Here is a 288,358-nt window from a genome sequence, read left to right on the forward strand (position 1 = left end):
TTGTGACAGTTCCAATGTAGTACTGCTGGGTGGATAAGTCTATCTGATTCTAGGTTCATTAATAGGAAATGCGGTGCCTGTAGATCTAAGCCACTTTCTCAATATCACTTTTTTAAGGAGTAAAGTTGATATATTGTTCTTATTCTTTTTTCATATTTCTTAATTGGTTTAGAGCTCAGATGTGGAGCAGTGATGTATTAGGGGTGGGGGAGCCCTTAGAAGCCCAAGCATTTTGGAGCAAGACCATAGGAATAATTGGGAGCCAGCAAGACACAGAAAGGGGAGAGAACTGTGGGCCAATTGTAAGACCCACCTGTGAGGGCAGAGCAGAACATGTGCTCCATAAGGGCAACTCACCACCAAGAGTTTTGAAGGGAGCGGGCCTGGGCTCTGCAATTAGTTTCTCCTTCCAGTGTCACTAATCAGGTAAGTCGTTCCTGTGATAAAGAAATGAGTGTATGGAGAGGCTAGAAGTGTTTTGGTCATGGATGCCCCTTCATATAGAAGAAGTTAACAGGAATGGAGGATTAGAATTCCCCAGGACAAACCAATGTATGGTCCAACTGACTAAATTTCTGGCTACTAAATAACTATAATATTCTAGGCCTGCTTTCTTTAAATAATTCCCAAATTGCCTAAATGGCATTTATTTTGTGTGTTCCTCGATCATTCAGTCACATGATTACAGTCAGTCTCTTAGTTTTCTGCCACAGATGGCTAACTGCTTAGCATGGCCTGTGATTTTACACGTTCACCCTCCGAGGGCTAGTTCACCTTCAAGAACCCTGTTATACTGATACTTCCTTCCTGTCTCATTTTAACACAAAATTCCTGACGACAGGCACATGCCTTGTTACAACAACGTGGGCAGAATTTCGCCAACCGCCCGGGCCCCAGTCTAGTGCCTCTATTTCTCCGGTGGCAGCCTGAAGAGCAAAGGTACTCTGCTTTCGGCGAAATCCAGGGTGTGAATGGGTGGCTGTGAAGAGGCATTTCCGGTATGGAGAAACAAGCCTGCGCCTCGCGGTTGCCATAGAAACCTGACGTCAATATGGCGACCGTGACGATTTTTTAATGCAGACGGACGCTGCTTGATGAGAGAAACAGGTCCCGCCTTCAGGGTTTTGGGACTCAGCTGAGAGTGTGGGTCCGTGAGGTGGGGGCTGGTCCGCCCTGGGGTGTGGGGAGATAAAGGGATCCACATCCAAGTCACCTCTCCCGCTTTGGGGCTCGGTGCCTCCGCTGTCTCGTAGGTAAAGCCACTTGGGTCCCTCCTGGACCCAGTGGGTGCGGTGTCCTGCTCCAGGGGTGTCCTGGAGCCACTTTACTTCTAAAGGCAGGGGCGCGGGAGGTGAGACAGGTAACGACTCTCTCTGAGCCTCAGCTTTCCCCCTGTAAAATGGGGATAAGAATGCTTTCCCCACAGGATCGCTGTGAACGTTTAGCGATAACACATGAATAAGCCGATGGTCCTGTGGTTATTGCAGGATCATGAATGTCTGTATGAATTCAGGCCACTTCTTATTCCTTTTCCACTTTGTTCTTAGGGGACATATGAGGAAAGGAGAAGAAAAAGGCCCTGGTGGGAAGCTCATTGTACCTTCTGGTGGTTAGGATCACTACCCAGTTGTTTCACTGTTATTGTCACTAACCCAGTGCTTAGCACGGTGCAGGGCACACAGTTACACCAGTAAAGCATGGTAATTGCTGGATCTGTCTCTCCCTGTGCAGCTCCTCATGCCGATGGCCTTGCTCATATCAGGTGTCTGAAGGGGGCAGGTTCTGAGGATCTGTGTCCTGATGGCTTCTGAAGCTTCTACTCCAGATTCAAAGGCAGCAGTCTTCAGGAGAACCCAACAGTTCACATCTTTATTTGGTTATGCCGCCTGGTTCAAGTGAGTTCACAGATCTGATAAAAGCATGCTGTGGAATAGCTCCTGTGAGGTTCACAAACTAGCCTAAAAGTAGAGAAGCTACTTTGATCTTATCACGGAAGAAGAGTTTTAGCAGGTGGAACTCCATTCATTCTATCAGCAGCTGCATGCTTTGTAATAGCCCTTATTTTGTCTGAAAGCAATTGTTTGTCCAGTCTGAGGGAGGAACTTGATCTTTAACATGCATTTGGAATAAATATACCTAAATTGTTCTCACTGGGTAAATATTATTCAGTGATTCCCATGTTTCTCTCAGGTGGTTGTTGAAATATGCATTTGGATAGAAACTCTTCCTAGCGATTTGAGATTGTAATATACTTTCTTCCCTGGAAGCCACGTTTTTATCCATTCTATAATGAAAAGTTTTAAGAAGGCAGAAAATTTCCAAATGTAAGTTTAAAATATTTTTTAAGAATTTATATTTTTAAATAATTACTTTAAAGTGTCTTATTAATCTGCTAAAATAACCAAATACTCTTAAATATAGTTACGTTTACTTTCCCAGTACATAACAGTTTCAGCTCTTTATTACCTGGCCTCCCTCCCCCTCCCTCTGCAGTGTACCGAGGTAACCACTGAACTTCTCTCACTATAGATTAATTTTCATATCCTGGAATTTTATTCAGATGGAATCATAAAGGTTTTTTTAGTTCATTGGTTTTGGTTTGGCTTCTTTCATTCAGCCTATTTATTTTAGATTTATCCCTTTTGTTGCATGTATCAATAGTTCATTCTTTTTTATTGATGACTAGTATCCCAGTATACAGTTATACTGCAATTTGTTTGAAATTTGTTGTTGTTTTTTAATTATACCTCCAGTGAATATTTGTATATTAGTTTTTGCATGGACATATGCTTTCTTTCTCTCAGGTAAATACTTAAGAGTGCAGTGTCTGGATCATATGGTAGATGTAAGATTAACATTGTTAAGAAACTGCCAAACTGGTTGCACCATTTTTCATTCCCTCCAGGAGTGTGTGAGAGTTCCATCCTCCACAACCTTGCCAATGCTTGGGATGATTAGTCTTTTTAATTTTAGCCACTCTCATGTGGATGTAGTGGTATCAGATTGTAGTTTTAATTTGCAATTCCCTAATGATGTTGTTGAGCATATTTTCATGTGCTTATTTGCTAATTCTATATCTTCTTCGGTGAAATTTCTATTCAAAAATTTCCCTCATTTATTTATTATAGTGTCTTTGTTTTCCTAAATGACTTTTGATAGATTTTCTATATTCTGGATATAGGTCCTTTGTCAGATATGTAATTTGCACATATTTTCTCCCACTCAGTGCCTTGACTTTTCTTTCTCACACCAGTATCTTAGGAAGGGCAGTTTTTAACTTAGAAGTCCAGTGTATGTATTAGTTCACTTATGGATTATAGTTTCGGTGTCTCATTTATGAAATCTTCACCTAACCCAGGGTCACAAGGATTTTTCTCCTATATTTCGTCTAGAAGGTTGATAGCTTTAGAGTATATTTGGGTCTATGATCCATTTTGAGTGGACTTTTCTGTATAATGTGATATGTGGGTCAGTTTATATTTGTGTATATGATATCCACTTGTCCCAGCACCGTTTGTTGATAAGACTATCATTTCTCCACTGAATTGCCTTTGCCTCTTTTTCAAAAATCAGTTTTCCATGTATGTTTGCATCTATTTCTGGACTCTTTAGTATTTTTCTTCAATCTACTTATCTACCTTGATTCCAATACCACACTGCCTTGATTGCTGTAGGTTTATAGTAAGTCTTCAAATCTGGGAGTGTTCATCCTTCAACCTTATTCTTCTTTTTCAAAGTTTTTTTTCATAGTCCATGGCCTCTGCATTTCCACATGAACTTCAGAATTGGCCCATAAATTTCTTTTAAAAATATTTTCTAAGATTTTTATTGGGATTGCACTGAATATATAAATCAATTTGAGGAGAAGTGCCATCTTAACAATACTGAATCTTCTGACCCTTAAAGACAGTTGTCTCTCCATTTATTTAAGTCTTCTTTAATTTTTCTGAGCAATGGTTTGTAGTGTTCAGTACAGGCCTTGCACATTTATGGACAGATTATCCATAAGTATTTCAGACATTTTGATGCTATTGTAAAGAGCATTATTTTGTAAATACAGTTTCCAATTACTGTATTTTCACTGAACTGTCAGCAGCCAAATGCTTAACAATAGCCATTGCAGGAACTTTTTGGTTGAAAGCACAGGCTACCCTAGGGTGGAAAAGCTACTTAATGCATAACATGCTTTTGACTGTGTTTCTATATCAGCTTTTAGACGTTATTGGCAATGTGCTGAAACTAGGCAGGAAAATGTCATGGAGATAATTCTACATGACATCTTCAGAAAAATTAGCCACTGAAAGAAAATAGTTACAGTAGCTTTTAACTTCATGTGTGTGGTTAGAATTGAACCAATTTAATTGTGGGGTTCTTTTCTGTCCCACAGCAAGTCCTCCTCAATGAATTCCTGGGTTCTCGGGTGGTGAAACAGACAGAAGGAGAGAGCATGTATGTATATGAACATGTATGTTTGTATGTATATTGGGGAAGCTGCCAGGAATCTTTATTATAAGGAATACTTGAGATTAATCCTGTGGTCATGTCAGTCCTTTCAACTTCCTAGCACATAATTGGAACCAAATCACAGTTGTTGTTCGTTTTTTTTCCAGCTTCACTTGGCCAGCATGGTTACCATGGTGACTCAGTGACTACTGTGGGATTTGGCACAGATTGAACATCATTTTATAATTCTAACCTGAATTATTTATTACTATGATAGTTGTCAAGTGTTGTTTTTCTGATTTGCTCATTCCTTTCAGTTTGTTCATTGAAATTTGACTGGAGGTAGAGCTTTCTCTTCTCTCTATTTTAAAATTTATATCAGTATCACTCATAGATTCCTATTTTGCTCAGAGGGCTACCATCTGATGCTATATTTATTTTGATGCTCAAAATGTCCCAGAATCGGCCAATAGAGGCCGCTTTAAGTTGGCTTCTATGTCTATTTGACACCTCCTTAGAATTCTTTGAACATGTACTTTGTTCTCTAAATCTGAGTATCTCCTAATGTGTAGAAAGAAAATTATGATCCCCACCTCAGAACATCCCTTTGAGGGACTGAAGAGAAAAAGTCTGATAATTACAGCCTTCAGTGTGTGGCACCTATTAGGCCCTCAGCAATGTTAGTTCCCCATTCCAACTTTGCTTACTTCATTCTGTCAATGTGATGCCTCTGGCATTACCATAGTAGCATGACCTCCAGGGAGAGTACTTGGACATGTAACACAAGCAGGGATAAGTGCACATGTCCATGACATGTGAGCCTCAGTGTCACTGCTGTGTGTGCAGAGGGGGCTGTGTGATGGAGCTGGGGAAGAGGAAAAGCATCACTGCACAGCTTCCAGTGAACTGAGAGGGGGCAGGCAGAACATCCTCACCTCTTCCCCTGTGTTTCATGTGCCTTCCCGTCATCTCACTTTCATCTCTATTCCATGTGCTGTGTTATCTCCTTACTCTTCCTTACAGTGGAACATCAGAGAAGGGTGTGGACTTCGAGTCCCAGGAGCAGGATCCAATAGAGAACTAAGTGTGATGTTGAGTCTACTAGACAGGTTCCTGGAACAAGAGTGTAAGGTAAGTCACCACCCTTCCCTCCATTGTCTTCTATACATCAGGATAACAGTACTCAATGTTTCTGACCACCCAGGAGTATTGTGGGCTTTAGGTATGAGCCCATGTGGGAAAGCAATCTGTGCTCATAGGTGGGAGGGAAGGACCAGTGCACTTTCAAGTAATAACATGAACAGATACACCCCAGATATCATAGAACTCTTCATGGTAGGCATTAAATTAATGCTACACAAATGTTAGCTGTTTGGGTCAGGATTTCTCCAAGTGGGATCCTCAAAGCACTTCATTAAACTCACTTGGGGTCTTGTTAAAAATCCCAGACCCCAGGTCTGCTGACTCAAAACCAGGGAGGTAGAATACGAGGTGTCTACATTTTGAGTAACATCTCCAGTGTTTCTGGTATTCATCCCATTTTAAACAGCTCTGCTGCAGATTTGCAACAAACACTTCTTAAAATTTTGAATCCTTTAATGTCTAATTTCCTTGTCAACTTCTCCTGTACCTCAGTCTTAAATACTTGTCTCTGCTCCTATATGTCAAATAGGTAACAGTTCCTTCATGTAAGTAATATTTATTCAGAGATTTATATGTGAAGCACTGAACTAGGCACCAGAGACACAGCACAGAGAATAAGACAGGCAAGGTCCCTAGTGACATGCTCTGATTCACGTGCTCACAAGGTGACTCTGGCTGCTGTGTGGGGAATGGACTGGACAGGGACAGGATAGTTATGGGGATAACCATTAGGAGAATTTTCAGGGTCCAGGGGAGAGATGAGGGTGGATCGGCCCTGAGCTGCAGCAGTGTGCAGAGGATGGGTGGCCTGGACAGGGCCTGTTGGAGGTAGGGCAGGAGGGACCGGCAGTGGGTGTGCACGGGAGGTATGTGGGGATAAGGCAGGATCCTGCATGGGGCCTCAGCTTTATGTTTGGCCACGTGCAGAAATGGTGGTGTATTTCCTGAAATCAGTTGTTCCAAGTACTTTGAGATGTTCTCATAATTAGTTAGGTATCCAACAGTGGTTAACAGTGAAAGTTAATGATATACAAAGTCTAACATTTGATGAATAGGATTCAGTTGTAAGACTATTAAGCTTTATTAAACATGTATAACCTATAAAACTATAAAAATATCATATTGTCAGTATTTGTTTAAAGCAGCTAGCATTTAGTGAGCTATTATTGTGTGCCTAGCACTGTTCTAATGGTTATATATTAACTCAGTTCTCAAAGCAGCAGCCCATGACGTAGGGATGGTTGTTTTCCTCCTTTTACAGAATCGGTAACTGAAGCGCAGAGTGGTTCTTTCAATCTCCCAAGATCACAGAGAGCCAGGTATCACAATATATCTGCAGTAGAATTTTTAAATTATTGATATTCAGGACCATTTATCCTTGTAAAGACCAAAACACAAAGCCATATCTGTTTAGAAATGTTTCGTCTTCTACAGTAAGTACTGCACAATCCCAATTTTATACATAAGGCAGTTTCATACATTGAGTGACTATTAAGGTGAAGTAAGAGTATTCCAACTCACACAGTTTATAAGTGGCAGAAGGACGGTTTGGACCTGGTCTTTCTCCATAGCCCACACTCCTAACCAATACGCTTAGGAAGAAGAAAGAGACATTTGTTGAACTATGTCAGCCCATAATGGGTGATGTTAGGTTAGGGCCATCCATATCTCTTTGGGTGGAAACTGTGCTTCGTTAGGCATTTTGCCATGTACCAGATGGTAATTATTTAATAAAAAGGTAATGATTATAGAAAAAAACTGTCAAAGATGAATAAAGCCAGACCCTAGTTAAAGTGGTAAGGACATATTTTAATCAGTAATATACTATTATGACAGGGAAAAGAGTCCAGCGTGAACTGACCCCAACTTCAATTTGTACAGAGGTGACTAAGCTTTTCAAAGTGAGCATGAGGGAAAAGGGAGGGGGTGAGTAGGGGCCAGTACAGCCAGGGAAGTAAAAATTACAAGAAAACAGGAAAGGGGTGTTCATCCATGTGAAACCCATTTGGGTTTCTAACTGGCACTTGAATTCAAGTTAGATTTCTACCCTCCCACAGAGTCTGGGAGAAAAGGTCCTCTCCTCCTGTGTTAGCTGGAACAAATAGTAAATTGTCCTGGAAGACTTGAGTGTTCTCAGACAATCACTTTAAGGGAATTTAGGGTCATCTTAGGGATGCAGCCTTGAGCTGTTAGAAACTACATTAGTGTTTTGTTCAAGACTATTGGCCAGGTTGAGGCCTGGTTCAAAAGAGAGGTAAGAGGAGTGTAACTAGTGTTTGGTCAAGGAGAGAATCTTTTTCAAGGGCAATAATTATTTATTTATTTATTTTTATTGAAGTATAGTTGATTTACAATGTTGTGTTTGTTTTGGTGTAAGCAAAGTGATTCAGTTTTATGCATATATATATATATATGTATATATTTGTTTCCATATTCTTTTCCATTATGGTGTATTATAAGATACTGAATATAGTTCCCTGTGCTATATAGTAGGACCTTGCTGTTTATCTATTTTATATACAGTAGTTTTTATCTGTTAATCCCAAACTCCTAATTTATCTCTCTCCCCCAACATCCCCTTTGGTAACCATAAGTTTGTTTTCTATGTCTGTGAGTCTATTTCTGTTTTGTAAATAAGTTCATTTATATTATATTTTAGATTCCACATATAAGTGATATCATACAGTATTTGTCTTTTTCTTTCTGACTTACTTTACTTAATATGATAATCTCTAGTTGCATCCATGTTGCTGCAAATGGCATTTTTCATTCTTTATTATGGCTGAGTAGTATTCCATTGTATATATGTACCACATCTTCTTTATCCATTCATGGGTCAATGGGCATTTAGGTTGCTTCAATGTCCTGGCTATTGAAAATAGTGCTGCAATGGACATAGGGGTGCATGTATCTTTTCGAATTATGGTTTTCTCTGGATATATGCCCAGGAGTGGGATTGCTGGATCATATGGTAGCTTTATTTTTAGTTTTTTAAGGAAGCTCCATACTGTTTTTCATAGTGGCTGCACCAATTTACATTCCCACCAAGGAGGGTTCCTTTTTCTCCACACCTTCTGCAGCATTTATTATTATTATTATTATTATTATTATTATTAATTTTTTTTGCAGTACGTGGGCCTCTCACTGTTGTGGCCTCTCCTGTTGTGGAGTACAGGCTCTGGAAGTGCACACTTAGCGGATATGGCTCACGGGCCTAGCTGCTCCGCGGCGTGTGGGATCTTCCACGACTGGGGCACGAACCCATGTCCCCTGCATCAGCAGGTGGACTCTCAACCACTGCGCCACCAGGGAAGCCCAGCATTTATTATTTGTAGACTTTTTAATGATGGCCATTCTTACCAGAGTGAGGTGATATTTCACTGTAGTTTCGATTTACATTTCCCTAATAATTAGCAATGTTGATCATCTTTTCATGTGCTTTTTGGCCATCTGTATGTCTTCGTTGGAGAAATGTCTATTTACATCTTCTGTCAAGGGCAATAATTATAAAAACAAATGGAAAAAGGGAATAATAATTATAGTTCCTATGCATTAGGCAACTTGGATGTTAAAATAATTACTTGGATGTCCATTATGAATTATTTTCCCTTTTATGAAATTAAGGTGCTTTTCAGATGGGAATCAGATTGCTCTGTGCTCTAGGCTTCACTGGTTGGGAGGCAGGGATGGTCTGATAGGTGAGGCCAGAGGAAAAATTCCCGGAAATATGCAGCATGTACTCTTGAGTATGGTTCCTTTTAATCAACATGATGTATGTATGAGTGATTTACGTTACTGTCATCTAGAGTTGTAGATCATTCATTCTCATTAGTGTATAGTGTAGTATTACATTGTGTGGATATTTCATAATATATGTATCTGAACTTTTTGATGATGGCCATTCTGATTGGTGTCAGGTGATACCTCATTGTAGTTTTGATTTGCATTCCTCTAATGATTAGTGATGTTGAGCACCCTTTCATGTATTTGTTGGCAAGCTGTATATCTTCTTTGGAGAAATGTCTATTTAGGTCTTCTGCCCATTTTTTGAATTGGGTTGATTGATTTTTTTATATTGCGCTACATGAGCTGCTTGTATATTTTGGAGATTAATCATTTGTCAGTTGCTTCATTTGCAAATATTTTCTCCTATTCTGAGGGTTGTCTTTTTGTCTTGTTTATGGTTTCCTTTGCTGTGCAAAAGCTTTTACATTTCATTAGGTCCCACTTGTTTATTTTTGTTTTTATTTCCATTTCTCTAAGAGGTGGGTCTAAAAGGATCTTGCTGTGAATCATGTCATAGAGTGTTCTGCCTACGTTTTCCTCTAAGAGTTTTAGAGTGTCTGTTCTTACATTTAGGTCTTTAATCCATTTTGAGTTTATTTTTGTGTATGGTGTTAGGAAGTGTTCTAATTTCATTCTTTTACATGTAGCTGTCCAGTTTTCCCAGCACCGCTTACTGAAGAGGCTGTCTTTTCTCCATTGTATATTCTTAGCTCCTTTTTCAAAGATAAGGTGACCATACTGTGTGGGTTTATCTCTGGGCTTTCTATCCTGTTCCATTGATCTATATTTCTGTTTTTGTGCAAATACCATACTGTCTTGATTACTGTAACTTTGTAGTATAGTCTGAAGTCAGGGAGCCTGATTCCTTCAGCTCTGTTTATCTTTCTCAAGATTGCTTTGGTTATTCGGGGTATTTTCTGTTTCCAAACAAATTGTAAAACGTCTAGTTCTAGTTCTGTGAAAAATGCCATTTGTAATTTGATAGGGATCACATTGAATCTGTAGATTGCTTTGGGTAATATAGTCATTTTCACAATATTGATTCTTCCAATCCAAGCACATGGTATACCTCTTCATCTGTTTGTGTCATCTTTAATCTCTTTCATCAGTATCTTAAGTTTTCTGCGTACAGGTCTTTTGCCTCCTTAGGTAGGTTTATTCCTAGGTATTTTATTCTTTTTTTTGCAATGGTAATCTCTTTCAGATTTTTCGTTGTTAGTGTAAAGGAGTACAAGAGCTTTCTGTGCATTTATTTTGTATCCTGCGAATTTACCAAATTCATTGATTAGCTATAGTAGTTTTCTGGTGGCATCTTTAGGATTTTCTATGTATAGTAGCATGTCATCTGCAAACAGTGACAGTTTTACTTCTCCTTTTCCAATTTGTATTCCTTTTTTTTCTTTTTCTTCTCTGATTGCTAAGGCTAAAACTTCCAACACTATGTTGAAAAATAGTGGTGAGAGTCGGCACACTTGTCTTCTTCCTGATCTTAGTGGAAATGGTTTCAGTTTTTCACCATTGAGAATGAATTTGGCTGTGGGTATATTGTATATGGCTTTTATTATATTGAGGTAGGTCCCCTCTATGCCCACTTTCTGGAGAGTTTTTATCATAAATGGGTGTTGAATTTTGTTGAAAGCTTCTTCTGCATCTATTGAGATGATCATATGATTTTTATCCTTCAATTTGTTACTATGGTGTATCACATTGATTGATTTGCATATATTGAAGAATCCTTGCATTCCTGGGATAAACCCCATTTGATCATGGTGTATGATCATTTTAATGTGCTGTTGGACTTTGTTTGCTAGTATTTTGTTGAGGATTTTTGCATCTATGTTCATCAGTGATATTGGCCTGTAGTATTCTTTTTTTGTGACATCTTTGTCTGGTTTTGGTGTCAGGGTGATGGTGGCCTCGTAGAATGAGTTTGGGAGTGTTCCTCCCTCTGCTATATTTTGGAAGAGTTTGAGAAGGATAGGTGTTAGCTCTTCTCTAAATGTTTGATAGAATTCGCCTGTGAAGCCATCTGGTCCTGGGCTTTTGTTTGTTGGAAAATTTTTAATCACAGTCTCAATTTCAGTGCTTGTGATTGGTCTATTCATATTTTCTATTTCTTCCTGGTTCAGTCTTGGAGGGTTGTGCTTTTCTAAGAATTTGTCCATTTCTTCCCGGTTGTCCATTTTATTGGCATATATCATTGCTTGTAGTAGTCCCTCATGATCCTTTGTATTTCTGCAGTGTCAGTTGTTACTTCTCCTTTTTCATTTCTAATTCTGTTGATTTGAGTCTTCTGCCTTTTTCTCCTGATAAGTCTGGCTAATGGTTTATCAATTTCCTTTATCGTCTCAAAGAACCAGACGTTATTTTTATTGATCTTTGCTATTGTTTTCTTCATTTGTTTTTCATTTATTTCTGATCTGATCTATATGATTTCTTTCCTTCTGCTAAATTTGGGGGTATTTTTGTTCTTCTTTCTCTAATTGCTTTAGGTGTAAGGTTAGGTTGTTTATTTGAGATGTTTCTTCTTTCTTGAGGTAGGATTATATTGCTATAAACTTCTCTCTTAGAATTGCTTTTGCTGTATCCCATAGGTTTTGGGTCATCGTGTTTTCATTGTCATTTGTTTCTAGGTGTTTTTTGACTTCCTCTTTGATTTCTTAAGTGATTTCTTAGTTATTTGGTAGTGTATTGTTTAGCTTCCATGTGTTTGTATTTTTTACAGTTTTTTTCCTGTAATTGATATCTAGTCTCATAGTGTTGTGGTCAGAAAAGATGCTTGATATGATTTCAATGTTCTTAAATTTACCAAGGCTTGATTTGTGACTCAAGGTGTGATCTATCCTGGAGAATGTTCCGTTTGCACTTGAGAAGAATGTGTATTCTGTTGATTTTGGATGGAATGTACTGTAAATATTGATTAAGTCCATTTGGTCTAATTGTCATTTAAAGCTTGTGTTTCCTTATTTATTTCCTGTCTGGATGATCTTTCCATTGGTGTAAGTGGGGTGTTAAGGTCCCCTACTATTATCGTGTTACTGTTGATATCCCCTTTTATGGCTGTTAGCATTTGCCTTATGTATTGAGGTGCTCCTATGTTGAGTACACAGATATTTACAATTGTTACATCTTCTTCTTGGATTGATCCCTTGATCATTATATATTGCTCTTCCTTGTCTCTTGTAATAGCCTTTATTTTAAAGTCTATTTTGTCTGATATGAGTATTCCTCCTCCAGCTTTCTTCTGATTTCCATTTGCATGGAATATCTTTTTCCATCCCCTCACTTTCAGTCTGTTTGAGTCCCTAGATCTGAGGTGGGTCTCTTGTAGACAGCATATTTATGGGTCTTGTTTTTGTGTCCATTCAGCCAGTCTGTGTCTTTTGGTTGGAACATTTAATGCATTTATATTTAAGGTAATTATTGATATGTATGTTCCTATTACCATTTTCTTAATTGTTTTGGGTTTGTGTTTTTTTTTTAATTTACTAAATTTATTTATTTTTGGCTTTGTTGGGTCTTTGTTGTTGCACAAGGACTTCCACTAATTGCGGGGGGGTCCCCCTTCATTGTGGTGTGCAGCCTTTTCATTGTGGTGGCTTCTCTTGTTGTGGAGCATGGTCTCTAGGCGCACTTGGGCTTCAGTAGTTTTGTCGCATGGGCTCCGTAGTTGTGGCTCACCGGCTCTAGAGTGCAGGCTCAGTAGTTGTGGTGCACGGGCTTAGTTGCTCCACAGCTTGTGGGATCTCCCCAGACCAGGGCTCGAACCCATGTCCCCTGCATTGGCAGGCGGATTCTTAACCACTGCACCACCAGGGATGCCCCTTGGGTTTGTTTTTGTAGGTCTTTTCTTTCTCTTGTGTTTCTTGCCTAGAGAAGTTCCTTTAGCTTTTGTTGTAAAGCTGTTTTGGTAGTGCTGAATTCTCTTAACTTTTGCTTGTCTCTGAAGCTTCTGATTTCTCCATCGAATCTGAATGAGATCCTTGCTGGTTAGAGTAATCTTGGTTGTATGTTTTTCCCTTTCATCACGTTAGATATGTCCTGCCACTCCCTTCTGGCCTGCAAAGTTTCTGCTGAAAGATCAGCTGTTAACCTCATGCGAATTCACGTGTATGTCATTTGTTGCTTTTCCCTTGCTGCTTTTAATAGTTTTTCTTTGTGCTTAATGATTGTTAGTTTGATTAATATGTGTCTCGGTGTGTTTCTCCTTGGGTTTATCCTGTATGGGACTCCCTGCCCTTCCTGGACTTGATTGAGTATTTCCTTTCCCATGTTGGGGAAGTTTTCGACTATATTCTCTTCAAATATTTTCTCAGACCCTTTCTTTTTTTCTTCTTCTCCTGGGATGCCTATAATGCTAATGTTGGTGTGCTTAATATTGTCCCAGAGGTCTCTAGACTGTCATCCATTCTTTTCATTCTTTTTTCTTTATTCTGCTCTGTGGCAGTTATTTCCACCATTCTGTCTTCTAGCTCACTTATCCGTTCTTCTGCCTCAGTTATTCTGCTATTGATTCCTTCTAGAGTATTTTTTTTCATTTATTGTGTTGTTCATTACTGTTTGTTTGCTCTTTAGTTCTTCTAGTTCCTTGTTAAACGTTTCTTGTATTTTCTCTATTCTATTTCCGAGATTTTGGATCATCTTTACTATCATTACTCTGAATTCTTTTTCAGATAGATTGCCTATTTCCTCTTCATTTATTTGGTTTTCTGGGTTTTTATCTTGCTCCTTTGTCTACAAGATATTTCTCTGTCTTCTCTTTTTGCCTAATTTACAGTATTTGAGGTCTCCTTTCCCTAGGCTGCAGAGTTGTAGTTCCTTTTGCTTCTGTTCTCTGCCCCTGGTGGTGGGGTTGGCCCAGTGTGTTGTGTAGGCTTCCTGATTGGAGGGCCTGCTGCCTGTGTTCTGGTGAGTGGAGCTAAGTCTTTTCCCTCTGATGAGCAGGGCCCTTGTCAGGTGGTGCATTTTGGGGTGTCTGTGAGCTTAGTATGACTTTAGGTAGTCTGTGTGCTGATGGGTGGGTTTGTGTTCCTGTCTCTCTTGTTGTTTGGTGTGAGGTGTCCAGCGCTGGGAGTTGCAGGCAGTTGGGTGGAGCTGGGTCTTGGATTCAGAGAGAGGCCTCCATGAGAGCTCTCAGTGATTAATCTTCCCTGGGGCCAGAAATTCTCTAGTGTTCCAGCATCCTGGACTTGGTGCTCCCACCCCAGATCCTCAGGCCCAACTTCTGGTCGAGGAACCAAGACCCTGGAAGTCACTCGTCCTGGCAGTAAAGGGGATTAACTAAGAATGAGTAACAAAAACCCAGACAAATGGTAAAAAGTAGAGTCAAACAAACAAAACAGAAACAAGGAAATACACACACACACAAAAGAAACAAAAACAGAACCAAATAAAACAAAAAGCAAGAGAACAACCACACAAAGTAAACAACTGAAGAACTAAATCAAACAATTAAAAAGAAAAGTAAAAAAAAAACACAAAGCCAAAAATGAAACCAAAGCAGAGTAACAACTGATATGTGAAGCAAAGAAAAAACAAACTGACAAAAACGATTTTAAAAAATTAAAAAAAGAGAAAGGGGGAACAAGACAGAACAATAGAAAAGAATGTAGAAATAGAAACATAAAAAATAAAAAATATATATATATTAAAGAATGAAAAAAAGACAAGCAAAACCCCAGAGGATGGTAAAACAAAATCAAACAAACAAAAAGAGAAACAAGGAAACACACACATGCAAAAGAAACAAAAACAGAACCAAATAAGACAAAAAGCGAGAGAACCACCAGACAAACAGAACCCCCAAACGAAATCAAACAATTTGAATCAGAACTCAGAAAAACACAAAACCTAAAAACGAAACCATAGCAGTATGTCAATTAAAGAATAAAGCAAAGAAACGGAACAATCTGATAAAACTGATTTTAAAAAAATCAAATAAAATGAAAAGGGAAAAAACACAGAACAACAGAATAGGAAAGTAGAAATGGAAATATATAAAAAAATTAAAATATGTTATAAAACATGAAGATCTCAAAAGACTGAATAAAAAACATTTTTTAAAATACTAAAACAGGGACTAACCTGGTGGCGCAGTGGTTAAGAATCTGCCTGCCAATGCAGGTGACATGGGTTAGAGCCCACGTCCAGGAAGATCCCACATGCCACGGAGCAACTAAACCCAGGTGCCACAACTAATGAGCCTGCGCTCTAGAGCCCACGAGCCACAACTACTGAGCCCGCATGCCACAACTACTAAAGCTCGCACACCTAGAGTATGTGTTTCGTAACAAGAGAAGCCACTGCAATGAGAAACCCATGCACTGCAATGAAGAGTAGCCCCCACTCGCCGTAACTAGAGAAAGCCCGCATGCAGCAATGAAGACCCAATGCAGCCAAAAGTAAATAAATAAATAAGTAAACAAATACTAAAACAACAACAAACAAAAAACAAACAAAGAGTGCTTATATAAATTAAGTATACTGTTTTCAGAAGTATAGAAACTGAAATATTTTTCAAATTCATGTGATCTAGGTTGATCTTTAGTAAATAAAAAGCTAAATTTGTTGGTTTAATTAAACACATCAGAGTTATCATTATTAAATATAATGCAGATATACAACTTTCATTTTATCTGGGTATAGTAGTCATAAGTTCAAGTTATCTGTTACAGAATTTGTTGGCAAGAAAAATAAATTAAGATTCTTTAAAACATGACAACAGGTCCCAAATGGAGTCACTTATGGTAAGCCCCGCCAAAACAAGACTTCATTACTGTTTTGGCTTTCCCAGAAATGGAACCTTATACCAGTCAATCAGTAATTGCCTGATCAGCACTTGTTTGGTAATCTGCCTAATAGATCTCTTCTGTCCTCTGAAGAAAAGTAATCTGGCAATAACCAATCTACTTTGTTGCCTATATAACCTCCTTATTCCTACTCTCTTCCATGTATAAGTCATTTTCTACAGCTCTTCAGAGCTACTTTCTATCTGCTAGATTGGATGCTGCCCAATTCATAAATCATTGAATAAAGCCAATAAGATCTTTAAAATATATTCAGTTGAATTTTGTTTTTTAACAAGATGATGGTTAGCTGTTTAATGCCTCATGAAATTTTCACGAGTAATCTAAACATAATTGTTAAGAATAAGTAAATTAAATAGAGGTAAGTAAGATAAAAGTTTATAAATGAACATTTCAATAGTAACTATGCTTTATGGTATATCTACTTAAAAATAGTCTCCAAAATCTTTTTGGTAACTTGAAACCTTAAAGTAACTAAATTAAGTTAAATGATGAATATTCATTGAATATCTACATAATTTCCATATAAGATAATATACTGAAACATTGGTTACTGAACATAGGCTTATCTACTTTTTATTACAGAGGAACTAAAGATATTTGGGTCAATTAGTCAACATATTTTATGGCAAATTAAAAAAATTTACTATGAGGAAGAATATACTTCTAGAAATTATGAAATGTATCTATAAATTTGCTAATCCACAGAATGGTAATGTAACAGGCAGTCCACGATTACTTCTTGGTTTTCACTAGAAATTAAGAATTCTAAGGGTTAAGAATTCTTATCAGTGTATGTAATTAAAACTTTCAAAGTAATAAGGGCAAAAGAAAACAACTGTGTATGGAAAGTGGGTAAGGATATTAGAATGTGTTTTTTGAATAAGGAAAGGTGTGAAGGACATGTTTTTTTTCCTGAGGGAAAAGGAAAGAATTTTGTCCTAAAGTAGACTGGCTGGTTGTTCCAGAATGAAAGAGAAGAGAAAATACAGGACAAAACCTGAATGTATAGAATGTTTGTGGAAAAGGAATCTTGAGAACAGAATTGTATGTATGGTCAAGCTTGTTAAATTGGAATGAATTTATTTTTGTTTTTAAAGAATGAGTCTTAATATCAACATTACCTTGGTGTAAAATCAGAATTTGGTTTACTCTCTGTTAAAAAAAAACAATTTCTTGGACTATTGTTCTTATCTTGATAAGCTGTTGGGAAAGGTTTTTCTTTACCTTTTGGAAGTCTGCCTGGTCAACAAAGATTTTATGTCATACCAAAATGATTTCCTGTGCTTCTTGTTGTCTTTATCAGGTCTTTGGTTACTTGGGAAAACTGAGTCTTCTCAATATTAAAAGTGTTAAGTTTTCTTCACAACTATGTCACCTTCTGTATTTGCCTTTAAAATCTTCTATTGTCCCTTTGGTTAAATAAATAATTAATTATTTCATAATGATCTATGATCCTATTTAATCAAATGCTCAAACCTTTTGACATTTTTGACAACTTCCCAAAACCAAATTATGAATAGAATCTTTTTTTTTTTTTTTTTTTTTTTTTTTTTTCTTTTTGCGGTATGCGGGCCTCTCACTGTTGTGGCCTCTCCCGTTGCGGAGCACAGGCTCCGGATGCGCAGGCCCAGCGGCCATGGCTCACGGGCCCAGCCGCTCCGCGGCATATGGGATCCTCCCAGACCGGGGCACGAACCCGTATCCCCTGCATCGGCAGGCGGACTCTCAACCACTGCGCCACCAGGGAGGCCCGAATAGAATCTTTTTAACCTTAAATTATATTTGAGATTTCCCAGAGGGCTTCTGAAAAATCTCAAAGGTTTTGTCTCTCACCTGGTAAGATGTTAAAATAATTAGATTTCTTGGATATGGTGAAATACATGGGAAGCATTGTCAAGTGAGTGATACTAAACCTTCTTAGGTTATATTTATATGGATATATGTTTTTAATATGTGTTCTAGAAATTGTATGAAAGTCCTAGAAATCTAATATGTCCTGGTATAATGTTATCAGTCATAACTCTGGTTACTATCTTGATATGTTTTATGTCACATAAATAACCAAATTTCATAGTCAATTTCATTATAATAAACTCTCATCAGATATTTAATCATGGGCATTTAAAACTTTTTTTGTCATTTACAGACAGTTGTTGTTTTACTCTGATGCTTTTGCAAAAGTGATTCATCTTCAGAGAGATTCATGGAAAAAACTCTGAAAAGTACTATAGAATACAGGTTTCTGAAAACTTTAAGAATGTACTACTGACTGGGTAAGAATTTCCAGAGCTCTAATGGAAAAACTAGATTCAAGCAGAACAAGAATTAATAACATGGGTTGAATGAACTGATGGGGATGATTATAATTTTTATGACTTTTTATGTGAAACACTGCTGCTTCTTTAATGTTTTTATTTACAGTTGTAAAGAAACCTTTTTCTTTTAAGCTGCCTATGATGTACAGCAATTTGCTAAAGTATACCTTTGTAAACAGAATTGAAACATTTCATTTTTCTCCGTATCTGATCCCTCCAGAGTTGGGAAATTTGTTGAGTGTTCTTATTTTCATGGCAATTTAGTTATTTGTATAAATTCAGTAAGAGTCTGTTTTTAGGATACAATTTGAAACATTGTTTATATTATGGCTTTGACAGAATATCATAATTCAGAATATGCATAGAATATAGACCACACAACTTTAAGGAACTGAGGCTGACTTTATGGAGCCAGTAAAGCCTCTTGGAAAACCAGCCGGTTACCTTGCTTGGTGGGTTCCCAGAAGCTTTCCCAGGTAAGTAAGTAAGGTCTCTTCCTGCAGGCCAGGAAACCTCAAGAAATTGAGGAGACTTCAAGAAGAAAGGAATTAACCCAGATCTATAGGTATTGTAGGCAAAGTTTGATGGCAAGTCTTAGGCTTGGCTTCTTAGCCTCAAGAGGCTTTTAAATGTCCAATTGAGATTCCTTATGAAACGTTCCAGCAAAGAAAAATTTAAAATAGCCTCTGTGGTCAGTCACTACTCTTGCTACAGTTATGTAAACATCAGGCCGAGTTTAATGAGACTAGACCTATTTTGCAAACAAATTGGTCTTCCTGTGATTATCTTTAATAGAAGTGAGAGAGTGGTTGTAGAGAGAAGAAGATGTTTAGTAAAAAAGTATAAGACATCCTTGTGGATATCAGGTTCTATTCATGTTCATTATCTTTGAGGTTTTCTTATCTACCTGTAAATTGGACTGGATCCTGAATTCTTCCAGTTTCCTCAGATACTGGCTACAACTCTCCAAACTAACACTTCCCATTTTCTCCCACCCTTCTGACCTGAGTCAATAAGAACAAAGACTTCCTTTCAGCCTTCTTGAAGGGGACCATACCATGTCCCTCTCACTATCCAGATAGCAGCCAAACTGCAGGCACTTGAATCTTGACCCAAGATTCAAGAGTCAAGTTTCAGGAATCACTTCCAGACTCTTGAAACTGCATAAGGGCTGGAGATCTAAACTTAAAATTGACTAGGGATGTTCCTTAGCATCTTGAGGCATCTAGAGATGGACAGCTCTCCCAATATCACAGATCAAGATCCTCATCTCCAATATGAAACTTTTAATTCTTTTGCCTTTTTGGTACTTTCTTTTTCTCTCTGTTAATGCATGGGAAGACAATGCCTCTTAACTCTGGCAACCATTGCTGAATACAAAAAAAGGCCATAGTTATACAACAGAGTCCCTAGACTTTTCTTGCTAAGATGGCTTTAGATAAGAGATTTCCTTTAGATTACTTCCTGGCTGAACAAGGAGCAGTCTGTGCCATAACAAATACCTATTGTGGTACGTGGATAAACACCTCTGGTATTGTAGCCAATACGAGGAATTAACAAACAAGACACTTAGCTAAAACAAGTTGATGCCTTTCCAGGTACATTCTTTGATTTATTTGGTGCCAACTGGTTTGGTTCATGGGGGCCCTAGCTAAAGAGTAGACATTACTCTCTTGGTATTATCCTCCTGATAGTCATCATTGTAGTCTCCCTGGTGCTCTGTGTTCTCTCAAAGGTCTTAAATGCATGTTCACAGCCATCAGATGGTCTCACTGTGCTTGAAGAAACAGGAACAAGATGAACAATGGGATAAATAGCAAAAGTAATTCTTCTATGGACCTGATATCATAATCTACAAGTTTTCATGGTGAGACAGGAACAATTTTGATGGTGACTGAGAGTGACACTAATACCAAAAGGTGGACTTGTTAAAGTAATTAAACAAGGGGGCCATTAGGGGTGGCCCTAATGCCATGATGGCCTATGTAAGCAAACCAAAATCTGAGCCTGTAAATGCCTCAAGGTTACAAAATCAAAAACTAAGGACAACCAATCACAAACAGCCAAGTGAGCTTTAAGCTGTTGCCAGCCAAATAATGTATTTTCTTTGCTTCCGTACCTTCCCTAAGTAAGTCATTCTCCTGGCTCCTGTCAGTGGAGCACTCCTATTCACTTCCCATTTGGTGCTCAATTAGAATCAATCTTTGTTCATTTAAATTTGTAAAAATGTTAATATGACTCAGTTTATCTTTTAACAGAACTCAAGAGAAGAAGAATAGTCTATTATATTTACCCAGATATTTACCATCCTGTTCCTTTTCCTCTGCAAGTATAGTCATACTTCTGTCTAAAAATAAAATTTCATCTTTCTTATAGTGTTATACCCTGCCTTTCTTCACTAGCAACACAAATTAAATGTAATTCAGTGTCAATAAACATCCATTTGCACCATAATTTCAGTGCTTACAAGAATACTAATGGCCCATAAAAACATGAAAGTATTAAAATTCGCCAACATTTGTTTTGGGTCAAGTAACATTTATTCTCAGAATTACAGTGTGACTTTTTTTCCATCCTTATTTTACAGATGAAGATAGTAAAGAACTGGGAGGTTAAGTACTTTGCCTAAGCTAGCATACTTAGAAAGTGACACATCATGGATTTGAACCCAAATAGCATGGCTCCAGAGCCCATGAATATTTAGGGTGATAGAACTTGAGGCACAGAAGCACACAGATTAACTATCAAGTTTCAGCCACATAAACCCAAACTGAGACACACTTATACATACAAATGCATTATCAAAAATTGTGCTCAGCTTCTTCCCTCCATTTTAAATGGGTATTCTTTGAATATATTTCCAAAACACTAAAATCTCAAGTAACTTATTTATCTGTAAAAAGTATTTTCTATTTTCAAATTTTTCTCTTAATAAATTTTCCTGTTTACCATATAGAAATGTATATTTATAATATGAAATTACCCTGACTCTCCCTTCTGCTTGATACCTGTCCTCTGACCCAAAGGTGTCCACTCTCAATAGATTGGTGCATTTTCTCCAGATGTGTTTGTCTGTAGGTGAAACATTATCATAATCAGAGATACACAAAAATATTTATCCATACATGTTTTCTTTTTCAGTATAGAATCCCATTATTCATATTCTGCAACTTGCCTTTTTTTCATTGAAAATAACAGCTCTTCATGTTTTCATGTAGTTTGTTAGCTAATGTGTCTTCAAATGTTACGTGGTATATATATTGTTCTTTACATGAATACTCCATTTATATTTCTACTATCCATTGCTGTGAAGGGTAGCAGAACATGCCACCCAAGATATGCTTCTGTGGTGTAAGGAATATTTTGAGCTGATTATTTTAAGAAACAGCAGACACAAGAAAATCTCTAAAAACAGAGTAGAAGTTACCCTTTTGTAAGGAACATTTATATTTATAACAGAAATCTCCACTAATAAGTGTCTGTCTCTCTGTTCTTCCCTCTGAAGGAGGACTTGAAATCACATGAAACTCTTGTCAATGGAGAAGGCACCAACTTTAATCGGCATAACAAACCTTACCCTTGTTAACCTTGCTTTTCTTGGTAACCTCGAATAACTGGCCTCTCCTCCCACCCCCAACATCTTTCGTTGCCTTTGGGTGAAGATTGTTTTTAAGGTGGTGGCATGGGCCATCTCAAGGAGTTATTCAGTTTCCCTGGGTACCTCCCATGTGTACATGACGTATATATATTAACAAACATTTGTTTTTCTCTTGTTAATGTCTTTTATTACAGGGGGTCTCAGCCAAGAACTCTGAAGGGTAAAGGGAAAATTATTTTTACTCTCCTACCATTTTGGCAATCATGAAGGGCTCCACTGGGGCACCTCACTTGCTCTGGAGTCTACAGATGGGATCCTGAAAAACTGGCAGAAGCTGGCTAAGGGTAAGAATTCTTACCAAAGTCAGCTCTCCTGGATCTCTGTCTGTAGTGTCCAGTCAAGAGGGGAAGGTTAAAATCTTACAGTGTCTCTGCACTTCCAAATTCCAATTGGCAGAAGAAAAACATTTGTAAGATTTAATTCTTTGAATTCTGACTGGTGAATTTGGTTTTAGGTACCCATTGGCTATTTATCCTTTTCCTCCCAGGGACAGCTATCACTTTCCTGTTTGTCTTGTATGTTCTGAGAACTTGGCTTGGCTTTCTGCCTGCCCAGAGCACATAGGTTGTCATTTCTTGTGTGTGCAGGTGGCTCGAACGTCAGGATGTAGGCCCCAAGAATATAGTCAGCCAGAAATGTGGGTTGAACCCCATTTGCAGCTCGTGTCCTACTGACTGTTGCCTACTCTTAAGGGGCATATCGATAATTACTTTGAGTGTAAATGGATTAAATGCTCCAGCTAAAAGACACAGACTGGCTGAATGGATACAAAAATTAGACTCGTGGGCTTCCCTGGTGGCGCAGTGGTTGAGAGTCCGCCTGCCGATGTGGGGGACGTGGGTTCATGCCCTGGTCCGGGAAGATCCCACATGCCACGGAGCAGCTATGCCCGTGAGCCATGGCCGCTGAGCCTGTGCGTCTGGAGCCTGTGCTCCACAATGGGAGAGGCCACAACAGTGAGAGGCCCGCGTACCACAAAAAAAGAAAAAAAAATGAGACTCATATATATGTTGTCTACAAGAGACCCACTTCAGACCTAGGGACACATGCAGACTGAAAGTGAAGGGATGGAAAAAATATATACCATGCAAATGGAAATGAAAATAACGCTGGAGTAGCAATACTCATATCAGATAAAATAGACTTTAAAATAAAGACTGTTACAAGAGATAAGGAAGGACACTATGTAATCAAGGGATCGATCCAAGAAGAAGACACAACAATTGTAAATATTTATGCACCCAACATAGGAGCACCTTGATACATAAGGCAAATGCTAACAGCCATAAAAGAAGAAATCGACCATAACACAATAGTCGTGGGGGACTTTAACACCCCACTTACACCAATGGACAGATCATCCAGACAGAAAATCAATAAGGAAATACAAGCTTTCAATGACACAGTAGACCAGATAAATTTAATTGATATTTATAGGACATTCCACCCACAAGCAGCAGAATACATTTTCTTCTCAAGTGCACATGGAACATTCTCCAGGATAGATCACATCTTGGGTCACAGAACAAGCCTCGGAAATTTAAGAAAATTGAAATCATGTCAAGCATCTTTTCTGACCACAATGCTATGAGAATAGAAATCAATTACAGGAAAAATATATATAAAAAACACAAACACATGGAGGCTAAACAATATGCTACTAAATAAGAGATCACTGAAGAAATCAAAGAGGAAATTTAAAAAATACATAGAAACAAATGACAAAGAAAAAGAAGGAAAATTTAAACAATAATTATCCTAGGCCTTTGATAATAGGCAAATATGCACCAAAACTCATTCTTAGAGAAAATTTACATCTTTTCTCAGTGCCTTTGAGATGTAGACTTTCAACTCTGTCTTCTCTAGGACCTGAGAGCATCTCTTTTAAATGCAAACTTCAAGGAGGTGATTCTTGTCAGAAGTTAAATAAAAAAGGAGCTACTTGGAAACTAGGCAAATATGCACCAAAACTCATTCTTAGAGAAAATTTACATCTTTTCTCAGTGCCTTTGAGATGTAGACTTTCAACTCTGTCTTCTCTAGGACCTGAGAGCATCTCTTTTAAATGCAAACTTCAAGGAGGTGATTCTTGTCAGAAGTTAAAGAAATAAAAATGGAGCTACTTGGAAACTAGACAAATGAAAAAATCTTAAAAGTCTTCTCTACAAATAGTGGCAAAAAGCTTTAGCCATCTGAGCAGATAACCTTAACTTTTCCATCTGCCAGAAACAATTTGAATCCAAGTGTTCTATTATAAATTAGTGAGTTTTAAACTATTGAACCTACATCATTGCTAAATTTTAAAATGCAAGCTATATCTTTATTTGTCTGTATGTCTATGTGTATGTTAGAGATGTGTGATACTTCTCTACCTCCAAATGGTAAAAGATTTGTAAAAGATCTCTATTTGATTGGCTTAAAGAAAAATAGGGCTTCCCTTGTGGCTCAGTGGTTGAGAGTCCGCCTGCCGATGCAGGGGATATGGGTTCGTGCCCCGGTCTGGGAAGATCCCACATGCCGTGTAGCGGCTAGGCCCGTGAGCCATGGCCGCTGAGCCTGCACATCCGGAGCCTGTGCTCTGCAACAGGAGAGGCCACAACAGTGAGAGGCCTACGTACCGCAAAAAAAAAAAAAAAGAGAAAAAGAAGTGCTTATATAAATTAAGTATCGCTAAACTCTAAGAAATAAAATAGAAAGTAACACAAATGTTTTTCAAGTTCACATGATGTGAGATAATCTAAAGTAAATAAAAACTAGTTTGTTTGTTGGATTAATTAAGACAGACATGTCTTCAGAGTTATCAACATTAAATATAACGCAGATAAAACTTTTGTTCTACCTAGATGTACTAGTCATAAGTTCATGTTATGTCTTACAATATTTGCCAGCAAGAAAAATAACAAGATTATGGCTAGCTGCTTAATGTCTTGTTAAAATTTCATGAGTGATCTCAACATAATTGTTAAGAGCAAGTGAATTAAGTAAATGTACATAAGATAAAAGTGTATAAAAGAACTTTCAAACAGTAATTATTTTTTTAAAAATATTTAATTTATTTTTGGCTGTGTCGGGTCTCAGTTGTGGTTCATGGGATCTTTCATTGTGGCGCACAGGCTGTTCATTGCAGCATGTGAGCTTCTCTCTAGTTGTGGTGTGTTGACCTCAGAGCATGTGGGCTCAGTAGTTGGGGTGCGCAGACTCTCTAGTTGTGGTGCATGGGCTCCAGAGTGCGTGGGCTCTGTAGTTGTGGAGTAATTATGTTTTATAATGTCTCCTTAAAAATAGTTTCCCAAATTACTAACTTTTAGTAATTTCCAACCTTATAATTTAGCTGAGTTAAATTATAGATATTCTTGTAATATCTAGATCATTTCAAAATAATACACTGAAACATTAATTGCTAAACATACATCTAGGTTTACCTACTTTTGTCCCCTTATTAAAAAGGAACAAAAGATATTTGGTCTTGTAGCAAAAATGGCTTGTGCCACATTGAAAGTTTGTACTATGAGGAAGCACATGCTTTTAAAAATTATCAGGTGTATTCATAAATTTTCCAATCTACAAACTGTTGGTATGGAACAGAGAGTTCACAATTGCTTACTTCCTAGTTTTCACTATAGTTTATGGTTTGTAAGCATTAAGAATTCTAATTAATACATATAATTAAAACTGCTAAAATTACTATGGGAAATTCTTTGATCTCTGTATGTAAGAAAAGTAGGATGTTTGGGGATAAGAAATGGTGTGAGGTATGGAGATGCATTTTTGGTAAAGGAAAAGGTAATTTTGTCCTACAGTAGAATGACTTGTTGTTTCAGAATGAGAAAGAGGAGAATACAGGACACACTAAATGGATATAGAAAGTAGAGGAGAGAGAAAGAGAAATTTACTTTGTATGGTCAAGCTGGCTAAAATTGAATGAATTTATTATAAAGGTTTAATTTTTTACTTTATTTTTTGGATGTATTTTTTTACTTTTTATTTTATATTGGTGTGTAACTCATTAAAAATGTTGTGATAGTTTCAGGTGCACAGCAAAGTGACTCGGCCATACATATGCATGTATCCATTCTCCCCGAAATTCCCCTCCCATCCAGGCTGCCACATAACATTGAGCAGAGTTCCCTGTGCTATACGGTACACCCTTGTTGGTGATCCATTTTAGATAAAGCAGTGTGTACATGTCAATCCCAAACTCCCTAACTATCCCTTCCCTCCACCCTTCGCTCCTGGTAACCGTAAGTCTGTTCTCTAAGTCTTTGAACCTGTTTCTGTTTTGGAAATAAGTTCGTTTGTATCATTTCTTTTTAGATTCCCCATATAAGCGATATCATGCAATATTTCTCTTTCCTGTCTGACTTACTTCACTCAGTATGACAGTCTCTAGGTCCATCCATGTTGCTGCAAATGGCATTATTTCATTCTTTTTTTACGGCTGAGTAATATTCCATTGTATATATGTACCACAACTTCTCTATCCATTCCTGTGTCGATGGACATTTAGGTTGCTTCCATGTCTTGGCTATTGTAAACATTGCTGCAATGAATATTGGGGTGCATGCATCCTTTTGGACCATGTTTTTCTCTGGATGAATACCCAGGGGTAGGATTGAAAGATCATATGGTAGCTCTATTTTTAGTTTTTAAGGACCCTCCATACTGTTCTCCATAGTGGCTGTACCAATTTACATTCCCACCAACAGTGTAGGAGGGTTCCCTTCTCTCCACACCCTCTCCAGTATTTATTGTTTGTAGACTTTTTGGTGATGGCCCTTCTGACTGGTGTGAGGTGATATCTCATCGTAGTTTTGATTTGCATTTCTCTAATAATTAGCGATGTTGAACATCTTTTCATGTGTTTCTTGGCAATCTGTATGTCTTCTTTGAAGAAATGTCTATTTAGGTGTTCTGCCCATTTTTGATTGGGTTGTTTGTTTTGATGATATTAAGCCACATGAGCTATTTGTATATTTTGGAGACTAATCCCTTGTCAATCACATCATTTGCAAACATTTTCTCCCAATCTGTGGGTTGTCTTTTCCTTTTATTTATGGTTTCCTTTGCTGTGCAAAAGCCTTTGAGTTTAATTAGGTCCCATTTGTTTATTTTTCTTTTTATTTCCATTACTCTGGGAGACGGATTGAAAAAGATTGCTGCAATTTATATCAGTGTTCTGCCTATGTTTTCCTCTAGGAGTTTTATAGTGTCCAGTCTCATATTTAAGTCTTTAATCCATTTTGACCTCACTTTTTTTTTTTTTTTTTTTTTTTTTTTTGCGGTAGGCGGGCCTCTCACTGTTGTGGCCTCTCCCCTTGCAGAGCACAGGCTCCGGATGCGCAGGCTCAGCAGCCATGGCTCACGGGCCTAGCCGCTCTGCGGCATGTGGGATCTTCCCAGACCGGGGCACGAACCCGTGTCCCCTGCATCGGCAGGCGGACTCTCAACCACTGCGCCACCAGGGAAGCCCTGACCTCACTTTTGTGTATGGTGATAAAGAATGATATAATTTTATTTTTTTTACATGTAGCTGTTCAGTTTTCCCAGCAACATTTGCTGAAGAGGCTGTCTTTCCAACATCATATAGTCTTGCCTCCATTGTCATAGATTAATTGACCATAGGTGCATGGGTTTATTTCTGGGCTTTCTATCCTGTTCCATTGATCTATATTTCTATTTTCGTGCCAGTACTGTTTTGATGACTATAACTCTGTAGTATAGTCTGAAGTCAGGGAGCCTGATTCCTCCAGCTCCATTTTTCTTTCTCAAGATTGCTTTGGCTATTCAGGGTCTTTTGCGTCTCCATACAAATTTTAAGATTTTTTATTCTAGTTCTGTGAAAAAATGCCATTGGTAATTTGATAGGGATTGCATTGAATCCGTAGATTGCCTTGGGTAGTGTAGTCATTTTGACACTATTGATTCTTCAAATCCAGGAACATGGTGTATCCTTCCATCTGTTTGTCTCTTCTTCGATTTTTCCATCAGCATTTTATAGTTTTTGGAATACAGGTCTTTTGTCTCCTCAGGTAGGTTTATTCCTAGGTATTTTATTCTTTTTGATATGATGGTAAGTGGGACTGTTTCTTGAATTTCACTTTCTGAATTTTCATTGTTAGTGTATCGAAATGCCACAGTTTTCTGTGTATTCATTTTGTAGCCTGCAACTTTACCAGATTCATTGATGAGCTCTAGTAGTTTTCTGGTAGCATCTTTAGGATTTTCTCTATATAGTATCATCTGCAAACTGTGACAGTTTTACTTCTTCTTTTCCAATTTGGATTCCTTTTATTTCTTTTTCTTCTCTGATTGCCATAGCTAGGAGTTCCAAAAACTGTGTTGAATAAAAGTTGTGAGAGTGGACATCCTTGTCTTGTTCCTGATCACAGTGGAAATGCTTTCAGCTTTTCACTATCGAGTATGATGTTAACTGTAGGTTTGTTATATAAGGCCTTTATTGTGTTGAGCTATGTTCCCTCTGTGCCAACTTTCTGGAGAGTTTTTATCATAAATGGGTGCTGAATTTTGTCAAAAGCTTTTTCTGCATCTATGTAAATGATCATGTGGTTTTTATTCTTCAATTTGTCGATATGGTGTATCACATTGATTCATTTGTTGATATTGAAAAATCCATGCATCCCTGTGATAAATCCCACTTGATCATGGTGTATGAACCTTTTAATGTATTGTTGGATTCGAATTGCTAGTATTGTGTTGAGGATTTTTGCATCTATGTTCATCAGTGATATTGGCCAGTAATTTTCTTTTTTATGGTATCTCTGTCTTGTTTTGGTATCAGGGTTATGGTGGCCTCATTTGAATGAGTTTGGGAGTGTTCCTTCCTCTGCAATTTTCTGGAACAGTTTGAGAAGGATAGGTGTTAGCTCTTCTCTAAATGTTTGATAGAATTCACCTGTGAAGCCGTGTGGTCCTGGGGTTTTGTTTGTTGGAATATTTTTAATCACAGTCTCAATTTCAGTGCTTGTGTTTGGTTTGTTCATATTTTCTATTTGTTCCTGGTTTAGTCTTGGGAGACTGTACCTTACTAAGAATTTGTGCATTTCTTCCAGGTTGTCCATTTTATTGACATAGAGTTGATTGTAGTAATCTCTCATGATCCTTCGTATTTCTGTGGTGTCAGTTGTAACTTCTCCCTTTTCATTTCTAATTTTATCGATTTGAGTCCTCTCCCTTTTTTTCTTGATGAGTCTGGCTAAAGGTTTATCAATTTTTTAATCTTTTCAAAGAACCAGCTTTTAGTTTCATTGACCTTTGCTGTTGTCTTCTTTGTCTCTATTTCATTTATTTCTGATCTGATCTTTATGATTTCTTTCCTTCTACTAACTTTAGGTTTTGTTTGTTCTTCTTTCTCTAGTTGCTTTAGGTGTAAGGTTAGTTTGTTTATCTGAGATTTTTCTTGTTTCCTGAGGTAAGATTGTATTGCTATAAACTTTCCTCTTAGAATGGCCTTTGCTGAATCCCATAGGTTTTGGATCATTGTGTTTTCATTTTCATTTGTCTCTAGGTATTTTTTTATTTTCTCTTTGATTTCTTCAGTGAACCATTGCTTGTTTAGTAGCATATTGTTTAGCCTCCATGTGTTGTGTTTTCTATAGTTTTTTTTCTTGTAGTTTATTTCTAATCTCATAGCACTGTGGCTGGAAAAGATGCTTGATATATTTTCAATTTTCTTAAATATACTGAAGCTTGCTTTGTGGCCCAGCATGTCATCAGTCCTGGAGAATGTTCCACGTGCCCTTGAGAAGAATGTGTATTCTGCTGCTTTTGGATGAAACGCTCTATAAATATCAATTAAGTCCATCTGGTCTAATGTGTCATTTAAGACCTGTATTTCCTTATTGGTTTTCTGTCTGGATGATCTGTCCATTGATGGAAGTGGGGTATTAAAGTCCCCCACTCTTATTGTGTTACTGTCGATTTCTCCCTTTATTGCTGTTAATATTCCCCTTAAATATTGAGGTGCTCCTATGTTGGATGCATATATATTTACAATTGTTATATTTTCTTCTTGGATTGATCTCTTGATCATTATGTAGTGGCCTTCTTTGTCTCTTATAACAGTCTTTATTTTAAAGTCTACTTTTTTCTGATATGAGTATTGGGACTCCAGTTTTCTTCTGATTTCCTTTTGCATGGCATATCTTCTTCCATCCTGTCACTTTCAGTCTGTATGTGTCCCTAGGTCTGAGGTGGGTCTCTTGTAGACAGCATATATATGGGTCTTGTTTTTGTATCCATTAAGCCAGTCTGTGTCTTTTGGTTGGTGCATTTAATCCAATTACATTTAAGGTAATTATCGATATGTGTGTTCCTATTGCCATTTTCTTAATTGTTTTGGGTTTGTTTTTGTAGGTCTCTTATCTTCCCTTCCTTTTTTGCTCTCTTTTCTTGTGATTTGATGACCACCTTTAGTGTTGTGTTTGGGTTACTTTTTCTTTTTTGTGTGAGTATCTATTGTAGTTTTTGGGTTTGCTCTTTGCATGAGGTTTTGATATAGCTGTCTATATATGTACAGGGTTGTTTTAAGTTGCTAGTCTCTTTCCCACCTAGAGGAGTTCCTTTAGCATTTGTTGCAAAGCTGGTCTGGTGGTGCTGAATTCTCTTTGCTTTCGCTTGTCTGTAAAGCTTGTGGTTTCTCCAGTAAATCTGAATTAGAGCCTTGCTGGGTAGAGTATCTTGGCTGTAGGTTCTTCCCTTTCATCGCTTTAAACATATTGTGCCATTCCCTTCTGGCTTGCAGAGTTTCTGCTGAGAAATCAGCTGATAACCTTATGGGCGTTCCCTTGTATGTTTTTTGTCATTTTTCCCTTGTTGCTTTTAGTATTGTTTCTTTGTCTTTAATTTTTGTCAGTTTGATCACTATGTGTCTCGGCGTGCTCCTCCTTGGGTTTTTCCTGCCTGGAACTCTGCACTTCCTGGACTTGGTTGACTGTTTCCTTTCACGTGTTAGGGAATTTTTCAGCTATTGTCTCTTCAAATATTTTCCTGGGTCCATCCTCTCTCCTCCTTCTGTGACCCCTGTAATGCGCATGTTGGTGTGTTTAACGTTGTCCCAGAGGTCTTTTAGGCTGTCTTCATTTCTTTTTTCTTTATTCTGTTCCATGGCAGTGATTTCCACCATTGTGTCTTCCAGGTTACTTATCCGTTCTTCTGCCTCAGTTATTCTGTTATTAATTCCTTCTAGTGTATTTTTAATTTCAGTTATTGTACTGTTCATCTCTGTTTGTTCTTTAGTTGTTCTAGGTCTTTTTCAAACATTTCTTGCATCTTCTCCATCCTTGACTCCATTCTTTTTCCGAGATCCTGGATCACCTTCACTTTCATTATTCTGAATTCTTTTTCTGGAAGGTTCCCTATCTCCACTTCATTTAGTTCTTTCTTCTGGGGTTTTAGCTTGTTCCTTCATCTGGGACATAATCCTCACCTTTTCATTTTGTCTAACTTTCTGTGGTTGTGGTTTTCATTCTGCAGGATTGTATTACTTCTTGCTTCTTCTGTCTGCCCTCTGGTGGATGAGGCTATCTAAGAGGCTTGTGCAAGCTTCCTGATGAGTGGAACTAGTGGTGGGTAGGCAGGGCATGCTCAGTAAAACTTTAATCCACTTGTCTGCTGATGGGAGGGGTGTGTTCTCTCCATGTTGGTGTTTGGCCTGAGGCGAACCCGCACTAGAGCCTGCAAGCTGTTTGGTGGGGCTGATGGGGGCCTCCGGCAGGGTTCACACCAAAGAGTACTTCCCAGAACTGGTGCTGCCAGTGTCCTTGTCCCCATGGTGAGCCAAAGCCACCCCCCACCTCTGCAGGAGACCCTCCAACACTAGCAGGTAGGTTTGTTTCAGTCTCCTGTGGGGTCACTGCTCCTTTCCCCTGGGTCCTGGTGCACATAAGACTTTGTGTGTGCCCTCCAAGAGTGGAGTCTCTTGTTTCCCCCAGTCCTGTGGAAGTCCTGTGATCACATCCTGCTGGCCTTCAAAGTCCGGTTCTCTGGGGATTCATCCTCCTGTTGCCGAGGCCCCCCAGGGTTGGAAGCCTGACACGTGGCTCAGAACCTTCACTCCAGTGGGAGAACTTCTGTCATGTAATGGTTCTCCGGTTTGTGAGTCGCCCACCCAGCAATTACGGGGTTTGATTTTATCATGATTGTGCCTCTACTACCATCTCATTGTGGGTTCTCCTTTGTCTTTGGATGTGGGGTATCTTTATTTGTGGGTTCCAGCGTCTTCCTCTCAATGGTTATTCAGAAGATAGTTGTGACTCTGGTACTCTGGCAAGAAGGGGTGAGCACACATCCTTCTACTCTGCCATCTTGAGCCAATCTTCCATAAATGTTTAAATAATAAACTTTAATATCAATAGTATATTTATGTTAAAATAAAACTTAATTTTCTTTCATCTGCTATGAAGACAGGGTTTCTTTGACTGTAGGTCTGCTCTTGATAAGAGATTGGGAAAGGTTTCTCTGTACCTTTTAAATAATCTGCCTAGAAAGGTGATCGTTTTTCTCTTTCCAAAATAATTTCCTGTGCTTCATGTTGTGTTTATCATGTCTTTAATTACATAAGAAAACTGTCTTCTCAGTATTAAAATAGCTAAGTTTTGCTCACAACTATGTAACCTGCTGTATTTGCTTTTAAATTCTTTTATTGTCACTTTGGTTAAATAGATAATTAAGTATTGTTCCATAATGATCTGTGATCCCATTTAGTCAAATGTCCCTTTCTCTTAAACTATCTATAACCCCATGTTATTTTGGGGATCTCAAGAAGAGACAAAAAGAGCAAAAATCATTAGAAAACCTTGTTGTCTACTATTCAACGATAAGTACTCTTAAGAGGTGAGTGTATATTTGTTTTCAGAAATTTTGTTATGCAAATATAACCTGCATTTTTAAGATGAACAATGAGATGATACCCTACATACGGTTTTGTAAACTGCTTTTTTTCGACAAACATCATATTATGGAGGTCAAGTCAAGCCAATCAGTATAAGCCCACATAATAATAAAATGGCCTTAAGCACTAATGGTCAATTTAGGTATGATAATAATAAGAATGGTTAATATTATTACTGACTTCCTCTGGCCCTACAGTGTTGTAAATGCTAAGCCTATATTTGGTCATTTAACTCCCACCACGTCCTGTGAGGAGAAGCTATTGTTTCTGAACTGTAACCATCGGGGAACTGAGGCACAGTGATGGCAGTGCTAGCCTGTCACAAGATTAAGATATGAACCAATTCTGGGTGGCAGCTGAGCCCCACATCTAACTAGTGTACACTAGTGCTTCTCATCTGATAAGACCCTCAACCTTACTGTTCATCAGGGCACAGCGAAATAAAACTAACGTCCTATGTTTTTTTCTCAGTTAGCTGGGCAAAAGTTTAAACAACAGATCTTAATCAGTGTGGTTTGGAATTTGGAGACCTGTGTCCTGTTATATTGTGGAAGGGGCTCCTCCAACATTCTGTCTCCCTTCCTGTGCCTCAGGGATGTTCCCCTACTAAAGTGGAAAACTTTCCTGTGCTTGGAGCAGAAAATGTTTATGTTTCTCCAGGCTTTTTAATATTTTGTATAATTGCAAGGGCAATAGGAATTTATTACAGTCAAAATAGATAACATACAAAGGGAAATAAAATAATAATACCTCAAAGCCCACCATCTGAAGGAAAGCCCTTCTAGGTGCTTAGCACCGAGCCGACTGAGAGGAATATGTGTTGGGTGCAGGGCTTGGGCTGCTGCTCTCGCCGCTTTGGTCACCGCCCCTGGAAACCCCTTTTGTAAAGCCTATACAGTTCAGACCCCCGAGAGTGTGTCTCCAACTGCTGCTACAGAGGTTTATTCAAAAGCTTTAGCTGTTTGCCATGGACCACTGGACCTCTATGACTTTCTGATCAAAGCTCGTGAGCTAAAGGACGATGAACATCAAAGAAGAGTTGTACAGTGTTTGCAGGAATTACATGAGGACCTTAAAGGATACAGTATAGAGGCAGAAGACCTTTTTTTTTCCCCTAAGGTACAGGGAAAACAACGGTGATGGACATGTTTTATGCTTATATGGAAATGAAGAGGAAAAAACGGGTTCATTTTCATGGTTTCATGCTAGATGTTCACAAAAGAATACACTGCCTTAAACAGAGTTTGCCAAAAAGGAAACCAGGACTCATGGCTAAATCATACGATCCAATAGCTCCTATAGCTGAAGAAATCAGTAAAGAAGCATGTCTCTTATGTTTTGATGAATTTCAGGTCACTGACATTGCTGATGCCATGATTCTGAAACAACTTTTTGAAAATCTGTTCAAAAATGGGGTCATCGTTGTGGCAACATCCAACAGGCCACCAGATGTTCTCTATAAAAATGGACCCCAAAGAGCTAACTTTGTACCATTCATAGCTGTCCTGAAGGTCTCTGAGGCAATGAGAGAATGGAATGCATGTATGTGGGCAATGCTGTATTTCTTTCTGGAATACTGTAACATGGTCCAGCTAGATTCTGGGATAGATTATCGGAAAAGGGAACTTCCTGATGCAGGAGAACTCTACTATCTCACAAGTGAAGCTGATGTGGAGGCTGTCATGGATAAGTTGTTTGATGAGCTGGCTCAGAAACAAAGTGATTTAACTAGACCAAGGATTCTAAAAGTGCAAGGCAGAGAGCTGCGGCTGAATAAAGCCCGTGGAACCGTTGCCGACTGCACATTTGAAGAGCTATGTGAGAGAGATCCCATCCAGGATACCACATTACCTTTAGTCATCATGCCTCCTTAGATTCCTCTTAGTTGTGACAATTTCTCAGACTTTCCTTCTTTTTGATGACCCTGACAGTTTTGAGGAATACTGGTCAGTTATTTTGTAGTCTGTCCCTCAAATGGGATTTGTCTGATGTTTTTCTCATGATTTGACTGGAATTGTAGGCTTTGGGAAGAAGACCACAGAGGTCAAGTGCTGTTTTCATCAGATCATATCAAGGGCACATATGATCAATATGACTTAACACTGTTGATGTTAACCTTGATCACACTTGTCTGAGGTAGTGTTTGTCTCCACTATAAAGTTACTCTTTCCCTCCTCTTTCCATAGTGAACTCTTTGGAAGGAAGTCCTTGCTGAGTTTTTATGCTTATGTGGAAATGAAGAGGAAAAAATGGGTTCCACAATTATCTAACAAGGCTGTTAAAATACTTTCCCCTTTTCCAACTACATATTTGTTTGAGGCTAGATTTTCTTATATGACTCAACTAAAGCAACATATAACAATAGTCTGACTGTAGAAGCAGGTATGAGAATTCCACTATCTCCTATTACGCCAGACATTAAAGAGATTTGCCCAAGTATAAAGCAATTCTACTCTTCTTACTATTTTCAATTTTTTTTTGCGGTACACGGGCCTCTCACTGCTGTGGCCTCTCCCACTGTGGAACACAGGCTCCGGACATGCAGGCTCAGCAGCCATGACCCACGGGCCCAGCCACTCCGCGGCATTTGGGATGCTCCAGGACCGGGGCATGAACCCATGTCCCCTGCATCGGCAGGTGGACTCCCAACCACTGCGCCACCAGGGAAGCCTCCTTACTATTTTCATTTTAGAAATATAATTATTTTCATAAAAATGTTATTTCTGTTCATTTTATGGGTTGAATATAATGGTTTTATCATTGTTATTTTAAATAAATTAATAAATATTTTATTAAAAAAGAAAAGAAAAGCCCCTATAATGTTTTCATCTGCATTATATTGCTCCAGAATTATTCTTATGCAGGTATTATATATTTATACATGTATGCATACATTTATATATTTACATACAAATCATAAGATCTCATCTTACACTTAAATTTTATAACTTATCTCACTGTAGTGGGTTGAATTGGGTGCCTCCCAGTATTTCCAAATCATAACACCCCCGTACCTTAGTTGGAAATAGGGTCTTTGCAGATATAATTAAGTTAAAGATCTCAAGAGATGATTGGATTTAGGATGGTCCCTAATCCCAATGACTAATGTCCTTATAAAAGAAAGGAGGCAGATTTCGCACACACAGGGAAGAAGGCCATGTGAAGACAGAGGCAGAGACAGGAGTTATGCTGCCACAAACGAAGGGAAGCCAGGAGCCACCAGAAGCTGGAAGAGGAAAGGAAGAATTCTCCTCTGGAAGCTTCAGAGGAAGCTTGGCCCTGCCGACACCTTGATTTCAGATTTCTGGTCTCTAAAACTATGGGATAATGCATTTCTGTTGTTCTAAGCCACGACGTTCCTGTTAATTAGTAACAGCAGCCCTAGGAAACAAAGACACTCACTAACCGTATACCCCAAATGTCATTGATTGTGAATAAACACCACTCTGTACCCTATTTTTTTGTGTGTGCCTGTGGGGATAGTAATGATAAAAATATATGCGAAAAATAAATATGGCTAAATTTTTAAACTCCTAATGATTTTTACTGTATTGATTCATTTAATGCTCCAGGCACCATTATGAGGTAGATACTGTTGCTCAACCCCATTTTGTAGATGAAAAACTGAGGGACGGAGAGAACTTGGCCTAGGACTACACAGTTAGAGAACAGGACAGCTTGGGTTTGTACCTCACGCTCCAGAGCCTGGGAAACTGTCAAAGATTTGTTGTTAAGTAACAGAAGAAGTCTGCATAGCATGTATAATTTAGGAGGTCATTAAGGCAATTTTCATGTATTAACTATTTATACAAATAGCTGGACCTAGTGACCTTGGTGAGAGCACGTTCACTGCAGGATTCAGTAGTGCAGTGAGATAAGAGGTTAGTGGGAAGTGAAGAATGTTAACCGGGAATGCAGAAAATGCTTTCTGGAATGTTGATTTTGAAGGATGGGGGAGAAAGGGAGAGAGAAACAGAGACAGACAGACACACACACACACACACACAGAGAAACAGAGACAGACACACAGAGAGAGAAGGCCTGTGACTGAATGGGGAAAAGGGGTCCAAAGAGGGATTTTCTTTTACATCTTCAGTTCCTTGAAAGTATAAAAGTTAATATTGCAGGAGTCATGTCATCTCAGATTTAACCTTTGAAAGAAATTTCCCATATTTCCCTCTTATTTCCACTTTAGAGTTAATGAGATGCCTCCAATGAACAGTATGGGTTTTTGAGCTCAATATATATTGAGCTATGAGTGATAGGAAGAATGGATAATTGTGAGTCAAAGAAATGGTAGTAATTTATGGATTTTTGCCTCTCAGGAAGGGAGCACATGACTGAAATTCTGGTGTGACATGATCTGAGGACCCCTGCACAGTTGACTTAGAAACAAGTGTAGAATTTTCCCATAAATGTATTAACAGGCGGAGCAGTCCAGGAGCAGCAGTTAGACAAACACCGCAACTTGCTACCCTGGTGCCATCTCTCACTGAGCTCACCAGGTGAATCAAAGGCAAGCCTGTCTTCCCAGCGTGGGGAACTGGGTTAGGGTCTGCTCAGAGGCACGATGTTGGGCAGGTCTTAGGAGCTTCTGAGTCTCGCATGAAACTAGAGATCCTTCTGTCATAAAAACTTTGAACTCAAGGCATACCAGAGAGAGATTTGCTTCCTTCATAAAGATATGTATATTCTCATTAGGAGAAAGAATGAAACACGCATTTCCACAGTGCCTGCCTTAGCCCTAAGGCTGAGCCAGGCCCTGCTACTGAGTCTTGACTTTGAAAGAGCCCTTGAAGTCCCACAGTATGCCATATACTTCGGGCAGGTTTTCTCAGTTTCTCCTTGGGATGGCTGTGGGACAAAAGGATCCTGAGTCCCATTTCACAGACAACGAAGCTGAGGCTCATAGAACTGGCAGCACCTCTTCAGATAAGTGGCAGGATTCAAATGAAGTTACATCCCTTGCCCTAAGAAGAGGACACAGAGCAGCCTCCCTTTGAGAAAATGGGCTTCCAAGGCTTGAGAAGTGAGCCTCTTACACTCCCCTGACATTGTGGCCCCATGGGTGCTCACCCCAAAATCCCTCTTGACGATGAAGATGATAGTGCACATACGTGTGCACATACATTCTTCACGTTATGAACATTCATTACATTCAATTTTATAGAAGAACAAAGTAGATTTTAAAGTTGAATTGACACTGTGTGTATGTGTGTGTGTGTGTTTCTATATGTCCTATGGCTTGTACACTCCACGTCACAAGCTTTATCTTCATATCAGACCAGAGCTTGATTCCTATCTCAGATTTAGATATGGCAGAAAAATGGTAGATACAGAGAAATTGCCACCAGCAAGTGAACAATTCCGGAAAACACTGGCTAAAACCATTAACCCAGAGCCCAAACTTCGTCCTCACTCTCCTTTGCCAAGCTCCCTGGTCAGAGCCTCAGAGCAGCAATCCTGGATCTGGCCAGCAGGTGGCTTCCACCTCCATTTTTCTTTTACAAAGAAAATGAGCACATGACGCCAAGAATAAGAAGATCTTGGGATGTTTTGTTTACTAAGACACTAATTATGTTTGTGAAATTTATATGTATTACTAGAGCACTCCCATCTGCTGTTGACCCGAAAAGAACATCGAGTTCATTGAGGTATCTCCTTCCCTCCTAAGTGTAGTTTGAAGTGTCCACACTGCAGATGGGGGGTCCCTCCCAGAGAGTAGGGTGTTCACCCTCCAGCCCCACCCAGCCCGTAGAGTCTGGCCAGAACTTTTCCCACTCCGTGTCTGTCATACCCTGTCCATGACACTGGACACAGCCGCCAAGATCCCGCTCTGGAGCCCCATTCTCTCTTCCACCTCCCACCAGTCCTGCAAAGCCCTTCAACAGCGGACCATTGCCAACACGCTACTGCCACCTGCTATTTCGTCTTCGTATTCAAGACCCGGAGTGTATGTTTTTACCCTCTGCTTTTACACCGAACAGGTTTTTCAGACAAAATTAGAAGCATTCTATACATAGGTTCATGGGCTGGGTTTTCAGGAAGAGGATGGTATTTTTTTGCTCTTTGAATGAACGTCTTTGTAGAGAAGTTTGACCATCGAGGTAACATGGTGCCACCTCGTGACCGTGGACTGAACTGCAGCATGAACATCGCTGAGCCAGAAGGTGGGAGAGAAAGGCCTAAATCCAGAGAGCTTTCTGGAAGTCTGGGTGGAAAAGGGACACACTCCAGGTACAGGGATACTAAGGTATCTAGACAGAAAGTGCAGCCTCTTTCTATGCTGAGTGTAAAGCTCTATGTGATTTCAACAGAAAGACCATTTTTACTTTTATGTTTTAACAGAAAGATTTTGTTTCTTTGAGACCTCTGGATAAAGAGGTATACATCTATATAAGCAAATCTGGATCTCTGTCATTTATGATCATTGTAACCCACCTTGGCACTTATTGTGACCATATTTCCATGTAAACGAATTTCTGTGATAACATTTTAAGTTACTTCACAATAAAATTTCACTTATTGTTTTATATTGACCTGTTGTTGCATCATATAGATGTTCCAGAATTCACTTTTCCAGTACCAGTGATGTAAATATAGTTCCTTTATCATGTTTTCTATTATAAACTATAATGTGCTTAACATTCTTGTTCATATACATGCAGGTATCTTAGTAAGCATTTTTGTAAGTTCCTGAAGTGTTCTTTCAAAACAATGAAAAAACTATTTTATTTGAACAAACTCTTACTATTTTATATTTCTAACAATACTATATGAAAATTCCTGTTTCTGCAAACTTTAGAAATAATGTGAACCGCTGCTAATCTGATAGGCAACAAATCCTCTCTCCTTGTCGTCACCATAACTCATTTTTTCTGCCTGACTAGAATTACATCCTGAATTTCATCACAGTTTTACTCACAATAGTTAAGAAGTGGAAATAGCCCAGATGTCTTTCAACGGGGGAATGGCTAAACAAACTGTGGTACATTCACACCATGGAATCCTATTCAGCAATCAAAAGGAACAGATGATAGAACCACTTTACAACTTGGATGGATTTCAGGAGAATTATGCTGAGTGAAAGAAATCCATTCCTACAGGTAATGTACTATATGATTCCATTTCTATGACATTTAGGAAATTATAATAGTGTTTGACAGAGTTTAGCGATATGGGATCAGGAAGAACGTGGGTGTGGCTATAAAGGCTAACATGAGGGAAACGTGTGGTGATGAAACAGTATTTGATCTTGTTTGTGGTGATATTTAGAACACCTACATAGCTGGTAAAAGTGCATGAAATTATGTATATAAGTATTATACACAAGTGTTCTGACACACAAATGAGTGCATGTAAAATGGCGAAATTGTGGTAAGCTCAGTGGATTCTACGAATGCCCATTTCTTAGTTTCGATACTGTACTAAAGTAATACAAGGTGTTATCATTAGGAGGAGGTAAGTGATGGGTATACATGACCTCTCTACACATTTTTTGCAACTTTTGATATATCAGTCATTATTTCAAATTTAAAAAGTAAAAAAAAAAAACAACACAGGATTTGTGAGGAAAAGAGTCTTAGGTACAGGACCGAAGAACCTAATAAAAATGTTAACAAAGTTTTAGACCTGTTAAATGTTTAAGAAACCCATAATTATTGGAGTAAATATGGTACTTTACTTGCTAAATCCATTATATTTGTTTATAGAAGTGAACATCAGAACGGTCACAACTTGTGAGTACTGAAGTGGTGGAGAGAAGGTTATCAGGAGGCAAAGCGTGGATTTTAGGGTAGTCCAGGAATGGAGTCGTTACTGTATAATTTTCAAGCACTGTGTAGGTCAGATATAAATGCTAGAGACTGCCAGGAATGATGTAGGAGATGGGACCTTTTGGTCCTGGCCCCACTAACTAATGGTTGTGTCAGGGGAAAAGCAATACAAGACACACAACATATAATGTGCAATGTTACTCTTTAATATAAACAAGGATCATGCGTGGGAAAAATATAGAACAATGGGCAGGCCTACACGGTAAACTTTGGCTTCCTGATTAGCTGGACTGCAAGCTAAGTCATGGATATGGCTTCAGTTAAGAGAAGAGAGGTAACAAATATGATGAGGATGAAAATGACATCTAAAGGCTCATTTGCAGAGTTTTGTTCTCAAGATCCCAGGTCAGTGGATGAGGGTCTCATCTGGAATTTTGCCCTTGGACTGAAGAAAGTAAAGAGAAAGAACTGGGATGTCAGCAGAGCCAGCAGCCGTGAGTGTCAACCCCAGGGCACCTGACTTCTGTCCGCCTTCACCTTCCTGAAACCCTAGAGGTCTATTTCGTCTTATCTCTGAATTCTCAGAATTCACTTTTTGATGAGTAAAGAAATGTTTAGTTCTGGTATAGTCTAGTCATTGTACTGAAAGCACCTGTAGTGGGGGAGGATAGATGACCTCCCTTAGGACCAAACTGGAGACACTTGACCACACAACTTCACTGCTAAATCTATGCTACAAGAGCAAGCCTTCAAGTTTACCAACATGTATGTACCAGAATGAGCAGATGCCACTGCATGCAATGCTGAAAAAGGGGCGAAAAGGTAAATGGCTATCAATAATAGCTTATGGCTTCCAGGAATTCAATTGTTTAATATACTGATCTTAGAAAGAGTAATGTAGCTTCACATATACTGAGAAGAAACTATACTGGTACTAATAATAAAAGAAGTTTCAAAACAGTATATAAGATAGGAAACCTGTATTTTATAGTACATGGAAATGTATTAGTATGAAATTAGGGACTTTTTCACAAGTAAACGTTTGTAAGAAAAAAAGAGATTTAAAGTAATGACCTGAAAATTCCCATTAATCCCTCCTCTACTCGTCCCAGCTCCCTCCTATCCCCATGCAAACCCAGCACTCACTTCTGAGACCACTAGAGGTTCATCTCAGATGGCGTGGAGGATGCCTGCATGATGTCCTGCTGCTGCTGGGAGAGGGTGTGCATGGAGCTGGAGGTGGGTGTAGGCACTGGGATGCAGAACACACTCTGGGTCTCACTGGGGTTGGCATCCCTCACAAACAGCTCGTCATTCATGATGCACAGACTGAAGGAAAAATGGGCCCTCAGACAACTGATGGATGGACACCCTCACCCCCAATACTGACTCTGCTCCCAGTGGCACTCAGCAACCAGATTCCTTCCACGTCCCTCCTGTGTCTGTCTCCCAGGTTCCTTGACTGGTACCTCTGCCCCTCCCCACAGAGCCCACCTTTGGAGAGACTGTCTACCACCTTCACTCGATTTATAGGTTTATCCCCAACCCATGGGCAATTTCGCATTTACCCTTTACCACAGCCCAAGGGCTGGACGCTCTGATCCCCATTCTCGGAAGAAGACACTGAGTCACACAGAGGTCATGTGACTTGACCAAGATCACACAGCGAGTGAGTGTTGTGTCAAGGAGAGAACCCATAGGCCGATTCCAGAGCCCACACTCTTTTTAACCACTAGGCTAGACTGCTCCTGGCATCTCCCTGCTGGCTTTCCACAGTACCAGGTAAACCTAAGGTCTGCACCACCACATTCCCATGCCCCTGAGCACAGGCGGGGATGGGCATTCCCACCCACGACAGGGCTCTCACCTGCAGTATCTGGTAAGGGTAGTGATGAAGGTCCGGGTGAAGGCACGCACACAGCCCTGACAACTTCCTTCCACTTCAACAGCAAACAAACAACAGTACCCCTGAGAGCTGCACGTGCTGTACACGCTCACATGGCGGTCCCCAGTCAGGGAGTGACTGGACACTCATGCTGAGAGGGCAGTTGTTCATGGGGGCCAGGGTGTCGGGAATGGGGAGGGCAACTATAGAAGCAGTCTGCGCCCAGTGACAACAGGGCCCCTGACAACCACTACACAAGTTCACGGGATGCATTCTTCACAGCCGCCCAAGAGGTGGATACTACTACCGCATTGTGCAAATGAGGAAACTGAGAGGTTCAATAGCGGCCCAAGTTCTCACAGTAAGGATCTGGGATGAGAGGCACCAAACTCCACAGCCTGTGTCCCCAACGCCCAGGGTGTGCAGGGCAGACAGGCATGGACACAGCTCAGACCTGGGTTGTCTGTGGGAAGCCTGAGGGCTGGAGAACACAGTGGGGAAGGGGAGGGGAGGGGAGGGGAGGGGAGGGGAGGGAAGGGGAGGGGAGGGAAGGGAATGGAAGGGGAAGGAAGGGAAGAGAAGGGGAAAGAAAGGGGAGGGGGGAGTGGAGGAAAGGGAAGGGAGGGGGAGGGGAGGGGAGGGAAGAGAAGGAGAAGGAAGGGAAGGGAAGGGAAGGGAAGGGAAGGGAAGGGGAAGGGTCAGGGAAGCTGGGTGGTTCTGGGAGTCAGCCTGGCCAGGGGGATGCAGCAATGGGGCATGTGGGGTGGGGGTCTACACACACTCACCTTTCTTGAACACCCCACTGACGGAGAAGCAGAGCATCGTTTCCTGAAAGGGAAGAGCCCAGGCGCCCAGTCACCACCTCCACCTCCTACCCACCTGCGGCTTCCTGGGCCCGCCCTAGGGAGGAAGCAGGCGCTCACCGTCTGGAACCAAATGTCCACCACTAAGGAGCTGAAGTCATGCTGAGTCTTGGGCAACCCACAGAGGGTGTGCACAATGACACGTTTTGTGTGCTTCAGCAGCTGAACCCGCAGGTCTGTGAGGGGAGGGCAAGCGAGCGAAGGTCAGGGGCTGCCACGCCCTGGGCCCTGTGATTGACCCCTTCACCGCCCTTTCCCACCCAGTCTTCCCATCGCACACTCACGGGGGTCCTTGAGCTTCTTCATATTCCTGCTGTCCTTGAAGTACTCGCACAAGCTGCTTCTAGGAGACAAAGAGCAACAGTGGGTGGTGCGTATTTGCAGGAGCTGGCCTGTGTCTGCTGGGGAGCCACACGGCCCAGGAGCAGAGCCTGTGCTGTGATACTCACGGGGCTGGGTCCTCGGGGTGGAAGGGAATGGTCAGGGAGAAGCAGGCCTCCTCGTGATAAGCCCCTGCGAGAACCTGCCGGTCTCCGTAGTCATGGATCAAGTAGTACCTAAGGGGGGGCAATGAGGACAGTCTCCCTCCGTGGTCTGGACCTCAAATGAGACTTGAAAACTCCCCTGAGCAGACCTGTGCTTAGGTGGCCTCACCTCTCATAGCCCTCCTCCCCTTGCTCAGCTTCCAAGAGGTACTTACAGAGTCAGGAATTGCAGGACTTGGCTCTTCACCTCATCAGATCCAAAGTAGCTTCCCTGGAATCAAAACAGTCCTCAGGACCAGGGCTGACACCCCCTTCTCAGGCACCACTTAAAACCCAGCTTGATCCTCCGTCCTCACCTTGCAGGTTGGTAAGCGCTTGCAGGCTTCAATACCACACTTAGCCAGTGGGGATGTCTCCTGGTCATCCTGGGGAAGAGAAGAGGATGTCAGCAGTGCAGACCAGGAGGTGGTGTTGGATGATCAGGGAAAAGGATGGGCCCAAGAGACGGTGAGCGTCAGAGGTCAGGGGTGAAAGGGCCCTGGAAATTCCATGGGCAGGACTACAGTTTGGATCATCACCGTGGGTTCCCCAAAGCCTGTGAAGAACGTGGTTGAAGAAGATCCAGAGCCTCTGTCAGGTTCCCACAGGGGCTGTACCATCCCCCTCCGCCCAGGACGTTTAAGGGTCAGTTTCAAAACTGTAACTGTGGCAAGACCTAATGGGGTGCAGAGTAGTTTGTGGGTGCTATCAGTGCCAGTTAGAGGAGTCTGTGAACAAGGAATACACTTACAAAGGTTAGTAACTTGGGGAACAATTCCAGGATGGAGCTGCCAAAATCAAGATAAAACAGAAAAGTCAGCGAAACTGTGGAGGTGACCCTCTTCCTCATAGGAGCAAGTACACCCACACCCCAGTGTCCCAGCCTTCCAGGGCCCTGAACACGTCCCCCATCGACTGACACAGAGGGAGAGCATGCCCTGCCTCCCTCCCCGCCTCCCTCCTTCCCTTCCTCTCCTTCCCCTGGGTAGCTCCCCGCAGAATGTGCGGACTCCCTTCTCCAGGGCCACCATGACCAGCATTTCAAACCCATGCTGCAGGGCTTCCTTCCCCTCCCTTCCTTCCTCCAGGGCCCGGCTGAAGGCTGTGGGGAGAAGAGGGATTGGGGTGTGTGCTCGAGGCTCTGCCACCTCACTTAGGGTCCTGCACTCTGCCAAGACCTGGACCAAGACCTGGAATCCCCCCATGGGTGGCCCAGCATGCTGGGGCAGGGAGGTGAGTGAGGTGGGGCTCAGGGAGGGAGATGGAGGGGATGAAGACAGAAAGGGAGTGAAGGTACGAGGTGTGAGATGACAGAGACATACGGGCCTAGAGACAAGGGAGAGAGAGAAAACAAAGGGAAGGGAAAGAAGCTCTCCCGTGGTTGGGGTCAGGGAAGAAAAGAGAGGAAATGTGAAATGGCACCCCTTTTGCAGCTCTTCACCTGCCCCAGAATGGCTCAGACACAGCAGGTAAGAATGTAAAATATGCACATGTTGGGCTGGGGGCCCATATGGATTGTGGTTGAAACTCTGTCCACTTTGTGATGCAGAGAGGAGAGCATAGGGTCTATAGTCCTGCCTGAGGTCCACGTCAGCTGCCCCTTGCAAACGGGCACTTTCGGGAGTAGCTCAGGCTGCCAGCGGGTAACAGAGGATACATCTGACCTTATGTTGGTTGACTTATCAGGGAAGGTGGTGCACAGGGGGTTTCTCTCTGCACACATCCCTTCTGGCTCCAGCCGCTCACCCTTGTCCATCTCCCCTGCAGACTTCACCTGTGATTATGAGGAGGAACCACATGGGCCAGAGAAACTGAGCCAGGATGGCCGTGCACCCATAGTCCCTTCCTTTTCCTACAAATCCATTTCCCTTCCTCTGTCACCATCACATGAGCCTTCCCACCTTCCCTTCAAAGACGGATCTGGGTACCACACCTCACCTCAGTGTTGGACAGGTTCCAGTTCTTGGTGTTGGAAACATTCGGCATAGTGTTGGACAGGCCGTGCAGCTGGTAGGGTTTCTTATCACTCAGGTCCAAGACCAAAAGCTATGATGAGGAAAGAGTTAGAGTGAGGACCCCAGCAGGGGATACCTGAGACCAATCTACCTCTTCTACCTAATCTCTCCCACCATCACCACCAGCCGCAACATTGGGTCTAAGGTCCTCATCTTGGGCATATTCCCTGGATGGATCTGCAGGGAGGCAGCCATGCCATTTCTAGGGTTTTGCGCCATTCCAGTATCAGGGGTCATCAAGTCTCCAGGAAGCCAGGAGGAGGGAATCGGGGGCTGAGAGGCTCCTGGCTGGTACAGCTCTAGCACCGACCCCTCCCCGAGTTACCATTCCTGAGTATCCTTCCCAGCTAGACCGCTCTGCTCTCACCTGCTCTACAATTGCTGCTGTAGCCATACCAGGGTCGGAGCGGACTCTCTGGATGTCACGAGATTGCTGGGAGGCATCATATCGTTCCTTCACGGGCAGCTGCTGAGTTAGGGATGGGGTTCAGGGGCTCTGAGTCTGAGGTGGTGATCGGGGGCAATAGGTGGGTCTGGCTGTGAGTGCACAGGTTGTGTTGAGTCTGCATTACCTTTATCTGCTCCACCTTTTCTGACCTCAGCTCCTTCAGCACAGAGTGGGGTGCATCACAGGGATCAACAAAGATAGATATCTGTTGAGAACACAAGAGGGGCTGGGTAAGCTCCAGGAAATGTGAGCTCGGGGATCAAGCAAGACCATGCCCCTGCCCTGCCCTCTTGCTCCCAGCTACCCCTGCTCATGCCCTTGACACACACCCTTTCATTAGCCTCATTGTAAATCTTGCCGTTGACATTCTTCAGTGCGAAAGCAATGTTGGCATTCTGAACGAAGAACTGGGCCTCCATTTTCTCATAGTGAAACTGTAGGGAGAGTGACAAGAGAAGCATAATATGAGACCAGAGCCATTTCTCATCTGGGCCTGCCATGTCCCCCGTTTCCTCTCATCGGCCTCAATGTCCTCTCTTACTTTGACAGGGGTGAAGGGGACACTGCATTGCTTTTGAATCAAATTCAGCAGCCACTTCTCATCATATTTAATACCGAAGGGAATCTAGGAGGCAAAGAAATAATTGGGGAAAGAAAAGTGATACAATGGAATCCAAGGTTAAGATAAGACCCAGTTGTGTCTTGCTTTAGGACGTTTTTTCAGGCTTTAAGTAATTTCTTAAGATAGGACAATATCTGTTATCGCTAACTTTTACACCAGACATGGACTTCCTATATATCCTTTCTTTCCATTTAAGTACTTTTCCTGAAATAATCGACTTCGTATCTTTCACACGTACTTACTCTTATAAAGTTCTAAGAGATCCTACATAAGGCAGACCTGGCCTGCCCCTCTGACGAGGATCCCAGAGACTCAACCTCCTCCCACACTCAGCTTGAGCCAAACTGCGTCTTCTGGTGTGGAGTTGCTCCATCTCCTTGGCAGTAGTTTCCTCCTTTGTTTTAGACAGTGTCTCCCATGCTCCCTGCAGTCAGTCTGCTCCCTTTATATTGCTTCTCTGAACCTGCCCTCACATGATCTAGGAAGTTAACTCCTAGTAATAACAAGACAGATTACCAGCTCCACTGCCACGAGAGAAAAGTCCCAGCATCTCTACATGCGCCCAACATGACTCTCTCTGTCATCTTCTTCTACATGTTAGGTCCATTTAGCCAGCACACTCACTCTGATCTTGAACCAGCTCCCCAAGGTCTCATCCTGCCTGTTTCTCTCCATTCTTCTCTCTGGAGGCTTTTGCTCTGTCTCCTTGTTAACAGGGGTTTCGTCTTGTTCCTGTAAATTGCTTCTCCAATGACAGGATGGAAGGGCATAGGGAGCACTGTGGGGAAGTGGAGAGAAGAAAGTGGTCCGTATAGTCTTGGGAAGTCCTCTCTACATTTTCCCCAATGATAGCAGAGCTACAATAAAGATTGCTCAACCGTTAACCTGATCCCATCATTCCTCACTCTTCCAGGTTAGAGAGAAAAGTGACATATTTAACTACAAGGTTTTGTTTTTCACTGGTTGATACTTGTCAGCCATGGTACCTCATCACTTACTATCTTGCTTGGATGTTCACATGAGCATCACTTCGTAGTGATTCTCTATCTTGCTGCTGCTGGGATGTGGCCTGTTGAGACCAAGAGCTGTGTCTCCTTCGGTAGATACCCCTGCATCTTGCTTTCCTTTGTAAATTGTTCACTTGATCAGTGTTCTCTGAAATTGAGAACAACACATCAATGGGCCCAGTACCAGAAAAATTCCTGGGAAAGTTCTCATGGCTAATGAAGAAATATCACTGACTTTATAATCTAAAGAGAAATGTATCACAGTGCTAAAAAAAGGCTTAGAAACTTCACTGTGGTTCCACTTCTCAGGAAATGAGAGGTGGGGAGCGTTCACAGCCAAGAAGAAAACAAGCACAGAGGAAAGGGTCTGGACCCAGGGTTTAGTCTGTGATGTCCCTGGTCTGAGAGTCTGAGAGTCCCTGCTCTGCTTGGTTCAGGTTATGTGACCTGGGACAAGTGGCTTTTCACCTCTAACTCTCTCTTCTCTGCTCGGCTCTAGGGGCACAATAAAACCTACCCTGAAATCTACCCTGGTGTGATGGTTCAAGGGTCAAAGGTGACCTCCCTGCCTGATGGAAGAATTAGAGATATGATCGATAAGGCCGATGAAAAGATCCAGAATGGAGCCTGGAGAGACATAACATGGAGAATACCAAAAGCGAGGGGGAGATAATTAAAGGTGATGCAGTGAACATAGCTAGCACATGGTTAATGTGAGTCCCAGAAAGAAGGGGAGGGAACAGTGGAGAAGTGATGTTTGAAGAGATCTTTTTTGAGAAGTTTCCAAAAGTAACAAGATATCAACTCAGTGTAACAGTATTATTGTAATAGGATAAAAAGTATGCTTTAAGGACAAACAGTCCTAAAACATGCATTCATTTCATCATCATGTAACAAAAACTTGGAAAATATGTGACCAGAAGACTCAGACTCAAAGAAATGTTACAGGCTCTTCTTTGGGCAGAAGAAATATCCTCCCAGGTGGAGGCACATAGATACAGGAAAGAAAGACTAATGACATTTGTGAATATGTAGGCAAATTTAAATGAGTGTTGACTATATAACACAATGATAGTAATTTCTTCTGGGGATTTAAATATATAGACAATGAAAATGCATGACAATAAATTTGGAGGGTATATGGAATCAAAGTGTCTCAAGGTCCCCTAATTGCCTGAGGAGTTTTAAAGAACTAATTAACTAACACTAGACTGAAAGGGCAAAAATGTACATTGTAATCTGAAAGTTAAACACTACAAGAATGGCAAAAGAATGTTTATCTAGCCACATGAGGTAACAATTTAATAGTTATAAAATGTTAATCATTTCACAGGAAAGGAAAGGAAAAAGAACTTAGAAGAGACAAAATTAAATATACAGCAAGATAGTATATATAAACCAAATTACATCTACTTTTGCATTAAAAATTTCAGATTAATATTCCAAATAGAAAGACAGCTATTATCAGACTGGACAAGAAACTTTCCATCAAATGTCCCTGAAAAGAGACACATGCAACTTTTAATCATCTAGAATATCTGAAAATTTAAAAAATGGCAAAATGTATACCTTTTCCACAGTAACCTACAGAAAACTGGTATTACCCTATTAGTAAAACAAAAGGTACACTTTAAAGAAAAAAGCATCACTAGAGAAAGAAGGAGATTTCTTTGTGATAACAGGTTCAATGCAATAAGGAGATATTAATATAAAATTCTAAATTTGTATGCATGTCCTAAAATAGAGCCAAAATATGCAAAGCAAAATCTAACAGAAATAGAGCATGGACAAATTTACAGTCACAGTGAGAAATTTTAACATAGTTCACTGAGTGATGCACAAAATGGCAGACAAAAACTCAGCTAGAGGGAGAAGGTTTCAAAATGTTACTTAACAAATATATTTAATTGACATAGAACAATGCACATAAGAACTACTCATCGAACATTCCAGAGTAGATCATATGCTGAGCAACAAAGCAAGCCTCAGTAAGCTTCGATGGACTAATACGATTTACTCTGACTAGTTAATGTAATATTCAGTGGTAATGGTGGGTTTTCTGCCCCTCACCCACCTCGTATAAATCCAAGTAATATTAGTTTACACAATCCCTCGCCCCACCTAGATGACCCTCCCTACTCTCCAAACCCTAGACCTGAGAAGATCACATGACTTTTGCCTTTTCCTTAGCCAGGGGAAATAATTCACCTCAGCCATGGCCATTTCCATAAGAGGGGAGGTTTTCCACATGGAATCAGGATGGGTGTGTCAGAGCCCACTTGGCCCATTTCCTCAAGAGAGTGGGAAATAGTGAGCCTAAGCCCTCTGCATGCCTTCTCTAAAGGGGGGTCAGCTTGCTGGGGGTCCTGTGGGTTGGGGTTAGGGAGGGAACCCGGAACCCCTCCTGCCCTGTGGGGATCTGAGGACAAGGTCTCATGCTGACCAACTCACCCATGGGGTGGCCTGAAGGCAGTGGTCTGTCACCACCCTCCTCGCAGGCTGCTCGTGAAGAGAATCTGTGGGTCTGGAGCTGGAGGTTTGGAGAATATCAGGAAGGGCTGCCGAAGAAGGAGAGTGCAAGCCCCAAACCACTTTGTCAGAGCCACACAAACAAGATGGAGTCCTAACAGGAAGTCCCTTCCCCAAGGGCATAGAGGAGGACAGCCCTGGGGGCCAGAGGAGACTTCACTTCCTGTAATTACTGCCCCCTGAGTTTGCTACCAGCCTAACACCCAGGGAACTCTTTCCAACTGTACCACCCTTGCAGGGGAGGGCATCTGGGATCAGGAGGCTTAGGGGACCTTGATACTTCTGGTTACAAACACAGGGAGCTCTGTATGCCAGACTCTGGTTCAGCTACACTACATTGTGTTCCTTCGTACGGCAAACCCAGAGAACTCTGTGTGCTAGCTGTACGCCAGGCTCTGTACTTGCTACATTGCCTCTATTCTTTCATGAATTCCTCACAAGGGGCTCTGATATCAGAATCACCAACTTTCCAAGGTTGCTGAGGCTTACTGAGGTGCTGGAGCTTGTCTAGGGTCATTCAGATGCTACCTGGGGAAACAGAGACTGAAATTGAGCTCCACGGAATGGAAGATGACTCCTCCAAGCATAGATTTACCAAGTTATTGCTGTAGTGTGGCAGATTGTCTTAAGTTAGTTTGTACAAAGTAACAGAATTTTCTGAAAATAGTCAAATGGCTGGAATTAACCTCAGCCCACCTCAGAGAGATAATGCCAAAAAACAAAAAAAAAATCCAAAAACCGAACAACAAAGAACAGACCTGAAAACTATAAACGAAATAGCAATCAGAGTTTTGTGGGTCCCTGTAATGACAGTAAAAGAAAACAAATCATGTATTTTCCTTTAAAAAAAAAAAAAAAAAAGTCCTCAATGTAGATAGATGCCCCTAGTGGTCAGAGCCGGAATTGTAGCTCTGAAAGTTCCAGACCAGAGAGGTTTCAAGGCAGAGGGAAGGAGAGAGGAGATTGGGCTCCAGTGCATTAGTTGGACATTTCTGGAATTTTCCACTACTTTCTGGAATTTTCCACCCCATGTCTACAATCCCTTCCTGGATCTCAATGCTTTGAGAAAAGTCTAGCCACTGAGAGAGGTGAAGAAAACTCTGCACATATAAGTGTGTGAACATTTGGGGGTAAAAGAAGTGTAAGACAGAAATGCACACACCACACAGATAAACTGTCAAGTCAATAATTGAAATTTTTTATTTTTTATGAAATAGTGTCATGTGAACTCTTTGATAACATGGTAAATATATGTGAACTTTTTTTGTTAGTTGCTTATTAGATATTTTCAAGTGTTCCTCTCAACAAATTAGCCTAATCACAAAATATTAAACATTAAAAATGTATACTTAGTAAATAAAATCATTCTGCACCTTCCATCTACATGATCCCCTCACCCTGACTCACAAATGCCCCATGTAACAGGATTGGTGCACATTTTCCAGATGTGTTTCTCTTTAGGTGATGTGAATACCTAACTTAAAGCATTTGTGTAGTTATGGAGTTCTATACATATTCTTTTTACATTTTGCAATTACGTAAGTAATTTTATGCAAATTCATTTTTTCACTTATTATGACATCTTCAGATTTTCATTTCCTCAGTTAATGGTTTGTCATCTTTCCAGAGGTTATTGGAGAAGCATTTTGCTTCTTAGGCGAATTATTTGCAATTATCTTTTGTCCCTTTCTCTACTGATTAACAGAAATCCTTTTGGTTCTTGCACATGAGTACAAAATCTGTAATAATGTTTGAAATGTTGTCTCCCAACTTTCCAGTCTTTTAGTTTTTTTCTTTAGACAGTACAGAAATTGCTTTAATTTTCATGGATTTTTTTACTTTAAAGTAATGCAGCTATGACAGAAAAGAAAATGAGAAATACATAGGGTAGCATCAAATACTAGTTCACTGTGAATTCTAGTCCACTGGGAATTCTAGATTCAAAGCCTTGAGGGATTCAGGGCACAATGGAAAAGGGGTTTAGACCAAAATCTACATTGATGAAGAATGAGGAAAATACTTGAACATGTGTTTGCTTATAGGAGATACCATGTAAAGTTCTTCTGGCCTAAAATAATTCTGTAAGTCATCATCTTGTGGCAAATGAAGATTTTGTGGCAAATGAAGCATTAAGGGTAGCCCACGTACATTAAAACTAGTGGCAAAAACATTTCTTCTGCCTCTCCCTCCCATGGAGGGGATCCCATGGAGGGGATCCCATGTAGGGGATCATTTTCTCCCCTCCATGGAAGTTAACTTTCCTCTGCTTCTACCTGGGCCCCACATGCCCAGCACACCTGCCCCCAGACAGTTCAATCCCTGTGGCACTCCAGGCTTAAGGGAGTGGATTTTATCTCCATCATGAACTTCCAAGACCAAGACATGGGTGAGAGGGTGTTTGAGTACCCTATCTGCGTGGCATTGACACCAGGGGAACTCAAAACTGCATATGTGACCCAAAAAACCTTTTAACTGTTACACACTTATTTGAGAAATTGAAGGGAAGTTAGTTAGAAGAAGAAAACCTTGTCAATCCCAAACAAAAATGCCACATAGAAAGGAATGCAAATTATAGGAAAAATATTTTATAGGCAAATGTTTAATATTCTCGTACATAAATAAATCTGATTAGTAAGAGTGTCTTTCAAAGTCTATTGAAAAAATTTAAATAAGATCTATACATCACAAACATATAAAGATTAAACAAGTACAAAAACAATTATAAATGTATGTGTACATATATTTACATATGCACATATACATAAACATACATAATGAGGAAAAATGTATACGTACTGTGAGCAAAATTTGGAAGAATATATATGTCATGTAAACCTGTTTATATAGTACTGTACACAGAGAAATATATCTGGGGAATATAAACTAAACTATCAAGGATGTACATCTTGCTATGTAACAAGATGAAAAAAATATATAAAAAATTTTCTCTAATACACATTCTTGCACTTCATTAGTTTATAAAGATAGCAATTTGAAATCAGAAAAATAACGGATGTAAAATTTTATAGCATAGTAGTATATACCTGGTTGGGAATTTCACTACAAAAATAATAGTTGTGTAGATTAATGGTATATTTCTAAATCTATATTCTTTTTCACATTACTTTTGTCTCTCAGTTACACACATATAGGTTGCCCGTCATAGTTGGGAGGGAGAGGCAGAACAAATGTTTTTGCCACTAGTTTTAATGTACGTGGGCTACCCTTAATGCTTCATTTGCCACGAAATCTTCCAGAAACGTCACTCTGAGTGAGACCTTGCTCCCTCCATCCTTCCAAAGATTCCTGCTGAGTGATGTCTAAGCTGCAATTCTAGACATGTGGACCATGGACAACAAAATATGGTTACTTATGTCAAAGGGATTGGAAATGGAGCCAGGAGACTAGTAAGGAAATAGGACTTAACATATTTCTACCCCCAAATGCAACATAAACCTTTGACCCGGCCAACCTGAGACCAACTGGAACTTGTTTTCGTTATTCCCTGGAGACCAGAGCATGGCAACAAACCTGGTGCCTCAAGTGACTGAATGCCTGCCAGCACCAGTCATAGTGCTGTAAAGATAACCTATGTAACTTCTCTGGAATGTCTTTATATGTCACCTTTATAAACTCTTGCCATTTTTGTTTCCCTGTGAGCACATTTGAGTTGCTACTCAAATCAGTGCCTCCCAAATTATAATTCATAAGACCCTAAGTAGAAACTCTTTTTCTTATTTGCAGCCTTCTGCATTTCTTGGTTGACAATATGTTCACCAGTTATCATGGACCTCCAATTTCTGAATTTCCTCCAGTGGAAAATTTGGGAAGAGGAAAGAAAAAATCATTAAAAGTTGCTTTGCATGGTGAGTGGTGGAAGGATACGTAAAATAAAATAATGCTCAAATTGCTTTACCTAATGACTTTCTTCTTCTCTATGGTTTCACAGATAGAAATCATAGTAATAATATAGGACTCCTCTTAGAGAGCTGGTGGTCAGTAAAGGCCTGAGGTGGGAGCAAGGGCAGAAGGGGTTCAGGTACTTTCTACAACTGTCCTGTTAGGTTTCACAAAGTTTTTCCCAGTGTGACAAACTTCTGGGTAAGGGATTGCCACTCTGGATTTTCCAAAGGGATGAACCAGGTTACAGGGTATTTCCTTCCTGTTATATCTGGCTAGTCTCCACCCTCTCCTCTTCTGCTGGCTAAAGCCTCCTTAGGCTCAGATCTCAGCTTAAACTTCATTTAACGTGAGAAGTCTCAGACATATCCTACTGGTGTGATTACCACTAAGGCATTTAGTAACTCCACCAGCTTTACCATCTCCAGACACATGTTTCATGTGAAAGGGGACCAACGACTGTGAGCTCATAATGTTTCATAGGCTGTGGCATCACACAGTGGACTTAAGACATTGAAATTTTCAAATATCTTGTCTGAGAGTTGCCTCAGATTCTCTCTGCCACTTTTGAGAGGGATGCTGGGGACACAGGTCAGTTCAGCAACGGAAATGCAGAGTTCTTCCACAGACAGCAATCGGAGCGTGTAGTTCAGAGAAGCTGAGGGGGCTGTGGATTGATGTTCATTCCTCTACAAGAGCCCATGAGAGTACTAAAACGAGAGTCTGTGATTTTTAGCAGGCATAGTTTTGCATGGCAAAGACCAAATGAACCTTCCAGAGGTAAAATTCCAGGTTTGAAAGTTTTTGAATAACTTGCTGCGTGGAATACTCTTAAATATATTTCAAAACATTTAGATGAATTTGGAAAATAGTAAAAGAAATATTAAGGAAGGAAGCAAAACGCTCCATTAACCCATGATAATTTATCATCATTTTTATATTCTCATTAATTATGTGCATAATAGGACACTGGCTTATCTTTTAATCTACACATAACATTTAATCCTTCTGACATAACTACAAACTCCATATTGTGACTCATTCTTTACTGATAAGGAAACCGAGCCTCAGATTTCAGGCCTGGCTGAGACTAAGGCACTTTTGTGACCTTCACTGTCTTGTGAGTTCAATAAATCCTGACAAGGACCCTATGAGGGGGAGAATCCTCACTCCCGGGATGGGGAACCTGAGGTTTGGGACCTTAATGTCCCACACTGCCCCATGTCATGCTCCTACTCATTGGCTGATTCCAGACTGGAACCCATGTCTTCTGAACCTGGCCTTTACTCTTCCTACTGATTCACTCAGCCTTACCTCAATTATAGATATGGGTATACTTTGGAAATATGGTGAACTTGGTTGCAGACCATGACAATATAGCAAATATTGCAATAAAGTGAGTCAAACAAGTGCTCTGGTTTTCCATTTCTTATAAAAGTTATGGTTACACTATACTGTAGACTATTAAGTGTACAATAGCATTAAGTCTAGAAAACAGTGTACATACCTTAATTAAAAAATACTTTATTGCTGAAAGTTGCTGCCAATCATCTGAAGCTTCAGTGAGCCATAATCTTTTTGATGTTGGAGGGTCTTGTGTCAGTTTTGATGGCTGCTGACTGATTAGGGTGGTGGTTGTTGCAGGTTGGGGTGGCTGTGGCAGTTTCTTAAAATGAGACAACAGTGAAGTGTGCTGCATCGATGGACTCTCCTTTGCAGAAACGATTTCTATGCACTGTTGTTTGATAGCATTTTACTCATAGTAGAACTTCTTTCAAAATTGGGGTCTGCTAGACAGACATTTCTCCAAAGAAGATAGACGGATTGCCAATAAACACATGAAAGGATGCTCAACATCATTAATCATTAGAGAAATGCAAATCAAAACTACAATGTGGTGTCACCTCACAACAGTCAGAATGGCCATCATCAAAAATCTACAAACAATAAATGCTGGAGAGTGGGTGGATGAAAGGGAACCCTCTTGAACTGTTGGTGGGAATGTAAATTGATACAGCCACTATGGAGAACAATATGGAGGTTCCTTAAAAAACTACAAATAGAACTACCATATGACCCAGCAATCCCACTACTGGGCATATATCCTGACAAAACCATAATTCAAAAAGAGTCATGTACCACAATGTTCATTGCAGCTCTATTTACAATAGCCAGGACATGGAAGCAACCTAAGTGTCCATCGACAGATGAATGGATAAAGAAGATGTGGCACATATATACAATGGAATATAACTCAGCCATAAAAAGAAAAGAAATTGAGTTGTTTGTAGTGAGGTGGATGGACCTAGATTCTGTCATACAGAGTGAAGTAAGTTGGAAAGAGAAAAACAAATACCGTATGCTAACACGTATATATGGAATCTAAGAAAATTTTTAAAAAGTTCCTGAAGAACCTAGGTGTAAGACAAGAATAAGGACACAGACCTGCTAGATAATGGACTTGAGGATATGGGGAGGGGGAAGGGTAAGCTGTGACAAAGTGAGAGAGTTGCATGGACATATATACACTACCAAACGTAAAATAGATAGCTAGTGGGAAGCAGCCGCATAGCACAGGGAGATCAGCTCGGTGCCTGGTGACCACCTGGAGGGGTGAGATGGGGAGTGTGGGAGGGAGGGAGACGCAAGAGGGAAGAGATATGGGGACATATGTATATGTACAACTTATTCACTTTGTTGTAAAGCAGAAACTAACACATCATTGTAAAGCAATTATACTCTAATAAAGATGTTAAAAAAAAAGATGTGGCACATATATACAATGGAATATTACTCAGCCATAATAAGAAACGAAATTGAGTTATTTGTAATGAGGTGGATGGACCTAGAATCTGTCTTACAGAGTGAAGTAAGTTAGAAAGAGAACAACAAAAACTGTATGCTAACTCATATATGTGGAATCTAAAAAAAAGGAAAAAGGTTCTGAAGAACCTACAGGCAAGACAGGAATAAAGACGCAGACATAGAGAGTGGACATGAGGACATGGGAAGGGGAAGGGTAAGCTGGGACGAAGTGAGAGAGTGGCAGGCACATTTATACACTACGAAATGTAAAATAGGTAGTGGGTAGCAGCCATATAGAACAGGGAGATCAGCTTGGTGCTTTGTGACCACCTAGAAGGGTGGGATAGGGAGGATGGGAGGGAGGGAGATGCAAGAGGGAAGAGATATGGGAACATATGTATATGTATAGCTGATTCACTTTGTTATAAAGCAGAAAGTAACACACCATTGTAAAGCAATTATATTCCAATAAAGATGTTAAAATAAAACTACATATGTGACCCAAAAAAAGCTTTTAACTCTGTTACAAACTTATTAGAGAAATTTAGGTGAAGTTAGAAAAAAATTCTTGTCTATCCCTAATAAAAATCTCACATATAAAGGCATGTGAACTATAGGAAAAAATATTATTATTATTATTTTTTGCGGTACGTGGGCCTCTCACTGTTGTGGCCTCTCCCATTGCAGAGCACAGGCTCTGGATGCGCAGGCTCAGCGGCCATGGCTCACGGGCCCAGCCGCTCCACGGCATGTGGAATCTTCCCGGACCGGGGCACGAACCCGTGTCCCTTGCATCGGCAGGCGGACTCTCAACCACTGTGCCACTAGGGAAGCCCAGGAAAAATATTTTAAAAGCAAATGTTTAATATTCTATTATATAAATAAATGTGATTAGTAAAAGTGTGTCATTCAAAGTCTATTGAAATAATTTAAATAAGAAATATGCATTACAAACATATGAAGATTAAACAACTATATATGCATATATGTATGTGTGTACATATATTTACATATACATATATAAATACATAAATTTATATGTAACATATGAAGAACAGTGTATATGTGTGTGTGTGTGTGTGTGTGTATTGAGCAAAATTTCAAAGAATATATACGTTTATGTACACATACTTATATAGTACTATTCACAGAGAAATATATCTGGGGAATATAATCTAAATTAGCAAGGATGTACATCTTGCTATGTAACAAGATGAAAAAATATAGAAAAATCTTTTTTCTAGTAAATACACATTCCTGCACTTCATTAGCTTTTGAAATAAAAATATTAATTTGAAATCAGAAAAATAGCTGATGTACAATTTTATAACATTATGATATATACCCGATTGGGAATTTCATTGCAAAAATAATATGTACATATGTGGCTTAACTGTATATATAGAAATCTATATATTTTTTCACATTACCCTTGTCTCTCAATCACACATATATGTTTCCTGTCACGATTGGGAGGAACGGGCTGAAGAAAAATTCTTGCCAATAGATTTAATGTACCTGGGTTCTGACTCACCCTTAATGCTTCATTTCCCACAATATCTTTCAGATATTTCTGTCCAATGGGCACCTTGCTCCCTTCTTCCTTCCAAGGCTTCTTGCTATGTGATATCCAAGCTGCCATTCCAGATATGCTCACCAGGTGGCATAGACCTCCAATTTCTGAATTTTCTCCAGTGAAAAATGTTATTTGGGAAAGGGAAAGAAAAATCTCTCTCGGTGCTTTGTGACCACCTAGAAGGGTGGGATAGGGAGGGTGGGAGGGAGGGAGATGCAAGAGGGAAGAGATATGGGAACAGATGTATATGTATAGCTGATTCACTTTGTTATAAAGCAGAAACTAACATACCATGGTAAAGCAATTATATTCCAATAAAGATGTTAAAACAAAAAGAAATGAAACCTCGATCTTACTATCAGTTAAAAAAAAAGAAAGAAAAATTTATTAAAAGTTACCTTGCATTGCGAGTGGTGGAAGAACATGTAAAATAAAATCATGCTCAAATTGCTTTACCTAATGACTTTCTTCTTCTCTATGATTTCACAAATAGAATCCATAGTAATAATATAAGACTCCTCTTAGAGGGCTGGTGGTTAGTAAAGGCCTGAGGTGGGAGCAAGGAGGGCAGAAGGGGTTCAGGTACTTTCTACAACTGTCCTGTTAGGTTTCACAAAGTTTTTCCCAGTGTGACAAACTTCTGGGTAAGGGATTGCCACTCTGGATTTTCCAAAGGGATGAACCAGGTTACAGGGTATTTCCTTCCTGTTATATCTGGCTAGTCTCCACCCTCTCCTCTTCTGCTGGCTAAAGCCTCCTTAGGCTCAGATCTCAGCTTAAACTTCATTTCACGTGAGAAGTCTCAGACATACTCTACTGGTTTGATTACCACTAGGCATCTAGTAACTCCACCACCTTTACAATCTCCAGACACATGTTTCATGTGAAAGAGGACCAAAGACTGTGAGCTCACAATGTTTCATAGTCTGTAGCATCACACAGTGGACTTAAGACGCTGAAGTTTTCAAATATCTTATCCGAATACTCACATAAAATTCACTCTTCCACTTTTGAGGGAGATACTGGGGACACAGGTCAGTTCTGCAAAGTAAATGAAGAGTTTTTCCACAGACAGCAATCGGAGTGTGTAGTTCAGAGAAGCTAAGTGTCCATCAATAAATGAATGGATAAAGAAAATGCTATATATACATATATATAGTGTAATATTATTCAGCCAAGAGAAAGAAGGAATTCCTGCTATTTGCAACAACATGGATGAACACTGAGGGAATTATGTTAAGTGAAATAACTCAGAGAAAGACAAATATTGTATGATCTCACTTATATGCAAAATCTAAAAAAACAAATATATAGAAACAGAGAGTAGACTGGTGGTTGCCAGGGGCTGGAGGTGGGGGAAATGGGTGATGGTGATCGAAGGTTACAAACTTCGTTTATAAGATTAATAAGTTCTGGACATCTGATGTGCAGCATGGTGACTATAGTTAACAATACTGTGCTCTATAGCTGGAAGTTGCTAAGGTAATAGATTTTAAATATTCTTGCCACATACAAAGAATGGTAACTGTGAGACTGATGTACGTGTTAACTAACCTTACTGTGGTAATCATTTCACAATATGTTCATATATCAAGTTTTTATGCTGTGAACCTTAAACTTACACAATGTTATGTCAATTGTATTTCATTAATGCTGGGGGAGAAAAGACCAAGAAAACTACAAAAATGACCAAACACCCTCTTCTGATGGTGAATGTGTGTGATTGATGCTTCTTTACCAATTATAGCTTTAGTATTGCTCTATTGTTCTCTCATTTCAGACAAAATTTATTAATATATCCATTCATAGCACTCAACATGGAGCAACATGAACCCTTTTCAAAATCACCTAACACAAGTCCAAATCTTATAATACTTCATTCCTAATGTCCTCTATTTTAAAAATAAATTTATTTATTTATTTATTTATTTATTTATTTATGGCTGTGTCGGGTCTTCATTGCTGCGCGTGGACTTTCTCTAGTTGCGGTGAGTGTGGGTTACTCTTTGCTGTGGTGCTCAGGCTTCTCATTGTCCAACAGAAATGAAAATAAATGTCCATCCAAAAGATATGTACAGGGATTGGTTCAAGATGGCGGAGTAGAAGGATGTGCACTCCCTCCCTCTTGCAAGAGCACTGGAATCACAACTAACTGCTGAACAATCATCCACAGGAAGACACTGGAACTCACCAAAAAAGATACCCCACATCCAAAGACAAAGGAGAAGCCACAATGAGATGGTAGGAGGGGTGCAATCACAATAAAATCAAATCCCATAATGGCTGGGTGGGTGACTCACAAACTGGAGAACACTTATACCACAGAAGTCCACCCAATGGAGTGAAGGTTCTCAGCCCCATGTCAGGCCTCCCAACCTAGTGGTCTGGCAATGCAAGGAGGAATTCCTAGAGAATCAGACTTTGAAGGCTAGTGGGATTTGATTGCAGGACTTTGACAGGACTGGGGGAAACAGAGACTCCACTCTTGGAGGGCACACTCAAAGTAGTGTGTGCATCGGGACCCAGGGGAAGGAGCAGTGACCCCATAGGAGACTGAACCAGACCTACCTGCTAGTGTTGGAGGGTCTCCTACAGAGGTGGGGCATGGTTGTGGCTCACCATGGGGACAAGGACACTGGCAGAGGAAGTTCTTGGAAGTACTCCTTGGTGTGAGCGCTCCAAGAGTCCACCATTAGCTCCACCAAAGAGCCGGGTAGGCTCCAGTGCTTGGTCGCCTCAGGCCAAACAACCAACAGGGAGGGAACACAACCCCCCCATAAGCAGACAAGTGGATTAAAGTTTTACTGAGCTCTGCCAACCAGAGCAACACCCAACTACATCCAGAACCAGTCCCTCCCATCAGGAAACTTGCACAAGCCTCTTAGATAACCTCATCCACCAGAATACAGATAGCAGAAGCAAGAAGAACTACAATCCTGCAGCTCATGGAAGGAAAACCACATTCACAGAAAGATAGACAAAATGAAAAGGAAGAGGACTTTGTACCAGATGAAGGAACAAGATAAAACCCCAGAAAAACAACTAAACGAAGTGGAGATAGTCAACCTTCCAGAAAAAGAATTCAGAATAATGATAGTGAAGATGACCCAGGACCTTGGAAAAAGAATGGAAGCAAAGATCCAGAAGACACAAGAAATGCTTAACAAAGACCTAGAAGAATTAAAGAACAAACAAACAAAGATGAAAAATAGAATAACTGAAATGAAAAATACACTAGAAGGAATCAATAGCCAAATAACTGAGGCAGAAGAATGGATAACTGACCTGGAAGACAGAATGGTGGAATTCACTGCCACGGAACAGAATAAAGAAAAAAGAATGAAAAGAAATGAAGACAGCCTAAGAGACCTCTGGGACTACATTAAATGCAACAACATTCACATTATAGGAGTACCAGAAGGAGAAGAGAGAGAGAAAGTACCCGAGAAAATATTTGAAGAGATTATAGTTGAAAACTTCCCTAACATGGGAAAGGAAATAGCCACCCAAGTCCAGGAAGTGCAGAGAGTCCCAGGCAGGATAAACCCAAGGAGAAACATGCCAAGACACATAGTAATCAAATCGACAAAAATTAAAGACAAAGAAAAATTATTGAAAGCAACAAGGGAAAAATGACTAATAACAAACAAGGGAACTCCAATAAGGTTAACAGCTGATTTCTCAGCAGAAACTCTACATGCCAGAAGGGAGTGGCATGATATATTTAAAGTGATGAAAGGGAAGAACCTACAACCAAGATTACTCTACCCAGCAAGGATCTCATTCAGATTCGACAGAGAAATCAAAAGCTTTACAGACAAGCAAAAGCTAAGAGAATTCAGCACCACGAAACCAGCTCTACAACAAATGCTAAAGAAACTTCTCTAAGTGGGAAACACAAGAGACAAAAAGGACCTACAAAAACAAATGCATAACAATTAAGAAAATGGTAATAGGAACATACATATTGATAATTACCTTAAATGTGAATGGATTAAATGCTCCAACCAAATGGCACAGGCTCGCCGAATGGATAGAAAAACAAGACCCATATATATGCTATCTACAAGAGACCCACTTCAGACCTAGGGTCACATATAGACTGAAAGTGAGGGGATGGAAAAAGATATTCCATGCAAATGGAAATCAAAAGAAAGCTGGAGTAGCAATACTCATATCAGATAAGATAGACTATAAAATAAAGAATGTTACCAAAGACAAGGTAGGACACTGCATAATGATCAAAGGATCAATCCAAGAAAAAGATATAACAATTATAAATATATATGCACCCAACATAGGAGCACCTCAATCCATAAGGCAAATGCTAACAGCTATAAAAGAGGAAATCAACAGTAACACAATAATAGTGGGGAACTTTAACACCTCACTTACACCAATGGACAGATCATCCAGACAGAAAATTAATAAGGAAACACAAGCTTTAAATGACACAATAGATCAGACAGATTTAATTGATATCTATAGGACATTCCATCCCAAAACAGCTGATTACACTTTCTTCTCAAGTGCACACAGAACATTCTCCAGGATAGATCACATCTTGGGTCACAAATCAAGCCTCGATAAATTTAAGAAAACTGAAACCATATCAAGCATTTTATCTGATCACAACACTATGAGATTAGAAATCAATTACAGGGAAAAAAACGTAAAAAATACAAACACACGGAGGCTAAACAATATGCTACTAAATAACCAAGAGATCACTGAAGAAATCAAAGAGGAAATCAAAAAATACCTAGAGACAAATTACAACAAAAACACGACGATCCAAAACCTATGGGATGCAGCAAAATCTGTTCTACAAGGCAAGTTTATAGCAATACAAGCCTACCTCAAGAAACAAGAAAAATCTCAAATAAACAACCCAATCTTACACCTAAAGGAACTAGAGAAAGAAGAACAAACAAGACCCAAAGTTAGCAGAAGGAAAGAAATCATAATTATCAGAGCAGAAATAAATGAAATAGTAACAAAGAAAACAATAGCAAAGATCAATAAAACTGAAAGCGGTTTCTTTGAGAAGATAAACAAAATTGATAAACCATTAGCCAGGCTCATCAAGAAAAAGAGGGAGAGGTCTCAAATCAATAAAATTAGAAATGAAAAAGGAGAAGTCACAATGGACTCCACAGAAATACAAAGCATCATAAGAGACTACTATAAGCAACTCTATGCCAATAAAATGGACAACCTGGAAAAAATGGACAAATTCTTAGAAAGTATAACCTTCCACGACTGAAGCAGGAAGAAATAGAAAATATGAACAGACCAATCACAAATAATAAAATTGAAACTGTGATTGAAAATCTTCCAAAAAGCAAAAGTCCAGGAACAGGTGGCTTCAAAGGTGAATTCTATCAAACATTTAGAGAAGAGCTAACATCCATCCTTCTCAAACTCTTCCAAAAAATTGCAGAGGAAGAAACAATCCCAAACTCAATCTATGAGGCCACCATTACCCTGATACTAAAACCAGCAAAGATGTCACAAAAAAAGAAAACTACAGGCCAATATCACTGATGAACATAGATGCAAAAATCCTCAACAAAATACTAGCAAACAGAATCCAAAAACATATTAAAAGGATCATACACCATGATTAAGTGGGATTTATCCCAGGGATGCAAGGATTCTTCAATATATGCAAATCAATCAATGTGATACACCATATTAACAAATTGAAGAATAAAAACTATATGATCATCTCAATAGATGCAGAGAAAGCTTTTGACAAAATTCAATACTGATTTATGATAAAAACTCTCCACAAAGTGGGCAGAGAGAGAACCTACCTCAACATAATAAAGGCCATATATGACAAACCCACAGCAAACATCATTCTCAATGGTGAGAAACAGAAAGCATTTCCACTAAGATCAGGAACAAGACAAGGATGTCCATTCTCACCAGTATTATTCAACATAGTTTTGGAAGTCCTAGCCACAGCAATCAGAGAAGAAAAAGAAATAAATGAATACAAATTGGAAAAGAAGAAGTAAAACTGTCACTGTTTGCAGATGACATGATACTATACATAGAGAATCCTAAAGATGCCACCAGAAAACTACTAGAGCTAATCAATGAATTTGGTAAAGTAGCAGGATACAAAATTAATGCAGAGAAATCTCTTGCATTCCTGTACACTAACAACGAAAGATCAGAAAGAGAAATTAAGGAAACAATCCCATTCACCATTGCAACAGAAAGAGTAAAATACCTAGGGATAGGGGCTTCCTTGGTAGTAGAGTGGTTAAGAATCTGCCTGTCAATGTGGGGGACATGGATTTGAGCCCTGTTCTGGGAAGATCCCACATGCCACAGAGAAACTAAGCCCGTGCACCACAACTACTGAGCCTGCGCTCTAGAGCCCGCAAGCCACAACTACTGAGCCCATGTGCCAAAACTAGTGAAGCCCACGTGCCTAGAGGCCATGCTCCTCAACAAAAGAAGCCACCACAATGAGAAGCCCGTGCACTGCAATGAAGACCAAATGCAGCCATAATAAATAAATAAAACAGAAATAATAAAATAAATAAATTTATAAAAAAACAAAAAAAATTAATGACTACTCTGCACAGTTCTAGGATATCTGGGTGTCTCTGTTAATGGAATTATTGCAAAGTGCACTGATCCTTCCCTCGACCTACAAGCACAGATTCTTTTCCCACATGGCATCACACTTAAACTCCACAATACTCCTGGGTGGTCAGGAGCATTTTGTACTGTTAGCCTGTTGTACAGACGAGGCATGTGAAAGGGTAATGACTTACCTAAAGTGTCCCAACGATGGGGCCCGATCTCCTCACTCTTGCTCCAGGAACCTGTCTAGCAGACTCGACAGCACACTTGGTTCTTCTCTACCAGCTCATGCTCCTGGGGCTCAGAGTCCACACCCTTCTCTGATGTTCCACTGTAAGGAAGAGTAAGGAGATAAGACAGCACATGGAATAGAGATGAAAGTGAGATGACGGGAAGGCACATGAAACACAGGGGAAGAGGTGAGGATGTTCTGCCTGCCCCCTCTCAGTTCACTGGAAGCTGTGCAGTGATGCTTTTCCTCTTCCCCAGCTGCATCACACAGCCCCCTCTGCACACACAGCAGTGACACTGAGGCTCACATGTCATGGACATGTGCACTTATCCCTGCTTGTGTTACATGTCCAAGTATTCTCTCTGGAGGTTATGCTACCATGGTAATGTCAGAGGCATCAAACTAAACAGAGTGAAGGATACAAATTTGGAATGAGAACTAAAATTGCTGAGGACCTACTAGATGCCACATGCTATAGGTTGTTATTTTTATCTTCAAATTCTCAAAGCAATGTTCTGTGGGCATCATTACTTAACTTTCTACAGATGGGAGATAGGCACAGAGGAGAACGTACATGCGCAAAGAGTTAGAGGGAGGTGTCAAATGGACACAGAGGTCAACTTGAAGGGCTAACACTGGCCAATTCTGGGCCAATTTGAGCATCAAATTACTTAATGATAATAAACCCTTTGAGAAAAATAGGACTTTAGGGGTCATACTTATACAAATGAAAACAATTATTTAATAATTAATTAATGATGGGGAAAAGGAAAGCTTGACCCTACACTCAAATGCTAAGTAATAATTCTAGAAGAAATGACAAAATTGGAAAAGGAATACTTAACAGAAACCATAGCAACAAGTGATTCAGGTAAGAATCATAAATAGATGCTCAGACTGCATCAAATCTCACTGCAGTCAGAGTCACCATGGTAACTATGCTGGCCTAGTAATACTGGGAAAAAACAAACAATATCCACCCTGATTACATTCCAATAAGTGATAGGAATTAAATAGAACTGACATAACACACAGTAATTAACCTCAAGTATTCTGCACTATAAAGATTCCTGGAAGCTTCAGCAATATACACATAAGTGTATACGTACATACATACATACATACATACCCACATACACACATGCTCTCTCTTTCCCTCTCCCTCCCTCTCCGCCCCCACCCCCATTCTCTCTCACCACCCAATATCCCAGGAATTAATTGGGTGGATTCACTGGTGTATAAAGAAGAAAATCCCCACAATTCAACAGATTAATTTCTGATCACACATAAATTTCAAAGCTACTGGACTATTTTAGTGATGGATTTTTCTGGAGATGACTTGTAGAATTGTCTCTGGGACATTTTTCTCCATAATTTCAGTAGATTGCCAATAATGGGTAAAAGCTGATGTGGAAATACAGGAAATGCAAGTTATGCATCAAATACCCTTTCCATTCCACAGTAGCCTGTGCTTTCACTCAAAAAACTTCCCCAACATTTTCTGTTGAATATTTGGCTGCTGACAATTCAACAAAAATAAAATACATGAAAATATTAACATTTTAATTAAAAATACTGCCATTTATAATAGTAACAAGAAGTACAAGATACTTAGGAATAATTTGTCCACAGATGTGCAATGCCTATACTTTGAGCACTACAAAACATTGCTCATAAAAATTAAACAAAACCTGAATAAATAGAGAAACATGCCATCTTCGTGGTTTGGAAGACACAGTATTGTTAAGATGTCTTCTCAAACTGATTTACAGATTCAATGAAATCACAATAAAAATCCCAGCAGACACTTTTTTTTTTTTTTGTGGTATGCGGGCCTCTCACTGCCGTGGCCTCTCCCGCTGCAGAGCACAGGCTCCGGACGCGCAGGCCCAGTGACCATGGCTCACAGGCCCAGCCGCTCCGTGGCATGCGGGATCCTCCCAGACCGGGGCACGAACACGTATCCCCTGCACCGGCAGGCAGACTCTCAACCACTGCGCCACCAGGGAAGCCCCCCCAGCAGACACTTTTTTAAATTAACTGACAGGATGATTTCTAATTTCATATGGAAATAAAAAGGACCTAGACCATGAAAAATCACTCTGGCAATAACAGGGTGGGAAGATAAACACTACCTGATTTCAAGACTCATTTTAATTCAGTAAGAATAAAAACAGTGTGGTTTGGGGTGAAGGTGAAAATGTATATCAAAGGAACAAAATGAAGAGTCAAAAAATAGACCCACACGTATGTGAACAACTGATTTACAACAAAGCTACAAAGGTAATTTGGTGGACAAAAAATAGTCTTTTCAACAAATGGTGCTTGGAGAAGTGGATATCCACATGCACAAACATAAACTGTGATCCATATATAGTGCCATATACAAAACTCAACTCAAAATACATCATAAACCTAAATATAAAAGCAAAAACTGTAAAATTGTACCAGAAAACACAAGAGAAAGTCCTTGTGACACTAGATTAGGTAAAAATTTCATAGATGATAAATCAATACCACAATCTGTAAATGAACAAATCGATAAATTGTACTTCCTGAAAGGTAAAAATTTCTGCTCTTTTAAAGACACCGTTGAGAGAATGAAAAGACAAGCCAATGACTGGGAAGGTGTTTGAAACTGATAAAGGACTTGTATTCAGACTATAGAAAATCTCACAAAAGCCAATAAGAAGGAAAAAGACACTCAAATAAATGGGCAAAAATTATGAATAGACATTGCTCACACACAAAAAATCAAATATCAAATAAGTACTACATGGAACAATGCTCAACATCACTAATCATTAGGGAAATGCAAACAAAAACTTCAATGAAATACTACTACATCCCTGTGAGAATGACGAAAATTAAAAAGACTGAACACACCAAGTCTTGGCAAGACTATAGGGGATGAAACTCTCATACAACTGCTAGTGGAAATGAAAAAAGGTGTGACCACTTTGGAAAACAGTTTGTCACTTTATTGTAATGTTAATCTCACATCTATCACATGATCCAGCCATTGCACTCCTAAGTATTTATTCTAGAAGAAGAAAGTCTATGTCTCTACAAAGACTAATACACAAATGCTTATAACAGCTTTATTTAAAAGACTCCTAAATTGAAACCACCTAAACATCCATTAACAGGTAAATGGATAAAAGAAATTGTGGTATATTCATATACTGGAATACTACTAAGCAATACAAAATAATGAACTATTGATATATGCAACAAAATGAACAAATCTAAAAAATAATTACAATGAATGAACAAACCCAGACCAAAAAAACCCACCTCTTTGGTTCTATTTAAATACATTTCTGGGACATGAAAACTAATCCATAGTGACAGATAACTGTTTTTGCCTAGGGACAGGGCAGTGGGAGGGCTAGGGAGGCCATGTAGTACAGAACTAAAAATGTTATGTCCTGGAAAGAATAATACTAATGACACTTAAACCTATCTGGTTATTTTAGGGGACATGGTTTGGTATCATTATAATAGGGCAAACTACAGGGTAATTAATATTTTTGAAAATACAAACATTCTTGTAACTGACATTTTAACTAACAGTTGAAAAATTCCTGGCATCTTAAAAATTTCATTATACTATGGATGAAAACATGGTGTCCATGGAAGAATCCATATTACAATATTAAATTGCTAGGAAGACCTTTGAACCAATGGCATATTTCAACAACCATCTGAGAGATATATAGGAATCACTGATTATTATTTATACAGTCAGAAAAATATATGTAAATTTATGCACATGCATATTAAACATAAAGATCCTTCCTCAAGCTAGACAATTCATTGCTTTCAAAGAAAGCATCTCTAAGATGGGCATCAGAGCTACTGCAAAGCATGTAACTGCTGGTGGAATTAAATGTCACCTGCTAAACCTCTTCTTCCAAGATGAGATCAAAGTAGCATCCCTACTTTTAGGCTAGTTTGTGAACCTCACAGGAGCTATTCCACAACATGCTTTTGTTCAGATCTATGAACTCACTTGAGTCAGGTGTCATATCCAACTAAAGATGTGAAGTGTTGGAGTCTCCTGAGGACTGCTGCCCTTGAACCTGGAGTAGAAGCTTCAGCAGCCATCAGGACACAGATCCTCAGAACCTGCCTCTTTCAGACACCTGATATGAGCAAGGCCACCAGCATGAGGAGCTGCACAGGGAGAGACAAATCCAGCAATCACCATGCTTTACTGGTGTAACTATGTGTCCTGCACTGTGGTAGGCACTGGGTTAGTGACAATGACACTGAAACAATTGGGTAGTGACTGTAACAACCCAATGTTACAATGGGTCTCTCATCAGGGATTTTTTTTTTCTCAGTTATTGCGACCCTGTGGGGAGGGCATTCTTATTTCCATTTTACAGAGGGGAAAGCTGAGGCTCAGAGAGAGCCGTTACTTGTCTCACCTCCCACAACCCTGCCTTTAGAAGGAAAGTGGCTCCAGGACACCCTTGGAGCAAGACACCGCATTCACTGGGGCCAGGAGTGACCCCAATGGCTTTACCTACGAGACAGCAGAGGCACCTAGCCCCAAAGCGGGAAAGAGGTGACTTGGTTGTGGATCCCTTTGTCTCCCCACACCCCAGCGTGGTCCAGCCCCCACCGGGGATCCACACCCTCAGCTGAGTCCCGAACACCTGAAGGCATGACCGGCTCTTCTCCTCAGGCCACATGTGCCTCGGTAGAAAAGTCATCATGGTCGCCATAGTGACGTCCGGTTTCTATGGCCACTGCAATGCGTAGGCTTGGCCTCCACACTGGAAATGTCTCCTCACCCTGCTACACCAGTGTTCTTTCGTTGAAAGAAAATCACCTTTGCTCTTCAGGCTACCACCTGAGAAAGCATAATAATTAAAGGCACTAGACTGGGACCGGGTAGTTGGCAGAACTCTACACATGTTGTTGGAACAAAGCACGTTCCTACAGTCATAAATTTTTTGATTTAAAGAGGCAGTAGGAGAATATTGTCAGTATACTGAGACCCAGGGAGGTATCCTAGTGTTCTTGGAGATGAGAGGGTGAGCATATAAAATTACAGGCCATGCTAAGCAGGAATGACTTACCTGATTCATGAGGTTGGAAGGAGAAACAGGGGTTTCACAGCCCAGACCCTATCTCTTCAAAACTCATAAGCAAGCTGCACACAGGGAGCATGTGTTCTGCCCTGCCCTTAGGGGTGGGTCTTACTATTAGCTTACAATTCTTCTCCCTTTTTTGTGTCTCTCTAGCTCACCAGCTGTTCTTATGTTATTGCTTTAAAATGCTTGTGTCATTACTGCCCCCTCAAATACACCTCTGCTCTATGTCTGATTTATGTAGACCAACTAAGAAATGAAAAAAAGAATAAGGAGAACAATATATCAACTTGATTCCTTATAAAGGTGAAATTGGAGAAAGTGGCTTAGATTTGCTGGCAAATGTGTTTCCTATTAATGATGTCCAGAATTGGACAGACTTGTCCACTCAGTAGTGCTGCATTGGGATAGTCTCTAAGGCCAAAGACTGCAATGTATATCTATCTGCTGTCTGGTAGAAGTCTCTCATCTATGTGTACTCAAAGAAAGTGACTTTCTTGCCATAGGCAGTCTCTGTAGCAAGAAAAAGTGTTTCAGGACACCTTCTTTGAGAAACACTTCTCAAAGTGAAGAAATACCCCTTGTTCTGAATGAATACTCACCAAGCCACCTTCTGAGGCTCCTCCCATGGAGCCATTGTGGCAACACTTTCTTAGTACATTAATTTTGTGATTATAGTGTGATTCCATAATTATTATGGAATTGTTTTCCAATTTCCAAGACTGATGTATCATATATCGTGAAAATTTCCCTAGGAAATCCCCTCAAGAAGGAATTGATGGAATGCTCAGAAATGTTCTCCCTCTCATAAACCAACATACAAATTGTAGTCAAAATAATAACGAAGTCCTACCAAGCCTTCAAGGATAAGAGAATCTCTATATTATCCAATGATAACAGACTACAGGAAAAAAGGAAGTAACGTTCACCAAGATCACAATGTTTTGAATATCCATTTCTGCTTAGCAATAAAGAAAATAATAACCATGTATTATTTCTCAGGATTCTGTGGGTTAACTGGGTGTTTTTTGCTCCGTTTGGTGTCTGTTACCTGAGGCTGCAGTCATCTGGAGGCACCTCTCATCTGGAACATCCAAGAAAGCCCATTCATATGCATGAGGGTTAATGTTGGCATATGTTGGGAGCTCACTGGGGCTGTTGACTGGAGCACTTTGGGTCTTCTCCACAGAGCTCTCCACATGTAGTTAAGTCTGGATTCCAGACAACCAAGCAATGATTTTTAGTGTAAGTGTGATGGTTAATTTCATGTGTCAACAAGACTGGGCCAAGGTGCCCAGATATCTGGTCAAACATTATTCTGGCTGTTCCTGTGATGTTTGGATTATATTAGCATTTAAATAGGGGGACATTGAGTAAAGCAGATGAAGGCCTGAATAGAACAAAATATTGACCTCTAACAAGCAGAAGGATTCTGCAGCAGATGGTGTTCAGGCATTTTATAATGGCTTAATGGCCTTTGATACAGAGGTACTATTGATATTTCCACCAATAAGGGAGTTTCAGGTGAAAGTTTAGAAAGGGATCATCATGGTGATTCTAATGTGCCACCTGGTTAAGACTCCCTGGCTGAGGAGACAGGTCAAATTGCAATAGGAGTAGCCTGATCTGGGGAGGAAAGACAGCTACTATTTATGAAGCAGATCATTTAGAGGGTCCCAGCACTACATTCTTCAAGTGAGTGGCTGGATTTAATCCTTATAACTACCCTGGTGGTGAGGTATTGCTATCGTCTCTTCATGGATATGTGTGACTCCAAAGCACATGCTTCTAAGCACAGAGACAAATGGCAAAGAGGTTGCTCCCCATGCCAACTGCTAGAGCCAGGGGTGGGACCTGGCAGCCTGGGTACCTTTAGTTGCTGGTGGAAGTGCTTTAGCAAAGGTATCAGGACATGTACTGCTGAGGTGGTTAACCTCTGTTCTCTCTGTATTTACACTCCCTGCAGCAGGAAGCCAGGTTGGTACTCACTCCCCCTGCCACATGGGAGGTTTATGATGGGGCTGGAAGCAGAAGCTGTCTGAAGCCATTGTTTCTTCTGTCCTTTGTGAAAGCTTGACTTTACACCATGGAATGTGCTGCCTGTACCTGGTAGGGAGGGGAGGACATCTGAGGACACAGAGGAGGCCTGGAAGGGAAATTTCTCCCAGACAGGGGTGAGGTAAGAGTTCTATAGGCCCTTCCTGGAGGAGGAGGTACTGGAGCACGGATCCATATCAACACTTGGGGTTGCTCCTTGGATGGCTCATAAAAGCTGCATATCCAGCCATGAGACAGATTATCCTATTTGGATCAAGGGATGAGTCATGCGAGGTTGGGGCGTGAAGGCACAGCGACAGCTAGGGCAAAGGTCAGCTCAGCCCTGAGCGGTGTAGACAGATGAGTATTGATGATAGGGGGCTCCCTAGGGTGTATCTGGAAATTGAGTTCACACACGTGGGACTGCTTTGTCAAAGAACACAAATATTTAACATTTTAAATACTGTGTAGGTGAAATTTAAAGTCTCTTTACTAATATATATCTCAACAAACTACAAGATGAGAGCACTTATTTATCCAGATTTATGCAATAATGAGTTTTACAACATTATTAATATTTGCTAATGTGAAACCCTATTGTTGGAGTGTTAGATTACTTTTCATTTTTCCCCTTTTTCCATATAAATGGTATATTTCACATGTGCTTTTTTAAGTTAGAAAGTAGGGTGGGAAAGAAACTAACACTTCAAGGGCCCACTACTGGCCAGTGTGTTAGGAACTCTACATACTGTTTTTATAACTTCTTACAATTGTTCTGTAAGCTAAGTATCAGTATTCCCTGTTACAACTCATTCCTCCCCCAAGGCACACTCTACCAGGGCTCAGAGAGGTTAAATACATTTTCCAAGGACACACCTGGTAAGAGTGTATCCTAATCCAGGGTTGTTGGATTCCAAAGTTGGGTTCTACTCTGCATCTGTGCACATAGGATGGGTAGTAACGTTTACCTTGCTCTAGAGCAGGTTTTCTCAACCTTAGCACTGTTGACACTTTGGGTCAGAGAACTCCTTGTTGTGAAGGCTGTTCTATGTATTGTAGGATATTTAGCCTCCACCCACAAGATTTCAGTAGCACCCCCAGTTGTGACTACCAAAAATGTTTTCAGACATTTCCACATGTCTCCTGGAGCTGGGGAGCAAAATCACCACCATTTGAGAACTACTGCTCTAGATATACATTTCTGACAAGTAGTTGGATACATGGGTCTGGAGCCTGGAAAAACGTTCTGAGATGAAGACATGATTTGTAGGCTTATGGGGCCTGGCATGTAATAGATGCCCCATAAATATTTGTTAAATAAATGCAAATGGCTTGTAAAATTGAGAGTCATCAAGTCTTTTTCTATTCTTATACCAGTTCTACAAACTGAAGTAGGATCATTCTTATAAACTTTATCAAAATCTGCATTTTCAACCCAACATTTATTGCTTAGCTTTTGTTTCCCTGTGTAAAAGAAATGTATTTGAAGTGGTAGAACATGTTGAAATGGGTTATATTACCACCAGGTAAAGCCAGAGATACAACACAACATTAAGATGGCGGAACAAAAGAGTGAAGGTCCAGTGTAGCCTGCATTTCTATGCCTGATCAATCAATGTTAAGTACTTTAATGATACTAATATATTTGATCTTCAAACAGCCACTTAAGGTTTTATCACCATTTATGGATCAGAAGTTCAAGGTATGGAGAGGTTAAGGAACTGGTCTAGGTCACACGGTTAGTAGGATACAGAGGAATGGCCCTTCCCAGGACTATATGGTATTAGAGCCCATTGATACTAACCACGAAGGAACCCTACCATGCATCAACAAATATCTCTAGAGTGTCGCCCAGGGTCTGGAACTCAGTGAATTTTGAACCAAATTGAACTTAGATATAGTGACTGAATGTAGAATTCTTGTGAGCCTGCAGCATGACTCTTAAAATAATTCCTTGAACTTACGTGGAAAAATATCTCCCTTCTAGAAACTCAAAGTGTTTTTCTGAATAGAAATGACTTTATTCTCTGGCCCAGACCTAGCTAGCTAGGAGAAGAGGCTGGTGTGATCTTCTTTGACAGGTGAGACCACCTCCTCTTTGGGCGGTGACTTACCCAAGATCATCCTAGAGTTTTGAGGTGAGGTCTGGCCCTGGGACCCAGGGAGATCTCCTGGCTGGTACTGTAGGATCTTGTACAAAATACACAGAAATAGCTTTTGGTCCTATGTAGCACAAGAAAACACAGGGAATGGGGCAAGTGGTGACTTCATTCCCTACCCCAAACTCTATTCATGGGTTACATGACTCAACTGAGTGGAAATAGTAATAATCACCTTCTTCCCTTCCCCAGCCCCATCATTCCACCACATAGAAATGGCATTGATTCTATTACAGTCAAGATAGAAATGTGTGTGTATTTTCCTTCTTCTCTCCACATGCTCTCCAGATCATTCTGCCCCTCAAATACAGTCACATCTGTGGTTCACACTCTCTTGCCCCCTCCACTACTAGTGGGGTAAAGCTCCACCAGATTCCTGACTCTCTTGGAAAATCTGTTCTCAGAAAGTGTGAGTCCCTCTTTCTTTACCCTCCAAATGTACTGCTCAGCTTCTGTCCTCACAGGCCCATTGAGGCTAGAAGTAAAAGGGGCCAAGGTCCCAAGACAGTGGTCTTATGAGTCCCCACATTCCCAGGGCCCTGAATGCCTCCTGATTTGCATGTTTCTTTTTTTTTTAATCAGACAACTTTAGGGAAGCAGAAGAAGTAAACATGTCAAATGTATATGTATTTTCTGTTGCACAAATTTGTTTGGGACTAAATGTTGTTCTGCATAATAATCTAAAATTTTTAAAGTATGTGTGACCACATTCCTTGTTAAGAGAAGCTGCCATAAGGTATGTCTTCAAATGGCTTTTAAAACATAAGGGGGAAATGGCATTTGCTTTATCGAGGGGCAGATATATTCTTTTTTGTGTGTATGATTCAATATTTTTATAGATTATACTCCATTTGAAGTTATTATAAAACATTGGCTATATTCCCTGTGTTGTACAACACATTCTTGTATTTTATTTTTTTTAATTTTTATTGAAGTATAGTTGATTTACAATATTGTGTTAGTTTCAGGTGCATAGCATAGTGATTCAGTATTTTTGCAGATTACATTCCATTATAGGTTATTACAAGATAATAGGTATAATTCCCTGTGCCATACAGTATATTCTTTTTGCTTATCTGTTTCATATATAGCAGTTTGTATCTAATCCCGTACCCCTAACTTGTCCCTCCCCCTTCCCTCTCCCTTTTGGTAATCCCAGAGTGTATGAGATTCTGTGTTCTTCCTGGCAACTCTGATACCAAAATGCAGTGGCAGGAATGTTTATAGTCCTCTCCGGGGATTTATAAGCAGTGCAGTTTACCCTACACCCTTGGTATTGATAATCAGTGCACAGTAATCTGCTCAACAGAAAGAGTATGGAGGTTCTTTTAAAACTTGAAAATAGAAATACTATATGACCGAGCAATCCCAATTCTGGTTATTTATCCAAAAGAACTGAAACTCAGGATCTCAAAGAGATATTTGCACTGTCATGTTTATTTTAAAGCTATTCACAATACTCAAGATATAGAAACAACAGAAAAGTAAATTAAAAAATGTAACATATACATATAATAGATTATTACTCATCCTTAAAAAAAAGAAAGAATTTCTGCAATATACAACAACATGGATAAACCTTGAATACATTATGCTAAGTGAAACAAGCCAGGCACTGGAAGACAAACATTGTATGATTCTATTTATTTGAGATATCTAAAATAGTCAAATTGATAGAATTAAAGAGTAAAATGGTGCTTTCCAGGGGCTGGGGGATGGGGAAGTGAAGAGTTATTAGTCAATGGTTATAAGGTTTCAGTTAAGCAATATGAATAAGTTCTAGGGGTCTGCTGTACAATGTTATATAAATAGTTATCAATAATGTATTGCACACTTAAATATTTTTAAGAGGGCAAATCTCATGTTAAGTGTTCTTATCAAAATAAAATAAAATAAAATAAAATAGGAAAAAAAGAAATCAACTGATAGTTCTAAATCTGGCAAAACTGTCCTTCAAAAATGAGGGTGAAATTGTCTCCCCATTCCATTGTTGGTTACAGATTTTGTCTGTAACTCTAAGGGGATTGAAATTATTATAGAAATTCTAAGATTCATGTGGACCACTGTCAGGTATTGAAGGGCTTCATTCAACAATGTATATATCAGAGAACATTGGGAAACATTCTACCAACACTGTACTGTATTTTGTAATAAGATATTTTGAATATTGAAAAAAATGAGGATGAAATTAAGATATTCACAGACAAACAAAAGCTGAGGGAGTTTATTACCACTGGACCTGCTCATGAGAAATGCTAAAGAGAATCCTTCAAATTGGAAAGAAAAGATGACATACAGTTTCTTGAGGTCATATGAAAATATAAAGATCTCCAGCAAAAGTAAATAGATGAACAAATATAAAAACAAGTATGATTATAATTTTGGTCTGTAGCTCAATTCTTTATTTTATACAGGAATTAAGAGACAAATGCACATACCACAGGGAGATCAGCTTGGTGCTTTGTGTCCACCTAGAGGGGTGGGATAGGGAGGGTGGGAGGGAGACACAAGAGGGAAGAGATATGGGGATATATGTATATGTATAGCTGATTCACTTCGTTATACAGCAGAAACTAACACACAATTGTAAAGCAATTATACTCCAATAAAGATGTTTTAAAAAAGACGAATGCACAAAAATTAATTACAAATCTATTTTAATGGGTACTCAATATATGACAATGAAATTAGTGACATCAGTAACATAAGGTTGGGGGGTGAGGTACAGAACGGTAAAGAGTAGAGTTTTTGTGTGTGATTGAAGTGAAGTTGGTTTCAATTTATATTACATCGTTATAACTTCAGGATAGTATATGTAATGCCCACCATAAACACAAAGAAAATATTTATAGAATATACACAAAAAGCAAAGAGAAGGAAATAAAAATGTGTAGTGACAAAAATATCAAGTAAATACAAATGAAGGCAGCAATGAAGGAAATGAAGGACAAAAAAGCTATAAGCTATACAGAAACAATAAAACAGCAAAGTAAGTCCTTCCCTATCAGTAACGAGTCTAAATATAAATGGATTAAATGCCCCAATCAAAAGACATAGATAGTCAGAATGGATTTTTTAAAAAGCAGTATCCAACTCTACATTGTATCCAAGAGACCATTTTAGAATTAAGGACATGCATAGGTTGAAAGTGAATGGATGGAGTAAGATATTCCATGCAAATAGTAACCAAAGGAGAGCAGGGGTGGCTACTCTAATAACAGACAAAATGGATTTTAATACAAAAAGTGGTAAGAAGCAAAGAAGGACATTATATAATGATAAAAGGGTCAATTCAGAAAGAAGATATAACAGTTTTAAACATAGATCCATCAAATATCAGAGCCCAAAAATATATAAAGCAAACATTGATATAATTGAAGAGACAAATAGGCAGGTTTACAATAACAGTAGGAAACTTCAGTATCTCATGTTTAGTAATGGATAGAGCAACCAGGGAGAAGAGTAATAAAGAAATAGAGGACCTGAACAACACTACAGACCAATTGGATCTAACAGACATATACAGAACATCCACCAAGGAAGAGCAGAATACAACTTTTTAATTGCAAGTGGAGTATTCTCCAGGATAGACCATATGTTATGTCACAAAACATCTCACTAGACTTGAAAAGATAGCTGTTGTACAAAGTATGTTCTCCAATCACAATGGAATGAATCGGTAACGGAAGGAAAATAGGGAAATTTACAAATATATAGAAATTAAACAACACAGTCTGAAAAACCAATGGGTCAAAGAAGTCACAAAGGAAAATAGAAAATGTCTTGAGACAAATGAAATGAAAACACAACACACCAAAATTTATAGGATGCAATAAAACCAGTGCTAAGAGGGATATGTATGGCTATTACATTTAAAAAGGAAGAAAGATATCAAATGAACAACCTAACTTTACACCTTAAAGAACTAGAAAAAGAAGAAAAATCTAAACTCAAAGCTAGTAGGAAAAAGAAAATAATAAAAATTAGAGTTGAGATAAATAAAATAGAGAATAGAAAATTTAACGGAAAAAATAACAATAATAGAAAAATAACACTGATACCAAGAGCTAATTTCTTCAAAAAGAATGGACAAACTTTTAGGTAACAAAATGGACAAACTTTTAGGTAACTCACTAATAGAAGACAGATAGAAGACTCTAACAACTAAAATCATAAATGAAAGTGGGGATATTTACAACCAGTTTCACAGAATAAAAAAGATAACACAGTACTATGAAAATTATGTCAATGAATTGTATGACGTAAATAAAATGAACAATTCCTAGAAACACATAACCTACCAAAACTGAATATGAAGAAATAAAATGTCTGAAGAGATCAAAATATTTAGTAGATTGAATCTGTAAAAATAATTTTTAAAACTTCTCAATAAAGAAAAGCCCAAGACCAGATTGCTTTTACAGGTGAATTCTACCAAACATTTAAAGAAGAATTAACACCAATCCTTCTCAAACTCTTCCCAAAAAATTGAAGTGTAGGGAACACTTCCTAACTTATTCTGTGAGGCCAGCATTACCCTTATACCAAAGCCAGACAAAGACACTACAAGAAATGAAAACTACAGGGAAGTATCTCTATGGATATTGGTGCAAAAATCTTCAACTAGATACTAGCAAACCGAATTCATCAGCATATTAAATAGATTATATACCATAACCAATAAAATTTATTCCTATAATGCAAGGCTGATTTAATATATGAAAATCAGTCAATGTAGTACACCACATTAACAGAATGAAGGGGAAAAAAACACAATCATCTCGATGTAGAAAAATTGCTTGACAAAATTCAACACCTTTGCAAGATAAAAACTTCAAAAAACTAGGAATAGACAGAATCTACCTAACATAATAATGGCCATGTATAAAAAACCCACAGTTAAAAGCATACTCCATGGTTAAAACAATAAGGTTTTCTGCTAATATCTGAAGCAAGATAATGATGCCCACTTTTGCCACTTCTATTCAACATAGTGCTAGAAGTTCTAGCCAGAACAATTAAGAAAAGAAAAGAAATAAAGGGCATCCAAATTGGAAAGGGAAAGATAAAATTATCATTGTTTATAGATGACATGACCTTGTATGTAGAAAACCCTAAAGATTCCACAAACTGTTAAAACTAATAAATGAATTCATCAAAGTTACAGGATACAAATAAACCATTCAAAAATCAGTTCATTCTATATATTAACAATTGACAATTTGAAAAGGAAATTAAGAAAATAATTTCACACACAATAGCATGAAAAATAATAAAATACCTGAGAATAAACTTAACCAAGGAGGCAAAAGATTTGTACACTGAAAACTGCAAAGCATTGCTAAAAAGATTTTTAAGAAGACATAGTAATTGGAAAGCAGCCCACATTCCTGGATTGGAAGACTTAATATTGTTAAGATGTCAATACTACCCAAAGCAATCTACAGAGTCAATGAATCCTTATAAAAATCCAAACAACATTTTTGCAGAAATAGAAAAATCCACCCTAAAATTCATATGGAATCTCAAAGGACACCAAATGGCCAAAATAATCTTGAAAGAGAGGGAGAAAGTTGGGGGACTCAGATTTAGTGATTTCAAATGTTACTACAAAGTTACAGTAATCAAAACAGTGTGATACTGGCATAAAGAGAGACATATAAACCAATGGAATCAAGCACAGAATCCAGATATAAGCCTTTACATATATGGTCAATTGAGTTTCAACAGTAGTGCCAGTACCATTCAGTGAAGAACAGATAGTCTTTTCTGCAAATGGTTTTGGAAAAATTGGATATCCATATGAAAAAGAATGAAGTTCCACCTTTACACCATACACAAAAATTAACTTACAGTGCATCCGGCTTAAATGTAAGAGTTAAAACTATAAAACTGTTGGAAAAAAACAAAAGGGAAAAGTTTTATGACATTGGACTTGGAACTGATTTCTTGAGTATGACACCAAAAGCACAAGAAAAAAATTGATAAATTGGACTTCATCAAAATTAAAACTTTTGTGCGTGAAAAAACACTATAAACAGAGTGAAAAAGCAACCTATGGAATGGGAAAAAAATATTTACAAATCATATATCTGATAAGAGATTAACATCAAGAATATATAAGGAACTCTTACAACTCAACAACAAAAAATAAACAACTTGATTTAAAACTTGGTAAAGGACTTGAATACACATTTCTCCAAAAGGGATACATCAATGGCCAATAAGCACCTGAAAAGATGCTCAACATCACTAATCTTTAGGAAAATGCAAATTGAAACCACAATGAGATATCACTTCACACTCATTAGGATGGCCATTGTTAAGGAAAAAAAAACAGGAAATAAGTTTTGGAGAGGATGTGGAGAAATTGGAAAACTTGGGCTTTGCTGGTGGGAATTTAAAATTGTGCACTGGCTGTGGAAAACAGTATGGCAGTTCATCAAAAAGTTAAACATAAAACCCAGTGATTCCATTCTGGATACTATATTTACAGCAGTATTATTCACAGATTCACAGAGCCAAGAGGTAGAAGCAATCCAAGTGTCCACTGACAGATGAATTGATAAATTACATATATATGTATGTATGTATATGTATATATATATTTTTTTACACACATATACACACTGGAATATTATTCAGCTTTAAAAAGGAATGAAATTCTAACACATCCTACAACATGGGTGAACCGTAAAGACATTGTCCTAAGTGAAATAAGCCAGACATAAAAGGAAAATTATTTTATGATTCTACTTATATGAAGTACCTAGAGTAGTCAAATATTTATAGACATAAAGTAGAATGGGGTTGCAGAGGTTGGGTGGAGTGGGGAATAGGAAGTTATTGTCTAACAGGTATGGAGTTTCAGTTTGGGAAGACAAAAAATGTTCTGGAGATAGATGGCGATGATGGTTGCACCACAGTGTGAATGTATTTAATGTCATTGAACTATACACTTAAAAATGGATATAATGGTAAATTTTATGTTATGTGTATTTTACCACAATGAAAAAGGAGTGAATTATTAACACATGCAACAAAATATTATGCTGAATGAAAGAAGCCAGACAAAAAGAGTATATACTGTATGATTCTACTTACATAAAATAGAAAATGAAAACTAATTCATAGTGACAGAAAGCAGATCAGTGGTTTCCTGGATGAGGGGAAGTTGGTACACGGAGAGATGAGAGGTAAAGTTACTAAGGGGCAGAAAGAAACTTGGAGGTGATGGATATGTTCATTATCTTTATTGTGGTGATAATTTCATGTGTATTTACATATGTCAAAGCTTATGAAACTGTATACTTTAAATATGCACAGTTTATCATTAAGTAAATTATACCTCAATAAAGCTGTTTTTTAACTTGTGGTTAGACACTTAACATGAAATCTACCCTCTTAACATATTTTAAGTGTACAATACAGTACTGTTAACTAAAGACACAATGTTGCACAAAAGATTTCTAGAACTTATTTACCTTGCATAACTGAAAGTTTATACCCATTAAATAACTAAAGCTGTTTCTAAAATGTGTGTTCCATGGATTGTAATCATCTGGGAGCTTGCTATAAATACAGCAGAGTCACAGGCTAATCTATTGAATTAGAATCTGCATTTTCATGAGATCCCCAGATGATTTGTATGTAAAATAAGTTTCCAGAAATCTACCTTAATGAATATGTATTATTTTTGCAGAGAAGAATACAAGATATAATTGTTAATTTTGGAAAGTGGATTATGAAACTACAGTATAGTATGATTCTTTTTTACCCAGTTTGAGATATAATTGACATATAGCATTGTATATATTTAAGGTGTACATGATTTGATATATGTATATACTACCAAATGTTTACGACAATAAGTTTAAGATATTAATCCCATCACCTCACATACACATTTTTCCCCTGTGATGAGAATTTTTTTTTTTTTTTTTTTGCGCTACGCGGGCCTCTCACTGTTGTGGCCTCTCCCATTGTGGAGCACAGGCTACGGACGTGCAGGCTCAGGGGCCATGGCTCGTGGGCCTAGCCACTCCGTGGCATGTGGGATCCTCCTGGACCGGGGCATGAACCCATGTCCCCTGCATAGGCAGGCGGACTCTCAACCACTGCACCACCAGGGAAGCCCGTGATGAGAAATTTTTAAGATCTACTCTCTTAGTAATTTCAAATATGCAATATAGTATTATTAACTAAAGTCATCAAGTTGTACATTACACCCCCAGAACTTATTTATTTTGTAACTAGAAGTTTGTACCTTTTGATCACCTTTATCCAATTTCTCCACCCCGACCCCTTGCCTCTGGCAAGCACAAACCTGTTCTCTGTTCCTATGAGTTTTTTTCTTTTAGATTCCACATATAAGTGAGATCATATAGTATTTGTCTTTGTATGACTTATTTACCATAATGCCCTCAAAGTCCATCCATGTTGTTGCAAATGGCAGAATTACCTTCTTTTTTATGGCTGAATAGTATTCTATTATAATGGTATATATATATATATATATATATATACACACACACACACATATATATATACACATATATATATCACACTTTCTTTATCCATTCATCCATCGATGAACTCTTAGGTTTTTTCCATGTCTTGACTATTGTAAATAACGCTGCAATGAACATAGGGGTCCAGATATATCTATTTGGAATAGTGATTTCATTTCCTTTGTATATATGTCCAGAAGTGGAATTACTGTATCATATGGTACTTCTTTTTTAATTTTTATTTATTTATTTAGTTAGTTAGTTAGTTGTGCTGGGCCTTAGTTGTGGCTCACGGGCTCCTTTGCTGTAGCATGTGAAATCTTAGTTGTGGCATACATGTGGGATCTAGTTCCCTGACCAAGGATTGAAACCAGGCTCCCTGCATTAGAAGCATGGAAACCTATCTACTGTGCCACTATGGAAGTCCCTGGTAGTTCTAGTTTTGAATTTTTTGAGGAATCTCCATACTGTTCTCCATAGTGAATATAACAATTCACACTCCTACCAACAGTGCACAAGGGTTCACATTTCTCCACATTCTTGCCAGCATTTTCTATCTCTTATCTTTTTGATGATAGCCATTTTAACAGTGATGTGACATCTTATTGTGGTTTTGATTTGTATTTTAGTGATATTGAGCACATTTCCTGTACCTGTTGGCCATGTGAATTTCTTCTTTGGAAAAATGTCTATTCAGGTCCTTTCCCCATTTTTAATTGGATTATTGTTTTTTGTTTGTTTGCTATTAAGTTGTATGAGTTCTGTATATAGTTTGGATATTAGCTTCTTATCATATATATGATTTGCAAAGATTTTCTCCCATTTCTTAGATTGCCTTTTCATTTTTTTTTACATCTTTATTGGAGTATAATTGCTTTACAATGGTGTGTTAGTTTCTGCTTTCTAACAAAGTGAATCAGTTTTACATATACATATGTTCCCATATCTCTTCCCTCTTGCATCTCCCTCCCTCCCACCCTCCCCATCCCACCCCTCTAGGTGGTCACAAAGCACCGAGCTGATCTCCCTGTGCTATGCAGCTGTTTCCCACTAGCTATCCATTTTACGTTTGGTAGTGTATATATGTCCATGCCACTTTCTCACTTTGACACAGCTTCCCCTTCCACTTCCCCATATCCTCAAGTCCATTCTCTAGTAGGTCTGTGTCTTTATTCCTGTCTTACCCCTAGGTTCTTCATGACATTTTTTTTCTTACATTCCATATATATGTGTTAGCATATGGTATTTGTCTTTCTCTTTCTGACTTACTTCACTCTGTATGACAGACTCTAGGTCCATCCACCTCACTACAAATAACTCAATTTCCTTTCTTTTTATGGCTGACTAATATTCCATTGTATATATGTGCCACATCTTCTTTATCCATTCATCCGATGATGGACACTTAGGTTGTTTCCATCTCCTGGCTACTGTAAATAGAGCTGCAATGAAGATTTTGGTACATGACTCTTTTTGAATGATGGTTTTCTCAGGGTATATGCCCAGTAGTGGGATTGCTGGGTCATATGGTAGTTCTATTTGTAGTTTTTTAAAGAACCTCCATACTGTTCTCCATAGTGGCTGTACCAATTCACATTCCCACCAGCAGTGCAAGAGTGTTCCCTTTTCTCCATACCCTCTCCAGCATTGTTTCTAGATTTTTTGATGATGGCCATTCTGACCGGTGTGAGATGATATCTCATTGCAGTTTTGATTTGCGTTTCTCTAATGATTAATGATGTTGAGCATTCTTTCATGTGTTTGTTGGCACTCTGTATATCTTCTTTGGAGAAATGTCTATTTAGGTCTTCTGCCCATTTTTGGATTAGGTTGTTTGTATTTTTGTTATTGAGCTGCATGAGCTGCTTGTAAATTTTGGAGATTAATCCTTTGTCAGTTGCTTCATTTGCAAATATTTTCTCCCATTCTGAGCGTTGTCTTTTGGTCTTGTTTATGGTTTCCTTTGCTGTGCAAAAGCTTTGAAGTTTAATTAGGTCCCGTGTGTTTATTTTTGTTTTTGTTTCCATTTCTCTAGGAGGTGGGTCAAAAAGAATCTGGGGAGGGGGAAGGGTAAGCTGTGACAAAGCGAAAGAGAGGCATGGACATATATACACTACCAAATGTAAGGTAGATAGATAGTGGGAAGCAGCCGCAGAGCACAGGGAGATCAGCTCGGTGCTTTGTGACCGCCTGGAGGGGTGGGATGGGGAGGGTGGGAGGGAGGGAGATGCATGAGGGAAGGGATGTGGGAACAGATGTATATGTATGACTGATTCACTTTGTTATAAAGCAGAAACTAATTAAAAAAAATAAATAAATAAACTTTAAAAAAAAAAAAAAGAATCTTGCTGTGATTTATGTCATAGAGTGTTCTGCCTATGTTTTCCTCTAAGAGTTTGATAGTTTCTGGCTTTACATTTAGGTCTTTAATCTATTTTGAGCTTATTTTTGTGTATGGTGTTAGGGAGTGTTTGCTGATCATTTCTTTTGCTGTGAAGAAGTGTTTTAGTTTGATGTAGTCCCATTTGTTTATTTTTTATTTTCTTGCTTGTGCTTTAGGTAACATATCCAAAAAATCATCATTGTCAAGAACTCCTGTTAAGAAGATTTTCCCCCTATGATTTCTTCCAGGAGTTTTATGGTTTCTGGTCTTACATTTACGTCTTTAATCCATTTCGAGTTAATTCTTGAGAGTGGTGTAAGATAGGGGTTTAGTTTCATTCTTTTGCATGTGAATATCCAGTTTTACTAGCACCGTTTATTGAAGAGACTATCTTTTCTCTATTGAGTATGCTTGGCTCCTTTGTCAAATATTAGTTGACTGTGTGTGCATGGGCCCTCAATTCTGTTCCATTGGTATGTCTGTTTTTATGCCAGTAGTATACTGTTTTAATTACTATAGTTTTTGTTTTTATATAAATGCATATATATATACATATTTTAAAATTGCATAAATTTACATATAACATTTAGGTGTACAACATAATGATTTGATATTTGATATTTGTGTACATTGTGAAATTATGACCACAATAATTAACAATAGTTAACATTCATCATATGGTTGCAAAAAACTTTTTTTTCTTGTGATAACAATGTTTAAGATCTACTCTCTGAAAAACTTTCAAATATCCAATTCACTATTATTAACTATAGTCTATAGCTATAAACTATAGCTTTTTAATATAGTTTGAAATCAGAAAGAGTGATGCCTCCAGCTTTCTTATTCTTTCTCAATATTGTTTTGGCTATTTGGGGTCTTTTGTCATTCCATGCAAATTTTAGGATTGTTTTTTTCTATTTCTGTAAAAATGTCATTGGAATCTTGATATGGATTACACTGAATCTATAGATGGCTTTGGGTAGTATGAACATTTTCACAATATTAATTCTTCCAATCCCTGAACATGGGATATTTTTCCACTTATTTGTGTCTTCTTCAATTTCTTTCATCAATGTCATAGCTTTCAGTTTAGTGATCTTTCATCTCCTTAGTTCAAATTATTTCTAAGCATTTTATTGTTTCTGATCCTATTGTAAATGGGATTGTTTTATTTTCTTTTCAGATAATTTGTTGTTAGTATATAGAAATGCTACTGATTTTTGTATGTTGATTTTGTATCCTGCAACTATATGATATTCATTGATTAGATCTAACAAATTTTTGGTGGAATCTTTAGGAATTTCTATATAAAAATCATGTCCTCTGAAAACAGAGAAAATTTACTTCTTCTTGTACAATTATGATACCTTTTATTTCTTTTTCTTGCCTGATTGCTCTGGCTAGGACTTCCAGTACTATGCTGAATAGGAGTGGTGAGAGTGAGCACCCTTGTCTTGATCCTGACCTTAGAGGAAAAGCTTTCAACCCTTCACTGTTAAGTATGATGTTAACTGGGGGCTTGTTATATATGCCCTTTTTATGTTGTGATATGGTTCTTCTATACCTAAAGAGTTGTTATCATGAAAGGATGTTGAATTTTGCCAAGTGCTTTTTCTGTATCTATGCCTTTATCTTTCATTCTACCAATGTCACGTAACACATTTATTGATTTACATATGTTGACTCCTCCTTGTATCCCAGGGATGAATCCTACTTCACGGTGTATGATCCTTTTAATGTGTTGCTGAATTTGGCTTGCTAGTATTTTGTTGAGAATTTTTGCATCTATATTCTTTTTTTTTTTTTTTTTTTTTTGCAGTACGCGGGCCTCTCACTGCTGTGGCCTCTCCCGTTGCAGAGCACAGGCTCCAGACGTGCAGGCTCAGCAGCCATAGCTGATGGGCCCAACCGCTCCGCGGCATGTGGGATCTTCCTGGACTGGGGTGTGAACTCATGTCCCCTGCATCGGCAGGCGAACTCTCAACCACTGTGCCACCAGGGAAGCCCTGCATCTATATTCTTTAGGGATATTGGCATGTAGTATTCTTTTCTTGTAATGTTTTTCTCTGGCTCTGGTATCAGGGCAATGCTGGCCTCATGAGTTTTGAAGTCTTCTCTACTCTTCAATTTTTTGGAAGAGTTTGAGATTAATGGGCATTCATTCCTCTTTAAATGTTTGGTAGAATTCACCAGTGAAGATATCTGGTCCAGGGCTTTGCTTTGGAAGTTTTTGATTACTGATTCAATCTTCTTACCCATTATTGGTCAGTTCAGTTTTTCTCTTTCTTCCTGATTCAGTCTTGGTAGGTTGTATGCTTCTAGGAATTTATACATTTCTTCTAGGTTGTCCAGTTTGTTTGTGTATAGTTGTTCATAGTAGTCTCTTATGACCATTTGTATTTTAGTAGTATCAGTTGTAATGTCTGAGTTTTCATTTATAATTTTGCTTATTATTTAGGTGCTCTTTTTAAATTGGTTAATCCATTGGTTGTTCAGGAGCGTGTTGTTCAATTTCTATGTATTTGTGAATTTCCCAGTTCTCCTCCTTTTATTGATTTCTAGTTTCATACCATTATGGTCAGAAAATATTCTTAGTATGATTTCAATCTTTTTAAGTTTGCTAGGACTTATTTTGTGGGATAACATATGACCTAGCAAATGTTCCATGTGTGCTTGATAAGTCTGTGTATTCTACAGTTGTTGGACAAAATGTTGTATATATTTCTGTAAGGTAGATTGGTCTATAGTGTTGTTCAAATCAGCTGTGTCCTTATTGATTCTCTGTATGGATGATCTATCCATTGTTGAGAGTGGGGTATTAAAGTCCCTAACTATCATTGTATTGATGTTTATTTCTCTTTTCTGTTTTGTTAGTATTTGCTTTGTTTGTTTAGGTGCTATGATATTGGGTGCATAAATATTTACAATTGTTATATCTTCTTGAATGACTCCTTATCATTATATAATTACCTTCTTTGTCTCTTTTCACCATTTTTAGCTTAAAGTCTATTTTGCCTGATGATAAAAGTAAAGTTACCCTTTCATTCTTTTGATTACCATCTGATTGAATCTTTTTCCATCCCTTTACTCTCAGTCTATGTGTGTCTTTAAAGCTAAAGTGAGTCTCTTGTAGGTAGCATGTTGTTGCATTCTGTTTTGTAATCCGGTATTCAGCCATTCTATTTTTTTGATTGGATAATTTAAATTATTTACCTTTTAAGTAATGATTGTTAGTTTAAGGACTTACTATTACCATTTTGTTAATTGTTTTATGACCATTTTGTAGGTCCATTATTCCTTGATTCTTATCTTGCTATCTTCCTTTGTGATCTAATGACTGTTTTTAGCTTTGTGCTTTGACTCCTTTATCATTATCTTTTGTGTAAATACTACAGAATTTTTTGTGTGATTACCATGATGCTTCCTTAACATATCTTATAACACCGATTTTAAGCTGATAACATCTCAACTTTGATAGCATTCCTATACTTTACACTTTTACTCACCCCTCTTCACATTTTAGGTTATCGATGTAACAATTTACTTATATTTTATATTATGTATCCAATAATGAATTATGGTAGTCATGATTATTTTTAACACGTTTGCTTCTATACTACAATTGTAAGTGAATTACACAACACCATTACAATATTAGAGGATTTGACTTTGATTATATATTAACCCTTAGTAGTGAGTTTTACACCTACATTCATATGTTTTTATGTTATTTATTAGCATCCTTTTATTCCTGCCTAAAGAGCTCCCTTTAGCATTTCTTGTAAGGCAGGGTAATCTGATTACTTTTGAAAAATATAATACATATGCATAGGATAAGACTGTTAGGATAAATAGTAAGTTATATTTGCTGATGATTCCCAAAGTTATTTTAAAATATTTAATTTTTTTCTCAGTTTTACTTAATAATATGGTAAATATCAATCAATATAACCCACATATAAACTAAAGCTCCTTGGGGTCCTCAATAATTTTAAAAGTGCAGAAGTCTTCTGAGACCAAAAGTTTAAGAACTGTTGCTCTAGGTGAATCTCAAGCATACACATGAGCTGAGTATCTGTGATATCCTTTAAGCCCTACTAGACAAAATCTATGACATGGGTTTGCACAGAGGGCAACTGGAGTGAAGATTAGGAGATCTAACTGGGTTCCGGTGTCTGAGCTACTGCTGATTATAGTGTGCACATAAGATAGGTGTCTGTGATATTCTTGGAGATCCAGAAAGACAATATATTAGAAGGAGCACAATGACAGATCTGCTGGCCAAGATGCTGGGGTAAGGGTCAGGAGAGTTTCCTGGGTCCCATGGCCAGAGGCATCACCAATGATAGGACATTGGGTGAGTCAATTCCCTTCTACAGGCCCAAACTGATCACCAGGTTGAAATTGGGGAAGCTGCCCAGCTGTCCTGGCGTATTGTGGAGACCTGCAAGATCCCAGCTGGGAAAACACTCTGGGTTCTCAGCAGGGTAGGTAGGAAGGAAGGAACTCTGTTAAAGCCAAGGAATCATTTTAAGTATGGATGGAAAAGTTTAACAAAAAAAAAAGTTGCATTCTGTTGCTTACTCTGATGTATTGATAGAAAGAAAAGAAGGAGCTCTGTTGAGTGCAAGGTCATCATTAGCTCTTATTATTAATGTTATTTATTGAAGTCCATTGATGCAGGTAGAATACTAAGGTCACCTAAAATAACGAGTCTCCTGTCTTCTAGGGAACTAGGGAAAATCACTAGCATCCAGTGTCTTCTGTGTGCTATGAGTTTTCTACTTTATTATCGCTAGGTTTTGAGAGGTAAATTATGTTCTGACTGTTCTCATTCTTTCGGAAGTAATTTGGGTTTTTTAATCCTTTCCTTTGCCTGAGGCTATTTTTAGTCACTGCCCATATAGGAGTTGTTTTGAAGTTATTAGGAAGAGTTAATATGGATATAACTGGCAAATATACCCTCATTTGGATTTTTGTGCCTATTTTGGAGAACTGCAGGAAAATCAAAAGAATCTGATCCTATTTTGTTTTTTAATGGCAGCATCTAATTTTTAGCCCATTCTTTGCACTCAACAAATGAATTTCCTCATATTTGTCCACTCATTAACCAGTAGATATTTACCGAGCACCCACCAGTGACAAAAGGGCAGTAAAAGATAACATGATAAATGTAACACAGAGTGTTTCAGGGTGATGAAAATAATGATGTACCAGGTAGGCTGCCACTTTACAGCTGTGCAACCTTGAGCAAATGACTTTATCTCTGAAATAGTTTCCTTTAGGGAATATGATTGAAAATGGTGAAATGAGATGCCATAAAGTGCTTAGCATGGTGCCTGGCACATGGAAGATAATTAAAAATTCTTGCCCTCCCCTCAACCCTGCTTTTTTGCTCTAATTGCTACACCTCTTGGTACTTGAGGAACATAAAATACATCTCCTAGATTGAGTTTTATTGTGAAAAGAATAACCACATTACAGTATTGTCATTAACATATAGTTACACAACACCCCAGGAAAAGCACATTACCTCTGGGGTGTTGCGTGAGTATCTATATGTTAATGACAGAGCATAGGCAGCATTACCAGTTAAGGTTTAAACCAGCCAGTCCCTGGGCCACAAAAAAACTATGTATAAGGGGGGATTCATTGAGCATTAAGAGCACAGTCACTGAAATTAAACAAAACTATATGGGAATTCTGGCTCTGCCGCTACTTAGCAATAACCTTTGAAAGGTTTCTTAACTTTGTTCAGCCTTAGTTTCTCCATCTATCAAATAAGGACAATGGTAAATACATCGGAGATTTTGTAGAGTCAGGAAGGGAAATAAGAACACATTTACATTATATATGACCTTCAGCATCATTTTTGTGTTGTAGAATGATTAGGGTGATATAATTGGGATAGGGATGAAAATATCACCCATTTCCATGTAAATGGTGTATGTACATTCCTGCTTCCTGTTTTCTTTTCTGTTGGTTGTATCCTTCAAGTTACAGAGAAACAGGATCCCACAAAAGAACAAAGCAAAATAATGATTCTGCCAAACAGGACACTATAATGAGAGGCAGGAAATCTGGGTCCCAGGGCTATATTCACCACATTCTCACATTATGCCATTGAGTAAGTCATTCCACCCTTCCTTACGTCCATCAAAACAGTAATAATACCACTTAGACCTGATGGCCATCCAGAAGAAGCATAATGAAGAGAAACATGCTCAGTTTTATACTAAAATAATTACAAGTCTAGAATAATTAAAACCAATGAAAGTATATATAATTTAATGAAATAGAACAGAAAGCCCAGGAAGAGACCAAAGTATTTATAAATGTATATTATGATAAAGTGGCATTTTCAAGTCGCTGGGTAAAGAAAACAACTTTAAAAATACTTTTATTAAATATTTAAAAGAAAATAAAGTTATATTTCCTTCATCACAGCATATTATATAGGATATAATGTCAAATGATAAAAGCATTATTTAAAATCATATGTTCATTAATATACCAGTATTTAATAAAAAAACAAAACCCTCAATTATGCCTATACGTACAGAACATTTGGGAAAAAGTTCACATATGCAGTTTGAATTGGTTCATTTGAATCATGAAGTTTACCTGATGATGGGGCGTGTGAATGATGACTGAAGAAGGGACCTACTCAAATTCAGTGCATTGTTTCTATCACAGTTTGAAATATCTCAAAGATGTCCATTCCATTCAAGAGATTTTTGTGTGAATAAAATTCTTGGTGGCAAAGGCTATCCAAGGAACTAATATTTATTTCTCAACTTACATTTTACAGATGAGGAATTATTTTTTCAATATCTAGGGCCTTGTACCTCATTCATTCATTCCTTTATTCATGTAAAAAAAGGAACCCTCAGTAGTGACTAAGTGCTCAGTTTTTTACATTGTAGGATTTTAGATGGTAGTGAGGGTCTTATGGCAATTATTAATCAATTGTGTTCCCTGATACTGGAACCATATTACCTTTACCAAAGGGTGAGAGTGTACAGAATGTCAGTTTCAAGGGAGAAGAAGAAACGTCTTCGTTAGTTGCTTTTTGTTCCACTCACAGAATAATCCTAACTGTCTGGGGAGGTATGACTCAACATAAAGCCACAACCATTTAACAATTTCTGTGTGGCTGGCGAAAGATAAAAACATAATAATTTTATTATTCTTTGCTTTTGACAAGACTTGATACAGTCATTTTTTAAAAAAAGAAAGTCTGATATCTGAATGTAAAATAACTCTTTGCGTTGCCAATAATGTATGCAATGCCTATCTGTGAACTTCTACTTCCCTTGATCAATTCCTCCAGGGAACAAAGCAGCTTTTCTCTTCTCATTATACACTTTCCGCGTTTATGTTAATCAGGTTTCTTGAGTTCTAGCTGTTTACAAAACTTACGAATTCCTGTAAGTCTCCCAGCATCTTGGGAGATAATCCCCCTTAATCATCTTGATGAAGGAAGATTCTGGCTTGCTTAATTAAACATCTGATTTACTTTGGGGATTACTATAGGTTTTAGCTCATATTTATGCCTTCCTTTTTATGATATTTTTGTAATTCTTAGACTAATATGGGTACTTGAAACTTGACTTTGTATCTTGCTCCAATAATTCACCCCTAAAGAAGTACTATTTAACTGATATTTTCTTTATGGGTATATGCTCATCAGTTTGTATAACAAATCCTTCCTTATCAGATCTTCTCCTTATGTTATAATTTTATTACAGAAGTAGTATTTGTTTACTTAATTAAAAATAAGCTAAATAAAATAATAATAAAACACTCATGTCTCTCCAGCTATAATCAGTTGGACTTTTGGTATGTCATTCCAGTTTCTCTTTTTGCATATAACTATTATTTTTCAAAAAGATCATGCTTTAGTACATATAGATGTCTTTGATTATTTTTAACTGATGCATAATATCTCATGTTATGGAAATACTGTAAATTATTTACCTCATCTCCTGTTCATGGATATCTGGAATATTTCTAGTTGTTAAATTACAAACAATGCTGCAATTAACATATTTATACATAAATATATATATATATATATATATATATATATATGGCATAACTGCAAAGTGAAGCTGCTTTGATTGAAGGTGCTGTGGAACACACAGAACCAACCCATGCACCCTCCCCTGATCCTCTGCAGTGCCTTCTGAATCATTTTCAGATAATCCTAGAAGTCAAGGAAACATAGATTGAAAACCCCTGTCCTAGGGTAGAGCATCCCACTGGTATACTAGAAATGGGTTATAGGTGTGTCAGAGCTACAGCTTCCCTCAATGCTCAGAGTAGTTGCAGCAGGGAATGCAACAGTGACTCCAGCTAGAGTCACTGGGGCTGATGCCTTTAATGGAGAGCAAATGTACAAATATGATCATTTTCTATGTGTGCCATTACGTGATAAAGATTGGGGGGCACTGATCTAGAGAACAGAACTATTCAGTATATAGTCATGGCTATAAAATAATGGTTCTGGTGTTCTTGTGTGACTCGGAAACTTGTTCTGAAAGTAGTTTCAATGTTTGAAACAATTACAGCATAAGTGTAGGGCTTTCCATGGGGGCCCTGTAAAGAATAATATTCATGGGCGCTTACATTTTGATGTTTGTTAAGGAGTACAATCAATCTCATATCATACTGTCATATTGTATAGAATCAAGATAGTTCTGATAAAAGATTAATGCTTCATATTCTTAAACCACAATAGCATAGCTATACATGAAAGTTACAAACTATTTCATGGGCCTAGAGGAGTGTACTGTACTCTCTCCAATGCAACATTCACTTTCCATTGTCATGTTAAAATGACATTCCATCATCAAGGAGGAGAGGGATTAGCACTTTCTTGATTCAAAGAATGCACCTGGAAACACATTTCATTCTGCATTACTATTCCTCCCAACCATTGCTACCATACTAGGCTTTTTGTCTATTCTTGACATATTTTAGAGTTTTTGCAAAGTACCTAACTGGGCTGTGGGGAGTAGAATAGCAAGTTTCCCCTGCCCAGATGGAGGATTAACAACTTCTGGAGAAAAAAATTTCTACCCCACGCTTTTATACTGTGCTTTATTTTGAATACCACAACCTGAGAACAGCCAAGTTTAGTTTGCTAAATGTTCAACATGCACAACAAACATTTTGCAAGTTTCTGGAGTTCTCCTCTCCTTCAGGGAAACCTTGGCAATGACTATTGAGAGGGACGTGGCACCTCTAGGAAAGAGGTAGCCAGAGATTCTTTCAGATTTGCTGACAGGGTACATAACACTGTCCAGCTGAGAGTAGGTGTCCAGAGATAAGCTAAGAGGGTCCTATGAACTCTTAAGGCAAAATCTGCATGTTGGTTTACTAAAGACTTTTTATCAACTCATGATTAATTATGATGCTGTTTTGAAGCTTATTTTATAAAATAATGACCAATCTCTTTAATCTGAAGAACTTGAAATATTTATATAATCTTTATAAGGCTATAACTGGAAAGCAGTTTTGCTCAGTGCAAAGCTTGTGCTTGTCTCAATAATAATAATCCCCATTCTGTCTTGAGTTGTACTTGCATGTACATATCAGTTGCCAGTCTACTGGCTGTGGTTGTTGCCTAAGGGTGGGTCCGTAAGAGAGTTCAGGACCTAAACTCTGTAACACAATGTCAGCAAGCTAAACTCTTCACTCTTATGTTTTAAATTTAGTTCACAAAGTGTAAAGTGGTACAACTTTTCTGGTTGTCAGTTGGTGGTACTTGTCAGGGCTTGAATCTGGAGATCATATGGGAGGGGCAGCAATGAGGGGGCATGAGTAAAACAGGCAAAGTGATGCATGCATGTATATACTCCACTCCTTCTCCCACTAGGTGATAGGGTCCATCCTTACATCCCTAGAACTAACCCAATGGAATACAGAGGTGTGATTTAACTGTCATATTCATATACAGAATATTATGTAACCTTTAAAATGTTATAAAAACAACAGAGATGATTCTTCTGCCTCTGAGGATAGCAACGATTGAAAATATTGATACTGAATGCTGACAAGAATATGAAGAAATAGACACTCATGCACCATGGGTTGAGGGGATATATTTTGAAGGTCAGTAAGCAAATATATGTAAAAATTTGAAAATATCCATGAGAAGAAGAAAAGCAGCCCTTGACATCCATGAGCTGGCCCAGCATTCACAGCTAAGCCTTGGTGTTCTCTTGTCGAATATAAACAATTTCACAGAACATTAACATCCGATAAGGCCACTCTGCGACTGTGATATATCAAGACAAAAACAGGCTTCCTCTGTAATCATGTATGAACACAGAGAAACATTGTCCCAATCACAAAAATGGCCAAATATCCTCCTATTCTGACTAATATAAGTGGCTGCTGCTTCTCTACCAATCACAACTCTAGCCTTGACCTAGTCTTCCCCATTTGTAGAACAAGATTTATTTAGATACCAAATCATAGAATTACAGTTGACCCCTGAAAAACATGAGGGTTAGCGGTGCTGACCCTCCACGCAGTTGAAAATCTATCTGTGCATAACTTTACAGTCGGCCCTCCCTATATGTGATTCTACATCCATGGATTCAACCAACCATAATCATGTAGTACTGTAGCACTATTTATTGAAAAAAATCCACTCAGTTCAAACCCATGTTCTTCAAGGGTCTACTGTACTCATATTTCCTGACAGCTTTCAATCTACAGCAAAGCCTCACTTCCTTAAACCCTCCTCCAAATCACCTAACACAAGTCCTAATCCTAAAATAAGTTGTTTCTAAAACCCCCTTACTGAAGCACCCCATGATTCCCCATGGTGTGTGTTCTTCCTCTCTACAACCTAACTTGTTCAAATATTGGTGGTTTTGGCTGGAGGGCATTGCCATTCATGATCTTTGACAAAGTGGTTCTATTTGAGGGCACTGCCATTCATGATCTTTGACAAAGTGGTTCTATTTCAAGGAATTTGTCATACAGAAATATTCAAACAGGCATGAAGACATAAACAATGATGCATCACTTTTCACAGAAGAAAGAATATAAGAATATGCTAAAGAATAAGAATATGAAAGAATAAACTAATAAGTATGTTACATAAAAACTATAAAACGCTGCTGAGAGAAATTAAAGGAGACCTAAATAAACAGAAGATTCAATATTGTTAAGATGTTAGTTCTCCCCAAATTTATCTGATTCAAAGCTATCCCAATCAAAATCCCGGCTGGAGTTTTTGTAGAAATGGACAAGCTGACTCTAAAATTCATATGGAAAAGCAAGAGTAAGAATAACCCCAAAACTGAAAAATAATAGAGGACTCATACTGCCTGATTTCAAGACATTATAAAGCTACAGTAATCAAGACAAGGTAGCATTGTAATGAAGATACACAAGTAGATCAATGGAACAGAATAAAGAGTCCAGAAACAGACCCATTACATACAGAGACAACTGATTTTTGACAAAGATGCAAAGGCAACTCAGTGGAGAAAGAAGAGTCTTTTAAGCAAGTGATACTGTACTAACTGGATATCACTATGCCAAATTGAGCTTCAACCTATATATAAGGTGTACCATATATAAAAAACTCAAAATGGATCATAGACCTAAATATGAAACCTAAAACTGTAAAACTTTTAGAATATAGGATACAATCTTTATGACCTTGGTTAGGCAACAATTTCTTATATTTAAAACAAAAACACAATTGGTAAAATAATTGTTCTTCATTAAAATTAAAAAGTTCTGCTTTCCAAAAGACATTTTTAAGAGAATAAAAAGACAATCCACAGACTGGGAGAAAATATTTGTAATATCTAATAATACACTTATATCCAGTATATATAAAGAACTCTTAAAAATCGACAATAAAAAGGAACCACTCAATTAAAAAAAAATGGAGCAAAATATTTATACCTACTTCATCCAATATATATGGATGGCAAATATGCATATGAAAAGATGTTCAACATCATTAGTGATTAGCAAAGTGCAAATGAGAACCACAATGAGATATGGCTAAAATTAAAAGACCAACCATACCAAGCGTTAGCAAGGATGTGGAGGAATCAGAACTCGCGTGCACTGCTGTGGGAATGTAATATGGTACAACCATTTTGGAAAATGTAAAAGTTAAATGTATACCTCCCATATGACCCAGCCATCCCACTCCTAGGTAGTTATCCAAGAGAAAAGCAAATGCCCATACAAACAGTTCTACAAGAAACAGTTGTAGCAGCTTTATTTGCAGTAGCTCAAATCTGGAAAAAACCCAAATGCCCATCAACAGATGAATGGATAAACTGTGCAAACTGTGGTATAGACATATAGAATACTACTTGGCAATAAAAAGCAATGAACTATTGATACACAAAACAACACAGATGGATCTCAAATAATTATGCTGAGTGAAAGAAGCGAGATCCCCTTCCCTCCAAAAGAATATATGCTGTATGATTCCTTTTATGTAAAACTACAGAAAATGAAAATGATTCTATATTGTCAGAAAGCAGATCAGTGGTTGTTTGGGGACAAAATAGGGAGAGGTGGGAAGGAGGCATTATAAAGGGGCATGAAGAAACTTTTCAGGGTGATGGGTATGTTTGCTATCTTGATTGTGGTGATGGTTTCGTGTCTGTATACATATGTTAAAACTTACTAAACTGTGTACTTTAAATATGTATGGTTTGAGGTATGTCAATTATATCTCAATAAAGCTATTAAATAAAAGCATGTGGTAGATCTGTATAATACTAAATTGGAAAGATAACTGAAAAGACAAAAAGGCAAGCTGCAGAATACAGTAGTTCTATTTCTGCAAGAGAATAAATTTATGCATATTCTTTATTAAGATGATATACAATGAAAGATTAGGGTACGGTGCACCAAATGTTAACACAGGAAAAACATTAAGAGATTCAAAAATATTTGTAGAAGCCTATTTATTGATATGGAAAGATGGTCACAATATACAGTTAGTGGGAGGAAAGGCAAGTTACAAACAGTATTTACAGTATGATCTTGTTTTAATTTCTTAACTGTTTAAAAATCTCAAAGCATATAACCCAATATTTTTACACTGAAACATTCTCTTCAGCTCAGACCAGGGGTTGTAATTCCTACCCTGAGTCTATAGCTATAGCCCAAGTCCTGGGAATGCTTTCTGGACCATAGACTTCCAGGAATCACTATCATGTAGATTGAGGCAGCAGCTCCTCTCCTAGCTCTCCTGTTTTGTGTTGATGAAGCTGCAGTTCTGGGCCTGGGCCTAAATTTCTCCAATTAAGTTTATCCTGTACAGTTTTAGCTGGTACAAATGCAGACAGTAGGCTTGCCTACTAGTAAAAGATAGAACCGTTTATCTTTTCATATGACACACAGGAGAATCAATTATAAATGGTAAACAAATTAAGGCATAATTTTGCAAGGAAAAAAAAGCAATTATCTTTTAAACTGTAAGGTATGAAACAATGTACAGAATGATTCCAGTTCTTTATTGAAGATAGGAAGGACACATAGCAAATTTCAGTTGTTTGACTCCAAATCTACATCTCATTCATTCAACAGTTTGGGGCACCTGTTTCCCAGACACTGAGTGTTCAAATCCATACACTCATCCCAGACTTTTCTTCTGACTCCAGCAAGGTTTAGCCAAATGCCTAATGGACATGTGCATTTAGAGGAAGTTAAGAATTGCAAGACTGGAAGGGACATTATCTACAGCAAAATTGAATCATTAAAACCACTCTGTGAGCCTTGAAGGCTGCCACACAAAAAGTGGAAGAGGGCTATAAGGTAGTGCAATGAGAGCGGGTTTTGGCATCAGACAAAACAGCTATGCCACACTTGCCTGTTGTGGGAATCTAGGGATAAGTATTCAACCTCCTTAACTGCCATTGGAGGCAATCCAGAACGAGTTATAATCATAAAAAAAATACCAGTACATAGCTCAGAGAACCATTGTTAAGAAGAAACCTGTAAAATATAATGCCAACACAGTATGACATGAGTAGGTACTCAGGAAATGTTTCCTCCCTACATCTACCTCCTTTCTCTTCTGCAAGATGACTTGACATAAATGAAAGAGCCTAACAATATGAGTTATAAATGCAGTAGCAAAATAAAAGATGAATATTACATTTTATCTGAGATTCAGGGCCATTTGTGTGTTGTAGAATGAGTTATCTGATGCAGGTAGAATAGGGGAAAAACAGTAATTCCTTTTACATTAAACAGCTGGTAGCAACCCTGCTTTCTTTACGTATTGAGAGTGCACATTTGGCAATGAGTGTGTGTGTATACATATGTGTGTGTGTGTGTGTGTGTTAGGTATCTTTTTGTGTGTATATGCCTTGTTTCTACAACTAGATTATAAATTCAAGGATATTATCTTTTTAAATCATTTGAAGCTGCAAATGGATCTAAGCAGATACTAATGAAAAGTTAGCTTACTTATGGTGCACCGATTTGCTATCTTAAATGTTAAAAAGCTCCCCATCTACACAAGAGAATAATCAACAGATGTTTTCAACTCACAATGAAATATTAATTTGATACCCCAAAATGGTCTAGCTCAGACCTAGACTGTCACAGGTAACATTGTGTTAAAGATGTAATTTATAACATGCACACTGTAATAACCAAAACATTATGCATGGCTCTTTGGGAACACACAGCCTGTTAGAGTTTGGAGATTGTTCAAAGGGTTCTTTTATTTCTAGCTCATTTTACATTGTTTCGATGATCACTTTAACTTCACGGAAAATGGCCATGAGTGTATTATAACTCAAATGATCAACAACTACAATTGAGCCCTTTCTGATATGCTCCTTTATGTTAATAAATATGGCCACAGCACTAACGAGATTGGCTTTTGCCTCTTTTTGGTTAAAGATGAGTTTTAATGCTGCTAATGCTTTTGTATTGATCATGTCTCTGGCTGCAGTTGGATTTTCAGACATATTCAAAAGTACTTTCAAAACAAGATTTCTGGTTTTACGATTTCCCAGGGAGAGCAAATGAAAAAGCTCTGAAAAGTAATTGGCAACAATGTGGTGATGGTTAGAATCAGTAGTCAGTTGTCCTAGTATCTTTAACCCGGATTGCTGTCCAGGTGAGTTCAAGGGAAAAGACATGGTTTCCTTACACATATGCTTAACATGTAATTCAACCTTGCATTGTCTTTCATCCCCAGAGGGGGGATTCAGAGTAATTACAGCCTTTTTTCTCATTTCAGAGGAAGGAAAACTAAGCAAGCTTTCAATAAGTGTCACTACACCCACCTCATTAATGAACTCTTGGGCAAATGGATGAACATTAATGATCCCCATTGCAATTTGAGCTATTTTATGAATGAGAGGATCAGTAGTTGATTTAAGTAAGGTAACAAGTTTTTCAAACTCCTCAGAATCCATGTAGCATTCCATTTTGCAAGGGCAAGCAAATGGCTTAATCCCATTCACCTCCCTGATCCTGATTTGGCGTCTAATCTCCTCTATGGTCTGGATACAAGGGTCAGAACCAAATGGGTACTCTGAGATAGGCTGTGAGCTTGAGGGAGTGCTCCTAGAAGGGCATGCCGCTGTTGCCACAGGCAAAGAACAGGTATTTTCCTCAGCGGAGGCCAGGACAACATATGAAGGAGGCTTTTTCTCAAATGGGATTTGGGATCTAAAGCCTAACACTGCTGGAGTTACAGCAGGAGCTTTGGGCCAGATAGTTACCTCAGACCAGTCCTTGGGCCTATCTTTTTCATTAATTTCATCCACAGGCTGGGGCTTAATTATCCTGCTCACAGGTCTAGGGTTAGGGTCAAAACTAGTTTCATCTCCATCCCAAAACCAGCTCCCAATAACGTTCTCCTCCTCCTCCTCCTCAGCCCCTGGCCTAGCCTTGCAGTTGGCCCCAGCCACAGGCTCTAACTTCTTAGCACAGGATGGGGGACAAATATCAGCTTTACTTTCATCCTTAGCACTGAAACAATTACCAGCCTCTTCTCCATTCCAGAACCAGGAACCAACACTGGCTTCTTCCCCAGCCCAAAACCAGGTATCAATACCAGTCTTATCTTTACATGTAGACCTGGACGCAGCACTGGACTCAGCACTAGCCTCAGCCACAGAACAAAACCGAGATGCTCTAGTGGCCTCATCTTCAGCTTTGGGACTGAAATCTGCCAGAGCTCCTTCCTTCATCTCAGTAACAATCTTGTTCTTAGATGCTGTCTTCACCTCTGCCACTGCATCTTCCTGAGTCCCTGCCTTGGCTATTGTTTTGGCCTGGGTCTTGGATACAGATCTGACTATGCCAGTAGCCTCCCTCTTTGCTTCAGCTTCTACACCAGCCCTTTTTTCAGTTTTGGCCTTCTTTTTACTCTCATTCTTTCTACTCCTATTCTTTCTACTTGCATTCTTAACCCCAGCCATGGTTGAAGCCCAGTTATATAGATAGCTCTATACAGTCTTGGCTTTGGTTCTCAATATGTCCCAGGTCAGTGTCTTAATATTCTTCTACTGGGTTGAAGGTGATGATCTTCTGTCACTTCAAGGCCAGCACAACCACCACTGGAGACAGGCCTGAGATGGAAGAAGAAAATGGGCTTTGAGTCTCTTCCAACTGTGCTTTTCTATGCAGAGAGCCACACAGGACATGAGAAAGTAGAGATAGATTGTGTGGTAGGAGAAGTAGAATAGTAGAAAACTCTGTTACCTCATTTTATCCCTTCCACAGTCCCACTAATGCCCAACAATGCCTTGCCCAGGCACTTCCATACTCTTTTCTCTGCATCAAATAGGAACGGAGATGATGGGAAAGCTTGGTGAAAGTGAGAGAGGCTAAGGAGTGTCCAGCCCCGTTAGTATATACCACTATACTCTATAGGTCTATCTGGTAGGCCTCACACCAATCTGAACTGATCTGGTGCAATTTTCTCCTTTCTTGCTTCCAGTGTTGATAAGCCCTATAGTCGACTCACAGGCAGACCTATGGACAAAAACACAGGAGGGACTGGAATTTTAAGTATTTGGTAGACAGACATGCATTCTGGCTTCTAAACCCAATACCTGCCTTTCCAAATCTAAGGCTTTGTGAATATAATGTTTCTGGCCTCCTTGGTCCTCCTCATGGCTTCCTTCCCCACTTCCTAGGTATCTATCAATTACCCTATAGGCACAATCCTGGCTCACCCTAGCCCCATTTCCTATACATAAATGTGAGGGCAGAGGTGTATGGGAAGTTGGAAGACAATGGCTCCAAGATATGATCTGGTCTTACTTGCCAACAGCCAATTCCCATTCCCAATCAACAGGGGTGCTCACGCTCACACTCACCTTGGATCCAAATGAATAGCTTTTGTCCTCTTTCTTAATCAAATTCAAAGTGAACAGCTACCTGCAGATTTCTATAGTACTCTATAAAGGAACAAACCTATGGATAGACAAAAAGAGGAAAGAAAACAAAAGAGACTGAGATGGCCCAACACCCATGACAAGTGTTACAATATATGCTTCTGTACATTCAAGGCCATGTTAAATATCCCCCACCTGTCTGCTCCTCCCAAATGATCCCCCATCCACTCCCCAGAGACCTGAAGCTTGTCTAATCACAACTCCCAACACTAAAGTCAGTCATTTTCCTAGCAGAGGCCACACCTCCTTCCTTGAACAAAAAGATGAGGTGCAAGAATGGGTAGTGGAACACAGGCAACTGTATTTAGAAGACAGGCAGTGAACATAATGGGGACTACTATTTCAATACCATCTTGCATGCCCCTACCTTTTCCCCTTCCCCACACATACATAGTCCCTATCTCATTCACCACCTATGCCAGCCAGCCCACATAGCAGGTGTCCTCAGGAGATGCTACCCGTACCACTACAGAACAGTCCACTAGCTGGAGAAGAGTCACGCCCTATAGAAAGAGAAGGGGCATTCAGCAAAACACCAAGAGAGTATGTTGACAATGGTAGAAAAGTATCAGGTTAATGAACAGATTCCCAGAATTCAGGTCCTAAAACCTCCTTTTGAAAAATCAAGGAATAGGTAAATAAATGTCTCTCATGTCTCAGAATTTCTCAGGAACTCCACAAAATCTTCTGTGGGACTGCTTCTGCACCAAAATGAGAGGGGGCTGTGAAGGGTAAATGGGGTTTGGGTTTCCAAAACCAGAAAATGAAGAACAAACTGACTTCATGCGTTCTAAATTGACCCTTCAGAAAAATTTCCTCTCTATTCTGAAGAGCCATTCCCACACCTCAACATATTAAAGTGGGCTAGGATGTTGAGAAAACAGATCCCAAATGAAAAAGATGGATTACTACATTATTTACTTACACGGATCCTTCCTGTGAAAGACTACTGACTCCTCAACCTGTCATTTGCTTGCATTTAATTGGGTCAAAGACCTAAATATGGAAGGCAACAAAACTGCTGTATTAAGAGGCACATAAACTTTTCATTTTGGTGTCTTCATAATCTACTCGCTCAGTTCCCCTTTCACTGAATGTGCCAGACCTACCGCGCACACAGGACACTCTGGCATCAAAGAGGCGCCTGTGGGAAGGGACAGCACCCAGCACGTGGGGTCCGACAGACCCCTTTCCAGAATCCGGGCCCAGGCGGGCGGCCCCACGGGCCCACCGGCTCGGCACCCGGCTCCGACCGCCACCCCCGGCGGCCTCCACGACGCCCCCACCCCGGCTCCCCTCCGCCATTTCGCCCGCAGCAGCCTCCCCCACAGCCCTCTCCTGGCACAGGCACCGTCGACGGCGGGGCGCGGGCGCCCAGAAAGCCCTCCAGGAAGCGGCCGCACCGTTTGCCTCCCCAGGATCCGAGGGAAGCCCTGTGGCCAAGACCTCGCGCCCCGGGCCAGGTGCGCGCCGGTCGCCGCCTCCTCAGCGCCAGGGGTCCCCCGGCGATGCGCACCTCTCTCAGGGACCCGCTCCGACCCGGTTGCCTCCCCCTCGTCAGACTGCCAGGGTCCGCGGGGGCAGGGTGTGAGCCGCTCGTCGCCCCCGAGACAACCCCACTTGCCTTCGCAGGCGCAGGGTCCCGATGGTCGGCCTCCCCCTCCTGTCGCAGCTCCTCACTCGGATTTCCACCGCTCGCTGTGCGGGCAGAATGGCAAAGAGGCGTCCCGCCGCCCGCGCGGCTGCGCCAAACCCAGCAGGGGCTGTGAAGGCTGCGGCAACAACCGCTCGCGGCGAGGGTGTCGGGAAGGGGGCGGAAGGATACGGCACGAACGGGATCGACGCCCCCTCCCAGGCCCACCATAGTTCCGACCCAGAAAGGGGCGGGGCCGGGACTAGTCCCGGCCTCAGAGGCGGGGCCACGCCGGCCCTCCGCCGCACCACGTCGGGCGACCACCCTCCCCGCCCCGCACACTTCTGGCACCGCAGCGTGTAGGGCCGGCGGGCGGTGGGCAGTGGGGGCCGGGGTTGGGAGGGTAGGGAGGGGCCGCACTGGAGGTAGCAGCGGATGGATACAGATCGTCCCGGGGTGTGTCTGTGTGTCTGTGTGTGTGTACGGGACTGCTCAGAGTCCGCCCCCCTACCCTCCCCCATCACGCCCGCCATCCTCCCTGGGCGCCAGTGGCAGAGGAGCTGTGAGGACGGCCCTCCCCGGGTCTGCTTTCCACCTTCTGGGGCCGCGGGCGGGAGGAAGGTGGGAGGCGGCGCCCGTGGAGGCCGAGCCACTGCCCCTCTTCTACGGGAAGGCAGCCCTAGATGGACCTCTGGCCTGAGGAAACAAACCACCTGTCTGCGCCAGTGTCGTCACCCTCTCTGCCACACTGCCATTTTCTCAGTCGCAGTGGTAGCACGGTAGTACACTTTGCCATTTCGCCGTCCCTGCAGTTGCCCAGGAAGGAGGGCCTTTCCCTCTCAGGACCCGCACCGGCTCAGACAGTCCTCCCTGTCTCTCATCCCAGAGCCAGGTGTCAGGCACCAGGTAGGGCCGGTCCTGGCTTCTCTCCCCGGGTTCTGTCAGGTCTTCTCTTGCAGGTGCCTCCAAGCGCTCATCATCTTTGGCAGGGTGGGAATGTGGCAGGGATTAGAACCAACTGGGATCTCACACATTTGCCATACACACTAGTCTAGTTTATCTATTAGGGCTGTTAACAAATAAATCATACTTATTTTAAATTCCAAAATCTGCATTATATCTGAGCCTGGTTCTGATGACTTGTGTCCTTAAACAGTGCTTTTTCTTGCCTTTATTATGTTATAATTTTGTGTTGAAAGCTGGATATGATGTGTTGGGTAATAGGAACTGAGTTAAATAGACCTTCAGTGAGAAGCTTTATTTTTTATTTATTTATTTTTGCGGTACGCGGGCCTCTCACGGGCCTCTCCCATTGCGGAGCACAGGCTCCGGACGTGCCGGCTCAGCGGCCATGGCTCACGGGCCCAACCGCTCTGCGGCATGTGGGACCTTCCCAGACCGGGGCACGAACCCGCGTTCCCTGCATCGGCAGGCGGACTCCCAACCACTGCGCCACCAGGGAAGCCCCCAGTGAAAAAGCTTTATGTTAAGCTGGTTACCAGTTAGGCTGTGTGTAATGTTTGCTGTAGCTGCAGGTGTCAGTCTTCAAATTCCTCTAGCGTCTTTATTTTTGTCTCTCAACTTTGTGTTTCCCTAATTACATCTTGCAGAGAGAGTCTGCATCTTGCAACTCTTTCAGCTGCACTCCACTGTTACTACACTTGAGGCCTGTTAGCATGTGGAGGAGAGGAAGTGTTATATAATTTTCTGGTTAAATTCCAGTCTTTTGTGGGCCTGTCTCTAGACTGTGACCTTCACAAGTGTTTCTTTAGCATCTTTCTCCCCCTTACAGGAGAATGGAAGGCCAGAGTGTGCTGGATAGGAGGAATGCCTTTCCCTCAGCTGAGATAAGGCTCTGGGAAAGTCTTTTCTGCTGGAGAGTAGGCCTTTGTTATGGAGAAGACTTGGGGGTGTATTTCTTGAGTGTACACTTCCCCTTCCCACTGCCAGAGCCCTGAGGAGATCTTTCTGGGATCTTCACTATGAGAACCTGCTGGAGTTCCTGGAGGTAAAGCCCACAACACTGCTAAGACTGCAGGTCTCTAGGGGTTTCTCACTCTCCTACTATTCCACCCTCAGTCTCCATCAATTTGTCAAAATTCCCACTTAAGTGTTCTTACCTGTTTATGTCTCTAGCAGTTTCTGCTCTATGTAACGAGATATAGGCTGTGACTCTCTGGATGTCTTTTCTCCAGTATTTGGGGTGGTCATTTGCCCTGTGACCTCAGTTCTCTGATGGGTCTAAGATAAGTCATTGATTCTCAGTTTGTTCAGCTTTTTTTCTTGTAAGTACAGGAACAATGACTTCCAAGCTCTTTACATGTCAGAACTGAAACTGGAAGTGTGTCCTATGGATTTTAACAGGATAACTAGAGACCAATGAACACAGCTTTCATCCTCTTCTTTTCAGCTGAACTTCAGATCTGGGAATAAAGTTGCCCTTGAAAACCTAGCTGCTCCATAAATATCTGCTTTTTTCCCTCCCAGGTTTAGAAAATTTACATGACTCCCTGAACCTGGCATCTCAGCCCCCAAATTCTTAACGTGGAGTGCAGATTAGAATTCAGACTTCCTGACTCAAAGTTCCTGGTGGTGAGGTCTGAGCAACTGCGACTTAACCCCAGTAGAAAAGTCATCTCTGTTACCACCACCACCACCATGAAGCGGCAGTGCACTATACTATTAGGTGCTTGCTTTGACTAGAGTAACCAGTTTCTGATCCCTGGAAGCACTTTCTAAAAGGAGGCTGCATAGTAGAGTACAGACTCTCTCCCCTGGGCTCTACTCTGACTTAGCCAGACTGCAGAGCCAGGAAGTCCAAAGTTTAAGTAGAGGTTTTACCACTAACTGTGTCACTTTGGAAAATGTACTTAATGTTTTTATAACTCAGTTAAGTCATCCCTCAAAGGGGATTGGTAATAACTACTTCACAGGATTCTTGTACACACTAACTGAGAAACTATCTGATATTCTGAAATATCTGCAAGTATCAGGTCTTTCTAGTTCCTCTTAAAATTGTGATCTAGTCATATTATGGGGTGGGCTGGGGAAAGCAGTAAGACTAGATGAAGTAAGTCAGAAAGAGAAAACCGAATACCGTATGCTAACACATATATATGGAATCTAAAAAAAAAAAATGGTCATGAAGAACCTAGGGCCAAGACAGGAATAAAGACGCAGACCTACTAGAGAATGGACTTGAGGACATGGGGAGGGGGAAGGGTAAGCTGGGACAAAGTGAGAGAGTGGCATGGACATATATACACTACCAAACGTAAAATAGATAGCTAGTGGGAAGCAGCCGCATAGCACAGGGAGATCGGCCTGGTGCCTGGTGACCACCTAGAGGGGTGGGATGGGGAGGGTGGGAGTGAGGGAGACGCAAGAGGCAAGAGATATGGGGACATATGTATATGTATAACTGATTCACTTTGTTATAAAGCAGAAACTAACACACCATTGTAAAGCAATTATACTCCAATAAAGATGTTAAAAAAAAAAAGAGTAGATGCGATCTCCACGGTGTCTTTTAGAGGTCATGATTGCTAAGAAATCGCCGCTGTGCTCTTTCTTACTGTAACCTTGGTGCTTTGTGTACTGTGTTGCTTAACATAACCCTTTACTAAAAGAACATCACTTTTACATAAGTATGCCTCCCTCCTCCTTATAGTGATGTGCCACAGGGAGGCTGATCCAAATTCCAGAAGTGAGTCTGCTTGTTCTAAGGATAATTCATCCCCTTGGTACTCTGGTTCAGGAATGGCTAGTGATGTAACTCTGCTCAATGAGACATGAAGGGAAGATTGCAGAAGGATTTCTGGGGAAAGTGTCCTCACTCATAAGACAAAGCCATCAGTAAAGGTATCTCCTTTTCTTCCTTGGAAAGTTGCTTGACTCCTTGCAGCCATCAAGTTTCCAGCCTTAGGATGGAAGTTGATATTATGAATGGCAGAAGAAAGAGATGGATAAAAGCTGAGTCCTTAGCTGAATCAAACAATCACCAAGACTTCTCTGCCTCAGTACTTCTGATCTGTGGATAATAAATTTCCTTATTAAGTTAGTTTTAGTTGAATTCCTTGTTATATGGAACAATCCTAAATGTTATGTATGCTCAGGCACAAAACAATGCTTCAGTGAGTAATAGTTCCTGACTTTTGTCTGTCAGTAAGCCCTACCTCTTAAAACCAGTGGCAGAACACGTTTCCATGTGAAAGGAAAACTGTAGATTCTGAACATCTTGCCTAATGATAGCTAGAGGTCTGAGAACTGTGATTGGCTTCCATTTTAGATTGAAAAGGAAGGCTTCAGGCAGAAAACCTAAACCTTACTTATCTAGGGGGTTCAGAGGTACATTAAATATGTGAGCTTATAAATAAGCCTAGTTTCAATTCAGAGAGTCACTGTGTGGAAGTGCACCCATGTGAAATATCCATAGTGTAAAGATATCAGAGGTTATGTGCTTTCTATCCTGAGGACTGTACTGAGGTTGAGAAAGACAAATTCATATTGTCAACAGCCAGAAACTTTTGGTTAACTTTCCCCAGGTGCACTGTACTAAGCAACACAGGTATAGAAAGAGGTGGACATTTGGGATCTATCAAGAGCTGAGATTTTGCCAGAACAGCGGAGCCAGGCGCTAGAGGATGAGGTAGGCGAGTAGTAAAAATGATGGCCCATGATGGACCATTAAGTTGGGAAGGAAGGAAAATCTGGAGTATGCTGATTCACAGGTAGAAGGGGATACGGGGCAGGGAGGGAGTCTAGCAACATTCAGGTTCAAGTTTCTTTATGATGAATAAAGGACTTTGCTACAAGCTGTAAGGAGGAGAAAATCTGATGATGAAGATAGTCATGGTGATGATGGCAGCTTTTAGTGATAATTAGCACTAGAAGGATATATTGGGCTGGCAAAAAAGTTTGAACGAACTTTTTGGCCAACCCAATAGATGTAGTGTAGTGGCAACACATGGCAGCTGCAGATTCAAACTACAAAGGTTTGAATCTCAGCTCCTCTGCTAATCAAATCAAGCTCTGCTAACTGAGCTTGCCAAGTTACCAGTCTGTGCCTCAGCTTCCTTATGTGTAGAACGGAGACAATAACAGCATCTACTCTATACAGTTGTTTTGAGGATTAAATAAGTTAATATATTTAGAACCCTTAGAAGAGTGTCTGGCACTTATAAAGCACTCATTAAATCTTGATATTAACAATAAGTACAGTCACCCTTCCTTATCCTGGGTTCCGCATCCACAGATTCAACCAACCAGGGATCAAAAGTATTTGAATCAAAGAACTCCAGAAAGTTCCAGAAACCAAAACTTTATTTTATTATTTTTTGCGGTACGTGGGCCTCTCACTGTTGTGGCCTCTCCGGTTGCGGAGCACAGGCTCCGGACGCGCAGGCTCAGCGGCCATGGCTCACGGGCCCAGCCACTCCGTGGCATGTGGGATCTTCCCGGACCGGGGCATAAACCTGTGTCCCCTGCATCGGCAGGCAGACCCTCAAACACTGTGCCACCAGGGAAGCCCCTCAAAACTTTAATTTGACACACACTGGCAACTATTTATGTAGCATTGGCATTGTATTTACAACATTTACGCAGAATTTACATTGTATTAGGTATTGTAAGTAATCTAGAGATGACTTGAAGTATATGGGGAGGGGACTTCCCTGGTGGTCCAGTGGTTAAGCGTCCGCCTTCCAATGCAGGGGACATGGGTTCGATCCCTGGTTGGGGAACTAAGATCCCACATGTTACCAGTCAAATAAGCCCATGCGTCACAACCAGAGAGAAGCCCACGTGCTGCAACGAAGAGCCTGTGTGCTGCAAGGAAGACCCAGTGCAGCCAAAAAAATGAATAAATAAAATAAAGATGTTTAAAAAAAATAATAAAGTATATGGGGAGATGTGCACAGGTTATGTGCAAATAATATGCCATTTTATATAAGGGACTTGAGCATCTGTGGATTTTTGTATCTCTGGATGGTCCTGGAACCAATCCCCCCTGTATACAGAAGGACGACTGTACTATGAAAAGAAGTAAAAGGCTCAGGCATTGAGGTCAGACTGACGGGGGTCTGATTCACACTTTCAGAGTCCAAGTTTCTTCCTCTATGCTTCCTGGCCCTCAACACTAGTTCTGTCTTATTCATAAAAAATGTTCCAGTGCATGATATAAAGAAACAAATGCTAAAATAGGGGTGAATAAAATACTGTGTAAGTACATAGGATGGAGGCATTACTTCCTACCAAGGGGCAAAGAGTAAGGGTGAGAATATCAGCAAGACTTCAAACAGGCCCTAGCATTTGAGCTGAGCCTAAAAGGATGACTGTGTTTCCTACAGGCAGAGAAAGGGCATGAGGGCCTTGAAGATTGAGCCTGGGGAAATGCACAAAAGTAGTAAAGCACAGAGTATAGTTGGGTTTGGAAATAACAGATAGTCCCATGTGGCTTGAGTGCAGGCAAAGTGGAGCAGGGCTTGGACTGGGTGAGGCACGAGTGAGTGCCTCCTTAAATTGTATCTTTATCTCATTCTAGTCCTGGCCCTGACTTGGAAGAATGTGTTGGAAATGGAGGTGGAAAGGTAGAATTGTATGGGAAAGTACAGGGCCTTGAAACCCTCCATTGGGGACCTGGTAGCATTTTATAGATGAGATCCCACTGAAGGCTGCTTTTTGAAATTGGGGGCAGAGTAGAGGGTCAGCTGTGCTGTAAGATACCATTCTTTCATTCATGATTGGACAGATGACAAATTCACTCTAATTTTATCCCCAGGCAGCAACATTGTAGGTCAAATGACATCTGAACGGGCCCTGATATTTATTACATGAGATAGCCCATAATATTTATCCAGAAAGCGGGCAGAAACAAAAGGGCTATATGAGTGTTGAGGTATTTACTTCAACTACACTCCCAGGAAAAAACTGAGGGATGGTCTTGGCCCTTACAAGTGCTACTCAAGGAGTGATCAGAACAGAGCTAATCATCTTCATGCATGGACACACACACCCCACACTTACCCAGTCCTTTGGCTGAGACTGAAAAAACCCACAGGCGTGAGTTAGTTAAGCATCTGCCCTGGGATGCATGTGGGACTTAGTGGTATCTCTCCAGACTGCAGTGTGAAGTTCCCCAAATATAAATGCAGTACCCCCAACAGGAAATACAGGCTGAGGGAGCTCTGATGAGGAAAAAATACAGAGAGAACTTTAAAAATCATCTAAATTGTAGACGCATGCCACAAAAACATATGCTGCTTTTTTCACCCATAATACACTGGTAGGCTCTGCCTCCTTTATTTTAACTTGCTTATGCATGATGCATAGGATCAAAGGTCAGTTTACAGATACTAATCTAGGGGTGGCTGCTATAAATAAGGATGTGTGACACTATTATTCTGACATCAGTTCTTTGACACCAACTACCTGGAGTTAGCATCAGACTCCAGAGGTTTAAGGGTGCAGTCCCCAATAATACTGCCCCCACTTGAGATCAGATGTCAGTTGCAAGACTTGGGGGACCACCCATACTTCTGACTGACCAGTTATAAATTCAGGGGTTCCCACGACCCCCTCAGGTTTGATAATTTACTAGAACACACTAAAGGTGCTATATGTAGAATTATAGTTTTATTAGAAAGGATAGGGCTTCCCTGGTGGCACAGTGGTTGAGAGTCCGCCTGCTGATGCAGGGGACACGGATCCGTGCCCCGGTCTGGGAAGATCCCACATGCCGTGGAGCGGCTGGGCCCGTGAGCCATGGCCGCTGAGCCTGCGTGTCCGGAGCCTGTGCTCCGCAACGGGAGAGGCCACAACAGTGAGAGGCCCGAGTACCACAAAAAAAAAAAAAAAAGAAAGGATATACATAGGACAAGGTCTTGAAGGGTCTGAGACATACTTCCATGTCCTCTTCACATGGATTCAGGGCAACATCACCCTCCCTGGATATCAGTGTGCTCACCAACCAGGAAGAGTTTTCACTGGGGTTTCACTGCATAGGCATGACTGTTCACATGATCGAACCCCAAATCCAGCCCTCCTTCCTTCTCTGGAGCTCCTGCTGGCCTAAAGCTCCAACTCTAATCACGTGGTTGGTCCTTCTAGTGACCAGACCACATCCTCACAACCAGAAGCTAACTAGGGACCCACCACAGTCCGTTCATTAGCATAACAAAGATACTCCCAGGGCTCAAGAAATTCCAAGGTTTTTTCAGGCCCTGTGCCAGGAACCAGGGACAAAGTTTAGATATATTCTTCCTTATACCACATGTTTGAGGTGTTTGTCAAACTCTAAGACGGCACAGACAAGACAACAAAGCTTGAGGGGAAAGGCCACAACCTAAACATTGGTCCCGATACTTATATTACCAGAATTCTGGAGAGTGGAGGGAGGAGGATAATACAAAGAAGGCAGGGGGTAAGAGAGGAGGAGGTAGTCCTAAGGCCTCAATCTCTAATTGTACCCACATGCCCACTGCTCAATTCCAGCTTTTAAATATAAATAGGAAGGGGCTTCCGTGGTGGCGCAGTGGTTGAGAGTCTGCCTGCCGATGCAGGGGACATGGGTTCGTGCCCCAGTCCAGGAAGATCCTACATGCTGTGGAGCGGCTAGGCCCGTGAGCCATGGCCGCTGAGCCTGCGTGTCCGGAGCCTGTGATCTGCAACAGGAGAGGCCACAACAATGAGAGGTCCGTGTACCGCAAAAAAAAAAAAAAAAAAAAAAAAAAAAAAAAAAATATATATATATATATATATATATATATATATATATATATATATATATATATATATATAAACAGGAGGGCCTGAAGTATTACTGCATAGTTTCAACTCTATAGTGAGTATAAAAATAAGGATATGAGTGGGCTTAGGAAAATTCATTACTTCCTAGTGGCATTTTCTTAAACTGCCTTGGTATCCAGTGGATGCCAGGGTAGGGGGAGAGAGGTGGGTAGGGGTAGTGGGGATAATTCAGTTAGAAAGAGGACAAGGACTTACCAAAGGCTGCTACCTAGGATAAGACCAAAGGAACAAGCCCTAAGAAGTGGACAGAGAGCAAAACACAAGGAAGAGAGCAAAGTGTCTGCAGAGCGGACACATGAGACCATCCATGAAACAGTTTCCACAGGTGGTTCCCAGAAAAACCCTATTCTGAGGCCCAGCACAGTAGCAGGAGAGAGCCTGGATGGAGTATCAGCTTTTGAGTTCCTAGATGGGAGGGAGCTGCTGCCTGGAGCTCAGGTCCAGGAATCATCTTGGGAGTTGAGAAGCTTGGCAGTATCCCAAAGAGAAATCGTATGTGAAGGGCCCAAAGCATCCAGATTCCCTCCTCCTGAGTCTGTTACCTCCCCTTCCCCAGAGCTGCCCAGATTGGGGTTCATTCCTCTCTTGCATCTCCAGGCAGCTGGAGCCTTGGCTCTCCCCCCTCCCCCAATTTTGGGCTGGTCTCACAGTCTGGAAAAGACAAACAGTAGAGAGTGAGTGCCAACTAGGTGGGAGGAAGGGAGTGTAGCTCACAGTTCCTATCCTCACACCTGCGTTTCCTGATCCAGGGCCACCGGTGTTCACAAATTGTCACTTCACCGTTTCCTCTCTCTGGGCTCCCCTGAAGCCAACTGCTTCCACGTGTCCACCTCTTCCACCCACACAGAGAAGTAAAGTCACGCAGTGCTGGGCGGGGAGACGGGGGTGGGGTAGGGGCTTGCAGAAGGGAACGCGAGGCTCTGAGACACTTCCTCTACCCGGATCTAGTCTCCACCACCACCTCCCACGGATGCCAATATCTGGCCTCGAGCCCACCTCCTCTAGCAGCGGTCGATGCTTCCCTCCACGTATGCCTCCCGCAGGCTGACTTCCTGCCTCTTGAGCTCCTGGGCAAAAACAGACCCCGGCTAAGACGCTGGCGATTGGCTGAGGGATTGTGTCCTCCGCCAACAAAGGCCATAATTCTGGGCGCCTGAGGGATTACCTTTCAGGCTAGTGCAGCATGGAGAGACACCCACCCACGCACCCACCATCACGTCCTACCACTCCTCTCACGGCCGTCTGTCAAGCGTCAGGTGCAAGTCTTTCCCGTCCCTTTTCAGTGCGACACACCTCTACGCCGGTCCAAGTGAGAGTGCGGTCACGTGACCCACAGTTAGGCCCACGTGACCGCGCCCTCGGCAAGTCCGCCACAGCCCTGCAGCACGCAAGGCACAGTCTTGTGCCTCTGGGGTTGAGCTGCTTGCTAGAATAATCAGAAGCTCCTGATAGGGTGAAGATAGAGAGCTGAAAGGAAGGCTGGATTCAGAGCCAAAGCTTCCAGCCCTAAGTCTGGGCCTTGCTCTGTAGGAGCACAGGGCTGGCGAGGAACACCCCATGAGGACTTTGGAGACCTACTGACTTTCAGTATTCTGTGCAAAACTCGGGTGATGTATTAAAACACACACAGGATCTGTCTTGAAAAATATTGATAGCCAAAACAAACATTCAATCTCCAATTTCAACCACCAGGATGATCTCTGTTAGCACTTGTGGTTTGTGAATGGAAGCAAAACTGCCACTTTCCCCTACTTCCATAAACCTTGCAACCTAGAATCGGGTGGGGGGGGAAGCAGGTTGCACTGTCAGAAACATACAAAAATTGGGTAAAGACAACATAGGTTACTGGATACTAGTTCAGTGCAGTGCTGGGCTTCACTTTCTGTTGATAGAGCAAGTTTTCAACCCTAAGAGACTTATGTTAACTTGTAGGTATTTTGTCCAATAGCTATGGAAATGATTTATGTCCAGTGGAACAGATAACATAAATGGTTTCAATTTATCACCCTTAAGATATCAATCAGCTTTGTACTTGATCCAGCAATGTTATACTAACATTTATTTTCTATGTGTGTATGAAATTTAATATACATGTTTTCTTTATATTATATTGTGTATATTGTGTATACACATCTCCTTCAACCATTCTCATAATCTTAGCAGTTAATTGTGTTGAAAAAAAACTTCCATGTGTTCATTTCTAATTTACAAAACATAATTTTACCTTTTCAAAAATTAACATCCTCAGACAAAACAGAAATAACATTTCACCATGTCTAAAAATAATAAAACATATATTTCCCATAATCCTGTATTCCCTCTCCAAACCAACTCTATCCCTGACTTCCGCAATTCTTGTCTTAAGGTATGGTATGATGTTTTTACTTATTACTGTGGAAAACACACATAACACAAAGCTTACCATTTTAACCATTTTGAAGTGTACAGTTCAGTGGCATTAAGTACATGCACAATGCTGTGCAATCATTACCGCTATCTACTTCTGGAACTTTGTTGTCACTCCAAAAGGAAACGTGATGATCTTTCAAATGCAAGTCATGTAAAAAGGTTGCCATCTTTGTACAAGAGACTAGTATAAACTTAGCAACCTTGGTAATTTTACTTTTCTTTAAAACATTTCATAAGCTAATCTTTCTGAAGTCTCATTCCTTTTCAACTTTTCTCAATGAGTTTATCTCTAAAAAATTATTTTTAACATATATTCATTTACATAACTGTATCCTTTCCAACATGTCCACCTACAACTCGAGGCACTAGATGTAAGCATATTAAAAGAAAAAATCCTTGTCTAATTAATTTTTGTATCTCCCCAATATCTGTCACTGAAAACTTTTTTAGCATAGTGTATTTTCTTCCAGATTATGTAATATATGAAGTTTCTTAGAAAGTCATATTGAAATTGCACAGAAATTGTGTCTATTTACACAGTTTTTAAAATGGGATCTAATTTTCCACAAATGATGTCACAGTCTTCTCTATTACACCAGATATAAAAGCATGTGTCATTTCATGCCAATAAACAGATCATTTTTAATAGGTGCGTGGTATTTCCTTAATACTTTCCTTGGATTAGGATCACAAAGGAAAGCTTATTCCTGACTCCATTTAATTGGTGTGCTGTTCTACTCTTTCACTCTTCAGGTGGCACTGAGCAACACCTGTACTTTGTGTTGCAAAATGTGCAGATCTGGCCCAACTTAGTTCTCCAAAGTGGCCTCATTCCAACTGCATCCCTCACTAAACTTGGCTCACCTATTCCAGGCAGACAGGTTATATCCATACTACTGGAACAGATTTTCCAATTACACACTTTTCTTTACACCGCCACTGCTCACTTCCAAGAATGACCTAATGGGTTGTCTTATCCTACTTTTCAGTGACCAAATTTAAGTGCGTGCCTCTTCTCTGAAACATTCCTCAAGTACCACAGCACACAGTAATCTCTTCCTTCTTAAGCTCTAGGAATGGGATTTTCCAATGAGGGTATGTATGTCATACTACTCGTTGTCTATGTTTGTAACTATGCACAATGTATCTACACCTGGATTTTGAACTGAAGAAGGGTCACTTGTGCCACTTTTCACACAGAACTTTATTGAAAACACAGACTTGAATAGAGAACCATATGTTTAAACAATGAATAGCAGGGTAGGTTACACAGGCGGCTCAGTTCATTGGAAGCTCAATACTGAAAAATACAGCAACGGACAGCAAGACAAATATCAACAAAATTTTTTCAGCACTAATAGTCATTTGGCATCCACAAAATGATCCAGCTCAAACCAAGAATTGGACAAAGTTAACATCAGCATTAAAATATAAGTTACAAAATAAAACGAGACTGAAAACCAAAGCACTACTCAGGGTTCTTTGGGAACATAAGGCTGATCAGAGGCAGGTGGTTAATCATATTAGCTTTGCTGTCCCACCTTAGGATCATTCTGATTGTCTATTTGGACTTGCAGTTCCTCAGCTAACTTCTCGAATTCATGGAATGCAGAAATAAGTGGCTCAAGACTGAAATCATCATCAATTAAGGACATTGTTCCATTTTTTATAATACTACTGATATTCTGAAACATTTTAATAACAATTTGAATGTTATCATTTGTCTCTTCTATGTTAAAGAGACCCACAAATATCGATAGAGCCTTGGCACTAAATAGTTTTTTTGCCACCATAGGATTTTCAGACAAATTCAATAACATTTTCAGAACGTGAAACTTTGTTCTTGCATTGCCTGTGGTTAATAAGGAGAGAAACTCAGACATATAATTGGCAACCAGTGTGTGATAGTCTGTAGTTGTAGTGAGGTGTCTAAGCATCCTTAATCCAAGCAGCTGCTCAGGGGAACCCACGCTATGAGCAAGGGTTTCCTCACACACTTGACATATGAATGTCTCAATCATGTTTAGATTTGGGTAAGGTGGAGCCATGTGAATCATATTTTCCAAAAAACTTGTCCTAACTCGGGAGGAGGGATAATTGAGCAAAGTTTCAATAAGTGAGACAACTCCTGAATCGCGAATGAAATCACGGGTAAACTGAGAAGCAGTCCTCATACCCATTGCAATCTTAGATATTTCATGAATGAAAGGATCTCGAATTTTGTCCATTAATAGAAGGAGTTCTTCAAACTCTTCAGGACCAATTTTAAGCTCACATTGTATGCAGCTGCAGGACCAACTCTCTGGCTCTGCACTCTCCCTGGTCCTAAGATGTTCTCGAATTTCCCTGACTGACCGGTAGGATGGGTCATACTGAAATGGGAACTCAGGGTCAGGCTGATCAGGCTGAAGCAAAGATTCCTGCTCTTCCCCTTCTGGGGTAACTTCCACATTCTTGGGCTTTCCCTCAAACATTTCAGAGTATACAGATGCTGCTTCCTCAGGAATTCTAAAGGGGCTTGGGGATGGGAAGCCAATCCCATGACAAGGACCAGGTTTGAATTCAACAGTGACCTCTTCCCAGGTTTGGGGCCTGGATGATACATTAACTGCCTCCTCAGCTGTATCTCTGAACCTGGGGCTAGCCTTGTACACAGGATGGGGATTTAAGTCAAAGCAGGCCTCATCCCTGTCCCAGAACCAGGACCCAAATATGGCCTCTTCTTCAGACTCTGGCCTGGTCTCTTCTCTGGCCACAGCACCCAAACTGGACTTTTCCTCTGCCCAGAACAAGGATCCACCAATGGCCCCCTCCTCAGCCCCTGGCTCAGATTCACAAATGGCTGAAGCCCCAGCCTCCATACTGACCTCTTTCTCTGCCCAGAACCAGGACCCAATAATGACTTCCTCCTCAAACCTGGGCTCTTGTTTGACCCTGTCACTGTTATTAACATCTTTCTGGGCCCTGGGCTTCAAGACAGTATTAGACTCTTCCTTGTCTCTGGGCCTGAATCTACTATTGGCTTCTTCTCCAGGCAAAAACCAAGACTCTTTATAGTACTCGTCTTCAGACTCAGATTCAAAAAAGTCCTCTCTCTTTGTCCTGAGCTTGGACCTCATATTTGCCCCATCCCTGACTCTTGGCCTGAACAAATTATTGGTATTTTCTCCAGCCCACAAGCAGAATGGGTTGCCAGACTCTTCCTCAGACCCAGACCAGGAATCAATATAGGGTTCTTGCTTGGATCTGGGCCTGGATCTGGGATTAGGCTGATGTTTGGCCCTGTGCCTGGACCTGGTATTGGCCTCTTCCCTAGGCCATGATCTGATACTGGCCTCTTCTCCAGCCCAGAAAGAGGACATTGTAGAGGTCTCATCTGCTGACCAGAATCCAGACTCATTAGAGGCCTCCTCTCTGGCCCTGGACCTGGGATAGCACCAAGACCCCATATTAGTTTCCTCCCCTGATCCAAACCAGGGTTGGATTCCTGTCTGAACCTGCGAGCCAGGAAAGGTCTCAGTGTCTACACTGACCAGTTCCCTATCCACAGATAGGGCCATAGGTTTAGCAGCTGACCCAGACTCAGTATTAACCAGTGGCCAGGTTACTGCATTGGTCTGAGACACGCCCTCTGCTTGCGACATTGCCTCAGCCCCAAACTCAGTCTGGGCCCAAGCCTGGGCTTCATCCTTGGGCCTTGCCCCAGGGATTGCCTTGGCTTCAGTCTTAGGACGTGCCCCACCTACTGCCCTGGCTTCAGTTTTGGGTCTTGCCCCTGCCATTGCCTGGGATTCAGTTTTGGGCCTTGCCCCGGCCATTGTCTGGGACTCAGCTTTGGGTCTTGCCCCAGCCATTGCCTGGGACTCTGTTTTAGGCCTTGCCCCAGCCATTGCCTTGGACTCGTTTTGGGGCCTTGCCCCAGCCATAGCCTTGGACTCAGTTTTGGGCCTTGCCCCAGGTGTGGCCTGGGTCCTAACCTTCGGTCTGACCACCATTGGGACTTCATTCTCTCTCTCAGCCCCACCTCCAACCTCTTCTCCAGGCTTCTTTTCAGGCTTGGCCTGGACACCAGGCTCAATCTCAGCCCCAGTCATAGTACAAGTTACAGAGGAGTCCTGATTAAATACCACTAACCCAGTCTCAGCCTCTACCAAAGATCTGTCACAGTTTTCTACCTTCACACTCTAATCTTTCGATAATTCAGATGATACAGCTGGAAACAAAAGTTAGAGTCGATCACCAGTCCAGCAGTCAATCAGCCTCCTTTCCAATCCCAGTCTCAGCCAATATTACAGACAGAGTGCAGAAGAAGCACAACCAAGCTGGGAGAGGATGGATGGTTCCTGGGTGGGTGTAGGCTTGTTGAGGGTGGTGGTTAGCAGCAAATCCACCACCCCTAGATATGCCACTGGAGATCAATCTAGGAATCGAGAACGACGTGCGGCTTTGAGTCTCTTCCAACTGTGTCACTCCATGCAAAGACCCACACACAGAGACTGGACCTTGAATGCTTCGTGGGAGAGTTAGGCTATCAGAAAGTCTCTCTGTTATCCTCATTTCACCCCACAACCTTTACCCCCAGAGCTGTCACATTGCTTTGCTTGCTACAACACAGGTGAGAAAATGGTGGGAAAGTATCTTGGCAATGGGAGAGGCTGAGGAGCCCTCAGACCAGACCCTAATCACCCTTGGACCTGTGTGGTCTCCTCTACCCCACCCAAAAGATGTACCCATTCTCATACCTGCACTGATGTGGTGCAATTTTCCTCTCCTTGCTTTGTTCCAGTGGTATTAAGCCTTAAGCAAACACCAGGCCATCCTATGGATAAGTAAACATACAGGAGAAATGAAGTCTGAGTGCTTGGTTGACAGGCAGATACCCTGATCCCTGATGCAAATATCTCTTTCTGTTTAAGAGTCTAATTTGTCTGATGTTTCCTGTCGCTTGATTCCTGCTCTCAGGTCTTCTTCACCCATTCACAGCCCAATCCACACCTACCCCAATAGTCCTAATACTCCTGCAGGAAATGAGCAACGGGTTCTGCAGCAGTGTGAAAATCAGAAAGAGAGTAAGACATGTGAATCAAAGACACCCAACTGGATAAAAAACACCTGTCAATCTTCCTCTACAGCTGCCCCTTGCATTGCCCCTCTTTGCACAAACCTCCAGAGATTTAAGGCAGACTTTTCCTTTTTTCCTTCTCTGCAGAAGTAACCAGCCTCAAAGCAGACCTATGGAGCAAAGATAAAAAGGTTAAGACAATCAGAAGACCATGGTAGCAATTAAGCGCCTGATGGACAGACCAATATCAAGGATAGGACTCCATATACTGTCTTTCAATATTCAGAGTCCTCTTAGTAGAATATTCTCATTTTATCTTGACCCTCTATTTCAGCATTCCAGATAACAAACATTGTCTCTTGACGTCATATTTTTCGCACTGTTCCCTTCTCCAATTCTGAGGATTCACCACTAGGTGCACCACATCCTTTGCCTTGCGCAGCATAAATTGGGGGAAGGGTGCCCGCATATTCTAGAAAACAGGTTGTGCAGTGGTACTTGTATTTATAATTTGTCCCACCCTCACCTCCCAGTCCATCTTTTCCACCCCCAATTTTGGATGGAGGTGAGGGAGGAAGGCCAGGAAGTGTGGGGAAACCAGGTAGAGAGGAGAATTTTAGAAGGCATTCCTGGATGCCTGACCTGCTCTGGTCGCAGTCACCCCATCCCAATTCGGGTGTCCAGTCAATGGCTGCTGCCCACCCTCACCCCCCATCCCCACACAACTTCAGAAATACAGGCCGTTTTCCCGTCCCTAGTTTTTCTCAAGCCTCTCTACAGATGCACCCCGTGGCCTGAAATCGCCAGACCTACCGCGCACACAGGACACTCTGGCATCAAAGAGGCGCCTGTGGGAAGGGACAGCAGACGGCACGTGGGGTCCGACAGACCCCTTTCCAGAATCAGGGCCCAGGCGGGCGGCCCCACGGGCCCACTGGCTAGGCACCCGGCTCCGACCGCCACCCCCAGCGGCCTCCACGACGCCCCCACCCCGGCTCCTCTCCGCCATTTCGCCCGCAGAAGCCTCCCCCACAGCCCTCTCCTGGCACAGACACCGTCGACGGCGGGGCACGGGCGCCCAAAAAGCCCTCCAGGAAGCGGCCACACCGTTCGCCTCCCTAGGATCCGAGGGAAGCCCTGTGGCCAAGACCTCGCGCCCCGGGCCAGGTGCGCGCCGGTCGCCGCCTCCTCAGCGCCAGGGTTCCCCTGGCGATGCGCACCTCTCTCAGGGACCCGCTCCGACCCGGTTGCCTCCCCCTCGTCAGACTGCCAGGGTCCACGGGGGCAGGGTGTGAGCCGCTCGTCGCCCCCGAGACAACCCCACTTGCCTTCGCAGGCGCAGGGTCCCGATGGTCGGCCTCCCCCTCCTGTCGCAGCTCCTCACTCGGATTTCCACCGCTCGCTGTGCGGGCAGAATGGCAAAGAGGCGTCCCGCCCCCCGCGCGGCTGCGCCAAACCCAGCAGGGGCTGTGAAGGCTGCGGCAACAACCGCTCGCGGCGAGGGTGTCGGGAAGGGGGCGGAGGGATACGGCACGAACGGGATCGACGCCCCCTCCCAGGCCCACCATAGTTCCGACCCAGAAAGGGGCGGGGCCGGGGGAGTCCAGGCCTCAGGGGCGGGGCCACGCCGGTCCTCCACCGCCCCCCGTCGGGCAACCACCCTCCCCGCCCCGCACACTTCTGGCACCGCAGCGTGTGGGGCCGGCGGGCGGTGGGCATTGGGGGCCAGGGTTGGGAGGGTAGGGAGGGGCCGCACTGGAGGTAGCAGCGGATGGATACAGATCGTCCCGGGGTGTGTGTGTGTGTGTGTGTCTCTGTGTGTGTGTGTGTGTGTATGTGTGTACGGGACTGCTCAGAGTCCGCCCCCCTACCCTCCCCCATCGCGCCCGCCATCCTCCCTGGGCGCCAGTGGCAGAGGAGCTGTGAGGACGGCCCTCCCCGGGTCTGCTTTCCACCTTCTGGGGCCGCGGGCGGAAGGTGGGAGGCGGCGCCCGTGGAGGCCGAGCCACTGCCCCTCTTCTACGGGAAGGCAGCCCTAGATGGACCTCTGGCCTGAGGAAACAAACCACCTGTCTGCGCCAGTGTCGTCACCCTCTCTGCCACACTGCCATTTTCTCAGTCGCAGTGGTAGCACGGTAGCACACTTTGCCATTTCGCCGCCCCTGCAGTTGCCCAGGAAGGAGGGCCTTTCCCTCTCAGGACCCGCACCGGCTCAGACAGTCCTCCCTGCTCTCATCCCAGAGCCAGGTGTCAGGCACCAGGTAGGGCCGGTCCTGGCTTCTCTCCCCGGGTTCTGTCAGGTCTTCTCTTGCAGGTGCCTCCAAGCGCTCATCATCTTTGGCAGGGTGGGAATGTGGCAGGGATTAGAACCTACTGGGATCTCACACACTTGCCATACACACCAGTCTACTTTCCCCAGCCATTCTTTGGAGAAGGACCCACCAGGCACCCACTTCCCCAAGACAGAATCCTGCTGGCCCTTGAATCCTCTGATTCCTGCACTCCTATATCCTTCCTGTAGTCTTCAGCCCCTCCTTTCTGTGCTCCATGGGGCAAACAGCAACCCTGGTTAAGCACACCTGTGGTCGAGCACAAACCTGCTGGCACTGTTGCCCGTTTTAAAACTCACCTAAATGGCACCCTCGCTGTGGTAGGCTGAATAAAGGTCCCCCAAAGATGTTCACGTCCTGTTCTCCAGAACCTGTAAACATGTGATGTTACATGGCAAAGGAGAATTAAGGTTGCAGATGGAATTAAGATTGCTAATCAGCTGAATGTAAAGTAAGATTACACCGTTGTATCTTGGCCAATGCCATGGCAAGGCTACTTTAAATGTGGAAGAGGCAGGCAGAAGAGTCAGTGTCACAGTGAAGTTGCATGAGAAAGACGCCACAAGTGGACAGGATATCACTAGTTTTGAAGATGGAAGGAAGCCAGAGGCCAAGGACTGCAGGCAGACCCAGAAGTTGGAAAAGGCAAGGAGACAGATTCTTCCTAGAACCCCTCAGAAGAATGAAGTCCTCCTATCACCTTTATTTCAGACCAGAGAGACACTTTTCCTATTTCCAACCTTCAGGACTGTAAGATAATATTTTATTGTTTTTGTTTTCTTAAGCCAGCAAGATTGTGGTAATTTGTTACAGCAGCAGTGGGAACCAAATTCACTCACCATACTGATAAAGACCATTCCCCTTCACTTTCTTGAATTGGGCTTCAGCCCCTGGGAAGATCAATTTGGGCGCTCATCTCTCACCACTATAACCACCCTCTTAAGCGCCTTCTCTCTTTTCTAAAGAAGAGAGATTTTGCAATCATCTTTGAGGTTCGTCTTGGAGAAAGTCCCTATTTACTGAATATCATGGATGCTTACCAGGATGAAAAGGGAACCTTATTCTTACCATGAATTTTCATATCAGCTTTTACTTGTTATTAGATATTTATTATAACTGTACAATATTTAGGTGATAGAGAAAAAGTCTAGAGATGATTCTATGCTATATCTAGAGACAAAAGATGTCAGTTTTCAGAGGAAAGTCTTTCACTGTGCTCTTTCAATGGCCTTAGCTGAATTGTGGATTTTCTTTGTTCCAAAGTATACTCTCTTGGGTGAATGCCAGGGTGGAAGAAGGGAGTCTGAGCTCTTCCGGGATCTGTGCGTGTGCATGAATCTCTTTGCATCTCTGAACTGTTCCTTCTGCATCTGAAAGTGTCTGGTGCCTTTTTTTTGTCTGGTGCCTTTTATTCATTCGACAAATATATATGAGTATCTACTTTGTCATAGGCACAAACAAAAAAGAAAGAAATCTCTGTACTCGTGGAGGTGACATTTATTTGTAATTTCATTCTTATTAATTTCTTGTCTAAAAATTTACAGATTTATTCAATGTCATACCAGCAATCTTATCTGATAATTCTGGATACTGTGAAATCTTGATTCCAAGATACTTTCTGACAGAGGAGTGAATCTACCACTAGCTGACAGATTATACTGTGAGATTTTGAAATACCTGTTGGACAATTTATTGTTAATTCATTTAGAGAACAGACACTACGACTCATTAACATTTTTTGAACTGAGAAAAGTCCTATTTTAAGCTCTTTATGTGTATTAGCTCACAAAACTCTTGTACATTATGGACTACTATCAAAATAATCTATTACCTTCATATAACGGAAGGAAACCAGCTCAGAGGAGTTGTTTCATCTTTAAAGTCAGAGGGGAAAATAAAAGATTAAAATATTAAAAGGAGGCTGACCTATGTCTGTCTGACTTGTAGGCACTATTTACTTCATCCTAAAATGGACTCCAGTCTAATAGATTCTGATGGCCAAGGTTCCACTCCCCTGTTTCTCCAACAGACCTGTGTAACCCTGACTTACCCCTGAAATCTAAATCTCAGAACCAAATAACCCCCAAGCATTAAGCCCAGGATACACATGCAGCTGTGCTATATCATACCTACAGCTCTGCCCCTGACCCCACCCCACCTCCTACATACTTATGCACGTGAACTTTCACACTAGCATATTCCTTGCCTATGCAACACACATGATCTACTCCTCTTCCCTCTTAATCACCATGGACACAGACCTGTTTTTGTCTATTAAGCTTAGCTTGGCTATATTCTGTTGTTTTAATTTGCAATTCCATAATGACATAGGATGTTGAGCATATTTTCATATGCTTATTTGCCATCTGTATATCTTTTTGGTCAATTATCTGTTCAGATCATTGACCTTTTTTTTAAACGAGATTGACTGTTTCCTTATTGTTAAATTTTAAGGATTCTTTGTATATTTTGGATACCATTCTTCTATCAGATGTTTTGCAAAGTTTTCTTCTCAATCTCCACTTGTCTTTTCATTCTATCAATAGAGTATTTTGCAGAGAAGGTTTATTTTTAATGAAGTCCAACTTACCAATATTTTCTTTCATGGATCACACTTTTGATGTTGTATCAACAAAGTCCTTGCCAAACACAAAATTACCTAGATCTTTTACTATGTTTCTTCTAGGAGTTTTATAGTTTTGCCTTTTACATGTAAGTCTATGATTCATTTTAAGTTAATATTACTGAAATATGTAACGTATGAGTCTAGATTTTCTTTGCATGTAGATGACCAGTCGTTCTAGCATCATCTGTTGAAACGATTATCCTTTCTCCATTGAATTACCTTTGCTCTTCTATCAACTGGTTGAATATATTTGTGTGGGTCTATTTCTGGTCTCTCTCTTCTGTTGCATTGATCTATTTGTCTTTTCTTTTGCCAGCACCACACTGTCTGGATTACTGTGGCTTTATGGAAAATATTGAATTTGGGTAATGTCAGTCCTCTGATGTTCTTCTCCTTCAGTATTTGCTATTCTTGGTCTTTTGCCTTTCAATATAAACTTTATAATCTGTTTGCTGATATCCATAAGATAACTTGCAGGGATTTTGATTGGGATTGCATGGAACCTATAATTTGGGAAGAACTGACATCTTGACAATATTGAGTTTTCCTATCCTTGCACATGAAATAGCTCCACATTTATTTAGATCTTTGATTTTTTTCATCAGTATTTTGTAGTTTTCCTCATATAAGTATTGTACATAATTTGTTAGATTATGCCTAAATATTTCATTTTTGGTGCTAATATAAATGGTATTGTTTTTAATGTCAAATTCCATTTTTTCAATGCTGGTATATAAGAAAATTTGAATTTTGTATATTAACCTTGTATCTGGCAACAGTGCTATAATTGCTTATTTGTTCCAGGTTTTTTTTGTTGATTCTTTGAGATTCCTACAGATATGATCATGTCATCTTTGAACAAGTACAGTTTTAATTCTTCCTTTCCCATCTGTACATTTTTATTTATTTTTCTTCTCTTATTGCAATAGCTAGGACGTCCTGTGTGATATTAAACAGAAATGATGAGTGGGGGCATCCTCTCCTTGTTCCTAATCTTAGCAGAAAAGCATCTAGTTGCTCAGCCTTGTGATGTTAGCTGTAGGTTTTTTTGTAGATGTTCTTCATTAAGTTTAAGGAGTTTCCTCTATCCCTAGTTTTCTCACTTTTTATCATGAATGGGTATTCAATTTTGCCAAATGCTTTTTCTGCTCTAAATGATCATATTTTTCTTCTTTAGCCTTTCATGTGATGGATTACATTAATTGATTTTCAAAAGTTGAACCCGTATTGTATACTTGGAATAAATTCCACTAGGTTGTGGTGTATAATTCCTTTTATACATTGTTGGGTTTTATTGGCTAACATTTTGTGAGGATTTTTATACCTATGTGCATGAAAGATACTGGCCTGCAATTTTTCCTTTTTGTAATGTATGTGCTTGGTTTGGGTACTAGGTTAATGCTGTTCTCATAGAATTTGGGGGGGGGATTATTCCCTCAACTTCTATTTTCTTTAAGTGATTGTGTAAAGTTGGTATAATTTCTTCATTAAATGTTTGATATAATTCACCAGTGAACCTGAGTCTGGTGTTTCCTCTTTTGTAAGGTTAATCATTGATTCAATTTCTTTAATAGTTATAGGTATATGCAGAGTACCTATTTATCCTTGTGTCAATTTTGGTAGATTGTGTCTTTCAAGAAATTGTAATTCTTCTAGGCTGTCAATGTTTTAGGACAAAGTTGTTCATAATATTCCATTATTATCCTTTTAAGTTCCATGGGAACATTTCTGGTGTTAGCAATTTGTGTCTTTTCTCCCTTTTCTTAGTTAACTTGGCTAGAGGCATATAAATTTTATTAATCTTTCAAAGAACCAACTTTTGGTTTTATTGAATTTCTCTATTGATTTCCTGTTTTTAATAGCACTGATTTCTGCTCTAATTTTTAAAATCTCTTTTCTTGGGCTTCCCTGGTGGCGCAGTGGTTGAGAGTCCGCCTGCCGATGCAGGGGACACGGGTTCGTGCCCCGGTCTGGGAAGATCCCACATTCCGCAGAGCGGCTAGGCCCGTGAGCCATGGCTGCTGAGCCTGCGCATCCGGAGCCTGTGCTCTGCAAGGGGAGAGGCCACAACAGTGAGAGGCCCGCCTACCGCAAAAAAAAAAAAAAAAATCTCTTTTCTTCTGGTTACTTTGGATTTAATTTGCTGTTACTTCTCTAGTGGCTAAGGTGGAAACTTCAGTTATTAACTTTAGATTGTTTTTCCTTTCTAATACATTCATTCAATGCTATAAATTTCCCTCTAAACATCCTACAACTTTGATAAATTTTCACAATTTTTTAAAAGAATATTTTAAAATTTCTCGAGAGTTCTTTGACCCACATTCTATTTAGAAGTGTGTTGGTTAACCTCCAAGTGTTTTAGGGGTTCCAGTTATTCTTCTGTAATTAATGTTTAGTTTAATTTCTTTGTGATCTGAGAGCATGGTTTGAATGATGTCTATTCTTTAAAAAATTTTAAGGTATGTTTTATATCCCAGGATGTGGTCTATCTTGCTGAATGTTCCATGTGAGCTTGAGAAGAATCTGTACTCTGCTGTTTTGGATGAACAAAACAGAATACACAAAAATTTATAAATATTAACTAGGTACTGTTGATTGATGGTGCTGTTCAATTCGTTTGTTTTTACTGATTTTTCTACCTTCTGAGTCTGTCAATTACTGATAGAGTGATGTTGAAGTCTCCCACTATAATAGTGGATTTGTCTTTTTTCCTTCAATTCTGTCAGTTTTTGCCCTATGTATTTCTGTACTTTTTTGTCAGATGCATACACATTAAGGATTGTTATGTCTTCCTTGAGAATTGGGCCACTTATCAGCATGTAATTCCCCCTTTCTTCTGGTAATGTTCTATGCTCTGTATCCTGCTTTATTTGAAATTAATAGAGCTACTCTGGCTTTCACTTGTTTAATGTAAATTTGTTTAATGATGGTATTTCTTTCTTTATCCCTTTTTTATTTTTTTTATTTTTATTTTTATTTTGCGGTATGCGGGCCTCTCACTGTTGTGGCCTCTCCCGCTGTGGAGCACAGGCCCCAGATGCGCAGGCTCAGTGGCCATGGCTCACAGGCCCATCCACTCCACTGCATGTGGGATCCTCCCGGACCGGAGCACGAACCAGCGTCCCCTGCATCGGCAGGCGGACTCTCAACCACTGCGCCACCAGGGAAGCCCCATCCCTTTATTTTTAATCTATTGGTGTCTTTATATTTAAAGTAGGTTTCTTTTAGACTACATGAAGCTGGATCTTATTTATTTAATCCACCCTGATAGTCTATCTTTTTTGATTGGTGTTAGACCATTGACATATATGATCATTGATACAGCTGGATAAATACCTACCATATTTGTTACTGTTTTCCATGTTGCCCTTTTCCTTTCTTTGTCTTATCTTTTTCTGCCTTCTCTGTTTTAAATTGTACATTTTATATGATATCATATCTCTCTTCTCTTAGCATATAAATGATACTTCTAATTTTACTTTTCTAGTGGTCGCCCTAGAGTTTGCAATATTCAAGGCCACTTTCAAATAACGCCATACTGTTTCACAGGTAGGGCAAGTACTTTACAACAGAGTATTTCCAATTCCTCCCTCTTATCCCTTATAACACTGCTGTCATTCATTTCACTTATCTATAAGCTGTAATCACCACATACACTGTTGATATGCTTATTTTGAACAAACTGTAATCTGTTAAATCAACTAAGAATAAAAAGACTTCATTTCACCTTCATTTATTCCTTCTCTAACACTCTTGCTTTTTTTAATAGATATGAATTTTTGATCTATATAATTTTCCTTCTCTCTGAAGAATTTTGTTTAACATCCCCTGCAGGACAAGTCTACTGGGGACAAATTCTTTCAATTTTTGTTTGTCTGAGAATGTCTTTATTTCTCCTTCACTTTCAAAGAATAATTTTACTGAATACAGAATTCTAGATTGGTAATTTTTTCCTTCAACACTTTAAACATTTCTCTCCACTCTCTTCTTGCTTGTATGGTCTCTGAAGAGAAATCTGATGTAATTCTTACTCCTGCTCCTCTATAGGTAATGTGGTAGGTTTCTCTGGCTTTTTTCAATATTTTATCTTTGTCTTTGACATTCTCCCATCTGAATATAATAGCCTAGGTATAGATATTCTGGGTTTTATCCTGCTTCATGTTCTCTGAGATTCCTAGATCTATGGTTTGAAGTGTGTCATTAATTTTGGAAACTTCTCAGCCATCATTACTCAAATATTTCATCTGTTTCTCTCTTTTCTGTCTTTGTGGTATTTCTATTACATGTATGTTACACCTTTTGTAACTGTCCCACAGTTTGTGGATATTTTGTTCAGGCTTTTTCACTCTTTTATATCTTTGTATTCTCTTTTGGAAGTTTCTACTGACATTTCTTCAAGCTCATTGATTTATTCTCAGCCATGTTCAGTCTATTGAGGAGCCCATCAAAAACATTCTTAATTTCTTTTACACTGTTTTTGATTTCTAGCATTCACTTTTTGATTCTTTCTTAGGGTTTATAGCTCTGTGTTTATATTACCATCTGTTTTTGCATGTTGTCCACTTTTTCCATTTAGAGCACTTAGCATATTAACCATAGTTGTTTTAAATTCCTGGTCTAATTCCAAAATTTCTGCCATATCTGGATCTGTTTCTAATGCTTGCTCTGTCTCTTGATACTGGTGTGCTGGGGTTTTTGTTTGTTCATTTGTTTTGTTTTTGTGAGATTTTTTGGCTTTTAGTATGCCTTGCAATTTTTTGTTAAAAGGCAGACAGTACGGGTTAAAGAAACTGAGGTAAATAGGCTGTTAGCATGAGGTTTTATGTTTATCTGGCTAGGAGTTAGGCTGTGTATACTGTTTGCTATAGCTCTATGTGTCAGAGGCTAAGTATTCTGTTGTCCTTGTTTTAGTTTCTCCTGTTGTCTTTGGGTTTCCCTAGAGACTTTTAAAAACAGAAATATGACCTTGCCGAGGCTGGGAAGGCATCTTGGTACTGTATGTGATACAAATGATGCCCTTACAAGGATATCACATCTAGCTTTTATCTTAATATTTAGAAAGGAATGTGCAAACATCACAGAACCATGTTTCCCAAATATTATTCCATTGAACATGAGGCCATCAGGATGTTAAGTGGCATTCCATTTTTTAACGTGGTCTAATGAAACTGGGAAATGTTGTTATAAAAAACCCTGAAATATTTTGATTAGAATGATGTGAAAGACCTATGAGTTTAAAAGAGAAGAGATTTTTTAGGAGTAAAATAAAGCTGAGGGGAGATGTAAGTAGTTGGAGGGTTATTATAAGCTAGATATACCACAGCTGCCTTATCTCCATAAAGTCAGAAGTTGACATACTGCAGCAAGAGAGAGATGGGTTAGAAATGGACTGCATAGTGAGGGTGTGAGAGAAAAATATTATTATTGTAAGAGAGCATATCATCTTCAACTCTGGACACATGATAGGAAAGGCAAAAAACCACTTAAGGATGATTTGTCTTGCTGCCTGAAGCTGCCAGGAAGGTAACTCTGAATTTCTCACTCCAGAATTCCATGACCCTAGTCCTGTAGATCCTAGGATGCAGGGTAGAGACGTTTTCTTAAAGAAGGTCTGAGATGTACACTTCCTTCAGCTTTAATCTGCTCTTATTATACATGAGCCTTATTGATGTGGTTGGAAGGTGTGGGGGGAATGGGAAATATTCTATGGTTCTATTATTTGGTCTCAGTGTTTCAGTGAGCCTTTGTCCCTGGTTTGTGACATTCACAAGTGCTTTTCAGTTTTTTATTCTTTTTTAGGTGAGACAGGAGGTCTATAGGGGGCTAGCGTTGTGTATTTTCCTCTAGTCTGTGAACTCACAAATGTTTCTTACCTTTTTTTCTTCCCAAGGCAAGATAAGAAATAATAGATGGGGCTGGAATTGAAAAAAAATCCTTTCCCCTAGGGGGATAAGGCTCTAGTAGTTTTTTTCCCATTCAGAGCAGGCAGTTGTCATGGAAAATGCTCTGAGTGTATTTCAAAATGTTTGCTCTTCCCATCCCTCTGCTGTATCCATGAGGGAATACTTCTTGGCTCTTCACCATGAGAACTGAGTGGTTTTCCTGGAGGTCAAATCCACAAAAGCTCCTGTAAGACTGTGACACACAGGCTTTCTCACTCCCTTGATGGCCCACACTCAGCCTCCAGCAATTTATCAAAATGACCATTCAAGTGTTCCTACCAGTTTTGGCTCCAGTGGATTCTACTCCAGGTAAGCAGATCTCAACTATGACTCTGAATTTGTCTGTTTCTCCAGATTTTGAAGTGGTGGTTTGGCCTATGATCTTAGTTATCTGATGGGTCCAAGAAAAGCCAGGTATTTTCAGTGTTTTCAGATTTTTCTTGTTGTGACTTTGGGAGTCATGACTTCCAGGCTCTTTATATATTGCAACTGAAAGCAAAATTTTGGATGGAAGACTTAATTTATGCTGTTTGAAGATGTGTTGACAGCTACTTCCCCTCAAGTCTCTGTATACCCTTTAACTCATTCCTCTTCCTTATTCAAGTACTTACTCAAATTGACCACTGAATAAGTGTTACTGCGCCACCATAAAGGAAGTGACAGGTGATTGTAATTTTTCTTTCTTTACAACTAAGAGTTATTTAACAGAAATTATTTGAGCCAGGAATTCTACTTCTAGGAGTATGCCCTAAGGAAATAGTTAAGGATGTGCAAGCCAGTTTAGCTACAAGTGTATCAGTCCTCTGCTATCCCTTCAACTATGGGATGATTGTAGAGAAGAAAAATATCACAGAGAGAGTGCACTGAAGGCATAGATGGAAACAGAAAAACTGAGATAAGTGGTCTATACAGCAGCAAACACAAACACCTACATGATCCACAGATCTGTTTTTCAAATCTGTTCTCAGTATTCTGGAATTCACCCAGGTGATCATGTGGGGTAGAAAAGAGCAAAAACAATAACTTGCCTGAAATAAATGAAAACACACAGGTGAAATGTACCATTTAGTGACAGAAATTTACTACAGGAATGTTCAACACATAATTGTTTTTAATAGGAAAAAATAAAGATAACCTAAATATATGAGTAAAGGAAATTTGTTAATTATGGCAAGCTCAGTAGATGGGATTCTATGCCAACAATAAATGGAAGTGTGTTTCAGAAACACCTTGTCAGCATTGGGCTTCATCCAACTTTTATTTTTGTCAATATGCTGGGTAAAAAATGGAATACTATTATTTTGATTTGTATTTCTACAATTGTGCAGAAGCATATCAGGGCATACTACATTAAAGTAGCAGTAACAAATGACACTCAAATCTCAGTAACTTAAAGCAACAAAAATGTATTTCTTGTTCATACTACATACCCAGCACAGGCTGGTTGGGGCTACACTTACTAAGATTAAAGTGATGGAACAGTCACTATATGGATCATTGCTGGTTACCATGGAATAGGAAAAGACAGACCATGACAAATCACACAGTGGCTATTAAAATTTTACCCCCAGAACTGACCAAAAATTTTCTGTTATGTTCCACTAATTAAAGCAAGTTATATGGCCATAGCTGTGTTCAAAAGGAATGGGGAAGTGCAAGACTAAGTGTCTGAAAATTACACAGAAGGAAATCTTGGTTAGATTGCCATATATGTTCTAACTAGTGTTTCTAGTATATGCTATCTTTTCACTTGTTTATGGTAATCTACAACAGCTTTATTGAGATACAGTCTACTTACCATACAATTCACCAATTTAAAGTGCACGATTCAATGGCATTTAATATATCCAGAATTGTGAATGCATCATCAAAAGCAATTTTGGAACATTTTCATTAGCCCAAGAATATACCCTGTAGCCCTTAGCTATCGGACTCCTTGCCCCTATTTCTAAACCAGAGACAACAACGAATCTGCTTTCTGTCTCTGTAAATTGGCCTTTTCTGGACAGTTCATATAAATGGAATCATGTGATATGTGGTCCTTACTAGCTTCTTTCACTTATCACTTGTAACATGTATCAGTACGTCATTGTTTTATTGCTGAAAATTATCCCATGATATAAACAGGCCACATTTTATTTATCCATATATCAGCAATGTATATTTGGGTTGTTTCCACTTATTGACTATTATGAATAATGCTGTTATGAACACTCGTGTTCAACATTTTGTTTGGACATATGTTTTCATTTCTCTTAGATGTATACCCAGTAGAATTGATGGAACATATGGTCACCTTTTGAAGTTATTATTTCCCAAAACAACCACACCACTTTCCATTCCCACCAGCAGTGTATGAGGATTCCAAAATCTCCCTATACTTTCTAGCACCTTTTATTATCTGTCTTTAGTATTATCATCATCTTAGTGGGTGTGAAATTGTACCTAATTGTGGTTTTGATTTTCCTAATGGCTGATGATGTTCAGCATCTTTTCATGTGCTTATTGGCCAATTTTATATCTTCTTTGGATAAACGTCTATCTAGGTCTTTTGACCATTTAAAAATTGGATTATTTATCTTTTTATAATTGATTTGTACCTTTATTATTGAGTTGGAACCATTTTTTATACATTTTAGATCCAAGTCCCTTACCAAATGTATGATTTGCAAAATTCTCTCCAATTTTGTGGGTTGGCGTTTCATTTACTTGATTGTGCCTTTTGAAGCACAAAAGTTTTTAATTTTGATGATGTCCAGTTTGTCTATTTTTCCTTCTGTTGCTCGTGCTTTTCATGTCATATGTTTGAAATTACTACTAAATCCAAGGTCACATAAATTTATACCTATGTTTTATAGTTTTAGGTATTACATTTAGGACGTTGATCAATTTTGAGCTTTAAAATATGGTGTAAGGTAGGGATCCAAATTCATTCTTTTGCATGTGCCTATCCAGTTGTGCCAGCACCATTTGTTGAAAAGACAATTCTTACCCCATTGTATGGTCCTCGAATCCTTGTCAAAACTCAATAAAGATTTATTTCTGGACTCTCAATTCTATTCCACTGATATATGTGTCTGTGTGTCTGTGTATATATATATATATATATATATATATATATATATATATATATATATATATATATATATATATATATATATGTCTACCCTATGTCAGTACTGCACAATCCTGATTATTGTAGCTTTGCAATAAGTATTGAAACCTCACAGTGTAAATCCTCCAACTTTGTTCTTTTTAAAGATTATTTTGGCTATTCTGGATCCCTTGCACTTACACATAAGTTTTAGGAACAGCTTGTGAATGCCTGAAAAAAACGGAGCTGTAATGTGGTAAGGATTGCATTTAATCCATAGATCAATTGGGTCAGTATTGGTACCTTAACAATACTAAGTTTTCCAATCCATGAACACAGGATGTCCTTCCATTTGTTTAGTTCTTTAATTTCTTTCAACAATGGTTTGTAGGTTTTCAGTGTACAAATCTTACACTTTTTGGTTAAATTTATTGTTAAGTTTTTTATTCTTTTTAATGGTATTGTAGTTGTTTCTAAAATTTTGTTGGTTTGCTCATTACTACTGTATAAAAATACAACTGTGTTTTGTATATTGATATTTTATCATGTTAATTTGCTCAACTTATTGGTTTTAATAGTTTCTTAGTGGATTTCCTAGAATTTTCTAAATATAAGATTAATTCACCTGCAAATGTTTTGGTATTATGAATCATGTCAACATTATCAGTTAACTTTTTCAATCTTTTTTTTAATGCCCCCATTGATTTCTATCTAACCAGCCATGGCATTTTCTCTCACCAAGAATGTAAGTAAAAAAAATTCTCCTGGTACTTTTATGTTTCAATATTTGCATTTAAATATTTGAACTAATTGCAGTTTATTGTGGTGTAATGCATTTTGTGTTATTTATCTCCAAATAGGTTGCCACTCTACCAAACTATGGTAAAATATACATGACATAATATTTATTACTTTAGTCATTTGTAAGTGTATAATTCAATGGCATTAAATACATTCACAATGTTGTATAATCATCACTACTATTTATACCAAAACATTTTCATCATTCCCAACAGAAACACTATACCCAATAAAAAATAACTCCTCTTTTTCTCCTCCCCTAAGCTCCTGGTAAACACTATTCTACTTTATGTCTCCATAAATATGCCTATTCTAGGTACCTTATACAAGTGGAATACTATAATATTTGTGCTTCTGTGTCTGCCATATTTCACTAAGTATGTCTTCAAGGCCAATCCATGGTTTAGTACATACCAAAATTTCATTCCTTCCTATGGTTAAATAAAATTCCATTTTATGTATATACCATATTTTGTGTACCCATTCATCCACCAGTGGGCTCTTAGGTTGTTTCCACCTTTTGGCTATTGTGAATAATAATGCTATAACACTGGTGTATACATATTTCAAGTTACTGCTTTCAATTATTTTGGGTATATAGCCAGGTGTGGGATTGCTGGGTCATATGATAGTTCTATGATTAAACTTGTGAGAAGCTGACAAACCGTTTTCCACTGCAGCCACGCTATTTTACATTCCACCATCAATGCACAAGAGTTCTAGTTTCTCCACATCCTTGCCAATGCTTGCTACTTTAGTTTAAAAAAATTATAGGTATCCTAGTAGGTGTAAACTGGTATCTCATGGTTTTGATTTGCATTTCACTCATGACTAATGATGCTGAACATTTTTTCACATGCTTATTGGCCATTTGTTATGTTCTCTGGAGACATGTTTTAAGTCCTTTGCCCATTTTTAAATTGGGTTGTTTGCTTTTTTGTTGTTTAGTTTTAGGAGTTCTTTATATATTATGGATATTAATCACTTTTAAGATATACCATTTCCAAATATTTTCTCCCATTCAGTAGGTTGTCTATCCATTTTCTTGATAGTATCTTTTGATGTACAAAAGTTCTTAATTTTGATGAAGTCCAATTTATGTATTTTTGTTGTTGCTGTTGCCTGTGCTGTTTGGTGTCATATCCATGAAACTGTTGTCAAATCTAGTATCATGAAATTTTCTCGAATGTCTTCTTCTGAGAGTTTTACAGGTTTAGCTCTTAAGTTTAGGTCATGGATTCATTTTGAGTTATTTTTTGTATATGGTGTAAGATAAGGGTCCAACTTAATTGTTCTGCATGTGGATGTCCAGTTTCCCTGCACCATTTATTCAAAAGACTGTCCCTTCTTAATGGAAGGGTCTTGGCATCCCTTGTGGAAAACCAATTTACTGATTTTCTGTTTATATTTGGGGTCTCTATTCTATTCCATTGGTCTATGTGTCTGTCTTTATGCAACTACCATACTGTTTTTTTTGTTTTTTTGTTTATTTATTTATTTATTTATTTTTGGCTGCATTGGGTCTTCATTGCTGCACATGGGCTTTCCATACTGTTTTAATTACCATAGCTTTGTAATAAGTTTCAAAGTTGAGAAGTATGAGTCCTCAATTTATTTTTATTTTTCAAGACAGTCATGGCTATTCAAGGCCCCTTCCAATTCCATATGAATCTGAAGATCAGCTTTCACATTTCTGCAAAAAAAAGGCTCTTTGGATTTTTATTGCATTGAATCCATAGATCACTTTGGAAAGCATTGACATCTTAACAATGTTATGTCTTCCTATCATGAACACAGAATGTCTATCCATTTATTTAGGTCTTCTTTAATTCTTTGAGGAATGTTTTGTAGCTTTCAGCAAGCAAGTCTTTCAGCTCCTTGGTTAAATTATTACAGAGTATTTAATTATTTTAGATGCTATTGTAAAAGGAATTGCTTTCTTAATTTCCTTTTTGGATAGTTCATTGCTTCTGTATAGAAACACAAGTGATTTTTTGAGTGTGTTTTGTACCCTGTAACTTTGCTGAGTTGGGATTGTTAGCTCTAATAGCTTTCTTGTGGATTATTTGGGATTTTCTGTATAAAAGATCATATCAGCAGTGAATATTGATAGTTTTACCTCTTCCTTTCCAATCTGTATGTCTTTTCTTTTTCTTGTCTAATAGCTCTGGCTAGAATTTCTAGTACAATGTTGACTTGCAGCAATGAAAGTGGGCAATCATGTCTTATTCTTGATTTTAGGGGAAAATCCTTTAGACTTTCACCACTGAGTATGATGTTAGCTGTGGAATTTTCATAAATACTTGTTATCATGTTGAGAAAATCTCCCTCTATTCCTAGTTTTCTGAGTGTCTTTATTATGAAAGGGTATTGGGTTTTGTCAAATGCTTTTTCTGTATCAATTGAGATCATTTTGTCTTCTTTCATTTATATTAGTGTGATGTATTACATTGGTTGATTTTCTTATGTTGAAACACCCTTGAATTCCCGGGATAAATCCCATTTGGTTATGCTGAATAATCCTTTTAATATGCTGTTGGATTTGCTTTGCTAATATTTTGTTGAGAATATTGGTATTATAGTTATAAAGGATATTAGTTTGTAATTTTATTTTCTTGTGGTATCTTTATCTGGCTGTGGTATCAGGGTAATGCTGGCCTCACAGAAAGAGTTTTAGGAAGTGTTCCCTTATTTCAGTTATTTTGGAAGAATTTGCAAAGGACTGGTGTTAATTCTTCATTAAATACGTAATAGAATTCACTGGTGAAAGTATCTGGTCCAGGACTTTTATTTGGGGCAGGTTTTTGACTACTGATTCAATCTCTTTGTTTTAGGTATATTGAGTTTTTTTTTAATTATGGTAAAAAACACATAACATAAAATTTAACATCTTAACCATTTTTCAGTGTACAGTTGAATAGGGTTAAGTATATTCATATTATTGTACAAAAGATCTCCAGAACGTTTTCATCTTTCAAACCTGAAACTCTACCCATTAAACAATTCCTCTTTTCCCCTTCCCCTAGCCCATTGAAACCATTATTCTATTTTCTGCAGCTATGATTTGACTACTTTAGAGACCTCATATAAGTGGAATCATATAGTATTTGTCTTTATGTGACTGGCTAATTTCACTTAGCATAATGTCATTAAGGCTATTTCCATATTGAAGCATGTGACAGGATTTCCTTCCTTTTTAGTGCTGAATAAAATTCCATTGTATGCATATACATATTTTGTTTATCCACTCATCCTTCAATGGACATTTTGGTTGCTTCCACCTCTTGGTTATAGTGAATAGTGCTGAATTCGTTCATTGGTTCTATCAGTGTTTGTGTGTATGTAATTTTTAGCATTTTCTACATATAAGATCAAGCCATCTGCAGAGAGAATTTTACTTCTTGCTTTCCAAATTGAATGCCTTTTATTTCTTTTTCTTGCCTAATTCCTCTGGCTAGGACTTCCAATGCTAAGTTGAATAGAAGTGGTGAGAGTGGGCATCCTTCCCTTGTTGCTGATTTTAGAGGAAAAGCTGTCAGGCTTTCACCACTGAGTGCAATGATAGTTGTAGGCTTTTCACATATGACCTTTATTATGTTGAGGAAGTTTCCTTCTATTTTTAGCTTATTGAGTGTCTTTGTCATGAAAAGGAGGTGAATATTTTAAAATTCTTTTTCTGCATCGATTGATATGATCATGTGGTTTGCTTTATAGTTCTATTTTTAACTTATCACGAAATCATCTAATTATTGCAGTTTCATGATAAACACCTATTTTGAATTCAATTTCAAATTTTGAATTTAAGGTCTGTTTAAGGTAGTGTTACACTAGAAGAGGAATGAAATAATAAAAGATACTAGTGAAATTCATAGTACACTCTAGTTTTCATGATCACTACCAAATTATGTCTGTGCATTTTGTCACTTTAACCTAGTGCCTTGCATGGTGCTAATCACAGTGTCACTACTTGATAGGAGAATTCCTTGGCAGAATCTCTCAGATAGCAGTTCTTCACGCATGGAAGTAATGTCCTCAGTTGGCTAGAAGGGTACACACTCTGAGTACACTTTCTTGTTAACAGTTTTTGCCTTCCCTTTCAGAGTCTAATGACAGCAGCTGATAGGAGAACCTAACCCTTTGCCTTCTTGGTATGATGCAGCAGTCTAGGTTTAGAGAATATGAGGCAATTCTTGTGACATTTATAAAATTATCCAGAAAGGAGGAAAGCAATTGATATCTAACATTTGGATATGAGCCTTATTAGGTGGACACACTGTCCCTTCTCATCAGCATCTACATTTCCCTTTAAAAGTTCCCAGAGCTCCCCATTATTGGTGGTTTAGATGCTGCCTATAGCACTTGTTAGTTCTACCAGAAAGCTAAACTGTCACTCACTTTTAAAATATTAATATGAAATAATAAACAGAGGCTAATGTATTAAGCTGTGATAACCATCCCCATAGACATATTTTATCTTGTCACACTTGTCTACCTAATTTCCTAATGAGGTACTTCTAAAAGTGAAAGTGCTGAAGCCAAAAGTTTGGGCCTCCTCTGTTCATTGATACTTACCACAAATTACTCCTGCTTAAAATTCATACAATATTACAGTCCTTACAGCAAGGTATTGGCATGCGTGTAAAATTAAAATTCCTCTAATTTTATGTACTCAATAATTTAAATGAAAAACCTCACCGTGAACCTCACCAATAGATGAAAATCAGTATGTTTCTTTCATTACATGTGAATTTAAAGGTACTTTTAATACTTTAGTTGGCAATCTTTATTTTTTGTTTTGTGACAAATCTCTTCATGGTCTTTACTCATTTTGAGACAGGAGGTAGATGGGTCCCCCCAGGGTAAGGAATTGGAGATTTGTTCCCTGTGGACCGATACTCCAAGATGAGTATAGCAGGAAAATCGAGAGAGGAGGCTAGAAGATAAGAGACCACATATTTCTCATCCTTGAAGTCAAGGAGACCTTCCCGACTAGAAAGCTCCTTGGAGGTCAAAAGGCAAGTGATGCTAAGCTACCCATAGGCCTCTTTGGTGGAATTCATCTTGGCTGAGAGATGCATGCGCACACATGGGAGGATCCTGAGATATACCAAATACGTACTCTGAACCAGGCAAATCAAAATGATTGGCCGAAGGAAACCTGGAAGAAATAAATGCCCCATATAAGTGATTTAAACTACCATGAGGGCATGACTCTCTGAGTCTGCCCGTGTGTCTATCTACACATACTGTACACTTTTTCCTCCTAATAAACACTTTACCTGTGTCACTGCTTTCCATCTCTGTGGGAATTCTTTTCTGCAAAGATGAAGGGCCAGAGCCTTGTCACTGACCAGTGGTCTAGTGGTTAGGGTTTGGCACTTTCACCATTGTGGCCTGGATTGGATTGCCGGTGTGGGAACCAAAACCCTGCTTCAAGCCGCTGAAGGCTGAGGCCACCCGAGATCATATTTGGTGCCGAAACCTGGGACTTCAAGGTAAACCGCGGGCTTCGCCCAGCTGCGGCTTGAGGCCTCTGACTTTTGCTTTTGCTTTCTTTCTTTCACTCTCCGCTTTGCATTCTTTTCAAGACCTGCAGGGCATAACCTCTGTCAGCCTACAGTGTTATGGCTCCCTCCAACATTGGGGGTGGCAGGGGGATTCCCCAGGCCGTGCAGATTAAAATAACGCTTGGGTGACAGCTGACGCTGTCCTTTGGGACCTGGTGGAAATGTGATTTCCGACCGTGCAGGAGCCCCAGGCGTCTCTCTCTCCTTCTCTCGCTCTCCCTCTCTCACTGCCCTGTATGGAACACTCCATTATGCTTTTCCTTCCCACCTTGCTCACACAAGAAGGTCTCTTTCTCACTTCATATCTCCATGCCCTTTTAGGGAAGGATTGCCTGGATATCATTCTTAAATGATTCCTGGGCCCTGCCACTGCCAAACCCAGTGCTGCTGTGTCAGACAATTCCCAATTCTATCTTAGCTGCCAGACAGGACAAAGGATTGGGGGTTCTTCTGCTGTCTAGTCTCTCACCTCACTCAACACCCGGAAATTTACTATGAGAATTTCTCCATCTCCTGCCCTTCGAGCCTTGAACCCCAGGCCACCTCCATAGCACTCAACTCCAATTCCTCCAAGGGTTCTTCTTCGCATCTATCAGACCCCCTTTAGTCCAGGCCTTGGCAGCATACACACTGCTATGGACAGCCTACTGGGCTGGCCACTACCCAGAAGCCCGAATTATAAATTTTGTAGATGCTCAATCATGAGGAATACACCCCAGCATAGGAAGACATCATAGGACATAAGCTCTATAGCCATGGGACCCCTCCTAAGGAAAGTCCTGGCAACCAGTCTGCACTAGTTCAAATGTCCTCCCCTGGTTACGTGGGGAGACACCTTGCGCAAGGTACCACGGAAGACCAGAGACGTCTAGTCAGAAATCGATGAGGGAGTAGAGGATGCTTGAAACTCCATCAGGTTCAAAGGAAATTTGGGGGATGCCCTGAACCCCTTCAGGTTAAAGCCCCCTGGTAAATGTTTCTGGGACGCCGGATTCCATTTCTAGGAGCGCTCTCTTGTTCTCAGTTGCAGGTTACTCAACAGGGCAGGATACCCCTCCAAGCCAGAAGGAACACCTCTGGAATGTATCCTTAAGAACTGGAAATTTTTTTGGGGGGGCCTGCATTGTGTCTTTGTTGCTGTGCGTGGGCTACTCTTCGTTGTGGTGTGTGGGCTTCTCATTGAAGTGGCTTCCCTTGTGGAGCATGGGCTCTAGGTGCATGGGCTTCAGCAGTTGTAGCGTGTCAGCTCAGTAGTTGCAGCACATGGGCCCTAGAACGTGCAGGCTTCAGTAGTTGTGGCACGTGGGCTCAGTAGTTGCGGTGCGTGGGTTCTAGGGCATGCAGGCTTCAGTAGTTGTGGTGTGCAGGCTCATTAGTTGTGGCTCATGGGCTCTAGAGCTCAGACTCAGTAGCTGTGGCACACGGGCTTTGTTGCTCCATGGCATGTGGGATCTTCACGGACCAGGTATTGAACCCATTTCCCCTGCATTGGCAGGCAGACTCCTAACTACTGCACCACCAGGGAAGTCCTAGAAATGGAAATTTTTTAAAAGAGAGGGCTAAGAAAGGAAAACTTAAGTTCTACTCTAACAGTGCCTGGCCTTTGTATAAGTTGGGGAATGGAGAAAAATGGCCTGAAAATGAGTCTTTAAATTATAATACTGTTCTACAGTTAGGTCTTTATTGCCACAGGATGGGAAAGTGGGCTGAGGTTCCCCATATTCAGGCTTTCACGGTCCTTTACCAAAATCCCGCCCTATACAGCTCTTGTAATTCAAAACCTGGGGAACCAGAAAACTCTCCTGACATTTTAGACGATGCCCTTCTAAGCTCTCCCGTCTCTCAGGGGGGAAACCTAGCTCTTCCTAAGCCTGACAGTATCCCTACTTCTCTGGAGCCACCTACTTCTCTCAGTCCCTCTGACTGATCCCCAAATCAACCTCCCTATATCCCTCCATACCCTGTGTTACCCAAAGAAAGAGAGACAAGGCCCTCTGGGGTAACTGGCAGTGGAGCTTTCTATCACCCAGGATCAGGGAAATTATGCCCTCTTAGGGAACAACAGACTAGTGGTTATTCCCTGTGGGTCTTGAAAAGAAAGCAAAGCGGAGAGTGAAAGAAAGAAAGTAAGAGCAAAAGTCAGGGGCCTCAAGCCATAGCTGGGTGAAGCCTGCAGTTTACCTTGAAGTCCTGGGTTTCGGCACCAAATATGATCTCGGGTGGCCTCGGCCTTCAGTGGCCTGAAGCAGGGTTTTGGTTCCCACACCAGGAATCGAACCCAGGCCACAGCAGTGAAAGTGACATACCCTAACCACTAGACCACTGGTCAGTGACAAGGCCCTGGCCCTTTGGCTTTGCAGAAAAGAATTACCACAAAGACGGAAAGTAGTGACATAAGTAAAGCATTTATTAGGAGGAAAAAGCATAGAGTATGTGTAGATAGACACATGGGCAGACACAGACAGAGACTCATGCCCTCGTGGTAGTTTAAATCACTTATATGGGGCATTTCTTCCAGGTTTCCTTTGGCCAATCATTTTGATTTGCCTGGTTCAGAGTACGTATTTGGTATATCTCAGGATCCTCCCACGTGTGCACATGCATCTCTCAGCCAAGATGGATTCCACCAAAGAGGCCTATGGGTAGCTTAGCATCACTTACCTTTTCACCTCCAAGGAGCTTTCTAGTCAGGAAGGTCTCATTGACTTCAAGAATGAGAAATATGTGGTCTCTTATCTTCTATCTGGGCAGGGCCCAGCCTCCTCTCTTGATTGTCCTGCTATTCTCATCTTGGAGTATTGGTCCACAGGGAATGAATGTCCAGTTGCTTACCCTGGGGGGACCCATCTACCTCCTGCCTCAGTTTTGCTTTAAATATCCTCATATGTTCCTAAAGATTTGTGCTTCCCACTCCTGGTGCTGAGATGGATACCTAGGTTGGTTAAATCCAAGCATTGTGGTCTTCTCATGAGTTACTGCAAAGCTGCTTCAGGAGGCACTTGTGCATAAGCTCTTGTCAATTACTAATCACTAGTAAGTCAACTAACTGTGGCTAAAGCCTGAAACATGGTCCTTGACAGAAACTAGTGCCCATCCTTTGTGAAATAATGTCAGGATAGCTACATTCCTCACTCCCCCATGCCTTATTATTCAATTTCAATTTATATCCTGTAAATTGGTACAGTTTTCTTGGTGCCACTTATGAAATTGAATTAAATTGGGGCATTCTATTTAAGTCAGCATTTCCAGTTATAAAAGCTTATCCTAATGAAACAGTAAAGGATGTTCAAAACTAATTAAAATTGTCATCTTTGAAAATCACCAGCTTAATTCATCTGTTATAGCCCAGAATTTAGAAATGGCAGGGGTAGGGCAGCAATAAAGTTGTAAGGGGAAAGAGAAATTCTTTAGACGTCACCAGATATGCAATGTGCGTGCACATGCGCATGCGCACACACACACACAATCATGCATACACACATATATACACAGTTCTGTAGGTTCTGTTGTTAAAATCATAAACTTCAGGACAGAAGAAAGAGGGCAAATTCATTAATTCTTTTGTAAGTTGAGGCAAATGATACATATGAAAAATATACTTTAAGAAATAAAAATAGCTAAAAGGATGTTAGTATTAGTTTTCTATTGCTCATGTAACAAATTGCCACAGACTGGGTGGCTGAGAACAACAGATATTTATTCTCTCACAATTCTGGAGGGCAGAAATCCAAAATCAGTATAACCAAACTAAAATCAAGGTGTTGGCAGAACTGTGCCAGAGGCTCTCAGGAACAATCCCTTTCTTGCCTCTTCCAGCATCTGGTGGCTGCCAGCATTCCTTGGCATGCCCCAATCTCTGCCTCTGTAGTCACATTGCCTTCTCCTCTTCTGTGCCTGTCTTCTCCTCTTTTGTGTGAAATATCCCTCTGCATCTCTCTTAAAAAGACATTCTGATTGCACTTAGAGCCATCTCTACTAATCCAGGATAATCTCCCCATCTCAATTTCCTTATTCAAATCCCAAAATAACCTTTTTTTTGGCCATATAAGATAACATTCACAGGTTCCAGGAATTAAGACATAGATAACTTTCAGGGGGCAACTTTTAGCCTACCACAATGTTCATTGTTGTATATTTTATTATAGGGAAAATGATAAACATCCTAGATGGTCAACAATATGAATTGGTTCAGTCATGTCACAGTCATAGGATAGAATGCTACGTGAGCATTAAAATTAGTTATATTATTAAAATGTAAAATATAAAATAAGTTATATTGCTAACTGGAAGTTTTTTCTATCAAACTACACAAAAATTAAAAATACAAAGAACAGCCCATGCTTGCAAAGGTGTGGGGAACTAGACACTAATACATTTTTGGCAGGAATATATTTACAATGTTTGGAAGATTTATTTGAAATAAATAATAAAATATACAATGTTCAGGCTTTTTTTACAAGTTTATTGGAGTATAATTGCTTCACAATGGTGTATTAGTTTCTGCTTTATAACAACGTGAATCAGTTATACATATACATCTGTTCCCATATCCCTTCCCTCTTGCGTCTCCCTCCCTCCCACCCTCCCTATCCCACCCCTCCAGGCGGTCACAAAGCACCGAGCTGATCTCCCTGTGCTATGCAGCTGCTTCCCACTAGCTATCTACCTTAAGTTTGGTAGTGTATATATGTCCATGCCTCTCTCTCGCTTTGTCACAGCTTACCCTTCCCCCTCCCCATAACCTCAAGTCCATTCTCAAGTAGGTCTGTGTCTTTATTCCTGTTTTACCCCTAGGTTCTTCGTGACTTTTTTTTTCTTAAATTCCATATATATGTGTTAGCATACGGTATTTGTCTTCCTCTTTCTGACTTACTTCACTCTGTATGACAGACTCTAGGTCTACCCACCTCATTACAAATAGCTCAATTTCGTTTCTTTTTATGGCTGAGTAATAAAAGAAAGCTGGAGTAGCAATTCTCATATCAGACAAAATAGACTTTAAAATAAAGACTATTAGAAGAGACAAAGAAGGACACTACATAATGATCAAGGGATTGATCCAAGAAGAAGATATAACAATTGTAAATATTTATGCACCCAACATAGGAGCACCTCAATACATAAGGCAAATACTAACAGCCATAAAAGGGGAAATCAACAGTAACACACTCATAGTAGGGGACTTCAACACCCCACTTTCACCAATGGACAGATCATCCAAAATGAAAATAAATAAGGAAACACAAGCTTTAAATGATACATTAAACAAGATGGACTTAATTGATATTTACAGGACATTCCATCCAAAAACAACAGAATACACATTTTTCTCAAGTGCTCATGGAACATTCTCCAGGATAGATCATATCTTGGGTCACAAATCAAGCCTTGGTAAATTTAAGAAAATTGAAATTGTACCAAGTATCTTTTCCGACCACAATACTATGAGACTAGATATCAATTACAGGAAAAGATCTGTAAAAACTACAAACACATGGAGGCTAAACAATACACTACTTAATAATGAACTGATCACTGAAGAAATCAAAGAGGAAATTAAAAAATACCTAGAAACAAATGACAATGGAGACACGATGACCCAAAACCTATGGGATGTTCAGGCTTTTTGATAAAAGTTTTAGGTCTAGGACATCATGTAGATATACTCCCTCCTCAAGTGCAAATTGTACGGGGAAAGTTGATTACTGTAGCTAGTTTGTAAAAATGAGAAAGAAGCACAATGTCCCTCACCCAGGAACAAATGGAAAACTAGGCAATCTTTAAAAAGAAGAGATTAGATTTGTAACTGCAATAGACCGGCATGATATATTAAGTGAAAAAGCATGGAAAGGTAGACTAGATGTATTGTTAATCCAAAAATCAGCCCAAGATATTTTGTATAGGGAGGTATAAGGAGAGAAGACACAGGGGATGTATGCATCTGTGTTGCTGGAATTAATTTACAACAAATGTTTAACACTTTTGTAGCCAGAAAGAAGTGATTGAGTTAAAAAGCTGAAAATATGGGTAATATTGTGATGTATATTGACAAGGCTAGTTCTCACCCTCCTGAAGACAGTTTCCTTGTCTACAAAATGGAAAATCTCATAACATTTTCCTGAAGACGTAATGACATAATGTGTTTGTTAGGGTCAACCCAATGCAAATTTGATCCCAAGATGTTAATGAAGTTGTGGTAAAGTATGTTTATTACTGTTCGGTTGTAAATATTTTATAACCTCCACATTGACCTCTTTAATCCATAGATTATTTTGAACTGTGCCTAAATTTCAAAACACTTTTTGTTGTTGTTTCTAGTTGTTATTTTGCTATTGATTTCTAACTTCTTTGTATTATGGTCAAAGAACATAATCTATAGAACAACTCTTTGAAATTTGTTGAGATTTGATTTATAAACTTTTGTGTGGTCAGTTTCAGTAAACGTTCTAGTTTTGTTCTAAAGAATGTATATTCTGGCAATTGTTAGGTGCAGTGTTTTATACGCATGCTTTAAATTAAGCTTATTGTATTTTTGAAACTTCTCTGTCACTTGTTTTGTTGTTGTTGTTCCATAATCTAACACTTATAATCTTTAAATCTTCCACCATGGTGATGGACATATCTATTTCTCCATGTAATTCATTGAATATTTATTTATATATTTTGAAATTGTTAGTAAGTGATTACAGAATGTAATTGTTATGCATTCCTGATGAATTAGATATTTTTATCATTATGAAGTTACCATTTTGATGAAGTTCTATTTTTCAGAGTTTAATAAAGCTACACCAGAAATTTTTGATTAGCTAGCACGACATGTAATTTTTTATACTCTTAGTTTCAATCATTCTGTATCCTAGTTTTAGATATGTTTCTTGCAAACAGAATATGATTAGATGCTTTTTGTATCCAGTCTGAAAATCTTTGTCCTTTGAGTGTTAATCTTGTTACATTTTTGTAACAAATGACCTATTTAAATGTATCTTCCATTTTATTTTGTGCTTTCTACCTTTCTAACCTCATCTAATTTTCTCTCCTCTCTGTCTTATGAATTGACTTGAGTATTTTTTCTCATTCCATGTTTTAAGAATCTCCTACTTCAAAAGTTACACACTCTATTTCTACTATGTTAGTAGTTACCCTACACATTTTTATAAAAAAAATAAAATAAAATGAAGAACTCTTAATGTTCCTCCCAAACTCAAAACATTTTAAACTCTAATCACCTCCTCCCAACTCACAATCTTGTATTGTCATTTACTTAATTCTTTACTATGTTCTCATCTTGCAAGATATTCTTTTTAAGCCAATGTTTCCTTAGATTTACACATATTTACTACTTCTGCTGCTTTTCATTCTTACTGCATCTCAAAACATCATCCTTTCTGCTCAAAATACAATTTTAAAATTTCTTTTTGTGAACTTACGTTTGGAAAATATCTCTATTACTATTTATCTGAAATGCCTTTATTTCAACCTCATTCTTTTCATTAAATTTTTAATGAACATTTAGAACATACATAAAGATAGAATAAGAAAATAAACACCTATATGCAGACCTGGGTTCAATAAATAAATATTTTCTTTTACATAGTTTTGTCTAAACCTTTCAAAGTAAATTATACCATGTCAGCCTAAATAATTTACCATGCATCTTCATAGTATAAGAACATTCTCCCACATAATCAAAATACCATCATTGCTATAATAAGATTAACTATAATTCCCCATATCTGATCCCCTCCATATTTAAATTTTCCCAGTTGTTCCAAAATGTGCTATACAGCAGTTTTACAAACCAGGTTCCAATCAAGGATCACATACTCTATTAGTTGCTGTTACATTTCTTAAATCTCATTTATCTACAACAGTTTGTCCTGTCGAATTTTTTTCATGACACTGACCTTTTGAAGAAACTGGGCTGATTGTTTTAAATAATGTCCTACATTCAGAATTTGTCTCACTGAATATTTATGACATTGTTTCACTTGTTTTCTATGCCCTATATTTCCTGTTAACTATGAGTTAGCTCCAATGCCTAACATCATGTAACTTTTTCCTCTAATTCTCTAGGGGTAGCAATCTAGATTGACAGCTTTGTTTCTTTCATTATTGCTATTGAGAATTAGCTGCATGTATAATTGGTATTTCTTGGAAGGCAATTTATTTTTATGTAGCTCCTATTAATATTTTCTGTATGAGTTTAATGTATACAACTTTACTATGATGTATTTAGGTATGTATATCTTTCTCTTAAGTTGCTTTAAATTTACTGTGGTTTCTGAAGATGTGGTTTCTATTTTTCATCAATTCTGAAAAATTCTGAGTCACTGTCTCTTCAAATTTTTCTTCTGTTTCATTCCTTCTTTCCCTTCTATATGACAAGTTCTGTCTCTTAATGCTAACTGTAGAAAAATTTATTCAAAAACCTCCCAACAAATAAAAGTCTAGGACCAGACAGCTTCACTGGTGAATTCTACCAAACATTCAAAGAAGAATTAATACTAGTCCTTCTCAAACATTTCCAAAAAATACAAGGAGGGACTCTTCCAAGCTCATGTTCTGAGGCCAGTATTCTCCTGATAACAAAACCTGACGGGGCACCGCAAGAAAAGAAAATTAGAGGCCAATATCTCTGATGACTATAGATGCAAAAATCTTCAACAAAATATTAGCAAACCAGATTCAACAATACATTAAAAGGACCATACACCACGATCAAGAGGGATTTATTCCAGGAATGACAGAGTGGTTCAACATCTGCAAATCAGTCACTGTGATACACCACATTAACAAAATGAAGGATAAAAATTATATCATCACCTTAATAGACACAGAGAGAGCACTTGACAAAATTCAACATTTGTTTATTGTAAAAACTCTCAACAAAGTCAGTATAGAGGGAATGTACAGCAACATAATAAATGCCATATATGACAAGCCCACAGCTAACATCATAATGGTAAAAAGCTGAAAACCTTTCCTCTAAGATCAGGAACAAGACAAGGATGCGCACTCTCACCACTTCTATTCAACACGGTATTGGAAGTCCTAGCCAGAGCAATTAGGCAAGAAAAAGAAATAAAAGGCATCCAAATTGGAAAGGAAGAAGTAAAATTATCACTATTTGAATTTAACATAATATTATATATAGAAAACCCTAAAGACTCAATCAAAAAACTGTTAGAACTAATAAATTCAGTAAAGTGGCAGGATAAAAATTCAACACACAAAAATGTATTGCATTTCTACACACTAATAATGAATTATCAGAAAGAGAAATTAAAAAAAAACAATCCCAGTTACAACTGCAGAACAAAATACCTAGGAATAAATTTAATCCAGTAGATGAAAGACCTGTATATTGGAAACTACAAGACATTAATGAAATAAACTGAAGAAGATATAAACAAATGGAAAGACATTCCATACTCATGAACTGGAAGAATCAATATTGTTAAAATGTCTATACTACCCAAAGCAACCTACAAATTCAATCAAAGGCCTGTCAAAATTCCCATGGCATTTTTTCAGAGAAATAAAACAAATAATCCTAAAATTTGTATGGAACCACAAAAACCAAATAGCCAAAGGAATCTTGATAAAGAAGGGCAAAGCTGGAGGCATCACACTACCTGACTTCAAACTATATTACAAAGCTATAGTAGTTTAAACAGTATGGTACTGGCATAAAAACAAGACACATAGATCAATGGAATAGAATAGAGAGCCCCAAAATAAACCCACGCATATATGGTCAATTAATTTATGACAAACAAGCCAAGAATATACAATGGTGAAAGGTGTTGGGAAAACTGGACAGCCACATGCAAAAGAATAAAACACAACCACTATTTTACACCATACACAAAAAGGAACTCAAAATGGATTAAAGACAAATTAAAGACCTGAAACCATAAAACTCCTAGAAAAAGCCATAGGCAGTATGGTCTTTGACATCAATCCTAGCAATATTTTTCTGGATATGTCTCCTCAGGCAAGGGAGACAAAAGCAAAAATAAGCAAACAGGACTGTATCAAACTAAAAAGCTTCTAGACAGCAAATTAAACCATCAACAAAATTAAAAAGCAGCCTACAGAATGAGAGAAAATATTTGCAAAACATATATCCAATAAGGAGTTAATACACAAGATACATAAAGAACACATACAATTCAATACCAAAAAATGAAACAACCTGATTTAAAGATCTGAGAAGACATTTTTCCAAAGCAAACATACAGATGACCAAAAGGTACATGAAAAGATGCTCAACATCGTTAATCATCAGGGAAATGTAAATGAAAATCACAATAGACATCACCTCACACCTGTTAGAATAGCTTTTCTCAAAAAGACAAGAGATAAGAAATGTTGACGAGGATGTGGAGAAAAAGGAAGCCTTGTGAACTGTTGGTAGAATTGTAAGTTGGTGCAGCCAGTATGGAAAATAGTATGGACATTCCTCAAATTACTACAAATAGCACTACCATATGATCTAGCAATTCCACATCTGGGTGTTTATCTGAAGAAAATGAAAATGCTAACTCAAAAAGATATATGTCCACCCATGTTCAGTGAAGCATTATTTATAATAGCCAAGATATGGAAACAACCTAAGTGTCCATTAGTGGATGAACGAATAAAAATTATGGTAAATATATATACACAATGTACTATTATTCAGCCATAAAAATAATGAAATATTGCCATTTACAATAAAATGGATGGACCTCGGGCATTATGCTAAGTGAAATAAGTCAGAAAGATAAAGACAAATACTGTATGATCTCTCTTATATGTGGAATCTAAAAGGGAAAAAAAACCCCAAGCTAATTGATATGCAGATCAGTTTGGTGGTTGCCAAAGGCTGAGGGTGGGGAGTGGGAGAAATGGGGAAAAGGGGTATACATTTATTTTAAATTTTTAAAATAGTGATATTAAAACAAGATCACTCAGAAAATTCATCTGAAGATTATCTTAAAATAAATTGTGAAAAATTTAAATTTATAAAAAAGTAGAGAAAAGTTTTGAAATTATATATCAAATACCATGTGTACCATATATTTGCTATGCCACATATGTAATAATTCTTTCATATCTCTTTTTTTAAGGTAATAACATTTATGGATACAATCAGAAACTCACCCCCATCCTTCTCCCTTTCTTACTTCCTCCTTCCTCAGAGGTAACCACTATACCGAATGTGTGTATATTACTCATTTGCATGTTTATACATTACTACATATGTATGTATTTATAAATATATAGCATTACTTTTAATTTATATATATATTCTATTTTTGAAATTTATCCATATTGATTGTCAAAACGATCCTAAAATTCCAAAATCTGAAGTTCTTGGGAGTTTTGACAAGTTAGAACACTTGGTCCTTGAACATAATTTCCTCATGTGTGTTTGATGATTTTTCACTGTGAGGTTCATATTTTATTTGAAGCTTCACTGGGGAAATTCTTTAAGACCTAAGGAAAATGTAGTTTTCCCCAGGGATTTGTTTGAGCAATGTACCTGGGTTCACTCTGTTTTGGGGACCTCAGAATTGTCTACATGATATTTATTAGACCACCCAAATACTGTGATATAGAACTTCAAATCTCTTTGTGAGTTGGCTTAAGAGTAAAAATTCTCATGGTAGTGATGTCACTGAAAATGGTGGAGCAGGAAACTTCAAAACTTTACCCCTCCATCAAAGGAAGAATTAAGATGGCAAAAATTGTCAGAATCAAATGTTTTAGAACACTGTAATCTAATTAAAAAACTTACAATAACCAAGGGAACATTTAATGAGGAAAAAAGTTGCTAACTTTCAGGAAGAAATTATTGTGGCATTTTAACTTACCACCTACCATCCTACACTAAGTAGCTCAGAGGCAGCCATATGCATGGCTGCCTGTGTTTCTGGTGAAACTTTCTGGAGCCAGAGGGCAATACAGAACTTATTCTCAAAGAAATTTATTTTTGTGATTTGACTCATCTGGAGGTTTCCAGAGGGGCTGTCTAAGGAGTTGCCTTTTTTTGCCTGATGTGGAACTTTCTCAAGGAAGAAGTGGCCTATCAGGCAATATTTGTTGAAATCATTTATAGGTAGACCTACGGCTGCAGTCTCCTGGGACAAGAGATAACAGAAGGGGTAAGCAACAGAGAGACCAAAAAGCCTGGAAAGGAGACACATGGGAGAATAAGTAATTTTAAAAGCACCCACATATAATAGAAAATCTATAAAGCCACACACATGTTCAGGGAGAGATGCATGCTCAGAAAATACTGAAAAGATTCTAAGATTTCATCTCCAGCTGATCTTTTGGTTCATGCAAGCAGGAAGTGAAGGATGAAGCAAAAATGTAAATTGCAGATCTAAGCACTGAAAGAGTGCCCCAATACAGCCAATCTATAAGGACTTGGTGAGTGTCTTTTAAATTTTTTTTGGCCCCAGATATTTAAGAAAGTATCTGGAAAATCACTAGTTGGCCACTAAGATTACAGAACAGAGATGTTAGTGACCAAAAATTTTTTAAAACTACAGTCTCTAAAAATAGTTTTGAAGAGTCACTAAACAAACAAAACTTACAACACACAACAAAGTGCACCAACAAACTCTGAAGAGGGGAATGAACCTGATTTATAGAGTTACCACATAATGATATTCCAAATATCTAGTTTTCAACAGAAAATGAGGAATACAAAGAAATAAGAAAGTATGGCTCATTTACAGGAAAAAAAATTAATATAAACAGTCTCTGAGTAAGCCAAGACATTGGACTTACTAAACAAAGACTTTTTTTAAAATGTCTGAAACATTTATATTAAAATATTTCCATACAAACAACCCAAAGAAAGTTGAGTATTAGTTGTTTTTGTTTGTTTATTTATACTGCAGTTTCTTATCAGTCATCAATTTCATACACATCAGTGTATACATGTCGATCTCAATTGCCCAATTCAGCACACTAAACAAAGACTTTATGCTCAAAGAGCTAAGGGAAACTGAGAAAAGAACTAAAGGAAACCGAGAGAACAATGTCTCAACAAATAGAGAATATCAATAAAGATATAGAAATTATAAGAAGGAAACATAAAAATTCTGGAACAAAAAGAACAATACGCAGAATTAAAAGTTCATAAGAAGGTTTTAAGAGCAAATTTGAGCAGGCAGAAGAAAAAAATCAGCAAACTTGAAGATAGTTCAAGTGAGTTTATTCAGTCTGTGAAGAAAGTAAACAGAATTTTAAAAAATGAACACAACTGAAGATGCCTGTAGGAGACCATGAAGCACACCAACATACACAGAGTGGGAGTCACAGGTAACAAGTGAGAAAAAGGAACAGAAATAATATTTGAAAAAAATGGCTGAAAATTTCCCACATTTTGACACTTGACATCAATCTACACATTTAAGAAGCTCAATGAACTCCAAGTAGGAAAAACTAAAGATATCCTCACCTAGACATATTATAATTAAACTGCCAAAAGGCAAAGACAAAGAAAATCTTAAAAGTAGCAGCAAAGTAGAAGGGATTCTCAATGAGAAAAACACTCAATTTCTCCTAAGAAATATGGAGGCCAGAAGGCAGTCATATTTAAAGTGCTGAAAGAAAATACTGTCAAAAGTTATAAAGGTGTCAAACTATACTTCAAAGAGAAGGAGATAGGGCTTCCCTGGTGGCACATTGGTTGAGAGTCCACCTGCCAATGCAGGGGACACGGGTTCGTGCCCTGGTCCGGGAAGATCCCACATGCTGTGGAGTGGCTGGGCCTGTGAGCCATGGCTGCTGAGCCTGCGCGTCTGGAGCCTGTGCTCCTCAACGGGAGAGGCCACAACAGTGAGAGGCCCGCGTACCGCAAAAAAAAAAAAAAAAAAAAAAAGAGAAGGAGATATTAAGATATTTCCAGATAAACAGAAACTAAAAGCTTTTGTTGTTAGTAGATCTGCCCTACAGGAAATGCTAAAGAGAACACTTCATGCTGAAATGAAATAACACTAGAAAGTAAGTATATAGGTAAACATGAAAGGCATTACAAAGGTATTACAATATTTTTGGTTTGTAACTCCTATTTTGATTTAAAATACAGAAAAAATAATCATAAAAATATGTTAATGGACTCATGAGTTATACAGATATAATTTGTAACAATGACAACATAAGGGTGGGTTGCAGCTGTATAGGAATAGAAACTCTGTATATTATTGAAACTGAGCATTAATTCAAATTACACTGTTATAAATTTAGGACATTAATTGTAATCCCCAAGTTAACCAATAAGACAATAACTAAAATATATATAGAAAAGTAAATAAGAGAGGAATCAAAATGGTAGACAAGAAGAAGTTCAAATATAAAGAAGGCAGTAATGGTGGAAGTGAAGAACAAGAAACATATGACATACTGAAAAAAAGAGCAAAGTAGTAGAAGTTAAGTCCTTCATTTGTAATTGCATTCAATAGAAATAGATTATACTCTCCAATCAAAAGGCAGACATGGCAAAATGGATTTTAAAAAAAGGAAACATGATCCAACTATATGTTGTCTACAAGAGACTTCCTTAGATCCAAAGACATAAATAGGTTGAAAGTGAGAGAACAGAAAAAAGTTATTTCATGGAAAGTTATTAAAAGAGACTTGAGGTGGCTATGCTAATATCAGACAATATAGGCTTTAAGACAAAAATTGTTACCAGAGACAATGAAGACATTATATATTGGTAAAAGTTTTAATCCATCAAAAGATGTAAAAAATATAAACACATATACACCTAACAACAGAACTCCAGAATATATGAAGCAAAAATTGACCAAATTGAAGGTAGAAATAGACAGCTCTGCAATAAGTTACAGAGACTACTATGAACAACTATATGCCAATAAAATGGACAACATAAGAGAAAGAGACAAATTCCTAGAAACATACAATCTTCCAAGACTGAACCAGGAAGAAATAGAAAATATGAACAGACTGATTACCAGCAATGAAATTGAATCAGTAATAAAAAAAAATTCCCAACAAACATATATCCAGGACCAGATGGCTTCACAGGTGAGTTCTACCAAACATTTAGAGAAAAGTTAACACCTATCCTTCTCAAACTATTCCCAAAAAACTGCAGAGGAAGGAAAGCCTCCAAACTCATTCTACTGATATAAGGTCAGCATCACCCCAATACAAAAACCAGGAAAAGATATCACCAAAAAAATTACAGGTCAGGGACTTCCTTGGTGGCCCAGTGGTTGAGAATCTGCATTCCATTGCAGGGGATGCAGGTTTGATCCCTTGTCTGTGAACTAAGATCTCACAGGCTGCGGGGCAACTAAGCCCATGCCCGCAACTACAGAGCCCACGTGCTCTGGAGTCTGTGCACCACAACTACAGAGCCCATGCACTCTGGAGCCCACGTGCCACAACTAGAGAGAAGCCCATGCACCACAACTAGAGAGAAGCCCATGCGCCACTAGAGAAGCCTGCATGCTAAAACGAAGAGCCCGCGTGCCACAGTGAAAGATCTCACATGCTGCAACTAAGACCCAACTAAGCCAAAAATAAGTAAATAAAATAATAACTTGAAAAACTACAGCTCAATATTACTGATGAACATAGATGCAAAAATCCTCAACAAAATATTAGCAAACCAAATCCAACAATACATTAAAAGAATGATACACCATGATCAAGTGAGATTTATCCCTGGGATACAAGGATGGTTCAATATCTGCAAATCAATCAATGTGATACAACATGTTAACAAATTGAGGAATAAAAGCCATATGATCATCTCAATAGATGCAGAAAAAGCTTTTGATAAAACACAACATACAAGTACGATAAAAACTCTCCAGAAAGTGGGCATAGAGGGAATATACTTCAACATAATAAAGGCCATATATGACAAACGCACAGCTAACATCATACTCAATGATAAAAAGCTGAAAGGATTTCCTCTAAGATCAGTAATAAGACTAGAATGCCCACTGTTGCCACTTTCATTCAACATAGTTTTGGAAGTCCTAACCACAGCAATCAGGCAAGAAAAAGAAATAAAGGAATCCAGATTGGAAAAGAAGAAGTAAAACTGTCACTGATTGCAGATGACATGATACTATACATAGAAAACCCTAAAGATGCCATCAAGAAACTATTAAAGCTCACTGATGAATTTAGTTAAGTTGCAGGATACAAGATTAATATACAGAAATTCTGTTGTATTTCTATACACTAACGATGAACTATCAGAAAGAGAAATTAAGGAAAAATACCATTTACAATTGCATAAAAAAGAAGAAAATACCTAGGAATAAACTTACCTAAGGAGGTAAAACATCTGTACTTGGAAAACTATAAGACACTGATGAAAGAAGTTGAAAACAACACAAACAGAAGGAAAGATATACTATGTTCATGGATTGGAAGAATTAATATTCTTAAAATGACCATATTACCCCAGGCAATCTACAAATTCAATGCAATCCCTATCAAATTACCAATGGCATTTTTTATAGAATTAGAGCAAAAAAATTATAATTTGTATGGAAATACAAAAGACCATGAACAGCCACAGCAATTTCGAGAAAGGAAAACAGAGCTGGAGGAATCAGGCTCCCTGACTTCAAAATATACTGCACAAAGCTACAGTAATCAAAACAGTATTTTACTGGCACAAAAACAGAAATATAGATCAATGGAACAGGATAGAAAGGCCAGTGATAAACCTACTCACCTATGGTCACCTAATCTATGACAAAGGAGGCAAGAATATACAACGGAGAAAAGACAGTGTCTTCAATAAGTGGTGCTGGAAAAACTGGGCAGCTACATGTAAATGAATGAAATCACAACACTCCCTAACACCATACATAAAAATAAACTCAAAATGGATTAAAGACCTAAATGTAAGACCGGATACTATAAAACTCTTAGAGGAAAACATCGGAAGAACACTCTTTGACATAAATCATGGCAAGATCTTTTTTGATCCACCTCCTAGAATAATGGAAATAAAACCAAAAATAAACAAATGGGACCTAGTGAAACTTCAAAGCTTTTGCACAGCAAAGCAAACCATAAACAAAACGAAAAGACAACCCTGAGAATGGGAGAAAATATTTGCAAATGAAGCAACTGACAAGAAATTATTCTCTGAAATATACAAACAGCTCATGCAGCTCAATAAAATAAACCCCACCCAATCAAAAGATGGGGGGAAGATCTAAGTAGACATTTCTCTAAAGAAGACATTCAGATAGCTAAGAGGCAAATGAAAAGGTGTTCAACATCACTAATTATTAGAGAAATGCAAATCAAAACTACAATGAGGTATTACCTTACACCAGCCAGAATGGCCATCATCAAAATATCTACAAACAGTAAATGCTGGAGAGGGTGTGGAGAAAAGGGAACCCTCCTACACTGTTGGTGGGAAGGTAAATTGGTAAAGCCACTATGGTGAACAGTATGGAGTTCCTTAAAAAACTGAACATAGAGCTACCATATGACCCAGAAACCCCACTCCTGGGCATATATCCAGAGAAAACAATAATTCGAAAAGATACACGCACCCCAATGTTCACTGCAGCACTATTTACAATAGCCAGGATATGGAAGCAACCTAAATGTCCATCAACAGAGGAATGCATAAAGAAGATGTGGTACATATATACAATGGAATATTACTCAGCCATAAAAAAAGAATGAAATAATGCCATTTGTAGCAACATGCATGGACCTAGAAATTGTTATACTGAGTGAAGTAAGTCAGACACATAAAGACAAATATATGAAATCACTTACATGTGGAATCTAAAGAAAGGGTACAAATGAACTTATCTACAAAACAGAAATACTGTTACAGATGTAGAAAACAAACTTATGGCTGTCATGTGGTAAGGGGAGGGATAAATTGGGAGATCAGGATTGACATATACACACTACTATATATAAAATAGATAACTAATAAGGACTTGTTATATAGCACAGGGAACTCTACTCAGTACTCTGTAATGGTCTATATGGGAAAAGAATCTAAAATAGAGTGGGTATATGTATATGTATAACTGATTCACTTTCTGTACACCAGAAACTTAAATACAACATTGTAAATGAACTGTATTCCAATAATTTTTTTAAATTAAAAAATATGACAGTATCACATCTAATACAAATACCACACCTAATGCAATACTCCCTAATAAAAGTATCATTGTTAAAAAACATCCAGTGCATTGCCATGATAAATACACTGAATAAACCAGGAATGGAAGGGACCTTCCTCCACATGATAAAAGCATTTATGAAAAACCCTCAGCTAACATCACACTTAAGGATGAAAAACTTATAAGGAAACTCCTAAGATCAGAAACAAGAGAATATCTATCTTCACCACATCAATTCAAAATTGAAATGGAAGTTCTATCCAAACCAATCAGGCAAGAAAAAGGAATAAAAGTCATATAAATTGGAAAGCAAGAAGTAAAACTCTATTTGCTGATGAATGATCTTGTACATTAAAAAATCCAAAGAATCTACAAGAAAGCTATGAGAGCTAATAAACCAATTCATCCAAATTATAGGGCATAATATCAACACACAAAGAATAGTTTTGTTTCTGCATGCCTGCAATGAATAATCTGAAAAGGAAATTAAAGTAATTTAAATTTCATTTAAAATAGCAACTAAATAAAATCTTTAGAAATTAAATGAAGGAAAGAGATGCAAGATTCATACTCTGGAAAGTAAAAAACACTACAGAAAGAAATTAAATGAGACCTAAGTATTTGTGAGACTCCCCATGTTTATGATTTGAAGACTTAATATTGTTAAGATGGCAATACTTTCCATATTGATATACGGATTCAATGCTGTTTCTATGAAAATGCCAATGACCTTTTTTTAATATATGGAAAAACTAAACCTCAAAATCCTATGCAACAGCAAGGGTCCCCAAATAGCCAAAACAATCCTGAAAAAGAATAAAATTGAAAGCCTTACATTTCCCAATTTCAAAACTTACTACAAAGCTACAGTACTTAAAACAGTATGATATTGGCATAAGAATATACATATAGACCAACAAAATAGAATTGAGTGTCCAGAAATAAACCTACACATTTGTGGCTAAAACAATTTCAAGAATAATGCCAACAGCATTCAGTGGGAAAGAACAGTCTCTTCAAAAATTATGCCAGGACAACTGAATATCCACATGTAAAACGATGAATTTGGATCCTTGCCTCATACAATACACAAAAATTAACTCAAAATGGATCAGTGACCTGAACATAAGAGCTAAAACTATAAAACTCTTGGGCAAAAGACATAGAGATAATTCTTGTAATTATCTTATAATTCTTTGTATCTATCAATGGTTTCTTAAATATGACATGAAAAGTACAAGCTTCAAAAGGAAAAAATAAATTGGACTTTAACAAAATTAAAAACTTTTGTGCATCAAAGGATATTATCAAAAAATGAAACAACAACTCACTGTTGGGAGAAAATATTTGCAACTCATGTATTTGATGAAGATCCACTGACCAGTACATATAAAGAAAGTCTACAACCCCCAAACAAACCCAATTAATAATAGGCAAAGTACTTGAATAGACATTTCTTCAAATAAATATACAAATGGCCAACAAGTTTACAAAAAGTTGATCAACATCAGTAGCCATTAGGAAAATCCAAATGAAAACCACAATGAGATACAACTTCACACTAACTAGGATGCCTATATTAATATTTTTTTAAGTGGCATTTAATAAGTATTGTTGAGAATGTGGAGAAAGTGGAACCCTTGTACATTGCTGGTGGGAATGTAAAATGTTACAGTCACTGTGGAAAAGAGTTTGGCCATACCTTAGTAAATTAAACATAGAATTACCATATGACCCAGCATATGACTTCAATATATCTGAGGTGTTAAAATTTCCAGGGGTGGGTATGGGTAATGGGGAAAATATTGCCTAAAAAGCCTCCTTAGAAGAGTAAGAAATACAAGGTATTATAATTTCAAAATGGCTTTTTTTTCAATTAGGCCATTGAATGGCAAACAGTGACATCTCACAATTTCAAGTATTTATTGGCAATTATTATATTTGTAATTGGGTGATATGGCTTTTTAAATTCCTTATAAATTTTTGGAGGTAGTAGTGTTTATTGATTTACAAGAGCTTTTACATAATATATTAGATGTATTAACAGTTTGACATACATACTGTTATATGGACACTATTTTATGTAGCCAAATCTCTTAATCTCTTTTGTATTTTCCCCTTTTACTGTCATATGTAGGGAGTCCTTTACCATGCCAATATTATGTAACTTTTTAAATAGACTTCATTTTTGGGAGCAGATTTAGGTTCACAGTAGAACTGAACAGAAGGTACAGAGATTTCCCATATGCCACTTGCCCCCACACATTAGCTTACCCCATTATCAACATCCCCCAACAAGAATGGTACATTTGTTACAACTGATTAACCTACATTGACATATCATTATCACCTAAAGTCTATAATTTACATTAAGGTTAACTATTCATATATATTATATGGGTTTGGATAAATGTATATTAACACGTATCCACCATTATAATATCATACAAAATGTTTCACTGCCCTAAAAGTCCTCCGTGCTCCACCTATTAATAACTCTCTCCCCCTTAACCCATGGGAATCACTGAAATTTTTACTGTTTCCACAGTTTTGCCTTTTCCAGAATGTCAAATAGTAGTAATTATATATTACGTACCCTTTTCAGATTTACTTCTTTCACTTAGTAATATGCATTTAAGTTTCCTCCATGTCTTTTCATGTCTTGATAGATTATCTCTTTTAGTAATGATAATTTTCCATTGTCTGGATTTACCAAAGTTTATTTATCCATTTACCTGAACACCTTGGTTGCTTCCAAGATTTAGCAATTATGAATAAAGCTGCTATAAACAATCTTGTGCAGGTTTTTGTGTGGGCACAAGTTTTCACCTGCTTTGGGTAAATTCTAAGGAATATGATTGCTGAATGATATGGTAGGAGTATGTTTAGTTTTGTAAGAAACTGCCAAACAGCCTTCAAGAGTGTCTGTACCATTCTGCATTCCCTCTAACATTGAGCAAGAATTCCTGTTCCTCCACATCCTCAACAGCATTTGGTTTTGTCAGTGTTCTGGATTTTGGTCATTCTAATAGGTGTGTAGTAGAATCTCATAATTGTTTTAAATTGCATTTCCCTGATAATATACGATGTTGAGCATCTTTTCATATGTTTATTTGCCATGTATATCTTTTTTTTGGTGAGGTGTCTGTTAATGTCCTTGACCCATTTAATTGGGTTGTTTGCTGCTTACTGTTGAGTTTTTAGAGTTATTTGTATATTTTGTGTAATAGTCCTCTATCAGATATGTTTTTTTTTTTTTTTTAGCTAATTGGGCTTCTCACTGTTGTGGCCTCCCCCGTTGTGGAGCACAGGCTCTGGACACGCAGGCTCAGCGGCCATGGCCCACGGGCCCAGCCGCTCCGTGGCATGTGGGATCCTCCCAGACCGGGGCATGAACCCGTGCCCCCTGCATCGGCAGGTGGACTCCCAACCACTGCGCCACCAGGGAAGCCCCTCAGATATGTTTTTTACAAATATTTTCAACCACTTTGTGACTTGTCTTCTCATTCTCTTGACAGTGTCTTTTGCAGGGCAGAATTTTAAAATTTCAACAAAGTCCAGATTATCAATTATTTCTTTCATGGACTGTGCTTTTAGTGTTGTATCTAAAAAGTCATCACTAAACACGAGGTCATCTAGATTTTCTCTTATGTCAGAGTATAGGAGTTTTATAGTTTTTCATTTAAAATTTAGCTCTGTGATCCATTCTGAGTTAATTTTTATGAAGGATATAAAGTCTGTACCTAATAGATTAAGTTTTTTGCATGTGGATGTCCAGATATTTCAGCACCATTTATTGAGGAGACTAACTTCTCTCCATCCTATTGCATTTAGCCCTTTGTCAAAGATCAGTTGGCTATATTTATATTGGTATATTTCTGGACTCTCTACCCTGTTCCATTTATCTATTTGTCTATACTTTTGCCAGTATCACACCATTTTGATTACTAAGTCTTGAAGTCAGGTAATATCAGTCCTCTGACTCTGTTCTCCTTCAGTATTGAGTTGGCTATTCTGGGTCTTTTGTTTCTTCATGTAAACTTTAGTATCATATAAACTTGCTAGGATTTTGATTGGGACTGCATTGAACCTATAAATCAGGTTGGGAAGAACTGACATCTTGACAGTATTGAGTCATCCTACACATAAACGTTGAGTGTTTCTTCATTTATTTAGCTCTTCTTTGAATTCTTTCATAGGAGTTTTGTAGTTTTCCTCATATAGATCTTACACATATTATGTTAGATTTATACACAAGTATTTCATTTTTTAGGTGCTAATGTAAATCTGTAATTTCAAGTTCCACTTTTTCATTGCTGGTGTTTAGGAAAAAAGCAGACATTGTAATATTAATCTTGTATCCTGCAACTTTGCTATAATCACTTAGTTTCAGAAGATTTTTGTTGATTCAGATTTTCTACGTAGACAATGATATCATTTGTGAACAAAGAATTTTTTTCCTTTTTGGCCGTGCCATGTGACTTGTGGGATCTCAGTTCTCTGACCAGGGATTGAACCCAGGCCATGGCAGTGATAGCCTGGAGTCCTAACCACTAGGTCATCAAGGAATGCCCCAGTTTTATTATTATTATTATTTTTTGCTCTAAATCTGTATCCCTTTTATTTCCTTTTTCTTGTTTTATTGCATTAGCAAGGACTTCTAATATGATGTTAAAAGCAGCGATGAAAGGAAACATCTTTACCCTGTTCCTATCTCTTTTGGAAAGGTTCTAGTTTCTCACCATTATATATGATACTAGCTGTAGGCTTTTTGTAGATACTTTTTATCAATCTAAGGAAGTTCCCCCTCTTTTCTTAGTTTGAAAGTTTTTATCATGAATGGGTGTTACATTTCTATCAAATGCTTTTTTCTGTATCTACTGATATGATCATGTGATGTTTCTTTTTTAGCTTGTTGATATGATGGATTACATTAATTGATTTTTGAAAATTGAAGCAGGCTTTCATACATTGAAAATTCCCACTTAGTCATGGTATATAACTTTTTGTACAAAGATCTTGATTTACTTTTGTAACAAAGGAGAAAGGGTTTTTTAAAAATTTAACCCATCTGATTGTTTTAGGTGTATGTTTTGGGTGGGAACCTGGGCTTATTTCCTATCAATAGTTAATCTGTTGTCACAATATGTCTAGGATATTTCATTCCATTCTCCTCTCATTCAGATTGTCACTTTATCTACTGTTTCTGCAATGAGCCTATATTTTCATGACTTCTGCATTTAAATTCTTCACCTTATTCCATATATTAGTAACAATCTTTCTAGTAAACAAATTAAAAATACCAGGGCTGGTGGACTTCTAAATGGAGTTTTTGCTTCCCTCTGAAGGGATCAGATTTTTGTCCACATATCATATAATGAAATATTCCATGTCAATACTCTTGTTAAAGTGAATATATGGACTATTTTTCAATAGGTGGCAAACTGTTTGTTACCAGTTTGCAAAGACATAACTAGCTTTCATCAAAATGTAAACGTACTCATAGCTACTTTCATCAAGAAAATTTTGCTACAAAAATAATGTGTGCTTTGATGTAGTCCATTCAAATTTTGGCACAAATTCCTTGTTTTCATTTTAGACTGGCACTTGGGTAGCATCACTCAAGAATGATCATATGAGAGTAACATCAGCAAGATGGTGAAACAGGTGGTCCCTGGATTCAGTCACCCTCTCAGAAAGACAACTAGCATTTATCAGAGACAAGACACTTTTGTGAATATCCCAGAACCTGGGGGTGAGGCTGAAGCATTCCCTTGTGAATATCCCAGAACCTGGGGGTGAGGCTGAAGCATTCCCTTGGACAAAAAAAAAAAAAGGCCAGAAAAACTACATTTGAAAAGATAGATGAGCAATTTCACTTTCATTGCATTGCCCCGCCTCCAGACCAGCAGAATGCCACACTGAGGGTCCCTCTGGGTTTATGGCTACTCCAGCATGAAAAAGAGAGCTCAAGGTGGACATTCAGCTTCCCCAGCAGTGTTAGATGATTCCTGGGAGTCCCACTTCAGTCTTACTTCATGGGTATCACTAGGGGAACCAGTGGGCCTAGACTACAGGGGATCTGCTAGAGATGAAAAGGGGGTGAGGCTCATGGCAACCAGCAAGCAGATCTTGGCAGACTGTATTCCAACTGGCAGCAACTCCTGTGCAGAGAGCTCAGCCATCTGCAGAACTGTGCCAGTGGACTCAAGTTGGCAGGGAGCTGGCTGGCAGTTCTGCCTGGTTTAGGTCCTCAGCCAACAGGCCGTCCCATGGAGTCCATCATATGATCTCACTTGGACAGAGTGGCAAGCCAGTAGCTCTGCCCAACTTCTAAGCATAGTCTCCAGTCCCACCTAACCAGTAAGCCTGGCTAGAGACCCCAAGCAACTACAGAGCCCATCCTATGGCCCACTGAGGCAGTGAGTCAAGCCACCAGTCCTGCCCAACTTTGGAGCATGGCTTCCAGCCTCTCCTGAGCTGGGAGCCCAAACAGCAACCTCAGGTTACAGCCCATGACCCCCATCCAGGCAGAGAGCCAAACCAACAGCTGCATCAAACTACAGAATATAGCATCTGGTCCCGCTTGACCAGGGAATATAAGCTGTGACACCATGTAGCCATGGCACACAGTCTATAGCTCCACACAGGCAGAGAGCCAAGCTGAATTCCCTGCCAAATTTTTGGGCATAGCCTCCAGCCCTGCCCAATCAGGAAGCCTGGCCAGAGGTCCTGGACTGTGGACCACATTGTTCAGCCCCACTTGGGCAGGAAGCCAAGCAAGTAACCCTGCCCAGCTGTGGAGGATAGCCTCTGCCTCACCCCACCCTCCTCTAAGTGGGGAACCTGAATAATAACCTCGGACAGCCACAGAGCCCATTCTACAGGGCTATACTTGAATGGGTGGTCAAACCAGCAGCCCCACCTAACTGTGGAACAGGGCTTGCAGCTTCACCCAACAAGGGTGCCTGGGTAGCAACCCTGCTCAGTCATAATGTCCAGCCTATGGTACTGCCCAATTGGTGAACACAGCCTACTGCCTCATATGGGTAAGGAGCCTAACCACCAGCTCTGCCTAATCATGGAGCATCTACCATTGCCTCACTTGTCTAGGGAGAACAGAAAGCCATCCCACCCAACTGCACAGCACACCCTACAACCTCACAGAACTGCAGAGTATAGCTGGTGGCCATGCCAGACTAGGGAGCCTGGGCAGGTACCCAACTGGAGAGCCTACCCTGTGGCCCTGGCCAACTGTAAGGCAAAGCCTGTGGCTTTTCCTGATTATAGACAGCCTGAGGCCTGGTCTAATCATGAAACCCAGACTACTGGCCCACCTGACTCTAGAGCCCAGCTAGCAGGTATGTCCAAACAGGAAGCCCTGACAGCAGCCCTGCCCTAACATGGAGGCCAGCCAGCAGGCTTAACTGACCATGGAGCACAGTCATTGGCCACCACTCCCCTGATCTCAGAGTATGGGAAGTGGTCCTGCCAAACTAGAGACCCTGATAGCAAGCCCTCTCTGCCCATGGACACTATAAGTGGTACATCCAGAACCCCAAACTGGACTGACTGATAAACAACTTTCCCTGCTAAATTGAATCTGTAAAGGTTAGAAGAAGAGACCACTTCCTCAGTTCCACAGATACCAACATATGAACACAAGGATCATGAAGGATCATGTAAACATGACACTACCAAAGAAAACTAATAAAGCTCCAATAACTGACCCTAAAAAATGGAGATCTAAGAAATGACTGATGACAAATAATTCAGAATAATCCTCTTAAAGAAGTTCAGTGAACTACATGAAAACACAACTGGAAAACTGAACAAAACTAGGAAAACAATACATGAAAATAATTAGAAATTCCACAAAGAAATACAAACCATTAAAAACAACAACAACAGAAATCCTAGAGCTGAAAAATACAATGACTGAACTGAATAATTCAATACAGAGCTTCAGCAACAGACGATGAAGCAAAATAAAAAATTAGTGAACTTGAAGACATGTCATTTGAAATTATCAGGTCAGAGGAGCAAAAAGAAAAAAAGAATGAAAAAGAGAGAAGAAAGCATACAGGACTTAAAGAACACCTTAAGGTGAAACAATATATCTGGGATTGTGGGAATCCCAGAAGAAGTGAGAAAGAAAGGGACAAATGTTTATTTAAAGAAATAATGGCTGAAAATGTCCAAACTTGGGGAGAGAAAAAGACATTGAGATTCACAAGGCCCAAAATTCCTTACATAGGATGAACATAAAAAGGGCTACACCAAGATACATTATAATTAAATTGTAAAAAGTTAAAGACAAAGAATTTTGAAAGCAAAAGGGAAAAGAAACTCGTTACATACAAGGGAGCACCATAATATTATCAGTGGATTTTGCAGCAGAAACCTTGCAAGCCAGGAGAGTACAGGAAGATACATTTAAAATATTGAAAGAAAAAAAGTCAACCAAGAGTACTATATCCAGCAAAGCTGTCCCCAGCTATAAAGGAGAGATAAAGATATTCCCAAACAAACAACTGATGAGGGAGTTCATCAGCACTAGTCTTGGCTTCCAAGGAATGCTAAAGGGAGTTCTTCAAGCTGAAAAGTAATGATACCATTTAACAGTGTAAAACATATGAATGAGTAAAACTCATTGCTGAAGGTACATATTCAGATTCTCTAATACTGTAATAGTGATGTATAAAACACTTTCAACTCTAAAATTTTTTTTAAAACCTTATATATATGACAGCAAGAGAAGGAAGGAAGAGACAACAAAAGCCAGAAAACAAAAGAACGGCACTGGTAAGTCCTAACCTACCAATATTATTTTAAAGAGAAATGGATTGAATTCTCCAATCAAAAGACACAGAGAACATAGGCAAAACATTTTCTGACATAAATCATAGCAATACTTTCTTAGATCAGTCTCCCAAAGCAAAAGAAATAAAAGCCAAAGTAACAAATGGGCCCTAATCAAACTTATAAGCTTTTGCACAGCAAAGGAAACCATAAACAAAAAGAAAAGACAACCTACAGACCGGGAGAAAATATTTGCAAACAATGCAACCAACAGGGGATTAATCTCCAAAATATACAAACTGCTCATACAGCTCAATATAAAAAACAAACAACCCAATCAAAAATTGCGCAGAAGACCTAAATAGACATTTCCCCAAAGAAGACACACAGATGGTCAAAAGGCATGTGAAAAGGAATACTCAACATTGCTAATTATTAGCAAAATGCAAATCAAAACTATAATGAGGTATCACCCCACACCAGTAGGAATGACCATTATCAAAAAGTCTACAAATAGGGGCTTCCCTGGTGGTGCAGTGGTTGAGAGTCCACCTGCCAATGCAGGGGACATGCGTTTGTGCCCCGGTCCAGGAAGATCCCACATGCTGTGGAGTGGCTAGGCCCGTGAGCTATGGCCGCTGAGCCTGCGTGTCCGGAGCCTGTGCTCTGCAATGGGAGAGGCCACAACAGTGAGGCCCGCGTACCGCAAAAAAAAAAAAAAAAAAAAAAAAAAAAGTCTACAAATAATAAATGCTGCAGAGGATGTGGAGAAAAGGGAACCCTTGTACACTGTTGGTGGGAATGTAAATTGGTACAGCCACTATGGAGAGCAGTATGGAGGTTCCTTAGAAAACTAAAAATAGAGCCACCATATGTTCCAGCAATCCCACTCCTAGGCATGTATCCGGAAAAGGCAAAAATTCTAATTTGAAAAGATACATGCACCCCAATGTTCAAAGTAGCACTATTTACAATAGCCAAGACTTGGAAGCAACCTAAGTGTCCATTGACAGATAAATGGATAAAGAAGATGTGGCATATATATACAATGGAATATTAGTCAGCCATAAAAAAGAATGAAATATTGCAATTTGCAGCAACATGGATGGACCTAGAGATTATCATACTAAGTGAAGTAAGTCAGACAGAGACAAATATCATATAATATCATTTATATGTGATATCTAAAAAATGATACAAATGAACTTATTTACAAAACAGAAACAGACTCATAGACACAGGAAACAAACTCATGGTTACCGAAGGGGAAAGGGGGGGAGGGATAAATTAGGAGTTTAGGGTTAACAGATACACACTACTATATATAAAACAGATAAACAACAAGGTCCTACTGTATAGCTCAGGGAACTATATTCAATATCTTGTAATAACTATAATGGAAAAGAATCTGAAAAAGGATATATATAAATAACTGAATCACTATTCTGTACACATGAAACACAACATTGCAAATCAACTATATTTCAGTTTAAAAAAGAATTATTAAAAAAGACATAGAATGGCTGAATGGATTTAAAAAAATAACAAGATACAATGATATGCTACCTATGAGAGATTCACATTAGCTCTAAGGACAGACATATGATGAAAGTGAATGGATAGAAAAGATATTCCAAGCAAATGGGAACAAAAAGAACAGAGGTGGCTATATATGTATCAAGCAAAATAGACTTTAAGTTAAAAGTGCTTACAAGAGACAAATAAGATCATTATATAATGGAAAAGGGGTCAATTAATAAAGATGTAACAGTTGTAAATATTTATACACCTAACATCAGAGCACTTAGTATTTAAAGCAAACGTTAACAGAATTGAAAGGAGAAATAAACAGCAATACAATAATAGTAGGTGACATTACTGCTCCACTCTTAACAATGGATACATCATCCAGGCAAAAAATCAATGGGGGAAAAGCAAATTTGAGCAACGCTATAGATCAAATGTACCTACCACACATATACAGAACATTCTATCCAACAGCAGAATACACATACTTCTCAAGTGTACATGGAACAATCTCCAGGAAAGATCATATGTTAGGCCACAACACAAGTCTTAACAAATTCAAAATTACTGAAATCATACCAAGAATCTTTTTCTACCACAATGGTATGAAACTAGAATTCAATAACAGGAGGATAATTGGAAAATTCACAAATCTGTGGAAATTAAATAACACATTCCTACTCCTGAACAACCAATGAATCAAAGAAGAAATCTAAAAAGAAATTTTAAAAATCTTGACACCAATGAAAATAGGAACACAATATACCAAAACTTATGGGAGGCAGGCAAATTATTTCTGAATGTTTATAGTTGTAAATTTTCATTTTAAGAAAAAAGAAAGATCTCAAATAAACAACCTAACATTACACTTCATAAAACTAGAATAAGAACTAAGCCTAAAATTAGCTGAAAGAAGTAAATAATAAAGATTAGAGCAGACAGAAATATCTGCAATAAAGTAAACAATAGAAAATATCAACAAAACTAAGAATTGTGTTTCAAAAGATAAACAAAATTGACAAACTTTTAGCTAGACTAACCAAGAAAAAAAGAGGACTCAAATAAATAAAATTATAAATGAAAGAGGAGACATTACAACTGATACCACAGAAATACAAAGGATCATAAGAGACTACTATGAACAATTATACACCAACAAATTGGATAAACTAGAGGAACTGCATAATCCCTACAAACATGCAACTTACCAAGACTGAATCATGAAGAAATAGAAAATCTGAACAGACTAATAATGAGTAAAGAGATCAAATCAGTAATCAAGCACCTCTCAACAGATAAAAGTCCAGTACCAGATGGCTTCTGTGATGAATTCTACCAAATATTTAAAGAAGAATTAATGCCAATATTTCTCAAAAATTGAAGCGAGGGAACACTCCCAAACTCAATTGATGAGGCCACCATCACTGTCACACCAAAGCAAAAGAAGGACACTACAAGAAAAGAAAATTAGATGAGTTGAAAAAGAATATATATGTGTAACTGAATTACTGTGCTGTACACCTGAAACTAACATGACATTGTAAATCAACTAGACTTTAATTAAAAAATCAAAAAAATAAAAAACAATAAAACTATGCCACAAAAAAGTTTTTAATTAAAAAAAGAAAAGAAAATTACAAGCCAATATCCATGATGAAAATACATGCAAATGCAAATATTCTGAACAAAATGCTAGCAAACTGAATTCAACAGTACATTGAAAGGATCATATTCCACGATCAACTGAGAGTTTTATCTCTGAGATGAAAGCATGCTTCACCATATGCAAATCAATAAATGAGATCCACTACATCAACAGAATGAAGGATAAAATCATATGTATCTTAATAGATGTAAAAAAAAGTATTTGAAAAAATTCAACAACCTTTCATGATAAACTCTCAAAAATAGGGTATACAAGAATGTACCTCAACATAATAAAGGCCATACATGAGAAGCTCATAGCTAATATTATAGTCAATGGTGAAAGCATTTCCTTTAAGATCTGGAACAAGACAAGTGTGCCCACTCTGACTACTCCTATTCAATATAGTACTGGAAGTCCTAGCCAGAGAAATTAGGGAATAAAAAGCAACCCAATTGGAAAGGAATAAGTACAACTGTCTGTGTTTGCACATGAAATAAACTTATATTTAGAAAAACCTAATGACTCAACCAAAAAACTGCTGGAATGAATTCAGTAAAGTTTCGGGTTACACAATCAACACAGAAAAATCAGTTGTGTTTCTATACACAAACAACAAACTATCTGAAAAATAAATAAAGAAAACAATTTCAATTACAATAGCATCAATAACAGTAAAATTCTTAGGAATAAAGTTAAATAAGTGAAAGATCTGTACATTGAAAGCTGTAAGACTTTGATAAAAAGAAAGTGAAGAACAAACAAATAAATGGAAATATATCTTGTGTTCATTGATCAGAATAATTAATATTGTTAAAATGTCCATACTACCCAGAGTGATCTATAGATTTAATGAAATCCCTATCAAAATTCCTATAGAATTTTAAACAAAAAACAATCCTAAAATTCGTATGGAACCACAAGCAACCAAAGCAGTCCTGAAAAAAAAAAAAGAACAAAACTAAAGGAATTACACTTTGTAATTGCAAACTTTATTACAAAGCTATAGAATCATAACACTATGGTACTGGCATAAAGACAGACATGTAGACCAATGGAACAGAATCAAGAGCCCAGAAATAAACCCACATATATACAGTAAACTAATATTTGACAAGAAAGCCAAGAAAAATCAATGGGAAAATATAGTCTCTTCAATACATTGTCCTGGGAAAAGTGGATACTCATATGCAAAAGAATGAAACTGAACCCCTACCTTACACCACTCATAAAAATTCACTTGAAATGGATTAAATGTCAGACCTGAAACTGTAAAACTCCTAAAAGAAAACATAGGGAAAAGGCTCCTTGACATTGGTCTTGGCAAAAAAAAAATTCTTTATATGACACCAAAATCACAAGGAACAAAAGCAAAAGTAAACAAGTGGACTATATCAAACTAAAAACCTTCTGCACAGCAAAAGAAATGATCAACAAAATGAAAAGACAACCTAAAGAATGGGGAAAAATATTTGCAAAACCTGTATCTGAAAACAGTTTAATATCTAAAATATATAAGGAAATCATATTAACTGAATAGTAAAAATAAAAATAATAATCTGATTTTAAAATGGGTAAAGGACCTGAATAGACAGTCTTCTACAAAAGAGATACAAATGGCCAACAGTTCCATGAAAAGATGACATCACTAGTCATCAGGGAAATGCAAATCAAAACCACAGTGAGGTATCACTTCAACCTGTTAGAATGACTATTATCAAAAAGACAAGAGATAACACGTGTTGATGAGAATATAAAGAAAAGCAAACTTTTATACACTGTTAGTAGGAATGTAGGTTAGTGCAGCCACTATGGAAAACAGCATGGAGGCTTTTAAAAAAATTAAAAATAAATTACCACATGATCCAGTAATCCCACTTTTGGGTATATATTCAAAGGAAATGAAATCACCATCTCTAAGAGATATCTATTCTACCATGTTCATTGCAGCATTATTCACAATAGACAAGACATGGAAACTACCTAAATATGCACTGACAGATGAATGGATAAATAAAATGTTATATATATATAACTATGTATAACATTTATTTACATATATAAATAAAATTCAGCCATGAAAATAAAAGGAAATTATGCCATTTGACATGGCAACACAGAGACACATTCTTTGGCCTGGCCAACACACTTTTCCATTTTGAAACTCGAAGAGAATTTCAAAGGAGTTATATGAGAATATTAGTACCCCTCCACCTCAATCAATATAATATGATATTAAAGATAAGGTAAAATGGTAAAATTAATTGGAGAGTAATCATGTATGAGTTATGGATATTACATTTCAGATAACCCACAGTGTTTGTTAGTCTGTTATAAACTGCAATAAGCAAACCTGTATGCTTCTAACACCAGAGAGAATTTACCTCAGAAACATATTTGAAGATAACTCCATATATTACAAAAGAGACATGAGAAATTGTTGGAGTAAGGGCATATTATCTAATAAATGATACTGGTATTATGTGGAAAGAATCCATTTCCATTTCCCTCTACATATCAGAAGCCAAAATTCATTCTAGGTAATTGAGTGTTTCTTTTTCTTTATCCTCCCACCCCTTTTGATATATTTAAGGTATGTAATTTTAGTGGAATTTGTTCACATGTACTGTGATATAACATTACTTGTTTTCCCAAATGATTAGCTAATTATTCTATCACCACTCACCAAATGTGCAGAAAAGTTAGCACAGCAGACCTGAGATTGCTAGCCTTATAAAGTGCTTACAAGGTTGGCCTTTGGCTGGATTCTGTTAACCTGGATTTAAAGAAGGTTCCCACCATTCCCAGAACAGATAAGATTGGCTCACTGTACCTAAACTCTTTGTGCAAACCACATGGTTTATGCTGAATAACTTGTTTCTTCTGGGAGTATGGAATTTCGGTACATGCTAGGCAAAGGGTACCCCAACCTCCCCCAAATCTTGGGCACTGAGTATCTAATAAGCTTCCTTGATAAATAACATTTCACACATGTTGTCATCAATTGTTGTTGGAGGAATTAAGTGTATTCTGTGGGACTCCACTGGGAGAAGGCTCCTGGAAGCTTGCACCTGGTTTTTTTAGAACTTTGCTCCATGCGCTTTTTTCCTTCACTGATTTGGTTTTGCATTCTTTTGTAATAAATCATAGCTGTGAGTACAACTGTATACTGAAACTTGTAAGTCCTGCTAGCCAGTCACTGAACCTGTGAATGGTCTTGAGGATCCCTGACACACTGAATCTTTCACTTTTCTCCATGAATCTGAACTGTCACCCTACTATAAATGCCCACATATATGTGACAATATAAGGGCTCTCTATCTGTATTCCATTTAACTTTTCCTGAGTAGTTCTACTCTGCTTTGCCAACAGATTTGACAAAAATTCAAAAGTTCTTTCTGGGGCAAATACTTTCCAACTTCCATATTATTTTTCTTTCAAAATTCCCTGGACTATTCACAGGCTTGCGTGTATATACAAATCAACAAGGAGTTCTTGAACCTTTAAGAACCTCTAAACCAAGAACCTCTAAAGGGCAAATGGGAAAAGCCTACACATACTCTGCTCACAAAAAGAAAACCAAACTGGCTAATAAACATCTGGAAGTAGGTTTAATCTCATTAATAATATCAAAACAACAATGCAATACCATGTTCCCCAATTCTATTAGTACAAGACTTAAAAATTTTGCTACTAGGGTTATAGACCTATTAAAAACTGTATCTACTAAGCTCACTATACAGTTCTAAGACAGATTACCCAGCCTACAGCCCCATCCCAAAGGAAGAAGTCCTTGCTTGACTCTTGAATAAGGCATGACCACTCGACCAGCATTGGACACCTGTAGGTGAGAGTTAATGGAGCTGATGAAAGGGATCACGAGTGTCACTATGAAGGGGGTAGATGGCCTTCTAGAAAATCTCTGAAGAATGGATAGGCCTTTAACAGACATTATAGGGGGCTGGAGATGACTGGTAGGAAGGGACAAGTGAGTGAGAAAGTTGACCCCTTCAGGTGCAAGGAACTGTGTGAATAAGCTGTGGTGAAGATAATGTCTGTGAAAGCCTATTTTGTGTTACCTGTAAAATGCTATATAATGTATGTTCTGCCATAAAAGAATGTATTTTTAAACACATTCTTTATGTTATACAAACTCTTCCTGAGACTAGAAAAAGAACAAAACCTATCCTAACTCATTTAATAAGACTAATATAACTTTGAAACTATGGTGAGAAAACTACTGCATAAAAAATAAAATCATAGACCAGTATCACTCATAAAGAATAATGAAAAAACTGGCAAGTTGAATCTAGCAGTATATTAAAAAACAGTAACAACAAAAAAATACTGTGATAGAATGTCAAGAAGATAGGCATATCCACAATTACAGTCAGATTTCAGCACCTCTCTCTCAATAACAAGTACAGACAAAATAAGGAAAGACATACAACAGAAGACCGAAACAAGTTTATGAACCAACTAGACCTAACTGATATTTATAGAACAGTTCACAGGACAACAGAAAAATACACATTCTTTTCAAGTGTAATTGGAATATTTACCAAGATAGACCATATTCTGGGCCATAAAGGAAGACTCAATAAATTAAAAGGTTTCAGGCCACACAAAGTAAGTTCTCTGACCACAATGATACTGTGGTCAGCACTGTAGAAATACATAACTGAAACATATCTGGAAAAGCCTCAAATACTTAGGAACTACATAGCCTACTTCTAAATAACTCTTGGATCAAAGAAGAAACTAAAAAAGAAATTAGTATGTAATTTCCATTGAAGAAAAATGAAAACACAACATATTAAAATTTGTGGGATACAGCTTAAGCAGTATTAGAGGGAATTTTACAGTACTAAAAAGCCTACATTAGAAAAACAATGGTCTCAAACTAATGACCTCAGCTTCTATTTCAAGTAGCTAGAAATAAAATAGTAACAAACACAAACTAAACCAAAGAAAAAAAATAAGAGCAAAACCCAATGAAATAGAAACAAGAAAAACACTAAAGAAAACCAATAAAACTAAACACTAGTTTGTTGAGGTCAATAAAATTGATAAGCCTCTAGCCAGAATGATAAAGGAAAACAAAAGGGAAGACACAATTACTAACATTAGGAATGAGAGAGATGACATCACTAGATATTTTACAAATATCAAAAGGATAATAAGAAATTTATTGGCAAGGCTGAAGGTAAAGAGACAACCCATAAATTGCTGACAGGGATGAAAATCTGTAATACCCCTTTGGAGGGATATTTCAGAGTATCTAATAAAACTACATATGAAGTTATCATTTGATCAACCATCCCCACTTCTAGGAATCTACCCTGAAGATATACCTCTAACCATACAAAAATTACAATTGCACAAGGTTATTCTTCCAGCAGTGTTTGCAACAGCAAAATATTGGAAACAAATGCCCATATATAGAAGAGTAATTGAACCAATTATAGTAGTGACACATAATGGAGGAATATGAATCTGTAAAAAAGAAATGAAAAAGATTGCTATGTACTAATTGGCTTCAAATCTGTAAAATGTGCAAACACTGAGATTAATGGGATTAGTAAAATTTATTTTTTTTCTAACTATACTCCCCTAAAAGGACTTTGGTATCTTGTGGATACCTCCTAAAGCTGACCTCTGACCAAAATGGATTACCACAAATAAGGGAGTGCCACTAAGGATAGATGCAAATTGCCAAGTCTAAAGCACTGGCCAGAAAAAAAATACAAGGAAAAGAGCAAAGGGTCAGCGGAGGTGAACTTGTGAGAATATTCATAAAGCAGTTTGTAGGTGGTTCCCAGAAAGACCCTCCTCTGAGGCCCAAGACTGAAAAGGGAGGGAGCCTCAGATGGAGCAGGTGGAACAATGACCCTTGTGTCTCTAGATGGGAACTGTTGAGGGCACAATGGGACTAAGCTCTTTCAGAATCTCACATCCAGGTCAGACCCCCAGGATACTGCTGCCTGGGTTGAGATCCAGGGATCATCTTGAGGGTTGAGAAGCTTGCTTATAACCCAATGAGAAATCCTATGTGAAGGGCCCAAAGCATCTAGGTTCCCTCCTTGTGAGTGTGTGGTCTCTCCCCTTCCCTAGAGCTGCCCAGATTGAGGTTCATTCCTCTCTTGCATCTCCAGGCAGCTGGAACCTCAGAGTAAAGATCAGTCCTGTTGCCCTCTCGTTACTCCCACCACACCCCCGCCACTAACTTGCCCAGCCATCCCCACTGTCTGACAGACAGAAGAGTGAGTGCCAACTAGGTGGGAGGAAGGGAGTGTAGCTCACAGTTCCTATCCTCACACCTGCGTTTCCTGATCCAGGGCCACCGGTGTTCACAAATTGTCACTTCACCGTTTCCTCTCTCTGGGCTCCCCTGAAGCCAACTGCTTCCACGTGTCCACCTCTTCCACCCACACAGAGAAGTAAAGTCACGCAGTGCTGGGCGGGGAGACGGGGGTGGGGTAGGGGCTTGTAGAAGGGAACGCGAGGCTCTGAGACACTTCCTCTACCCGGATCTAGTCTCCACCACCACCTCCCACGGATGCCAATATCTGGCCTCGAGCCCACCTCCTCTAGCAGCGGTCGATGCTTCCCTCCACGTATGCCTCCCGCAGGCTGACTTCCTGCCTCTTGAGCTCCTGGGCAAAAACAGACCCCGGCTAAGACGCTGGCGATTGGCTGAGGGATTGTGTCCTCCGCCAACAAAGGCCATAATTCTGGGCGCCTGAGGGATTACCTTTCAGGCTAGTGCAGCATGGAGAGACACCCACCCACGCACCCACCATCACGTCCTACCACTCCTCTCACGGCCGTCTGTCAAGCGTCAGGTGCAAGTCTTTCCCGTCCCTTTTCAGTGCGACACACCTCTACGCCGGTCCAAGTGAGAGTGCGGTCACGTGACCCACAGTTAGGCCCACGTGACCGCGCCCTCGGCAAGTCCGCCACAGCCCTGCAGCACGCAAGGCACAGTCTTGTGCCTCTGGGGTTGAGCTGCTTGCTAGAACAATCTGAAGCTCCTGATAGGGTGAAGATAGAGAGCTGAAAGGAAGGCTGGATTCGGAGCCAAAGCTTTCAGCCCTAAGTCTGGGCCTTGCTCTGTAGGAGCACAGGGCTGGCGAGGAACACCCCATGAGGAGTTTGGAAACCAACTGACTTTTAATATTCTGTGCAAAACTCGGGCGACGTATTAAAACACACACAGGATCTGTCTTGAAAAATATTGATAGCCAAAACAAACATTCAGTCTCCAATTTCCACCACCAGGACGATCTCTGTTAGCACTTGTGGTTTGTGAATGGAGGCAAAACTGCCACTTTGCCCTACTTCCATAAACCTTGCAACCTAGAATCCGGTAGGAAAAAGGCACTTTGCACCGAGACAAACGAAAAGTGAATAAAACTTTGTATATTTCCCTTTAGCCTGGACTACCCCCACCCCAAACCAACTTTACCCCTGACTTTTGCTCCTGAGGATGTGAATCCGAATCACTTTTGTGAATCCGAAAAATGTGTACCATAAACTCAGAAACTTTGGAAAGTTGACAGCTTACTCCCTTTAAATTATGCATTTTTATTTAGCAAGCCAGTGCTTCTGAAGTTGTAGTCTCTCACATTTCTTTATTCCTTTGACATGTTTTACACGGTTGCAGGATTTTCCATAATCAAATAATATACATTTGCATAAATTCAGTCCATTTCACACATTTTTTGAGGGAGGGATCATCTTTCCATGTATGATACCAGTCTTTTCTATTTCACCAAATACAGAAGGTATCAGAGCTTTTCTTAGCCAATTTTAAAACCTATATATCATCACTTTTAGTGGCTGTATGCTATTACCTCAACACTTTCCATGGCACCACCATGAAGAAATGGTCTTCCTGACAGTTAAATTTGTGTGCTTTCTGGTCTTCTTCTTTGAACCTTTACGCAAGATCAAAGAAACACCCATACTTTGAACTGCAAAATGCAACTTCTCAGCTCTACAAAACTTACCTTATCCTCTATATCCCTTAATACACTCCTCCCAGCCACTCCAGGCAGACTGGATACCTCACTCCCATAGGAACACTTTTTCCAACTCCAAGCTTTTCTTCACAACATCCAACCTCTTCCTTACATTTCAGAGCCCAAATTAATTGGGTCCTTCTTCTCTGAAGCATACCCTGAGTAGCAGCCTATGGTAAAATTTTCATTTAAAGATACGAAAATAGCTTTTTCAAGGAGCATTATTATTCATACGTTAATTACCTCTGTGTTATCATATGTTATTTTTGCATCTATATTTTATGTTCATGGAGAAGGGTGATTTCTGCCAACTTTAACACAGAACTTTATTGAAATCACAACATGATTCAAATAGACATCAATAACACTAGAACAACAATCAGAAGGGTAGCTTACTTATGATAGCTCAGTTCACTATAAGCTTAAATGGTAAATTCACAATCTAGACAAAAACAAGTATCAACAAATGTGCTTTCAGTTGTAATATTCGTTTGGCATCAGAAGATTGATCCAGCTCATACACAGAGTTTGACAAAGTCAGTATCAGCATTAAAGTGTACATTACAACACAGAACCAACTTTGAAAACTAAAGCATTATTCAAGGACCATAACTCAGGAACATAAGGACAATCAGAGGCAAGTGATTAATCATACTCAGTTTTCTGTTCTGCCTCAGGGTCATTCTGATCATCTGTTTTGCCTTGCAGTTCCTTAGCAAATTTCTCAACTTCATGGAATGCAGAAATAAATGGCTCAAGACCGAAATCATCATCAGTGAACCACAATGCCTCTTTTTAAATATTGTTACCAATATTCTCAAGCATTGCTAGAACAACCTGAATTTTGTCATTTGTCTCTTTCCTGTTAAAAAAGCCCATAAATTCTGACACTGCTTCAGCACTGAGTAGTTCTTTTGTCATGACAGGATTTTCAGACAAAGTCAGTAGCATCTTCAGAACATGAAATCTTGTTTTGGTATTGCCCGTGGCTAATAAGGAGAGAAACCCAGATATATACTTGGCAAGCAGTGTGTGATAGTCAGTAGTTGTAGTGAGGTGTCTAACCATCTTTATTCCAGGTAACTGCTCAGGGGAATCCAACCTATAAGCAAGAGTTTCCTCACATACTTGACATACATATGTCTGAATCAGGTTTAGATTTGGATAAGGTGGAGCCAAGTGAATCATATTTTCCAAAAACCTTATCTTAACTCAGGAGGAGGGATAATTGAGCAAGGTTTCAATAAGTGAGACAACACTTGAATCACGAATGAAATAACGAGTAAATTGAGAAGCATTCCTCATACCCATTGCAATTTTAGATATTCATGAATAAAAGGATCTCAAATTTTGTCCATTAATAGAAGGAGTTCTTCAAACTCTTCAGGACCAATTTTAAGCTCACACTGTATGCAGCTGCAGAAACAACTCTCAGGCTCTGCACTCTCCCTCGTCCTAAGATGTTCTCGAATTTCCCTGAATGACCGGTAGGATGGATCATACTGAAATGGGAACTCAGGGTCAGGCTTACCAGGCTGAAGCAAAGATTCCTGCTCTTCCCCTTCTAGGCTCAGTTCCATGTGCTTGGGCTTTCCTCCAAATATTTCAGAGAACAGAAATGCTGCTTCTTTAGAAAATCTAAAGGGGCTTGGGGATGGGAAGCCAACCCTACCCCATGGGCCAGGCTTAAACTGAACAGTAACCTCCTGCCACCTCTGGGGCCCGTGTAAAGCATCAGGCTCCTGCACAACTGAACATCTGGACGTGCAAATGGCCCTGTACACAGGGCTAGGATTTGATTCAAAATGGGCCTCATCTCCTGCCCAGAACCAGGACCCCACTATGGCCTCATCCTCCTCAGCTACTGTCCTTGACTCATAGTTGGTTCCATTACCAGTCCTGTTATTGGCCTTAATTTTAGCTCCAAACCAGGACCCAACAACTGCCCCTTCCTCATTTTCTGGCCTGGATTCAGAGGTGGCCACAGTTTCAGTCTCACTAGTGGCCTTGTCTCCAGACCAGAACCAGGACTCAACAATCATCTCTTCATCATCCTCTGGCTTATATGCACAGTATGTTTCTGCTTCTACATTGATTTCTTTTGCATCCCAGAACCAGGATCCAAAAGTGGTTTCCTCTCCAGACCCTGATGTGGTCTCTTCTATTGCCTGGGGTCCAAAGTCTATATTATATTCTTCAGCCCAGAACCAGGACCCAACAATGATTTCCTCCTTTTCAGTGCCATGCTTGGACTCAAAACTATCCCCTGCCTCCAGACTGGCTTCTTCTTCAGCCCAGAACCAGGACTCAACAATGACTTTCTCCTCTTCAGCTTCTGGACTGTATTTGCTGCAAATGCTAGCCTTGTTCCTAATGGCCTCTTCTGTGGCCCAGAACCAAGACCCAACAAAATGTTCCTCTTCAGCTGCCAGGCTGTCCTCTTCTCTAGCCTCTGCTTCTGTTTCAAGCCTGTCTTCCTCCCCAGTCCAGAACCAAGAACCAATAATGTCTTCCTCTTCAGCATCTGGCCTGGATTCTTCTCTGTCTGTAGCCCCTATAATGGCTTTATCCCCTTTCCAGAACCAGGACATGATCATGGTCTCCTCCTTGGTTGGTGCCTTGGCTTCTTCTTCAGTCCTATCATCTATACTGCCCTCTTCCACGGCCCATAACCAGGGCCCTACAGTGGTCTCTGGCCTTGTATATTTTCTGGACCAGAACCATGAATCAACAGTGTCCTGTTCCTCCTCTGGCCTAGACTTCCAGCTGCATCCATTAGCAGCAAACATACAGGGATCTTCTCCTGACCAGAAGTCAAACTCAGTATTGATCTCTTTAGCAGTTGTCATAAATTTACATTGGGCACCAGTGGCATACTTCATACTGATCTCTTCAGTGGTCCCAAACCAAGATGATATAATACCCTTTTCCTTGTCCTCCAGGATAGACTTGTTGCTGACTTCAGCCCTCCCACAAGCTTCTTCTACTCCAGCCCAGAACCATGACCCAATAATGGGCTCCTCTTCTTCAGTCTCTGGCATAGTGTCACAATTGACTTCAGCCCCATCTGGGCCTGGTTTCCAGCCCAAAACCAGGACCCAAATATTGTCTCTTCTTCAGCTCCTGGCCTGGCCTCTTCTCTAAACTCAGGCTCTGCATTGATTTCTTCTCCAGCCCAGAACCAGGGACCAATGATCTCTTCTTCCTCAGACCTTGGCCTGGACCCACAGGTGGCCCCAATACCAGCTTCCACACTGGCCTCATCACTGACCCAAAACCAAGACCCAAAAATGGTTTCTTCTTTAGCCTCTGGGTTGGTTTCTTCATTAGCCCAGAAGCAGAAACTGGCAATGACCTTTTCTGTATCATCTGCTGGCACAGATTTGGAAGTGGCATCAGCCTCAGTTTCCACACTGGTCTTTTCCCCAGTTCCAAGCATAGAATTGCCAATAGGCTCCTGCTCAATCTTTGGTATGAATTTACCACTGGACTCAGTCCCCATACTCGCCTCTTCTTCAGTCCAGAACCAACTGCCAACAATGGACTCATCCTCCACTTGAGAACAGGATGTGACAGTGGCCCCACCCACTATGCTGGACTCTTCTGCAACCCAGAACCAGGCCCCAGTGAGGAACTCTTCCTCTGACCTGGCTTCTCGCTTTGTCCTGGCTCTGGCCTTGATTTTGGCCTCTTCCTTTGCCATTGCTCTGGCCCTGACCTCTTTCTTGGACTTGGGCCTAGACAAGTTATTAGCCTCTTCTCCAGGCCAGAACCAGGACTCTTTTTTGACTATATCCATAGAGCCAGACATGAAATCAATGGAAGCTTCTCGCTTGGCCCTGTGCCTGGCCCTGACATCGGCCCCTTTCCTGGCTCTGGGTTTGTACCTGGCCTCCTCTCCAGCCCAGAACCAGGATTTTACATTGTCCTCACATTCAGACCCAGAATTAGATTCAGAGACTTCTTTCTTAGACCTAAACCAGGACCTACTATTGGTCTCTTCCCTGGGCTTAGACCAGACACTGGTCTTTTCTCTGGCCCAGAACCAGGATGTCTTAATAGATTCATCCTCAGAACCAGAACTGGATGCAACATAAAGCTCCTGACTGGTTTTGCGCCTAGACATGGCCTCTTCTTTGGCCATGTGCCTGGACCTAGTACTGGCCTTTACGCTGTCTCTAGGATGAAGCCTTGTGCTGACCTCTTCTCTACTCCAGAACCAGGAGCTCAGAGAGGATCTATCCACCCATCTGAAATCACAATTGTGAGAAGTCTCTTTTTTGGATGTAGGCCTGGGATGGCACCAGGACCCCATATTGGTCTCCTCCTCTGACTCAAACAAAGGCTGGATACCTGACTGGGACTTGACCTTGGTGCCAGGAAAGGACTCAGCATCCATACTGACCAGTTCCCTATCCATAGACCAGATCTTAGTTTTAGCAATTGACCCAGACTCAGTACTGATCAGTGGCCAGGATATAGCGTTGGTTTGGGATACTCCCTCTGTCTTCAGTAGTGCCTCAGCATCAAACTCAGTCTTGGCCCATGAATAGGTTTCATCCATGGACCTTGCCTCAGTGATTGCCTTGGTCTCACTCTTAGGATGTGTCCCAACTACTGCCATGGTCTCAGTTTTGGGCCTTGCTCCAGGCATTACCTGGGCCTGGGTCCTAACCTTGGGTCTGACCACCACTGGGACTTCATTCTCTCTCTCAGCCCCACCCCCAACTTCTTCTCCAGGCTTCTTTTCAGGCTTGGCCTGGATGCCAGGCTCAATCTCAGCCCCAATCATAGTACAAGTTACAGAGAAGACATGATTAAATACTGCTATCCCAGTCTCAGCCTCTACCACAGATCTGTCACAGTTTTCTATATTCACACTCTAATCTTTCGATGATTCAGATGATACAGATGGAAACAAAAGTTAGAGTCAATCACCAGTCCAGCAGTCAATCAGCCTCCTTCCCAATCCCAGCCTCAGCCAATACTACAGTTAGAGTGAAGAAAAAGCACAACCAAGCTGGAAGAGGATGGATGATTCTTGGGTGGGTGTAGACCTGTTGAGGGTGGTGGTCAACAGCAATTCCAACACCACCAGAGCTGCCACTGGAAGTCAATCTAGGAAGCGAGAATGACGTGGGGCTTTTAGTCTATTCCAACTGTGTCACTCCATGAAGACTCACATAGAGAGACTTGACCTCAAATGCTTGATGGGAGAGTTAGGCTATTAGAAGTCTCTCTATCACCTTCATTTTTTCTACAATTTTTATCCCCAAAGCTGCCATATTATTTTGCCTGTTATTAAACAGGTATGAAGATGGTAGGAAAGTATCTTGGCAATGGGAGAGGCTGAGGAGCCCCCAGGCCAGACCCTAATCACTCTTGGACCTATGTTGGTCTTCTCTACCCCACCCAAAAGTTGTACCAATTCCCATACCAACCTGCACTGATGTGGCACAATTTCTTGCTCCTTTCCTTGATTCCAGTGGCATCAAACTCTACAGCAGCCTGCGTATCTTGGGTACAGGTAAACATATAGCAGAGAATAGAGCCTGACTGCTAGATAGACAAGCAAGAACCCTGACACCTGATACAAACATCTCTCTTTCTGTTTAAGGGTCCAATATGTCTAATGTTTTCTGTCACCTGGTTCCTACACTTAGGTCTTTTCCTCCCATTCACGACTCAGTCCACACTTACCCCACTATTCCTGATATCTCCTGCAGGAAATGGGTAAGAGGTTCTGCGGCAATGTGAAAATTTGACAGAGAGTAGGAGAGGTGGAGGAGGCCCTGAAACCACTTGGATCAAAGAACCTGCCATGATAATACTGTGTAGCTGTCTCCTGCATCGCCCCTCTTTGCACAAACCTCCAGAGATTTGAACCAGACTCCTCCTCCTTTCTTTCCTTGCAGAAGTGACCAGACTTAAAGCAGGCCTATGGAAAAACAGATCAAAAGGTAAGATGGTCAAGAAATAATGGTAGCAGCTGAGTGCTTGGTGGACAGACAAACAACAAACATAGGAGTACCCAAGTTATCTATCTTTTAACATTTACAGTCCCATTGGTTAGAATATTTTCTTTTAATTTAAGGCCAATGGATCATGTTTCTGGATAACTCATCTGCACACGACACTCTTCCTCTTACTCTCTTTTCCAATTCTGAAGATTCACTACTTGGTGTTCACAGCCCTTGTGCTATACAACATAGATTGGGGGAAGGGCGCTCGCATATTCTAGAAAGCAGGTTGTGCAGTGGTACTTGTATTTATAATTTGTCCCACCCTCACCTCCCAGTCCATCGTTTCCACCCCCCATCATGGATGGAGGTGAGGGAGGAAGGCCAGGAAGTGTGGAGAAACCGGGTAGAGAGGAGAATTTTAGGAGGTATTCCTGGATGCCTGACCTGCTCTGGTCGCAGTCACCCCATCCCAATTCGGGTGTCCAGTCAATGGCTACTGTCCACCCTCACCCCCCATCCCCACACAACTTCAGAAATACAGGCCGTTTTCCCGTCCCTAGTTTTTCTCAAGCCTCTCTACAGATGCACCCCGTGGCCTGAAATCGCCAGACCTACCGCGCACACAGGACACTCTGGCATCAAAGAGGCGCCTGTGGGAAGGGACAGCACCTAGCACGTGGGGTCCGACAGACCCCTTTCCAGAATCCGGGCCCAGGCGGGCGGCCCCACGGGCCCACCGGCTCGGCACCCGGCTCCGACCGCCACCCCCGGCGGCCTCCACGACGCCCCCACCCCGGCTCCCCTCCGCCATTTCGCCCGCAGAAGCCACCCCCACAGCCCTCTCCTGGCACAGGCACCGCCGACGGCGGGGCGCGGGCGCCCAGAAAGCCCTCCAGGAAGCGGCCGCACCGTTCACCTCCCCAGGATCCGAGGGAAGCCCTGTGGCCAAGACCTCGCGCCCCGGGCCCGGTGCGCACCGGTGGCCGCCTCCTCAGCGCCAGGGTTCCCCTGGCGATGCGCACCTCTCTCAGGGACCCGCTCCGACCCGGTTGCCTCCCCCTCGTCAGACTGCCAGGGTCCACGGGGGCAGGGTGTGAGCCGCTCGTCGCCCCCGAGACACCCCCACTTGCCTTCGCAGGCGCAGGGTCCCGATGGTCGGCCTCCCCCTCCTGTCGCAGCTCCTCACTCGGATTTCCACCGCTCGCCGTGCGGGCAGAATGGCAAAGAGGCGTCCCGCCGCCCGCGCGGCTGCGCCAAATCCGTCAGGTGCTGCGAAGGCTGCGGCAACAACCGCTCGCGGCGAGGGTGTCGGGAAGGGGGCGGAAGGATACGGCACGAACGGGATCGACGCCCCCTCCCAGGCCCACCATAGTTCCGACCCAGAAAGGGGCGGGGCCGGGGGAGTCCAGGCCTCAGGGGCGGGGCCACGCCGGTCCTCCACCGCCCCCCGTCGGGCAACCACCCTCCCCGCCCCGCACACTTCTGGCACCGCAGCGTGTGGGGCCGGCGGGCGGTGGGCATTGGGGGCCGGGGTTGGGAGGGTAGGGAGGGGCCGCACTGGAGGTAGCAGCGGATGAATACAGAGCGTCCCGGGGTGTGTGTGTGTGTGTGTGTCTCTGTGTGTGTGTGTGTGTGTATGTGTGTACGGGACTGCTCAGAGTCCGCCCCCCTACCCTCCCCCATCGCGCCCGCCATCCTCCCTGGGCGCCAGTGGCAGAGGAGCTGTGAGGACGGCCCTCCCCGGGTCTGCTTTCCACCTTCTGGGGCCGCGGGCGGGAGGAAGGTGGGAGGCGGCGCCCGTGGAGGCCGAGCCACTGCCCCTCTTCTACGGGAAGGCAGCCCTAGATGGACCTCTGGCCTGAGGAAACAAACCACCTGTCTGCGCCAGTGTCGTCACCCTCTCTGCCACACTGCCATTTTCTCAGTCGCAGTGGTAGCACGGTAGTACACTTTGCCATTTCGCCGCCCCTGCAGTTGCCCAGGAAGGAGGGCCTTTCCCTCTCAGGACCCGCACCGGCTCAGACAGTCCTCCCTGTCTCTCATCCCAGAGCCAGGTGTCAGGCACCAGGTAGGGCCGGTCCTGGCTTCTCTCCCCGGGTTCTGTCAGGTCTTCTCTTGCAGGTGCCTCCAAGCGCTCATCATCTTTGGCAGGGTGGGAATGTGGCAGGGATTAGAACCTACTGGGATCTCACACACTTGCCATACACACCAGTCTACTTTCCCCAGCCATTCTTTGGAGAAGGACCCACCAGGCACCCACTTCCCCAAGACAGAATCCTGCTGGCCCTTGAATCCTCTGATTCCTGCACTCCTATATCCTTCCTGTAGTCTTCAGCCCCTCCTTTCTGTGCTCCATGGGGCAAACAGCAACCCTGGTTAAGCACACCTGTGGTCGAGCACAAACCTGCTGGCACTGTTGCCCGTTTTAAAACCCACCTAAATGGCACCCTCGCTGTGGTAGGCTGAATAAAGGTCCCCCAAAGATGTTCACGTCCTGTTCTCCAGAACCTGTAAACATGTGATGTTACATGGCAAAGGAGAATTAAGGTTGCAGATGGAATTAAGATTGCTAATCAGCTGAATGTAAAGTAAGATTACACCGTTGTATCTTGGCCAATGCCATGGCAAGGCTACTTTAAATGTGGAAGAGGCAGGCAGAAGAGTCAGTGTCACAGTGAAGTTGCATGAGAAAGACGCCACAAGTGGACAGGATATCACTAGTTTTGAAGATGGAAGGAAGCCAGAGGCCAAGGACTGCAGGCAGACCCAGAAGTTGGAAAAGGCAAGGAGACAGATTCTTCCTAGAACCCCTCAGAAGAATGAAGTCCTCCTATCACCTTTATTTCAGACCAGAGAGACACTTTTCCTATTTCCAACCTTCGGGACTGTAAGATAATATTTTATTGTTTTTGTTTTCTTAAGCCAGCAAGATTGTGGTAATTTGTTACAGCAGCAGTGGGAACCAAATTCACTCACCATCCTGATAAAGTCCATTCCCCTTCACTTTCTTGAATTGGGCTTCAGCCCCTGGGAAGATCAATTTGGGCGCTCATCTCTCACCACTATAACTGCCCTCTTAAGCACCTTCTCTCTTTTCTAAAGAAGAGAGATTTTGCAATCATCTTTGAGGTTCGTCTTGGAGAAAGTCCCTATTTACTGAATATCATGGATGCTTACCAGGATGAAAAGGGAACCTTATTCTTACCATGGATTTTCATATCAGCTTTTACTTGTTATTAGATATTTATTATAACTGTACAATATTTAGGTGATAGAGAAAAAGTCTAGAGATGATTCTATACTATCTATATCTAGAGACAAAAGATGTCAGTTTTCAGAGGAAAGTCTTTCACTGTGCTCTTTCAATGGCCTTAGCTGAATTGTGGATTTTCTTTGTTCCAAAGTATACTCTCTTGGGTGAATGCCAGGGTGGAAGAAGGGAGTCTGAGCTCTTCTGGCATCTGTGCGTGTGCATGAATCTCTTTGCCCCTCTGAACTGTTCCTTCTCCTTCTGAAAGTGTCTGGTGCCTTTTACTCATTCAACAAATATATATGAGTATCTGCGTTTTCCTAGGTACTGGAGATGCAGTGGGAAAAAAAACTCCGGAAAGAAATCTCTGTTCTCTTGAGTTTACATTTACTTGTGTTTTTTATTTTATTTAGATTTCTATCCTAAAAATTTATGGTCATACCAATGCAAGCTTCTCTGGTAATTTCCAGGTGTTGGGATATTGATCCCAAAATATTTACTGGCAGGGGAGTGGATCTACCAAAACTGACTGATTTTACTGTGAGACTTTGAAATATCTTTTGGACAATTTGTTCTAAATTCATTTACAGAAGACACTATTGCTGTTAACATTTAGTGAACTGAGAAAAGTCCTATTTTAAGCTTTTCATATGTTAGCTCTTTATGTGTATATATCAGATAGATTAAGTGTCATCTTTAAAATCAGAGAGCAAAGAAAAGATTTAAACAAGACGCTGAGCTATGTCTGTCTGTTAAGTAATATTATATTTGCTTCCTTGTAAAATGGATTCTCGTGTGATTGCAACAGCCACAGTTTCACTCTCCAGTGTCTCCAATAGCACCTGTGTAACCCTGACTAGCCTCTGAAATATAAATTTCGGTAGTGTAAGTGCTGGGCACTATGCTTTTTGATTCAGTTTAAGTGCCTGACATTAAGCTTTTGATTGCCAAGGCATCCATTTCAAAAGAAAACTATCTTGAATAATCATATTATGGGCTGTAAGACATAGCTACCAGCAAAAGGACCTGAGAAGAAACTAGGCCACTCCCACTCATTTAGTTCCCTCTTTCAGAAAGCCTTGGTTAACCTAGACAACTGAGTCCTTGAGAGATCCTGCCTTTTCCTTCCTGAGACTACTATCTGCTCTTGTGCTTTAAATTAGCCAATAAAGACAACCTGACAAACCCTAGGCTCCCTACACTGGTACCCTCATAAAAGCAGAGCCCCAGCTTCGTGTTCTCTCTGTCTCCCTGTCTCTCTCTCCCCCCAAATAATTCCCCCACCAGTAAGCCTGGGATACAGAAGCAGCTGTGCTGCTGCACTATACCCACCCCACCTCCCACATACATGCACATGAACTTTCACACTAGCATATCCCTTGCCTGTGCAGCTTAAGTGATCTACTCTTGTCTCTCTCAGTCATCTTGGTCATGGACCTAGTTTTGCCCATTTAGCTTAATTTACCTTTCTTCTGTCCTTCATGTGCCTCAGGCAAACTTTCCCTCTGGGATCTCCCTTTTGTTCAAGGTTGATCCAAACCCTATGTATTCTTAGAATATATCCATTCTCATATTCCTGAATTTCAGGAGCTTTACACAGGAACTCAAGTCCCTTGCAGGTGGGACTAACCAGGCTGGGTTGCGTTCTTGTAAACTATGAAACTGGATCAATAGTTGTCTACTTTCAGTAGAGACTGAAGAACCTCTAGGAAAGATCTAAACTGTGTCTACTACTTGAGACAAAGCACATCTAAAGAACTTGTGGGGAGGCCTGATGCAAGAATATTTTCAGGTTATATTTGGAGTGGGTTCTTCTTTAAAAGAATTTATGCTGAAGGAAAACAGAGCCAGGCACAATGACCTCAGCCCAGGAACAATGCCTTTTCATTAGGAGAGTATAGCTATTCTAATGGCAGCACTGGGATTAGGACTCCTATTTTTGCCTCTTCAAACATATGCCTTCAACTGTATGTCTGTTACAACAAAGGCAGGTTCATATGTTATCCTGGAAAGCACAGTTTGCAAAGAAATTATAATATTCTGGTGTGCAGGTCCCACTTATAAAGTATAACCTAAAGAGAGGAAAACATCCTCCTCTCCAACATGGCTTTAAAGTTTAGAGTAGTCCTCAACTCTAACATGGTGAGGACTCTGGGTATGGGCAGTGGTTGGACAAATTAGAGGGAGCAATTGGAGGGACTTAAGTGCTTCACAGTAAAGCTTACTGTGGCAACCACACATGGAAAAATTGTGTGAAAACCATCAAAATTCAGGACATGGGAAATACCCCTTGAGGATTTCTAGAACTAAAGGGGCTGGTGAGGTGAGTTCATGGTTATTAACTTTGCAGGGAGAAGAAATCCTGAATTTCCACAATGCCAGCAAATATTGGTAGTTAATTGAATGTTAAAGTAACTTTTCAAAACAGAACAAATATGTAATGGGGCATCACCGTAGTCTGCGTCTAGCCAGCAAAATGGGAAAAAAAGAGTAGAGGTAGTCCACTTGCTTCTTAAAATCCATGGTAAAGAAATGCCTACATCATTTACACTTACATTTCATTGATTGGAATTCAATCACCATTTATTGAAAATCCTGTCCATTCACAAGCTGTGCTGGGACAACTAGATATCCACATGCAAAAGAATAAAATTGTCTCAGCAAACTAGGAATAGAGTAGAACTTCCTTGACTTGATAAAGAACATATACAGAAACACCATACATAATGGTTAGGAACTAGCTTTACCATTAAGATCAAGAAAAGTCAAGGATGCCCCCTCTCACCACTCCTTTTCAAAACTGTACTGGAATTCCTAGCTAATGCATTAAGACCAGGAAAGGATATAAAAGGAATACAGGTTGGGAAGAAGAAATAAAACTGCCTTTGTTTGCAGATGATGTGTTTGTCTACGTAGAAAATCAGAAAGAATATCCAAAAATATTGGAACTAATAAGCAACTCCAGTAAGGTTAGAGGATAAGGTTAATATAAAAAAAGGCAATTGCTTTTCTATATACCAGCAATGAACAAGTGAAGCTTGAGATTAATAACACAGTACCTTTTATATTAGCACCCTCAAAAATGAAGTACATAGGTATAAATCTAACAAATATGTACAAGATCTATATGAGGAAAATTAGAAAACTCTGATTAATGAAATCATACAAGAACTAAATAAATGGAGAGATAGTCCATATTCATGGATAGGAAGACTCAAAATTGTCAAGACTAGTTCTTCCTAACCAGCTCTTCCTAAACCAAAGCATAGCAAGTTATTTTGTGGATATTGACAGATACCAAAGTTTATATGAAGAGGCAAAAGACCCAGAATAGACAACTCAGTATTGAAGGAGAACAACAGAGTCAGAGGACTGATATCACTTGACTTCAAGACTTACTATAAAGTTACAGTAACCAAGATGATGTGATATTGGTGAAAGAATGGACAAATAGATCAATGGAACATCATCAGAACAGAGAGTCCAGAAACATACCAACATAAACACAATCAAATGATCTTTGACAAAGGGTCAAAGACAACACAATGGAGCAAAGACAGTCTTTTCAACAAATGGTGCTGGAGTAAATGAACATCCACATGCAAAAAACTGAATCTAGACACAGACCTTACATCCTTCACAAAAATCAACAGAAAATGGATGATAGACCTAAATATGAAATGCAAAACTATTAAACTCCTAGAAGATAACATAGGAGAAAACCTTGATGATGTTCAGTATGATGATGTCTTTTAAAAACAGCTTTATTGAGATATAATTGATATATTAAAAACAATATATTTAATATATACAATTTGGTTAGTTTGGACATAGGTATACACTCATGAAACCATCATCGCCATCAAGATAATAGACATATCTATCACCTCTAATTTTCTTCATGCCCATTTGTTGTTGTTGTAAGAACACATGAGATCTACCTTCTTAACATTTTAAGTGCACAACACAGTACTGTGAACTATAGGCACTATGTTGTACAGCAGATCTCTAAAACTTATTCATCTTGCATAACTGAAACTTTATACCCATTCAACAACACCCTATTTCCTCTCCCCCAACCCCTGGTAACCACCATTCTCTCTTCACTATGAGTTTGACTATTTTAAATACCATGTATATGTGGCATCATGTTGTATTTGTCCTTCTATGACTGCCTTATTTCACTTAGCATAATGTTTTACAGGTTCATTCATGTTGTCACAAATGGCAGGATTTCCTTCTTTTTTAAGGCTGAATAATATTCACTTCTGTGTATATACCACATTTTCTTTATCCATTCATTTATCAATGAACATTTGGGTTGTTTTCATATCTTGGCTGTTGTGAATAATGCTGCAATGAACAAGGGAGAGCAGAAATCCCTTTGAGATCCTAATTTCCATTATTTTGAATATATACTCAGAAATGGAATTGCTGGATCACATGGCAATTCTATTTTTGTTTTTTTGAGGGGCTTCCGTACTGTACCCTATAGTGGCTGCGCCATTTTACATTCCTAGAGCAGTGTCTAAGGGTTCCAATTTCTCAAAATCCTTGCTAACACTTGTGATCTTTTGTTTTTCTGATAATAGCCATCCTAACAGGTGTGAGGGGATATCTCATTTTGGTTTTGATTTGCATTTCCCTGATTAGTGATGTTGAGCACCTTCTCATATACCTGGTGGCCATCTGTATGTCTTTCTTGGAGAAATGTCTACTCAAGTCCTTTGCCTTTTTTTCTTTTTTTGGCTATGAAGTTGTAGGAGTTCATTACATATTTTAGGTATTAGTCCCTTAGATATATGGTTTGCAAATATGTTCTCCCATTCTGTAGTCTGCCTTTTCATTTTGTTGATTATTTCCTTTGTTGTGCACAACGTTTTAGTTTAATATGGTCTCATTTGTCTATTTTCGCTTTTGTTGCCAGTGGCTTTGGTGCTATATCCAAGAAATCACTTCCAAGACCAACATGTTGTTTTTTTTTTGTTTGTTTTTTTACTGAGGTATAGTTGATTTACAATACTATACGTTTCAGGTGTACAACACAGTGTTTCACAATTTTTAAAGATTATACTCCAGTATAGCTATAATAAAATATTGGCTATATTCCCTGTGCTGTACAATATATCCTTGAAGCTTATTTATTTTACACATAGTAGTTGGTACCTCTTAATCTCTTACTCCTATCTTGTCCCTCCCCACATCCCTCTACCCACTGGCAACCACTAGTTTGTTCTCTATATCTGTGAGTCTGTTTCTTTTTTGTTATATTCACTAGTTTGTTTTATTTTTTGGATTCAACATATAAGTAATTACAGTATTTACCTTTCTCTGTCTGACTTATTTCACTAAGCATAATACCCTCCAAGTCCAATCATGTTGTTGCAAATGGCAAAGTTTCATTCTTTTTTATGGCTGAGTAGTATTCCATTGTATATATATACCACATCTTTTTTTAAATTTTATTTTATTGAAGTATCGTTGATTTACAGTGTTGTGTTAATTTCTGCTGTACAGCAAAGTTATTCAGTTATACATATGTATACATTCTTTTTCATATTCTTTTCCATTATGGTTTATCACAGGATATTGAATATAGTTCCCTGTGCTGTACAGTAGGACCTTGTTGTCTATCCATTCTGTATATAATAGTTTGCATCTGCTAATCCTAAACCCCCAATCCATCCCTCCCCCACCCCCGCCTCCCCCTTGGCAACCACAAGTCTCTTCTCTATGTCTGTTCCTCTGTTTCTGTTTCGTAGGTAAGTCCATTTGTACAACATCTTCGTTATCCATTCATCTGTTGATGGGCACTTGGGTTGCTTCCATGTCTTGGCTACTGTAAACAGTGCTGTGGTGAACACTGGGGTGCATGTATCTTTCAAATTAGAGTTTTTGTTTTTTCCGGATATATACTCAAGAGTGGAATTGCTGGGTCTATGGTAGTTCTATTTTTAGTTTTTTGAGAAACCTCCACAGTTTTCCATAGTGACTGCACCAATTTATATTCTCACCAACAGTGTATTATGGTTCCCTTTTCTCCATTCTTCGCCACCATTTGTTATTTGTGGTCTTTCTGATGAGGTATGAGGTGATATCTCATTGTGGTTTTGATTTGCATTTCTCTGATGATTAGAGACACTGAGCATCTTTGACGATGACAAGCAATGTTGATTAGTGCCTGTTGGCCATCTATATGACTTCTTTGGAAAAATGTCTATTCAGGTCTTCTGCCCATTTTTTTTTTTTTTTTTGCGTTACATGGGCCTCTCACTGCTGTGGCCTCTCCCGTTGCGGAGCACAGGCTCCGGACGCACAGGCTCAACAGCCATGGCTCACGGGCCCAGCCGCTCCGCGGCATGTGGGATCCTCCCAGACCGGGGCACGAACCCGTGTCCCCTGCATCGGCAGGCGGACTCTCAACCACTGCGCCACCAGGGAAGCCCTTCTGCCCATTTTTTAATTGGGTTGTTTGTCTTTTTGATACTGAGTTGTATGAGCTATCTATATACTTTGGATATTAACCCCTTTATCAGTCATATCATTTGTAAATATTTTCTCCCATTCAGTAGGTTGTTGTTTAGTTTTGTCATCCTCTATGCTTTTATCTAACAGTTTTACAGTTTCAGGTCAGATGTTTAAGACTATAATCCATTTTGAGTTGATTTTTGTAGATGTTAGGACTCTAACATATCTTTTGGGGGAACACAGTTCAACTCATAACAAATGATTAAAGTTTTTGGAAATAGTGGTGATGGATTTACAACACTATGAATGCAACAGATGCCACTTAATTATCCACTTAAAATAGTTAAAATGGGTACATATATACAAAATGCAATATTACTCAGCCATAAAAAAGAACAAAATAATGCCATTTGCAGCAACATGGGTGGACCTAGAGATTATCATACTGAGTTAAGTCAGACACAAGACATATATCATATGCTATCACTTATATATGAAATCTAAAAAAAAAAGGTATAAATGAACTTATTTAAAAAACAGAAGTAGAGTCACAAATGTAGAAAACAAACTTATGGTTTCCAGGGGATAAGGGGGAAGGATAAATTGGGAGATTGGGATTGACATATACACACTACTATATATAAAATAAATAACCAATAAGAATCTGCTGTACAGTAAAGGGAACTCTACTCAATACTCTGTAATGGCCTATATGGGAAAAGAATATATATAAAAAAAGAGTGGATATATGTATATGTATAACTGATTCACTTTGCTATACATCTGGAACTAACACAACATTGTAAATCAACTATGCTCCAATAATTTTTTAAAAATATAAATATAGTTAAAATGGCAAATTTTATGTCATATGCATTATAAAAAGACATCATACCTTCTCTTCTCTCCTCAAACCCCAATTACCTCCTACCTATTCCTCAGTCTCAGATGATAACCTTGCTTCTTATTTCATTGAAAAAATAAAAGCAGTTTGAAGAGAACTTCCACAAACTCCTACTGCCGTATCTACTTGCATCTGTGCCCATAAATTCTGCCTTTTCTGATGTTCTCTGAAAGAACTGTCCATGCTGCTATCTAAAGCTTGCCTCTCCATTTGTCCATTGGATGATATCCCACTCTCCTACTCAAGGTCATTGTTCCAAAATTTTCTTCTTTTATCCTAAAAATTTCCCTCTCTCGTGGAATATTCCCATCAATATTCAAACATACTGTACTATCTCCTATCTTAAAAACAAAATTCTCTCTTTGCCCCATATCATTCAATAGCTATTACCCCATTTCTCAGATTCCTTTTGCTCCACAATTCCTTAAAACTGTGGTCTTCAGTTACCATATCAATGCTGTCTCCTCCTTTTCTCTTGAAACCATGCTAATTTTTCATCTCCAACATCCAATCAAGTTTCACTGATCCATTGAAATTGCTCTTGTCAAAATTGCTGATGATGTCCATGTTGGTAAATCCAATAATCAGTTCTCAATCCTCACCTTGACCTACCATCCTAGTGACCATACAATTTATCATTCAAATTGGAACATTTCTGAGAGTGAAAAAGGATTTTGTTAACAATTATTTCTGTACAACAGACATAAACTGGGACTTTCCTGGGAAAATAGGGATATTTTGTCACCTTACTTATCACCAGTGTTAGGCAGGGTCGAAAACTTCCTTCTTGAAACATCTTGACTTAGCTTTCAGGATACCATACTCTCCTGGTTTTTCTCCTACCTTACTGGCTACTCCTGACTGCACATTCTTAGCTTTCTTTTTTCGATTTTGCTTTTACTAGTCCATTATCATCTCCTATATCTCAATATTGAAATGTCCCAGAGCTCAATCTTTGGACTTCTTCCCTTACTACTTATATTATCTATATTCCTTAGTGATCTCATCCAGTTTCATGGCTTTAAATACCATCTGTACCTTGACTCTCAAATTTCTATCTCTAATCTGGAACTCTTTCAACATTCCAAGACACATATATTCAACTGCCTACTTTTCATCTCCATGTATACATATAAAAGGCATCTCAAACTCAACATGTCCTAACCTGAACTCATGACCTTCCCCCTAAAACCTGCTCTTCCCAGGCTTCATTCATCTCAGTAAATGACAGCTTTATTCACTCAGTTGCTCAGCATCAGAATCATCATTGATTCCTCTCTCTTACTTTGCTTTCAATCCATGCATAATATCCACTGGATTTACCTCTAAAATTTATGCCAAAGCTGGACACTTATTACCATTTCCACAGCTAATACCTTAGTCCAAGCCACTATCATCTCTGACCTAGACCACCGCAATTACTTCCTAGCTTCCAATTGGTCTCCCTGTTTCCATTCGTGTTTCCCTAGGGTCCATTCTTTACACAGCAGACAGGATTATCCCTTAAAAACATAAGTTGTATCACACTGCTCCCCTTGTCAAAATCCTCTAATGGCTTCCCATAACACTTAGAATAATATCTAAACTTCTTTCCATGGCCTACAGTATCTCACAAGATCTGGCCCCTGCCTACCACTTTACACTTCTCTCCAACCACTCTCTCTTTGCTTACATTTGAGCCACACTGGCCTCCTTGGTGTTTCTTGCATAAGCTAATCACATCTCTACCCAAGGAGCTCTACATTTGTTGTTCCCACTGCCTAGAATACTTCTTCTGCAGATAGCTTCATGCTCCATTCCCTCAGGTCTTTCATGTATTTGCTCACAGAGAACTTCTCTATCTCATCCAAAATAGTATCCTCCCTTCCAATATCCTCTATCCTCATACCCTGTTCTACTTTTCTCCATAGCATTTATCACTACTTAATATTACATTACATATTTTATATATTTACTTTCTTATTATCTATTTCCCTTCATCCCTAAATGTAAGCTCTATGAGGATGACACTTTATTTTTTTCTATGCTATATTCCCAGGACCTAGGAACAATTCCTGGCACATAATAGATTGCTTAATAAATACATGCTGAATATATAAATGCCCCCAGAACACTGGGGTGTCTTTTCTGTTGATTATATAAATCATATCAGTTTACACTATGATTTTAAATCTGAGAGTTATTATACTTTTATGTGCTTCTATCACTGACCAAGCAAAGAAGCACCCCATTAAAAATCTTTAGACTAATTAGTATGTTGGATATAAAATTTTTTGTTGATAAAGGTGAAAGTACCCCACCCAGTGTTTTTTTATTCTGCCATCTAAAGCAGATAGAAAGTTAATGTATACACACTACCACACTGGAATTGGATATAATACTGAAAAGGGGCTATTGGTTTGCTAGGATTTATAAAATTTGGAATTTTAAAGAAACGTCCACAAAATTCTATATATTAACCATAAACATGGGTCTTCTGTTTTCCCAAACTGATGTAAGATGCCAAGCCAATAAATAAAAGTTTGAGGATACATTAGTTTGCTGGGGCTGCCATAACAAAATATCACAGACTGGGTGGCTTAAACAGAAGTTTATTTTCTCACAGGTATGTAGGCTAGAGGTCCAAGATCAAGGTGTCAGCAGGTTTAGTTTCTCCGGAGACTTTTCCCCTTGGATTTCAGATGGTCACCTTCTTTCTGTGTCCTCATGTGGTCTTTCCTCTGTGCGCATGCATGTCTGATGTCTCCCTGTGTGTTCAAATTTCCACTTCTTATAAGGACGCCAGTCTAATGGCCTCAATTTAACTTGATCACCTCTTTAAATGCCCTGTCTCCAAATATAATCACATTCTGAGGTATAAGAGGTTAGGATATTAACATATGAATTTGGGGAAAGGGGAACAATTTAGCCCATAACAGAGGGTTATCATGATAAAGAGAAAGTTAAAATGAACCGCTATCATATGTATAGGAAATCCACCACAGAACAGGTTTCCAAGTTGTTTAGTTCATTGTGAGGTGAAATGTACAGAATGGTAAAATTTCACAACTCCCCTTTGGAAAGGAAACCTGAGGAGTTTGACGTCCATCTGTTTTCACCTTATTATAATACACCCTTGTGTGAACTCATGGGTGATGACTCGATGGATGTCTGTCACTAAAATCTCAAAATATATGAATAGCCTATTTTACCACAGTATCTACCCATCTGGAACTTGCTTTACTGTTTCTGTGACCACTGCCTTTACTGTAAGTTGTATGGTAGACTGAATAATGCCCCTCCCCTCCAGAGATGTCAATATCTTTATCCCTGGAACTTGTCAGTATGTTACCTTACATGCTAATGTCAATAAGTTAAGGATTTTGAAATGGGAATATTATCCTGGATTATGAAGATGGGCAAATGGAAGTACAGGGTCCTTAAAAGAGGGAAGCAAGAAGGTCAAAGACAGAAGGAAGAGATGGGACAATGGAATCAAAGTTTGGAATGATGCAAGGAAAGGACCATGAACCAAGGAATGTAGGCAGACTCTAGAGGCTCAAAAAAGACAAGGAAATGGATTCACCCTTCACAGCCTCCAGAAGGAATCAGCCTTGCCAATATCTTCACTATATCCCAGTGAGACTAATTTTGGACTTTTGAACTCCAGAACACTAAAATAATAAATTCATGTTGTCTTAAGCAACCATATTTGTAGTAATTTGTCACAGGACCAATAGGAAACTAAGAAAAGTGGTCTCTGATTTTAAGCAATAGAGAGAGATACTAGAACTCTTCTTTAGGGAATTACCTAGGTGAATCATTGAGAATATTAATATTAAGCACATCGCAAAGTCCCTATCCACTCTGCCCTAACCCTACTGCTGTATGCCCTAAATCATAAGGCTGTAAAACAACAGCTGATAAGACCTTTTAAGAGTTTAAGGGGATTATTTAGAATTTAGGAAATAGCACCAAGGCCTATTTTCAAGCTTAAAGATCTCAAGCTTGTTTACTGCTCTGTGAGGAAAGGTGAACTCATAAGTATTATTTTGTGATAACAGTGGGCGATAAAAATAAAGTAGGTGGAAAAACTCAGCATACGGTCTACAAGTGTATGATTACTAACTAGTATGTTCCCTAATGTCTATTGAATCCTTTGAGGAGTAGCAACAGCCCTTCTTTTCCTAAGTCCTGACTAGCCTCTCTATTCCCCGAAAAAGCTATTTGTAATTTTTAAAAAGGTACAGAAAAGCATATATGATATTATCAAAATTTTAAAAGAGATGCTATAACTGCTAGCATCCTTTGAATAGCAAGCTATAATAGCATTTCCCAAACATTCAATTTATGGTATTGTTCCCTGCAAGGATTAATGATGATGAATTATTTCCAACTAACATATAAATATGGTGGTTCTGGATCTCTGATACACAGTTTACGAAAGTGATGAAGTTAAAAAGTCTCCACATTGTGTTTACTACCAGAATCTAAGATTCATTTGCATCTTTGACAATGTAGCTTGCTAAATAAAAGAGCCTCATAATCAAAATGAACAGACTAGACCAGGAGCCATAAAACTCCTAGAGGGAAACACAGGCCAAACAATCTTTGTCATAAATTGTAGCAGTATTTTTTTGGATCTGTCTCCTAAGGAAATAAAAGCAAATAAAAGCAAAAATAAACAAATGGGACATAATTAAACTTAAAAGCTTTTGCACAGCAAAGGAAACCATTCACAAAACGAAAAGAAAACCTACTAAATGGGAGAAAATATTTGTAAATGATATGACCAATAAGGGGTTAATAGCCAACATATATTATATAAACAGCTCATACAGCTCAACATCAAAAAAACCCAGACTTCCCTGGTGGTCCAGTGGTTAAGACTCCATGCTTCCACTGCAGGGGGCCCAGCTTTGACCCCTGGTCCCCCTGGTTGGAGAAGTTCCACATGCTGCATGGTGTGGCAAAAAAAATGTTTAAAATGTTTTGAAACATTAAAAATTTTTTTTTAACTTTAAATTTTTTAAAAAAATTTAAAAAATTAAGAAAAAAACAACCTGATTAAAAAATGGGCAGAAGACCTAACCAGACATTTTTCCAAAGAGGAAATGCAGATGGCCAATGGACACATGTAAAGATGCTCAACATTGCTAATCATCAGGGAAATGCAAATCAAAACCACAATGAGATATCACCTCACACCTGTCAGAATGGCTATCATGAAAAAGAACACAAATAACAAATGTTGGTGAGGATATGGAGAAGAGGGAGCCCTCATACACTGTTGGTGGGAATGTATTGTAAATTGGCATAGCCACTATGGAAAACAGCGTGGAGGTTCCTCAAAAAACTAAAAATAGAACTACCATATGACCCAGCAATTCCATACCTGGGTATGGTATGGAAAACAATCTGAAAAAAACAAAAACGCTAATTCAAAAAGATACATGCACCCTAATGTTCACAGCAGCATTGTTTAAAATACCCAAGACATGGAAACAACCCAAGTGCCCATCAATAGATGAATGGACAAAGAAGATGTGATACACAAACACACACACACACACACACACACACACACACACACAATGGAATACAACTCAGCCATAAAAAAGAATGAATATTTACCATTTGCAGCAACATGGAAGGACCCAGAGAGTACTATGCTAAGTGAAATAAGTCAGAGAAAGACAAATACTGTGTGATCTCTCTTATATGTGGAATCTAAAAAATAAACTAGTGAATATAACAAAAAAGAAGCAGACTCACAGATATAAAGAACAAACTAGTGGTTACCAGTAGGGAGAGGAAAGAGGGGTGGGGCAATATAGGGGTAAGGGATTAAGAGGTACAAACTATTATGTATGAAATAAGCTACAAGGATATACTGTACAGCAAGATAATATAGCCAATATTTTATAATAACTATAAATGGAATATAATCTTTAAAAATTGTGAGTCACTATATTGTACATGTGTAACATATAATATTGTACATCATCTATACTTCAATAAAAAAATGAACAGAGACCATGTGGCTCTTGCTAAAAATCCACAAATGCAATCAATATCAAAATTCCAAAGGCCTTTTTAGCCAAATTGGAAAAACAGATTCTCAAATTCACAAGGAATTGTAAGGGGCCTCAAATAGTCAAAACAATCTTGAAAAAGAACAACTTTGGAAGACTCACAATTCTTAATTTCAAAACATAATACAAAGCTACAGTAATCAAAACAGAGTGGTACTGGCATAAGAATGCATATATAGATAAATGGAATATATTTGAGAGTCCAAGCATAAACTCCTACATCTATGGACAACTGACTTTTGACAATGGTACCAAGACCATTCAATAAGAAAATAAATGTCTTTTCAATAATTGCTGCTGGGACAACTAGAAAGCCACATACAAAAGAATGATGTTGGACCCATTCCTCATACCATATATAAAAAATAACTCTAGGGAATTTGACGGTGGTCCAGTGGTTAGGACTCTGAGCTTTCACTGCTGAGGGCCTGGGTTCAATCCCTGGTTAGGGAACTAAGATCCCACCACAAGCCGTGTAGCATGAGCCAAAAAAAAAAAAAGAAAAGAAAAAAGACAAAGAAAAAACGTTGTTCTCAAACTTGTTTTTTTTAAGAAGGACATTATGTTACCTACATGGCCCTGTGACTAGGGGACTTATGACTAAGATAATATATACCAAGAAATGTTCAGTAGCATGAAAGAACACTCAAAAAACCAGAATATTGAGACTTATGGGTTCCAGTCTGACATGTAAAGAGCTTAGAAGTCATCATTCCCTTTGTCACTGTAAGAAAAAAACTGAACAACCTGAAAATCAATATCTATTAGATCCATCAGAGAATTGAGGTCACAGGACAAGCCAATGCCCCCAAAACTAAAGAGAGAAGTGGATACTGAGAGCCATAGGTTATTGAGAGCAGAAACCCACTGCTCTCAGTGGGCTCTCATGAAGTTTAAATGTTTCTATTAATACTGGAGTCAGTACTGGAACACTTATACAGTAATTGATGAATTGCTGGAGGCTCTGTGTGATCTAGTTTTAGAATTAAAAAATCCAGGGGGTCCCCTGAGAGGGGTCTCCATACTTTCATGAGTTTTACCATCAAGAGCCCTGCCAGGTTCTCAAGGTGAAGACTGGAGAAATATATCCTTGTTCCTCTAGTAGGTGGAGGGAAAAAGTAACCATCTGAAATATACCCAGAGCATTCTATTCTCCTTAACAAATGCCTGCTACCCACAAGGGAAATGATTTTACCAGAGCCTAACTGAATTGAGTTTTACCAGAGCCTAACTGACCTAGGGGAATGAAACACCGAACTCCAGCCCCTTTTAGCATTCAATGTGATGGAAGGGAAATTCTTATCTCCAGTCCCCTCAAGCCTTCCTGTACCACCTAATGGGGAGCACAGAGCTGAGAAGCACGTATAAAGGTAGCAGCACAGGGGTACAGGTTCACTATAGGACTAAGACCTAATCATAAGACTATAGAAAAATTCCCCTTGTCCTCACACTTTATTACCACAGCAATTAGGCTCCTGTATACTAACAAGGTATTACAGCTGAAACAACTATAAGTCTCAGACCCTATAGAGGAAGGATTCTCTAAGGAAGCCAAAGACAACAGAGTGGGGGAAAGCAAGGATACTAGAGTAAATTTTAGTCTCTGACACCTACAACTACAGAAAACATTAAACACAGTCTAACAACTCCTAGACAGATAAACATGAAACCTTACACTAAAAGCCTATTTCAGTTCTGTTGCCCAATATATCCTGTCTGGCTTTCAACAAAAAAATTACAAGGCATGCTAAAAGGAAAAAACAGTCTGAAGAGAGAAAGCAAGCATCAGAATCAGACTTAGATATGGCACAAATTTTGGAACAATCAGACCAGTATGCTAAAGGCTCTAACAGAAAAAGTGGACAACATGCAAAAGCAGACGGGTAATGTAAGCAGAGAGATGAAAACCCTAAGAGAGAATCAAAATGAAATGCTAGACATTAAAAACACTCTAACAGAAATGAAGAATGCATGTGAAGAATACCTTCATCAGTAGATGAGACATAGCCAAGGAAAGAATCAGTGAGCTTGGAGATATGCCAATAGAAATTACACAAACTAAAAAAAAAAATAGAAACAAGAATGAAAAACAAAGAACAGAATATTTAAGAACTGTGGGACAATTACAAAAGTTGTGCTTTCTGTGTGTAATTGTAAGCTTTTAGCAGTTTCTCTTCTATCTCTGGGCCTCGATGGGGGGCAGAAACTGCTTTGAATTCCTGAAGGGGCCTGTAAGGCAAAATACATGTATCAAAAATAACTTCTACCATTAAAAAAAGTTGTAACATATGAATAATGGGATAACAAAAGGAGATGAAAGAGAGAAATAAACAGAATACCTACTTGAAATAAAAATGGCTGAAAATTTTGTAAAATTAATGATAGATGCAAATTACAGAAAGGAGCTCAGAGAACACCCTACAGAATAAATATCAAAAAATCTACACTTAGGCATATCATATTCAAGCTCTGGAAAATCAGAGAAAAGAAAATCTTCAAAGAAGCCAAAGGAAAAAATGCCTTACTTAGGGCTTCCCCGGTGGCGCAGTGGTTGGGAGTCCGCCTGCCGATGCAGGGGACGTGGGTTCGTGCCCCGGTCCAGGAGGATCCCACGTGCCACGGAGCGGCTGGGCCCATGGGCCATGGCCACTGGGCCTGCGCGTCCGGAGCCTGTGCTCTGCAATGGGAGAGGCCGCAGCAGTGAGAGGCCCGTATACCGCAAAAAAAAAAAAAAAAGCCTTACTTATAGGAGAATAAGGAAAAAATTACATTGGACTTCTCTTCAGAAACTATACAAGCAAAAAAAGAGTGGAGTAAAATATTTAGAGTGTTGAAAAAGGAATGCACTGACCTGGAATATTGTATTGAGTAAAATACTCCTTCAAAAGTGAAGAAGAGATAAAGATTTTCTCAGGTAAATAAAAATTGAGAGAATTTATTCACAGTAGACTTGCCTTGTAAAAAATGTTAAATTCTTCATAAAGAAGGGAAATTATATAGGTGTGAAACCAAGATCTATCTATTTGAAGAAAGGAAGATAATTTGAGAATGAATAGATGAACTTAAAAGATATTTCATTTTTCTTATTCCTGATGATCAAATAACTGTTCAAAATAACAATAGAAACAATATATTCAGTGATTACTGTATATAACTGAAATGAAAGTCAACAATATTGTAATGATTGGGAGAGAGGAATTGGGAGTATATTGTAATAAAGTATGAGAACTACGCAAGCAGTATAGTATTATTTGAAACCGGACTTAGACTAGTCACCAATGTAAATGACAAACTCTAGAGCGACCAGTAAGAAAATTTTAAAACACATACATAATTAATATGCTAAGAGAAGAGAGTAAGCAGAGTAAAAATGCTCAATTAAAACAAGAGAAGGCAGAAAAAGAGTGGAAGACAAAAAATGAAACAAAAACATGGCAATGAACAGAAAATAGTTACAAATGTGGTAAATATTAATTCAATATAATCACTTTTGATATGAATGGTTTGAATACACCAATTAAAGGGAAGAGACTGTCAGGATGGATTAAAAAACGAGATCTGACAGGAGACCTTCAAGATGGCAGAAGAGTAAGACGCAGAGATCACCTTCCTCCCCACAAATACATCAGAAATACATACATGTGGAACAACTCCTACAGAACACCTACTGAACGCTGGCAGAAGACCTCAGACTTCCCCAAAGGCAAGAAACTCCCCACGTACCCAGGTAGGGCAAGAGAAAAAAGAAAAAACAGAGACAAAAGAATAGGGACAGGACCTGCACCAGTGGGAGGGAGCTGTGAAGGAGGAAAGGTTTCCACACACTAGGAAGCCCCATCACTGGCAGAGACGGGGGTGGTCGTGGGGGGGAAGCTTCAGAGCTAGGAAGGACAGCTCAGCAACAGGGGTGCAGAGGGCAAAGCGGAAAGATTCCTGCACAGAGGATCAGTGCTGACCAGCACTCACCAGCCCAAGAGGCTTGTCTGCTCACCTGCCAGGGTGGGTGGGCAATGGGAGCTGACAATCAGGCTTCGGAGGTCAAATTCCAGGGAGAGGACTGGGGTTGGCTGTGTGAACACAGCCTGAAGGGGGCTAGTGCACCACAGCTAGCTGGGAAGTAGTCCAGGAAAAAGTCTGGACCTGCCTGAGAGGCAAGAGACCATTGTTTTGGGGTGCATGAGGAGAGGGGATACAGAGCACCACCTAAATGAGCTCCAGAGACAGGCGCAAGCCACGGCTACCAGTACAGACACCAGTCAATGGCATGAGATGCTAAGCCTGCTGCTGCAGACACCAAGAAGCCTGTGTGCAAGCACAGGGCACTATCCACACCTCCCCTCCCGGGAGCCTGTGCAGCCTGCCACTGCCAGGGTCCTGTGATCCAGGGACAGCTTCCCCGGGAGAACACACAGCACACCTCAGGCTGTTGCAATGTCACGCCAGCCTCTGCCACCACAAGCTCACCCTGAACTCCATACCCTCCCTCCCCCGGGCCTGAGTGAGCCAGAGCCCCCAAATCAGCTGCTACTTTAACCCCGTCCTGTCTGAGTGAAGAACTGACACCCTCAGGCAAACTACATGCAGAAGCGGGGCCAAATCCAAAGCTGAACCACAGGAGCTGTGTGAACAAAGAAGAGAAAGGGAAAACTCTCCCAGCAGCCTCAGGAGAGGTGGGTTAAAGCTCCACAATCAACTTGATGTACCCTGCATCTCTGGAATACCTGAATAGACAACGAATCATCCCAAAATTGAAGCGGTGGAGTTTGGGAGCAACTGTAGACTTGGGGTTTGCTTTCTGTATCTAATTTGTTTCTGGTTTTATGTTTATCTTAGTTTAGTATTTAGAGTTTATTATCATTGGTAGATTTGTTTACTGATGTGGTTGCTCTCTTCCTTTTTTTAAATATGGAGATATGTATATTTTTTTTCCTTTTTCTGTTTTTCTGAGTACATATGTGTCTGATCCTTGTATGATTTTGTCTGTATACCTTTGCTTTTACCATTTGTCCCAGGGTTCTGTCCGTCCTTTGTTTCCTTTTTTTTAATTACTTTTTTTTACTTTTAATAACTTTTTTATTTTTAATTTTAATAACTTTTACTTTATTTTATTTTTCTCTTACTTTCCTTCTTTTTTTCTCCCTTTTCTTTTCTTCAGAGCCATGTGGCTGACAGGGTCTTGGTGCTCTGGCCAGGTGTCAGGCCTGTGCCTCTGAGGTGGGAGAGCTGAGTTCAGGACACTGGTCCACCAGAGACCTCCCGGGCCACATAATATCAAATGGCAAAAGCTCTCCCAGAGATCTCCAACTCAAAGCCAAGACCCAGCTCCACTAGATGACCAGAAAGCTACAGTGCTGGACACCCGATGCAAAACAACTAGCAAAACAGGAACACAACCCCAAACATTAGCAGAGAGGCTGCCTAAAATCCTAAGGTCACCGACACCCCAAAACACACCACCGGATGTGGTCCTGCCACCAGAAAGACAAGATCCAGCCTCATCCACCAGAACACAGTCACCAGTCCCCTCCACCAGGAAGCCTATACAACCCACTGAACCAGCCATAGCCACTGGGGACATACACCAAAAACAACAGGAACTATGAACCTGCAGCCTGTGAAAAGGAGACCCCAAACAGAGTAAGTTAGCAAAATGAGAAGACAGAGGAACACAGCAGATGAAGGAGCAAGGTAAAAACCCACCAGACCAAAAAAATGAAGAGGAAATCGGCAGGCTACCTGAAAAAGAATTCAGAGCGATGATAGTAAGGATGATGCAAAATCTTGGAAACAGAACGGAGAAAATACAAGAAACCTTTAACAAGGACCTAGAAGAACTAAAGAGCAAACAAACAGTGATGAACAATACAATAAATAAATTAAAAATTCTCTAGAAGGAATCAATAGCAGAATAACTGAGGGAGAAGAATGGATAAGTGATCTGGAAGGTAAAATACAGGACATAACTACTGTAGAGCAGAAAAAGAAAAAAGAATGAAAAGAATTGAGAACAGACTTAGAGGCTTCTGGGACAACATTATAGACACCAATATTTGAATTATAGGGGTCCCAGAAGAAGAAGAGAAAAAGAAAGGGACTGAGAAAATATTTGAAGAGATTATAGTCGAAAACTTCCCTAATATGGGAAAGGAAATATTTAATCAAGTCCAGGAAGTGCAGAGAGTCCCATACAGGATAAATCCAAGGAGAAACACGCCAAGACACATATTAATCAAACTATCAAAAATTAAATACAAAGAACAAATATTAAAAGCACCAAGGGAAAAACAACAAATAACATACAAGGAAATCCCCATAAGGTTAACAGTTGATCTTACAGCAGAAACTCTGCAAGCCAGATGGGAGTGGCAGGACATATTTAAAGTGATGAAAGGGAAAAACCTACAACCAGGATTACTCTACCCAGCAAGGATCTCATTCAGATTCGATGGAGAAATTAAAATCTTTACAGACAAGCGAAAGCTAAGAGAATTCAGCACCACCAAACCAGCTATACACCAAATGCTAAAGGAACTTCTCTAGGCAGGAAACACAGAGAAGGAAAAGACCTACAGTAACAAACCCAAAACAATTAAGAAAATGGTAATAAGAACATACATATCGATAATTACCTTAAATGTAAATGGATTAAATGTTCCAACCAAAAGACATAGACTGGCTGAATGGACACAAAAACAAGACCCGTATATATGCTGTCTACAAGAGACCCACCTCATACCTAGGGACACAGACAGACTGAAAGTGAGGGGATGCAAAAAGATATTCCATGCAAATGGAAATAAAAGAAAGCTGGAGTAGCAATTCTCATATCAGATAAAATAGACTTTAAAATAAAGACTATTACAAGAGACAAAGAAGGGCACTACATAGTGATCAAGGGATCACTCCTAGAAGAAAATATAACAATTGAAAATATTTATGCCCCCAACATAGGAGCACCTCAATACATAAGGCAAATGCTAACAGCCATAAAAGGAGAAATGAACAGTAACACAGTCATAATAGGAGACTTTAACACCCCACTTCCAGCAATGGACAGATCATCCAAAAAGAAAATAAATAAGGAAACACAAGCTTTAAATGATGCATTTAACAAGGTAGACTTAATTGATATTTATAGGACATTCCATCCAAAAACAACAGAATACATTTTCTTCTCAAGGGCTCAAGGAACATTCTCCATGATAGATCATATCTTGGGTCACAAATCAGGCCTTGGGAAATTTAAGAAAAGAGGAAACCAAAAAATACCTAGATACAGGGGCGGAGCTCCAAGATGGCAGAAGAGTAAGATGTGGAGATTAACTTTCTCCCCACAAATACATCAGAAATGGACGTGTATACACTACCAAACGTAAGGTAGATAGATAGTGGGAAGCAGCCGCAGAGCACAGGGAGATCAGCTCGGTGCTTTGTGACCGCCTGGAGGGGTGGGATGGGGAGGGTGGGAGGGAGGGAGATGCATGAGGGAAGGGATGTGGGAACAGATGTATATGTATGACTGATTCACTTTGTTATAAAGCAGAAACTAATTAAAAAAATAAATAAATAAACTTAAAAAAAAAAAAAAAGAAATACATCTACAAGTGGAACAACTCTTACAGGACACCTACTGAATGCTGGCAGAAAACCTCAGACCTCCCAAATGGAAAGAAACTCCCCACATACCTGGGTAGGGCAAAAGAAAAAAGAAAAAACAGAGACAAAAGAACAGGGACAGTACCTGAACCTCTGGGAGGGAGCTGTGAAGGAGGAAACATTTCCACACAGTAGGAAGCCCCTTTGCAAGCGGAGACTGTGGGTGGTGAGGGGGGAAGCTTCTGAGCCATGGAGGAGAGCGCAGCAACACTGGTTCAGAGGACAAAGCGGAGAGATTCCCACACAGAGGATCACTGCCGACCAGCACTCACCATCCCGAGAGGCTTGTCTGCTCACCTGCCGGGATGGGTGGGGGCTGGGAGCTAGACTCGGGCTTCGGTAGGATGCCAGGGAGAGGACTGGGGTTGGCTGCGTGAACACAACCTGAAGGGGGTGAGTGCACCACGGCTAGACGGGAGGGAGTTCGTGTAAAGGTCTGGCAGTGCAGAAGGGGAAAGAGACTTTTTCTTGCCTCTTTGTTTCCTGGTGTGCGAGGAGAGGGGATTAAGAGCACCACGTAAAGGAGCTCCAGAGACTGGCGCGAGCCCCAGCTATCATCGCGGACCCCAGAGACGGGCCTGAGACGCTAAGGCTGCTGCTGCAGCCACCAAGAAGCCTGTGTGTAAGCACAAGTCACTATCCACACCTCCCCTCCCAGGAGCCTGTGCAGCCAACCACTGGCAGAGTCCCGTGATCCAGGGACAGCTTCCCCGGGAGAACACACAGAGTGCCTCAGGCTGGGGCAACGTCTTGCTGGCCACTGCCACCGGAGGCTCGCCCTGATCTCTGTACCCTTCCCTCCCCCCGGCCTGAGTGGGCCTGAGCGTGAAAGAGCCACCGAATCAGCTGCTACTTTAACCCTGTCCTATCTGAGTGAAGAACAGAGGCCCTCAGGAGAGCTACACGCAGAGGCGGGGCCAAATACAAAGATGAACCCCAGGAGCTGTGTGAACAAAGAAGAGAAAGGGAAATTTCCCCCAGCAGCCTCAGGAGCAGCGGATTAAATCTTCACAATCAACTTGATGTACAATGCATCTGTGTAATACCTGAATAGACAACGAATCATCCCAAATTGAGGAGGTGGACTTTGGGAGCAACGATATATATATATTTTTCCCTTTTTCTCTTTCTGTGAGTGTGTATGTGTATGCTCCTGTGTGTGATTTTGTCTGTATGGCTTTGCTTTTACCATTTGTCCTAGGGTTCTGTCTGCCCTTTTTTTTTTTTTTGTATGGTTTTTAGCAGTTGTTATCATTGGTGGAATTGTTTTTTGGTTTGGTTGTTCTCTTCTTTCTGGCTTTCTTTTCTTTTATTACTTAAAAATTTTTTAATAATTATTTTTTATTATAATAACTTCATTTTATTTTATTTTACTTTATTTATTTTATCATATTCTATCTTTCCTTCTTTTTTCTCCCTTTTATTCTGAACCGTGTGGATGACAGGCTCTTGGTGCTCCGGCCAGGTGTCAGGCCTGTGCCTCTGAGGTGGGATAGCCGAGTTCAGGACATTGATCTACCTGAGACCTCCCAGCTCCATGTAATATCAAATGGTGAAAATCTCCCAGAGATCTCCATCTCAACGCCAAGACCCAGTTTCACTCAATGAACAGCAAGCTATATTGCTGGACACTTGATGCAAAACAACTAGCGAGACAGGAACACAATGCCATTCATTAGCAGAGAGGCTGACTAAAATCATAATAAGGCCACATACACTCCAAAACACACCACCAGACGTGGACCTGCCCACCAGAAAGACAAGATCCAGCCTCATCCACCAGAACACAGGCACTAGTCCCCTCCACCAGGAAGCCTACACAACCCAATGAACAAACCTTAGTCACTGGGGACAGACACCAAAAACAATGGGAACTATGAACCTGCAGCCTGTGAAAAGGAGACACCAAACAGAGTAAGTTAAGCAAAATGAGAAGACAGAAAAACACAAAGCAGATGAAGGAGCAAGGCAAAAACCCACGAGGCCTAAAAAATGAAGAGGAAATCGGCAGCCTACCTGAAAAAGAATTCAGAGTAATGATAGTAAAGGTGATCCAATATCTTGGAAAAAAATGGAGAAAATACAAGAAACCTTTAACAAGGACCTACAAGAACTAAAGAGCAAACAAACAATGATGAACAACACAATAAATGAAACTAAAATTCTCTAGAAGGAATCAATAGCAGAAGAGGCAGAAGAACGGAAAATTGACCTGGAAGATAAAATAGAGGAAATAACTACTGCACAGCAGAATGAAGAAAAAAGAATGAAAAGAACAGAGGACAGGCTTAGAGACCTCTGGGACAACATTAAACACACCAACCTTCAAATTATAGGGGTCCCAGAAGAAGAAGAGAAAAAGAAAGGGACTGAGAAAATATTTGAAGAGATTATAGTTGATAAATTCCCTAATATGGGAAAGGAAATAGTTAATCAACTCCAGGAAGCACAGAGAGTCCCATACAGGATAAATCCAAGGAGAAATACGCCAAGATACATATTAATCAAACTATCAAAAATTAAATACAAAGAAAATATATTAAAAGCACCAAGGGAAAAACAACAAATAACACACAAGGGAATTCCAATAAGGTTAACAGCTGATGTTCCAGCAGAAACTCTGCAAGCCAGAAGGGAGTGGCCAGACATATTTAAAGGGATGAAGGAGAAAAACCTACAACCAAGATTACTCTGCCCAGTAAGGATCTCATTCAGATTTGACGGAGAAATTAAAACCTTTATAGATAAGCAAAAGAAAAGCGAATTCAGCAACACCGAGGCAGCTTTACAACACATTCTAAAGGAACTTCTCTAGGCACAAATCACAAGAGAAGGAAAAGACCTGCAATCACAAACCCAAAAACTTAAGAAAATGGTAATAAGAACATACATATCGATAATTACCTTAAATGTAAATGGATTAAATGCTCCAACAAAAAGACATAGACTGCCTGAATGGATACAAAAACAAGACCCGTATATATGCTGTCTACAAGAGACCCACCTCATACCTAGGGACACATACACACTGAAAGTGAGGGGATGGAAAAAGATATTCCATGCAAATGGAAATCAGAAGAAAGCTGGAGTAAAAATTCTCATATTAGACATAACAGACTTTAAAACAAAGCCTATTACAAGAGACAAAGAAGGACACTACATAATGATCATGGGATCAAACCAAGAAGAATATGTAACAATTGTAAATATTTATGCACCCAACATAGGAGCACCTCGGTACATATGGCAGATAATAACAGCCATAAAAGGGGAAATCGACAGTAACAGAAACATAGTAGGGGAGTTTAACACCCCACTTTAATCAAGGGACAGATCCTCCAAAAGGAAATACATAAGGAAACACAAGCTTTAAATGATACATAAAACAAGATGGTATTAATTGATATTTTCAGGACATTCCATCCAAAAACAGCAGACTACGCATTCTACTCAAGTGCTCATGGAATATTCTCAAGACTTGGAAAATTTAAGAAAATTGAAATTGCATCAAGTATCTTTTCCGACCACAACGTATGAGACTAGATATCAATTACAGGAAAAAATCTGTAAAAAATACAAACACATGGAGGCTAAAGAATATACTACTTGATAACCAAGAGAAGAAATCAAAGAGGAAATCAATATATACCTAGAAACAAATGACAATGAATACACGATGACCCAAAACCTATGGGATGCTGAAAAAGCAGTTCTAAGAGGGAAGTTTATAGCAATACAATCCTACCTTAAGAAACAAGAAACATCTCAAATAAACAACCGAACCTTACACCAAAAGCCATTAGAGAAAAAAGAACAAAAAAGCCCCAAAGTTAGAAGAAGGAAAAAAATCATCAAGATCAGATCCGAAATAAAGGAAAAAGAAATGAAGGAAACGATAGCAAAGATCAATAAAACTAAAAGTTGGTTCTTTGAGAAGATAAACAAACTTGATAAACCATTAGGCAGACTCATCAAGAAAAAAAGGGAGAATATTCAAATCAACAGCACTAGAAATGAAAAAGGAGAAGTAACAACTGACACTGCAGAAATATAAAGGATCATGAGAGATTACTACAAGCAACTCTATGCCAATAAAATGGACAACCTGGAAGAAATGGAAAAATTCTTAGAAATGAACAACCTTCTGAGACTGAACCAGGAAGAAACAGAAAATATGAAGAGACCGATCACAAGCACTGAAATTGAGGCTCCGTTTAAAAATCTTCCAACAAACAGAAGCCCAGGACCAGATGACTTTACAGGCAAATTCTATCAAACATTTAGAGAAGAGTTAGCACCTATCCTTCTCAAAGTCTTCCAAAATATAGGAGAGGGAGGAACACCCCCACACACATTCTACGAGGCCACCATCACCCAGATACAAAACCAGACAAACATTTCACAAAGAAAGAAAACGACAGGCTAATATCACTGATGAACATAGATACAAAAATCCTCAACACAATGCTAGCTAACAGAATGCAACAGCACATTAAAAGGATCATACACCATGATCAAGTGGGGTTTATCCCAGGAATGCAAGGATTCTTCAATATATGCAAATCAATCAATGTGATACACCATATTAACAAATTGAAGGGGAAAAACCATATGATCATCTCAATAGATGCAGAGAAAGCTTCCAACAAAATTCAACACCCAGCTATGATAAAAACGCTACAGAATGTAGGCATAGAGCGAACTTTCCTCAACATAATAAAGGCCATACATGACAAACCCACAGCCAACATCATCCTCAATGATGAAAAACTGAATCCATTTCCACTAAGATCAGGAAGAAGACAAGGTTGCCCACTCTCACCACTATTATTCAACATATGTTTGAAAGTTTTAGCCACAGCAATCAGAGAAGAAAAGGAAATAAAAGGAATCCAAATCAGAAAAGAAGAAGTAAAGCTGTCACTGTTTACAAATGACATGATACTATATAGAGAATCCTAAAGATGCTACTAGAAAACTACTAGAGTTAATCAACGAATTTGGTAAAGTAGCAGGATACAAAATTAATGCACAGAAATCTCTTGCATTCCTATAAACTAATGATGAAAAATCTGAAAGAGAAATCAAGGAGACACTCCCATTTACCAATGCAACAAAAAGAATAAAATATCTAGGAATAAACCTAGCTAAGGAGACAAAAGACCTGTATGCAGAAAACTATAGGACACTGATGAAAGAAATTAAGGATGATACAAACAGAAGGAGAGATATACCATGTCGTTGGATTGGAAGAACCAACATTGTGTAAATGACTATACCACCCAGAGCAATCTACAGATTCAAGGCAGCCCTATCAAACTACAAATGGCATTTTTCACAGAACTAGAACAAAAAATTTCACAATTTGTATGGAAACACAAAAGACCCCGAATAGCCAAAGCAATCTTGAGAAAGAAAAACGGAGTTGGAGGAATCAGTTTCCCTGACTTCAGACTATACTACAAAGCTACAGTAATCAATACAGTATGGTAGTGGCATAAAAACAGAAATGTAGATCAATGGAACAGGATAGAAAGCCCAGAGATAAACCCACGCACAATGGTCACCTTATCTTTGATAAAGGAGGCAAAAATATACAGTGGAGAAAAGACAGCCTCTTCAATAAGTGGTGCTGGGAAAATGGACAGCTACACAAAAAAGAATGAAATTAGAACACTCACTAACACCATACACAAAAATAAACTCAAAATGGATTAAAGACCTAAATGTAAGGCCAGACACTATCAAACTCTTAGAGGAAAACATAGGCAGAACACTCTATGACATAAATCACAGCAAGATCCTTTATGATTCACCTCCTAGAGAAATGGAAATAAAAACAAAAATAAGCAAATGGGACCTAATGAAACTTACAAGCTTTTGTACAGCAAAGGAAACCATAAACAAGATGAAAAGACTACCCTCAGAATGGGAGAAAATAATTGCAATGAAGCAACTGACAAATGATTCATCTCTAAAATTTACAAGCAGCTCATACAGCTCAATATCAAAAAAACAAACAGGGGCTTCCCTGGTGGCGCAGTGGTTGAGAGTCCGCCTGCCGATGCAGGGGACACGGGTTCGTGCCCCGGTCCAGGAAGATTCCACATGCCGCGGAGTGGCTGGGCCCGTGAGCCGTGGCCGCTGAGCCTGCGCGTCCGGAGCCTGTGCTCCACAACGGGAGAGGCCACAACAGTGAGAGGCCCGCGTACCGCAAAAAAAAAAAAAACAAACAACCCAATCCTAAAAATGGGCAGAAGACCTAAATAGACATTTCTCCAAGGAAGATATACAGATTGCCAACAAACACATGAAAGAATGCTCAACATCATTAATCAATAGAGAAATGCAAATCAAAACTACAGTGAGATATCATCTCACACCAGTCAGGATGGCCATCATCAAAAAATCTACAAACAATAAATGCTGGAGAGGGTGTGGAGAAAAGGGAACCCTCTTGTACTGTTGGTGGGAATATAAATTGATACAGCCACTCTGGAGAACAGTATGGAGGTTCCTTAAAAAACTAAAGATAGAACTACCATACGACCCAGCAATCCCACTACTGGGCATATACCCCGAGAAAACCATCATTCAAAAAGAGTCATGTACCAAAATGTTCATTGTAGCTCTACTTACAATAGCCAGGCCATGGAAGCAACCTAAGTGTCCATCAACAGATGATTGGATAAAGAAGATGTGGCAGATATATATAATGGAATATTACTCAGCCATAAAAAGAAATGAAATTGAGTTATTTGTAGTGAGGTGGATGGACCTAGAGTCTGTCATACAGAGTAAAGTAAGTCAAAGAGAAAAATACCATATGCTAACACATATATATGGAATCTAAAAAAAAATGTTCATGAAGAACCTAGGGGCAAGACGAGAATAAAGACACAGACCTACTAGAAAATGGACTTGAGGACATGGGGAGGGGTAAGGATAAGCTAGGACAAAGTGAGAGAGTGGCATGTACATATATACACTACCAAACGTAAAATAGATAGCTAGTGGGAAGCAGCCGCATAGCATAGGGCGATCAGCTCGGTGCTTTGTGACCACCTATTGGGGTGGGATATGGAGGGTGGGGGAGAGGGAGACACAAGAGGGAAGAGATTTGGGGACATATGTATATTTATAACTGATTCACTTTGTTAGAAAGCGGACACTAACACACCATTGTAAAGCAATTGTACTCCAATAAAGATGTTAAAAAATAAAGGAGTGAAGGAAATAATAGCAAAGATCAATAAAACTAAAAGCTGGTTCTTTGAGAAGATAAACAAAATTTATAAACCATTAGCCAGACTCATCAAGAAAAAAAGGGAGACGACTGAAATCAATAGAATTAGAAATGCAAAAGGAGATGTAACAACTAACACTGCAGAAATACAAAGGATCATGAGAGATTACTAGAAGCAACTATATGCCAATAAAATGGACAACCTGGAAGAAATGGACACATTCATAGAAAAGCACCTCCTTCTGACACTGAACCAGGAAGGAATAGAAAATATAAACAGACCAATCACAAGCACTAAAACTGTGACTAAAAATCTTCCAACAAACAAAAGCCCAGGACCAGATGGCTTCACAGGCGAATTCTATCAAACATTTAGAGAAGAGTTAACACCTATCCTTCTCAAAGTCTTCCAAAATATAGGAGAGGGAGGAACACCCCGCCCCCCACATTCTACGAGGCCACCATCACCCTGACACCAAAACCAGACAAGATGTCACAAAGAAAGAAAACTACAGACCAATATCACTGATGATCATAGATGCAAAAATCCTCAATAAAATACCAGCAAACAGAATCCAGCAGCACATTAAAAGGATCATACACCATGATCAAGTAGGGTTTATCCCAGGAATGCAAGGATTCCTCAATATATGCAAATCAGTCAATGTGATACATCATATTAACAAACTGAAGGATAAAATCCATATGATAATAGATGCAGAAAAAGCTTTTGACAAAATTCCACACCCATTTATTATAAAAACCCTCCAGAAATAGGCATAGAGGGAACTTACCTCAACATAATCAAGGCCATAAATGACAAAGCACAGCCAACATCATTCTCAATAGTGAAAAACTGAAAACATCTTTTCCTGGTGTCCTTGTCTGACTTTGGTATAAGGGTAATGCAAGCCTTCTAAAATGAGTTTGAGAATGTTTCATCCTCTTCCATTTTGGGGAAGAGTTTGAGAAGGACTTGCATTAATTCTTTTTTAAATGTTTCGTATAATTCACCTGGGAAACTACATGGTCCTGGGCTTTTCTTTATGAGATTTTTGTTTACTGATTCAACCTCCTTACTTTGGTGATGTCATGTTTCCTTTGGTGGTGTCAAATTTCCTTGATTTTTCTTGTTCCTTGAAGCCTTGCATTCCACTCTTTGCATTTAAAGAAACAGTCATCTCCTTCAGTCTTTACTAACTTAAGGAGAGAAATACATTCCTTCAGTCCTGCTAGGGATTCTGAGGCTTTCACAGACCTTTTATGGATATGACTGCTTCTCACTTCTTACTCCTGCTTGTGGCAGAATTCATAAGTTTGTATACTTCTCTCAATTCTGCAGTGCACCAGACTGGGTGCTGATAGCCTCCCTTTTGCTTTCCCAAGGGCAGAGCTAAAGCTAAAGAGGCCAAATTTGTGGCCTCTCCGTGGCTCTCAGATTCAGGTTAGCCTTTTGTCCATGCTCACAAGCCATCTGCCAGAGCTTGCTCTTGCTGCCTTTGAGAACACAGAGTGGGCCACAGGGTGGCCGTTTGTGGGGGTGAGGCAATCAGGGTTCTGGGGGTTCCAGTGGGCCAGTCGTAGGGATCCACATGTGAGATGTCCAAGTGGCTTGTGGGCTGGCTTCTTGATAGAGTCCGTGAAGCAGTTAGTAGGATCTATGTTCCATCAGTGCCCTCCAAGAGTCCTATATGTCACTCTCTCAGCCTCTTTCCACTCCCAGTCATGCAGCTGATGACTCGGTACTCTGAATGGGATGAGAGAGAAATGGGACTCTTGGCCGTGTCCCACACAGCTGGGAAAGCCAGGCACTCCTTAACACACTTTCACTCCTCCCCCCATCCCTGCAGGAGAAATCACTGGCCAAGAAAGTGTGTCTTGGAACTGAGGGGTATTGCTTGGGGGAGAGGTGGTGCAGGTAAAGTCAAAATGTTACTCCTTCCCTCTCCAACACATCCAAACTCAAATATATATAGTATATATTTGTTTGTTTGTTTCCTCCAACAGCATGCTGGACCTTCTCTGCTGGAAAGCTAGAATTCTATAAAGGCTTTCTTGTCCATGGGTGATTGTCTCATCCGTAGGTGATTGACAGTGTTCTTCAGGGGCTCCCAGACCATGGCTGAGTGGGACTGGGACCAGCACATGGGCCACTGCAGGGTCCGCAGCCAGGACTGAGATCTGTATGTGTATTACCTGAGGCACGAGTGAGCGAGACTCCTTCCGGGTCCTGTGGCATATGGTGTTGGATCCCACAGCTTTCACAAAGGCACTTTTGTCTGTAGATGGATGCTAAATTGTTATTGTTGAACAGGGCATATGTTCGAGGAATGTCGTATTTGGCCATGTTGCTAACATCACTTCTGGCAATGAGTCCTTAAACACCAAAAGCATGATCTATGAAAGAAAAACCTCTTAAGTAGGACTTTATTAAAATTAAAAACCTCTGCTCCCTGAAAAAAAATTTTTAAGATAATGAAAAACCAAGCCAGAGACTGGGAATAAATCTCTGCAAAATACATATATAATAAAGGACTGATATCCAAAATATACAAGGAATTCTTAAAACTAAACAACAGGAAAACTAATACCCATTTAAAAAAATGGGCAAAAAGTCTGATTAGACACTCATTTCAACTTAATGGCTCTAAAGTGGATTTTAGGAACTGAGGACAGAGACCAAATATTATAACAAAAGATGTTCCAATTGCCTTATCACTCAGGAAATTCCAAGGGTTTTGGGAGCTGTGAGCCAGGCACTGTGAATGGAGACCAAATATATACGAGAAATATATTTTGATCATCTTTTTCTTCTTTTCTTTTCTTTTTTTTTTTTTTTTTTTTTGCAGTACGCAGGCCTCTCACTGTTGAGGCCTCCCCTGTTGCGGAGCACAGGCTCCGGATGTGCATGCTCAGCGGCCATGGCTCACGGGCCCAGCTGCTCTGTGGCATGTGGGATCCTCCCGGACCGGGGCACGAACCCGTGTCCCCTTCATCGGTAGGCAGACTCTCAACCACTGCACCACCAGGGAAGCCCTATTTTGATCATCTTAATGACAAAATATATTTCTTATAAATCACAATATTGCAGTCCACCTCTTGGTCTTTGAACACAGCTCCCTATAGCAAAACAATAAAAAATGTCAAAAGATATGGCACATTACTAGAATCTCATTCAGTCACTAATAACTATTGAGTCCATTATGAAATCTTATGAAAATATCTCCCAGGGCAAGGCCACTCAGGTTTGCAGGCTTCTATTCAATCTTGTCAGTTTCCAAAAGCAGGAGTGATCTCAGCAATATATGGCTTCACCCTTTCAGTGATCTAGTATAATTGAGCCGAGAGGCAATATCATCTTTTGCTCTGGGCCTCTTTTGAGATGTTCATGTAATACTGGATGTCTCTCATTACATAACCCATTTATTCATTTTCTAACCCACAGCTACTATTTTTCATTCTCTCCACTTACACCCAAACTTTTCCATCTTTGGAAAGGACATTAGGTTCAGTCAGTGTACTGGTCTAGATGGCAGGCAGCAATACTAGTCTAGCAAGTCCCACCTCCTCAGCTCACTTCTAGTCAGATAAGGTAAGGTAACACAGGTGCAGAAGTTAAACAGGTGAGCTATCTTTATCACCAGGCAATATAGCTGCATTCACTGTTAATCCTAATTTTCCCAGATTGGGTGAAGGCATATCCTGCCCCAACAGGCCCTTAGGAATTCTGACATAAAGGTAAATAGTTTCTTGCTTAGGAATCATCCCTGTTTCATGCCCTTGTAGTTGCAGCCCTGGTCCTGTGACCATTGTATCAAGTGGTGGGGAAAAGAAAAAGTTGAGGTGATATGGAGAAGACAGAATACCAACATTTTCCCCACCCCCTCTTCCCCTGATCCACCAGAAAAACAGAAATCTATCCTGTGGGGACACTCTTTTAGCCCCAATCATGTTCAGCTTGAGTGTGAGCACATACTCATGAAGGCATGTAAGCCAGCCCTTCATGCCTTTATTCCCCACCACCCACCATTTTAGACAGCCAATATTTTAACTGCCAATTCCAATTCTCTATCAAACTATGACTCTAAAGAGGTTATTTTTCTGACCACTGCTGGACATCATGTGATGTAAAGTGTGTTTGTTCCTTGGCCTAAAGAAATGATTCTCAACTGTCCAAATTTGTGCAATACCTTCTGTTATAGTACTTTTGAGCATTTGCATCTACCACTGGGTAGGCAAAGCCCAGTGCAGAGTCCATGTCTATTCCTATATTCCTGTCAGGACTCATTTGTAGCCTCCCAGGGCTACCAGCATTATTCTGACTTGTCAGCTCTAATCAGGGCCTCCCTGCAACCCCCAAGGAATCTGCCACATAGCCATCTGCAGTCTGTCTCTTTTGCTGGCATACGGAGCAGTTCTTATTGGCATTGCCTCAGAGGGTGCAAGAGAAATATGTCTAAATTCAGTCCATCTTTGCACTACTGCAACTCCCCCATGTCCACTCATTTCATGGACCCAGGTGGCCACATCAAGGAAGCACATCAAAATGTCCACTTAGTGGTTCCAATCACCTTCTGAACCTTGGAAGGGTGTTCTTCTGATGGGCATCAACATGTCCTACTTTAATGTACCCCTTAAATTCCCAGTGATTTCCATGAGGCTGTGCCCTATTAAGGCCATCCCTTTAACAGTCCAGTTTTCCATTGCCTATCTACCTGACCATATGGCCAGGCCATGGGCTACTGTCCATGTGTAGATAAAAACCCAAACATAAGGGCTTTTGCCATTGCTCAATTCTTCCACCACTGCTAGGAAAACAGCATGCCATTCAGCACACCAGGCTGATCTGTTTTTACCTTCTTCAATCAGAGTGGTGACTTCCCAAACATTTCCAAGATATTGTCTGTTCACCATGGAACTGCCATCCACAAGCCAAGCAGCTCTTTGTTGGTCAGTTAAGGGCTCGTTATAGGGCACTGTCCAAGTTACAACAGAATCCAGTAGCTCCTCACACAGTTCCAGAATCAGTCCTTGGTGAAAAGACGCTCCCTGCTCTCAGGAGTATCTCCCCCTTGCATCTCCCAGGCAGCATCTTCCTTTATAAACCATTTCCATTTTATTATGGAACTCTTCTGGGCACTGCCATCTCCATAATCCTAGATATTATGGCTATTTCAAGTTTCAAGGTCACTTTATGTCCTTCAGTCACAGTCTTAGGGGTAGCTTCAATTAATCACTGATTGCAAGGTAGTAAATGCCCCTCAAATGGAAATTCTCTAGTCCAAAGTACCAGTAGTTGTCGAGGTGCTCACAGCTCTTGCCATATGCCCCAGTCTATTCTATGCCTCACATAGGGCTATCACAGCCTACCAGCACCTCAGCCTCTACTCCACGCTGTTTTGGCTCAGGCAATCTTACTGGTTCCCATTTAGCATGTCCAATTAACACTGCTTGAAGGGTAGATTTACACGCCTTCTATTTATAATACTAGGTATGGGAAACATTCACCAGTAAGTTATAATGTCCATCCTCACAATACAATCAGGTAAAAAAAGAAAAAAAAAAGATGCAACCACTTTACATAAAACCTGTTTAAATATACCAATTCTCCTACAAACTTTTACCTTAATTTCATCAACCCTTACATTCCTAACAGTAGCCTCCACTAGGGCTTCATCAATAGGTTTTGGTTTTACAATACTAGGTAAGGGAGGTATTCCCCAGCCAGACATAGTTTCCATTCCCAGAAAACATTCAGGTAACATTCCAACTTTCATAATTTAATTAAACGTTACACTTTTATGCTCTCTCAATTGAACTGTAGCCCAAGTCAAGGTTTCACCAATGGATTTTGGTACCACAGTTCATAGGATTCCTGTATCAAGGAGTCCTGGAAACTTTTCTTCACCCCGACTATTTTACCCAAGCTTGTGCAAAAGGTTGTGGACCCTTAGCAAGGGGTAGAGCCAAAGGACTCTAAATCATATAAAGTCTTATGTATAAGACTTATATAAAGTCTTATATATCTTAAATCTTATATAAATATACGATTTGTCAATCTTATATTAATTGTCTTACCCCTTGCCCTAAGTGATTGGTTAGATTTCTCATTGTAATTTCTGCTTTCTGGCTTTCAAAATTTCTCCAAATTGTGGTAAACAGAGCTGACTTCTTTGGGGCCCTTTAATGTTGGGGGGCCAACAAGTCTTTTGGTAGTGCTGTATTAAAATCTCTGTTTTAAGCCCACCAAGATCTGTTTTATTCACTCTGCTTCTTAATTATCATCTAAAGATTTCCACCCTGCTGGGATGAGTCCCATGACTCTCCTCTTTCTTTCTTCTTTGTTCCACTCCTATCAACATTTGCTTTATTCACCTTATTCCTTAACAACTGTTTAAAATTTCCTACCCTGCTAAAACTATTCTCTTGATTCTCTCCTCTGCTGTCTCCATTCTCATATTAATAACCTAATATTTTTATTAGCATCTATAAGACCATGAGGGGAAGCTGAGACAGCAAATTCCATAAGGCTTCTTGAACTATCCCTCGGTTTTGCAGCAGTAAGGTTACAATGGGGTATCCATGTAAAAGAAGCCCTTTAACCACAGCATCTACCATGACCTGGATAACAAGTATATTCATTGGGTGAATATCCTGGTCATCATAAAGCCAGTCCCACATGGCTTGCATACAAAGCATATCAGCTGCTTCATCTGGGGTGTTCCGCTTGGCATTCACAGAGGAAGATGGACAGCCCCCTTCTCAGGGTAAACAGACCTTACAGCGGTCTTTATCCCATCCACCAGGCTAGTTGTTCCTTCAGAAATAACCTCCTGTGTGTCTGGATCACACATAGCCATCTGTGATTGTTCTATAGTGATCTGTGTAACCTGTACCAACCCAAACATGCTCTTTCATTCTGCAGCACTCAAAACCAAAGACACAGCTCCTAAATTAGTCACTCTCACAATTTATTTCAGTAAAGGTTCCTCAGTAAACTGATGATATCAATCTACCAAATAAAACAACTCCTTCACACTATGTCCTCTGGTTTCAATAGTTTCTTGGTTTTCCCCTCACCCTACAATGACTACCTTCTTGGTGACCAGAGGTCTTAGAGGTACTTTCTGTTGCCCCTGAATAATTTTTACCTTGGAGTGGGGGCAGCTGTGAAGCTAGTGGCTGAAGCTCAGACTCACTGAAATCTGAGCTTGGTCTAGCATCCGGGTCTGATCCAGCACTCTCTTTTACTTTTAGTTTAGCTATTAACAGATAACAATTACCAAGGGATTGTATATTTTACCTCTTTCTTATTAGTCTCCATTTCCTTATTCATCCAGTGAGACAACTCCCCAGGAGTTGGAGTTGATGAAATAAAATTCATATTTTATGGCAAGACAAGAAAAATTTAAACATAAAATTTTTCTCTGCCCCTTTGGGCTTCCTCCCTCTGTGCATCTGCACTAACCAGACCTCCCTAGGAGATAACCTTCCTTCTTAATCTTGTAAGGGGTCATGATGGCCCCCTACTCACTTTGTACATGCAGATCCAGATTGTGTAAACTGTCAATACATCACCTGACATATAATCCTTTGTCTCAAAAATGTATATAATTGTGCTTTGACCTCTAACAGGTGGAACAGTCCTCAGAGCTTTCTGAAAGTCTGCCTTCCTAGTTATAATCCTCAGGTTGTCTCAAATAAAATTTTCTATTTCTTTCTTAGACTGTCAATTTTTCAATTTTTCATCAACAGATCCATCCCTAAATTCCATTGGTAACTTTTACCCTTAGTAATGGATTGTAGCACAGCTGTTGCTCCATACCATGCACGACCATGAATCAAAGGTTCCTCAATCCCCACCCTTTCATCCTTTCTTTTCCCAAACTACATGTTTATGTGAGCCAGGGCTTTCTAGCAAATCCCACTTCTCTGACACCAACTAAAGTGGTTCTGAACCCAATTCCAATGTGTGTGTGTTGGGGTGTTGGGGGGAAGATAGTTTCCTACAACAACAATTCTCAAATGCCAGCAAGGTGTCCTATGATTAAACTTAATTATGACACTATCTACCCAGAGAGAGCATCAGAGTCCACAGGTCAGGGGCTCAGTCCCACAAGACTGCTCTCCACTTCAAATGTCAGTCTCAAGCCCAGGGTGTTACTTGTGCTTCTGACCGACCAACTACAGATTGGAGGTTTCCATGACCCCCTCCTTGGACTTCAGATGCCAACTGCGAATCCAGGTTGCTACCTGTACGGCTAGCCAGCTACCACCTGGCTATAAATTAGAGATTCCTATGGCTTCCTCCTTGATTTCAATTAATTTGCTAGAGTGGCTTACAGAATTCAGAGAAACATTTTACCTACCAGATTACTGGTTTATTACCAAAGGATGTAATTCAGAAACAGCCAAATGGATACATAGGGCAAGGTATGGAGAATGGGTACAGAGCTTCCATGCTCTCCCAGTGCTCCACTGTCCCAGAATCTCCCCATGTTCTCCAACTCAAAAGCTCTGCAAACCCCATCATTTTGGATGTTAACAGAGGCTTCATTACATAGGCATGATTGATTAAATCATTGGCCACTGGTCGTTGATTCAACTTCTAGCCTCTCTCCCCTCCCAGGAAGTAATAGGGGGTGTTTCGACTGAATATTACGACCTTCTAATAACAGAGTTGGTTCCTCCAGTGACGAACACCATCTTTGGTGCTTTCCGTAAGTCACCTCATTAACATAAACCCAGTTGTGGTGGAAAAAGGCTTGTTATGAGTAATAAAACACCTGTTTCACCATAATGGCTCTGAAGTGGATTTTAGAAACTGAGGACAAGAGACCGAATATTACGACAAAACGGCTCCCATTGCTCTTATCATTCAGGAAATTTCAAGGGTTTCAGGAGCTGTGAGCCAGGAACCATGGATGGAGACCAAATATATATGAGAAATATATTTTGGTCCTCTGAATGACCAATTATATTACTTATAAATCACAACATCACACAAAGCTTACTACAATAACTACAGCAATCTAAACAGTATGGTACCAACATAAAGATAGACATATAAACCAGTGAAACAGAATAAAGAGCCATGAAATAAACCCTTGCATATGTGGCCAAATGATTTTTGACAAGGGTACCAAGATCATTCAATGGTAAATGGACATTCTTTTCTAGAAATGGTATTGGGAAAACTGGATATCCACATGCAAAAGAATGGATTTGGAGCTTTACCTTATACCACATACTAAAATTAACTCAAAATGGAACAATGACAAACTCAAGAGCTAAAATTTTGAAACTCTTAGAAGAAAACATAGGAAAGAACTTTATGGCATTGAGTTTGGCAATGATTTCTTGGATAGGACACCAAAACACCAAAAAAGATAAATTGGACTTTGTCAAAATTAAAAACTTATGTGCATCAAAAGACCCTTTCAAGACAGTGAAAAGGCAAGCCATAGAATGGGAGAAAATACTTGCAAATCATAATATATGATAACAGGTTAATATCAAGAATATTTAAAGGACTCCTAAAACCTAACAACAATAACAAAAAAGCCAAACAACCCTATTTTTAAGGATTTATTTTTAAGGGCAAAGGCCTCAAATAGACATTTTTTTCAAAGAAGGTATGTAAATGGCCAATAAGCACATGAAAAGATGCACAACATCACTAGTCATTAGGGAAATACAAAGCAAAACCATGAGATACCACCTCACACACATTAAGATGGGTATTATCAAAACACAGAAAATAACAAATGTTGGCAAGGATGTGGAGAAATTGATACCCATGTGCATTTTTGATGTGAATGAAAAATGATTCAGCGACTGTGGAAAACAGTATGTCAGTTCTTCAAAAAAATTAAACATAGAATTACCATATGACGTAACAATTCCACTTCTAGTTATTTACCCAAAATAATTGAAAGCAAGGGCTCGAACAGGTATTTGTACCACCAATGTTCTTAGCAGCATGATTCACAACAGCCAAGAATTGGAAACAACCAAAATGTCCATTGACAGATGTATAGATACACAAAATGTGGTATATACAAACAATGAAATGTTATTCAGTCTTAAAAAGAAATAAAATTTTGATACATGCTACAAGGATGAACTTTGAAAATATTATGCTATATGAAACAGCCAGACACAAAGTAACAAATATTATAAATACATTCGAGATACATTGTATCTAGATCTGTCAAATTTGTAGAGATAGAAAATAGAATAGTGCTCACAAGGGTCTGATCAGAGTGGGTAGTGGGAAGTTATTGTTTAATGGATACAGAGTTTCAGTTTGGGATGATAAAAAAAAAGTTCTGGAGACTGATATTGATGATGGTTAAATGACAGTGTAAATGTACTTAATGTCACTGAATTATACACATAAAATTGGTTAAAATGGCAAACCTTATATGTTATTTTACCATAAGTTTTTAAAAACCATAGAAATGTACAGTACAAAGGGTGAACCCTAATATACACTAGGGACTTTAGTTAGTAATAATGTATCAATATTCATTCGTCAACTGTAACAAATATATCACACTAATGCAAGAGGCTAATAATATGGGAAACTGTGTGTAGGGAAAGGAGGTGGTGGAGAAGAAGTAGTAGTATAGGGCTTCCCTGGTGGCACAGTGGTTGAGAATCTGCCCCCCAGTGCAGGGGACACGGGTTCGAGCCCTGGTCTGGGAGGATCCCACATGCCGCGGAGCAACTAGGCCTGTGAGCCACAACTACTGAGCCTGCGCGTCTGGAGCCTGTGCTCCGCAACAAGAGAGGCTGTGATAGTGAGAGGCCCACGCACTGCAATGAAGAGTGGCCCCCACTTGCTGCAACTAGAGAAAGCCCTTGCACAGAAACGAAGACTCAACACAGCCAATAATTAATTAATTAATTATTTTTTTAAAAAAAGAATGGAGGGCAATGTCTACACTATATACTGAGTGTGCTTAAAAAACAAAGTAGTAGTATAGGGGAGCTCTCTGTACTATCTGCTTAATTTTTTTATAAACCTAAAACTGCTCTAAAACATAAAGTCAAAGAATTTTTTAAATGCCAGTATAATTGCATTTTTGGTTTGTTATTCCTTGTTTTTATTCCAGTGTATTTTATTTATTCATTTATTTTTATTAAAGTATAGTTGAGACAATATTATGTTAGTGTCAGGTGTACAACATAGTGATCCAACAATTAAATACATTATGAAATGATCACTACAAGTCCAGTAACCATCTGTCACCATACAAAATTATTACAGTATTATTGACTCTATTCTTTATGCTGTATATTACATCTCCATGACTTATTTTATGACTGAAAGTTTGTATCTCTTAACCCTCTTCATCTACTGCCCCGTAATCCCCCACCCCCCTCCCCTCTGGCAACCACAAATTTGCTCCCTGTATCTGTAAGTCTGTTCATGTTTTTCCAGGGTTTCTTTTTGTTTTATTTTTCTTTTTTTTTTTTTTTTTTTTGGCCATGCAGTTTACAGGATTTCAGTTCCCTGACCAGGAATTGAACCTGGGCCACAGCACTGAAATCCCAGAGTCCTAACCACTAGGCCACCAAGGAACTCCCACTGTTTCCATTTTGTTTGTTTTGTTTTTTAGATTCCACATATAAGTGAGCTCATATGGTACTTGTCTTTCTCTGTCTGATTTATTTCACTTAGCAAACCATCAACAAAATGAAAAGACAACCTACTGAATGGCAGAAAATAATTGCAAATGATATATCCAATGAGAGGTTAATATCCAAATTATAAATAAATCACACAACTCAATATAAAAAAAGAAAAATGAACAATCCAATTAAAAGATGGGCAGAGAACCTGAATAGACATTTCTCTAAAGAAGACAGACAGATGGCCAATAGACACATGAAAAGATGTTCAACATCACTAATCATCAGGAAAATGCAGATCTAAACCACAATGAGATATCACCCCATACCTGTTAGGAAGGCTATTATCAAAAAGACAAGAAGTAACATGTTGGCGAGGATGTGGAGAAAAGGGAACCCTCATGCACTGTTGGTGGGAATGTAAACTGGTGCAGCCACTATGGAAAAAAACAGTATGGAAGTTCCTCAAAAAATTAAAAATAGAACTAGCATACCATCCAGCAACTCCACTTCTGAGTATTTACCCAAAGAAAACAAAAACACTAATTTGAAAAGATATGTGCACCCCTATACTCACTGCGGCATTATTTAGAATAGCCAAGATGTGGAAACAACCTAGATGTCCATCAATAGATGAACGGACAAAGAAGATACACACACTCATTACTGAGTAATAACTTTTCATTCTGTTTTGGTGTGTGTATGTGTGTGACATCATCAGTATCGGCATCTGAACCAAATCTGGGGTGATAGTGTATTCTGTCTCTGAGGGGTGGCCACAACAGTCCCAAAAAGAAAATATATTTTTCTGTATAGTGGAGCCATGGGTTTCTTGCAGAATGAAGAGAAAGGGAGAGGGAATTAATTGTAAAGCTTTTCACTTAATAGAGTTGTTCATCTATGCTATCTTTGGTAATTTTAATATTGTATTTCAAAACTTTACTATATATATAATGACATTAATGGATCTATGTAAATTATAAAAGTTCCTACCATTGTTCTTGGTATACCAGAAAAATGACATTACTTTAACAGGAGGCTCAAATGGAAAAGGCACAACCTTTGAGCCATTTCGTCTTGTTTCTTATCCACTTGAGATTTATACACCAAGGGATGACAGCCACAGAAGTTTTTGTCTTTCATACCAGACTACTTTTGACTCAGAAGAAATTATCTGTTATGAAAACTGACGGATGATACTGTGTCCCTCCTCTAAAAGCTTTTTGTACTTGGTCACTGGCTCACTGAGGGATGAATCATTAGTTCTGGATGAGGATTTCTCACCTAAGGTGCTTCAGAGAGCCTGAAGTCCCATGTGGCTTGAATGCAGGTGGGATATAATGGGGACAATGAAAATATGCTGAAGGATATAGAGCCTTGAAAGACTTGCTAGGGAATTTGGTGATATTATATAGATGGATTCCCCTGAAAGTTCCTCATTTAAAATTGAGGATAGATAGATAGATAGATAGATAGATAATTAATTAATTAAATTGAGGGCCCAGCAAAGGGTCAGTAGGTGCTAATAGTCCAGTTGTGTTGCAGGAAGATTTCCTGCCTTGATGAGGGGAAACATGAGAAATCTACACTGATTTTTACCCCCAGCCAGCAACATATTGAGACAACCAACATCTGGATCAGCCCTGATACTACATGGGCTTGCCTGAATTATTTTTCCAGAAAAGGACATGAAACAAGAGATGAGCAATGGGGTTTTGACTTTGAGTACACCCCAGGAACAATTTGGGAACTGACTCTGTCTTCCATAATTCCTACTCAAGGACAGACCATCAGCTTCTTGCTTTGATACAAACACCTACATACCCCAAACTCACCCTTCTCTTTAACTAACGGAAAATTCCACAGCCATCAACTGATTAAATGTGTGCTCCATAGGGCATTTGAGACACAGAATATTTCCAAAGGGTCTGGTCCAATTGTACTGTGAAGATCCCCAATTCTGAAAGCAGTACCCACAGCTGGAATTCCAGACTATGGGAGTTTTGTGGATTAAAAACAAGTTATAAAGAACACCAAAAGTCATCTAAGTTGCAACCGTATGTTGCAAAAAGCCTATCTACATTTTTTCACCCTTAATGCACAAATGTGGCTGGTTGTCTTTCATTTTAACTCCTAGATATACAGAAGATAGTTTCAGATTTGACCTCAACAGAAATTAAACTAAAGATAGCTGCTAAAACTAGGGGTACATGACACCTTGTTGAGATTTGTAGGTTTAGGCCTTCCCCCAAACACTTAAAAAGTTAGGAGAGAGAGGAAGCTCAATAGAAAGACCAGTATTTGTACACTGTATTTCTCAATACACAATTTCCCAATTCTGGGCAGTTAAGGAAAGAGGAATGATAACAGCAAAGGAGACAGAGGGTAGGAGAGGCAGAGGTAACCCCAGATCCCAATCTAAACTCGGGCATTCTATGCCACAATCTCTTAACCAGAACTTAGCTTTTGTTAGGTATAAACAGGAGGAGCTGAGGTAGTATAGACAACATGGCTTCAGCTCTGTAAACTGTACAAATAAATAGGATAGTGGGATTAGGGGAATTAATTTCTTCCTAACCGCACACTCCTAAAGGACTTTGGTCTCCTGTGGCTGTCTCACAGAGCTGAGCTCTAATCAAAAGGGATCAGCACAAACAGGGCACTGTCATCAAGCATAGGTGCAAATCACCAAGTCCAAAGCATTGGTCAGCAAACAAAAGCAAGTATGAGAGCAAACAGTCATAAAGATGGGGCAAATGAGATTTTCCATGAAGCAATTTTTGTAGTTAGACCCTAGAAAGGCCCTCCTCTGAGACCCAGGAATACAGGGTGAGGGAGCCTCAGATGAAGCAGTAAACTTGGTACCCCAAGATGGGGTACCTGGCTGTTGAGGGTACAGTGGGACTAGGTCCTTTTAGAACCACACTTCCATGGCTTTGCTAAATGGGAATGAGAACCAGGAATTTTCTTGGAGGTTAAAAAGCTTCAAGATATCCTGATGGGACATCTTATGTGAAAGGCTGAGCACAAGTTCTGGGACTCAGACTGGAATGAAAGCATCTGTGTTCCTTTACTCCTAAGTCTATGTCTTCACCCCTTTCCCCAGGTCTGCCCAGATGTCAGCCAGTAGCACAGTCCTGTCTTCTTGTGTACAGGGTGATTCTACTCTTTGAACATGCTGAAACTAAATGATCTTTCAATGTAAACTTGTTTTGTTTGTACCCCACTACAGACACAGACAGTGCTCTTTATTATTCTGTTACTTGTGCTTTATCCCTCTGACTAGACTTCAACTGAAGAACTAGGACAATGTTTTCACCAGTTTTAGCATGCAACTTTATTTACATGTAAATGAAGTATTAAATGAATACAGTTATGTCAATATAAAGCACAAAAGTATAGTTTACTCAGGATGAATAAGTTCATTATTAGGTCATATTGCAGAAATACTAAAAATATCTTAATTTATATAGCACAATAAAAATCAACAAACATTCAAGCTCTCAGGATCATTTGGTATCCATAAAACTGGCTCCTTCAATCAGCACAGATGGCATAAATATTGAACTTATAATATGCATTCATTTTATATTACAACACCAAAAAATTATTCAAGGCTTTGTGAGAACATACGGCTATTCAGAGTTTGAGTATTAATCGTATAACTTTATCTCTCACCTCAGGATCACTGTGCTCTGCTAAGTCTTGTAGTTTCTGACCAAACTCTTTTGCTTCCTGGAATATGGAAATAAGTTCAGATTTAGTGAACTCTTCCTTGGTAAATAGCTTCACCTTCTTTTTGAATTGGAAATTTATATTCTCAAATATTTCAATGATATTAAGAATATTGGCCTTTGACTCATTTTTGTTAAAGGGCGCAACCAATGATGACAGTACTTTGGCACTGATCAGTTCTCTTGTATTGGCTTGATTTTTAGACAAGCGCGAAAACACTTTTAAAACATAAAACTTGGTTTTGCCACTTCCCTTGCTTAACAAGGTGAGGAAATCTGGAATGTAACTGACAATCATATGGTGGTCCTCAAATTTTACACTCAGCTGCACTAATAATTTTAGTCCAGCCAGTTGCTCAGGGGAGTTCAAAGGATAAGAGATTATGTCCTTACAAACTTGGTTTACATATGACTGCCCTGTTTTTGGTTCTCCAGAAGACTTAGAGTTGTCATCCACCATATTTAAAGGTCTAGGGTGTTCTTTAACATTGGGATTATTGACCAAGTTTTCAATCATAACAGTAATACCTACATCATGAATTATATCTTGGGTAAATGGATAAGCAGGACTGATACCCATTATCATTGTAGCTATTTCATGAATGAAAGGATCCCTAGTTAACTTAAGTAGGGCAACGAGTTTATCAAACTCTTTAGGCTCTAAACTAAAAACACGTGATTTGCAGCGGCAGGCTTTTGGATTGGGTCCATACTTTTCCCTATACTTAACCTGTTTTTTGAGCTCAGCTAAGGTCTGGAAGTAAGGCCCATTATAGGGTGGGATCTTGGTCAGAGGCCGAATCCCCAGAGGAGTTTCAATCAAGGTCTCAACCAGAGTCCAGTTCCCTTCTGGAGGCAAGGATCGCTCCCCTCCCTCTACTGGGACTAGGACACAAAACCTGGCCCTTGACCATGCTGCCGCTTTTTGCTTTATAGTAAGTTCGGGTTTGGGTGTGGGCTTGGGCTTTTCCTGGATCTTACGTGGAGGCTTATACACTTGAAAAGGGGTCTCTTCTTCAGGCCAGAACCAGGATCCTACACTAGGCTCTTCTCCAGTCCAAAACCAAGAGCAGACATTTTCTTCAGCCTCATCACTGGACTCAATTACAATACCAGCTCTGTCCCCCACCCTCAACTTGATGCTGGCCTCTCTCCTTCTCTGGGACCTGGAACCAGTATTGTCTTTATCATCAGCCTTAGCAAAGGACCTGATATTGGCTTCACTTCCAGCACCAGCCTTGACTTCATACTTGGTCACAGCACTGACCCTGGACTTAGGCATGGCCTTTGACTTGGTTTGGGACACTATACCAGGTTCTGTAGGGGGGTCTGCCTTAGTCTCAGCCACAACTCTAGTCTTAGTTTTAGCTTCCATCTTGCTCACTTCCCTTGTCAAGGCACAGCCTCAGCGTAGGTCACTGCCTGTGTCCTGGCCACTGCTCCATCCCCAGGTTTGGCCTGGGTCACTGGTCCTGTTTCCGATTCTGCCTCAGCCACTGCCTTGGTTTGGATCTTAGCCTTGGCTCTAGTGTTGGCAGGGCCACAGATTCCAGCTTTCAGGCCAGCCCCAGCCCCTCCTCTGCCCTTGCCTTAGCCTCAAAGCCAGTCATGATCCAAGTTAAAGGCAAGGCCAAGTTATGTATCCCCACCCCCGTCTCAGCCTTGACTGAAGGTCTCTCCCAAGTTGGTATTTTCATACAAAGTCCAGTTGTCACTCAGCCCCCTTTCCAACTATAGGCTCTGCCAGTGATATAAACAACGTGCAGAGGAAGCTCACTCAGGGAAGGGAAGGATGGCTGTGTGCCTGAGCGCAGCCCTGTGGAGGGTGGTGGTCTTCAGCCACTCCAAGGCCACCAGATCTGCCACTGAAGTTGGACCTAGGGGTGGAGGAAGGAAATGGGGCTTTGAGTCTTTTCCAACTTTTTGCTCATGTTGATTAGCACAGAAAGACAGGAAAGTATGAAAATTCAGTGCTAAGTGTAAAAGGTCGATAATTAGCAAACTCCTTCTCCCTTCATTTCATGCTCCCTACTACTGTAGTTGCAACCGATCTTTTTCCCAGACACAAAACAAGAGTATGGAGAGTGGAAAAGCTGAATGGGAGTGAGAGAGACTGAAGAATCCCTAGACTGGCTCTCTGCCCCTACTGCACCCAAGCAGATCTCCACTACTTCATCCTACAGGTCTACTGAGGAAGTCTCCACATACACTAACCTTCTCTGATCTGGAGTAATTTTCTCCTCTTTTCCTTGCTTCCAATGATGACAAGCCCTACAGCAGACCTAAAGGCAGATCTATGGACAAATAAACAAACAGGAGGATTGGAAACTGATCTCTTGTTAGACTGATCTTGGTCCCTAGTCCCTATATATGTAGTTTGTCTAGTGTTTCCCTCCTTCTGGTCCCTTTCCCCATTGCCTGCTTCAGGACTGCTCCTCCTCCCTGTTTCCCACCATTTTCCACTTCAGTGACTGCCCAGGCATTTCCCTGTTTCAAAAATGGGCTGGGGTGAAGCATAAGAATAGGAAAACCAAGTGGGAAGTAATAAAAGCAGGTATTACCCTTCTATACCCCCAAAGCTTAGGAAGGCTCCCAACTAAGTCAGCAGGAGACCAAACGGGTTAGTAAACTGGCAAAACAGAAGACATAGAATTCTCTATCTCAATCACTCTACCCTCACACCAATCTAAACAGATATAGGACACATTTCTCTTCTTCATTATTTCCTAGCTTCAAGTTGGGTTACCATTTACAAGCCTTCACAACAACTTAGAGTTCCACAGACCTAAGGACAGACCTACACGCAAAGATCCACAAATGCAGAGATAAATAAATAAATAGAGACAATGGAGACCGAGCCCTTGGTAGAGATCAGCACGTAGGACACTGATCCTTTCTGGATACAAGTACCTGATTGCCAAAAATTTCTCTCTTTCTTCCTCCCCTCCCCCAAATCTCCAAGCTTCTCTGCTCCATTCTCAAAGTCTGACAATTCCCCTGCAGAGACAACTCAAAAATCGCTGCAAGAGAGTGGTGGTGTTAGTAGGGATGGAATGCTCAAACCATGGAAATTGGCTTCAAAATAAATGAAAAGTATGATTTCCAAATTTCATCTAAGTTCTTGTGTTTCCTTTTTCTCCCCAAAGTCTATCATTTTCTTTAACACAATGGGAATAAGGGAGGGCTGTTTGGAAAGCTGGCAGAAAGGAGATCTGGAATTTTCCCTAGATCCCTACCTGCTCTAGTCTTAGCCATCTACCACATTCAAGCACTGACCTCTCTACAGAAATTAAGCCAATTTTCTTTTTCTTATACCCTTTGAGGTTCACTGCCCCCTACCGGTCTTTACAGAAACATACAGTACCGCAAATGCAGAAACAGACCTACACATATAAACGCATGATACATACTCAACGACCCAATGAAAGACAGTGGGAGAGACTTGGTTATTAATAGTTAGCCTAATAACCAGGACAGGAGACCCTTTTCTAATCCAGGGCCTTGATTATCAAACACAACCTCCTTTTACACTCTTTCCCTCTCAGGGCTCCCCAGACCACTGCTCTCACAGACAGCAGCAGCCCCTCCTCCTATTAATGTAATCCACCATTTCTCCGCTAGAAGCCGCTACTACACTCCTTTCCCTCCCCAAACATGGTGGGTGGGGGGAGGGCAGTGTCTGGAAATCAAGCTAGCAAGAGGCAGATCATTTTTAATTTATCATTGCGTGCCGCTCAAATGACCCATGTCCCTCTCTCCCTCTCACCACCCGCGCCCCATGACCAAGTCAAATCTCCCACGTTCATCTCTGACACCCGTATCCACACTCCCAAGCAATGCCCGCCTTCTCACTGACCTGCTCTGCTTGGATGAGAGGAGGTTTTCTCATTTCCTTGCCTCGAGGGGTGCCGAGCCCTAAGAAAGAGGGACGGAGAGTCAGACGGATACAAGGACACGAGACAATGGCGGCGACTATGTTTGGGGTTTGGCTCGGCACGGCGGATTCATGACGAGATACCTGCTTTATCAGATGAAGGGCCATAACTGGCAAACGACTGTAACTTTCTGGAATTTCCTTCTCCTTACCGCCCCCAGGACGCCTCAGGGACCCGCTCCTAGTGACTCTTTTAACAGCTACCTTTTCCTCCGCAGACTTTGTCTCTCCACGTCCCCAGAACCAAAACCGAGCAGCTCGAGGGGAGTTGAAGACGATCCGGCCTCACGGAAGCGGAGTGATACCAGGCCTTGCATAGCGCCGCTTTCTCTGTCGGCGAGCTCCGTCCCGCCTACCCTGGCTGTTTCGGTACTGGAGTGGGCAGGGGCGGGGTCTGGATTTTTAGAAAGCAGCGCTGGACGGAGAGAAGCCAACTAAACCAAAGGGTCTCGGTATTAGTTCCCCTCTGTTAGGGAGCTCCTCCACCCCAAACCTACAATCTTTTCCCCTGAACTGAAATGTATACGGGTTTCGGGAGGTGACATCAGTGAATCCGCTTCGGCCTGATAAGGCGGACGAATACCAAAATATAGTTGTTACAAATTCCCTTCTCCAGAACCTGCGGCCTGCCGTAGTGGGTGGGTTGGGGGAGGGGGCCGAGGTAAGAAGGTCAGGAAGGAGGCTCAAGACTGAAAGAGGAAGGTAAATTCTGATCTATGCCAAAAACTATGCGTCCCCTTTATGATAGAAACCCCTTCAAACCGCCCTTCTCAGCAATCAGCCTTTTGAACTAAAGGGCAGGGGCGGGGCGGGGCGTCTGGAAAGCTGCTCTGGTCCGACTTGCTGATCAATATCAAACACCTTAGTCTTTTCTTGTTCTTCTCCTCTAAGTTTCTCGCCCTTATTGCCTACCGTATTTCTTGCACAGAAATAGTCGAAGGTAAGGTGGTATGAGAATACAGGGAAAGCACAGATGGACGGAGAGAAGCATATTAATACCAAACTACCCCGTTGTGTACATAAGGCATTCTTATGCCCTGCCTCCCCTCCTGATGCCCACGATATTTTCTGCACCTAAACATGCAGGAGCCTGAGCATGGGTATGTGGAAAATAACTCTGTACTCATGGAAGAGGATGAATCTCAAATATCTTTGTACTCTTGAGCCACCTCCCACCCCACACCCCCACCACAGGGTTTCCTTATTTGTCACCTAAAATGGAAGATGAAGTGGAAGAGAGTTAGGAAAGCAGCACTAAAGTGAGAAGGGATTAAATGCCAAACTATCTTGTTGTGGGGCCCTTTTTACGCCTGACCCACCATATTGCCTGCACAAAAAGTCAGATGAGGTAGAGGAAATATCAGAAAAGGAGGCTGGAAGAGGAAAGGCGATTTGAGGCCAGACCACCCCGGAGGTTCTGGGCAGCCCTCCCCAGTTCTGCTTTCACTGTCCCTGGGACCACGGACGGGAGGAAGGTGGGAGGCGGCGCCCGTGGAGGCCGAGCCACTGCCCCTCTTCTACGGGAAGGCAGCCCTAGATGGACCTCTGGCCTGAGGAAACAAACCACCTGTCTGCGCCAGTGTCATCACCCTCTCTGCCACACTGCCATTTTCTCAGTCGCAGTGGTAGCACAATAGCACACTTTGCCATTTTGCCACCCCTGCAGTTGCCCAGGAAAGAGGGCCTTTCCCTCTCAGGACCCGCACCGGCTCAGACAGTCCTCCCTGTCTCTCATCCCATAGCCAGGTGTCAGGCACCAGGTAGGGCGGGTCCTGGCTTCACTGTCCTCTCTAAGGAAAAAGGGACACTACCCATGCACTTCTCAAGGGAGATCCTAGCTGCTCTCCTGACTTCTCTCACCACTACATCCTGCCTAATGAATGCATATGCTCATTCTCCGTGAATATATAAAATGTTTTGGATTTTCCATTCCAAGTTGAAAAAAGTGAGGGGCCATTGAGTCATGAAAATTCCACGGCACCTTCTACTGTTTGCAGATCAAGGCCTATCTCTAGGTTTGTCTTTGTCTTTGAAGTCTGTAACCCCAAGGCTTAGCCTAGAGTCTGCCACATGGGAGATGCTCTGTGTATAATTTTCAAAGGAGGAAGGAAGCAAATATTTTTTAAAAATACATTTTGGAAAGAAACCTGGAGAATCTTAATATCACATTTTGCAATGAACATTTGGGGGGATACACGCAATTTAGATTTGATAGGTTTTATTTTTCCTTTTCTGTCTTCTTTTCATGCTTGAAACTATGCCTTACTAAGCTCCTTAATATATAGCAAACCCCTATGAAATCATAAAGAAAAGACCCGTGACCAACAATCCATTAGAAAAATAAGCAAATATATGAACAGATTGTTCATAAAAAAGACAAATCAACATTTCTTAAATGTATGAGAAAATGTTTCATCTCATTGATAATAACAGAAGTGCAAATTATAATTACAATGATATATTGTTTCTCATCAATCATATTGGCAAAGAACAAGAAGTTTGGAAACAAATCGGATTGGAGAAAAGGTGGGAAAACTGGCATCCTTATACATTGTTAGTGGTTTACCTCTTTTGGAGGGTAACCTATTGATAGACAAATATGTGAAAGAGACTTGGAGGCTTACTTGTATGAACTTTTGTGTGTGCTTTTCAAATTTCTAACCTCATATTTATAATAACTACTCAAAAATAAATGTTAACTTAAATAAAATATGCCTTATAATCAGAGGATATTTAAAACACACCACATATTCTTAGAAATGCTCCAAATCCTCAGACTTACACACTTAGATTCTAAACCAGGCCACCATATTAGTAAAAGACAGTGAGAAAGGCCCACTGATTGTCTTAGAAATGTTTCCAATTCTGAAATTAATGAGGGTAGATGGTTTATCCTCCAGATTTGAAGGACAAACTTCCAAGAGGCCCTAAACTACACATTTCTCCTGTAAGATTCACAATCTATTTTACTGGGTAAGTCCATAATAAATGCTGTACGGACACTATTACTACTATTAAAGATAATTTTGCTTTCCATCAAGGAGACTGTATCTGGATACATATAGAAGTGTGATGTGTAACAGCACTCTTGATACTTAGAACATATCCAAAGAGCAGAAAGGGTAGCCATTGAAAATAATGATTACGGAAGATAAGCTTTCTATTTTTTAGGCATCTTTTTTGTTTTAGGGTGGTCCCAGATTTTGGTCCTTCCATCGGAGGAAACAAAGAATGGTGAGATAGTTCTCATGATTATACTCTTAACTGAATTCATATGCTGCTTTAGAAATGTTCTTTGTACTGAAAATCATTTAACTTCTTTTCTATTGCATTTTTTAAAATCAATTAATTAATTTATTTATGGCTGCATTGGGTCTTCATTGCTGCGTGCAGGCTTTCTCTAGTTGTGGCGAGCAGGTGCTACTCTTCATTGCAGTGTGCAGGCTTCTCATTGCGGTGGCTTCTCTTGTTGTGGAGCACAGGCTCTAGGCATGTGGGCTTCAGTAGTTGTGGCACACAGGCTCAGTAGTTGTGGCACACAGGCTTAGTTGCTCTGCGGCATGTGGAATCTTCCCAGACCAGGGCTCGAACCCATGTCCCCTGTATTGGCAGGCAGATTCTTAACCACTGTGCCACCAGGGAAGTCCTATTGCAATTTTTTAAATTGAAGTTTCTGGGAATGTCTATTTTCCCTATCCTTTAACTTATTTTTTATTACCTAAGTTATATATGCTCACAGTAGAAAAATTGGTAATTATAAGAAAAACTTTTAGGAAAGGTGTTGCATATCCTAACACTGATAAATACGGCTAACATTTTGGTATATATCCTTCCAGACATATCAGTGGCAGTCTGTGTCTACACAGACACACACATACACATGCATACACAAATATACACATATATCTTCACCAAAAATGATTTCATTATGTTTATTTCACTGTAATCAGTTATCATTCCAGCAGCATAAAACACGCTATTATTTCTCCTATTTTATTTTATTTATTTAGTATTTTTTTATCATTTTTAACATCTTTATTGGAGTATAATTGCTTTACAATGGTGTGTTAGTTTCTGCTGTATAACAAAGTGAATCAGCTATACGTATACATATATACCCATATCCCCTCCCTCTCGCGTCTCCATTCACCCTCCCAATCCCTCCCTTCTAGGTGGTCACAAAGCACTGCACTGATCGCCCTGTGCAATGCGGCTGCTTCCAACTAGCTACTTATTTTACATTTGGTAGTGTATGTATGTCCATGCTACTCTCTCACTTCATCCCAGATTATGATTCCCCCTCCCTGTGTCCTTAAGTCCATTCTCTATGTCTGTGTCTTTATTCCTGTCCTGCTGCTGGGTTCTTCAGAAACTTTTTTTTTAGATTCCATATATATGTGTTAGCATACGGTATTTGTTTTTCTCTTTCTGACTTATATCACTCGGTATGACGGACTCTAGGTCCATCCACCTCACTACAACTAACAACTCAATTTCATTTCTTTTTATGGCTGAGTAATATTACATTGTACATATGTGTCACATCTTCTTTATCCATTCATCTGTTGATGGACACTTAAGTTGCTTCCATGTCCTGCCTATTGTAAATAGTGCTGCAGTGAACACTGTACTACATGACACATTTTCAATTATGGAATTCTCAGGATATATGCCCAGTAGTGGGATTCCTGTGTCACATGGTAGGTCTATTTTTAGTTTTTTAAGGAACCTCCATACTGTTCTCCATTGCAGCTGTATCAATTTATATTCCCATCAAAAGTGCAAGAGGGTTCCCTTTTCTCCACACCCTCTCCAGCATTTATTGTTTGTAGATTTTTTGATGATGGCCATTCTGACCAGTGTGAGGTCATAGCTCATTGTAGTTTTCATTTGCATTTCTCTAATGATTAGTGATGTTGAGCATCTGTTCATGTATTTGTTAGCAATCTGAGTAGCTTCTTTGGAAAAATGTCTATATAAGTCTTATGCCCATTTATGGATTGGGTTGTTTGTTTTTTTGATATTGAGCTGCATGTGCTGCTTGTAAATTTTGGAGATTAATCCTTTGTCAGTTGCTTTGTTTGCAAATATTTTCTCCCATTCTGTGGGTTGTCTTTTCAGCTTGATTATGGTTTCCTTTGCTGTGTAAAAGCTTTTAAGTGTCTTTAGGACCCATTTATTTATTTTTGTTTTAATCTCCATTTCTCTAGGAGGTGGGTCAAAAAGGATCTTGCTGTGATTTCTGTTATAGAGTGTTCTGCCTATGTTTTCCACTAAGAGTTTTATAGTGTCTGGCCTTACATTTAGGTCTTTAATCCATTTTGAGTTTATTTTTCTGTTTGGTGTTAGGGAATGTTCTAATTTCATTCTTTTACATGTAGCTGTCCAGCTTTCCCAGCACCACTTGTTGAAGAGGCTGTATTTTCTCCATTGTGTATTCTTTCCTTCTTTATCAAAGATAAGGTGACTATATGTGCATAGGTTTATCTCTGGGCTTTCTATCCTGTTCCATTGAACTATATTTCTGTTTTTGTGCAAGTACTATACTGTCTTGATTACTGTAGCTTTGTAGTATAGTCTGAAGTCAGGGAGCCTGATTCCTCCAGCTCCATTTTTTGTTCTCTAGATTGCTTTGGCTATTCGGGGTCTTTTGTGTTTCCATACAAATTGTGAAATTTTTTGTTCTACTTCTGAGAAAACTGCCAGTGGTAGTTTGATTGGGATTGTATTGAATCTAGATTGCTTTGGGTAGTAGAGTCATTTTCACAATGTTGATTCCTCCAATCCAAGAACATGGTATATCTCTCCATCTATTTGTATCACCTTTAATTTCTTTCATCAGTGTCTTACAGTTTTCTGCATACAGGTCTTTTGCCTCCTTAGGTAGGTTTATTCCTAGGTATTTTACTCTTTTTGTTGCAATGGTAAATGGGAGTGTTTTCTTGATTTCACTTTCAGATTTTTCATCATTAGTGTATAGGAATGCAAGAGATTTCTGTGCATTAATTTTGTATCCTGCTACTTTAACAGATGCATTGATTAGCTCTAGTAGCTTTCTGGTAGCATCTTTAGGATTCTCTATGTATAGTATCATGCCATCTGCAAACAGTAACAGTTTTACTTCTTCTTTTCCGATTTCAATTCCTGTTATTTCTTTTTCTTCTCTGATTGCTGTGGCTAAAACTTCCAAAAGTATGTTGAATAATAGTGGTGAGAGTGGGCAACCTTGTCTTGTTCCTGATGTTAGTGGAAATGGTTTCAGTTTTTCACCATTGAGAACAATGTTGGCTGTGGGTTTGTCATATATGGCTTTTATTATGTTGAGGTACGTACCCTCTATGCCTACTTTCTGGAGAATTTTTACCATAAATGGGTGTTGAATTTTGCCAAAAGCTTTTCCTGCATCTATTGAAATGATCATATGGATTTTATCCTTCAATTTGTTATTATGGTGTATCACATTGATTGATTTGCATATATTGAAGAATCCTTGCATTCCTGGGTTAAACCCCACTTGATCATGGTGTATGATATTTTAATGTGCTGTTGGACTCTGTTTGCTAGTATTTTGTTGAGGATTTTTGCATCTATGTTCATCAGTGTTATTGGCCTGTAGTTTTCTTTCCTTGTGACATCTTTGCCTGGTTTTGGTATCAGGGTGACTGTGTCCTCATAGAATGAGTTTGGGAGTGTTCCTCCCTCTGCTATATTTTGGAAGAGTTTAAGAAGAATAGGTGTTAGCTGTTCTCTAAGTGTTTGGTAGAATTGGCCTGTGAATCCATCTGGCCTTGGACTTTTGTTTGTTGGAAGATTTTAAATCACAGTTTCAATTTCAGTGCTTGTGATTGGTCTGTTCATATTTTCTATTTCTTCCTGGTTCAGTCTCGGAAGGTTGTGCATTTCTATGAATGTGTCCATTTCTTGCACATTGTGCATTTTATTGGCATATAGTTGCTTGTAGTAATCTCTCATGATCATTTGAATTTCTGCAGTATCAGTTGTTACTTCTCCTTTTTTCATTTCTAATTCTATTAGTTTGACTCTTCTCCCTTTTTTTCTCAATGAGTCTGGCTAATGATTTATCAATTTTGTTTATCTTCTCAAAGAACCAGCTTTTAGTTTTATTGATCTTTGCTATCATTTTCTTCATTTCTTTTTCATTTATTTCTGATCTGATATTTATGATTTCTTTCCTTCTGCTAACTTTGGGGGTTTTCTGTTCTTCTTTCTCTACTTGCTTTAAGTGTAAGGTTAGGTTGTTTATTTGTGATGATTCTTGTTTCTTGGGGTAGGGTTGTATTGCTGTATACTTCCCACTTAGAACTGCTTTTGCTGCATCCCATAGGTTTTGGGTCATTGTGTTTTCATTGTCATATGTTTCTAGGTATTTTTTGATTTCTTCTTTGATTTCTTCAGTGATCTCTTGGTTATTTAGTAGTGTATTGTTTAGCCTCCATTTGTTTGTATTTTTTACAGAATTTTACCTGTGATTGATATCTAGTCTCATAGCACTGTGGTTGGAAAAGATACTTGATGCGATTTCAATTTTCTTAAATTTACCAAGGCTTGATTTGTGATCCAAGATATGAACTATCCTGGACAATGTTCCATGAGCACTTGAGAAGAAAGTATATTCTGTTGTTTTTGGCTGGAATGTGCTTTAAATATCAATTAAGTCCATATTGTGTATTGTATCATTTAAAACTTGTGTTTCCTTATTTATTTTCATTTTGGATGATCTGTCCATTGGTGAAAGTGGGGTGTTAATGTCCCCTACTATGATTGTGTTACTGTCAATTTCCCCTTTTATTGCTGTTAGCATTTGTCTTATGTATTGAGCTGCTCCTTTGTTGGGTGCATGGATATTTACCACTGTTATATCTTCTTCTTAGATTGATCCCTTTATCATTATGTAGTGTCCCTCTTTGTCCTCTTGTAATAGTCTATATTTTAAAGTCTATTTTCTCTGATATTAGTGTTCCTCCTCCAGCTTTCTTTTGATTTCCATTTGCATGGAATATCTTTTTCCATCCCCTCACTTTTAGTCTGTGTGTGTCCGTAGGTCTGGAGTGGGTCTCTTGTAGACAGCATATATACAGGTCTTGTTTTCATATCCATTCAGCCAGTCTATATCTTTTGGTTGGAGCATTTAATCCATTTACATTTAAGGTAATTTTCCATATGTATGTTCTTATTACCATTTTCTTATTGTTTTGGGTTTCTTATTGTACGTCTTTTCCTTCTCTTGTGTTTCCTGCCTACATAAGTTCCTTTAGCATTTGTTGTAAAGCAGGTTTGGTGGTGCTGAATTCTCTTAGCTTTTGCTTGTCTCTAAAGGTTTTAATTTCTCCATTGAATCTGAATGAGATCCTTGCTGGGTGGAGTAGTCTTGGTTGTAGGTTTTTCCCCTTCATCACTTTAATTATGTCCTGCTACACCCTTCTGGCTTGCAGAGTTTTTGATGAAAGTTCAGCTGTTAACCTTATGGGGATTCCCTTGTATGTTATTTGTTGCTTTTCCCTTGCTGCTTTTAATATTTTTATTTGTATTTAATTTTTGATAGTTTGATTAATATGTGTCTTGGCATGTTTCTCCTTGAATTTATCCTGTATGGGACTCTCTGTGCTTCCTGGGCTTGACAGACTATTTCCTTTCCCATATTGGGGAAATTTTCAACTATAATCTCTTCAAATATTTTCTCAGTCCCTTTCTTTTTCTCTTCTTCTTCTAGGACACCTATAATTCAAATGTTGGTGTGTTTAATGTTGTCCCAGAATTCTCTGAGACTGTCCTCAGTTCTTTTCATCCGTTTTTCTTTATTCTGCTCTGTGGTATTTACTTCCATTATTTTATCTTCCAGGTCTTATCCTTTCTTCTGCCTCAGTTATTCTGCTATGGATTCATTCTAGAGAATTCTTAATTTCATTTATTTTGTTGTTCCTCATTATTTGTTTGCTCTTTAGTTCTTTTAGGTCCTTGTTAAACCTTTGTTGTATTTTCTCCATTCTCTTTCCAAGATTTTGGATCATGTTTACGATCATTACTCTGAATTCTTTTTCAGGGTGACTGCTTATTTCATATTCATTTGTTTGGTCTGGTCGGTTTTTACCTTGCTCCTTCATCTGCTGTGTGTTTCTCTGTCTTCTCATTTTCCTTAACCTACTGTGTTTGGCGTCTTCTCTGCACAGGCTGCAGGTTCATAGTTCCCGTTGTTTTTTGTGTCTGCCCCCAGTGGCTAGGGTTGGTTCAGTGGGTTGTGTAGGCTTCCCGGTGGAGGGAATGGTGCCTGTGTTCTGGTGAATGAGGCTGGGTCTTGTCTTTCTGGTAGGCAGGACCCTGTCTGGTGGTGTGTTTTGGGGTGTCTGTGAACTTATTGTGAATTTAGGCCGCCTCTCTTCTAATGGGTGGGGTTGTGTTCCTGTCTTGCTAGTTCTTTGGCATGCGGTGTCCAGCACTGTAGCTTGCTGGCCATTGAGTGGAGCTGGGTCTTAGCATTGAGACCGAGATGTCTGGGAGATCTCTCACCAATTGATATTATGTGGGGCTGGGAGGTCTCTGGTGGTCCAATGTCCTGAACTCTGCTCTCCCACCTCAGAGGCTCAGGCCTGACATCCGGCTGCAGCACCAAGACCTTTTCAGCCACACGGTTTAATCTTCTCAGCATCATAATGGATTTGTGAAAACCCACAATGACCAAAAGAACCTCCAACAATCAGCAACTCCTTTCCTTGGCCTCCCAGTGCAGGGTCCTTATTTCTCCTATTTTAAGAACACACTCTCTTGACCCCTCTTCCTTCAAAATCTTCTGCTCCTGCCACTTCTTGCTTCATTGATTTCTCTGTTTATTTTTCGTTTTTTGCCATTTGACTTTCAAAAAGCGTTTAGGTATATTTTAATAACATAGGAAAAATTCTTATGAAATGATATCAAGTAAAAGTATATTTTCAAAAATGATTTTATCCAGAACGTATTATATAATTAAAAGGTATGTGCATAGAAAAGCAAAACTCAGCAGTAGTGATTGCACTTATGATCTGGATTATGTGAGGTTTCTTTCTCTATGGTTTATACTCTTCTGTATTTTCTACATTTCTACAGTAAGTATATTATATTCATGATAAAGTCGGTATTACTTTTAAAGGACTCCACTGTGGATTTTTTAAAATTATGGTAAAATACAGACAGCATAAAATTTACCATTTTAACCATTTTAAAGTGTACAATCCAGTTGCATTAAGTACATCCACAAGGTTGTATAATCATCATCATTATCTAGTTTCACAAATGATTCAGAAATCCTGTACTATTAAGCCCTCATTTCCATTCTGCCTCCACACGGCCCCTGGCAACCACTAATCTGTTTTCTTTTCCTGTTGCTTACCTATTCTGCCTATTTCATATAAGTGTCTTTTTTTACTTAGCAGTATGTCTTCAAGATTCATCCATGTTTTAGCTATATTTTTATTGTGGAAAAAGTCACATAGCATAAAATTCACCCCTTTAACCTGTTTAAAGTGTAAAGCTCAGTGGCATTTAGTACAATAAAATTTTGTACAACCATCACCAATACCTAGTTCCAGAACATTCTCATCACCCCAAAAGGAGACCCCATATCCAGTAGGCACTCATGCCCCATTTCCACTTTGCCCTAGCCCTTGCCAAACACTAATCTACTTTCTATATCTATGGATTTTCATATTCTGGATGTTTCATATAGATGGAATCATACAGTATGTGGTCCTTTGTTACTTACTTCCTTCACTTAGTATAATGTTTTCAAGGTTCATCCATGTTGTAGCATGTATCAGAATTTCATTTCTTTTTATGGCTAAAAAATATTCCACTGCATGTATTCAATATATACCATATTTTGTTTATCCATTCCTCTGTCAAGAGATATTTGGGTTGTCTCCAACTTTTAGCTATTGTGAACATTGGTGTATAGGTATCTGTCTGAATCCCTACTTTCAATTCTTTTGGGCATATACCTAGGAGTAGATTTGCTGGGTCATATGTCAATTCTATGTTTATTTTTTTTGAGGAACCACCATGCTGTTTTCCACAGTGGCTGAACCATTTTTACATTCCTAGCAGCAATACAGAAGGGTTTCTCCACATCTTCTCCAACACTTCCAAAACTTCCAACACTTATGTTCTGTGGGTTTTGTTTTTTAATGTAGCCGTCCTATGGGGTATAGAGTGGTGTCTTATTGTTGTTTCTAATTTGCATTTCCATAATGTTTACTGGTGTTGATCATCTTTTTTTTTTACATCTTTATTGGAGTATAATTGCTTTACAATGGTGTGTTAGTTTCCACTTTATAACAAAGTGAATCAGTTATACATATACATCTGTTCCCATATCTCTTCCCTCTTGCATCTCCCTCCCTCCCACCCTCCCTATCCCACCCCTCCAGGCGGTCACAAAGCACCGAGTTGATCTCCCTTTGCTATGCGGCTGCTTCCCACTAGCTATCTATTTTACGTTTGGTAGTGTATATATGTCCATGCCACTCTCTCACTTTGTTACAGCTTACCCTTCCCCCTCCCCATATCCTCAAGTCCATTCTCTAGTAGGTCTGTGTCTTTATTCCTGTCTTACCCCTAGGTTCTTCATGACATTTTTTCCCCTTAGATTCCATATATATGTGTTAGCATATGGTATTTGTCTTTCTCTTTCTGACTTACTTCACTCTGTATGACAGACTCTAGGTCCATCCACCTCACTGCAAATAACTCAATTTCATTTCTTTTTATGGCTGAGTAATATTCCATTGTATATATGTGCCACATCTTCTTTATCCATTCATCCGATGATGGACACTTAGGTTGCTTCCATGGCCTGGCTATTGTAAATAGAGCTGCAATGAATATTTTGGTACATGACTCTTTTTGAATTATGGTTTTCTCAGGGTATATGCCCAGTAGTGGGCTTGCTGGGTCATATGGTAGTTCTACTTTTAGTTTTTTAAGGAACCTCCATACTGTTCTCCATAGTGACTGTACCAATTCACATTCCCACCAGCAGTGCAAGAGTGTTCCCTTTTCTCCACACCCTCTCCAGCATTTATTGTTTGTAGATTTTTTGATGATGGCCATTCTGACTGGTGTGAGATGACATCTCATTGTAGTTTTGATTTGCATTTCTCTAATGATTAACGATGTTGCGCATTCTTTCATGTGTTTGTTGGCACTCTGTATATCTTCTTTGGAGAAATGTCTATTTAGGTCTTCTGCCCATCATCTTCTGATATTCTTATTGTTCATTTATATCTCTTATTTGGAGAAGTGCCTATTCAAGTCCTTTGTCCATTTTTAATTGGATTTTTTTGTCTTTTGGTTGTTGAGTTTAAGTATCCTTTATATATTCTGAATCCAAGTTTCTTATTAGATCTATTTTTCATAGAAATAGACAACCAGATTCTCAAATTTAGTTAGAAATTCAAAGGACTGGAATAGCAATTAAAATTTCAGAAAGGAAAAACAATGTTGGAGGTGTTACACTACTGATTTCAAGCTACAAGTGAGGCTTTGGTTAAAGAACATACATTTAGATTAATGAAGCAGAATAGAGGCTCAAAATAGACCCACATATAAGTGGTCAATTGATTTTTGAAAAAGTACTCAAATACTTTGATATATCAAGGGAATTGATAGTCCTTCCAACAAATGGTGCTAATACTACTTGATGTCCATTTTGGGGAAAAAATGAACCTAGATTCTTAACTCACATACTGCACAAAAATTAACTTGAAATTTATCATAGACCAAAACATAACAATTCAAACTATAAAGCATCTACAAAACAACATAGGAGAAATGTTTTGTACCTTTGAGGTAGACAAAAGATTTCTTAGGACAAAAAGGCATGAACCATAAGAAAATAAAAATTAAATTAGACATCTTAAAAAGTTTTGTTCTTAGAAAAATATAACACCAAGATAATAAAAAGACTTGCTGGAGATTCTAACAAAGGACTTGCAAAAGGAATATATATATAAAAAGAAAACTTACAACTCAATAATATAAAGACAGATGGCCCAATATAAAATCAAATAAAAATATTTTTAAATCCTTTAAAAATCCAATCTAATATAAAGTGCAAAATAAAATATAAAAATATCAAATGAACAAACATCTCAAATGAATTTATCACAAGTGGACATACAAGTGACCAATGAGCATGTAAAGAAATGTTCAACATTATTAATCATCCTGAAAATGCAAATTAAAACTAAAATGCAAAACTTGTATGAATTCCCTATAACTGCTAAATTTAAAAAGGCTGACAATATTACCATACATTTCTGTTGGGAATGAAAAATGGTACAACAACTTTGGACAACAGTTGGGCAGTTTCTTATAAAGTTAAAAATATACTTGCCCTAGTATGTGGCAAGTGATATGTCAATATCACTCCCAGATATCTACTCAAGAGAAAAAAAGTTTACGTTCACATGAAAACCTGCACAGGAAAGTTTATTCATAGTCACCAAAACTAGGCACTACCCAAATGTTCATCAATATGTGAACAGAAATGTAAACATTGTGTATACATTCAATGGAATATTATGTAGCAAAAAAAGATACAAACAATGAATGCATGCCACAACATGGAATCGGAAAGTCTCAAAAGCATTATACCCCACCAAAATAAGCCAGGTACAAAGTACTACATAAGATATGATTACATTTATATAAAATTCTAGAAAAAACAAAAATCATCTACAGTGATAGAAAAAGGATCAGTGCATTTCTGAGTGTGCAATGGGGGAAGTATGAATGCAAAGAGGCATGAGGAAACTTTTTCAGATAATGGAAATATTCTATATCTTGATTTTGATGGTGGTGAAGGGAGCAGGGCAAGGAAGTTATGCTAACAACAAGGACATTGCTTATGGCAAGTTCACTGTTTTTTGCTATATCTTTTTTTTAACTTTTTATGTTATATTGGAGTATAGTTGATTAACAATGTTGTGTTAGTTTCAGGTGTACAGCAAATTGATTCAGTGATACATATACATGTATCTATTCTTTTTCACATTTTTTCCCATTTAGATCATTACATAATATTGAGCAAACTTCTCTGTGCTATACAGTAGGTCATTGTTGATTATTCATTTTAAATATAGCAGTGTGTACATGTCAATCCCAAACTCCCTAACTATCCTTCCCCCCCCCACTCTACCCCCTAGTAACCATAAGTTTGTTCTCTAAGTCTAGAGCCTGTTTCTGCTTTGTAAATAAGTTCATTTTATCATTTATTTTAGATTCTATAAGTGATATCATATAATGTTTGTCTCTCTCTGTCTGACTTACTTCACTAACTAAGTATGACAATCTCTAGGTCCATCCATGTTGCTGCAAATGGCATTATTTCATTCGTTTTAATGGCTGAGTAATATACCATTGTATATATGTACCACATCTTCTTTATCCATTCATCTGTCGATGGACATTTAGGTTGCTTCCATGTGTTGGCTATTGTAAACAGTGCTGCAGTGAGCATTCGGCCATATGCATCTTTTTGAATTATAGTTTTCATCTTTTCCAGACATATGCCCAGGGGTGGGATTGCTGGATCATATAGTAACTCTAAGTGTTTTAAGGAACCTCCATACTGTTCTCCACAGTGGCTGTACCAATTCACATTCCCACCAACAGTGTAAGAGGGTTCCCTTCTCTCCACACCCTCTCTGGCATTTATCGTTCATAGATTTTTTGATGATGGCCATTCTGACTGGTGTGAGGTGATATCTCATTGTAGTTTTGATTTGCATTTCTCTAATAATAAGCAATATTGAACATCTTTTCATGTGCCTCTTGGCCATCTGTATGTCTTCTTTGGAGAAATGTCTATTTAGGTCTTCTGCCCATTTTTTTGATTGGGTTCTTTGTTATCATGATATTAAGCCTCATGAGCTGTTTGTAAATTTTGGAGGCTAATCCCTTGTCTGTCTCACCTTTTGTGAATAATTTATCCCATTCGGTGGGTTGTCTTTTCGTTTGCTTATGGTTTCCTTTGCTGTGCAAAAGCTTTTGAGTTAAATTAGGTCCCATTTGTTTATTTTTGTTTTTATTTCCATTATTCTGGGAGGCAGATTGAAAAAGATATTGCTGCAATTTATGTCAAAGAGTGTTCTGCTATGTTTTCCTATAAGAGTTTTATAATGTCTGGTCTTACATTTAGGTCTTTAATCCATTATGAGTTTATTTTTGTGAACGGTGTTAAAGAGTGTTCTAATTTCATTTTTTAAACATGTAGCTGTCCAGTTTTCCCAGCACCATTGACTAAACAGACTGTCTTTCCTCCATTGTATAGTATTGCCTCTTTATCATAGATTAATTGACCATAAGTGTGTGGGTTTATTTCTGGGCTTTCTATCCTGTTCCACTGATCTATATTTCTATTTGTGTGCCAGTACCATACTGTTTTGATGACTATAGCTTTGTAATATAGTCTGAAGTCAGGTGGCCTGATTCCTCCAGCTCTGTCTTTCTTTCTCAAGATTGCTTTGGCTATTCTGGGTCTTTTGTGTCTCCGTACAAATTTTAAGATTTTTTATTCAAGTTCTGTGAAAAATACCATTGGTAATTTGATAGGGTTTGCACTGAATCTGTAGATTGCCTTAGGTAGTATAGTCATTTTGACAATATTGATTCTTCCAATCCAAGAACATGGTATATCTTTCCATCTGTTTGTGTTGTCTTCAGTTTCTTTCATCAGCATCTTATAGTTTTTGGAGTACAGGTCTTTTGTCTCCTTAGGTAGGTTTATTCCTAGGTATTTTATTCTTTTTGATGTGATGGTAAATGGGATTGTTTCTTGAATTTCTCTTTCTGATCTTTCATTGATGTGCATAGAAGTGCAACATATTTCTGTGTATTAATTTTGTAACCTGCGACTTTACCAAATTTATTAATGAGCTCTAGTAGTTTTCTGGTGGTGTCACTAGGATTTTCTATGTATAGTATCATGTCATCTGCAAACAGTGACAGTTTAACTTCTTTTCCAATTTGGATTCCTTTTCTTTCTTTTTCTTCTCTGATTGCCATAGCTAGGACTTGGAAATCTATGTTGAATAAAAGTGGGGATAGTGGACATCTTTGTCTTATCCCTGATCTTAGTGAAATGCTTTCAGCTTTTCACCATTGAGTATGATGTTAGCTATAGGTTTGTCGTATATGACCTTTATTGTGTTGAGGTAGGTTCCCTCTATGCCCACTTTCTGGAGAGGTTTTTTTTTTTTTAAATCATAAATGCGTGTTGAATTTTGTCAAGAGCTTTTTCTGCATCTATTGAGATTATCACATGGGTTTTATTCTTCAATTTGTTGATGTGGTGTATCACACTGATTGATTTGTGGATTTTGAAAAATCCTTGCATCTCTGGGATAAATCCCACTTAATCATGGTCTGTGATCCTTTTAATTTATTGTTGGATTCAGATTGCTAGTATTTTGTTGAGTATTTTTGCGTCTGTGTTCATCAGTGATATTGGCCTGCAGTTTTTCTTTTTTGTGGTATCTTTGTCTGGTTTTTGTATCAGCGTGATGGTGGACTCATAGAATGAGTTTGGAAGTTTTCCTTCCTCTTCAATTTTTTGGAACAGTTTCAGGAGGATAGGTATTAACTCTTCTGTAAATGTTTGATAGAATTTGCCTGTGAAGCTGTCTGGTCCTGGACTTTTGTTTGTTGGGAATTTTTAAATCACAGTTTCAGTTTCAGTACTTGTGATTCATCTGTTTGTATTTTCTATTTCTTCTTGGTATATTGTGGGAGATTGTACCTTTCTAAGAATTTGTCCATTTCTTCCAGGTTGTCCATTTTATTGGCATATAGTTGCTTATAGTAGTCTCTTATGATCCTTTGTATTTCTGTAGTTTCAGTTGTAACTTCTCCTTTATCATTTCTAGTTTTTTTGATTTGAGTCCTCACCCTTTTTTTCTTGATGCGTCTGGCTAAAGGTTTATCAATTTTGTTTATCTTTTCAAAGAACCAGTTTTGGTTTCATTGGTCTTTGCTCTTATTTTCTTTGTTTCTATTTCATTTATTTCTCCTCTGATCTTTACGATTTCTTTCCTTCTACTAACTTTAGGTTTTACTTGTTCTTCTTTCTATAGTTGCTTTAGGTGTAAGGTTAGGTTTTTTTATTTGAGATTTTTCTTGTTTCCTGAGGTAAGGTTGTATTGCTATAAACTTCCATCTTAGAACTGTTTTTGCTGCATCCCATAGGTTTTGGAGCATCGTGCTTTCATTTTCATTTGTCTCTAGGTATTTTTTGATTTCCTCTTTGATTTCTTCAGTGATCCATTGGTTTTAGTAGCATATTGTTTAGCTTCCACGTTGTTTGTGCTTTTTACAGTTTTCTTCTTGTAGTTTATTTCTAATCTCTTAGTGTTGTGGTCAGAAAAGATGCTTGATATGATTTCAGTTGTTTCAATTTACTGAAGCTCCTTCTGTGGCACAACCTCTGGTCAGTCTGGGAGAATGTTCCATGTGCACATGAGAAGAATGTGTATTCTGCTGCTTTTGGATGGAATACTCTATAAATATCAATTAAGTTCATTTGGTCTAATGTGTCATTTGAGGCCTGTGTTTCCTTATTGATTTTCTGTCTTGATGATCTGTTCGTTGATGAAAGTGGGGTGTTAAAGTCCCCCACTATTATTGCATTGCTATCGATTTCTCCCTTTATGACTGTTAGTAGTTGCCTTATATATTGAGGTGCTCCTATGTTGGGTGCATATATATTTACAATTGTTATATCTTCTTCTTGGATTGATCCCTTGATCATTACATAGTGTCCTTCTTTATCTTTGTAATAGTATTTTAAATCTGTTTTGTCTTATATGAGTATTGCTACTCAAGCTTTCTTTTGATTTCCATTTGCATGGAATACCTTTTTCCATCCCTTCACTTTCAGTCTGTATGTGTCCTTAGATCTGAAGTGGGTCTCTTATAGACAGTATATATATATGGGTCTTGTTTTTGTATCCATTCACCCAGTCTATATGTTTTGGTCAGAGCATTTATCCATTTACAGTTAAGGTAATTATTGATATGTATGTTCTTATTGCCATTTTGTTACTTGTTTTGGATTTGTTTTTGTAGGTCTTTTTTCTTCCCTTCATTTTTCATTCTCTTCTCCTTCTGTGATTTGATGACTACCTTTAGTGTTGTGTTTGGATTTCTGCTGAGAAATCAGCTGATATCCTTATGGGAGTTCCCTTGTATGTTATTTGTTGCTTTCTCCTTCTTGCTTTTAATATTTTCTCTTTGTCTCTAATTTGTCAATTTGATTACTGTGTGTCTCAGCATGTTCCTCCTTGGGTTTATCCTGCCTGGCACTCTCTGTGCTTCCTGAACTTGCGTGACTGCTTCCTTTCCCATGTTAGGGAAGTTTTCAACTATTTTCTCCTCAGATATTTTCTCAGGTTCTTTCTCTCTCTCTTCTCCTTCTGGGGCCCCTATAATGTGAATATTGGTTCATTTAATGTTGTACCAGAGGTCTCTTAGACTGTCTTCATTTCTTTTCATTCTTTTTTCTTTATTCAGTTCTGTGGCAGTGATTTCCACCATTGTCTTCCAGGTCACTTATCTGTCCTTCTGCCTCACCTATTCTGCTATTGATTCCTTCTAGTGTATTTTTCATTTCAGTTATTGTATTGTTCCTCTCTGTTTGTTTGTTCTTTAGTTCTTCTAGTTCTTTGTTAAACATTTCTTGCATCTTCTTGATCCTTGCCTCCATTCTTTTTCTGAGATCTTGGATCATTTTCACTATCATTATTCTGAATTCTTTTCCCAGTAGATTGGCTATCTCCACTTCACTTACTTGTTCACCTGGGGTTTCATCCATACCCACTCTGTGGGTGACCCACCCACAAACTGGAAAATAAATATATCAGAGATGGTATCCCACAGGCTCAGTAATTTTGGCTCACGGGTCCAGCTGCTCCGCGGCATGTGGGATCTTCCCAGACCGGGGCACGAACCCGTGTCCCCTGCATTGGCAGGCAGACTCTCAACCACTGCGCCACCAGGGAAGCCCAACTCCACCAGGGAAGCCTGATATTCTTTAATTGTTCATTTTAATATCCTATCTATGTCAATGAGGTTGTTTCTTAGTCTTTTTGTTCAAATTTTTCATATCTCAACTGGATTTTTCTGTTTGTTCTAACAGTTACCAAGAGAGCTATGTTAATGCCTTCCACTCTGTGTTTTTGTGTAATTTGTTCTTTTAGTTCCACAATTTATCCTTTGTATGTTTTGGAACTATGTTATTTGGAATATGCAAATTTAGGATTTTAATATCATCATGGAGGACTGACCCTTAATCATGAAAGCATCCTATCTGTTTATAATGCTGCTTATTCCCTTCATGTCTACATTTTTAATATTATTATAGCTACATCAGTTACCCTTTGGTTAGTGTTTGCATGATATATTCATTTTTCCCCTTTAACTTTAAATTTTCCTGCGTTTTTATTTTTATGTTATATCTCTTTTTGCAGCTCAATAGTTTCTTTTTAAATTCAGCCTCACAATCATCCCTGTTAGTTCACTTTCATTTAATGGGATTACTTATATAATTGGTTTTAATTCCACCATTTTACTATTTATTTTCTATTTGTCCCACTTTTGGCATGATCCATTTTTCTCTCATTTGCTTTGTTCTTTTGGATAACTCAATTATTTTTAAAATTATTATTAAATTTTCCCCTCTATTAACTTGTTAGGTGTGCATTCTTTTATCATTCTTTTAGGTTACCCTAGACTTTACAGCATGCAGGTTTGACCAACCCAAATTTATGATAAATGAGTTTTTTAGTCTTCCCCTGTCAATGTTAAGACCACAGTACATTTTAACACTGTATGCCTCCAGTCTTTTCTGCTACTGTTTCAATGAAGTTTTATCTCCACATATTATTTAAAGACATTATTATTGTTATTGTTTTATACAATCAACATTCATTTACACTTGTCTACACTGTTACTTGTTGCAGTGATCTTCATCCATTTCTGCATTTCTCTACTTCTGTCTGGGATCATTTTTATTTTGCTTGAATAACTCTGGTCTTTTGATGTGGATTTGTAAGAGATGAATTCTTGTTTTGTTTGTCTGAAAATCCTTTATTTAACATAATATATAAAGATTATTTTTGGTCTGCACAGAATTCTAGGTTGGTACTCATTTCTTGTCACCACTTAAAAATGTCACTCTATTATCTTTTCACCTCCAATTGTTTTTGTTGAAATTTAGCTATCGCTTTTATTGGTTCTTCTTTCATGGTAATGGACTATTTTCCTTTAGCTGATTTTAAGATTTTATTTTTTAATTTATTTTTTAGGGGTTTTATTAAGATGATGATCCCAGGTATGTATGTGTGAGTGTGTGTGTGTGTGTGTGTGTGTGTGTGTTTATCCTACATAGATTTTATAGAGATTCTTGAATATGTGACTTTATATTTTTCATCAGATTTGAAAATTCCTCATCAAATATCTTTTCAAATATTGCTTCTGTTCCATTCAATCCCTCCCCCCAAGTCTTGTGATGTCAATGACCCATATATTAGAAGATCTTATGTTGGCCTTTATGCCTTGTCTGTATTTTTCATCTGTTTTTCTTTTTTTCCCCCTCTGTGGTTCTGCCTGGATATTCTTCTGATTTAGCTTCAAGTTTACGAACTCTCTTCTGCTATGTCTATACTGCTGCTAAACCTAATGAGGTACTAACTTGAATTATCATATTTTTCAGTTTTAGTGAACACTCAGAGGGAGGTTGGTCTTATATGAAATACTCCATAATATCCACTTAAATGACCTTTTTTTTGGTTGAAATAACAAATTTTAAAGGGACTTTTAGAAATACACAAAATGGTATCTGTCAAGAGCTTACTGTCCTAACATAGCAAAATTACAGAGATTTTAATTTTTTCTATGCTAAATTCTTTATTTACTTAGTCCCATATTTTAAAATTCTTTTAACCTCTTTACTGTGAAATAGTTATGGATACACATACAGTTGTTAAAAATAATACATAGAGATCTCATGTACTCTTTACCCTGTTTCCCAAGGGTGACATCTTACAAAAGTATATTGCAGAAGAGCTTCAAGAAGGCAGAAAAGTAAGATGTAGAGATCACCTTCCTCCCCACAGATACATCAGAAATACATCTACATCTGGAACAACTCCTATAGAACAACTACTGAACGCTGGCAGAAGACCTCAGACCTCCCCAAATGCAAGAAACTCCCCATGTACCTGGGCAGGGCAAAAGAAAAAAGAGACAAAAGAATAGGGACGGGACCTGCACCAGTGGGAGGAACCTGTGAAGAAGGAAAGGTTTCCACACACTAGGAAGCCCCTTCATGGGTGGATGGGGGAAGCATCAGAGCCACAGAAGAGAGAGTGCAGCAACAGGGGTGCAGAGGGCAAAGCAGAGAGGTTCCCACACAGAGGATCAGTGCCGACCAGCACTCACCAGCCCGAGAGGCTTGTCTGCTCACCCGCCTGGATGGGTGGGGTCTGGGAGCTGAGGCTCAAGCTACAGAGGTCAGATCCCAGGGAAAGGACGGGGGTTGGCTGCGTGAACACAGCCTGAAGGGGGCTAGTGCACCACAGCTAGCTGGGAGGGAGTCCAGGAAAAAGTCTGGAGCTGCCGAAGAAGCAAAAGACTTTTTCTTGCCTCTTTGTTTCCCAGTGCACGAGGAGAGGGGATAAAAAGCACCACTTAAAGGAGCTCCAGAGACGGGCATGAGCCACGGGTATCAGCACGGACCCCAGAGATGGGCATGAGATGCTAAGGCTGAGGCTGCAGCCACCAAGAAGCCTGTGTACAAGGAGAGCTCACTATCCACACCTCCCCTCCCTGGAGCCTGTGCAGCCTGCCACAGCCAGGGTCCCGTGATCCAGGGACAACTTCCCTGGGAGAACACATGCCATGCCTCAGGCTGGTGCAACATCACGCTGGGCTCTGCCGCAGGCTCGCCCCACACTCTGTACCCCTCCTCCCACAGCCTGAGTGAGCCAAAGCCCCCGAATCAGCTGCTCCTTTAACCCCATCCTGTCTGAGTGAAGAACAGCTGCCCTCAGGGGATGTACATGCAGAGATGGGGCCAAATCCAAAGCTGAACCACAGGAGCTGTGTGAACAAAGAAGAGAAAGGGAAATTTCCCCCAGCAGCCTCAGGAACAGCGGATTAAATCTTCACAATTAACTTGATGTACAATGCATCTGTGCAGTACCTGAATAGACAACAAATCATCCCAAATTGAGGAGGTGGACTTTGGGAGCAATGATATATATATATATATATATATATATATATATATATATATATATTTTCCCTTTTTCTCCTTTTGTGTGTGTGTATGTGTATGCTTCTGTGTGTGATTTTGTCTATATACCTTTGCTTTTACCATTTGTCCTAGGGTTCTGTCTGTACATTTTTTGTTTTTTGTTTTTTGTTTTTTTAGATAGATTTTAGCACTTGTTATCATTGGTGGATTTGCTTCTTGGTTTGGTTGCTCTCTTCTTTCTTTATTTCTTTTTATTTTTATTAATTAAAATTTTTTTAATAATTATTTTTTATTTTAATAACTTTTTTATTTTATTTAATTTTATCTTCTTCTTTCTTTCTTTTTTTTCTCCCTTTTATTCTGAGCCGTGTGGATGACAGGCTCTTGGTGCTCCAGCCAGGCGTCAGGGCTGTGCCTGTGAGGTGGGAGAGCCAAGTTGAAGACACTGGTCCACAAGAGACCTCCCAGCTCCACGTAATGTCAAATGGCGAAAATCTCCCAGAGATCTCCATCTCAACACAAAGACCCAGTTCCACTCAACGACCAGCAAGTTACAGTGCTGGACACCCGATGCAAAACACCTAGCAAGACAAGAACACCACCCCACCCATTAGCAGAGAGGCTGCCTAAAATCATAATAAGGCCACAGACACCCCAAAACACACCACCAGATGTGGACACGCCCACCAGAGACACAAGATCCAGCCTCATCCACCAGAACACAGGCACTAGTCCCGTGCACAAGAATGCCCACAGAACCCAGTGAACAAACCTTAGCCACTGGGGGCAGAAACCGAAACAACGGGAACTACGAACCTGCAGCCTGCGAAAAGGAGACCCCAAACACAGTAAGTTAAGCAAAATGAGAAGATAGAGAAAGACACAGCAGTTGAAGGAGCAAGGTAAAAACCCACCAGAACTAACAAATGAAGAGGAAATAGGCAGTCTACCTGAAAAAGAATTCAGAGTAATGATAGTAAAGGCAATCCAAAATCATGGAAATAGGATGGAGAAAATACAAGAAATGTTTAACAAGGACCTACAAGGACTAAACAGCAAACAAACAGTGATGACCAAAACAATAGATGAAATTAAAAATTATCTAGAAGGGATCAATAGCAGAATGACTGAGGCAGAAGAACGGATAAGTGACCTGGAAGATAAAATAGTGGAAAATACTACTGCAGAGCACAATAAAGAAAAATGAATGAAAAGAATTGAAGACAGTCTCAGAGACCCCTGGGACAACATTAAACGCACCAACATTCGAATTATAGGGGTCCCAGAAGAAGAAGAGAAAAAGAAAGGGACTGAGAAAATATTTGAAGAGATTATTGTTGAAAACTTCCCTAATATGGGAAAGGAAATAGTCTGTCAAGTCCTGGAAGCACAGAGAGTCCTATACAGGACAAATCCAAGGAGAAACATGCCAATACACATATTAATCAAACTATCAAAAATTAAATACAAAGAAAACATATTAAAAGCAGCAAGGGAAAAACAACCAATAACATAGAAGGGAATCCTGATAAGGCTAACAGCTGATCTTTCAGCAGAAACACTGCAAGCCAGAAGGGAGTGGCAGGACATATTTAAAGTCATGAAGGGGAAAATCCTACAATGAAGATTACTCTACCCAGCAAGGATCTCATTCAGATTTGATGGAGAAATTAAAACCTTTAGAGACAAGCAAATGCTTAGAGAATTCAGCACCACCAAACCAGCTTTACAACAAATGCTTAAGGAACTGCTCGTGGCAGGAAACAAAAGAGAAGGGAAAGACCTACAAAAACAAACCCAAAACTATTAAGGAAATAGTAATAGGAACATACATATCGATAATTACCTTAAATGGAAATGGATTAAAAGGTCCAACAAAAGACATAGACTGGCTGAATGCATACAAAAACAAGATCCATATATATGCTGTCTTCAAGAGACCCACTTCAGACCTAGGGACACATACAGACTGAAAGCGAGGGGATGGAAAAAGATATTCCATGCAAATGGAAATCAGAAGAAAGCTGGAGTAGCAATTCTCATATCAGACAAAATAGACTTTAAAATAAAGACTATTAGAAGAGACAAAGAAGGACACTACATAATGATCAAGGGATCGATCCAAGAAGAAGATATAACAATGGTAAATATTTATGCACCCAACATACGAGCACCTCAATACATAAGGCAAATACTAACAGCCATAAAAGGGAAAATCCACAGTAACACACTCATAGTAGGGGACTTTAACACCCCACTTTCACCAATGGACAGATCATCCAAAATGAAAATAAATAAGGAAACACAAGCTTTAAATGATACATTAAACAAGATGGACTTAATTGATATTTTAGGACATTCCATGCAAAAATAACAGGATACACTTTTTTCTGAACTGCTCATGGAACATTCTCCAGGATAGATCATATCTTGGGTCACAAATCAAGCCCTTATAAATATAAGAAAATTGAAATCCTGTCAAGTATCTTTTCTGACCACAAGGCTATGAGACTAGAAATCAATTAAAGCAAAAAATCTGTAAAAAAATACAAACACATGGAGGCTAAACAATACACTACTTAATAACCAAGAGATCACTGGAGAATTCAAAGAGGAAATCAAAAAATACCTAGAAACAAATGACAATGAAAACACAACGACCGAAAACCTATGGGATGCAGCAAAAGCAGATCTAAGAAGGAAGTTTATAGCAATACCATCCTACCTTAAGAAACAAGAAACATCTCAAATAAAAAACATAACCTTACACCTAAAGCAATTAGAGAAAGAAAAACCCCAAAGTTAGCAGAAGGAAAGAAATCATAAAAATCAGATCAGAAATAAATGATAAAGGAAGGAAGGAAAAAATAGCAAAGATCAATAAAACTAAAAGCTGGTTCTTTGAGAAGATAAAGAAAATTGATATACTATTAACCAGACTCATCAAGAAAGAAAGGGGGAAGACTCAAATCAATAGAATTAGAAATGAAAAAGGCGAAGTAACACCTGACACTGCAGAAATACAAAGGATCATGAGAGATAACTACAAGCAACTATATGCCAATAAAATGCACAACCTGGAAGAAATGGACAAATTCGTAGAAATGCACAACCTTCCAAGACTGAACCAGGAAGAAATAGAAAACGTGAACAGACCAATCACAAGCACTGCAATTGAAACTGTGATTAAAAATCTTCCAACAAACAAAAGCCCAGGACAAGATGGCTTTACAGGTGAATTGTATCAAACTTTTAGAGAAGAGCTAACACCTATCCTTCTGAAGCTCTTCCAAAATATAGCAGAGGGTGGAACACTCCCACACACATTCTACGAGGCCACCATCACCCTGATACCAAAACCAGAAAAAGATGTCACAAAGAAAGAAAACTACAGGCCAATATCACTGGTGAACATAGATGCAAAAATCCTCAACAAAATACTAGCAAACAGAATCCAACAGCACATTAAATGGTTCATACACCATAAGCAAGTGGGGTTTATCCCAGGAATGCAAGGATTCTTCCATGTATGCAAGTCAATCAATGTGATACAACATATTAACAAAGTGAAGGAGAAAAACCATATGATCATCGCAATAGATGAAGAGAAAGCTTTCGAGAAAATTCAACACTGATTTATGAAAAAAACCCTCCAGCACGTAGGCATAGAGGGAACTTACCTCAACATAATAAAGGGCATATATGAAAACACCACAGCCAACATTGTCCTCAATGGTGAAAAACTGAAACCATTTCCACTAAAATCAGGGACGAGACAAGCTTGCCCAATCTCGCCACTATTATTCAAAATAATTTTGGAAGTTTTAGCCACAGCAATCAGAGAAGGAAAAGAAATAAAAGGAATCGAAATCGGAAGAGAAGAAGTAAAGCTGTCACTGTTTTTAGATTACATGATAGTATACCTAGAGAATCCTAAAGATGCTACCAGAAAACTACTAGAGCTAATCAATGAATTTGGTAAAGTAGCAGGATACAAATTAATGCACAGAAATCTCTGGCATTCCTGTACACTAATGATGAAAAATCTGAAAGTGAAATTAAGAAAACACTCCCGGGCTTCCCTGGTGTTGCAGTGGCTGAGAGTCCGCCTGCTGATGTAGGGGACACGGGTTTGTGTCCCAGTCCAGGAGGATCCCACATGCTGCAGAGCGGCTGGGCCCGTGGGCCATGGCAGCTGGGCCTGCACGTCTGGAGCCTGTGCTCTGTGGTGGGAGAGGCCACAGCAGTGAGAGGCCTGCATACCGCAAAAAAAAAAAAAAAAAAAAAGAAAAAGAAAACACTCCCATTTACCGTTGAAACAAAAAGAATAAAATACCTAGGCATAAACCTACCTAAGGAGACAAAAGACCTGTATGCAGAAAACTATAAGACACTGATGAAAGAAATTAAAGATGACACAGACAGATGGAGAGTAATATCATGTTCTTGGATTGGAAGAATCAACACTGTGAAAATGACTGTACTACCCAAAGCAATCTACAGGTTCAATTCAATCCCTGTCAAACTACCACTGGCATTTTTCACAGAACTAGGACAGAAAATTTCACAATTTGTATGGAAACACAAAAGACCCCGAATAGCCAAAGCAATCTTGAGAAAGAAAAAAGGAGCTGGAGGAATCAGTTTCCCTGACTTCAGACTATACTACAAAGCTACAGTAACCAAGACAGTATAGTACTGGCACAAAAACAGAAATATAGGTGAGTGGAACAGGGTAGAAAGCCCAGAGATAAACCCACGCACATATGGTCACCTTATCTTTGATAAAGGAGGCAAGAATACACAGTGGAGGAAAGCCAACCTCTTCAAGATGTGGTGCTGGGAAAACTGGACAGCTACATGTAAAAGAATGAAATTAGAACATTCCCTAACACCATACACAAAAATAAACTCAAAATGGATTGAAGACCTAAAGGTAAGGCCAGACACTCTCAAACTCTTAGAGGAAAACATAGGCAGAAAACTCTGTGCCATAAATCACAGCAAGATCCTTTTTGACCCAGATCCTAGAGAAATGGAAATAAAAAGAAAAATAAATAAATGTGACTTAATGAAACTTAAAGGCTTTTGCACAGCAAAGGAAACCATAAACACGATGAAAACACAACCCTCAGAATGGGAGAAAGTATTTGCAAATGAAGCAACTGACTAAAGATTAATCTCCAAAATTTACAAGCAGCTCATGCAGCTCAATATCAAAAAAACAAACAACCCAATCCAAAAATGGGCAGAAGACCTAAATAGACATTTCTCCAAAGAAGATATACAGATTGCCAACAAACACATGAAGGAACGCTCAACATCATTAATCATTAGAGAAATGCAAGTCAAAACTAAAATGAGATGTCATCTCACACCAGTCAGAATGGCCATCATCAAAATATCTACAAAAAATAAATGCTGCTGAGGGTGTGGAGAAAAGGGAACCCTCTTGCACTGTTGGTGGGAATGTAAATTGATACCACCATATGGAGAACAGTGTGGAGGTTCCTTAAAAAACTACAAATAGAACTACCATATGACCCAGCAATCACACTACTGGGCATATACCCTGAGAAAACCATAATCCAAAAAAAAAAATAAGAGTCATGTACCACAATGTTCATTGCAGCTCTATTTACAATAGCCAGGACATGGAAGCAACCTAAGTGTCCATCAACAGATGAATAGATAAAGAAGATGTGGCACATATATACAGTGGAATATTACTGAGCCATAAAAAGAAACGAAATTGAGTTTTTTGTAGTGAGGTGGATGGACCTAGAATCTGTCATACAGGGTGAAGTAAATCAGAAAGAGAAAAACAAATACCATATGCTAACCCATATATATGGAATCTAAAAAAAAAACAATTGGTCATGAGGAACCTATGGGCAAGACGGGAATAAAGACGCAGACCTACTAGAGAATGGACTTGAGGCTACAGGGAGGGGGAAGGGTAATCTGGGACAAAGTGAGCGAGTGGCATGGACATATCTACACTATCAAATGTAAAATAGATGGCTAGTGGGAAGCAGCCGCATAGCACAGGGAGATCAGCTCGGTGCTTTTTGACCACCAAGATGGGTGGAATAGGGAGAGTGGGAGGGAGGGAGACACAAGAGGGAAGAGATATGGGGATATATGTATATGTATAACTGTTTCACTTTGTTATAAAGCGGAAACTAACACACCATTTTAAAGCCATTATACTCCAATAAAGATGTTAAAAAACACAAAACTATATTGCAGTTTTACAGCCAGGATAAAATTGATAAAATCATTGATAATATCCACTACTTTATTCAGATTTCCCCAGTTTTACTTTTATTCCTTTTTGTTTTTGTGTGTGTGCATTTAGTGTAATGCAATTTTATCAGATACATAGGTTCATGTATCTACACAACAGTTGAGATACTTAACAGTTCCATCATCACAAAAATCCCTCACATTTCCCCTTTATAACTATACCTACTGCCCTCCTGCCACCCCTATCACTAACCACATGCAACCATTAATCCATCCTTCATGTCTATAATTTTTCACTTTGAGAAAGCTATATGGCTGAAATCATACACTGTGGAATCTTTTGGTATTGTCGTTTTTCACTCAGCATAATTCCCCAGAGATCCATTTAATTTGTTGCTTATATCAATAATGCATTCCTTTTAGTTTCTGAGTAGTATTCTATGGTATGAATGTACCTATTCACCTGTTGTATGGTTATCTGGGTTGTTTCCCAGCTTTTGACCATTGTGAATAAAGCTGTTATAAATATTTATGTATAGATTTTTGTGTAAATATATATGGATTCAGAGAACATTATCTGGGAAGCTGTGCCTATAGTTGCCTGAAGAGGAAATGGCAGGCAAGGGGTAGGAAAAGTTTTGGGAAGGCTTTCGAGTGGTGAGGTCCTGGGGTTTGAACTTACTGCTTTCTCTGAGGGGTCCTTTCTACATTGTAGATATGTTTAGCAGGCACTGATGAGGAAAGAGTGAGAGGGTGAGAGAGAGAATCAATAAATGAAATATAGATTTGAGGTCAACAGTTTATGGAATAGAGTATATTCATCTACAGGTTTTTAATGTACATAGAAATTTGCCAAACAGAATTTATATCAAACTATACATACTCTTTCATAAACTGATTTTTAAAATACGATTTATCTTTGCAAAAGTTATGTTTTTTTATTAAAAAAAGAAGAGATAAAGAAAAATGGAGACAATGTCTCAGGCTGATCAAATACAGAATTGCCACACTGAAAGCCAGGACAACCAAAAGTTAGAAAATGAAGGAGGTGCCTTTGTTCCCTGTTTTTAAATCCAGTAACACTTCTGTCTTTACAAATAAAGTCTCAAAATACCATTTAAAAAATTTGGGGAGCAGAAATACATTGGAATATGAGAATAATGTAATTGTTATGTGATATTGACAAAGAATTTGCCCAGTGTAAATTGTGTTAAATGTTCTATATTTTCAATTTATAAGCTTAATCCCACAAAAGACTGTGTAGAGAAATTTCCATAGGGAAATCTCTGAGTCTTAGGAGGGAAGAATGTTTCATTGTAAGCAGAAGGCTTTTTTTAATGTCAGTTTTATTGAGCTATAATTTACATACAATAGCATTGATCCATTTTAGTGTACATTTCCCTGGGTTTTGACAAATACATGCCTTAATGTAACCACCACCACAGTCAAGACACAGAACATTTCCATTACTCATCCCCTAGCAAAATTCCCTTTTTTCTCTTGGAAGTAAACCCTTCTCTCCACCTCCCCCAGGCAGTCTCTGATCTCTTTCTGTTCCTATTGAGTTTCCTTTTGCAGAATGGCATATCAGTAGTCCAAGGCATTTTTAACAGCCCAATTGTCTTATAAATAGCACATTGAGATTATGATTTCTTTTTAAAATTAAAATGTCCACTGATGCAAGGCATGAGAGGCTTTACTTAACTCTAGCCCTCCTGGGCTGATACGGTTCAAAAAACAACATTTTCTTCTTCTTAACATTATTGACCCAGGAGATTTTTGCTGAAACTAACAGCTGTGGCTGGCAGTTTGTTATGTAAGTGAATACTGAAACACCCGTGTTTGAGTAAATATCAACAACTATTTTTGCACTTAATGTATTTATTTGAAACTTTGTACATGTCTTACTAAAGCATTCTAATATTTTGTTAGAGTGTGATAGGCAGTATAGCAGTCACCTCTGTGCAGGGGAAAGAACATCTATTACAAATATACTGTGTTTCACTGCACTTTCCCCTGAAAGAACAGACTCTACACTTTCTGGAGGCATTTTTTTAGCCCTGTGGGTATTATTTCCTCTAGAATATGTTTCTTTTTATTTTACCTGATAGTCGATAAGGTGGATCTTTGCAGGAGGCTCTTTTAGAAACGCCACAAGAAGGACCAGGCGCAAGACTACCACTACATTCACCAGAATGGTCAATTATCCATTCTCTAGCTACTGCTAACAAAAATTGCTTGTAGGGCTTCCCTGGTGTTGCACTGGTTGAGAGTCTGCCTGCCGATGCAGGGGACACGGGTTCGTGCCCCGGTCCGGGAAGATCCCACATGCTGCGGAGCGGCTAGGCCCGTGAGCCATGGCCGCTGAGCCTGCGCGTCCAGAGCCTGTGCTCTGCAACGGGAGAGGCCACAACAGTGAGAGGCCCGCGTACCGAAAAAAAAATTGCTTGTAAGTAATTTTATTCTGTGCATTAAGACTACAATAAAATTTAAACGCATTGAATAAACCACAATTACTCAAATAGAAACCCACTTTCTTATACCATTTTCCTGTTTTCTGGAGGATATTAAGATGTGCCAGTTATTGATTGGATCAATCAACTCCTTTCATACATTTATTATACTCTAATATACAAGTGGACTTAGTTATCTGATGGCCAGTCCTCCTGTCTTCCTTTCCTGTAGATGCTATGGAGGCATCATGAATAGTTGCCACCATGCGGACTAGCCTCTTGTCTTTCCATATAAGAAGAATCACTTCTCCCTTCCATGAGAATGTTGTTTTCCCCCTCTGTAGATTTTTAGATTTCTCCTTTAATTGGTTTGGTAGGCCATGATTCTCTCTTAGAGTCCCACAAACTGGTTTTATTTTTCAACAACATTTCAGATATGGACACACTGTTGTAATAATTGTCTTGGTAAATATGGTGCCATGAACCAAGATAAGGTTGTAGGACCGATAATATTGTTTCTTGCAGTTTCCTTCCTTCACCTGTGTAAATCTCAAGGTTGCATATATATCCAGTTTCATTTTTGCTAACCATCCTGAGCAAAACTCCATATTTTGTAAGTTTTCTGGGATTATAGGTTTTGAATCTGAGTTGTCCTCTCCAGTTTATCATTGCCTCCTCAAGTGATAGCTCTTGTTTGGGTATATAGATCTATTGAAATTTTGGTAGAAAATAATCCAAAAGAGGTTTAACTTTTGAAGTTCTGTCTGCAGGAAGTGGAGTTTCTGAGTTATCGTTAAAGTGTAGAAATGTCATTTTTTGTTCGCATCTTCTCGTCATAATCTTTGGAAAGACAGGTGTTTCTAGTAAGGGATCAGTCGACCAATATTCTTTCCACTGTGACTTTCTTAATTGTCCCATCAAAATTATTAATCCAAGAAACTTCTTCATGTCACTGTTGGTTACATCAGTCCATTTTAAAGCCTTATCATACTTTTTATATGATTTTTCATTCTGTTGGTGATACAAGTTTATTTGAGAAGTGCCCAACTCAAAAAAGTTGTTACCAAAAATTAATTCTGTTATTTCACTAACACTTTGCAGGTTATTACATTCAATAGTTACACCTGACACACCTGTAAAGTCTTCTAATTTACGTGAAATCTTGTCTTGAATCCACTCTTCTTTAGAAGCAAAGGAGCATTCTCCACACCGTGAGATCATTTTCACTTTCTACATCAGAATCAATCACGAAGGGTTTTTTTTTTTTGTCTTTTTGTTGATTCACATTGTCTGAATCAGAACTATATTCTGAAGAACTATCATCTTCTGAGATATTAGTATATATGTCGCTCGGACAATCAGAGAAAGTATCTGCATAAAATTCACTGAAAAATTCTTATTCACTCAAAATTTCACCATGCGTCACTTTTGAAAATTTTACAGTAATAAACTTGCGTTTATAATATACACAGCTTTGGAACAAAAACCTAATGGAACAAAACATGAATGATAACAACAATCATAAGTTGTATAATGAACTCTTGATCAATTTTAAGGTCTAACAACTTTGCCCAGTGATGTTAATTGTATCACTCTCTAAAAACATATTGATACGTCTCTGGTCAAAAAATTGTTAACAGACTGCCTGGGTTTGAATTCCAGTACTGCCAATCACTAGTTGGGTGTCTTTGAGTCATTTACTTTAACTCAGAAACTCGCTTTCTGTTTGTGTAAAATTTGGAAGAAAAAAATAATAAAGCAAACAACAATAACAAAAAAGTACACTGCCCTTTGAGACTTCAAAAAACAAACTATCTGGCATCACTTTATTTTAAAACTTCTTCAGCTGAGAAGAGAGGAATGGTGCTCAGTGCTTTGGGCAAATTACCTAACCTCTGTGTGCCTCAGTTTACACTTGTGTAAATGGGGAAAACAAGTGTACCTCCTCTACAGTATTGTTTTTGTGATGATTGAATGAGACACAATCCATCTAAAGTTTTGAACAATATTAGGCTCTTGTAAACACTCAAAAGAATGTGACCTATCATAATTACAATTTGAATTTATATAGCCTGAATATAACAGATCTAAGAAGGCAGTGATCTTACAGAATATAACGCACACCCATGCCTCTTGATCAAGGGGACAGGATTTCATTTCCACCATTTTCATCCTCATCATCAATAGGATTGTTGACTTAGTAAGGGCTACATCTTGGATTTGAACTCAGTAGGCATGACTGTAGAGTCAGGACTCTTGACCACTGCACTACAGAATCTCTCTCTCAGAGTGTTTTTCATCGTCACCAGAATGAATAAGCATCTATGCAGTCATTCTTAACATTCCTGTGGCCTACCAGCTGTGAAACATCAATATAATCATTGAACAAAGTCTAGGTCCTTGTGGAAGTTATGGTGACCTCTGTAAAACTACATTAATATATAAAGAGAAAGGAAGCCTCACTGGAGTTGTCAGAGACTCCTTAAAGAGGAGCTAGGCCTGGCACATTGAGTAGGACTTATGGGGGCTGAGTGGGAGGGAGGGGTTGGGGAGTCCAACATGACTGAGTAAAGAGTAGGAGCTCCTAGGTGAGCAGACAGGGCTCAGAGATAACTGATTGGACGCTCCAGGGGTGTGAGCTTGTCCAGCTTTAGGATCATTTGCTTCCAGGGTTTGATACATAGCCCCTTTATACACTGCAATGACACAAATGTTGGTAAGAAGGAAAGTGCTCACACATCCATCACTTGTCCACAGGAGCAGAGAAGAACCAGGAGCACTGACAGCAATGAAGATAAGTGGATGTTCAGTTCCCTAAACCTTCATTAGTTATAGGAAGCCAACTTCAAAGGAAATGGCTTACAATGAATCGAATCCACCACTCTGTTTGGAAATCATACTCCTGCTTAAGAGTCCTCTGACTCCAGGTCCCACAGACTTCCAACTACCAGAGAGTTTCTGCCTGCCTCCTTGAGTCACCTTTTTTTTTTTTTTACCCATTATGATTTATTCTTTACCATATTTCATTAACGAGTTCAATGATTTACACTCAGAAGTTATATAGACAAGAGGCAGCCATGTGTAACACAAAGAATTGTTCTGAAGTCTTTGCACTGAAGGCCATACAAAGTCTCTTGCTTCAGGGAAATAAGAGTGAAAATAAGTAAAAACTCATAGCCCCCTAAGCTCCAGGGTCTTAATAGAAAATAACCTCAACAATTAGTGAAATTGTAGGTGTTAACATATATGGAAAACAGATCTTGTGTGAATATTAAAATTAATGCCCAGGACTTTTGTATAGATGACTTTTATTATAAACAATAAAATATATGTAATGTCTCAACTATAAACCCTTTCATGTTGAAAAGGTCTCTAACATGAGTTGCTTTAATATTTTGAAGTGAAAAAGTTTAAGAATGTCACAGGGGAAACAGTCTAACACTGACAAACTCTAGTGATCAAAGACATTCTCTTTTAGTTAGTGTAAAACAATTCATAATTACAAAGAATGTCCTAGCTGTGGATATTAAGAGAAAAGCCACCTTTCCAGACCAAAAGGCACTCAAGGCTAGGGATGAAATGAACTCTGATCCATTCAGCCAAGTGGAGCTTGTTCCTTTAAAACAGTGGTTACCTACTGTTCAGCTTGAGCATCCCAAGGAAGAAGGAAAGCAGAAAACATTTCCATCCCTTTAAACGTACCATTCACACCACATGTACTGGCCACAAGTGCATGGAAGACAGCTCAGTTCCAGTTCAGAGCCACCATCTCCCCATGCAAAGCTGCCACGTGGATGATCCAGACTTAGTATTTTTCCTGAGAGCCACCTGCCACACATCTTCATGAGGTGGCCACAACTGTATACTTTCAGACTGCTTCCTGACTAGGCTCCATTCAGGACAGACACTGACAGTGCCATTCTTCATGGGGCCAAATAGTTTTCCTTGGTCAACTCCTGAGTCCCCATGACAAGGCAAGAGGAACTCAAGAATCTTCATTGCTGGACTTATATGGGAGCATGAGAGAATATGCAGGGAGTACATTTTCTTCACTCCAAAAACCACTGAGTCCATTTCAGTGTGGTGCTGGGCTTAACTAGCCTGACTCCTGTGCACTAGTTTATTTCCTGTTTTTTTTTTTCAAATTTCTCTTCATTTTGTTAAATGGCAGGTATACTACACTACCCTCAATGGAATAAAAAAAATACTATATGCTGAGGAATACAAATAGGGCAACATTTCTATAAGAAAACAAACAAAAAAAACAGGCTTGAAGAGCATGGCACTGTTAATGCTTGCATGACCAGTCTCACTGAACATGCTCAGGGGTGAAAGTTTAGCACCAATTTTTTTGTTTGTTTTTTTTAATCTTTAGAAATTAAACACAACATTTAACATTGAACACTTAAACAGTAATGAATATATCCCTGAGTAACAATACATTGTGCAAGTTGGAGGAGGGTGGTTTAGTCCAGTGCTGACCCCCCTGACTTCAATCCATGGCTCCTAAGGGTAACTGTCATCACATTTGTTTATAAGAATACCTTCATGATCAAAAGCTTTTTTCATTAACATTGCAAGGGGAAAGTGGCAGGATGTGAGAACACAGCACAACAGTAAGACTGGGTGATGCAGCCTGGCCCGGGCCATCCTGATATCAGCCCCACGTTTCCCTTGCACATTCCATATCCTTGTGAACAGCAGATGATGGTGCCAAGCAAATCTGCTCACCCTTACCCATTTCTTCCAAGAAATGAGACAGCAATGCTTAGAAGAGCACATGTATCATTTCTTAGATTGTGTCCCTTTTCTCCTTCCCCCATTCCTGGCAGAAGAAAACTCAAAAGGAGTTTGGTAGATGATGACAATGAAGGCTAGTTGGTGACATAAGCTGTCAAAAGCTGGAGGTTTTCAGGGATGTGGGAGAGGAATGCTCTAAAGGCAGCAATGAGAAACATAGAAGACATTGACCAGAGCTTCAGGCTCTGTGGTACAATGTTAATGGGAGAGAAAAATCATCTGCTTCTCTTGAGTGGGCTTCCAGGGACACAGAGTCCTCTGGGAAGAGCCTGGTTTCTGTTAGGGCAAGACAATGAAGGGCACATTCAGAGAAGAGGGTGAGGATATGGAGGAATTATTAAGGTTGCATTGTGTTTTAGGAGTAGGGAAGGAGTGTGAGAAGTGAACTGAAGAGAGAATGTGGTGACAGCCTTATGGAAGTTAGAATGTGGCAGTTAAGTGGCATTGTGGGGATTTGGGGGATCTTGTGGTGACTGGCACAAATGGGGTAGACATTATGATGAGATGAGATCTGATGGATTTTAGGCAGATAGATTCAAGATAGACTTTGAAGTTTTGGCTAGGGTGGTGAGGTGAGCGTCTGAGGCTTCCTGTCAACCCCAAGAGATGTGGAAATTCAGTCTTACACCTGGAGCACTGGTCCACAGGATGTTCCATGTTGCTCATGGAAATAGATCACATAAATCTGTAGTGAAAGAAAAATGGGCTAGAAACTATATATCACATTCAGGATAGGAGTACCCCTAGGGAAGTGGGAGGAGAATGGAAATGGGGTGAAGGTCAAGGAAACCTTAATTTTTCTGTAATGTTATAAAAGCATCCAAATCTGAGTGGTGGAAACACTGGTGTTTGTTATATTTAATGCCTGGGACATTGTAGGTACTCAGTGAATGTTATTTGTTGAATGAGTGTGCCTTTCTGTATTAACAGTTCGTCCAACAAACATACAGAACTCTCAAGTTAGCACATCGTGGTACAAGAGCATAGAAAAGAAAATGGAGAGAGCTGGGGAAGGCCTGAGAAATGCTTGTGAAGAGAGTGATTGCTGGTCTATATAGATCTCTACCACCATACATGAGCCTTATGGAAAATATGGGGTGCAAGCTAAAGACATAGCCCTATCTCCATTTTACGTTCATGCTCTAAGGTTTTGGGTGAATATCCAGAAAATGACCTTGAATATTTAGTTCTTTCAAGTAACTACTGGGTTCTCCTTTTTGTGTCCCAACATAGACACTGAGTGGTGCTGCTGTGCAAAAATTCTGCTCTATCCTGGATTTATTACTTCAATCTACAGACAGGTATTTATCTAAGCATCTACTGTGGGTCAAGCAAAGTGATCAGGATTGGAGATAATCAAGATGAATACCCTCGGAGGGAACTACCAAGATGGTGGAGGAGCAGGAGGACATGGAATTCATCTCTGTCCACAAATGCATCAAGAATACATCTACAGATGGAACAGTTCTCACAGAACACAAGCTGAACACTAGCAGAAGACCTTGGACACTGGAAAGGACAAGAAAAATCCGTGCATAACTGGGTAGAACAAAAGAAAGAAGGGAGAAAGAAGAGGAGAGGAAGTGGGACAGGATCTGCACCCCTGGGTGGGTGCTGAAGCAGAGGAGAGGTTCCCGCATCTGGGGAAGCCCCTTACCAACGGGGAAATCAGTTGGGACAGAAGGGGAGCATCTGAGGCTGTCAGAGGAGGGTGAAACGGCCAGTCTGTGGCAGACTGGACAGCGTGACACCTACACAGATGGTCTGCGCCATAGCCCTCTGCACCCCAAACTGGGATGTTTCTCCACCGCTGCACATGGGGGCTGAGAGCTGGAACCTCAGGATTGGAGAGAAAACCCTGGGAGAGGACTGCTGTTGGCTGTGAGGCGACAGTCTGAGGGGATGAGAGGGAGGAAATCCACAACTGGGAATGCTTGTGGAGGAAACCCAGACTGCCGTAGAAGCAAGGTGCCACTGTTGAGTGACATGCAGGGGTGGAGCTGCCATTGCAGCCTTTCTGTCCACGTGCGGGCTCCCTGCCCTGCCAGGTACTAAGAAAAGCCCCCACCAAGGCTGACCTTCTTGTGTTAGCCACCAGGCACTAGGAAAGGCTGCCACTAGGGCCAGATCTCTTGTGCCTGTGGCCACCAGCTTTCCCACGCACATGTTGCCACTGGGGTCCCCATGACCCAGACAGTCATGCCACCTCCACACCCTGTCCTCACTAGGGCAGACCCGAGTGCTCCAGGGCAGCCTCAGGAGCAGATCCTTTGGGTGCCCCATACACAGAGGTGAGTCTAAACCCACAGATGAGCCCAAGGGGTGGGGTGACTAAGAAATAGGAAAAAGAGCTGTCCGTACAGCTGCACAAGCCACAGATTAAATCCCTGTGATCAGCTTGGTAAACCCTGCACATATGGAATATCTGGATGGACAACGAGCATTCCCAGAAAGGAAACCAGTTGAGCGTTAGCAGCTGTGGACTTTGGAGACTAGTACATGCAGGAGTTGGGCCAGGTCAGAGTCTGAACTGCCCCCACAGTGCCCACAGAAGAAGCAGAGACCTACCTAGAGCTCTGAAGGGCCTTCTGGGGAGGTGGACATTGGCTCTGACTCATGGGTGGGGGCAAGGACACTGACAGCTGAGACCCCAGGAAAATATAATTATTACTATTTTTTTATGTTTTGTTCTGTTGTTTTTTTATTATTTGTTTAAAAAAATTTATACATTTTTTATTTTTCATATTTCTACATCACTTTTTTTGTTCTCTTTTTTCCTTTTTTTGTTTTGCTTTTCTTTGTTCTGTTTTGTTTTTATCATTTTTCTTTTGTTCTATTTGTTATCTTTTTTATCATTTTTGTGTGTTTGTTTTGTTTGCTTTTTCCTTCAGTTTGGATTCTGCTTTTGTTTTGTTTTTTATTTTTTGTTTTTGTTAGTTTTGTTTTTAATTGTTTGATTTTGTTTGGGGGTTCTTTTGTTTGTCTGGTTGGTCTCTTTTTTTTGTTTTCTCTATTTTTTTTGTTTCTCTGTGTGTTTGTGTGTTTGTTTTGTTTGTTTTTGTTTGGTTGGTTTTGCTTATACCATTTGGGGTTTTGTTTTTCTGTTCATTTATTTGTTTGTCTGCTTTTAATTGTTGTTGTTGCTGTTGGCTCGTTTTTGTCTTTGCTATTTGTCTTGGGTCTTGTTTGTCTGTTTGTTTTCATTTGCTTTCTTCCAAACATTTATTTTTTCCCCTTTTTTTGCTGAGCCATGTGGCTTGTGGGGTCTTGGTTCCCAGGTCAGGGGGTGGGCCTGAGACTCTGGGGTAGGAGCACCAAGTCCAGGACGCTAGAATGCCAGAGAATTCCTGGCCTCAGGGAATATTAAATGGTTAGAGCTCTCCCGGAGGTTTCCATCTCAATTCTAACACCTGGCTCCACCCAACAGCCTGCAGGCTCCAGTGCTGAATGCCCCACACCAATCAACAAGCAAGACAGGAACCCAAACCCAGCCATTAGCAGACAGGAGACCTAAAGTCATAATAAGCCCACAGACACCCCCAAACACACCACCTGACATGGCGCTTCCCATCAGAAGGACAAGATCCAGCACTACCCATCAGAATGCAGGCACCAGTCCCTCCCACCAGAAAGCCTACACAAGCCACTGGACCAACCTTGCCCACTGGGGGCACACATCAGAAGTAAGAGGAACTATGACCCTGCAGCCTGCAGAGAGGAGACCACAACACAGTAAATCAGACAAAATGAGAAGACATAGAAATATGCTGCAGAAAGGAGCAAGATAAAAACCTGCAAGACCAAATAAATAAAGAGGAAATAGGCAATCTACCTGAAAAATAATTCAGAGTAATGATACTAAAGATGACCCCAAATCTCAGAAATAGAATGGAGAGAATACAAGAAACGTTTAACAAGGACCTAGAAGAACTAAAGAAAGAACAGTGATAAACAACACAATCACTGAAATTAAAAATACACTAGAAGGAATAAATAGCAGAATAACTGAGGCAGAAGAACAGATAAGTGAGCTGGAAGATAGAATGGTGGAAATAACTGTGGCAGAGCAGAATAAAGAAAAAAAAATGAAAAGAAATTAGGACAGACTCAGAGACCTCTGGGACAACATTAATGCACCAACATTAGAATTATAGGGGTCCCAGAAGAAGAAGAGAAAGAGAAAGGGTATGAGAAAATATCTGAAGAAATTATAATCAAAAACTTCCCTAATATGGTAAAGGAATAGTCAGTCAAGTCCAGGAAGCACAGAAAGTCCCATACAGGACAAACCCAAGGATAAACACACCAAGACACATACTAATCAAACTAACAAAAATTAAATACAAAAAAATATTAAAAGCAGCAAGGAAAAAACAACAAATAGTATACAAGGGAATCCCCATAAGGTTATCAGCTGATCTTTCAGCAGAGACTCTGCAAGCCAGAAGGGAGTAGTAGGATATATTTAAAGTGATGAAAGAGAAAAATCTACAACCAAGATTACTCTACCCAGGAAGGATCTCATTCAGATTTGACAGAGAAATCAAAAGCTTTACAGACACGAAAAAACAAAGAGAATTCAGCACCACAAGACCAGCTTTGCAACAAATGCTAAAAGAACTTCTCTAGGCAGGAAACACAAGAGAAGAAAAAGACCTACAAAAACAAACCTAAAACAATTAAGAAAATGGAAATAGGAACATACATATCAATAATTACCTTAAATGTAAATGGATTAAATGCTCCAAACAAAAGACACAGAATGGCTGAATGGATACAAAAACAAGGCATATATATATGTTTTCTATAAGAGACCGACTTCAGACCTAGGCACACATACAGACTGAAAGTGAGGGGATGGAAAAACATATTCCATGCAAATGGAAATCAAAAGGAAGCTGGAGTACCAATACTCATATTAGACAAAATAGACTTTAGAATAATGACTGTCACAAGAGACAACGACGGACACTACATAAGGATCGGGGGAGCAATCCAAGAAGAAGATATAACAATTGTAAGTATATATGCACCCAACATAGGAGCACCTCAATGCACAAGCCAAATGCTAACAGCCATAAAGGGGGAAATTGACAGTAACACAGTAATTGGTGGGATGTTAACACTCCACTTACAACTAGGGATAGATCATGCAGACAGAAATTTAATAAGGAAATACAAGCCTTAAATGAAACATTAGACCAGATAGACTTAATTGATATTTACAGGACATTCCATCCAAAAGCAGCAGAATATGCTTTCTTCTCAAGTGCACATGGAACATTCTCCAGGATAGATCACATCTTGGGTCACAAATCAAGCGTCAGTAAATTTAAGAAAATTGAAATCATATTAAGCATCTTTTCTGACCACAGTTCTATGAGATTAGAAATCAATTACAGGGAAAAAAAAGTGTGAAAAACACAAACACATGGAGGCCAAACAGTATGCTACTAAATAACCAAGAGATCACTGAAGAAATCAAAGAGGAAATAAAAAATTACCTAGAAAGAAATGACAATGAAAACACAAGACACAAACCTATGGAATGCAGCAAAAGCAGTTCTAAGAGGGAAGTTTATACTAATATAATCCTACCTCAAGAAACAAGAAAAAATCTCAAATAAACAACCTAACATTACACCTAAAACAGCTAGAGAAAGAAGAACAAGCAAAACCTAAAGTTAGTAGAAGCAAAGAAATCATAATGATCAGAGCAGAAATAAATGAAATAGAAACAAAGAAAACAATAGCAAAGATCAATAAAACTAAAAGCTGGTTCTTTGAGAAGATAAACAAAATTGATGAACCTTTAGTCAGACACATCAAGAAAAAAAGGGACAGGACTCAAATAAATAAAATTAGAAATGAAAAAGGTGAAGTTACAAGAGACAACACAGGAATACAAAGGATCATAAGAGACTACTACAAGCAACAATATGCCAATAAAATGGACAACCTGGAAGATGTGGACACATTCTTAGAAAGGTACAATCTCACAAGACTGAACCAGGAAGAAATAGAAGATATGAACAGACCAATCACAAGTACTGAAATTGAAACTGTGATTAAACATCTTCCAACAAACAAAATTCCAGGACCAGATGGCTTCACAGGTGAATTCTGTCAAACATTTAGAAAAGAGCTAACACCTATCCTTCTCAAACTTTTCCCAAAAATTGCCGAGGGATGAACATTCCAAACTCATTCTATGAGGCCACCATCACTCTGATACGAAACCAGACAAAGATATCACAAAAAAAAAAAACAGGCCAATATCACTGATGAACACAGATGCAAAAATCCTCAACAAAATACTAGCAAACAGAATCCAAAAACATATTAAAAGGATCATACACCATGATCAAGTGGGATTTATCCCAGGGATGCAAGGATTCTACAGTATATGCAAATCAATCAATGTGATATACCACATTAACAAATGAAGAATAAAAACCATATGATCATCTAAATAGATGCAGAAAAAAGTTTCAACAAAATTCAACACCCATTTATGATAAAAACTCTCCAGAAAGTGGGCACAGAGGGAACCTACCTCAGCATAATAAAGGTCATATATGGCAAACCCACAGCAAACATTATTCTCAATGGTGAAAAACTGAAAGCATTTCCTCTAAAATCAGGAATAAGACAAGGGTGTCCACTCTCACTGCTATTATTCAACATAGTTCTGTAAGTCCTAGCCACAGCAATCAGAGAAGAAAAGAAACAAAAGTAATCCAAATTGGCAAAGAAGAAGTAAAACCGTCACTGTTTGCAGATGACATGATACTATACATCGAAAATCCTAAAGATGCCACCAGAAAACTATTAGTGCTAATCAATGAATTTAGTTATGTCACAGGATACAAAATTAATACACAGATATCTCTTGCATTCCTATACACTAACAACAAAAAATCAGAAAGAGAAATTAAGGAAACAATCCCATTTAACATTGCAACAAAAAGTATAAAATATCTAGGAATAAACCTACCTGAGGAGGCAAAAGACCTTTTTGAAGGAAACTATAAGATACTGATGAAAGAAATCAAAGATGATACAAACAGATGGAAAGATATACCATGGTCTTGGATTGGAAGAATCAATATTGTGAAAATGACTATAATACCCAAAGCAATCTACAGATTCAATGCAATCCCTATCAAACTACCAATGGCATTTTTTACAGGACTAGAACAAAAAATCTTAAAATTTGTATGGAAACACAAAAGACCCCAAATATCAAAAGCAATCTTGAGAATAAAAAGCGGAGCTGGAGGAATCAGACTCCCTGACTTCAGACTATACTATAAAGGTACAGTAAACAAGACAGTATGGTACTGGCACAAAAACAGAAATTACATCACTGGAACAAGATAGAAAGCCCAGAGATTAAACCCATGAACATATGGTCAACTAATCTATGCCAAAGGAGGCAAGGATATACAATGGAGGAAAGACAGTCACTTCAATAAGTGGTACTGGGAAAACTGACAGCTACATGTAAATGAATGAGATTAGTACACTACATAACACCATACACAAAAATAACTCAAAATGGAATAAAGACCTAAATGTAAGGCCAGACACTATCAAACTCTTAGAGGAAAACATAGAACACACTTTGACATAAATTGCAGCAAGATCTTTTTTGACCCACCTCCTGGAGCAATGAGAATAAAAACAAAAATAAACAAACGGGACCTAATGAAACTTAAAAGCTTTTGCACAGGAAAGGAAACCATAAACAAGACAAAAATACAATTCTCATTTTGGGAGAAAATATTTGCAAACAGAGCAACTGACAAAGGATTAATCTCCAAACATACAAACAACTCAAGCTGCTCAATATCAAAAAAAGAAAAAACCCAATCAAAAAATGGGCAGAAGACCTAAATAGACATTTCTCCAAAGAAGACATACAGATGGCCAACAAACACATGATAAGATGCTCAACATCACTAATTATTAGAGAAATGCAAATGAAAACTACAATGAGGTATCACCTCACACCAGTCAGAATGGCCATCATCAGAAAAACTACAAACAGTAAATGCTGGAGAGGACATGAAGAAAAGGGAACCCTCATGCACTGTTGGTGGGAATGTAAACTGATACAGCCACTATGGAGAACAGTATGGAGTTTCCTTAAAAAACTAAAAATAGAACTACCATATGACCCAGCAATCCCACTACTAGGCATATACCCAGAGAAAACCATAATTCAAAAAGATACGTGCACCCCAATGTTCATTGCAGCACTATTTACAATAGCCAGGACATGGAAGCAACCTAAATGTCCATCAACAGAGGAATGGATAAAGAAGATGTGGTACATATATACAATGGAATATTACTCAGCCATAAAAAGGAATGAAATTGGGTCATTTGTAGAGACATGGATGGACCTAGAGACTGTCGTACAGAGTGAAGTCAGAAAGAGAAAAACAAATATCGTATATTAATGCATATATGTGGAGTGTGAAAAATTGGTATAGACAATCTTATTTACAAAGCAGAAGTAGAGACACAGACATAGAGAACAAACGTATGGATACCAAGGAGGAAAGGGGATGATGGGTTGAATTGGGAGATTGGGATTAACATATATACACTATTTTTTAAATAAATTTATTTAAGTATTTATTTATTTTTGGCTGTGTTGGGTCTTCGTTGCTGCACATGGGCTTTCCTCTAGTTGTGGCGAGTGGGGGCTACTCTTCATTGCGGTGCACAGCCTCTCATTGCAGTGGCCTCTCTTGTTGCAGAGCACCGACTCTAGGTGCATGGGCTTCAGTAGTTGTGGCTTGCGGGCTCTAGAGCGCAGTCTCAGTAGTTGCGGTGCATGGGCTTAGCTGAACTGTGGCATGTGGAATCTTCCCGGACCAGGGCTGGAACCTGTGGCCCCTGCGTTGGCAGGCGGATGCTTAACCACTGTGCCACCAGGGAAACCCGACATATATACACTATTGATGCTACATATAAAATAGGTAACTAATGCAAAACTATTGTATAGCACAGGGAACTCTACTCAGTGCTCTGTTGTGACCTAAACGGGAAGGAAATCCAAAAAAGAAGGGGTATATGTATATGTATAGCTATACAAAGAGCTGATTCACTTTGCTATACAGGAGAAACTAACACAATATTCTAAAGCAACTATACTCCAATAAAAGTGAAAAAAAAAAGGATGAATAGCCTCAGTAGATTCTCTGATTACCCTAAACTGACTGCTACCATGGTCAGTGGCTGAAAAATTTGAAAATAGGACTTTTACATAGGAGCGCACCAGTGTCACAGAAATGCCCCGCTCTGGGGGTGAATGACCCAGAACAGGCCACCCTCTCCATGAACATCCCTCCTCCATGACCTGGCAGAGGATTAGAACAGAGAACACTGAGCATCGCTTCCAAATCACTGTTTGGTTGTCACAGTGTACTTAGGCTCCTACGGCTATAAAAAGGCAGGAGTACCTGATTACGGCTCCTTCAGCTTGGATCTCCGAGTTTCAGACGTTCAAAGCTAACTGGGTAAAATGTGTCTGCTTATTGTAGAGGCCCCTATTATGGTGGAGGAGTGAGTATACTTGGGAGGAAGGGAAGTGGACTCTCAGGACGAAAGTAGTGAGAGAAGCAGGGGAAGTAGACCAGCCACCAGTCCCTGGGGGAATCAGTTGGCTTGGATGGGGTCTGGATAGGCGGATCTGGTATGACACTATCAACACCCAGTTGCAAGGGTGAGGTCCTGAGTAGAGGGGAGACAGTGGACTCAGGTCAGCACGTCTAAAGAGGTGGGAGGGGCGAGGAGGCGGGTCTAGTATCCCTTGGGCAATCCGAGAGGACTGGAGCGGGGTCTGGGGGCGGAGCCTGTCACGCAGCTTATAACTGCTGGGTTCCACAAGAGAAGGCTAACCTCGTCCTGTGTACCAAGCGGTCTCAGTTCAGTGGTCTACCTTTCCCTGGTCTTCAAGCCTTCGGGTGAGGACGTGCGGCCCCGCCAGAGCCAGAGGACTGTGGGGACGGGAGGGCGTGGCGGCCTCGGGGCTGGCGTATCGGGCCTGCTGGAATTGGAGGGGCGGAAGTTGGGACGGGCGATTCGTATCTGCGCCTCCTGGCGAGTCCGCGCCTTTGTCTTTGCAGCGCTGCCTTCTGCGCGCAATGCAAAATCCTCCCTGGGGCTATCCCGGAAAGGTCCGAGGGGGGAGCCCCTAGAGCGGCCAGTCTGCTGTGGCTGCAAGTCCGAGGCTGAGGGGATGAGGAGTGTGGGGCTCAGAATGGGCCTTCTGGGGTTGGCCCTTCGCTCTCTCCCCTCCCATGGCTGTTAGGTTGGACTGGGCTCCTGACAATGATGATAGTTATTTTAAAATATTAAGCAAATTGCTGCTAACAAAGTGGCTTATGTGCCCAGCTCTGTTATTATTTTAAGTCCCTGTTTCCCCACCTCTGGAGATTGGCAGCCGATCGCTCGTCAAAGGAGGGTCTTAGGATGACCACAACGGAAGGGAGGCATATTCGGGACGTCTGGCTGCTTGAGGGCCTCTCCATTCTGGTCTGGGCAGTAGACGTGTCTTACCCCGCCAGGGTGGGGCCAAGCATGGCCAGGAAAGCTCTGCTTCTCGGGCTCAGGGGTCTCCTATTGTCTCTTCTGGACAAAGCCGGAAGGATCACAGGGCATCTCCTAGCCTCATCTCCTCCCCTCTTCCCTTGAGAAGAAAATATGGTGAAATAAAAACCAACTGTGTCTGGTTTATCCCATTCTGCTCAAGTCCTGAGTCTGATTATAATTAGCTGTGCTGTCTTACAGCGTTTACAAACTAGTGCCATAAGGAGCCATCATGAGACGTGTCATTAGTTATGATGGGATTAAATCCCCTCCTTCCCTTATTGCAGCTCCTTAATCTACTGTCTTTGAAAAGGCAGATGAAATGGAAAGAAACTAGTACAACTTATGCCACCGTTTATTGTGTGCTGCTCCCTAACCCCCAAGAAAAATCCCCCCCCAAAGTAATTGAATATAAAGTGAAGGTGCTCAAATAGTGCTATCTCCTGTTACAAATTCATTCCTGGTTAAGCCCAGTCCTTATTTTTTCTTCTATCTCTTATCTGCTCTTGTGTTTCTATCACCTCCATTTGACCTTCCCTTTGATTTTTTAAGTCAGACATATTGACTCTGGGTTTTAGAGCATCTTGGTTTCTATCATCCTGATTCAGTGGCTTTTACTGCCTATCGGAAGTGGGGTAATGATGTGGAATTCAAAGCATTTTGATAAAACCATGGCTTTCCCAAGATGTGTGCTGTTTTCTTGTTGAAAATCAGAAGATAAAATATATATTGATATTAAATGTGAGAATTTGGAGTTGTGGTCCATTAGTATGATAATAGTTTTTCCAGTTAATTTAAAACATTTTTTTCAGTCTTTTAGTCAAGATGAGTGGTAAGCCAGACTTGTCTGAAGTGGAGAAGTTTGACAGGTCAAAACTGAAGAAAACTAATACTGAAGAAAAAAGTACTCTCCCCTTGAAGGAAAGTAAGTCATGGGGCAGGGGAGTTTCTAGTGAAGAAAAGCAATGGTGAATATTCATAGGTTCAGTAAATAAACTATTCTAGTAAATTTTGCCACAAAGTAAGCAATAATTATGTAGCCACTGAATTTAATGCAATGGTTAAAAATATCAAATAGTTGTTTAATTACTTGGGTTATATAAGTAGTTCTTACATGATAAACCCAAGAAGTAATGGGGGAATAAAAAAACTATTTTCTTCTTGGAAAATCACTAAAAATCACATTACAACCAATTTTGGAATATTATACTTAGCACTAGAAAAATCTTAATTTTTTCAATTTTATGGTTATTTGGAATTTTCTGCATCTAGCAGTTTAGGTCCATGATCTTATTCCTAAAGAGCTATACAAACTCTGCAGTTTTGGTTTTCTGTACCTGACAACAAGATAAGGCAGAGAACAAGTTTAGATCTTGGGTGTACTTGGGCCTCCCAGACTGAAGGGATCAGTTTTGCCTTTGGGAATTACAGCCTGATGGAGAAACTCCAAGCATATTCACAAAACTAAGGGTCACTTTTTGTCATGTTGCTATTATCTGAGAGTTTCTAAGTTAGTCAAAATTGTCTGAAAGGGTGTCACTTCCTAATTATATAGTGATAGATAAATCTGAGGAAAATACTTCACTTGCTCCTCAGTCTCAGAATATTCTATGGAAAAAATGGCAACAGCATAAATCTAACTCTGAAATGGAAAAAAAGACACAGTTGATGCAGATTCTAATGTTAAGGTGGTTAACACGCACGCACACACACACACACACACACACACACACCCAACTGAGGATTTGCAGTTAGTGCCTTGGCATTCTAAAATTAAAGCAGGTATGGTAGCCTTCAATGACTTGGCAAAGAGTGGCAAAGAACTCTCTTGGAAGAAACTGAACTTAATCTTAGGAAAATATCCTTTAATGATTGTTTGTGTTTGTCTTTTTTTCCAGCTATCCAGCGGGAGAAAGAGTGTGTTCAAACATCGTAAAATGGGGATCTCCTCCCAAGAACAAATTTCAACATTGCCTGAGTGTCTTGGTTTTAGGCATGTTTTTTGTAAACCTATGTGTTTGTAGAGATTTTAGCCATTTTCTGATGTCTTCTCATCCATAATCCCTGGTTAAGAGGTCAGGGGTAGCCAATGTTCCCTTACTTTCATTCTTAAACTTTCCATTGGTGCATAAATTCCAGCCCGCTGATGCTGTCAATAATCACACCATTGATAATATTTGTGCATCTAGTCTTTGCATCCCTAAAGGATAAGCAATTTTTAACTTTCTACACTGGATGTATCCATTGTTCCATAATCTTCATGAAGTGGCATGCATTTGCAGCTTCTCACAGTTTATTTCACTTCTAATGTAGTGATAAAATAATAAATATAATTATGTTGAGACTCCTGTGGTTGTCCATTCTTAGTGGTCTTCTAAGGACTGAAAGTACAAAAGGGTACTCTTCAGCCAAACAAAATGGTTGAAGGAAGGCCACTTTAGCAGACTAGTCATGTGGAAAAGGCTCTTCTCTGTCCAGGTCCAGTGGGTTCTGACTTGCTTTTTTCCGTAGTTGGAATCATAGAATTTGAGAACCTTGGGAGAGGAGGTAATGTGGACTAGTATTCTTATCTTGGAGATGAGGAAATGAAAACTTGGGGTCTGAATTGATCTTTTAAGGTGAATAAGGATTGGGATTTAAACTGAGTTCTCTTGTTTTCTGAAAGTGTTTTTCAACTTGATGAGAGGAGACCCCCAAGGCTGGGGTTGGTTAGGGAAGGGGGCAAGAAACACTTGATAACACCCACTTTGCTAAGCACATCATATCTTCTATCGAGCATAAACTCGGATATCTAATATCTGCTAATGACCTGCAGCACTGAACCTCTGGTCTGGTTCTTGTCCTGAATAGAATCCACTGTCTTATGAACCAATCATTTTTGGTGTTCATGGTAAGCACAAGGACATATAAATGGGAGTGTCCCAATCCCTGCCCATATGCAATATTTTATCACTTTCAATTTTTAAAACCCAGTCATTTATAATCCCACCAGTTACAAGCATTAGCATTTGTGTGTATAACCATCCATATTCTGGTCTATTAATATATAGGCATACCTCAGGGATAGGGATATTGTGGTTTCAGACCACTCCAATAAAGCAAATATTGCAATAAAGTGGGTCACACAAAGTTTTTGGTTTCTCAGTGCATATAAAAGTTATGTTTACACTATACAGTTGACCCCTGAACAACATGGGTTCGAATTGTGAGTCCACTTATACACAGAATTTTTTCAATAAATATGTGGAAAAATGTTTTGAGAGTTGCCATAATTTGAAGAAACTCACAGACAAACCACATAGCCTAGAAATATCAAAAGATTAAGAAAAAGTTAGATATATCATGAATGCATAAAATATATGTAGAATACATATAACATAGAAAATATGTCTTAATCAACTGTTATCAACAAGGCTTCCAGTCAAGAGTAGGCTATTAGTAGTTAAGTTTTGGGTGAGTCAAAAGTTATACATGGGTTTTTGACAGTTCCAGGGTCAGCGCCCCTAATTTGTGCATTTTTCAAGGGACAACTGTACTGTAGTCTATTAAGCATGCAATAGAATTATGTCTAAAAAAAACAATGTACATTCCTTAAGTAAAAAGCACTTTATTGCTAAAAAATGCTAATCATCATCTGAGCCTTCAGTGAGTCATAATCTTTTTGCTGGTGGAGGGTTTGAAATATTGCAAGAATTACCAAAATGTGACACAGGGATATGAAGTGAGCAAATTACCAAAATGTGACAAAGAGACACGAAGGGAGCAAATGCTGTTGGAAAAAAATGGAGCTGATAGACTGGCTCAACACAGGGTTGCTGCAAACCTTCAATTTGTAAAAAAACCAAAAGCAAAAACTGTTGCAGTTGTTCAGTCAGGGACGAAAATGAGTCCAACACACGAGATGTATGCATTAAAGCACAGTGGTAGAGGGCTGTTGCTCGCTCAGGCAAAACAGCAAAGCCCTCAGTCCACTATAGTGTATTTATTTAAGTTTTATCCAAAACAAAAAGGTTCTTTTTAGCACAGGCTGTGTCGTCCTTGAACATCTAAGCAATGCATCTCCTTACTTTCTTATGTTCCCAATTATACCAAGGACATGCGTGGATCAGTGCCCAGAGCAATCAGTACTGCTTGCAGTCCTGAAACATTCTCATGCACCCAGCTTGTTAGGTGAGCCGACTCTTGGGTCACGTCTTTTCCCATGTCCTCAGTTACACTGCTACAAAAACTAAAAACAGTATCTGCAAAGCGCAAAAAGTGAAGCACAATAAAATGAGGTACATCTATACGTATCTTTTCCTACAAGAAAGGGATTATGCTGTTTTCACTTATTTGAAACATCAAATATTATCTTACCACTCCTTTCTAATGGCTTACCCTCCATGGGAGGTGGAAGCTGTTTTCTTTGCAAGAGCATAAACTTCCACAAGCAAAACAGTAGGTATGAGGTGACACAATCATAGGTCTTAGTGTTGTCAGAGGATTTGAGACTTGGCCAGACATGTTGGCCACCAAGACCTAACCTCTTGCTTGAAATAATTGTCCAATAGAGTTGTTCAATCCCTTGCGGTGACCTGCTGCTTATACTGTACCTAAACCTGCCTCCCTGTAGCTTCGATCAAATAGACCTAGGATTGTATGCTGGAGACTCACACAACATAGGTAATCCCTGCTGCAGTATTTGAAGACAGCTGTTGTGTGCCTGCTCCCATACCTCCAAGTCTTCTCCTTATGACACTTTTCAGATCCTTTGGACCCAAGTTACATGCATGAGGAACCACCCTGGTTGCTGATGTGCTCTAATTTGCTCATTATCAGACCTCTTTGGATCCTGATCCTTTCACACAACACATTTACTCTCCTTCCAGTATTGCCACTTGCAAATTTGAGAAAGATGCTGTATTCCATGATAAATTCAGCAAACTCTGTGTTTGTGCATTAATCACCAGATTAGGTCCATTTCAAAGGGCCTAAAGGAAAGCATGAACATCGTCAGATGAGCTGGGGTTGGACAGTAACTCCCATTGTTCAGTTGCATCTGGTAACCATTCTTTTCATTAATGTACTGATTCCACCCTGGGCAGTGTAAGTGCTGAACTGAGCGGGAGCAGATGAGAGGTATGTGGCAGGAGGTGAAAGACCTATAGCTGCTAAGTGAATACCTATACAAATATATGATGA

The 288,358-nt window shown here is 39.6% G+C and overlaps 6 protein-coding genes and 1 long non-coding RNA gene across 13 annotated transcripts; 2 read left to right on the top strand and 5 right to left on the bottom strand.

The window, feature by feature from the left end:
- Positions 1 to 31,198: 31,198 nt before the first annotated feature.
- LOC308609323 (AFG1-like ATPase) lies at positions 31,199 to 34,937 on the top strand (the record flags this gene model as incomplete). Its single annotated transcript, XM_081223010.1, is given in 4 exon segments — positions 31,199 to 31,210; positions 32,105 to 32,294; positions 33,821 to 34,177; positions 34,180 to 34,937. Coding segments are annotated over 4 exon segments (1,317 nt in total).
- A 65,793-nt stretch (positions 34,938 to 100,730) lies between these two features.
- On the bottom strand, positions 100,731 to 103,450 carry GPRASP3 (G protein-coupled receptor associated sorting protein family member 3). Its single transcript, XM_081222242.1, has 2 exons — positions 103,393 to 103,450; positions 100,731 to 102,639 (listed from the first exon to the last, which is right to left on the bottom strand). Exon 2 carries the CDS (start codon positions 102,487 to 102,489, stop codon positions 100,792 to 100,794), a length of 1,698 nt encoding a protein of 565 aa, XP_081078368.1. The 5' UTR covers positions 102,490 to 102,639; positions 103,393 to 103,450; the 3' UTR covers positions 100,731 to 100,791.
- Positions 103,451 to 104,424: 974 nt separating this feature from the next.
- ARMCX5 (armadillo repeat containing X-linked 5) lies at positions 104,425 to 234,325 on the bottom strand. 7 transcript variants are annotated; one of them, XM_081222247.1, is made up of 4 exons: positions 232,778 to 234,325; positions 121,482 to 121,549; positions 121,060 to 121,136; positions 104,425 to 104,466 (listed from the first exon to the last, which is right to left on the bottom strand). In XM_081222247.1, exons 1-3 carry the CDS (start codon positions 234,206 to 234,208, stop codon positions 121,109 to 121,111), a joined length of 1,527 nt encoding a protein of 508 aa, XP_081078373.1. In that variant the 5' UTR covers positions 234,209 to 234,325; the 3' UTR covers positions 104,425 to 104,466; positions 121,060 to 121,108. The 7 variants fall into 7 exon arrangements, 6 of the variants coding, with proteins under 6 accessions (XP_081078373.1, XP_081078374.1, XP_081078372.1 ...); XM_081222248.1 differs by lacking the exon at positions 104,425 to 104,466 and adding an exon at positions 120,665 to 120,737; XM_081222246.1 differs by lacking the exon at positions 104,425 to 104,466 and adding an exon at positions 120,753 to 120,827.
- On the bottom strand, positions 117,559 to 120,418 carry LOC308608897 (G-protein coupled receptor-associated sorting protein 2-like). Its single transcript, XM_081222240.1, has one exon. It carries the CDS (start codon positions 120,409 to 120,411, stop codon positions 117,841 to 117,843), a length of 2,571 nt encoding a protein of 856 aa, XP_081078366.1. The 5' UTR covers positions 120,412 to 120,418; the 3' UTR covers positions 117,559 to 117,840.
- On the bottom strand, positions 180,376 to 185,344 carry GPRASP1 (G protein-coupled receptor associated sorting protein 1). The gene is given in 6 exon segments (XM_081222239.1): positions 180,376 to 180,693; positions 180,697 to 181,110; positions 181,114 to 181,223; positions 181,226 to 181,241; positions 181,245 to 182,962; positions 182,965 to 185,344. Coding segments are annotated over 6 exon segments (4,134 nt in total). The 5' UTR covers positions 184,691 to 185,344; the 3' UTR covers positions 180,376 to 180,543.
- An 812-nt stretch (positions 234,326 to 235,137) lies between the features above and the next one.
- LOC308608918 lies at positions 235,138 to 237,077 on the bottom strand. The gene is made up of 3 exons (XR_014014240.1): positions 236,852 to 237,077; positions 236,690 to 236,748; positions 235,138 to 235,853 (listed from the first exon to the last, which is right to left on the bottom strand). It is a non-coding gene; the product is annotated as an uncharacterized lncRNA (long non-coding RNA).
- A 45,436-nt stretch (positions 237,078 to 282,513) lies between these two features.
- On the top strand, positions 282,514 to 285,245 carry LOC308608914 (thymosin beta-15C-like). The gene is made up of 3 exons (XM_081222270.1): positions 282,514 to 282,552; positions 283,998 to 284,102; positions 285,076 to 285,245. The coding sequence occupies exons 2-3, from the start codon at positions 284,003 to 284,005 to the stop codon at positions 285,111 to 285,113; spliced, it is 138 nt and encodes a 45-aa protein (XP_081078396.1). The 5' UTR covers positions 282,514 to 282,552; positions 283,998 to 284,002; the 3' UTR covers positions 285,114 to 285,245.
- The last annotated feature ends 3,113 nt before the right edge of the window (positions 285,246 to 288,358 follow it).

Source organism: Mesoplodon bidens, assembly GCF_964165515.1.
Source record: "Mesoplodon bidens genome assembly, chromosome: X".
NCBI classification, from domain to species: Eukaryota; Metazoa; Chordata; class Mammalia; order Artiodactyla; family Ziphiidae; genus Mesoplodon; species Mesoplodon bidens.

Bases quoted from the DNA above. Each gene is read 5' to 3' on its own strand.
- LOC308608897 (XM_081222240.1), bottom strand. From the start codon at position 120,411: ATGACTGGGGCTGAGATTGAGCCTGGTGTCCAGGCCAAGCCTGAAAAG.
- GPRASP3 (XM_081222242.1), bottom strand. From the start codon at position 102,489: ATGGCTGGGGTTAAGAATGCAAGTAGAAAGAATAGGAGTAGAAAGAAT.
- LOC308608914 (XM_081222270.1), top strand. From the start codon at position 284,003: ATGAGTGGTAAGCCAGACTTGTCTGAAGTGGAGAAGTTTGACAGGTCA. The intron at 284,103-285,075 runs GTAAGTCATGGG...CTTTTTTTCCAG, and splicing joins TACTCTCCCCTTGAAGGAAA to CTATCCAGCGGGAGAAAGAG.
- ARMCX5 (XM_081222243.1), bottom strand. From the start codon at position 234,208: ATGGAAGCTAAAACTAAGACTAGAGTTGTGGCTGAGACTAAGGCAGAC. The intron at 185,837-232,777 runs GTGAGAGATAAA...GTTTTTCCATAG, and splicing joins CAGAGCACAGTGATCCTGAG to GCCTGCTTTAAGTCTGGTCA.